This window comes from Conger conger, chromosome 14 (genome assembly GCF_963514075.1).
Source record: "Conger conger chromosome 14, fConCon1.1, whole genome shotgun sequence".
NCBI lineage: Eukaryota > Metazoa > Chordata > Actinopteri > Anguilliformes > Congridae > Conger > Conger conger.
This window is the reverse complement of record NC_083773.1, coordinates 22,477,676-22,753,682: the sequence shown is the minus strand read 5'-3', so window position 1 is coordinate 22,753,682 and position 276,007 is coordinate 22,477,676. Positions and strand designations below refer to the sequence as shown.

Below are 276,007 nucleotides of genomic sequence, written 5' to 3'. Positions count from 1 at the left end.
GTAGGATTGTGTAAAAAATTCCCAGTTGCTCTGGAAGGTTGTGTTGAACTGTCAGGCTGGTCATTACTGTTGTGGAAAGCTGCAAAACCACCTGAATATTTAAGAAAGGCATGTATGCATTGCTTATATCACAGAGAAACTGAGAAAGGGAAACTGGACTAGCTGCACTTGACCATTCCAAACAATTACCATCAGACAATAAAATCAGGTAAATACGTACTGCTAAACACTATCTAAATGTGCAGCCATCTTCTTATAGAGTGAGTATGGTTTCATAAATCTCTCATAACAATAAAACATAGCGATATTCCCTGCTGTAATATTCAGCTATGCCAGCTTGACCTGCTTGAAAATTGAGCTGGTCAAGCTGGGTATGAGCAGATCAACCAGCATGGCCAAGCTGGTCATAAAGCTGGTCAACTGGGAACAAGCTGCTCAACCAGCTAGTGCTGGTAGCTTGTAGCTCAAGCTATTTTTTGAAACAGCTGGTAGCTGATTGGCCAGCTGTTTCAAAACATAGCTTGAGCTGGCCAAACCATGTCAAGCTGAGAGCTGGGCTGAACTGGTCAACCAGCTACCAGCTATTTCAAAACCTAGTTACAGCAGGGTAGTGAAACATTGGAGAATGGATAGAGATATATGGGCACTGCTGCATAATTCCTTTAGGGTTGAGAAATAACCCAAAGAGTGTGAGAGTCATTTTTGTGTGGGCAGCTGTTGGTTGATAGTGGTCACTGTTGTGGGCTTCAGTGGAGTTTAGTGGGCAGACATGAGAGGGAGAGATAGGAGATTTGAGCCTTGAGTTATGCATGTTATGTTATTGCTCTTATGAAAATGAATGAAATCAGCGACGCTGGCATGAGTCTTACACCAGCATTTGTTCTCCCAGCCCACTCCTTGGACACTCAGGGCCCTCACACAGCACACATCCTGACAGAAACCTCTACTTTCAGTAACAATATGTAACCACATCCTCCCTCACTCCAGGCACTGTTCCACCCCAAAAATGTGAAACTTAATGAGCATCCTAGAAGAAATACTCACATCAAGTTCAGTGAGGTGATTGTGGTAGGAACAGCAAGCTGTTACCGGAAGCCATATCTAAGCTTCAGTCTCATTAGCTGTGCAAACTCAAATACAGTTAGGCCATGGACATCTGGGACGAATCCAAACACAAACACCCTATTCACAAAAGCACAGATAGTACACTGTACACAGATGAGTAGAGTAGGAACCATCGGTAGTGACTGCAGAGACAGTGGGAGTGTGTGTGTATGCATTTGAGTGGAATTCACTGGGAACAGGGATAAGTTGCCCTATGGTGAACACAGCCAGTCCAACACTAGGACACAAAGAGGATTTCTCCAATCAATCCCAAAGAGACCCAGCAAAGGGTCTCACTGCCTTGGCGCATTACTGTAATCTTCCTGTGTTCACATCATCCTAGATAATGAAAGCTTTGAACCTGGACCAGGATGTGGAGGGGTGTTGTGTGTGTTCTGTAGATTTAGCTGTGGTTCGGTACCTTGATCAGATCAGTAGTGCCAGAGCACCAGGGATGAAGAATGCAGGACAGGCTGGGGAGAAGAACAGCTTCAGAGGAAGACACGCATGCTTTGATTCTGTTCGTCCCAAATGGGGCCGCCGTCAAGGTAAGGCACAGTTTGTTCCGCTGTCATCTCATTCAGCAGCACTGCACTCACTGGGCACTGGTCACAATGTTTTCAGCCATCAGTAGAGTAAGTGGCTCATTGTCACGCTGACGGAATGTGCAAGTGCGTGCGCTTTTCAGACTGTGGTGTGATTTAGGCATGTAATCGGCCACTCCTCGCAAATAACGCAGCATGGGGCACTCATACGTCCCCACGGCAGATGTGCTTGGTTAGCGGATGTCAGCTTCTACACTTGTCATAGGCCTGCATTGATTTCCCTGTGCGTGAACATGCAGGTCCAGCTATGGTCGTCGGAACCTTGTTCAGTAGTGGGCTGTTGTTGGCCGAACCCCTGGTGAGAAAGCATCGCTGCCAGGCTGTTCCCTGGCCCTGCTGCCCACTGGTTCTGTCGCATATAGTGCATGGAATGTGTGGCCGTAGTCATGGGAGCCCCTCAACTCCTACCCAGTCTTCGCTGGCATGACGATCTGATCTTTCCTAACGCGAGCTGACACACTCCTCAAACACCTTTCGCAGCGCTATCCCACGCAAGCCCTCTCCCGCGCACTGCGCTCGGAGACGATGCATAATGCACAGAGCTGGGCGCGTCGCGTGGCTTTTAATAGTAACGGCGGCTAAAGCAACACTGCTGCATTCTGCAGGAAACACACAACGGACTGCTTTTCCCCGCGAGCGAGCAAGCGGTTAAACCTTCCCTGTCTCTCCCTGCACGACCAGGGGGTTAAACCTTCCCCCTCTCTTCCCGCAAGTGGGCAAGGGGTTAAACCTTCCCTGTCTCTCCTCGTGCGAACTGGGGGTTAAACCTTCCCCCTCTCTCCCCGCACGACCAGGGGGTTAAGCCTTCCCCATCTCTCCCCGCACGACCAGGGGGTTAAGCCTTCCCCCTCTCTCCCCGCACGACCAGGGGGTTAAGCCTTCCCCATCTCTCCCCGCACGACCAGGGGGTTAAGCCTTCCCCATCTCTCCCCGCACGACCAGGGGGTTAAACCTTCCCTGTCTCTCCTCACGTGAGCAGCGGGTTAAGCCTTCCCCATCTCTCCCCGCACGACCAGGGGGTTAAACCTTCCCTGTCTCTCTTCACGTGAGCAGGGGGTTAAACCTTCCCTGTCTCTCCTCACGCGAGCAGGGGGTTAAAACTTCCCCCTCTCTCCCCGCGCGACCCGTTAAACCTTCCCCATCTCTCCCTGCTCGAGCAGGGGGTTAAACCTTCCCTGTCTCTCTCCTCACACGAGCAGGGGGTTAAACCTTCCCTGTCTCCCTCCTCAGGCGAGCAGGGGGTTAAACCTTCCCTGTCTCTCCTCACACGAGCAGGGGATTAAACCTTCCCCGTCTCTCTCCTCGAGCAAACAGGGGGTTAAACCTTCCCTGTCTCTCTCCTCGCGCTCCATCTTAATTCCTCATGTTTTATTCATGCATTGTTTCCCTTCGTTTCCCAGCTGCACGTGAAGTACCCCCCCCGTACTGAAAATAAAGGAAGGCTACTGGTTCCCGTGCCTGACTGTCATTCATTAAATAAAAATAACTCGATTTTCTACTTTACATTGTGAACATGCTATTCATAATTAGCACACAGAAAATGTGCTTTCCCTCCCAAATATAATTAAACAAGACAAAACATTACATTCAACTTGATGATAAAATCTCAATTGGTGCGCTGGCCTTCGGGCGAGAAACAGTGTGGGATGTGGTGGTGGTGTTACTGGGGGGCTGGAGTGGAGATGGGGGTCTCAAAGAAGCTCCAGGACAGGGCAAAGCTTTGTTGTCATTTGCAGAGCGCTCATAAGAAGTACACTTTTGTCAGCTTCACGTGGCTTTGCTGATAACAAAGTGCACCTCCGGAAAACTCTTCACTAGGATGTACCCTCAGCAGCCCAAACAAAACACACCAGAGGCATACATTAATAAAACATTGAGCTATTAATAGCCTAAATGAACTATATATATTCTTAACTGCAATCTATACAATCCACGATATGGGGTTTGACTGTCCACACTGCCCATGGATTGTCTCTGTAATTCTGTGTGTGTATGCAAGCCTCTTATATCTACAATTTGTTTTACATTGGTCAAATCTGGGTATCTCAGACATACATTTTTAACATTATTATTATTATTATTATTATTATTATTATTATTAATTTAATCAGGAATTACAAATACATCACATTTTATTGTTTATCATTTTATTGTTTATTTTTATATTACCATGTTAGGATATTCACATGTTGTAAGAGGATGGCTGTGTGTTGCAGCTCAGCACACTTCACTGTTCTCTGTCTGCAGTGAAAGGTTGCTGGGGTAGGCTACAAATCCCAGGTGAGGAATTTGACTCACCCAACTACAGTAGAATACTGACACTGGACATGAGCAGACATCACCTCAGGGTAGCAACAGGAAGCTTGAACAATCAGCCATATCTTTCCTTTCTCCGTTCCAGTCTCACATTCACGAACAAATGCAATAATACAATTTGTGCATTGAACATTCTCCAGTTTCTGAAGCCAAAGCCACTGTGGAGCTGAATATTAATTACTCTCCAGTTCACCAACTGCCATCGTGCTTTTCATGAGGACGGGGCCAAGGCAGACAAATCCTGCCGTGTTCTCATCTTTCTGCTCCTCACACCTTCTCTCTCTGTCTGTCCCCCCCTCTCTCTCTCTCTCTATCTCCCCCCCTCTCTCTCTCTATTATCCTTATATACACAGTTAACAATAGCATGCTTGGCCTGGTGTCCCAGATTGCAGATGAATAGATGTGAACACACATTTCTTAGCCTTTTCATCTGAAACACAAAATCAAATTCTAAAAAAAAAGGAATAATAGCCCTGTATTTTGCTCTTGGGACTGGGATTGGCCATTTTGCCAGTAGCAATCATGTTTCATTTGTGTCAGAGATAAGCTGGCAGGAGAGTGAGCATGGCTTTTAGAAGAAGACTACATTTTGTGACCTTTAACCTGACCTGGACTCAGCTTCCTGGAAAGCGATTATGGTGATAATACTGAAACAGGGCCCGGTTCTTTGCGTTGTAATGGGGGATTCTGGGATATCTGAAGTGCAGGTGTCTGAGTGGTGATGACCCAGAGCAGCTCACAGGTCTCCTCAGATGGCGAGCGAGATCGGAGCAGGCAGCTGGTCCCGTTAGCTGGGAAACTCACTCATCCATTACAGCGATGCTGAATCATGTGTGTAATTGCAATATGTGATGTGTGGGGGTGAGGGACAGTGAAAAATGTATGTCCAGTGTGTGTGTGTGCATGCTTGTGTGTGTTGGAGAGAGAGACAAAGAGAGAGACAGAGAGATAGGCAGATAGGGAGAGAGAAATTATTTTCTTATTGTGTTTGTGTATGTACTGCATATGCATGAGTATGTGTGTGAAAGAGACAGAGTGAGAGAGAGAGAGGATGGTATGGTAGTGTGTATCAGCTGTCTCCGGCACGTGCCTCCCTGGTCCTCATGTTCCTCCCTCTCTCTGCTCTACTGCACACCCACCCACTGTCCTACATACATACCTGACTGTTGACACAAGCATACAAGCACACACGCACATATACACACACACACACACACACACACACACACACACACACACACACACACACACACACACACTCACACACTGTCCTACATACATACCTGACTGTTGACACAAGCACACACACAATTCACATTACTCCCATCATCTGTATGCTAATTATGTAAAGATCCACACTATATAATTGGCATCAATCACATGAATGTATGCCCTAAAAATACCAATGTACTCTGTGTAATTCACACCATTCAGATAAATGCAGAATTAGCAGACAGAAAGAGGCACGCACACACACACACACACACACACACACACACACACACACACACACACACACACATACACATACACACACATGCATGCACACACACTACAATTCACATCTTGTGTGCACACTAAATATACACTTTCACATCACATGAGATATGTTTATATACATTGTACACACACTGAGCTTGAGGGAATTTGAAGGAACAAAAATAATGGATATATACATATTATTATATACATATCTGAATTCCTTTAGTTGCACAGTTATTTTACCAAGACTGGGTGTTCTTCTCTGCCTTGTATAACTGCGGTTTCATCTCTGATAGATGGACAGACTAAAATCAGCAAAGGGCAGAGAAGAGAAAGAAACATACATAGATGCAGTAGTCTGTACATGAACACCCACACACACACGTGCACACATGCATGCACAGACGCACACACACACATACACACACATACTCGCACACATAAACACACACACATGCACAGACGCACACACGCATACACACACATAAACACACACACATGCACGCACGCACACACGTGCACGCATGCATGCACAGACGCACACACATGTGCTCGTACAAACCCACGCGCGCACACACACACGCACACACACACACAAACACACACACAGTACACTTCTCACGCTCACCTACAACATGAATGCAGGCAGCAAGCTGATTCAAGCCTGAGCAGTTTATTGATGGCAGCTCGGGATTTGAACACAAACACGGAGGACCGCATGCATCCTCCCACGCATGTGCGCACGGCCAGGGTGAGACAGACAGCTGTGTGTTCTCCATGTTCCTCCATTACTGTCTATAGAGTCGCAGAATAAGAAAACCAGCAAGCCAGGCAAAAGCACCCACACACACACACACACACACACACACATTGGCAGCGCGAGTTTAGGGGGAGTGTGTGCTTGTGTGTTCTGGTTGAGGATCGCGTTCAGTCTGTGTGTGTTCTGTAATGGAGCGTATCATGGAGTGGGCGGGCAAGCAGCACTGATTTCTCGCAGGTTGAGACGTTATTCTCCTGCTCCGACATTTGAAGAATCACACAGATTCTCTTCCAAGGTGTGAAATTTGAGTGACGGGGAGAAAATGATAGAGAGAGAGAGCAGTTGAGAGAAGGCTAGATTGTATAGATTGGGGGCGGGGAGTGGAGTATGGAAGGTGGATAGTTAGAGTAATGAGAGCGAGGGAATTAGAGAGAGGGGGATGGTCAGAGGAAGCAGAAGAGGAAAACAGTTTAAGACTAAATAAAAAAGAATCTCCCTCCTTCCATGGGAAGTCATCACATGCCATTATTCCTTCATCAAACCCGACTAGAGGGCAGCCCTCCTTCTGCCTGTCTGATCCTAGGATTGGCTAGGCAGCATTAGCTGTCAACCAATGAGATGTGAGACGGGTGCTGGATGGGGGGGTTTCTCCAGCAGGGCTACTATATGCCTGAGCAGGGAGACTGGAGGGGGGGAGGAGCTACAGAGAGAAGGAGCGAAGGGAAGGAGAGAGAGAGAGAGGCAGAGGGAGAGAGAAAGAGAGAGTGGCTGAGCAGAGATTCCTCAGCACTGTCACATCCACACGGACACACCAGCCTGTCTTCTCAGGGAGCGTCGCCATCTCCCCCCCCCCCCACGACACCCCAGGAGCAGAACAGTCGTCGTGCCAACGCGCCCCTCTTTCTACCCCCCAACCTGCCCCCCCGCTCCACCACGGCATTCCCGTTTTCCTTCTCCGTTCGTTCCTCGGATCCCGCGGCGAGCTGACTGTTGCGGACACGCCGTTTTGTCTGCCGGCGAGGGGATGGGCTGTCGGCATTCCGGGCCGTTGTTCGAAGACGGAATGGGGGTGAGTGCGTTCCCAAGCTGGTGGGCACGAGTGGGGGGTGGGTGCGTGGATGCACACCTATCACCCAAACATCTGACAACACACATACACACACACACACAGGCACCACAGGGCTGCACAGGCACCTGAAAGGGGGACTCTGCTCTGGCTCTGGACTCGGTGTGCATACATGTGCGCGTGGGTTGGCTTCTGCATGACCGTCACATCTTCAGGCATGTTGGCGTGTGCGGCTCCAAACGAACGCGTGCACATCCGTGTGACAAGCTGGAGATGCCTGGACGGGTCAGGCCCTGGCTGGGCTCTTTATGAGGGGTCTGGAGCCGCGTAAAGGGAGGGGGGGGGGGGGTGTAACAGGGATCCCGAGGTGCGAGAGGAGTCAGCACCAAACTTGGGTCTCAATCCTCCCTCAAAAACCCCTGTTACTGGAGAGGAGCAGATCTCTGATTCACAGTTCGTGATGTACAGCGATTGTGTTGAAATGCCCAAGTGCGTACATGCATTTTACAGATGTGGTTGCTAAGCAAACGTGGTTATACAACAGCATGAAAAAAAGCTGAGCTACTGCTGTCAGGCATTTCTGTGCCCTATCAACAGGCGTAAGAAGAAAAAAAACGCCACTTGACAAAATGGTGAAGCACAGCCGAATAACTCCATAATCAGTGAGACTGTCAGCATAGCAGGTGCCACAGCGCTAGTACAATGGCACAGCGATGCCAGCGTGTGAAAAGAGAGGAAGGCGCCTTTGCGTACTGCACAGTTAGGCTTTCCTGTGTTGGTGGAGTGGGAGGTGGGATATATTCCAGGTGAGGAGGCAGCAGGGTCGCATAAAGCCTCACTTACTCATTCGACAGACTCCATCTCCTCCTAAAGCGCTCCTCTCCGAAAAATCAACGCTGGAGCTCCTGTTTTCACACTAGAGCTCACAGACTGAAGCAGAGGAACCAGGGGTACACAGGCTCTTGCATTCCCAAATGGGGACTTACACTCTGCTGACACATAACTATACACAGTGGTACTGAATACATGTTATCTGTGAGCTCAACCCTGCTCACACATAGCTATACACAGAGGTACTGAATACATGTTATCTGTGAGCTCAACCCTTCTCACACACAGCTATACAGAGGTACTGAATACATGTTATCTGTTGAACTCGCTCCCTCTCCTCTCTTTCACACATATACTCTTGCATATAGTGTACTGAACATACACAAACATAATAGTTAAATCTTTTCCATCTCTATCCCCACCCACCTATCTCTCTATCGGTCAGAAGTCCTCTCGCTCTTTCTTTCTCGCTTGCTCTCAGAAATACCACACACCAAGGATGAAATATAGTGTCCAAGGGGCATGGATATTGGTTTGTGTGTGTATGTGTGTGTGTGTGTGTGTGTGTGCCAGTTAAAAATGGTGCTTACCCAGTTGTCTGCTTAGATCAGGGGTCGGCAAGCCTGGTCTTGGAGAGCCGCAGGGTGTGCTGGCTTTCGTCTCCACCTTAAAATAAGCAACCGATTCAGACCCAAGAAACCAGGTGAGGTGAGTTAACTGTGTAATCAATGACTTTCACTGATCAATTAATGCCAAGTAACAACGAAAGCCAGCACACCCTGCGGCTCTCCAGGACCAGGGTTGCCGACCCCTGGCTTAGATCATTATCAGAGGACAGTGCGGTGGAAGAACCTTCCAGACTGGGATTTTTCACTGGGATTTTATTTAGCTAAATACAGACCTCCATCCATCTTCACAAAAGGATACAGTATGTCTGAGGATTTTCTGCAAGAAGGATGTCCCCACTACCATAGGAAGCTGTTACAATGTCCCCACTAGCATAGGAAGCTGTTACAATGTTCTAGCAATGCTCCTATCGCACACAAGAGAAACGTTGTTTGGCTGGACTGGAAGTCCCCTCCATTGGCAACACATTTCTTCCGACTGTGTGCCCATAGGTCCACGGGCAGGACCTCGGTCACACCAGCCAACGAGAGGCGCTTCGGATCCTGAGCACCTACGAGCAGCCAATCACGTTACAGATAGAGGGTCAGCGGGCATGCCAGCGGGGTCTGCAGCTCCGGACCTCGGACTGCAGCACACAGACAGATCGACTGTGGGACACGGTCCGAGGCCTGGGGGTCACGCCGGGGTCAGCAGCCAGGATCAACACCTACACCGACAAGTAAGGAGCTACAGTATGCGTGGGGTTTGAATATGTGTTTAGCATTTGCAGGGTTTTTATTTAACACACCTCCAGGCACTGGGGTTTCTCTAGTGTTGCCTGTGTGCAGTACATGTAATGAAGTAACCAAGGCAACAATCACATTTTGGATCGACGTTCAGTCTATCCAGATTGGTTCTGCATTGCTTTAAAAAAAAGTAAGGCAGCCAATCGGAAGCTTTTCACCAGCACTGTCAAATATGAGGAAGACGTTAACGAAGATCTTCCTTCCCAGGCCCTGTCGCAGTCACATGACCCTGCCCCACGACAGCTGCACAGCATCCGAGTACCTTCCCAGCATGCACTACAGCATGGAGAACATGGCTTATAAAGTAAGTCCATCATTTTCACACCATTGATATCCTTGCTCCAAACCTGTATTTAATTCATTCCAAGGAGCTATTTTACATGTGTAAATACTGCCCAGACTGGCTGACTTGTTGCTTTTCCAATCTTGTATTAGCAGTGGATTGCGATTAAGTTTTGCTTAGTTGAACAGATGAAAATGTATTTTTGCCAAGTTGTGAGATTTCTGGAGAGTAAAACATTTGGAAAGTGGATTAGTGGAAATAAGGCTCTTCCCTTTGCACAAGGTCCAGCTGAGAGGTTGTGGTTGGTAGATTGAGAGGCTAGAGATGAGGGCTCAGCTCCAATCCTTCATAACTAGAGGGCTTTGGCTTGTTGATTGCAGACATTGTTGAAATAGGAAGGCATAGTTCCCTGGTCCTCCAGGTGCCAGCAGGCCCCTTAATCAAATGCGTTTTCAAGGCCAGTGAGTGCATGCATTGTGGTGCTGCTAACAACCCTCACCTGTTGTAGTTTGCCTAGCGCCAAAGAGCTGAAGTGGAAAGCACACACATGGATGCATGTGCGCACACACACTCTCGCATGCACATATGCATACACACGCACACAGAGCCTAGTGGGTGGCAGCAGTTGGGTTTGAATGAAATCCCCTTTCGAGAGCACGAGGAAGTGCGCATAAAAATAAAGCAAGTATAAAAGGAGAACGATCACTCTCCTGCATAATATAACCACGTCTAAAATCTGAAGTCTGCGCCTGCATTCCCATACTGCATGAGTTCTGCCTGCACTGATAATAGATTTAACGAGACAACAATTAACACCTGCTGTCTTGATGGGAAACTGATTGGCTTCAGCCAAACATTTCACTGCCTTGTGTGCATATGACAATTTAATGAGCGCATGATTACACTATGCAATTTGTTTCATTATAATAACAGATTAATAGTTAAGTTTCTGATTTTATATTGCTTAAGGCTAGATCCATGTGGAGAATGTCACAGAACATTTTCAGATAAAATTACAATGGGTCCTGTGTTGGGGGAAGAGCTGAAATTAGACTCAAACAAAGCATCTCAATATATGCTGATGGTATAATCTCAGGAAGGTGATGATGTATGAGTGGCAATCCTGGGACAGTGGCTTCAAACACAATACATATTTAAGCAGGAAGCAATCTCTTTTTAAAAATGACATTTTATCACTTCAAGTGATGGTATAGTGAATTTGTGTTTTTCTTTTCTTCAATTATGTGGCTTTATATAACCAAGTTATTTAAAGAGAGGTTTGCTGGATTTCACCATTGCGCACATCTACAACTAATATAAAAAATGAAATTAAGCATTTAAGGATGAAAATGTTGCTGTACCTGAAACCTTCTGAATGCTAACTGCCTCAAACAACAGATTCAGTACCGTTTTATATAAAACTAATCCAATACTCAATCACGATGTAGAGGCAGATTACACGCAACAGATTCAGTACCGTTTTATATAAAACTAAACCAAAGCTCAATCACGATGTAGAGGGAGATTACACACAACAGATTCAGTACCGTTTTATATAAAACGAATCTAAAGATCAATCACGATGTATAGACAGATTACAGTACCGTTTTATATAAAACTAAACAAAAGCTCAATCACGATGTAGAGGAAGATTACAAACAACAGATTCAGTGCTGTTTTAGATAAAACTAATCCACAGATCAATCACGATCTAGAGGCAGATTACACACAACATATTAAGTACTGTTTTATATAAAACTAAACCAAAGCTCAATCACGATCTAGAGGCACATTACAAACAACAGATTCAGTACTGTTTTATATAAAACTAATCCAAAACTCAATCACGATGGAGAGGCAGATTACATTGTATTCAGGATAAGGACTCAAGGGGGACAGCCTTTGAGTCACTTCACATTAAGCATTAGAAACGCAAGCCTATCACCTTCCGGTGCATTACGCAGGTGAGAAGTGAAGTGTGCGGTCAGCTGGTTGCACTAACACGGAAAGACATGAGTTCTCGTTTGCGCTCTGCTGAACTGACAGGGAACGTTATCATGACGAGACAACCTTGCAGCTGCGATTGGGAATTGCAAACTGGGAGAAAAAGAAACAGAAAAAAGGAAGTAATTTGGTTTCACATTGTTTAATGCAGGGTGACCCTATATTGGATTTCTTTTTTAATGCAATAGTGCCAGTCAGGCGTAAGTTGTTTCTACATATTATGGTCTATAGAACAAGCTAAATTAACCTGACATTTTTAGGAATTTAGAAATCCTGCCCGGACGGTTATTTTCGGTCCCAAAAAGAAAAGATTTCTGGGAAAAAGAAGACGTCCGGTCAGCCTTGTTAATGGGTTCAGCTTAATGCCCTAGATTTTCTTAGTCGCTAGTTACAAGTCCAGTTCTTTGGCTTACAAATGAGAGTGCAAAATCCACTCCACAATTCTGCTAGCAAAAGGTGCAGGTTACCCATTTTAAATGCAAGAACATTTACAATCATTCTTTAGTGTGCAATTAAAACACATTTGTTCCTTCTTAATTAATGGCAGATTAGATCAAGAATCCCCACAAAACAATATCAAACATTACAAACTACCTATGCTTTCCAACTCAAAAAAATCAGGGCAATTTTAACAAATACTGAAACAGGATCTTGTTTCTCAATCTTTTTGACGGATTTATTGTCGGATCACAAATATTAGAGCTGTTATGACACGCTGTAGTATGTGTGGACTACAATACCCAGAATGCATTTACAATCAATTCACCCTGGTTCCATTTCAGCCTATGTATCTGCAGTCAGAATGAATGGAGTGTTTTCAACAATGTGGATATATGGGAAAAGAGCTCTTACTCCACACCAGTTTAACAGTCTTCTTCCCCATTTAGAACCCAGGGCTGGCCAGCTGTGTACCCCAAGGACAGAGCTGTTTGCTTGGATGCTGCAATACTAACATGGAGGAGCCCAGCAGCTTCTTGAGCCAGGTAGAGGAACAGCTGCCATGACAAACAGTCATAAACACCATGATTACACTCTGTCATAAGCAGGACGCAGCTTAGACATAAACAGATTAAGATAAAGAAGGGCCCTGGAACCAGACTGACCAAAGCAGTCTTTAGTGTGTGTGGGTTAGCACAATAGTAAAAGCTATCTGTCTTCTGTTGTGTTGCAGACAGAGGATGAGGATTTTGTGACAGAGAGGCCCATGGGGTATTTACCCCTCATGCACGAGCTGGACAGTGGGCTGGGGTGGACGGACGGCAGTCTCCACCAGGGGGAGCTTTCGGGGATGGAGACGGAGGAGGGGATGGAGGAGCACACCAGCCGTGGAGGTTCCCCGTCCTCCGAATCGTTCATCTCCTCAGAGCTCAGCGACTCGGGCTTCTACAGCGTCAGCACCGGCGAGTTCCGCCGCTTCCAGAAGCTTCTGGAGCGCAGGATCCGGCTGTACCGCGCCAGGGCGCTGGCTCCGGGGGACCAGAGGGATGGGCAGAAGGGGCGCAGGGAGCTGGAGTCCATCCCTGAGACGCTGACCCTCCAGCCTCAGACCGTCCGCCCCTCGAGGCCCGCTGGGCCGGGCGTGGCACACAGGTGCACCATGGGAACGTCGGCGGTGCAGTTCCGGAAGGCCGGGAGCCCCTGCCTCAGCAGGTGCAGCTCCAGCACGGGCTCGCTGTTCCGCCTCCAGCCCGGGACCTCCAGCTGCAGTACCCCCTCCTGCCAGAGGAGGGCCATGATGCACCGGAACCCCTCGGCAAGCTTCCTGAAGAGAAGCAGCACCCTGCATCGCTCTGCCCCTCACGCGCTGGAGAGGCGGAGGGCCAGTCACCCCGCGTCCCCCGACTACTGCAGCACCGCCCTGCACCACCACGGCAGGAGGCTGGCCACAGAACTCGCCGAGCGGAGGGAGCAGGCCCAGAAACGGCAGCCCAGCTGTGAGGTCAGCACCAGCCCCTTACACCGGGGACCCACCAAGGACCCCCGCGGAGCTTTACCCAGGGAGCACTGCTGTGGGGGCAGCAGCAGTAGGGTGGGCGTTGAGAAGCAGGGGAGGAGCTTCAGCAGGGACGTCATGGAGAGGAACGCCGCGGAGAGGAACGTCATGGAGAGGAACATCACAGAGAGGAACATCGCAGAGAGGAACATCGCAGAGAGGAACATGGCGAGAGAACGGGAGAAGCGCTTCCACACGCTCGGCCACTCGCAAGACATCCACGAGACCTGGCCCAAACCGGCCAACCGCTGCTGCCAGCGAGGGGGCCTGTACAGCACCCTGGACAACCACTCCGCCAACTCCCAAAAAGACCTGGCCACCAACCCCCGCGCCCTGCGCAACCAGCTGCTGAAGGAGCGGGCGTCGCGGCTGGCGGACGAGCGCGGGGGGGTGACCACGGACGAAGAGTCGCACGGCGAGGTGAAGACGGGCCGCTACTGGAACAAGACGGAGCGGCGGCAGCACATGCTGCTCGCGCGGGAGCAGAGGCTGCAGCAGCAGCACCAGGCCCGGGGAGGGGCGCCCGCGCCCGGGGACGCCCGCTACGGCTCCACCGTCCTGGAGCTCAGCCACAGGAAGCTGAGCCGCCTGCGCAACCGCAAGCTGCTGGACAGCTGGACCACCGTGGAGGAGCTGCTGGCCCACGGCACCAGGCTGGGCAGCACCGAGGAGATCCTCTGCCCCAGCTCGCTGCTGTCCGTCACCACCGTATAGCGCTGTGTGTGTGTGTGTGTGTGTGTGTGTGTGTGTCTGTCTGTCATCACAGTATTGCGCTGTGTGTGTGTGTGTGTGTGTGTGTGTGTCTGTCTGTCATCACAGTATTGCGCTGTGTGTGTGTGTGTGTCTGTGTGTGTGTCTGTGTCTGTCACCACCGAATAGCGCTGCGTGTGTGTCTGTCACCACTGCATAGCACTGCCTGAGTGTGCGTGTGTGTGTGTCACCACCGTATAGCGCTGCCTGTGTGTGTGTGTGCCACCACCGTATAGCACTGCCTGTGTGTGTGTGTGCCACCACCGTATAGCGCTGCCTGTGTGTGTGTGCCACCACCATATAGCGCTGCCTGTGTGTGTGTGTGTGTGCGCGTCTGTCACCACCGTATAGCGCTGTGTGTGTGTGTCTGTCACCACTGTATAGCGCTGCGTGTGTGTGTGTGTCTGTCTGTCATCATAGTATAGTGCTGTGTGTGTGTCTGTCACCACCGTATAGCGCTGTGTGTGTGTGTGTGTGTGTGTCGGTCACCACTGTATAGCACTGCCTGAGTGTGTGTGTGTGTGTATGTATGTATGTATGTACATCCGTTACCACTGTATAGTGCTGCAGGGTGTGTGTGTTTCTGTGTCTGTCAGCACCATATAGTACTGTGCGTATGTCACCACAGTGTAGCGCTGCGTGTATGCGTGTGTGTATACATATGTGTGTGTGTCTGTCAGCACTGTATAGCGCTGTGTATGTATGTCCGTCACCACCGTACAGCCCTGCGGAGTGTGAGCGTACATGCGTGTGTTTGTGGGTGCGTGAGCACGTGTTTGTCTGCACGCCTGAGCTTTTTTCACCAGGCGTGGCTACCTCCTGTGCTTGGCGTTTTGATGTGTTTACAGACAGTATTAATTCTAATGCTATCTTTGCCACTGTAAATCTTGTGTAAATGGAGGGAATTCTGATGATTGTTGAATCTTTCTGTGTGAGGACTGAGGTGGAGGCACAGCTTTTGGAAGTGGTCACATAAGCCATCAGTCAACATGATGATTGATGGACAGGTGCCCTGGTGCCATGGGATTCTTTTTTACTCAGAAAATGTCCAATCGGACAATGGGAATTGTCAGTAGTCAGAATTGTTTATAATTTAGAAATGTGACAATTCTATCAGATTGATGATATATGACATTGTTTTGAAATGGAGCATCCAAAACTTTGTATTTGTATCAAGTTGGCTGTGATGTTGAACCACTTTCATGAATTTAGCCTTATCTGTTACACATGTAAATTTCATTGGCCTTAAGAAGCCATCATCAATATAAATTATCACAATTTATCATAATTTGTCCTCTACCATCTTTAAGTAGTATTTATCAATGACCAGATTAATGTAAATCCTTCTGTTAAATTCAACACTTTATGATGAATTGTCACACTTGCAAAGGTTCTTTACTAGTCATGACATCACTGCCAGTAACTTGAATATGATTGGATGTTGATCTGTCTGCACTGTATTGCCCTCTCCTGATCACTACAATAATCCCAGTTTCACAGAAGCTATTGTGATTAGTGAGGGGCTGTTTACACTTTTCCAAACTGCACCGAAAGCAGTAACTTACGTCAACTGCCTTTGCCAAAAGGGATGATTTCAAATAGACTAGGATGCGAAAACCAGAACAGCACCAATTTCCTATCAGTCTGCTTGAAACTCAGGAAATTCTTTATAAATGTGGGATTAAAATAATGTACAGACAGGGACACATTTCCCTTATGGGACATACGGTCTAAGAGACTTCATTGACTATTTTCAGTGGCACTCAAACCCCACTGTGTCATATTTTGCACTTTGCTGAGGGTGTCCTATCTATGTTTAAGTTGGCTCACTAATTCAGAGCTCTCTCACAGCATGTTGACTAGTTTCCCCAAACTCTGTCATGTCGCAATGGCATTAACTCTAGGATGTGCACAAAGCCCTGGCTTTCCCCGGCCCATCTTCCCCACGCAGTACGCTCTCATACAACATGATTCCGACATTCTTTCACCGCCAGAGCTTATCAATATTTTTGTGTGCCGCATCAGATGCATGAGTCAAACTTTCTCAACGCTGTATGAAAGCAGGAGTTTGATGCCATTCTCTGCAATGCGTCGTTAGGATTATTGTCACCAAAAATAGCCTGTTAAGTGAAAGCAAACCCCTGCAGGTAGTGATGGAGCTTTCCTCAGCTCTGATTACGAGCCCTGCCGACTCAGTCTGGTTCCCTGTCTGTGAAGTCACTCTTTTACGATTGCTTGTTTCTACTTTTGACGATACCTTTGAATATAATGTACATGTGGCTGTAATAAAGATTACATTTTAATAGTGATATTACTCCGGAGTTTCACTCATTCCGCTGCGATTAAAGTCCGCTGAGGGCCGAGCTGGAAGCCGCAAGGGCCAGAAAGCACATCACGGCCACGTTGTTACACTCCTGAAAACAACCTGTGGAACCAAGTGAATAAGGAACTGGGCATCCAGACTTTTTTTGTTTTTTTTGTTGAGATTTTCAGAACAAATAAGAATAATAGTAATAATACTGATTCTTACTGTGAGAATAGAGAAAAAAGTGGTAGTGGCATTCAAGAAGGTAATATGAGGGAAATATCTACTCTGCAGCTACTGTGTACTAACATTTACAACAAGTGGACCTGTATAATGGTCAGATGTCACTTACCATTATAACAACCTTATCAAAGGCATTTTTAGTAGTAGTAGCAGCAGCAGTATTATTATTATTATTATTATTATTATTATTATTATTAGTAGGGTACTATAGTAGTCCATTGTACATGTACATGTTCTGTAACCCATATATAACTTGATTTTCACTGAAGAGATGAGCCCACAAACATCAGATGTAGAGGCAAGTGGCCTGCTCCTTGCTGCAGCCCTCAGTATAAAGGCAATTAGGGGCACTCTTTTGTTTTTTATCTTGAGGGTGTTAGAAGCTGTCATGCTCTAGTATAATTCTCAGAAAGTACTGGTGTAGTTCCAATGAAGTTAGTGCTCAGAGCAGAGTGGCTACTATTAGCTTAATTATCACTGACAGAGAACAGAGATTTGCAAATTACACAATGTACTCCAGAATACATTGCTTACAGTCCTACCAGGCTTATATAACACTGTGCATAAATTATTATAAGCCCTGGCAGCTTAAAGGGTCTCAACATGTTTTCAGAAATATCACGTGCTAATAGCCATCATCACTGATCATTGTACCCCTACCGTTTGTAAATGGAGAACCTAAGCAGGCACGTTGAAGACACAGCCACGTCAAGCAGATTTAGATTTTGTGCTGGGGTTGATAAACTGATTGTTGAGCTCTGAATTAAAATGGCTATGACCAACAGCTTGCCCATGAATATTCACATGCACTCGAAATTCCTCCCAGTGCATCGTGGGTCCCTTCAGAGCTGCATCAGGCTGCGTCTGGAGCACATCAGTTCCACGGGATTACATAAATACACGTTATTAAAGCCTCCCGTAACCACGTAGCAACGGGCTAATCACAACACAGCCCGATGTGAATGTCACTCCCTGTCCCTTTCTGTAAAGGGGGCCATCCTAAATCTGAGGAACAAAGGGGCAACACTGAAGTCAGTCAGTCTATAGCAGCAAGCAATGCAAAGGTAATACAACCTCAGAGCAGTTAATTCACATGAATGTAGTTAGACCGCAAAATGGCAGCTTGTACAAGGGACAAACACAATCTGACTGCTACGATGTTTCCATTGGCCTCGGTCAACTGGACCCCAAATGTACAGTGCAAGCACGGTGCACTTCAAAAACATCAACAGGCCTTTCTGAATATTTTAAAACACCTGATTATATAAATGTTCCAGCCATTAGAGGCGACCTGCTTCCCTGGTCTAGTCACCAGGCATCTTCATTACTGCACTTCAGTAAATTATTTATTTGCTTAGTGGCCTTACCCAACGGGACTGAAAATAGCTTACATTTTTTAACACTGTCCATTTATACAGCAGCGTACTTACAGGAGTGATTCTGCCTAAGTGCCTTCATGAGCTGGAGAAATGCCACAGCTGGGGTTTCAACAAGCCCAGTTGCTCGTTTACTACACGACAGGCCTAAAAACTGATGAAAAGAAAGCTGGCACTTTCAAATGAGAAAAACAGCGTATTACTTAGGTTACTCAAAATGGCTGCAGTTTTTTTCTTTTACACCCTACACTCCATCCCCTAACCACATTTGTGTCACTTAAAGACAGCCCATTTTTGCAAGAAGTCCGAATGTTTGCAAATATAGAGCAACACAGTTGTAATGTCATAATGCATGGATGCTGATTCAGGACACTGGCAGCAGTATGGTTTAAAAGGCAGTAAAATGCCCATTGTTATTTGCACACCACACATTGTTTCTGTGTCAAGTTTTTTGAATGTAAAAATGAAGGGTACATCAAGTCAACCAGGTCTAGTTTAGGAAGTGTTTATGAAAATATAAAAAGGGTATCTACACAACTCCACAAACATTTATGTACAAAGCATTAGCATTTAAAAAAAAGTATATTTTTCCATACCCACTGTAAAAAAGCTTATGGTTTTAAGTGTTTTATTTTCCTAACAAAAGAAAAGTTATAATTCCCAAGTACTTAACATGCTCAGATAAGCAGTTTTAGGTGTTCTCTAAATGCATTTAATCCCCCAAAACGTTTGCATGAATCAAGAAACTCCTCATTAAAGAATTATGATACTGTGATGTAACATTATGTGCCTGTAAAAGTCTTAGAAGCAAAAGATTACGGGTATGCAAACGTTATATAATGCCGGAGACAAACTTTGCCCAACCCAAGGAGTCTTGACCAGCTATACATCCTGTACACCCAGATTAAAGCCCGTGTCCAGAGGAATCTCGTTTGTCTTTTCCCCATAACATGGCCTAACTGAATAAGGCAAGAATAAAAACACCAAAACACAGACTTTTGAACTTTTACCGCCAAAATCCAAAAATAAATAATCTATCATGGGTGTGTCAACTGAGATTGGTCGGTGGGTTAAAGTCGAGCACAAGAGCATCGAATAAGAAAGAGACTGGAGAAATACCACACATCTATCTTTCTACAGTATTCTGATGCCACCTAGTGATACTAGTCAGAAATGCTAGGGTGTGAACAACAAACTGCCGGCAACATATTCTTTATATAATTAAGAAGATTCAGTAACAGCTGGCACCCATCTGGCTGATGTAGTTCAATCTAACCACTTATTTTTATTAAAAATTACATTTACACAAGAGAAGACAGCTCATGATGGGGATCATACAGTAATGAAAAGATTCTACAGGTAGAAAATTAACTGTCAAACTCTTCTTTCATTTAATAAAAAGCACAGGCAAGAAGAAATCAAGTTTTTTTTTTGTTTGTTTTTTTTTTTTTAAATACACAAGAATGGCACAGCACTTTGCTGTAATTGATCTCCAGAAATGAAGGAGACTCCTATATTCGGTTAGAGACGTGTGTTCAGCTGTTCTTCATGTTTGTGAAGGTGGCTGTGCAGAGTAAAAGTACAACAGAAATCCAGGCTTTGCGATCATGATCCGAAAGTCTTATGGAGCCACAGACTCCGCCCCTAGTGGTGCACACTCCACAAGACACCCAGAAGCCACTGGGGTAGAGGTGGGCTATTATTAGACATAGGGAGTACACTGCTGGCTAGGTGCACTGTCAGGGGATTCAAGAGATTGAATGTGAATCTGCAGGGTGGGGGGGGGTAAGGAGTCTTTTGGCTTTCTGCCACCAGGGGGCACTGTGGTTTGGTCTAGTCCAACCCCTGGACATCAAGCTGTTTGTATGATGGTGGACCCAGGTTTCCTGTAAAAAGACACCAGGAGAATCCTTTAGAAAAAAGCACACAGAAACAGCAGGAAGGAGGTCTTAGAACGGCGCAAAACAGAAACTTAAAACCACTCACCAGATATCTGTAAGTGCCATGTGACCTGTATTTCAACCCTTATCCTGAATGGGCCATTGTCAGCCCTCTTATCTCATAAATTATTAGATAGACCAGCACAGGTTCTACAAATGATTCCATCTACTATTAATTACAACAGGCCTGTCAGAAGTGAAAAATGCCACATTAAAGGGCAGTGCCAAATAAAAATAAAATTGACAGGGTTTACATCTCCATAATAAATTTAAAAAAAAAAGATAAAATATTACATAATCTAACCCAGATCAGCCACAATAAATGAAAGAAAATTGAATCATTTCAGCCAGCTCAGCACAAACCTCTAAGAACAGTAAGGATTTTTGACCTCAAGCAAGTATTGAGTATTTTCTCTCTCAAGCTTAATTTGGTGCATTGTCTGTCCCTACAGGCAGAACTGTAACTGACAGTGTCAACACACATTTATTTCCAGTCAATCCAGTGGCTCAGACACCTCGCATGTGGTAATAAGACCACTATTTCAGATGATTAATGTTCCGTAATGTCACTGAAAGCCTAAAGAAAACTCAAACACACGCGATGATGTGCAACTGTGCCTCTGAAGGGGAACTGGAATGACGCACACTGGGTAAGTCTGAGCCTCGCAGGGCAAGAACAGGAACAGCAAGCAGTTTGACTCATTTCAAGATTTGTAATGTATGTAACTTAATGTTAATTAATACCAGCTAATATTTGCCACTTGATAAGATCTTAAGTCTTATTACAAGACTAAAATGTGTGTTAAGACAGTCAGGAGTTGTAGCAAGTCTTCTTTGTGACCAAGTGCCTTTTAATACTGCACGCCTAAAATGAGTGCAATGGAAAAAAGATTTATAATGAAACATCCCTACATCTACAATGTAACACTAGCTGTTTCACCAAAGCCACATGTACACTGAACTAAATTAACAGCAGTGCAACCAGCAGTCCTACAAGCCAGTGCACTTCTGCAGAAACTTCAACATTGGAACAGTCAGTGAATCATACCTTATATAAATCAGTTTAACTAAGGCCTTCACAGAACATGCAAATCCCCACAATGAGCATGTCACTGCCACATGAAAAATCATTTGTGGCCAAATGCAGTGCTTTATCTTCTAAATGACATACGGAGCGCTTACTTGATAAAGAATGTTTTTCCATTCTTTACAAAATATGCCTAATATCACTATTGTTCTCAGACGTTAATTTCATCATAAGATTTAGTGAGAATGAAAAGAATGAGCAATGTTCAATTATGATGTAGGCCTCGATTCACATGAAAGAGCACAAAAACATTCAAGCAAGAATCCCCAATTGTATTTGCATGATTATTATTACCAGTGATTGTTAACAGCAGTGAATTGTACATTGAATGGCAAAATACAAGAACCTGCATAATAAAAATGAAAAGCATTCTGTCCGAAAGACAGAAATGAGAGAAAGACTGTGCGCACTCAATGAGAAACTGAGGGAAAAGCGGGGCTGCATTCGTCCTACAAATGTATTAAATACAAAGTAAAATACTAAGAATTAGGCGCCATATCATTTCCAGAAAGCCTCCAATGAACAGGCGTTTTAGGTAAATCACTGGAACAGCGTGAATGCTACAGAGCAACAGGTTCCCTGAACATTAATGCTTTGGGGCTGGGTGGGCCACTGCCAGAATTTACTTCATAATGAAAAATACTTGGTAAGAGTCTTGGTATGAGTAAGTGAGGCTGGAGAAACAGTCAGAGTACAGTGCAGATTCTGCATTGTGTCACATTACGAGTGCTTGGGCCCTTTTGTCTGCTGGGTTACACTGCAGAAACATGGTGTGTTAATGGCGTGATGTGCCCATTACCTGAACAGACCCAGCTGAACTGCAGAAACAAATGCACAGACACACACATATCTGACATCTACACCACAGATGTACACATATTTAGACACACACTCCCCCGAACTGCTGGGGTGGGGGGGGACAACAGGGGCGGAGCAGGAAGGGCAAGGAGCAAGCAGGAAGTAGCACCAGCTGCACAGGAAGTGACAACGAGTTAGGGGCACAACAGGCAAATTAAACCACTGCAAACGTTCCCACAGGAGAGCCAAGCGGTGGGAAGAGGAGGGACTGCCCAACCCTGACCCTCTCAGGTGAAGGCCAATCTGGTACTGATACGTTTCTGGGTTGACTCTAAAAAAAAGCTGTAAAACTATCATTTCATCCAAACCACATGACTCCACATTTTCTGTCTCCCAACTGATTCAAAGAGGAAACATAGCCGGTATAAATGTCCAAACCTGGCTATGTGGTGCAAATGTGAAAACACAGACTTTTAAGCTACGTCATACTACAGAAGGGAAGACTAATGAACACTCATGGTTATGGTTTTCGGTTAAAATATTTCAGTGTATTGTAAAGCGATTTGGTGGGAGGGCAGTGGCTTGGGGGGCTGTAAGAGGGGAGCTGAGAGGCGAGCGTCTAAGCCAAGCTTCACTCACTGCGGCTGGGATGGGGTGCTGCTTACCTGGCACGTCTGCCTGCACTTTGCCCTTAGCTCCACCTGCTTCTGCATCCAGAGGGAAGCCCCTGTCCCCTTTGTAGACTTTGGGTCTAAAGGAGGAATCTTTCTCTTTACCTTTCGATCCCTTCGGTCGGCCCGCCGTCTTCTTCTTGGACTTGCCGTCGCCCTTCACGCCCAGGAGGGGGTGCACTTCTGCGGGTACAGAGAGCAGAGGAGCGTTAATGTCCCAGTGCTGATGCTGACCTGAACCACACACAGGGCTACAGTTTGTCCAAACTGCTACAACACAACACAGCGCACACTAAATCCCCCATTAACACATACTCTTTAAATGCAAATAAACATCAACAAAGAAATTAGGTGAAGAGGCAATGTTTGTCTAAATAATTAAGTAAAAATATATATACAAGTGGGTGAGTGCAGTACACAGGCTGTAGTTTAATGTTTGGTTGTGTTGTGGGAGAGTGGGTGAGTGCAGTACACAGGCTGTAGTTTAGTGTTTGGTTGTGTTGTGGGAGAGTGGGTGAGTGCAGTACACAGGCTGTAGTTTAGTGTTTGGTTGTGTTGTGGGAGAGTGGGTGAGTGCAGTACACGGGCTGTAGTTTAGTGTTTGGTTGTGTTGTGGGAGTGCGGGTGAGTGCAGTACACGGGCTGTAGTTTAGTGTTTGGTTGTGTTGTGGGAGAGTGGGTGAGTGCAATACAGTACACAGGCTGTAGTTTAGTGTTTGGTTGTGTTGTGGGAGTACGGGTGAGTGCAGTACACATTGTAGTTTAGTGTTTGGTTGTGTTGTGGGAGTGCGGGTGAGTGCAGTACACGGGCTGTAGTTTAGAGTTTGGTTGTGTTGTGGGAGTGCGGATGAGTGCAGTACACGGGCTGTAGTTCAGTGTTTAGTTGTGTTGTGGGAGTGCGGATGAGTGCAGTACACGGGCTGTAGTTCAGTGTTTGGTTGTGTTGTGTGCAGTAGGCCCACCGTCACTCGGGACGCCCTGCAGCTCGATGGTGGTGGTGCGGGCCTTCTTCCTGGGCGGGGCTCCCTCAGCGGAGGGCTGCCTCTGCTTCTTCTCTCCGCCCCCCGAGTGCGCGGAGCCGTCCTCCGCCGCGGTGGTCTGCCCGGCCGCGTCAGGCGGGGGGCCGAAGGGGTTCTCTTCAGGGTCCTCCACCTCCGGGGCGATGGGCAGGTACAGCAGGGCCTTGTAGTCCTCCAGCTCCTCATCGCTGCGGGACAAGCCAAAGGCACGGCCGCATCAGACTTTACAACTCAATTCAACTTTATTCATGTAGCGCTTTCCACAGAAGACTGTCACAAAGACACTTTTTGGATTTTTTAAATTTTTGTCATTTGCCAGACACTTTTAATCCAAAGCAATTTACTAGTGCATAGGTTCTTCCACAGGTTAGAAGCATAAAATCCATAACTAGTAAAACATGCATGAAGAGCTGTTTTAAAAGACAACAGTCATCGTAAGTGCAATTTTTTATTAAGGCTTATGGTTAGACAAGAGGGATATCGGAAAGGGGAGAGGAAATCAGGAGGGAGGACCGTCACAAAGACACTTTCCACAGAAGACCATCACAAAGACCCAGAACATTCTATCCTGAAATTTTATAAATCACATCCAAACAAACTCATATAATACACACCACATATTTAACCACAGTGGTTTCCAACCCTGTTCATGGTGACCTACAGTCCTGTAGGTTTTCATTTCAAGCCTAATTTGGCACGTCTGATACTAATTAGCGGCTCAACAAGATCTCTAGATGCAGTCTGAATGAGGCTTTGTTAGGGTTGGAGTGAAGCCCTACAGTGCGGTACATCTCCAGGACCAGGATTGGGAAGCACTTCATCGTATTTGCCTGTTCACCACGGTGTTGCACATCCCCACGGTCGGTCACAAGCGTCGCCTCACCTGCTGCAAAAGGCCACGATGGGGTCAACCGAGGTCACGTCCACTTCCTCATCCTCGGCTGCATCCGCACCTGGAAGAGCCCGGAATTAAAGTGTCAGCTGCCAGCACACCACGTCTATAAACTGAAAGGCATTAGGAGGCTCCTAAATTGATCGTCCTGGGAGCACATTGACACACCAAACCGACAGTCGGCCGCGGAGCGCCGACAAAGATCGCCTTGCGTCAATACGCGTCGTTAATGTTGGCTGTGCCGAACACACCGCAACGACGGTCCGCCGACGGCCGAGTTGCACGTACGTTCTGCGCCTGCGTGACAGGTAATAACTCTTGTCTTTCAAAAAATGGAAACCGGAAGACTGGGGAATGCGTTTGCATTGCGTTGGACCTAGAAGCAGCCATTGTCTTGCTTGCTCACAACAAAAAGTTTGCAGCAATTTCCTTGTTCTCTCGCTATTTAGTAATACTAATCGAAAATTATGTCTGGTAGCGATAGTAACTTTGGAATAGCTTGCTTTTGTCGCTTCCGTTTCTCTTCTCGTGCACTGATTCATTAGCTGGACAGCCAATCAGAGAGCTCTCTCTCATCGACGGCTCCGGGGGCTCCATGTTGAATCGGCGTCGGAGCCCTCCAAAACCCTCCGACGGAGTGTCGGCGTGCGGGACACACCGGAAAGACTCGGCCGACAGGGCGCCACCGACGTCCGACGGCCGACCGTCGGTTTGGTGTGTCCGGGCCTTAAGGCACACTCCTCGCGGGGTGTTGAGCTGTGAGTGAGAATGTTGGGTTTGTAATCCGCAGCACGCCTCTGTGATACCTGTCTGCTCGGGCTCGCTCTTGTCCTCATCCTCGATGTCGAACTCAGACTCCCTCTCCTCATACTCCACATTCTCATCCAGCTCTTTAAAGTCTGGAGCAAACGCACTCCAGTTTTCCTGAGGACCAAACAACATGACATCAGACTACTTTTCAGAGAAACGTCTCCTCTTAAAATGCACTTTTTTTGGTTGAGCAGACAAGGCATACGAGACTGTTTTCAGACAAATACAAGGCCTGAGATTACGTCTAAAAAAGAATTATGATTCTCAGGTGCAGGCAAGATACTGTTCTGTAACAGATGATCAGCCAATGGTATACAAACAAAGTAAAAGGAAAACAACGACTACCTCTACCTTCCCCGTGTCATTATCAGTGGGTGTGGGTGTACATCAGACACTCACCACTTGGTTCTGGGCCCAGATGGACACCACTCCGCTGGAGATTGAAGCGATGATCGGCCGCACCGGGTGCCACTGCAGAGGAACAGAGGAGTCAGCTGGACCAATACAGAAAAACACAGGGGGCCCACCTTTCCAAGAGGCCAAACACTGAAGCAACAGGAGCGGGGTTACTGTGTGTGTATCTGGGCCTGCAGATGTGGATTAACCGTGGAATACATAAACACCTTCTCCTGAACTATTTGGCAGCTGCGTGAGGTGAAGACATGTCAGAACGTGCAAAGGAAGCCAGCAAATGATGTTTTATTCACTATAGTGGCTGTCAACCAGAAACAAGCCTGGTCATACCGATGGACCCATTGTGTGCCATGCACGGTGCACCTACATACTTACTTTCCACACAGACAGGCAGACACACACACACACACACACACACAGACACACACACAGACACACACACAGACACACACAGACACACAGTGAGGGATATGGTCCTACCGCCACATCCAGCAGCATGTACGAACACAGACACAGACACAGACACAGACACAGACACAGACACACGGTGAGGGACATGGTCCTACCGCCACATCCAGCAGCAGCTCCCCTCGTGTGCCGTGGAGGATCTTCACCAGGTTCCCGATGCTCTTCTCCCAGATGTACAGGGCATGCTGACGGGCAGAGCCTGCCACGATGTACTCCCCGTCCCCTGAGAAGCAGCACCTCTTCCAGGGTGTCCTGTCCGGGGCGGAGGAGATAGTGATTCAATGCTTTCCCTTTTCCAAAACAGGTTACAATCGCCAATTCTATCATATGAATACTAACAGGGCAGCTTTGGCATCAGGATTTCTAAACTTTGTGTGATCACTTCAGATGCAGTGCCCCAGTGGCCATTCTCCATTTATTCATGCAAATAAAACAACAACAAAAAAAGAAGTGGACTGATGAGAATAAAGACTTTCATTTGCCAACAACACCCCATTTAACCAAAAACCACACTGGCTAATCCCTCATGCTATCAAAAAGATGATTTTCTTGGAAGAGTGCATTTTCCATTTCTGACACTATTCTATCGGGCCAAAGATTATACATCAAAAACCACATTTCCGGATCGGTCATTGCTGCAAGGGTCACTTTCTCAAGGCATCAAGGTTCAGCAGCAAAGCCACAGGCCACATAGTCTATGAGGAGTCCTAAACCGGCCCTCGCACCTGGAGAAAGCTGACTGAGTGTATGCTCACCTGTTGACGAGGTCCTGGAGCTTCTGCATGGGCTCAGGCTCCCCGTCCCGTCCGCAGGTGAGGATCTCCCGCCCGTCGTACACTCTGATGATGCGGTCGGCCGTGTTGATGAGGAAGCAGCTGGGAGTTTTCAAAAGAGGGTGAGGGTGAGGGTGACTGCACTCAAGCACTTCTGACGTGTAAGCTCTGAGATACATACTGCCCCAAAGAAGACCGATCCACGACTGTCTTCTACTTTACTAATACATAATGTCACTAAGCAATTGTTGTTTGAAACATTTTGACAGGTGTAGTTTTGGAGACAAAAGCAGGGTCTGCTGGTTTCTAACATTTCAGATTTCTAGTGCTTTATACACATCACTGATTGGCCACAAACCTTGTTCCCAATGTCTGTATTGGCTGCTGATTGAAAGGACACCACAAAACCGCACACAATGCAGCCATCCAGAACTTATTATATGAGAGTGTACTCTAAACCTAAAGCTCCTATAAACTGTTAATATGATTGTTTGTCTCTTACCTGCCTTTCCGTGCAAACTCGATGGACTTAATGGCAGTTGTGTTGCTGGTGCCTGTGGTCACCCTAAAGGAAGCCACCAGATCCTGCGTGTTTGTCTTCAGCACCAGAATCTAGAGAAGCAAACCATCAGGCAATGAGAGGCTGCTTCACGCCCAGACAGCTTTAATAAGGGAACATCTGAGAATCCTCACCTTTCCCTTAGCATTGCCCGTGTAGATGTACTCCCCACGCCGGTCAAAGGCAGCGACCACGTTCAGGTCCGAGTCGTCGTCCACGGGCAGGACCACGTGCTTGGAGTCTGAGAGGGTGAGCAGAACTGGGGCCGACTTCATGGGACAGACCAGGACTTTGTCTCTGTGTGGTACACACAAAGATCACCAAACGCGTTGCTGGAAGTGACCTTTTTGATGAAGACACACACTACAATAATTCTCTCACCATCCACATGCAGGAGGAGGAAAGACACTTACAGGTTTCGCGGGTGATACTGCAGTTTGAGGATGGGGGAGGGGAAGCGGAATCTCTGATCGCAGTCGCCTGTGAGGACATCCCACTGGGACACGATGTTGTCCGTGGAGGCGCTGACCAGCTTGTGGCCATCTCTACTCCAGCTGTTTGTCCCCAGAAACAAAAGTAAGACCACATATACACTGTAACTTAAATCACACTGGTGACTGAGCTAAACCTCTCACTCACCAGAGCGAGCAGACAGGGTGTATGTGTGCGCTGATTATTTTTGCGATTCCGCGGGTGAGGAAGTCCCAGATGACGATGCGACCGTCGTTGCAGCCTACTGCTAGGAGAGTGCCCCAGCGGTTGAAGGTGCATGTGAGGGCCATGCTGATGCAGTCCAGCGTGCCATCAGCCTCCTGTGATCCAAAGGTACATAAAAACAACTCTGCACACCTGGTATACGTTTCCATTCACAGTCGAAATACTACTCCAAAAAAATATTTAGCTAGTAATTTGGCAAATTTCTTTTAATTACATCTGTCCAATATATTGAGGCAGACAAAAAAAACCCAGGCATATGTCTATGGACGGCCTGTAGGTGTGTGCCCTTGAGCAAGGCCCTTAACCCAGCCAATCAGGGGGGATTGTCCCCTGATTGGTCTAATCTACTGTGAGTTGCTTTGGACAAAAGAGTCAGCTAAATAACTAATTATATTAGAATACCAAATCAGCCAACTAACCACTGACACTTTTACCATGAAAACCTGCAATTGAAATATCTTTGTCACGGTGTGTGTTTGTGTGTGGGGACAAATACGTACACAAGTAATATTATAATGTAATATAATGCCATGTAACGTAACGCGACATTAAATTGATTCTGAATATTACAGACTTGACTAACGTCAGCTAGCAAGCATATGTCAGTATCTGGTTAACCAAGATCATCAACTGGTCGCCAATTAGAACGCTGAATGGCTTACCTCTGGATAATTCTGCCCGAAGGACTCTGAAAAGAATGAAAAGACGAAAGTGTCATTCCATTGATTACAATAAAACGAATAACCAATTAAATTTGTATAACGTAGACGCTTTAGCTACATTGGAAATATCTGAGCAAACGATTACATGGGTTGGGCAGGTTACAGTCAAGTGGTAGTGACACCAATTGGTAAAATAGTCCAAGGTGAGAGATGTAACCACAGTTGGTTTGCAAATGTTAGCGGTTCCGTTTCTGCTAGCTAGCGTCAGGCTGTTCTGCGTTTACCAGATTACCTGTTAACTGGCCATGGTTGAAAATAATAACTTCCTAATTTATTTTACATGGCCGGTGGCTAGCGTTCCGTTAGTCCAATAACCATGTCGTTGTGGTTAAATGGGATAACTTTAAAAAAGACATTAGCAGCAGGCGAATTAGCTAGGCTAGCAATATTTTATCGTAATCTTGAAGACTTTACGGACATAGCTTAAATAACTAGTCTATAACGTCAGTTATAGTGTCATATTAAGATCTATAATGGCAGGCAGATATGTTTAACATTTTTGCTAACAGCTTGTGTACGTTATTGTTAGCATAACTTTAGCATTAGCCACCTGCTAATTAACACGGCAGTTTCAGTTAGCGAGAAATGAAGGATATCTAGCCAAATGCATATTTACCGAGCAACTCCAGGTTCATGATTAAATTTTATGTAACACAAGCAGGTTAAATTGTATGCACTTTCACGATTAGGTAAATAGCTTTAATCCTAATATTGCCGTGAAGCCATAGAAGCAACTACCGACTGCAGTTTAAAGCGCGACTGGCGCCCACTGTTACGAAGGACCCAAAACAACCTCCTGCTGACATTGCCTGAAACCAAATAAAAACATACCGCTTGTGAAACATCGATTAATAGATTAAGTCATCTCTTAATACATACTGAGTTCATATATTTAAAAACTCTACTTACTTCATTATGGTGTATACAGGATACGAAACACCTTTTGGGAAAAACAAAATCAGGCATTAATGAGACTACGAGGGGGTTAATGTGTAACCGATGTGTCGTACCCACAAATAAACACACATGCAGAGTGAACATACCCATGTATGTATACTTGTGTTTTTTAATTTGTTTGTGTCTGTATGATTTTAGAAGAAATTCTCTATGTTTTGAACTTGTTGGCAGAAATAGAGTCGAATACAGTGCTTTTTGTGCCAGAACAACCAAATTGAGTGTTTAAATGTAGCTATCGATGAGTGTTATTTTAACCATCCATTTGTATTGGTATTGAAAATAAACTACAATGCAAAACCAGTACATTAGTTTTCAGATTCCTCAAAATGGTCTTGTTGGGTGGTTCATCCCACTAAGTTAGACAAAACACAACCCGTGGTTTTTAATCGGCACTGGTTGATCAGTGACAATGTAACAACACTTTAATGTTTAATGTTACAGACAGAACAGAGGTCACTGGACAACAGTTTTCACATGCATCCCTGACACTTGTTTAAGATTATGTAGTCAAGCAAAGCATAATTCATTTAGTCCTGATAGTAATGGCAAAGGATAAATGATAAAAAAATTAAAAATTAAAAACACAAGTCAGCATGATTAATGTAGTGGTTTCTTAAAACCTTAAAACCTTAGTATAGATTAATGTTGTGGGATAACACCATTATATTCATAATATCATGACTTGGAAACACTACTTTTCAGCAATTACAAGAATGTTTGCTGCTTTCCATTGTTCTGAACAATCCATGAACTTTCCATTTCAAATTCCCATGGATGAATTTGCCAAATAGGTCATTCTTGGGGAAATGCATAACCAGGTGCCAAATTAATTACCGGCAACTATGCAGTTTGACCTCACCAGTGGGTTCAATTAATCACTTTCACACCAGGTAGAGTACACCTACCTGTGATAACTACAGTTGCAAAATGTGAGAACAAATTCCCTCAATTAACCTAAAGAATATGTTAGTGAGAGACATTGGTCTCCTGGAGTCTATATTTTATTTGCTCTTGGAGCACATGGGTGTGTTCATTGGATTATTTCCTGAGAGCTCCTGATTTTTTGCATACTGCCAAAATCTTCACAAAATCTTCAAGCCATCCATCCTCTGAAGTGCCATCAGTACTGTGCATCAGGAAATTACAATAGTTGTGTTGTGGAGTGAGGCTCGAGGCCCTGCAGAGGTCAGGAATGAGGTGTCGCCCCAGAGGCACAGCACACAATAGAGACATTCCTGGCTCCAGATCGAGTGGTGATCAGCATCGCTGCTCCTGACCTTCTGCCAGCATAACAAACAACGAGGAGACAATGGGCAGGAAACAATAGCAGAATTCAGCTCCCAATTACCATCAGATTGACCTAATGCAAAAAAGTAGCCTGTTCACAACTGACCTTGGCTTATGGGGTTAGAACCATCTGTATGGGAGAACCCACAGATAACACTTGATTTAAGGCACCTTATACAACCACAAGGTCAAGCTATAGTAATTTTATGAGTCTGAGATTCTGCTAAGGCTATCATCAAGGCAGCCTGTAGCCTAGTGGCTAAGGTACATGACTGGGACCCAGAAGGTTGGTGGTTCAAGCTTCGGTGTAACCATGATAAGAAGGCCCTTCCCCTTCACCTTGCATTGCATTGTCCCCTGCTTAGTCTAAAAAACTGTAATAAACTTTGGATAAAAGCAAAGGGTTTAGATTACTTGAGCTCAAAAGCAAATGTGACCTTGGGGACTGAACTAAAAGTTTCTGAACTGTATAATTAATGTATTAACACACTGTTCTGCAGAGATAAAATCCTTATCAGGTATTTTACAGAATTCTGAGTTCCTGAATGTATGTTTAGGCTATATAACACGCAAGGCTGTAACCTAGCATAAAAACTTAAATTAATGTTTTATTGATGTATCACATGTCGTATTGTATTTTGTTGGGGAAAGGTAGCAAGTATATGAACCCTAATGGCCTTCACTTTCATATACCCCAGTTAGATTTCCTCAAGAGACAGACAAAGCAATGTTTGATCTCATTCAGTTTGTATGTAAAAATTAGCTACAAGGTGCAAAAAGGTGCAAACCAGTGATATACATTCATATTTCTGGCTCTCGTCCTGCCTTATAGGAAGCCAGGACTCTCCACCCCTAAAAATAAGCTTCCTATGGGGAAGGGGGGGGGGGGGGGGTGAAGTCAGCTATGTCTGAAACAGCTTTGAAACCCCAGGGTGTCCACAAAGACAATTGCCAAAGGTCATAATTTGGCCACACTGTTCAGCTAACATCCGTTAACTTCATTTCCAGAATGACACACCTGCTGAAAGTGTTTTCTCACTAGCACAACAGAAAGGCTATGATACAAGGGACAGAACAAAAGGCATTTTCACAAAAGACAACTGGGACAAAGGTTCTGTGCTGTGTTTTTTTTTGTTGTTATTGGTGTAGACAGCATACGAGGTCAGGTTTTTGGGGCTTGTCTTGAAACAAATCTGTGGTTCGTGAACCAACCAGAAAGAACCATTACTATGAGAAGGGAATATGGCATCTTGATACATGTTAGTTAGTTGAAATAATGACGCTCCCTCCCCCTCTCTCACTAGTGTTTAATATGCAGCTTGCAGTGAAAAAAGTGCATATCAATAACCATATCCATATCCAGTATCCATCCAATTTCAATTTATTCGCTGCTGAAAAAACAGCTCAAGCTAGGTTTTGAAATAGCTGTGATAGCTGGTTGACCAATTCAGGCCACCTCCATGCTCAACATGGTTTGTCCAGCTCAAGCTATGTTTTGAAACAGCTGGTAGCTGATAAAAGCTGGCCATAGCTGGATTTTACTGCAGCGTTGACATGAGTTCACTTTTTTTTTTCAACAACATTGGTACTGTGATACGGTTCTGCATGTGCCAGAACATGTCTGTGTGTGGTACAGCTTGCAGGCGGTCTCTGGAATGGTTGGTGTGCCAGGAGTGAGGTAAGACTCCAGGTGCTGGTTTTGAACCCCGCAGTCATCTGGAAGAAGAACAAGGTTTTGTGGAGACTTGCACTAGCTGATAATTGTGGCTGGACTGTATTTTGGATCTCAACCTCACACCCACAAGAATCTTTTTATATAACACATTTCTCACATGGGTGACTGGCAAAGAGTAATCCAGCCTCGACCATCTCCTGGCTCAAGCCCACGCCATGATGCAACCTAGATGCATCACCATACTCTTCTGACCTGCATATTAATAAACTCTTCTTTGCTAGAACTGTCTGTTTTATCCAGCTATATTCTTCACAACTATGATAATTTATAGATTCCCCAGTGCCTCTATATTACCAACTATTTATACTGGTTTGAGCAACAAGACTTTCAGTCTTTTTTAGTTTTTACTTAAATTATGTCAAATGTCAACCAGAAATACATCTTTTAAACCAGTTTAGTTAAAATCATTATAATTACAGAATATTACACAAATTGACATGGTAAATTACAAAGCATTATTTGTTCCCTGGAGTGAATTATTGAGATATACACACAACAATGTTAGTAAAAGCAGCACTGGATGGCAACACTGGAATATATCTGAACAATAAAAAGTGGATGAAAGGACACGTTGCCAGAGAACATCCTTTCAGAATAATGTGATGGATGCTGCTGACTGTTGTTATCTTTCTTGACCAGGACGTGAGGTGTATGCACGCAGTTTCTTTCTAGACTGGTAAGACTGAGACAGCTCTTTCATATTGGATCAGTCAGGTCCAAGGAAGTAAGTGCTTATTTAAACCTGGGGCTCATTCCAATCCATAATTCTTTTACTCTTTTCCTTTTTCTTTCTCCCTTTCTTGCCCCTAGCTCCACCCATTGGAAGAGGCTAGGACAAGATGAAAGTAAAGTGTGTAAAAAAAAAAAAAGTAAAGATGGGGAAGTTGAGAAAACGTGAATGAGGCAAATGGAATGTCCTTGCTCCTTCGAACCTCGGTTTGAAGCCTTGTCATTTACAGACATGGCAGATGCGAAGCAGATGGGGAGAGGTGGGTCCACAGGCCAATCATTTATACATCAGGCTTTCCCAAAAAATACTTCCACAAAGGATGTCCTGATGTTTTCCAGCTCAAAGGAAAGATTGAGAGTTCCTAACTTCTATTTCTACCTCTTAGAAGGAACACTTAAGGAGTTCTGAAAGATGGTGGATCTTGATCGATTTCCGGGTCAGCATAAGGAAAGGAAAAGAGTGGAGAAAAGCGTTTGGAATGAGCCCTCATTATCCGAGTGAATGAAAAACACCCATAATGCAATGTTTACAGGTGAAGGAAAGAGGCAGGAGGGCAGAGCTTATGGACAGACGGAAATGGTAACAGGTGAGTTTATTAAAGCTCCACTGACACGGTTTCAGCAACTCATACAAAAACACATTATAGAGATAAATCCACAGAATGGCTGCTGGTGGCTGTATTACTGAACTTGCTAATATTTTGCGCAAGAAAAAAAACCACAAAAAAAAAAAAAAAAATTCCTTGATAACGCCTAACTTGCTGACATCAGTGTGGGTGCATAGAGAGACTGAGGGGGCGTAATGCGGTTCCTTTTTCTGAAATGATGCCTTCCTGGAATGTACCCGGGTCCCTCAATACAAGAAGAAATATTAGTGTTCAATGATGGCCTATACGAATGTTCTACTTTAATATAATCCTTTACTTTAAAAGATGAGGGATTCAGAACAAAGATAATTATTTCAAGTATACAATAATTCTACTCATGATAATAACAATAACACAAAAAATAATGAGGATCTAACATTTTAGAAGAGAGTGACAATATTTTTCTAAATGTAATACTTCAGAAACCAAGCACTCTATAAGTCTGCAGTGTGGAGCAAGGGTTTAGGGAAACAAGCCATCAGAAGGCTGGAAGTTTGGGTCAGGTCAGGCACTGCTGTTACACCTGCCAAGCAGGGTACCAAATCAAAGTTTTTTCAGCAAATAATCTGGGCAAATAATGAATGTTCATAAAAATGAAAAATGAACTATGATCATTCTTCTAACCTAGACAAAAGTCTAATAAGTAGCTACCACATTAATTACAGGCAACATCCTCGGGACATTCTTTTAATAAACTGCACAAGTGTGTGTAAAGTAAACCGCTTTAAACTGAATTTAGTTACAACTATTCTGTCCTGCATAGTTCTCTCACAAGATATCAACCAAAATTGAATTTGGCCTACTTATATTGCACTGTTGACAACTGACTCAGATAGACAAAGTAAATATAAAGCAATCTGAGATATTAGATATGATGATGACGCTGCCTCCCATTAGGTAACCTGCCACACCCGCACTGATGTTAGCCAAGTAAGATTTGTTTGTGTTAATATCTGAATATTTACTTATCAAATCTTTTAGCATTGTATAATCTATGTGAATAAAGCATGTTGCAACATTACCCTGTGTATGGCTTAAAGTGGCCTAAACTCCATGGCCTGGTGGTATTAAAAACAGTCTAAGCCCCTGTCAGCATCACTTTAAGTTTCAAGGTGGGGAGGAATCTGTCCTACTGAAACATAAGCAAATAATACTTTTTTTTAATTCAATTTTAAACAGTCCTCTTATCAGGTAATAAAACAAACTTTGAGAACTGTCCCTCCCAAGTATTTGTTAAAAATCCCATTGATCCACAGTATAAAAAATGAGCTCGGCTGGAAGTATATTAGATCTTTTTGTCCAACATTTGTCCATTATACTGTAAGTGTCTTGGGTGTGAGGTATATTTGGATTCTTTAAACTCTTCTCTCAATGGTACAGGTCAGTACCTGGAAATACTTCAATGCGATGATTTCAGTGCTCAGAAAACAAGATGTCTGTGCATTGACAATGGATTTGTTCAGATGTGTCAGTGGCAAACTGAATCCATAGGTCCTTGCTTCTGAGGGGGGCGTAAATTACAGCGGATCTGTGTGCTGTAAATACAGTCCACAGTCCCCTCCAAAAGTATTGGGACAGCAAGGTCAATTCCTTTGTTTTTGCAGTACACTGAATACATTTGAGGTTGAGATAAAAAGATAAACGTGAGACAAGAGTTCAGAATTTCAGCTTTTATTTCCTGGTATTTAGACCTAGATGTGTTAAACTACTAATAACATAGCAACTTTGGTATCAGACTACCCAATCTTTCGGTGAGCAAAAGTATTGGAAGAGAGTATTTAAGTAAATGAAAGTAAATAACACTTAATATTTGGTAGCATACCCCTTGCTAGCAATAACTGCATCAAGCCTGCGATCACCAAATGTTTCATTCTTCTTTTGTGATGCTTTTCCAGGCTTTTACTGCAGTCACTTTCAGTTGTTGTTTGTTCTGGGGGGTTTTGCCTTCAGTCTCCTCTTGAGGAGGTGAAATGCATGCTCAAATGGGTTATGGTCTGCTGATTGACTTGCCCAGTCTCAAACTTTTCTCCCTAATGATGTCCTTTGTTGTGTTGGCAGTGTGTTTTGGGTCATTGTCTTGCGGCATCATGAAGTTCCTCCCAATTAGTCACATGTTCCAATACTTTTTCTCATCTATAAATTGGGTAGTCTGATACAAAAGGTGACATATTCTAAGTCGTTTCACAAATCTAGATAAAAATAGAAAGAAATAAAAGCTGAAATTCGGATCTGTCTGTCATGTACATCTTTTGACCTCAAACTCAATTGTCTTCAGTGTATAGCAAAAACAAAGGAATTGACCTTGCTGTTCCAATACTTTTGGAGGGGACTGTATGTTAAGTGGCCCTCAGCTACTTGGCTTGGAAGAATCTGAGAAAGTGCTACTGTGGTCACATGACCCCACAGGAGGTTCAGAATATGGTACATATTTGTGCCCGCTTCCCATTTCAGAAACACCCCAGGTAGGGAAACGGTCCTTGCTCGTCCAACATCAGCAATATGGATGTAACGTTACCCCGCTGGTTCTTTTCAGATCTGTAACAACTCCAGACAAGCTAATGATTTTACTGTGTCTCCAAAACTGAGACAGCAAGCACGCTGATCAAAAACACTGATGATCCTCTACACTACGGGAAAAGAGGTGGGCCACTGTAAAAACCTTAAGATTGGAGGGTCTAGTTAAAAAAAAAATCTGTTTACAAAAATAGTGATGATCATCCATAGAAAAGAGAAAATGGGAGACTCTTGGTTTGCAGTGTGTGGTATTTTCCCAGAACACACACTTTAGGACCAGCACCAAACTCCCCAAAATAAAAGTATTTTCAACTGGGCTCTGTAACAGCTCCTGGGTAATGAGTCTGTGACTGCTTGTGTGAAAGCACTCTCTGGGCCTAGTACATGTCTTTATAGATCTCCTGGAGGAGCGGGTGCAGCGACGTCTCGGACTCTGTCTTTTTGATCTTCTGAACCAGCTGGGCGTTCTCGGTGACCAGCTGTCGGAGGTCGGCCATCTTCTGCAGCAGCTTGGGGAAGAGGTACGCAGACTCTGGGTGGCTGGTCTGCAGGTGCTGGTTGAGGGCCTGGAGGATGTTGTCCTGCATCTCCTCCACCTGCTTCACATTCATCAGGCCCGGGCGGTCTGGTGGAGGGGTAGACATGAGAGCAGATTACATGAATTAAGATTACTCGTAAATGCGGGCACGTCACTTACACCACAAACAAAATCATAAACAGCCAGTCTGTGATAAAACATCTGTACAATGCTAAAGTCACACACAGGGTAGGACAGGAGTGTTTTAACCTCACAAAGCTACCCATGTCTGCTTTTCTCATATCCTCTACTTAAAGGTTTGTTCCTTTTTGGGTTTATGTTATTTCTTTGCTGTCAATCAAATCATGTTGCACTTTGGATGTTTGCCTTCAAGGGCTTCAGCTGCCAAACCCTGATGCGTGCGCTGCTCCGTGTGGGTACACTGTGTTCAAGAGCGCTGCGTACGGTATTTGCCCCCTTCAGCCCCTCCTCATCCTGTTTTTAAGTACCAGCCACAGTACATCTTGTCCAAGGGGCTGCAGTAAAGCAGGGTGTAGCACTCACCCCCACAGAGGATGATGGCGGCCACGAAGAGGGCGAGGTCGCTGTCGTCCAGCTCCAGGGCGTTGAACTTGACGGCGAACTCGAACTTGGGCTCCATGATCTCGCTGAAGGGCCGGCGCAGGCTGCGCAGGAACTCGCGCGTGACGAAGCCGCGGCCGTTGGCCACCAGCAGCCCGTCCTTGTTCATCAGAGAGGGGAGCATGGAGAAGATGGCCTCATGGACGCCGTACTTCAGCAGCGTCACCTGCGGGCACAGAACTGAGATTCAGCCAAGTGGCACACCAAGATATACACCACCGCTACCAGCTCCCTGTCCTAAACTACCAAGATAACACACTACCGGTCCGCCCGTCTTAAATTAACGAGATATCGCACCGCTAGTTTCCTGTCCAAAACTACGGCGATATCGCACCGCTAGTTTCCTGTCCAAAACTACCGAGATATCACACTACCAGTTCTTTGTAATGAACTACCGAGTTATTGCACTACCAGTAAATTAACAAGATATCGCAGTACCAGTTGCCTGCGCTAAACTACCATGTTATCGCAATACCTTGTCTTAAATAAAAAAGATATCGCAGTACCAGTTGCCTGCGCTAAACTACCATGTTATCGCAGTACCTTGTCTTAAATAAACAAGATATCGCAGCACCAGCCATACCTGGTCGTTGAGGAAGAGGTCTACGAAGCCCGGGATGTTCTTGGCAAATTCCGTCAGCTCCCGGACCGTCTCCACGGTGGTGCACTGGCAGCGGTAGAAGACGTGCACCCCGATCTCCTTGTTGGTGGGCGCGCCGTTGATGAGCTGGTTCCAGACCAGGCCGTTCTCGGCCTGCCAGAGCGAGTCCATGTCATGGATCACAAAGGGCTGCAGGAGGCAGAGCAGGACCACGCTCACACACGGGCTCAGAGCACGACAGAGCACCCCAAAGTCACAATAACACTGTACGGACCCAGCAAAGTTGAGCTCACGAGTAAGGTTCCCCATATTTAGCCCCACTTGGTAATCTTGATTATTAGCTGAGCCACAATTATTAGCAGAATAATTTGGAAAGGTATGGAGAAAACACGCACCACAGCATTTAGCTATGGTAATCTCAGATCTACGACAAGTACATGTACTGCATGTATAAAACCTGCTGTAGATCTGATGTTTTTAATCACTACTAGTGCTGTGCCAGTCAGAAGAGTTAAATATTTTACACTTTAGGACATGGAAGTTAGTTTGGGGACCCTTGAATAAAGTGAATGATATCAATGGAAGCATCCAAAGGGATGCATTCTGCTATTTGAGGAGGGAGGGTGTTCAGGTATAGGGGTGGAGGCGGGTCAAATGTACCGGGCATGCGCTGTTCTTGCCGGTCAGGATGCTACGAGCCTTCTTCTTGGTCATGTTCAGGTTCTTCTGGTAGGCGCTGTTGACTTGCTTGGCCAGAGATTTGAGGTCAGAGCCACCGGGACTCTGTACGCCCGTCTCTTTGGCGAGCAGCCCAGCCACAAGCTTCCTCTTCTCCGCCTCCGGCATCCGGCCATATCGGATCGCTGAGGGTGTGAAGTGACTGTCAACTAAAATGATATGTACAACACAGGACAACTAGCCCGATAGGATAAGACTCAGGTTTATATTTAAGTTTTATGTTTAGGTTTCTGGCTTTGGTTAGGATTTCACAAAGTTCTGTGCTAATAGCCAAAATTTCCATCATAATTTAGTACACACACACACACACAGCAATTATGTATTAAATGACATATTAAAAATGTAAGTGCTGCAGTTCCAGATATTTAGTTACTACTACTACTGATGCCTAAACAGAGGCACGTGGTCAGATAATGTGGGTTGATGCAGTGTAGATGTGTATGACTGAAGGCTTTATTTGGACAGTAATTTGGGAGAAATGCAGTAACAGGACCTGCACTTAGCAGCAGGGTCAAAGTAAAGCCTGAATGACGCAAACCCTGCAGGGCGGGAGCCGGCCGTTTTGGCTGTCCTCCCTCCTCGCTCCCTCCTCCCTCCCTCCCTCCCCTCTCACCATCGTGAGACATGCCCAGTGCCAGGCACTTCTGGAAGCGGCAGTACTGGCACTTATTGCGGCTCTTCTTCTGGATGGGGCAGCTGCGCTCACAGCGCTCGTACTCCAGCTTCATTTTGATGGTCCTTCGAAAAAACCCCTGAGAGAAAGGCGGAGATTGGTACTCCACACATGAACAAATCCTCACACATTTCTATCTCCATCCACGTAGCTGTAAAGCTGTTAGTTACCTCTATGTACCTCATATGTTCAAATTTTCCTGCCTATCCTTTTAAACTGAAATTGAAATTGCCTTCCATGTATGAAAAAACACAGTATCCATTAAGAGAAGTGACATGTAAAAGAAAAGCAACTACATCTAAACTTTAAAGCAAAACATACTGTACTTAAGATTTTCTGAAAGATTTCCCATGATGTGGGTCCTCCGAAACTGTGGGTGGCGCTGTGCTAGTTCTCACCTTGCAGCCTTCGCAGGCGTGAACACCGTAGTGCAAGCCCGAGGCCCTGTCCCCACAGATTCGGCATTCGACGTTGATCCCCGCCCCTGTGGCGTCCTCCCGACCCAGAAGGAGCTGGTCTGACAGGGAGGGTGAGGATGTCTGAGACAGGTCTGTGAAAAGAGGGGTGTGGTAGTTTTGCTGCAGGTACCAACACTGAAAAAGCCAACACGCATTGTCAGGCCTCCCACCTTTCCCGGAAGGTTTAGGAATCTCCCGGAATCTGTCGCCTGCTCCCTGATGAGTCGGCAGACATATCCCATAAATCAGCACTCTGCACCATAGGCATGAGTTTAGACATTTGCATTACCCGGCCACACATTCAGTTTCCCAGAAATATTTTTTACAAGGTTGGGATGTCTGCACTTTAGTCTTGAAAACCTATTTCTACTTCCTTTTTTTGCAAAATTAGACAAAAAAGATTCCCAACGAGGTGAGACAGTTTGACTTATTGCCACACGTCAAGCAAAAAGTAACTTAAAACTTAATATTTTCTTCCCAAGAGAAATAGAAACGGTGTTCAGAAGCATTACAAGACTAAAACACTTGTTAAGACTAAGACTGTTATTTTTCAACCTGAATCTTTTACAGAGACTTCACATGCAAAGACATTCTGTGTACTGGCCAGGTGTTCACAAATTTGGGAGTGTGTTAAGAGTAAAACAAGTTTGAGATGGTCACAAAAAGCAGTAGCCCATATCCATTTTATTCAAAATTGCAATTTTGGGATCTAGGACCTACAATTCCTGGTCAGTACACAGAATTTCTTCGTTGAAGCCTCCAAACCTCCATCCTCCATCCAAGCTCCAAACAGAGGGACCTTCATATTTTGCTGAATGACAAAAATGACCAAATGCTTTTTTCTAAATATTATTGGAAGTGAGTGGAAGGTCATCAGGTCTAGCACGGCAAAATAATACTACCACACAACAAAAGGTGTGGAGTCTCTTAACTCACCTCCCGTAAAGTGATGCATATAATCCAACTTGTTGCTAAACCAAGACCACAATGCCTCAATTTAACAGCAGATGGCACTTAAAAATCCTGTCAGCTGAACACAACAAACAGAAGGAACAGGCCTGCTTCTTACTCATCACCCTTTCCCCACTTAAAATGGCTGGAGAAACTATTGGCAGCAGAATCTATGGTGGGTGATGATTTGGACAGTCTGTGGGTGCACAAAGTTTAAAACGGCATTTTGGAATAAAGGGCAGAAAATATCACTCTCAAAAGTTCATGCATTCATTTTTACTTTATGATTAAAGTCTATAATCTGTAGATGAAGATTCTCCAGATTGTAGACTTTAATTAAAGTAATAACCACAATATTACGCAATAGAGAATCCACCGAGTTTCCTGGATTATGAAATATTACATTACATTACATTAATGGCATTTGGCAGACGCTCTTAACCAGAGCGACGTACATTTGATTGGACTAAGCAGGAGACAATCCTCCCCTGCAGCAATGTTAAGGGCCCTGCTCAAGGGCCCAACGGCTCTGCGTATCTTATTGTGGCTATACCAGGGATCGAACCACTGACCTCGCGGGTCCCAGTCATGTACCTTAACCACTACACAACAGGCCGCCCTGTATGCTGAAATAAAACATTATGGTCCGCAGTTATGAATGTTTGAACTTTCTTTAGGAGAGATCATGTTTTCTGTTAGTTTGGTATTTCAAATACTACAGTACCCATGAGCCTCGGTGCCTGCTATGGTGAAAGCATGGGGTCGAGCCACTGGCCGACTAGCAAAGGAATGTCCACCAAGGACATTAATGGGTTAATGTGCTGTTGTTCTTTTCCAATAAAGCATTGTGTTTCATATTCATGTTTTTTCTTAAGTATTCCAGTGGCTTGGAACTGAGACACTTCAGGAATGCTAAGTAACAAACGTTCATTAGTGTTGCTAGACAATAGTATACAAAGTATTTGACCTTTCTCTCAAAATGAATTTAATTATTCTACAGCAACATAGTGATCCAGCTCTCTGGAGCTATGGCCATGCAGAGTAATTAGTACAGGGGGTAATGAGCGACGGATACCTGTGTTTACACTGTAATTAAATAAATAGTACTTGAGCTCAACATTAGGACTATAGATTGTGTTTTACTGGCCTGGTCATACTGCTATGAACTATGAACCCACTGAAGGTTGTGCTCCCATTTAATGTTTGAACGCTGCCATTTTTACTACTATTTGTCTGCTCAAATAGGACTACACACCAGGAAGTGGCAGTGAGCCAAGAAACAAACAAATACCAAAAAAAAAAAGCTGAAAAATACTACAGCATCAATACTTGGCACCAGCTGTATGAAGTCAATACGCAGCCACGGGACTGAAGCACAACAACATAAGTAATACACTAGAACAGGACCAAGCATAGCCTCCAGTACACATTTCAGAAAGAATACATGTAAAGATCAGCCATGCATTAGTCCATAGAAGTGATGCGCTACCTGTGCAGCTGCTGGATGGGGCAGGGCTGTCCACGCCCGCCGTGCTGCAGCTGCTCGCGCTCTGCTCCAGACGGTCCTCCTCCGGCCTGTCCCCATTCTGTGAGCCCCTGTCCCACCCCGGCCCCTCGGGGGAGGCCTCCAGCCCTGGGCCGTCTGATCCCCCGCCGCCCTTCCCCTCCTCCTCCGAGCCCAGCTCCGTTAGGGAGGCCCCCTTCCCGGCGCCCGTCCCCCCCGCCGTCCGCTCCCCCGCCCGGCCTTCGTAGGGCGGGCTGTCCCCGTTATCCAGGCAGATGCCCCCCATGTCCCGCACCGTGGCCACACCCAGCTCCCCGAGGTCTTGGCTTCTGATCCCCAAAGCTGCTGGCTGAATCCCGTCCATGGCACAGCATCCAATCCTCAGCGCTCTGCCCCCTCCGTCATGGCCTCATTATCGCCGCCCTGCTGGACAGAAAGGGCAACTTTACTCATTCATTTACTTATTTTTAAATATACTGATAACTACTGTCGATGTTTCGGATATGCACTTCAAAGGGTTGTGTACAGAGTGCACCTGCAAACGAACAGCAAATAAAAATATGCCTACGGAGGAATCGGAGCAATTCTGCCGTTCCCCTGTCCTCAGCCACACTATCACCAAGAAATCACATGTGTGAGGAATGCACTGCAGGTCCCAGCGGCAGCATGTATTGTAGTCCTAACAGGACAGGAAGAGGTGAGATCAGGAGAGCTGCAGACAGCCCCTCCACAAGAGTGAGCGCCAAAGAAAATACACTGCCAGAGCAGCCTGTAGGCATGGTGCTTCAAGCTTTGGTGTATCCACACAACTGTTGGGCCCTTGAGCAAGGCCTTTAACCCGGCATTGCCCCAGGGGGGATTGTCCCCTGCTTAGTCTAGTCAACTGTAAGTCCCTTTGGATAAAAGCGTCAGCTAAATAACAAATTATTATTTATTTTTAATACACTCATGAAATGTGATAGTCTCGAGCCTGCCAGTTGAGCAACTGCGTGGCTACATGCTAACGTTAGCCCCCGCCTGCGAGCAGCCAGCCAGCAGCAGGGTTCCTCACAGGGACTCAAGGTCTGAGCGTCTGGTTTTGTCTGAAGACGTTCAGTATCGGGCGTCAGGCCTGACCTTTCTCCTCATTACAATCCCGCTTTCCGAGCCCTGCTCTTTACTCCACTGGCCTTGCAGTGGGGCGGTCGATTGCCTCTATGTACGGCTGCACGGTACACAGTAGCTGCGGCTTATTTTGAGCAAAGGTTCATCTATTTGCCATTGCTTGGCAGTGTCAAAACCACAACCACAAAATGACACTAAAAAGCAAAAAGAGAACTAGGGTGAAGTTACTCATTGTAAGCCAAAAAAAAAAAGAAGAAATTAAAAGACCAACACACACACAACGACAGTGTGGAAATGGTGTCCGTGATATAATGTCATCCTAGATTTTGATTAACCTCCATCTGTAAGATCTCATGAAATCCTGGGAGGCACTAAAATCATTCATTAGGATGCAATACCGCAAGAGTGAGTATAACCACTAGTTATTCCTCCATATCCATTAATGTGACTGATATAGCAGTCATGATACCTTAAATTACTGAAACATTTCTTAGAAGGACAAATTAGCAACTCGATTGTTGATTAGCTAGCTGATTTCAGTGACACTTTTTTGTTGTGATGCGAGGTTGTAAAAAAAACAGAACAAGCACACAAATCAAATGAAACAAAACAAGCACACCAATCAAATGAAACAAAACAAGCACACCAATCAAATGAAACAAAACAAGCACACCAATCAAATGAAAGCTGCCAGTGCCAGGGGGAACGTAGGACAGCAGTTCCTCAGCACAAGCATTTTTTTCTAGAGAAGAGCAAATATGAACTGCATGTACTTTTTCCACTTTATTCCAGGGAAAGCAGGTAAGATTAGAGATAAAGATGGGATCACAGTACAGAAAGTGCCATGGCTGGGAACTCAACCGCCATCGCCATAAGGCGGGGTTATGGTTTGTGTCAGCCACTCTACAGACTGCACCACACAGTTTTTCCAAACACGAATACATTCACAAAAGAGGTTCTGGTTTATCTTTATACCTTTTTTTTTTTTTTTACACAAACTAAACACATAACAACACTAGTAAACTGTAGACTTTCATTACTACTAGCTGAACCCTGTGACAGCCTTTTACATTAGTATTTCTGAACACTGAAAACATGGAAATCATGTGAGAGATCAAATCCTTCGGCTTATGAAACACATAACCCTACTTGCAGTAGCACCATAGCAATAGTGCATTACACGAAACGCAGCCCTCTACGGTCCTACATACATCTGCTGAGTGCGAGATCCACATTATCGGGGGCTTGGAGCTAGGCTCCTGACCAGGAATAATGGCACCATAGACGACAGGCTCACTCTGAATCTAATCACTCTGTGGGTAATTGCACAAGGCCTTTCAGAAGTTCATGCCGAATTCCACCGGAGCCCAGATTGTGAAAATCAATCATGTAAAGAAAATGCTGTGTTGAAGGAATGACTATTATTGGCAGAACATATTGACTTAGAGATGCACCGTGGAAAGTCATTGCAAAAAGCATATCACATGAATAACAACAAGTGTGCAAAAAACTGCAGTTAAATATGCTTTCTGAGATCCACAATTATTTTCTATCCTCACAATTCAGCCCGGAGTAGCAACTGAGGGAGATGTGTTTACACTGCTCAATATGCAAGTATATATAGCAACAAAAACATTTACAGTGCTGGGCTTTCCTTGAAACAAAATACTTTTGGGAGCTACTGGATGGTGTATCCTGTCAAAATGCTGGACTTCAGGGTATGGATTAGGGGTGTAAAGGTATCAGATTGTCACTGTATGAATTATCATATTAAAAAAATAATAATAATAACCAACATTTGTTCAAGCTTTAGACATATAGCAGCTTGACATAGGCTCTCTGTTCCAACTTATTTGCTAACATAAGGCTTTGTAAGTGATAATGGATTCATCACTAACCAGACCCAGAATTGTTACTAAGCAATGTCTGTGAACGCTAACTAGTAGCTGACAGTCCTCCAGAGAACCCTCTATCTACTGCATATACCCTATCTACTGTAGCCTTTTACAGAAGACCGTCACACAGGCGCATCTGATCAGGTGAAACACAGAGCTTGGGGATGGCGAACAGGTATTTCTACCCGACCATATAGCAGAGGTAAAAACACAACGCCTTCCTTCAGGAGGACATCAGCAGATGAGGAATGGCCCAGGTGAAAGCGCAGGAACACCGCACATGCAGGTAACATTAATGAGAGCGACAGCCTGAGTATCCAAATCAACTCCGGATGCACAAGCCACGACGCATGCCCACGCTGCACACAGCAGGCAGGCCTGGCACACAATGGCCAAACTCTGTCTTCCATAATCTCCGGCTTTGCAGTGATTACGTGGCAGAAAAGAGTTTATTCATTTTCCTGCGCTAAATAAGAGCAGATTAGTCAGAAATGTAAGCAGCCAGACAGCCATTTTTAATCTGAGGCATGAACCCGGGGACCTCTTCGGAACGGGAGCGAGCGAAGAGAGAAGACACACAGTCAGGGAGACGTAGGAGTGAATCAGGATCACATGGTCCCAACACGGGGAGGTGCATGAAATAAAAGAATCAGGACTAAAACCCAGTCAAAACTGAAAGAAAAGAATTAACTGAGAGAGACTGTGGTTTCACACTTTGCTTTTCCTGCAAATCGTGACATATCATGTTTCATGTGTTCCCAGAGCTATTAATATCAAAACATGGCTGAAAAGTGAAAACATATCAATTCAAATGTTTAATGACTAAGGCGAACCCTTGAAATAGTTGACATCACAGTACTACACGCTTCAAAATGGTGGGAAATTAAAGCAGAAAATCTGAAACTGAAAAGTTCATAAAGGTTATAAAAGTATGATTTTACGATAATGTACACTAAGTACATGGGATGCCTAAATGTGGGTCATGCTCAAGCACTTTTACACAGACACAGGCCAGTCCCCTCCCCCATCCCAGTCTGGATGGGCATTATCTATGTGCACTGAAGTGAATAATTAGATGAATTAGGTCACTAACACAAATCAGTTGTGGGAAAACACTACGGCCATATGAGCAGCGAACTGAACAGCCGTTTATCATTACGATGGGTAAAACGTGAATGAAAACATTTGACACAGTGGCATCAGAATATCGCTCAGACTGACTCTGTACGAGCAGGGGCGATAGCATTCTGACAAGTTGGTTGGCAAGAGTGATAAGACTGAGATAAGGCAATGTGAATGGGTTTCCACTAGGAGCTATCTGGGATCTTCCTGGAGTCTTCCAGTAGTCGTACTTGAGGAGAGGTCAACTGAAGACCTCCCACAATATGGATTTAATTCTTTTGCAATTGAAATCCATTCCTACCCATATGGATTTAATTCCTTTGCAATTGCAACATACACCTTGCAATTAGCCACCATTTTACAATTGGTAAAAACATAGACAAAATATCCACAATTATTGAATTATTGATTTTTTTTTTTTTTTTTTTTTACAATGAAAGCCTGCTACAAATACAAAAGAAAAATGCCAACCATGCAAAAATATGCTGGATTTGGATTGAGAAGTGCAAAGTAGTACTGAGCAGCTGTCCTCCATAGCACCAGCTTCCATTGGGTGTAGAAAATGTAAAGCCCCATGTCCCTAGCAGCTCTGTTCACAGCACAGGGAATAAGTGCTGCTTTCAGTGCAAAAGACGAAATCCACGTTAATCTGGATTTAGGCCCAACTAGCTCGTCAGGGTGGAGGAGGAGTTCTGGAGGACAGTGGAGAAACTCCTGTTGTGACTGAGGATATGTTCTTGTGGGCACAGAAAGGCGAACCATAACTTGCCTTTGTCTCAGATCCTGGGGAGAAAGAGAGAGTGGCGGGATCCAGGCTGTCAGAAAGGCCTGCAATGAAAGGCTTAATGTGGGAATCCAACGCTTTGGGAATGCGGGAATTACAACACTTCGTGGTCCGGTTCCATGAACTCATACTTCTCGTGGCACGCTTATATGCTACTGATTTAAAACAATCTATTATCCAGCAAATAACAGCTCTAATACAAACATTTTAATGTGATTTGTGTATAACGGCCCTGTACAACAGTTCAGGGCAGATTAGCAGAAGAGCTGTACGCAGTTCTCACCCACTGTTGCCATAACACTCATTCTTCACCTTGAGTTTAGCTGCCATTTATAATGCACTGTTAGTACAGTCAAGCAAGAACAGCGAATTACAAATGACTAAGTGTGCACTCCCGATCATAATTCTGTCATAACCTGTGCATTATTTAGCCCCTAACTTCAGCCTGAAGATTTAGGCTACTTTTTAAAAAACAGCTGAAATGATGCACACAATGTCCAGTTCTGTGAAAACATTTGAGATAAAATCACTTTTATCTGCCTACTGCCCTCTCTCACCTCACCATTTCCTATCAAGGAAAAGACACCAGGTAACAGGCCTCAAAACAAATGCTAAAATAGGCTCGTTAAGCATGGATATTGCACTCCAAATCCGAATGCTCTGAAAGTTGCCCTGGGCAACCATATGTAATCTATATTTAAAACAGACTATAGACTATAGGCATCCCAGCAGGTACATGTTAAGAACAAAGGTGCAATAGAGTGTCCTTCCCTAGTGACATGATTATACACTCACCGAGCACTTTATTAGAAACATTTTTACTTTATGACACCTACTTATTCATGCAATTATTGAATCAGCCAATTGTGCGGCAGCAGTGCAATGCATACAATCATGTTGATATGGATCAAGAGCTTCAGGTAATGTTCATCAAAATCAACCATCTGAATGGGAAAGATTGTGATCTAAATGGCTTTAACCGTGGAATGATTGTTGGTGGCAGACAGGGTGGTTTTATTATCTCAGAAACTGCTGATCTCCTGGGATTTTCACGCACACTAGTCTAGAGTTTACAAAGAATGGTGCAAAAAAACAAAAACAAAAAAGCCAGTGAAAAGCAGTTCTGCAGACAGAAATGCCTTGTTAATGAGAGATGTCAGAGGAGTCTTTTGGCCAGACTGGTCAAAGCTGACAGGAAGGTGACAGTAACGCAAATAACCACACATTACAACAGTAGTATGTAGAAGAGCATCTCTGAACACACAACATATCACAACTCTAAGTGGATAGGCTACAGCAGTAGAAGTCTAAAAAATAAGTAGTAAATAGCTAATAAAGTGCTCACTGAGTGTAAATTAAATTCAAACAAATCCAGAAGACCTAACCTGCATGCGAGAAGAAAAAAAACAAAACAGAATGGAAGCAAGCACCATAGGCTGCCTGGAATGCACAAAGATGTGCTACATTTATCAAAATGCACAGCCCTCCAGGAAAGAGATCCCTTACAGCTGGGCCAAGCTCTCCCTGGACTTGTTCACTGAAGTAATGTGCAGCATGTGAAACTCTCATATCACTATTCTCAGTCAGGAATGGTGTAGTGTGTTCTAGACTGGGGCTCCTTGCTACAATTAGACGCACCACTGGGATGAATCAAATAATCAGAAGGTGCTGATGCAGGCCTAGCTCTTATTCTGCACGACCTGAGGCTATATGGTCACCTTTCCCATTTTACATCCTATCAGGACTGTTTGTACATTTTCAGGAGGTACAACTGAACAGAATCGCATTGCTGTTGCTAGATAATCACGGTGCTGCATATTCCTTCACATGGAAGAAATGATGCATAGCCAACACACAGCCTATACCAAACTACTACATTAAACCACTGGGTGCATTTTACAAAAAAAAACAGTGTTTTGACTGTAGAAATCAAACTTTTCATGTTACAAATGTAATTTCAGAATGAAGCATATTGGCCGGGAAGTTTGTGAAACCAGAGCTCTTAAGGGTCCCAAACCTTGTAAAATGCATCAACTTCAGTTCGGCAACTCAATGCACAAAACTGTTCCCAGAGTTTAAATGCATCATCAGCCATGTGACACGGCAATGGTGCTAGTGGCTAAAGCCAATCAGGAACAACGGATTTAATGAGATTCTGAGAACCAGCGCGACAGGTTCCCGAGAGGACAAGTCTGAACCGCCAAACAGCTCCGTGTGCATCGCTGCATCAAAGAGAAGCATTCCCTGACATCCTCATGTCAAAACGCTCTTTAAAACAAGGCATAAAAGGCATTCAGTCGTAAATCAGATCATTAGCAAATGAAGTGACACAAATTATGTGTCTTTTAAAAAAATATACTTCTGTTTGAACCTATACTTAAAAGACAAAGAAATGCAAGTAGACTATTAGTTTTCTTCGTTAAAAGGAACTTTTGGCGAGCAAAAGCAATAACTCCCATTAATTAAAAGAGTCATGTTAACACTTGCATACTATCAGTCAGTGTTCATGACAAATGTTTACAGAATCCTGCCTTTTGTCCAGATGCAGCATCAAATATTTGGTAAAGGTTTTTCTTAGGTATATACCCAACATTTTCTGCCAGTTTTCAATGGCCTTTCCCCCCAGACTTCACTGGTAGTTAGCAGGTCAACGCTTTGCTTGTTGCAAACATGGACAGGACATCCAGTGATCAACTCTTGAACATACCCAATACATTTTCTCCCACCACAGACCACATCTCCTGCCATCGACTCACATTCATGCATTCACATGAATTTAAGTGGCTCTAAGACAAGGCTGAATGTGGTCTTCTTACCTCGAAGCCTGCAAAGCACTGAACATCAGGCTCAACTGCAGACGTAGGCTTACGTATCCTACAAAATGGTGTCCCAGAAGATAAAACACTTATTCATCATGTTTGCAAAACTACAGCCCAGTGAGCACGGTTCTGAAAAGTGCATACTCGGAAAAAAAGGGTTGCATAGTTACTCCATTGTATACATCGACAGTGGACTGCCAGACCACTACATGTGGCTCTGTATAGCTCCAATGTCATTGGTGAATATGTTCTCTGTCTGTTCCTTTTCAATACGGGCCAAGAGAACATGACCAATGAGGGCAAACATGTCAGATTGTATTTGCTGGAGGGCTGAAATTTAGCTTTTATGTAAAGGCATTCAACAGATGCTCTTATCCAGAGAAATTTCCATGATTGCATATGTAGGCCTACAAGTTTAGGCAACAAACGGTTCTGATTCTTCGTCAGGCAGTATTACTGAAGCTTAAGAGCATTCCAGTGGTTCCACAAATTTCAACAAAGTCCTCTTTATTTTTGCTCCAATATGAAATAGACTATATATTAAATATATACTAATAACTGATTTTCTTGTATTTAAATTTCACATCAGTACACCAGTGTGGTTTATTTGAAAGTAAATGTGTGTTGACAATGTAACACTTGAACTCGACAGCAAGGACAGGCAACACACCAGATTAAAAATCTCTCATACTAACCCTTCCTGCCTTGGGAGATTCAGGAGCTTGCCGAAAGAGGGTTAGAGGAGGCACTGGGCTTTTTGGCAACATTTGGTTTTATTGCACAGAGTATCACTATCAAGTGTATTTACTTAATTTAAAAATTAATTCAATATCACTGAAGTTTTACTGCAGAGTATCCTATATGCAAATTCAAATTAGAACAACCGTAAGCAGGTAAGCCAAAGATTTTTAATGACTGTGTATGCTTTTCCTCAGTTCTGGGTTCTGGCATGGAAGTAGAATTGTAAACAACAGCCACTGAAGACATTCACTTCAAAATTTCCTCTTCACTTTTTCTGGCCCAGTATTTTCCAGTTGTGAAAAAATGCCAGACCTATAACCAAGGGAAAATAATTGGGTATCTCCTAGTTGTTTCTTGTAAAAATAGAAAACACATTTAACAAAAGGACAACCAGTATTTTTTCATGAGGTTCATTACTTGTTGGTGCCCACTGAATACTGCTGCTGATAAGCGCCTACTTCAAACTGTAAATAATGGTCTGCCAGCTCTCTAACCTGTCATTTCCCCACAAATGATGCCCCTTACAGTACTCCTCTAATCATTTTTCTAACTGTTATTCGTGCGTCTACATTTCTCTTTGTTGATACTTCCCTTAAACAGCATCATGGCACTCACTTCTGCCGATAAGATTAATGGTACAATTGATTGCAGACCTGCATTTAAAGTACAGTGACACTTTGAGGATAAGAGTTCAAACACCCGCCAAGTCACATGGTCAGGAATTTCCACAAGCCATAACTATTTATTATATTCAATTTAATTATTTGGTGACTTCTTTGGTGATTTTTCATATGATGAAAACTAGGTTTGTTCCAATCTTCCTCATTTCAAACCAAACAACACGCTCAGTTAATTCTGTGACCACATTTCCTGGCCGATACCATGACTTCTGCCTTTAACTGGCGCTTGAGGGTAATAAGCCTTAGAGTTCATTGATTTAAATAACCCATAGTTTATTTTTTTGGCAATAATTCCCTTTTGCCTTGAAAAATACAAACAACTTGCATTTGAGTAAAATAGTAAAATGGCACACTTTGAATGCCTCATGAATGATTGAAAATAAGAACATAACTACGTTATAGTCTAATATAGTCAATGAGTTTGACAGCTGGTGACAAGTGATTTTTTGGACATGTGACATTTCATTTGTCCTGTAGTTCAAAATCCACCACCAAAGATTTCCCAGAGTGCACTTCCATTGTCTGGAAAGTAATTATCACTTGTACACCACCACTCCCAGACGTGCTGCAAGTGGCAACCTGGAGACCTCTTCACACTCTTCACCCAATGAAGGCTTTTTTTCTGTGTCAATGCCACATTGCTAAAATAGCTAACCCCTTCCTGGAGCACTTCCTGCTGTCTTTGTTCATTTAGGCCATTAAGAACAGAGCTACTTTACCATAGTAAGACAAGACATCTCATTTATTTTGGCTAAGCCCAATACAGAACATTAAAAATTACACAACATGCTCAGATAAGCACTTGCATTACTGCTAAATATAAAACAATGGCTGAGTAAATGCAGACAAAACAAAACACACGGTATATTGTGTACATCCAAAAATGTAAGAAGGGGGGGGTCAGTTAAACACTACCCCTGCTTCTCAAGGTCAGGCCAAGTGTATGTGTGTATGTTCCTGGGGAGAGTGGTATCTATTTTAATCATTAATACAGCTTGTTTTTGAACCTGATGATCCTACATACTCTGGCAGTAGTCCATGACATTTTACCAGTGTTCAATCTCTAGCTTAAGTGCATGTGCCATTCTACATGCATACGCTTACATACTGACATGGCACCATTCTGTACCGAGGATTCTGATGGCAAGCCAAGATACAACTCCCCCAGCAGCCTCCTCTCTGCCAACTGTGCGACTGACTGCAAATATGGGCCCTGTTCCTCACAGCGCACTTATGTACACTTTCTCCATTTTTTTCCTCACCACTAAGGCAGGTACTCAGGATGCACATCTTGCCATATCTACCCCTGGGAGGCGAAGAAAAGCATTCATGACAAATGTCTAACCTTTACCCTCACAGGATTGCAGTCCAACAGCTTTGTATTCCTCTATATACTGTATAGATTTTATAAATTTATAAATTTTCTGTTCAAATAATTACATTAATTTGACTAAATATATATTTACACACAGCAACATGTTTGTTAGGTGAAACAACCTGCGGATGGTTCAATCCACACACACACACACACAAAGCCACCCCTGTCTCCTAAGTAGCAATCACTGGACAGTATTTGTGAGAGCAGCTTTATTGATATGTCACTGCTTTTGAAGAGACTGTTGAGGATGCAAACATCCTGTGTTTGGCAATTGGGAAGTCTGTGGTTGCGTCGTCAGCCTAGTTGGGCCCACTCTTGTGGTGAGACATGCACGTCACTGCGCAAGGTGTAAGATACAAGCCTAACGGGAAGGAAAAGCGATGTCGACAACAGTCCCTGTGACTGTTAAAGTTTAGGGAGGAAGTAAACTCTCCCAGTCTCACTGAAGCCAAATACAACATACAGCTTCCACTGAGAACAATAGTTAAATAAGCTTAAATGGTGTGATCTTAAACCAATACCTGTATAATGCAGGTGACCATAATGACTGTGTATGCTTACCTGCTCAACTACAACAGATACTATTTGTGGTAAGATCTGGGTTGTAAACTGCAAATCAGCAGTAAATAACAATGTCACTTAGTAAGCTAAGGGACTCAATTGAATTCCTGGTGTGAATTAAAAAGACACAGCATCACAAAAACATCTCACGAAAAGAATAATTAGAGGTTAAGTTCAACGCCATTGATGTGGACGTTTCTGATACATTTCAATACCTATGAAAGCTGCACTTAGCACCTTGCCTCCTGGATTCATCTTACAGTAGCTGTTTCGCATAGGCAAATACACTATGCTTATTCAAAGCATCGTATGATTTCCAATCATTGCTAGAACTAAACAAAAAGACTGTGCCAGATAATTTAGCGTGTCAAAGTTCGCTTCAACGTCTCCTCCCATGTTGTAGGCAGAGTGGTATTAGTTACAAAGCTGGACCTATTGATTTGGGGTCGGTAACTCTGTGTTGAGCACAGGGATTGTATGTATCCCCGTAGAAAACAGTAGGATGTAGTGACATCGATGTTTGAAGATAGCAAAAAATAACGTTTTCTAGTTCAGTCGCATCATACAGTACATATATTGGTATGTCATAGCCACTCCGGTTGCTTGGATGTGGATTAACACAGACCAATCAACTGAATGTTATTTTTTTCAACAATATTGAGGTTACGAGCTTGCCAATAACTAGTAGCTAACGTTAATCCTTCACGTGATATAGATGGTTGGCTCTAAGTTAAGCTTCACAACAAAAAACAAAATGTCTTTGTCCCAGTGAGCCAACTGGCTATCAATACAATTTCCCTCATCACAAGACAATACAGTTTAGCTTCTTTAACGTTACTTTGGCAAACGACAATTGAAAAAAAAAAAAACTATGCACAAACTGCGCTGGTATTTAAAGGCCCTGGTTAGCAATACCAAAAACCACACAGTGACCTACTGTATGAGTCTCAATAAGTGCAATTTGAGCTTAAGAAATTCGGAACCCGTTTTTCAGTGTTGCTTTGACTGATTTAGAAACGCAGTGTTTCAAATTCAAAAGGATAAAAGTGATATGTTTTCTTACCTTCTCAACTGCTTCAGAAAAGTGTGTTAAGACAGTTTGGTAGCTAGCAAGCTAGCTAGCTTGCTATTTTCAATAACATACGTTTACTTTTCCGCCTAATAAATTACACGAATAAAACATGCGTAAGGCGTTTGTATTTAAAAACATTACCACTTTTCATGGCTATCTTGGTTTAACAGCTTGCAAGCTCCCTAATCCTCCAAATCGTTCTTTCACATTCTCCTTCCTTCGCACAGATTTTCCACACTGCTGTCCAAGGTCTCAAGTCAACTAGACTCGTCTCTCAATTAAAACTTAATCTGTCATGTTGTACTTCGGTAAATCGAACAGTATTTAAACTTATACGCTAAGTTGTATTATACTCTAAACATCCAGCTGGACGGTTTACAAGCTAGATAGGTAATCCTTCTCGGTGTGCCCTGTCAGGAATCCGCCACTGTTTGTCACAGGAGCCGACGCTTACGCACGGCGTGGCGTGACATTGCTACGTTGGTGCTGTAACATTTCGTCATCAAAATGCTTTTCCTTTTTTCTGAATGAACTAAATATACCGTAAGCTATGAGGAATACTACCAGAATTCTGTTTTACAACACTAATTGTATTGCACGCAGCTACGGTTACCAATATTTAATTAACCAGGTAAAGTCAGTTGCTCATTGCTGTAGTGGCCCGTTCCTTGCTTTTTAACTAAAGTAGCTATCTATCACAGCGAAATTGCTTTTCCACAAGTAACTGCTGTCTCTTCCAGGCGGAAACGAAACTAGCTAAACACTTTTTTGCTCTTCTAAGATAGTACTTTTGTATCAACTATCTCGTCTAGTGACGTATATAGCTACTTAGCGCTGACTAAGCGCCGTTTCCCTGGCTTATTACCTAGATATAACGTTATTGGCTGGTGGTATAACGTAATTGACTCATGGGAATCCTGCTAATTGTGGGGAAACGAGGTTGCGTTACAAACGTCCTTACAATTCATATACTGTTGTCACTGTCCCTGGAAAGCAATTTCTGCTAACGTTAGTGACTACACGTCCCGTTAATTACTCCAAACTGAGGGATCATCCATCCTACCTAATGTACCACACCTCTAACTTGCATTTTTGATGATAAGAAGGAAACGTTAGAGATAACGGAGAGGTAGATATAGGAAAATGTGTTTATTATGACAGCTCATAGTATGCTGCACTTAATTAACTAGTTGGAGCATAGACACCTAATCTCACGCACAGCTCACACATCTCTATTTTTGGGGACACTTTTATAAAATAAATAAATCAATAATATAATATAATAATATATAAATGAGTATATTTAACAAAGACGCAAAATACTATAATATTATGCATATTTTATTCTGTTGATATTTAAAATTCGCTTCGTCCTGAAAGCAACAAAGTTACACTGCCCACTAGAGGCAGATTTGGAATTGGTCCGTTGGAAACCGTTTCACCAACACGTCGTGGCCTGCCAATTAGAAGTGACGTTGAAGTAAATGTACGAAACAGTACTGCAGTCAGACGTCCAGCTTTCATTTTCAAAAATTACACTTTACATCGAAAGGAATTGTAAACTTTTCTGGTCTATACATTTGAAAAGTGGATGTACATCTTCATCGTTCTTCTATCCTGTGTATCTGAAGTTATTTTCAGGTTGATACAACATACAGCAGTCGGTAAAGGGTCAATGCGGTACCTTTTGTCTCTGAATTGATTCCCAGCATAATAATTTTGGGAATCAGTCAAGGTAAAACTGAGCATTTGTCCAGTAATATTTTGTGATAAGCATTGTATACAGAATGTTCATAAGTTGAATTCACATATTTCCACCTTCGATTTTTGTTTGTCATGAATTGCAATGCTATGGTCAGCCAACTCCACTAACGCTGGAGTTTTCTTTTCCTGATTGTTCAGTCATTAGCTGTCGCATGTTGTGTCATCACTGTTCCTCGACTTGGCTGGCTGCTGAGACTGCAAATTTATCAAACATGTAATTGATCAGTGAAAACTGGATGTTCTTACTGATTAACCTCATTTTGAAATTGTTATCAATCCATCCAGTATCAACAAGATTATCAGCTTATCAGCTTGATACTTGATTTCATCAAATAGCTGTCTATTCATTACATTACATTACATTAATGGCATTTCGCAGACGCTCCTATCCAGAGTGACGTACTACAAAGTGCATACCCATAACCAGGGATAAATGCGCTGAAAGACCCTAGAGGGAAGTACAATTTCCACTGCTACCTGCACAACAAAGATAAGGACCAGGGCGTATTTGAAATGTGTGTTTTAAACAAACAAACAAACAAACAAACAAACAAACAACAAACCAAGCAAAAGTATGACCAAACCCCTTAACTAGCCAAACACTGCTTACCTAGCCAAACTAAAAATACTGATACACAAAAAAGTAAATCACAGAAAGATTCATACATTCATATTCATTCATATCGCTTGCCGTTGGTTCGTTTCTTTAAAGTTGCCAGCAGGGGGACTCTATTCACCAAATTTCTCTTGTCTGTAATCTGAATGTGCTTTTCAGACTAAAGGAGAAAATTGTTTTCAGAAGATTTCACCATTTTCACAGGCACAATGTGTAAATGCAGGACAGACAATGGATAAATTGTGCAACTCTGCCTTATGGACCACGTGTAGCTATTTATGTTGACACACCATTGATGCTGTTTATGTAGTAAAACAAAATTCAACATGCTGAAGGTCTCAGTTGCTAAGCACAGAACAGGAAACAGGAAGTGAAGGGACCGACCACAAGAGCTATGAGGTCTACTTCAGAGTCTTTCAGTCTAAACATCTGGTGTATTATCATAGTACTTCTCAATGGTATCAGGAAGAAATGTCATGAACACTTTAGAATGTTTTTATTGAATTTTTTTTTTTTTTTGACAATGTATGCTTAATTTAATCATTTAATAAAGATTTTATAACTGTCATGAAAAACAGGTTGTTTGATTTGATTGATTTTACAATGACAAGAACACCAAAAGTGATGTACTCTGCTTTGGTCCTTCTCCTTTGCCCTCTCTCTACCTATATAATAATGTACACAATATGAAAACAACCCAGCCCCCCAAAATATTATCTTACATCCTTGAAAATGTCAGGTTCCTCAAAGTCTATCCCCAGCTTGAAAGGTTGCCAAGATCTGATATTTTTAAGATTTGTCTAGGAAGAAAAGTGAGATCTTACAATAACATCCACCCGTGCACTAATCAGTGCTGAGGATGGCATGTGCTTACTGTATGTTGTGAGCTTAGCATGTAACATGCACAAGATAAGTCCTGTGGAGCCGTGCAGTGTGAATGAGGTATTGTTTTTGAACTCAAGTTGAGGCCACAATAGGATTTATATTTTAACTGAAGCTTAGTTTACACTGCCCACAGAAGCAAGCCCTGCAGTGTGAATTCAGTAACTGTGCATACTCACACACACACATCCCTGCAGTCTCATTAGCCCAATTCCTCTCATTACTGAATATTGTATGTGGAGTTCTTGAGATAGTACATTTCAACCAGGGACAAAGTTAAAATAATGTGCAGAGCAAATCCCCCTACCCCCCAACAAAACACCCCAATTTGGAGTCGAGCTTCATGGGATGTCCATGTCTCTGTCGTTTGCCTGGGAGAGGCGTCTCTCTGCCTCCCCATCGCTGCTGCCCACATTCTCCTTGGCCTCGTGGTTGTCCTCCGATCGCTGGCGGAGGCGCAGTCCGCTGTCTCTCCGTGACGGCCCATGGCCACTGGAGAAGGATCCCCCGAGGGATGGCTTTCTCTCTGCAAGCACCGAGTGCACCAAGAAGCTGTCACAACTGCACAACGGTACATTTGTCCAGCTCTGGATTTAGCTAATCCCTGAGTACAGTTAGAATGTAGAAAAGCAGTATCAAGCCTTTGTTTTTGAGAGCAAGGTGACAGGGTGTACTGCTAATCAATAATTCACCAATGCCTTAAAGGCCTTAATCACTCATCAGTGTTCTCTTCCTGCTTGTAGTATCTAAAACGCCCACAAAACATTTCCAAAGAGCAGTGATGTACGTTTTCAGAGTCCCTAACCCTGCCGCCAGAGCCCAATTCCCCCTCCCCCTCCACCTCCTGTGGTAAGCTCTCTGTGTTAACATTTAACAACATCATTCAATAATTATGCAAAAACATACATCATGTCACTTTGGAAATTATTTTACAAATGTGAGAAAAATGCCAGTTAGACCATAAAATATGCATAGTTCTAACAAAATTGCAATTGTTTTACTTGTATCAGTATGGCACACAAATTATATGCAAAACTCAAAAACACAAAAGACATGCATGTGGGCATGCATTTAAGGTGTTTGTGAAGACATTTCATTACTGCTCATACAAGTCTTAAATTTGATTTATATGAATGTTTCCATGGATTAATTGATATTCATATGTTTGACCAGACATCTACAATTGTGTGTGTGGGTGTGTGTGAGTGAGCTTGTGCCTCTCAGACCTAAACCACAAGTCTCTCACAAACAAATCTACACTTCAGGCTCCTAAGGCACTGCCAGTTACAGTTGACCAAATTACAGAAAATCTGTGCTGAACGCACAGATCACTGCTTTAAGAACGCTACTAATGTTTGCACAACACAGTTAATTAAGAGGGCTGTCCTATTTTCTGCAGATATCAGACCTCATTTTGTCGGAGGGGAGGTTTATGGTTACAAAAATCTAAATACCTCATAACCTGCACTGAAAAAAGTGGGATCAAGTTAAAATTCCTCAAAATTCTTCTTCAACTGGTCACATTCTGGGCGGACTGTCTCCTACTAGATCAAATAAATAATGCTATACATATAATGTCGCTTTGGATAAAAGCATGAGCTAAAGGACATTTAATGTAACATCTAAAAGTTAACTTTCATTAAATTTAACAGTCAGATGCAATCATTTACATCTTTTTTCGATGTAGAATTCCACCATGGTGAAACGCCACACAAAGACATCCCCTGTGATTCCCTTGCAGTCTTGTACCCCCGCCTCACCTCCAGGCCTTATTGGGTGCATGAGTCTATTCATCTGCACGTTCCAGTGCTTCACATTGGTGCTGGCTTGCCGAAGCTTCCTCTGGGCAGCCTATAAAAAAAATGATTGAGTGTTTTTAGCGCTGTAGAATAGCAAAGTGCTCTCAGCATATCCAGCTAAAAGACAACTGTCTGCCCAATCCTCTTCCTGGAGATCTACCATGCTTTAGGATTCATTCCAACCATAGTTTATTCAACAGCTAGAGATAGTAAAATAATAATAATAATAATAATAATAATAATAATAATAATAATAATTTGTTATTTAGCTGTCAATTTTATCCTAAGTGACTTAAAATTGATTACACTAAGCCGAGGAGCAATGTGGGATCCCAATCATGCACCTTAGCCACTAGGCTACATGCTGGTTACATGTTACATGTAAACTGCTATGTAGAGATCTTTTATACTGCTAGTGGAAGCAGGTGTGCCAAATTATGGTTTAAATAAAAAAAAACCTGCAGGACAGTAAATCTCCAGGAACAGAATTGGCCAGCCCTGGTCTACACTCTCCCAAACCGGTAATAGGTGTTGCAGAAATTGTCACTGATGATCAATACAATTGGATATTTCACATTTGTGGTAAAGGGGGAAATACATTTTTAAAAACAGCACACGATCAGCAATAGCTACATACAGGAAAGGAGGGTAAAAGTCTGCAGGGTGTATCCTTGAAATACATATTTATATAATTCCATAATATGAGTATACATAAATCCTGTCCTGTATGTTTTTAGGCTGCAATATGTTCAACAGGCTGTGAAGTAGTTTGATCTGATTTGAACAGTTTTGAGGGGGAAAAACACGAAACACCCATGCAGACACCAAAACAGGATGCTGCTGTGAAATCACCATGACAACCAGATGTCAAAGCACAGCAGAGAAACTCCACACTTTTCAAAAGACGCTGTGGGTGAAAGCTGTGAGCTGGTTTGAGCACTCCTGTCTACCGCAAGATACGTCATCAACCCGTATGAGCTACACACAACAGAACTGACATGAAATGGCAGCAGATACATTATGTACATGTTTTACATACATACAGTACACATGTGCACATACCTATACTGTCATAGCATTTGTACCACCTGACTATACGCACTGTGGATAGCTTTGGCTCACCGTTTTCAAAACCGCTGACTAATCTTTCTCTTATTTCACCAGTCCACTAAAACATATTGCTGAAAACATTTCAGGCAATTAATAGGCAATGAAGATGCTGATGCTTGATTCACATTGGATCTCCAATACCCAGTTTGAAAGTTTGATTGAGTTTTGTGAGCCAGGCACTATAACTGACACACTATTGCCGCTATCCACAAATGCCTCTTCTCTGGCATACCCTACGAAGCACACAGACACAGGCCGGCTCACCACCACATCCTGGTCCACCCGGTGTCGGTTGGCCCGAACCTCCTCCAGCTGCTGCTGGGCCTCGTCCAAAGCCCGAGATTTGCTTTCCATCTCCTGCCGGAGCTCCTGCTTCTCACGCTGGGTCTTCAGGATGAGGTCCTCCTGCTCCTCCTGCAGGGCCATGAGGGCTTTCATCCTCTCCTCCTCCTCCACCAGCAGCCTGCAGGTTAGGAGTCAAAATGTGAGCATTGCAGGGCTGAATGGCCTGTTCTCGTATGTTATGTTATGATCACAAAGCCAACAATCTGCCTGAATGTGCTACTGCTTCTTCACCAGTCACTTTCTGCCATGCCATAGAGTACGCCACTCCGTTACCACGTAGATAACGTCTGTGCGCGTATGTGTGTGTGTGTATGAATGCGTTAAGTGTGTGTGTGTGTGTATGCGTTGTGTGTTTGTGTGTGTGTGCGTGTGTGTTCATGCATGCGTTAAGCGTGTGTGTATGCATTAAGCGTGTGTGTGTGTATGCATGCGTTAAGAGAGTGTGTGTGTATGCATGCGTTAAGAGTGTGTGTGTATGCATGCGTTAAGCAAGTGTGTGTATGCATGCGTTAAGCGTGTGTGTGGGCGTGTGTGTGTATGCATGCGTTAAGTGTGTGTATGCATTAAGCGTGTGTGTGTGTGTGTGTGTGTGTGTGTGTGTATGCATGCGTTAAGAGTGTGTGTGTGTATGCATGCGTTAAGCGTGTGTGTGTGCATATGCGTTAAGTGTATGTGTGTGTGTGCGTATGTGTTAAGTGTGTGTGTGTGTGCATGCATGCGTTCAGTGTGTGTTTAGTACCTGGCCTGTGCGTAGCGGAAGGCCTCCTCATCCTGCCGGGCCTTGATCTCCAGGTGGAGCGCCTCCTCCAGACGCTGCTGCATCTCCTCCAGCTCCTGGATCCTCTTCCGCTGCCGCTCCGCCTCCGCCTCCTTCAGCACCATCTCTGCCTGCATGCTGGCCCGCGCCTGGGCAGGGGACAGACAGGCACGGTCAAATACCCAGTGCTACATCAACACATGCTTCCTACTGTTGCATACTATTCAACTATTGCAACTCTATTCGAGTTGAATTAATACTGGGAATTGTACTGTGGAGTTGAGACAGAGGCATTGGTAAGAAACAGACCTGTGAAAGGCAGTTGAAAGATTTCCATCTACATATTCTCTATCCTCCTTAACTTATTTTTCTATGCTACTTCTCCCTGAAGTCTCCTCTGCTGTCCCCCATCTCCTCAACTTTTCTCCATTTCACTCCCTTTCTTACCTCCACCTGTCTTCTCCTCCATTTTCCTCTGCTTCCCTTAACTGTGCTGTTCCCCTAATGACCCCCTCCCCTCCACTTCTTCTCCTCATCCTCCTCTTCCTCCTCCACTCTCTCCCTCCTCTGACCTCCTCAGCCTCCCGCAGCTGCACCTCCAAAGCCTGCTGCAGCTGTTCGCGCTGCTGCCTCCTCCTCTGCTCGTCCTGCTCCAGCAGGGCCTCCGCCTGGCGCTGCGCCTCCCTCAGGAGCTCCAGCTCTGCCAGCTTCTCCTCCTTCTCCCCCTGCAGGGCCTGCAGCTTCTGCAGCTCCTCCTCCCTGGCCAGACGCCTCTTCTCCCGCTGCTCCCTCTGCTCCCGACGACGGAGCTTCAGGTCCACGTGCAGAGAGGACTTCCCCTCCGCCTGCAGCCGAATCGCTGTCTGGATGGCTGCGGAGGGAGGAGGCAAAGCGCTTTCATTGGCTCACTGGTAGACGATGTGTTGGATATTCCAATCTGAAAATGCCAATTGTGGCTGATGCTATTTTGTTAGTGTTCTCGCTATTGTAGGTAGCCTCACAGCTTCCATCTGGGAAGTCTGGGCCTCCCCACTCATGAGATTTTCAGGCACAGTTTGTTACGCATGTTTTCTCAGTTTTTTTAGCCCAACGTGCGCATTACCAAAATGTTGGCTAATTATTGGCTATTAGTTCTTAGTTCTTAAAGAAGAAAGGTGTATGACTTCATTCTATTCTTTTTACAAACTTAAAGAGATCAGGAGAATTCTCAGCAATCGAGGTCAGGCGCACTAACTTGAGGTCCACTCCTTGCGCTGCTTGGTGTCAGACGCACTCATCTCGTATGTTCTGGTCAGCGTTTTTAGACAGAACATGCATCTCTTCCCATCTTTCTCTGGAAGCAGCTGCCAAACAAAGAATGTGGTCAGCAAAGAAAAATCCTGTCGTCTCAAATTACAAGTGGGGCCAACACAAATAGCATAAGCCTTAGATCTACCAGAGTTGCTCTGAGGTTTAGCCGCTGGCAAGACCACATACCCAGGTAAAGAGTGAACCAGAGCTCTGATTCTAATATTCCAGTAATTTCTATGGAAATCAAGGTTTGGCAACAGATTGCTGTTTGTGGATTTGTCCAATTTAGCCACGAATGAAGGAGAAGGCTAAAGGAGAAGGATGAGGAGTACAGGGTTTTTAATACAGTTGACGAATGACACAATGCTCCTAGTAAGAAGTAATACTGATAAAATACATAGATATGTTAACCACGTATGGAGATAATTACATGATAAAATAGATCAAATAAATAATGCTATACATAAGGATCAAAAAGTGAGCAAAAGTGGTGAGCTATAAACTGTTTACAAAGAAATAACAACATAATATAGTTGAATATAACAACACATCAATCAAGTAGTACAGAAAAAGAAGAACAGAAAGTATTTATGGGTAGTGTGTCCAACTCAATGTGGTTATCCAAATCAACCGAGGTAAAAATGTTAATTAACCACAAATGCTGACATTTTGAGACAGTATTTATTCGCCCAAAATTATGATATGGCAGCTCCACGTGCAACATGGTTTGACCAGCTCAAGCTTCAAGTTTTGAAACTACTGGTATCTGATCATTTTAAGCTGGTCATAGCTGGATTTTATGAGAGGGTGTGGATTAGCTCGCTGATATATGCTTGTGTCCTCCCTCCAAGCCACACCCGCTCCCCGAGCCCACCTCCACACAGCAGTTGTGGTCCAGCGCGATGCTGCCCTTGCACTCTTTGCAGTCTTCGCTGACGTAGTAGGCCAGGGTGCTGGGCCTGAGTTTGAACCAGCGCTCCGTCCAGTTCCGGCGTATCTGTCCTTTCTTCCACAGGTAGCCCTGCACAGGCAAATACACACGTACACACGTGAACTTAAAAACCCCCACAAACGCACACGTGCACACATTCACATACGTGAACTAAAAACACACAGACACATACACACTGGCCCGCACACACACAAACTAAAAACACACTCACATAAAACAGAAAGAGTACAGTATATACACATTAGCAGAAAATATCAAGAATATCAGTTTAGAGCTATGGCATACGTTTTTAAAGAGCAGTGTTACTTCTTTGTGATCTCAAAATGTTAGAAAATGCACTGGGATACATATTGAATTTGGAGCCTTAGGACATAATGGATGAGTATGTCTCTCATACTTATCAGGATAAGCAATCCTGCTTACAGGAAGCACTGTACCTCTTTTAGTACTTCACCAACTATTTCCCTGTACACCTTCTCAATAGCCATGCTCAGGGATTCCCTGTCAGTGCCTCTTGTTAGCTTCCCAGAACTCATCATTTCCAGGAAAACCCATACAGTAAGCCCGCTCTGCTGTACAGCATCCTGGGAAATGCAGTCTTCCAGCTCCACACAATTAAGTTCCGTACTCATGGCTGTACAGATCTTCTTCAGTAAATATTCTACCTGGGAAAGGGAACAAATTATGAAGAGCAATGAGATCATAGACAGGCAGCAACAAACAAATCCAGGAGTTTAGGACTGCTACACAAATTAAAACAATCTGCACAACCAATCTCTCCAAATAACTGTTTTTACACAGAGGGGAAATGCTATTGTAATTTCCAAATGGAGATCCGGAAAAAAGCAGACTGCACTTGAAACATTCTGGAACTATTCTAGAACGCTCGCTACCTATTCAATAGATAGCCTGGTATGTCTCTTAATAGTAATTCTTGGATGTAATGGTTAATGGTTGGCATTTATATCGCGCCTTTATCCAAAGAGCTGTACAATTGATGCTTCTCATTCACCCATTCATACACACACCAACGGCGATTGTTTGCCATGCCCCAAGAAATATCTCCATTTCGTTTGCAGTTTATAGATACATTTATTTGGGAGGTATTTTGGATTTTAGTACATATATTTGATATTTTCAATCTATTTTTGCCCATTCCTGCTTCTGCCAGTTAACTCATTTTAGATAGTGTGGAGCTGAAAGGGCAATTGTGGAGGACAGAATGCCCACCTCCTCAGGAACCATGATTAAGGGATATTTGTCCTCAGACAGGAAGTTGAAGAGGCACCACAGGCGAAAGGGGTCCTTGTCTGGCAGGTGGAAGCTGCCGTTCTTCTCAGGGCGGTAGTTCTTCTTGGCGGTCAGGGTCCAACAGAGCTCATCCACGTTTTCCTTCACAAAAGACCCCTCCTTCACCTGGTAAGTGTTCAATTCAATTCAATTCATTTTCAGTTGTATTGTACTTTTCATAGAAGACACACAGACACTTTACAGAGTAACAGTACGGAAAAGGGGGGGAAACATCAGGCCTGAAGCCCCAGATAGCAAGCACATGAGATAAAAAAAAACTCCTCAGCGGGGAGAAAAGCCTTCTAACAGAGGAGAGGGTCATGCAGTGATTAATTCACTCCAGTCATTCCACTGAATCAATGGCAGTATGGCTAAGTGAAGACTATACACTATATACTATACTATACACGATACAATAAAGTGACATTGCAGGTACATTTTTGTTCTTCAAGAATCAAATTTCCAAAATATACCCTGAATGTACAGTAATGTTCTCTTTGGGTTCAAATGAGTATATTCTCCAGGCAAAAAAGGTTCAAAATAGTTGTATATTGCCGGCTAAGGGTACAATTTTATGCATCTATAGGGAACTGCCCCAGTGACCAGCATTTGTAACTTTTTACGCCCTTTTCGTATCCTTATTTCTGAGAGTGTATAATGCAAGTCTATATAAATCATAGTGCAAGAGCAGGTCAGAGCCCAAATTTGAGAACCTGCAGAGTCACTGCTGGCCACAGAGGGCGGAGATGTACTGACGGGGAATTACCTTGTCCAGGATGTATTTGTTGAGGTACGGCATGTACCCCTGGGTGGAAACAGGCCCGTCGTCATCCTCCCTGAAGTGATCCTCCAGGGCCACCGGATCGTGCGGGATGCTCAGAACCGTGCACAGGTTGTGGGACAAGACCTGTGATCCACAGCCACGACGAGATAGAGTCAACACAGAACGCTGATATGCCAAACACCGAGAGCACAGGGGCACAAAACAACACCACACACAGGCCTATAGGGAATCAAAGACACACACAGGCCCATAGGGACACATAAGAGTATATGCACATACCATACAAGATAGAAAACACAAATTCCAACATACCAGCAGGCAGATGATGGCATAACACACTCATATGTAAAGAGAGAAGACAGAAGTAACTGAATATGGAGCAATTTTTAGTGTGTAAATGACCTGAATGAAATTAAATGGACAACAAATGAATCCAGGCAACGCGTATGTACCTACAATACTATTTACCTAAATAAACAAAATCAAACAATATTTTGTATTGAACATCTTGTACTATATCCCTAAATACATCCTCATTTTTCTGTTGTGAGACTGGCGTGATGAACATATGGGGATAATATGGTCTTCCAGTGTGTTTGTATACAATAAAACATTAAATGAATCCTGATACATTTTACACATGAGTGTGTTTCATCATAATTAGAGTGCATCAGTTCCCTTTTGGACTGGCAGAAAGTTGAGTCGATAACACGATAAAACACTGCTGTGTTGACAGAACAGAACCCTGTTTCACACCAAGAGCAGGGTAACTTCCTGTAAAGTATAGTCAAGTCAAGTCAAAGTGCTTTAGATAAGACAGAAAGACATTCCATAAAGGTGTTACAAAAGTAAATTAGAATTTAAAAACAATCTTAATAAGTTAAAGGAAAAACAACAAGTATAAATAGTGCAGAGGTAGCCTTCCCAGCTTCTCTTTAATCGAGCCCATGTACAAGTCAGGCTTGGGTAACTATGAGACATGCATCGGTTCCATTAAAGGTTATTCCATCTGTATTGATACCCAATACCAGGCCCATATCCCCATCATTATTTACCTTTTGTGTACGCATGCATTCTAAATCTAATGAAACGGTAGGAGATAAAATAATTGTGCCAATGCCTTTTGGTGGTTGGCCTCTTCTCTCACAAACGAAATGTCGTGTCTAGGAAAGAATTTTCCCCTACAGAAACACTTTTTCCGATACTTTTCTGAGAGATACAGCCACAAACCCTTGACCTCTTCAATGAGGAAGTTTCTCTGCATTCGCGGCTGCTGGCACTAATACGCCATTATATAGGGGCCCATATTGCGCTGGGCCCAGACAGATCATGCAAGCATGCAGCTGAGATCTCAAGAGCATAACCACATCCTGCCACCCCCCTGTTTTCTTTTTGAAAGTCGAGCCGTTGAGCTCAGGACGTCTTCTGAGCGCTGCAGCTCTTGAGCAGTTTTGGCTCCAGAGCCTTTGTGTGTGACAGGGATTAGCCCATTCATGTGGCCAGATCCCCTTCACTCTTGTACACACACAAGCAGATCAACAGCAGTAAAACACTGCGGTACTGTACAGAGTGGACATGGTGGGTTTATGCAGCTAGAAACATAGCAGCCCCTCAGTTGCGGTGCTTGAGCACTGAGCCTGGCCCAGTGCGACCTGGGTTGAGTCGCCTTGAGGTTTCCATTAGAGCCAAATCAGGGCAGTTGGACCAGACTATGGTGTATGAACACCAATCCCAAACAAAGACGGACTTTGAGAAGGCTCTAAATCTGAACCACAGCCTGAACATTATGTGCATTAATATGTTTCAGTATTACTGTCCCGAATTAGCAATTCCTTGAATCAATTCCACTATACTATCCACTCCATTCAACCCATTCCAAACCTACAATAATACCATACATTATGCCAGTGTCTTATCCTGTTTTATTCTTTTGTGGCCAATTCTCATCCTAAGTGTTGTATTGTGTGCCTGTTTGATGTTAAAACAGAATTACTTTCTCTGCCTTTATCAATACTTTGGGAGATTTGAGGCAGATGACAATACACCAACCAGATAACAGCTAACAGCTAATTAAGCATAGATATCTTAGCTTAGTCAACAAGCAAACAGAAACAAAATAGAACAACAAAACAGAAAATCCAAAGCATTCATTATTTTGCAAGACACAAGAGAGTAATAATAATAATAATAATAATAAGAATAGCAATTGACTTTAATATAGGTATAAATAACACTTAAATTATGAATATACAGTAGGAGATGTTAAAAGAGAGCAGTCACAGTAAATTAAGTAAAATAGTATTTTTTTACTAATTCAGATTATGTTACTTTTCATATTTCTCGTTGGACTATTCAGGATTGTTGGTTATTATGTTAGCTTGCACTAGAGCTTTAGTGATGATGCATCATTACGTGCTGGTTTGGGAATGTTGTTAACTAGGTCAGGTATTATCACTCATATTAATCAAGTGAATGCACTAGTGTTTCTCCTGTAAGCTGCTCTGGATAACTGTCTGTTACTGTAAATGAACATAATGTAATGTAATGTACAAGAAGACACTGTAAACCAAAAGTCTGGGAACCAGATCCCATGGATAAAATAGCAAGCACTTGATGTAGCTGGGAATTACATGGCCGCATTGGAGTTCAGATCCTTGAAATAAGGGTATGAAAAGTGCCTAAAAAGGTACAAAGTTGCCGTAGTGGCGCCCTATAAGTACATGAAATTGAATCACTAGCCAGCTATATACAATTAATTTGTAAATTTTTTGCTTTGAAAACATGACTGTACTTTTTGGGTACATTTGGGAAATTTGATCCTTGAAGAATTACCTCCGTTGTGACTTTCTGAGAGTGTAAACAACACCCAACTAATAACGGCCCACCTCCGACCCCCCCCCCCCCCCCTCGGAGCGACATATTCACCCCCCTCCCCTCTGAACTGCATACTCTACATGAATCCATGTGAACTTTCTAGAGTACCTGCTAATTTAATACCTGAACTGTTACTATCTATAGGTATTCCCCTATAGCCAGGTTCCTCTCGAGACTTCTTCTCATTGGGTTTTTTCTTGCCACTGTTTGAGGGTTTTTCTCCTACTATGTAGTTGTTAACCTCATATGCTATTTGGGGGCTTAGGGCTGATATTTGCCATTTTTATTCCCTTCTGTTTACTTTGTTAAGCATCTTTGTGACAATTTACTGTGAAAAGCGCTATACAAAAAAAAGGAATTGAACCTAATTGAATCCCCGTACATCCTTTAGGTGGATCTGACACTCACCTTGAGCTGTGACTTGGACACCTTGCCGCTCTCCTCCACATCCAGCGCAGTGAAAGCATACCAGATGGACTTGAGAAGCTCTGAGCGGAGATCCATGCCTCTGGGCTCCCGGGTTCCTCACGCTGGCCTCTCCTCCTCTCGTTTGCTGGCGTTGTATTCCAGGGCACAGATCTGTCTAAGCGACACCCTCAGCCCCTGCTACACCACATGTGTTACCCCGGAGACGCCACAGCTCCCCCTGTCTTTAATAGGGCTGTGACTTCAGCACAGGGGGGTGACACGTGACACACACCAACACGACACACACCAACGGGTCACACACCAACACGACACACACCAACAGGACACACACCAACAGCACGGCACGGAACAACACTCACTTAAAGCTGTAATACATTTGCGTAAGTTTGGAAATACACAAATATTCACTCTAAAGCATTGCACCCTGCTTAGAGCAACTCCTTAGGAAAGTAATGCTTGTCAGAGGGTGACATGGGAAATAAGCTCATTCAACCTCAACCATTCTGCCTATTATAACATCAACAACATAGGACACCAGTGTTGAGCCCAGATTCCCTCATAATGTTATTCCAGCAAAGTCCCAAAGTCCCAAATTAATCATTGCTTTTATAAAGGTGTTCCAGTGTTCTTTGTACAAACAGATATAAGCAATGAAGATGAGCATTACTGAAATGACGTGCACATGTGACTGTTATGTACTGTAATGGCTGAAGCAGCAAATAACGTAAAGAAAAGTAAAGAACGTCCGTGTAAGTCTGAGTAATGCAATAAAATCCGCTAGGGGGCAGTATGTCCACACTGACGGACATCAACCAGCCTAAAACCACATTCCAGTTCATAATTCCCTTACAGTCCTCTGGAGCATGATCTGGCTTCCTGTCTGAAAATCACCAGTTTGAATATCCTTTCAGCTGAGGTCTTTATACCACAGGCTATTCAAGTCACAATGCCAAGCATTTTAGTGTACAAGTGTAGTTAAAAGGCTCAAATCCCAAATTCATTTAAAAAGCTTTGTTTAAACTATGCTTTTCTGATATTTTATTGACTTAATTTCAGGATGGTCCTTTATTTATTAGTAAGTCTTATTTGAGGTATTGTGAAATGCCTTATATGCTGAAATAATCTTTTGTGGGCACTGATATTTTCCAAGGCATATTCTGTTTGAATATTAATCCATTACATTATCTTTTTTTTAAATTGTTATGATTCTATATAATGTCCATCATGGTTTTCATAATATCTCCTAAATGATACACCTGCCAATACCCTTGACCAAATGCAGAGGAAAAATTACCCCACAGGGTTCAATAAAGCATATCCTAAAATAGGCAATCTTTCAGTCAATGGATATTTTGCAGATCAGTAATGAACTGCAACATGACTACGGCTATTTGAGCAGCAGTGAGGCCTCCATCACTCACAGACTGTAGTATTTATTATCTTTTTACCCCGGAGGTGTATCTGTGAGTGAGTTGCCCCAGATCCCTAGCATGCGTGATAGCATCCCTGTGTAAATGTGTAAGGGCACCGCTGTGAAAATGTGTGATAGCATCCCTGTGTAAATGTGTGATAGCATCCCTGTGTAAATGTGTGATAACATCCCTGTGTAAATGTGTAAGGGCACCGCTGTGAAAATGTGTGATAGCATCCCTGTGTAAATGTGTGATAGCATCCCTGTGTAAATGTGTGATAACATACCTGTGTAAATGTGTAAGGGCATCCCTGTGTAACTGTATGATAGCATCCCTGTGTAAATGTGTAAGGGCATCCCTGTGTAAATGTGTGATAGCATCCCTGTGTAAATGTGTAAGGGCATCCCTGTGTAAATGTATGATAGCATCCCTGTGTAAATGTGCGATAACATCCCTGTGTAAATGTGTGATAGCATCCCTGTGTAAATGTGTGATAGCATCCCTGTGTAAATGTGTAAGGGCATCCCTGTGTAAATGTGTGATAGCATCCCTGTGTAAATGTGTGATAGCATCCCTGTGTAAATGTGTGATAACAACCCTGTGTAAATGTGTAAGGGCATCCCTGTGTAAATGTGTGATAGCATCCCTGTGTAAATGTGTGATAGCATCCCTGTGTAAATGTGTGATAGCATCCCTGTGTAAATGTGTGATAGCATCCCTGTGTAAATGTGTGATAGCATCCCTGTGTAAATGTGTAAGGGCATCCCTGTGTAAATGTGTGATAGCATCCCTGTGTAAATGTGTGATAGCATCCCTGTGTAAATGTGTGATAACAACCCTGTGTAAATGTGTAAGGGCATCCCTGTGTAAATGTGTGATAGCATCCCTGTGTAAATGTGTAAGGGCATCCCTGTGTAAATGTGTGATAACAACCCTGTGTAAATGTGTAAGGGCATCCCTGTGTAAATGTGTGATAACATCCCTGTGTAAATGTGTGATAGCATCCCTGTGTAAATGTGTGATAACATCCCTGTGTAAATGTGTGATAACATCCCTGTGTAAATGTGTGATAGCATCCCTGTGTAAATGTGTAAGGGCATCCCTGTGTAAATGTGTGATAACAACCCTGTGTAAATGTGTAAGGGCATCCCTGTGTAAATGTGTGATAACATCCCTGTGTAAATGTGTGATAGCATCCCTGTGTAAATGTGTGATAACATCCCTGTGTAAATGTGTGATAACATCCCTGTGTAAATGTGTGATAGCATCCCTGTGTAAATGTGTGATAGCATCCCTGTGTAAATGTGTGATAGCATCCCTGTGTAAATGTGTGATAGCATCCCTGTGTAAATGTGTAAGGGCAATACCCTGCTCCGCTTGCTCCACCTCACTCTGTGCTCCAAGGGGCCGGAGACTGGGAGCAGGGTGGTCTCACCAAAGAGAGGAAGTGAGTGCGTGTCTCTGATTATTACGTCTCTCTGATTATTACCCCTCTCTGTGACGGGGCACTAATGGCAGAGGCAAGAAGTGAGGAAGTGTTTGGGCAAATGGAAGCGGCGCTGCGTGGGGGTGTAATTTTGGCTAATTGCAGTGTAGCAGCTACAGTAATAGGAGGCTGGCACACTCTAGGACTTAGAGATAAGGAGACTGGGGATCAAGTTGTGTGTCTGGGAGGGGGAGGGCGGTGGGGGTAGGGGGGTGCTTTCAATGCTGTGGGCAAAGTTTACTGTATCCTCAAGCTCCACAGCTGTTAAAGTGTTGTCCATTTCGACAAATAAACAGGAATGAGTAACCCCAGTTTGGCCAGGAAATCTCCAATGACAAAAAACTTTGCATGCCGCTTTGAGCTTCTGGAGACCACACTATCAGAATAAGCCCAGTCACATCTAACTGCATCTGTACCATTACATCAAACAGGGCCGTTACGCGGGTGGAAGCCATGGACAGAGTTAAAACTAAGTGAAGGGTTATATGAGTTGAGCGTGAAGAACAGCTCTCCCATGTGTCTGGGCATTATCACTGCAACGCATGGTGATGCACATACAGTATCTCCCACAATATCCATTTGACAATGAACTTGACACACCTTCTGATCATGTGACTTTCATTGTCAATAGCAAAATGGTAAATTGTTGAACATTACCTACAGACTATTTATCATTTTCATACAGTATGATGCTAGAAGAGTAGTTCCAAAAAGGTAGCTGTACTGTGTTTGTAGGATACAAAATGCTTTTCAAAATGCTTTCATTTTCAGTTTATTTCTAGTATAAATCTATGTAAATATACACTCAGTGATCACTTTATTAGGTAGACCTGTACACCAGCTTGTTAATGCAAATATTTAATCAGCCAATCATGTGGCAGCAACTAAATGTATAAAAGCACGCAGACATGGTCAAGAGGTTCAGCTGGTTTTCAGATCAGATTGGGGAAGAAATGTGATCTAAGCGACTTTGACCGTGGAATGATTGTTGGTGTCAGACAGGGTGGTTTGAGTATCTCAGAAACTGCTGGGATGTTCATGCACAACAGTCTCTAGAGTTTGTAGAAAATGGTGCAAAAAAACAAAAAAAACATCCATTGAGCAGCAGTTCTGTGGGATCAATGAGAGAGGTCAGAGGAGAAAGGCCAGACTGGTCAAAGCTGACAGGAAGGTGACAGTAACGCAAATAACCATGCATTACAACAGTCGTATGCAGAAAAGCATGTCTGAACAGACAACACATCAAATCTCTAAGTGGATAGGCTACAGCCGCAGAAAATCAATACGTCAAAAAAAAGGTTTTATAAATACCTGATAAAGTGCCCATTGAGTGTATATATTTCCAGTATTTGGCTCCTTCCATTTTTGAAGAAAATGTTCAATGTATAGCATCATGAATGGCTAATCCCCTAGTATCATTTCCTGGGGCACATACAGTTTTTTGTTTTGTGATGTGACACAGGAATAAAAAAGGAAATTCCAGAGATTACAGCGCAGATCTTTCATCTAAGTATAAACATCACAGAAGCCTTGCAATAATATGGCAATAGTAAAATTAGGAAATGTAAAGAAACGGGTGCACGCGGAAGGGAAACAGCACAATGTATACTCAACAACAGATAACTACCCACCTCCTCTGGGTCCCACCACCCTCCCCCCTCTCCCTTAAATTACATTTCATTTACTTTTTTGGCATGATAAAATATGCATTTATATTGCCAAACCATAGCAAGGGACATGTAACTGCAGATAACAAACATTATCTGATGTTACAGAATAATAGCAGAATAATATGATTGTATAGTACAGTAAAGTACAGTATTTAGATTGTACTGTATGCTTGTATATAGTATAGTATATATATACTCTCTCTCATTGACACCAATGAGTGATGATTATAATTTCATGTTTTAATATAGCTCCAGGCCTCCTGACTTTGTCTCATTAGGTGGGACACACAGCTACAGACTCATTACTCAGAGACCCTTCCACTAACTTAACAACATCAATGCCTCCGTACGCTTTTACAACCTGTCAATACTACAGGCCCGCACCGGAGAGCTCAGACTCACCAGGCCCCGGGCGCGACGCACTCATATTTACCCTGATTCCTCCAGTGTGACCTCATCTGAAGAGGGTGCTCTGGAGCCTGGGGTACAGTACAGGCAGTGTCTGCCTGTCATGACCTGTTCTTCATTCATCATTCTATTCCATTTTAATTAACTCCAATAAAACCACCACTGCACGGTGAAAGATGGCTCTTCTTTTTTTATGGTCTCTTTCATAATTTCAAGACTACGGCTGGGTTTATTTCCCCATGTGATTGCATCAAGATATGATTTATAGGTTTTGACTTTTTGGGGGAGCGAGGGCTGAAGTTGTCTATCATGCTGCCATGACATTATTACAATACAGAGTTGTTCCTCTTTGCTTTTTATTTTTGACTGCGGTTTTGACTGGCATTGTTGGACGAGAGTGATCCTCATTGGATCACATGGGGAGAATCTGTGATGACAGCATTTCAAACCTACAGTACATCTCTGACACATCTCTCATTACTCTGTCTTAACCTTGGAGAGCCTTGATGCGCACCGTTTCTCATTAAACTGTGAACCCCTTCACCTGCCGTGAATCCGGCACAGCCATGATGTGAACTTGCAGACTATTCAAACACACAAGGCCTTTAAATATCCCCTTTTTCCGTGTTCTTGGAAAGCCCACGTTTGTCGGAGTAACGGCCGTGGTAGGGAAGAGGAAGAATAGCGGTAATAACTGGCTCTGTCCCCGCGCTCTCTTCCTGTGTTGGGTCTGTCTCTGAGTGGCTTTAATCCCGCTCACGGGTTGGCAGAGCTTCAGAACGTGGCCCCACACGTACCTCGGCTTCGAGTAAAGAGCTTAATCTCCACCAACAGAGCGCAGAAACCGCCGATCAAAGCCGCGGCACACAGGCGAGGGAGGGCTCCCTCTAATTAGGCAGAGGCATCCTGTCCAGGGAGAGGGAGATCCACGATCACAGGGAGGCCATCATAACCCCCCCCTTCACTGGGTAAATCTCACAGCGTATGTGTTCATATATGTTTGAATGTGTGTTTATGTGTGGCTGAAATCATCGCTCCTGCTTGGTTTAGTGCACCAGAACCAGTAAAGCATTCTCAAAACGCAAAACATTGTGTTAAAAAAGACCCTGCACACTGAAGAAAGCAGAGCCCAACATTTTTCATCCTACATTTGTGAAATTTTAAGAAGTATAATGTGAACTTTAAAAGCTTAGAAAATCATTTTTTGAGAGTGAATCATTATTTTCATTTTTTAAATGTGTGTTTACGTATTCATAATACATGTAATTGCATTAAAATCACATTGAAATAAGATGCTTTCATGCCTCTGCATACGCATGTCTGGGATTCAGTGGGGAGAATATTGATAAGCATGTTCTTGCTTTAGGTGATATTCTCTATGCAACCTTCCCAGGTTTCATCCTGCACAGCTTCCAAGGAGTTTTTGGCCTCTGTAGCCTCTGGCTCACTCTATCGGGGATTAGGCCAGGGTAAACTCTGAAGCATACATGACAAATTATTTGTAAAATGTGCTACATGAATGCAATGTGATTGATTGTTTGATTGATTGATGTACTGTCTCTAAAGAAAATAATGAAAATTTGTTGGATCATCACATGTTTGAACTGACGTTATGTTCCTCCCTAGTTACAAATCCAGAAAAGCTGTTCCAAACCTTTTAGAACAAGGATGTTATATAAACCCTCCCTCTCAGGTGGATGGAGGAGCCCCTGTGGGCAGCTGTCCATAGTCAGGGCTGAACCAGTCCAGATTCTGTACCTTAGGGCATAGTCAAATCTGGTCTTCAAATCCATCACAGGTTTTCTTTTCTCCCAGGTAATTAACTGAACAATTAGTGCCAGGCTAGAGAACTGTCTTCACACCTGACTCTCAGGAAAAGGGGACATAGAAAACCAGCAGTCTCAGCTCTTTAGGACTGTGATTTGAATAACGACATTAGAGCATAGTGAAATCTGGCCTTCAAAGTAAAGGGATGGTGCAGAACATGCAGTTCTCGGCGCTCGAGGACCGTGATTTGAGTAAGAGGGCTTTAGGGCACATCACTACACCAAGAACCTACCAGGCCATTCAGCGGGGTATTCACTGCCTGAAAGCACCCATCATTACCATAAAAAGCACCTTTCTGTAAAAATGACTGTGTTTCCAGGGAGGATGTTCCAGCACTCTCTTCCCTCCTTGTCTATCAGAGGGGCTTCTCGTTCTGCAGAGATGCCCAGGGGCTGTTGTTGGATCTGAGTGCGGACAGACAGCTGAGAAGGGCTCTTTCTGGGAGGCCCGTTTAAGTGCAGCAGCCTGTCCACACCCTGTCAGTGCCATGGCACGATGATCTAACCTGCAGTCCTGATTCCTCCCACCCCCCACACCCCCCCTCCCTGAACCACGGGCCAGGCTCAAATCCAAGCAGCTTGATGGCCGGGCTCTCGTTTGAAGTGGGTTGGAGTGATCGACACGTCCGGCCCGACAGGTTTATAGGTGGAGGTGTACAGGAGCATATCAACACTCTCCTCAAACCCACACCTGGTCACTCCCTCCCCCCTCCACCAACCCCACCCCACCCTGTCTCAATCCAGACACAACCCGGACACCTGTAGAGGGAACAGAGACAGAGACAGAGACAAACTCTTCATCCCTGGATTTCTCCCACAGTTTACAGGGACAAGCTGTCCGAGAGCTCTGTCCTATTTCTGACAGCATCTCTGGCCATTTTTGAATCAGAAAAAACATCCTCTTTGGCACTGATTATTATTTTAAAAAAGGCTTCAGACCTGGTGGTTTTTGGTAAATACAAAGGCCAAATGGAGACAAAATGATATTTTATCAAAGTCATCGTCAATGTTGTGTTATACCTGCAGTGCTCGATGTAGTACTCTACCTGTTGTGTTCAATGAAAGGTTATCATAACTATTCTCAGAGCATTATTATCTCTGTAGAATTCCTTGGGCTGAAATGATCAAGTCGCGTTAAAGAAATATTCCATCATTCCTTGGGAAATAAGAGAGCCATGCTGAGAAGTCAAGATTGTTGCCCACCACCTGTATCATTCTCCAAAGCTGGAAAGGGCCCGAGTGCGAGATTTCGAAATTGACCCACAGAATCTGTGAAATAATTTGTTGTTCTCTTGAGCTCTATTTCTCAAAACCACTGTAATGTCGGAAAGATTGTTAAAGGATGCAGTGAGTCACGCAGAGCGGATATTCAGGTGAAAGAGGTGTCATAAGACTAAGGCTTTTGTGATGAGTGAGTTTGGTTTGGAACAGGAACAGCTTGCGTGTGTGTCTGAGCTGAGAGCTGTCAGTGTGTCTTTCTCCATGCCACCACTCCAAAGCAGTGATTTTAGGACCCCCCCCCCCGCACTACCTCCACCCCTCGCACCCCCTTCCTGAGGCAATCCTCCAAGTTCCTCATGTGATTTCATTACAGCAAGTTCACCTACTGTGGTTTGATCTTAGCACTGAGAGGCCTTTGGCAGGACTAGAGGTGGGATTTTTTTTCTTCTTCTTCTTCAGTCAAAACACTTGAGTGGTTGAAAGAAGTGTTTCTCTCTGTTGGTGTGTGTGTGTGTGTTTGTGTGTGTGTCTGGGTGTGGGCGGCAGGGTTTGGGCTGGTGACCTGTAACAGCAAATTGCTTTTTTGTTCTTGTCTTGTTTTTCTGGGGTTAGTGGTTTCTGTTGTTTCATATCCGGTATTGGTGAGAGATGCCTCCTCCCCCTGCAAATGACAAAAACAAATGAGGTCTGTGTGTTCTGGCTGGTGGATATTAACTATCATCGTTTGACAGACTTTTTACTGCCAGACGAAATCACTTGTCATGCTCCGTTTGTCTTGTTCATGTTTACCTTAATCTGCCGCAGCTGAGATATGCTTACGTGGGCCAGTTCATATTGTGGTTCAGTTAGTCGTTTCGGATCTGTATCGTTGGCACACACTGTCCATCCATCCATCCATTATCTTAACCCGCTTATCCTGAACAGGGTCGCAGGGGGGCTGGAGCCTATCCCAGCATACATTGGGCGAAAGGCAGGAATACACCCTGGACAGGTCGCCAGTCCATCGCAGGGCACACACACCATTCACTCACACACTCATACCTACGGGCAGTTTAGACTCTCCAATCAGCCTAACCTGCATGTCTTTGGACTGTGGGAGGAAACCGGAGTACCCGGAGGAAACCCACGCAGACACGGGGAGAACATGCAAACTCCTCACAGAGAGGCCCCGGCCGACGGGGTGAGGTGGCAGTGCTACCCACTGCACCATCCGTGCCGCCGGTACACAATGTGCTATCAGTTATTTAGAACAACGAGTTGGTAACCCTGGAAAAGCCACACAATCTTGGTAATCTTGGTAATTCATGTCTGATGACTTTGGGCCAGCTGTATACATGTATGTATTCTTAAAACAATTTGGAGTATAATAATACACAGTGCAATCCTTCTTGATTTCTTCTGATGACAAATACAATTAATCCATCATTCTTTTTGTCAAAGCAGATGATCCACAAGAGCATGATTTCTTTAATGGAAACATCATGGGTCACCAACAAGTAGGCCTATCTGTTGACCTTCGTACGCACGCATACAACAGTTGCGTGCCGTTTTCAATACAACCTTGATTTAGAATGGCATTCCCAGTTTCAAATGAAAGGACAGATATTAATATTATTCCGAGTGATGGGTCACAAGTACGTGTGGAGTGGATGCTCAGTGGTGATTGATGCCACTGCTCTCTTTAGTGTCGTCGTGTTTGATGTGTGCTTGACGTGTCGTTGCAACACGATCCGACTCAGTTCTGTCTGCTCGCTCCAAACCCCTGGTGTAAACCCAACACTTCCACTACAAAGCAGTAAAACATGTGATGGCTTGCTTCATATTGTTCTTGAAATCAAATTCCAGTTTACTGTACAATCGGTAATCACCGGTCATTAAATTAGGGACGGAGTGGAAAGCACCAGACAGTTTAAGTAGAGTTGAAAATGGGGGATTAACCCGAAAGTACTGCAAATCAAAGGAGGCTATTTTCATTCACTCATTCCTGACTCGAAACAGTGGCTGTAGTCATAGTGATCAGTTAGACCTGTCTGCATCTATCAGAATGTGCCAATGTACCAACAACATAATTCTATAATAGTTGTTCTGCACTTTCAGAAACAATTGAAAATATGAAAACTATTTTGCAATATGATGAACTAACCCATATTATATATTCTGATTTTAAGTGTGTTTATGAAGCAGGGTCGACCTTGTGAAAAGGTCAATGAAATTTAACATTACAGATTTTTTAAATTACAGTGCAGTTGATAGCCCTAAATATTTATACTATCCTATAATGCATTCTAAATGAATACATGAGGAGACCTCACAATTCCATGCAGATTAAAAGTTTCATGTTTCATATGACTGGAAAAATCTATAAATAATGCATTATGCATCATGAAAAATCCACTAAATTTTGCCTTGCGTGTCATTCAAGCAAACTCTACATATTAAGAACAATTAAAGGTTGTCTGTTCCCTTGGCACATGAAAAGATATGTTTCAGAAATGTTATTTCAAAGATCTACCCTGCACTGCAGAGTAAGATCCCTGCTGATCTAATGATGGTCTGACATCTAATCTAGGGGAGGAGAAGTATGGAGCCCACCACAGACTTTAATGTTTGTTTAAAGTTTTTAGTTTGATCTCAGCCAGGCTTTTGTTCTATCTCCTCCAGCAGACGGCTTTCAAAGGGTTATTTCTTTTTCATTATTCGTAAATTAAGTATATTTATTTAAATAAGTAAGTCAAGCTCTGTATAACACCTTCCAGCAGAGTTATACAGAGCTTGTGTAAAATAAAACACCTAAACTCCATTTTCATAGCAGTATAGAGGTAGACTGCTATGCTTTTAAACATGGTGGCCGTGTCTGAAACAGTTTACTTGCCTACTACTGAGCCAAGCTGCATACTTGCACGCTCAATAGTAGGCAAGTAAGAAGTTTAGGATAACACAATTACATACATATAATATGCATGTAAGCATAGCGTGGATTTGCACCAGAACTAAACATGACTACAGCACAAGTGGCATTATCCATATACCTTTACTCTTACCAATTGTATTTTCTGACACTGGTTGTTGCGATTGTTGTTTAGGTTGATCTAAAGTAATGTCACATTCATAAACACCTGTGTACCAGTTGTAATTACTGTACAAATTAACACGATCAATTATATTTGTGTGTTACAGTATGTGTTCAGACCGCACAGTGAGTTAGGAATATCTCCTCAGGGTGATCCTAATACATTTGGGTATGTGCGTTTTGTCAGGCTTGGTTGCAGATTTGTCGCCAGACTGTCTGTTCTGACACTTGAAGATTGTGTGTTTACATTCATAGCCAATCATACCCAGTCATTCATATCACAATTATGTGCCAAGTGCCCCGGCTACTCATCTTGTCCTGGAGTGCCAGTGTCTCGACCAGTATTGCGCTTCACAAACCAATTGACAGAATTTTCATTCATCACATTTACAATCATTACTAAGCCAATGTTTGGACGTAATATCGCTTTTACAAATATTTTCTTCATTAACTCCCCATATCTAGAGTTGGTCGGTTAAAGTGTAGCAAAAATTCAGCTAGCCTTTTCTGATTGTAATTTCAGTTTGTAAAATCCACAGTGCTTGTACCCCCCCCCCCCCTTATCACACACACACACACACACACACACACGCACACACTCCCATCTTACGTCTCACAGGTGTGGCGGGCGCCCCTCCCTCTCTGGGGCGGGGACAGGTAAGCAGAGACTGAATCAAATTCTCCTACACCCGCCTGACAGAAGAGACTGGAGTGAGGAGCACAGTGCAGGGCATCACACTTTAAAACACGGCGAGCTAAGAGAGACCCCACCTGACTTCCCTTCAGACTGGTCCTGTCCCGTCACACAGGGAGGCTACAGCTCACACCATCTGACCACTCTCCTCATCTGGAGGTAAGCCATGTCAATAATCTGTGCAAGGCAGCCACAAGTGTCAGTGAACTTGATACAGTAACAGTATTGCCTTATCAAAATCCTGTCAAGTTGAAATATGTTTGAAGTTCCTGCCATTGATGAGATTGCTGGATGGTATGCTGAATATTACTGCACCGCTCTGCCTTTTCCACAGTTGGCTTTGAATACCCACAGTGTCACTGGCTGAATACCAGACATGTGTGCAACTCACACATTTACTGACAAAAATCTCTCCTGATCTTCTATGATTGTGATTTATAGATCTGACGATAGAGCATATTACATATTACATATTAATATGTTATGTGTTGTTTTTAACCTGCATTAATCAACATCGTGAGTGCATTTTTTATATTTGAAAAGCTGTTTCTAATTGTTTTGAAATGCTGTGGTTCTCTGGACAGCAGTCCAGGCACGGAGTAATCTGTCCATAATTATAATAATTATGAAACTGTAATGAATCGTCTCTTCTCACGTAAATTGTATGAACATCTCAGATTTGCATATAACTGTGTGTACAGATAATCATCTCACAGTCCATGATCACTGATCTACTCTCATTCAATGACCTTATTTCTTCAATTATAAATTGTAACTGAGGTGCATGTAAAAAATAATTCAGGTTTAAATAAGCGTAATTTATGTTTGTGAAACAGCTACAGTAAGTATAATGGAACATTATAATAGTATAATATGGAAATGCTTTCGCAATAAGCACAGGCGAAAATTAGCATGTTAGGAGGAACTGGCAAACAATAACGCAGTTTGTAAATAACACATGAATTATGCTTAACTTTAAATGAAATATAAAACCACATATCCCCATTGGTCTTTCGAGATGTCCACAACATGATAGCTATTCTACTTACATTCTGTCTGTTTCTCCACATGCTGTTGATTGAATCACTGCCTCCACTACACTGCCGCCCTGAATCTCATTAGTCTTAATGAAGCCATTCAGTCCTGGCCCAGAAAGCTCAGAGAAGGGAAATGCATGCGCCTTCCTCATCCCGAAGCACAGTTTAGACACTGTGTCAGTCTTCCTGAGTGTGACTCTTTTCCATTTACAAATGCTTTGGGTGCGGAAAACTGGTAGAAGATTTAACAAGTGAATCCTCTGCCCAGTGCATTCAGAACTGTGACGCTTAAACATGGTAATTTGAGAAATAATATTGAGAAGAATAATCAGATTTATAGCATTACGTTCTTTACCACTCATAAAAGTCTAAAAGTCACACTGACATTGAATAGTCTTTGGCCCAATCATAAACAGAATAGTAATAAATAGTATGGATACTGCTGGCAGGTTTTCGACCAGGTATTTTATTAAGAGTTCTGAACACTGGAAGGAGGAAGCATGCCATTCAAAAAATCTGTGACCACAAATCCTAAAGTACCCTGGGTGTACTTTATATTTTACATACCGCTGTGTGCTGTCCAGGTCCAATTTCTATATACAATAATCAGCTTTGCATTGAAATATCCAGCTAAAATTCTAAAACTGTCTGAGAGAGTGAGAGGTAACTTTCCGCTACATAGTGCAGGTTAAGCTGGAATAAGAGGTGTAATGTGTACGCTGTGAGAGCACTCATCTGGAGCTGCTCAGGTGGTTTCGCCGGCTGTTACTCACTCTCTTTGGGACACCCGATACTTTGCCACCCAAAATTGGGGAATCCCCGTGCACTCCTCCTTCTGCCAGGCAGGCTGGGAAGTCTTTTAAGGGGCAAGACAGGGAGATTCAGGGGAGGATTAAAATCAGTTAAAAAAGGTATACTGGGACACTACAAGTCTGCACTTCTATTCATTTAACCCTTTAAAGTGATGAACATCAATGGACATACTGTAGACCACCATCATGGCTTAAAACTTCAAAAACGCATCGCACTCTTTACCAGGTAATGGGATCCGATAATAGCCTTTTTTTGCACTTTGTGAAAATCACCCAACCATGATGTCACAGTCCTTAAACAGATCATAGTTTATTACATGGTCTATTCAGTACTGTGAAGTAAGTGCATTGATGTTGGCCTGCAGCCCATACATGTGTATAAAATTACAATGTCACTGTCTCCCCTGCTTGTAAAATGAATTAACTCAATTCTCAATCCTTTGCTCTTCCGATATGTTAATACTCCCTCATTTCATGAAGCCGGTTTAATATTTTGTCCTGTCTTAATTACACCCCCAGTGGCTGGACGTGGAGAAGAGGAAGGCATTTGCAGTGAATACGACACTGGAATCAAAACTGGAATGAAGCTCTTCCTCACACAGTTTCGATCTGACACCAAGACGTGCAGAAAGACCGTGTCATACAAGCTACAAAACAGAACTGGCTGAATCCATTGGTAGTCCTGCAATAAGGAGCGAGTTCGACAGTTTTTCACTACTGTAAAGAAAACTGAGTTTGTTTGTAAGTCAGTCAAGGATCAGTATTCCCATTAAGCAAATAGCTAAACAACTCCATCATTCATTTGTGTGCAGTTCCTCAGGGGGGCGCTGTAGGCTTAGAGGCAGGCGCAGTCACCCTCTGGCTGGACTCACCATGAACGCTGGCTTCTCCCACGGCTTCATGGAGCGGAGAGCCGGGCTCCTGAGCAGCAGCAGCCTGCAGTATGGGATGATGCCCCCTGGTGGCCACCCCGAGCATCGTCACCACTCCTCCCACCTCCACCCTGCGGGAGACCCGCTCACCCACGCCATGCCCTTCCTCCTTTACCCCGCCAACGTGGACACGGGGCTGTATGACGGTGCCTACAGGGGCGGCCCGCCCCTCTTCCCCTACCTGCCCTCCTTCCACGGGCACTTCGGGGTGTACGAGTGCCCCTTCGAGCCAGCGTTCATCCAGAAACGGAACGAGCGGGAGAGGCAGAGGGTCAAGTGCGTCAACCAGGGCTACGCCAAGCTGCGGGACCACCTGCCAGGGGGGGCTGGTGACAAGCGGCTCAGCAAGGTGGAGACGCTACGGGCCGCCATCCGCTACATCAAGTACCTGCAGGGGCTGGTAGGGGATTCTGCCTGCTCCAGCCCCAAAGCCACACCCCTGAGCCTGGAGGACTCAGGCCACAGCGACGGGGGATCTCCCCGATCCTCATTGGAGTCCTCCTCTCCAGGACTCTACTGTGGGGAGTCAGAGAGCTCGGGGAGTTAGACAGGATCAGGCTCTGAAGCTCTGAGCACCGATGAGAGATGGCAGTGGACTGCACTGTCTCACGTTTGTCCTCGACGTGGATGGATGGAGAGAGTTACCCAGGTCTTGAGCTGGTCTGGTGAGGCTATGAAGGTCTGGACTGTGTGTATTCTGAAGATATCAAGGAGGACTGAAGTCTGTGAAACGAGGTGTATCCAAAACAAGTGCTTTTCTCCTCCTGTTAAAATCTTTTTAACTGCCTTGGCCAATTCAAAAGAAGAAAACTGAAAACTGAAAAAAATATAACACTGAAAATGAACCCTTGAGGGACACAAAGAAAGGGTCTTTTGGATTTCAGCCAGGCTCTGTAGAATTATTTTCAGCTCTCACTTTAATCTGTTTTATAAAAAAGGAGGTGGATATTCAAAGTGATCACATTACAGGGTAGTTTAACAGATGTCATAAAAAGGTTCCTGGTATAGCATATCTTTTACATAGTTTATACAGCTGGATGTCTCGACTGAGGAAATGCAGTTTAAGTAACAGTACAGCAGTAATGCACAATTTAATCTCTCTCTCTGTCTCATTCTCTCAAGTTTGCAATGTGCAGTATGTGCTATACACACACTGCAAACTTGCATTATACAGTATGGAATAATTTTTGTTGCAAAAGTAGTCTTCAAGAAGCATGGGATTCCTTATTATTTTGCCATCAATGACAACACTGTACTGTTAATCAACAACTAACAACAACCTGGCACAAGTCAAGTGGTGTTCATTACTAGAGAGATAGAGGGTGCTTTTTCATAGTATGATTTTTTCTGCTCCACCCCATCAATCACTGTACACTTCCTGCTCAACCCCACCAATCACTGTACACTTCCTGCTCAACCCAACCAATGAAGAAAAGAGGCTCCTACAGGGCTAGCCTACACCTGTACTTTTACTTGTGCTCCTTCCATAGGTAAGCTTTTATTCAAACGTGGGACTGGTAGAGGATATCAAATCATTGTGCAAAAGTGTTTTCCGTGGGATTTGGTCGATCTACACTTTTTCTTGGAAGACATATGAATTTGCTGGATATAGTTATGAGGTTGATACACCAAAATACCCTTGTTTTACATGTCACAAAATGTCTAGGCGAGTATATTTGCTATTTAAAACACAAGTAATGTTTATTTTGTGAAGTCCACTGCTAGGATCTTGGCCATCTCATTATTTGCATAGAAATCCATAGAAATGCAGTGCCTCTATAGAATTTGTCCATGTTGTTTAGCAAATATTTTGAACAGGTTGTTCAAACAGGTTGTTACCAGTATGTGTCAAAATGGCTATATGTGGTCTCCTGGAAAAACTTGATAACCCAAAGAGCAATGGCATGAAGTTCTGCCTTAGACATTTCAGAGAGGGAATAACTCCGTTCTAAAAAATTTTTTGCCTTTTGCTGTAATATTTCAGAGTGGATTTAAAATGCACGGGTTCTTCAGAGACATTCATTCCCAACTTTATTCTGCTTGTGCCTCTTGTGCCACTAACGTGTGAAGAGGATTGTGTTTGAAAAGCCAAGATGCACATGTGTAATAGCGAATAAAAAAATTACAGTCCAGTTATCCCTGTTTGATTGTTCTTTTTTGTCTGTGCAGGGAGGGGTGGATAATGCATTTACATTTACATTAATGTTGTCTAATCTACCAGTTCTTAAACTGTTTGTAAATTATGTTCGCGTAGTCAATTAAAACAGACCAAGATTTTGTACACCACTCATAAAATATGAACTTTGAAGTTAGCTTAAATGGCTGGAGAAAAGACGGCATTTCTATCATCAGATATGGCAATTCACAGAACCTACTGTTATCTTCTTCATCCGGATTCATGGTTATTTTCACCACACCCTTTAAACAGATGTACTGTCATCCAACACATCCACATCTACCGCACAAACACAACTGAAAATTGGTCCAAGAAGCCAGACAGGAATCACACTGTAATCAAGGAAGCATGCGTCAGACACAGAGCAAGGCCCTGTAGAGCTCTGTTCTTACTTGTTGGAGTGTTTTTCAGGCCTCCTGACATCTACCCAGTGACAGGGGAACAGATAAGTGTTGACAACAGGCTCACATTACAGACAACAAAAAACCCTACATATATTAAAGCATTCGACACAGTAACTGAAATTGTTTGCGATCAACTTTCGCATATTTTACCTCCATCTCTGGTATTTCTGGGGGGGGGGGGGTGAAAACCCCCCTTAGTTAAGTCTGACTGACTTCCTTAAAGAGCTCTAAGTGAAAAAAGATAAGTGTCAGGTAACACAAACATTTTTTTCATGTGCATGATTAAGTCATTACAGAATGATTAACTGAAATGATTGCAGCAATTAGCTAAAGGATTGATTTGACACATGGCTTGCAACAGAGACTCAAGTGACCACTTGACAATAGAGGACTAAAATACCAATACTGACACAAACTGAACATTTCTCTGGGTCCATGCGATGACATCCAACCCCACTACATAACCAAAAGCGAGGGACTCGAAGCATAGGTATCATTGTATCAAACTGGTGACAGTGAGCTCGCCTCTGGGGACAGAGCCAAATCTCCCATTTAAGTTACAACATCAATGCTCTGCCCCCACAAAGGTCAGCTAACATAGTTAGCAGGAGGGTTGTATGCTTTAAAAATAGTCAAGACTTTTCTGAGCAAAATATCATCTTACAACAATGTTTATTCAGGTTTCATTTCCTAAGCTTGTAAATATGTACAGAATATCATCTAGGAAATGAGACTTTAGCCTTTAGCCAGGAATACTATTTTTTATGGTACAAAGACACCAAAATTTCTTGATGCGCATTGTGTTTTTTTTTTTGTTTAGTTTTTTTTAAATTCACAATTCAGAACCATTATTTGTAATCCATGGACTTTTATGCATTCTTAAGAATCTATAAACATTCCTGCCGTGGTGTCCCGTGTGTAGACATTTCCCACTATCTGCGCAATGTCAGATGAATAGGGCCGACGGCCCCTCATGGTGGACTCCCCGCCCCTGCTCTCTCTGAAGTGTCCAATGCGAGACCTCTCCGGGAATGGCAGCTGCCACTCCCCTGTCCCCCCTGTCTCCACTCCCTTCCCTTCCCGCTAAGGTTGGGCCACGTCACTCATTGTCTAAATTTATTCTCTGCCGCGAACAACTGCTCCTCGCGCTGTGGGTTCTGCTGCTTCGCCCCTGCGGGTGCACTTCTGCTCCGGAGGCTCACCGTCGGAATACACCGCCCGCCCAGCCTCTGATGTGAGAGGGAAGACGCGGAGGGGGTCGCCTGGCAAGGACCAATCAGGACACTCATGAGCGGAAGGGACTGAGCATCGGGCAGGGCTTGCTGGGATACCGTAAAAGTGCGTTTTTGGGGTGAAAAGTGAAGAGGGAGCTGTAAACATGGAGGCTGGCGGCGACCCGCCCATGTCGTCCTTCATCATGGACGAGGAGACGCTGAAGAGGAAGCAGAGGGAGAAGCTGAAGAAGCTGCAGGCCACCGGGGGCAACCCCCGCCCCGCTCGCTCCCTCTTCTTCCTCACGCTGAAGAACCCCTTCAGGAAAGCCTGCATCAGCATCGTGGAGTGGAAGTATCCTTCAACCCCGCAACTCTCCACACACACATAGGGGCACCTACACGTCACACTCATGAGCGGGCATGTACACAAACACACACACGCGCACACATGCATGCACACACACACACAAACACACACACACACACACACTCATGCACTCACACACATACATTCTCTCTCTCTCAAATATTTTTTAAAGAGGACAGATACCCGAACCCAGCACATACAGAAAAACAGCGTTGCCTATGAACATTCACGTAAATTGGGCAAAGCATTCACACACACTGTATACAGCATCCACCTGCATAGCTGAATGTTGCCTTGCATCCCATGCACTGTTCTTGGTTGATTTCTAACATGGAAAGGACATTCACTTATATACAGCAGTTTCACTAAAGTGCTTCAGCCCTTTTGTTCATCTCAACAGTGGAAATTGAACAGCACCTGTGCTGTAATGGACTAATGATAAACTACAGACCTTATGGAGGCCACCATTTTCAAAACAGGTGGTTTTGTTTCATTTTTAAGAGATAGACTCCTTGAAATAAGCTCAACACATTTAGGTTTAGTCTTTTCACTACCTCACTGTACTGTATGTATCCGGTGGGCCACCAATTTCAACAACCCATTTCATTTATCAAACTTGAGAACTTTAGTTAGTTAGAGTTAGTTATCCTTGGCTTGAGTACTTACTTTGTGTTACAGCAATATAAATAACTGCTGAAATATTGCGCTGAAGGTAACCTTGAAGGCTCCTGACTGAGTTGTTCATGGAGACTGCTCAGGGTGTACACACTTGTAGTTTGTCTAAGTTGTCTACTCATGTTACTGCTGCCAGATTTGGTGACAACGAGGCATTCCATGATGCACAGTTAGCAGATCATTTTGGTCAGTCGACAGAAACTCAAGGTTTGATGAAAGACGCTTGTGGAGTTTGCCACTGTATAATGCAGTGATTAATGGGAAGCGTGTGTGCAGTGCATTCTGGTCTCCGGAGAATACAAATTGTTAGGTGATTTCTGAAAGCCAACAGGGCAACACCCTGTAAATCTGTTTAAATACAATGAGAATAAAGTAGACAGGAGAGTCCCAGCCTGTGTAAGGTTCTGCTAAAGACCAGAGTGCACAAGCATAGATTAATAATGTTCCAGAAATAATGAAAAGGGAGACAATTGTCACCAGAGTCCTTTATAGAATTTGTCAAGGTAATGCTAGAGACAGTCACATAAGGCAATGCAACTCATTACAACGGACGATAAAAGTTTACAGCTGTTAAAATTAAGTTTATTCTGATTGTGTTGTGATATGGCCCAGCAGCTGTCCTGGTGCTGATTCACAGCCTAAAAACGGACACGCTAAGCCAGAGAGAGCATTCTGACACACTGCCCTCTGGTGGCACAAATGGGCAATGAAACCAGACAGGAGCAACAGAGGGGATTATGACCGACACTGAACAATCCGCTGTGGGTTTATAGGGTTATAGTGTTCCACAGGAGTCAGTGTTACGAATTGGTTATACTCAGTACTGACACTCAACTCAAGTTTACCGTCAACAGAAATGGTCTCTGGTAACAGAATTTAAAAAACAAAACAAAAAAAAACAGCAGGACAAGAAACTTTAAAAAAGAAGAAGATTGTTCGGATAATCATCGGAATCAAGCTCTGGTTACCTTTGCTGCCATACTATTTTTAAAAATATGAGCATTTTAATTGAAGTTTAAACATAACAACAACAAGAGTAGGAAAGGGGAATGACCTTAAAAACTGCTCAGAGACAAATGATGGCAAAATGCACACCTTCTGACTAACTGTGGAAAGAGCTTGTGACCACTGTGACCTCTCATTAACATTAATTCCACAGCTTGTTGAAATACAGTAACGGACATAGACAATTATACATGTGAGCTACAGAAATAAGATTGCACTTGCTCATTTCTGCTATCACACAAAAAGAGATAACTTCTTTTAGATATCGTATTTATAGCTGTGAGTACACCACTCTCACTGGTACCGAACAATGCTTCTTGTGGCTAAAAACTGACAAAAGAATTAGGCTGGTCTAAATACGAATATCCACCTAGCTTAGCACTTGTATGTTTATTACACAGTCATTGGTCATCTGTTAATTATCACCCTTAGCCAGTACAGAGGAGGAAGTTGTACTACTTCAGTGAGGGGTTGATCAATTTGACTCCAGTATGTTTCTTTTTTTATATTCAAAGATGACAAGTGGATATTATGGTACAGATCATAATGAAATGGAACTCATTTTTCAACCCGGAACACACCCCCCTGGAATTAAAATATAAAAATGTGAATGTAAATGATCATTTAAATGTAAACAATTGAAAGTCATTGTGCAATAATCTGTGACATAGGAATGTTCCTCTGTCTGCATATAGTAGCCCCTTGGGCAGTGTACATGTCTTTGAATTCAGCGAACAGTGATCTCAGTGGTTAGGGACTGTCATTTTGATGGATTGAGGGGACTTTTACTAGAGAGCAGGGGGATTTACTATATCATGCAATGTCAAGTGCAGCATGGAGACTACAATATGGCTGATGGACAGATAAAAAACAGTGTTTTACCGTTTTGTGCTGCTGAATAAACCTAAATGGCAAATGGCTGTAATGCAACTTTTCAATGGGAAATTTAAAATATATATATGAAGAACAGTTTAACGTTGTGCGATGGGCATATTGTGATGTTTGAACAGAGAACAGCTGTCTTTTCTGACCCCATTCTTGTGGCCTTGTCTTGCGTTGACTCTCCAAATGACTCAGCACACAGCCTTGTTCTTTAAGGGCATCGCCAAATACGGTTGATTGGTGAGGCAGTACAAATTTAGTAAAGCAGTGTTATATTTTTCAGGTGGATATGTACACCGAATCAGTTGAGGATGATATTTATTATTACTAAATAATTATTATTCTGTTCCATTCATTGCTGGCCCAAATATCACTGCTCTGTTTTTTGTATCAACCATTCCTACTGTGAATCAGATGTTATTTCCTGACCAGTTCTCACCAGACCCTTTGAGATCATCATCTTGCTGACTATCTTCGCTAACTGTGTTGCGCTTGCTGTGTTCCTGCCCATGCCAGAAGAGGACACAAACAACACGAACACCAACCTGGTGAGAGCTCTTCCCAAGTTTCCATATACTGACAACGAGCGACTGTACAAAGCTACATACAGATATTTAATTTTCCATTCACTAGCGTTTCCATTTCCATTTATTAGTATACAAACATAAATAGACAAACTAACAAACAATCAAGCATAAAAATCGAGGCAAGCGGGTTTCATAATCTTTAGGGAGATCTATAATTTCTTTAAGGAATCTCTGATCTACCGTACTGTAACTGTAGCATACAAGCTTAGCAGTACAGCAAACAAAATATATAATCAATAGCGTATATCAGCTCAGCAATGGGTTGTCAATGACAAATTTGCCCTTTAGTCTTTCCATTTTTCTGCACACTCAAAGATTTTTGTCAAGACCTCAGCAATCCGACTTTTTATTGGACACTCTAAGATGGTGAAGAGTCTCACTTCAGAGATTCCCATCAGTGCTGTGACTGCAGAAATGCAGCAGATACAGTGCTGCCTGAAGTCAATTACACCAGCTTTAAGGGCATGTGATATGTATCTGTCAGTAGTGGGCGTCAAATTTCCTGTTATGCCATAATGTGTGTGGAGAAAGTTGGTCGTATTGCGTGGTCACACAGGCCCTTGCCCTCCTTACACAGTGCCAACACATGAGACCGCCCCTCTTACTCATTTATCTGATGAGGAACAGGCCACTCAAGGGGCTGCAGGATGAAACATGGCCATTGAGGTCAGGAATCTGGCTCACTGTGGCGTGTAACCTCACTCCCAAGAAACTCCAAGCAGCACGCACGTTTCTTATCCTCAACAGTCATACGAGATGAAAGGATTTTGGCCGGGGTGATCTCTCTGGCCCCTTTCCACATTTCTTACCCGTACTATTTACAGGGACAGTCCTCAGTTACAATTTTACAATTCGCAAATGGAAGTATTCCTCCCATAACTCCTGGTCCTCAAAGGCCACAACAGTCAAGTATGTCGAATTTATTTCCTATAGTGACACCATACATTTATGTGTATCAATATTCCTTTTCGAAAAAATTGCTTTTTATATGAATTACTTTAAAAAAATGTATAAAACCTGGTGAATAGTTCATTTTTTCCACAATATTTCATTTCACAAGTCCATCTTAATCTTAAAATCACAGGTTTAAGGTAAATATGGTAAATGTATTAATATGCCTCAAATGAGGGTTATGGTTCAGAACACAATAACTATGGCAGGATTTTGATTTATATTCATGAGCTTATCTTGGTTAGTGTAAAGTTTTTGTTTTCAACTTTCTTCAGGCAACACCATACCAGTAGCTTTCTGTATTTTATTTTTTATTTTTTGCAGGGGGGGTGGGGTGGGACATGTTTTTCTATCAAAATATTTAAGAAACATTCCTTCCATTTACTTTTTTCAGTGTATTTACAGTGTATAAACCCATAATCATTAAAAAAAATTTATTTCAACATATTTAATTAAATATGTAATATTTAAAATAAAAAACATGACTGGATTTGTGTTATGTTCAATCTAGGATCACAGTTGCTACAAAAGGAGTAACATACATTAATGCATTGCCATACTTTTTCAGTAAAACATTTTCATGGAAAATCGCATGAAATAAATTAATTGTAACTATTGTTTTGTTCACTTAACACACAAAGTGTTAACACGAAGATAAGCTTTTAGGTTGAATGAATAGTAAGTAAGAATGAACCGTAAGTGGCGAATCCTGGGTTGTATAGGCTAGTGTGTCATGGTCAGTGTGTCACTGCCATGTCCTTGATTCAGGTTGACAGAGAGGGACAGGTGTGCCTGCTCTAGCCTGTGTCACTGTATGTTTGAAAGCTTTATATTTAGATCACCTCTAAATTCGTATTGCTCGAGAGGACTGTTTGACATCACTTAGACAGCGCAATCAGTAATCCATGGACAAGAGAGCATTGACCTAAATGCATCCCATTTAATGATTAATTGTTCCATGTGCGAAATTGGTTAGAAACCGCTTAAGCCTTTTATGAAATGAAAGAAAAAGCTTTTTTTTTTTTGTTTTCTGTAACTCATTGCATGTTAACAGCAATAAAGCATTTGGTCCTTGCAGGCTTGTCAGTCTCTTTAAAGAATGCCTGATGCTGGGATAGATTGTCATAGTTTATGACTACCGTGTTGTGTTCATTGTATTTTGACTGGTTGTATTGCTTTATATTCTTATTGGAAGTCAAGCGGTATGAGCACTGGGGTTAGACAACTGGTTCATATTTACTCAATTCAGCCGGCAATACTTGTACACCACTGACTGATATACATATGCCCATCAACAATATGCCCAGTAAACCAGGATACCGCTTCGTGTTTCTGAGTGCTGTCTGGTTTGGCCCAGCTCCCCACGGGCTGAGTGCATCAGTCCCCTCGGTCATCCATCTGAACTGTCAGCGTGACATTCTCTGGATGCCGTCCTTGAATGGAGAACTGGGTGACAGCAGGACAGGCAAGGTCATCAAAGAAAATCCCCTCACTGGCAAAAAGCTGATTATGGTTCACTGCCACCTTTGAAAAGGGACACTAAATCCTTTATGATATTGCCACGTGCACCCTAGCACTGGACATGTGTACATGTTGTTGCATTCATCAATAGAAATTCCCAATCAACCTATTTAACTCTGAGCTCCCCCCTCCTCCTCACCTGTGAATTCAAGCAAGAGAATGTAGCATTAACTAATATTATATCTTCCTCCTGCAAAAGGTTTTTTCTTATTTAACTTATTGACAGCATTGACAGCAAGGAGTTTTGTATCTTTATATGTATATACCATTTTCACTATTTTGATAGCACCAACTGCCATCACAAGCAATGTCAGAACAGCTGCAGGAAATACACAGGTTATGTTGTCATGCAATACTGGATAATATACATAGGGAGATGGTGCAGTTAATTCTGCCCTGCAAGTGAGTGAAAGGGCACAGACTGATGTTTCTTTTTATAATCTCACAGTTTACACATTCTCCTATCATGTTCTCATTTGTGGTGTTAGGGCACTGTACAAATGGTATCATGTTCATACAACGCCACACCAAAATTTGATCTTATGCATACTTCTGTCACTGGGTTTGTGACAGTCACAGCATCTTGGAGAAACCATGTATGTTTCTTTGGGAATGCACATGCAATTTATCTATCATAGTGCCTCTGTATACACTGTATACTGTGTGTGTGTGTGCATGCGTGTGCATATATATCTGAAAAGTAGGTGATGATCCTTCCCGCTTATGTTTGCAGGAAAGTCTGGAGTACATATTTCTGATCATTTTTACCATGGAGTGCTTTCTGAAAATAGTGGCATATGGGCTCCTGTTCCATGCAGACGCCTATCTGAGGAACTGCTGGAACATCCTGGACTTTGTCATCGTGTTCATGGGGTAAGCTGGGTCCCCCAGGCAGGCCTGGAGAGTGAACAAGGAGGATCATTTTGTTGGGCACTACAACTAGACCAACCACGGCGTGCCCTTCTTTTAAAATGAAGGCAGTGCGTGGGCACCACAGCTAGACTGTCACATTCTGACATGTCAAAAAACAAAGAAAAAACCACACACAGTCACTCACACTGATTGAATGTGAGTCCCAAGCTGTTGAGTGCCATGTGTAATACAGTGTCTGAACTTTATGTCATGGGGCAGAGAGCAAATGCCATTCCCGGCAGATTAGTATGCACTATATGGCTAACCTTGTTAAATAAGCAGAGATTAATTACTGAACTGAGAGTATCTTTAGTGGCAGACTTCTGCTGGATGAAGAATGGTGTTCATTCAGCTTGTTAATGCAAATATTTAATCAGCCAATCATGTGGCAGCAACTAAATTCATAAAAGCATGCAGACGTGTTCAAGAGGTTCAGCTGTTTTTCAGACCAAATGAGAAGAAATGTGAGCTCAGTGACTTTGACCGTGGAATGAGTGTTGGTGGAAGACAGGGTTTGAGTACCTCTCAGAAACCACTGATCTCCTGAGATTTTAACATATAACAGTCTCTAGAGTTTGCAGCGAATGGTGCAAAAAACTAAAAAACATCCAGTGAGCCACACATTACAACAGTGGTATGGAAAAGAGCATCTGTGAATACACAACGTGTCAAACCTGGAATAGGAATAAGTGGATAGGCTACAGCAGTAGAAGACTTAAAAAGTCTAAAAAATAGCTAATAAAGGGCTCACTGAGTGTATTAAAATGCATTATTGTTTCCCCTCCCTAGACTCTTCACCATAGCACTGGACACTATCAACCACATCAGTGGGGTGGAGGCTCCGGTTGGGGAAAAGGGGGGCGGGTTCGACATGAAGGCCCTGAGGGCTTTCAGGGTCCTCCGGCCCCTGCGTCTCGTCTCGGGGGTCCCCAGTAAGTTCCTGTCACTGAGCACCGACCGCTATACCTGTCACCTTTCATTATGATCTACCACACCATTTATCACCACACCATTCAGTCTTTTCCTGAACACCATTTACAATACCATTTATCATCATACCAATCTGACTTTCACTGAACACCTACTACTCTATTTATAGCTTGACCAAATCTTGTTGCATAAGAATGATTCAGTTGTTCTGTGCTTTAGAAATGAGCACAGACTATATATATTTCCATCAAGTCTATGAGACCAGTGGCAATTGATAGCATTATTCACTTTGGTGTAATTTGCAAAGTAAATGTAAAATACATAATGATAAGGTAATTTAATGGGAATGTCGCTTTGCTGTCGTGTGTCAGTGATTCAGCTATAGTCTGCTCTGATTAATTATTGTTGGTAAATGTATTTACTACTCCAATCAGGTTACATTACATTACAATCTTTGGCAGATGCTCTTATCCAGAGTGAAGAACAGCAGTGGAGAACATGATTGTTGTTCACAGAAAGACAAAAATGCCATCAGATGTGATGTAACCAATCAAAATTGTACAGCATTGAAGGATAAATTACGCTTTTCCACATGACATATCATAGTTACACAGCGGCCACACTGAGATATGGTTGTTATTTCCTTCCAGGCCTGCAGGTGGTGATGAACTCCATCCTAAAAGCAATGCTGCCACTGTTTCACATCGCCCTGCTAGTTTTCTTCATGGTTACCATCTACGCCATAGTAGGGCTGGAGCTCTTCAAATGCAAGATGCACAAGACCTGCTACTACACCGGCACAGGTTAGAGACATAGTTACAAATGTTGCCTTCCGGAAAGTTAGTTAATTCAAAGCCTTAAACAGTTAAGTTTGTGAAAATAAACGGTGCATAGTACTATTAAGAACATGTAAATAATGTGAATACAAATCTCATGGTGTAATCTCAAAGTTAACACATTCTCATATATCATATATAAGTTCCTCATATTAGTCAGTACATAATATGAGACCAGGCGTCTACGTTCTCGCCTGTCTTGCATTGATTCTGTTGGCTGTTTATGTAAACAGTTTACCCACTATCGATCCTTTGCGATAAGTAAAATATAGTAGGATGCAACTGCTATGCAGGGTGTGCGCTCCTCCAGGCTAATGGACAGTCAACTCAGCTGGAAGACGACATGATGAGACTGACTGCAAGCACTTGCCCTTTCTCAAGATTGATAGAATATTACAGGAGTTGGACTGGCTTGAAAATATGATTGCTCATAGAAAATTTGCGAGAATAGTAATAAAAACCAAGGTTACAATGTAAAGAATGACGCAACTGTAATGTGTTTATCCTCCAGACATCACCGCCACTGTGGAGAACGAGAAGGCCTCTCCCTGTGCCCAAGCCGGCAATGGGCGCCGGTGCACCATCAACGGTACCGAATGCAAGGCAGGCTGGCCGGGCCCAAACTACGGCATCACCCACTTCGACAACCTGGGATTCGCCATGCTCACTGTCTACCAGTGCATCACCATGGAGGGCTGGACCGACGTGCTCTACTGGGTGTGATTTCCTGCGCCTTTCCACTCCAGACAATAAGGAGTTTAGCTGTACACTCCGCAGACCACTGTACATCTGCAGAACACCATTGTTAATCTGTGCATTTATTAGATTTCATTAGATTTGCATTCGATTTCAAGGACTTTATGTTATTTAATATAGTTCAACTTTACATTGTATTGCGGTCAAGAAAGTGGTGTTGATATCTTTTGACCCGAGTCCCTTCCAGCCTTTCAGAATGATCTCAGACTGACCTATTTCACTCCCTTCACTCCATCCCTCTGTCTGTACAGGTGAATGACGCCATTGGGAATGAATGGCCCTGGATGTACTTTGTGACCCTCATCCTGCTGGGGTCCTTCTTCGTGCTCAACCTGGTGCTCGGCGTGCTCAGCGGGTCAGGAACTATTCACATTTATTCTATTTTTAAATCAATTTACTAATTTTTTTTTACAAGTGATCATTTTTCTCTAGTTCTACTCTGGGTTATGTGCTACCTGTTGCACCCAACAGGGCAAGTTTATCTGGATCACTTGGGTTAGCATTGTAAAAATCCTTGCTTCCCACCACCTGGTAGCTACAGTTTATCATTATGTGACAGATGCAGACAGAGCTAGCCTGCCTGTGGTACACTGTGTGATTTATGGTGTATAAATACTGCCTGAGACTCAGGTTTTTAGGTGACATAGCATTAATGTGAGACCATAGTGCGATAATGCCAAATGGGAGCCATCTTGATTACTTTCTTTTATTTCTTTTATTTGATCTGTTTTAGTGACTTCTATTTTTGGCACATTGTAAAATAAAGTGGGAAATTAAGTTTAATCAAACATTATTCCACTTGCATCTCTCTATCTTTATTTCTCTCCTCTTTACTTTATCACCCTGGGTTCCTTTTGTTCTTTGCCCCAGAGAGTTCACCAAAGAACGAGAGAAGGCAAAGTCACGTGGAGAGTTTCAGAAACTGCGTGAACGGCAGCAGCTGGACGAAGATCTCAAAGGCTACATGGAGTGGATCACTCAAGCAGAAGTCATTGACAATGACCAGGATGGCCAAGGTATCTCCCCTCTCTTTTTATCAGATATCTGGCTTAATCTATGGAATAAATTCACTTTGAACAGTGGTGTAGCACTAGTATCAGAATCGACAATTATCCCCATTACAAATACTGGTGTCTGACTTATGCATATTATGCAATGTAGATTGTAAAAAAAGTAAAATGTAAACTTATTGTGGATTTCTTCATAATGAACAGCACATCCATTTGTAGTGTAGAAGGAAAAGTGCTGTATGAGTGAGGACTGAATAATAAAACATGAAATACAAGGTCCGCTGTGTCTACAGAAAGATACTTTTAATTACCACCGAGGTGAAAGTATGGTTATGCACTGCGATTTAGTGTAATTCCCTTCATAGGTCTCCTACCTCTTGAGGAGGGAGGCTCCGACACAGAGAGCCTGTACAAGATGGAGGGCATGGGTCGTGTCCTTTACTACTTGTGAGTACAGCACAACGTCAAAGCTCTGGGTTAGTTTTGGGGGTCCACTTAACAGACTGCCAAAGTAAATGGTGTCATTCTGATCATTTCTTGCTCCATTTTCAGTCGTCGTTGGCGTCGATGGAACCGTTTTTTCCGCCGGAAGTGCCGCACATGGGTGAAGTCCAAGTTCTTCTACTGGCTGGTGATCCTGCTGGTTTTCCTCAATACTCTGGCCATCGCCACAGAGCACCACCACCAGCCTCAGTCTCTCACTAATCTACAAGGTCAGTTCCCCTGTAGAACTGTGTGAAGTTTCTCTTCCCAACTTTTTCACTCCGTAAATTACTTTCATGTACATGCTTCCTTGTTTTTCTGAAATATGTTGTTTCCTCTAGTGTTTATACCGCACTCACTGATGTACATTTATTTCATACAAGTGCATGAAAATCATCATCATGTCATTCAAATTATTTTCCTTAATTTTTATGTTCCTGGATGCAGACAACACCAACAAGGTGCTGCTGTCAATGTTTGCGGCCGAGATGTTCTTGAAGATGTATGCCCTGGGCTTGCCCTCGTACTTCATGTCCCTGTTCAATCGCTTTGACTGCTTTGTGGTGAGCGTGGGTATCCTGGAGCTCATCCTTGTGCACATGAACGTCATGTCGACCATGGGCATCTCCATTCTGAGGTGTATCCGCCTCCTGCGTCTTTTCAAAGTCACAAAGTAAGAGACTCTAGAGTCAAGAGCATCGACTCTCTTGAGTGTATCTGAGTCACAGCTGGTTTTACCTTGCTGCAGCTTTATTGAAGATGATTCCCCTTTGTCTGCAGATACTGGACATCCCTCAGCAACCTGGTGGCCTCCCTGCTTAACTCAGTGCGCTCCATTGCCTCCCTGCTGCTCCTCCTCTTCCTCTTCATCGTCATCTTCTCTCTCCTGGGCATGCAGGTGTTTGGGGGCAAATACAACTTCGCCGACCAGGAGGTGCGGCGCAGCACCTTCGACAACTTCCCGCAGGCCCTCATCAGCGTCTTTCAGGTACAGGACAGGCAAGAGGACCCTCAGGTCCACACCGTGCAACAACTACACCCAAATCTGAAAGGGTACCTTGAGGTTACACAGGCAGGACTGTCTCAGTGTCCATCAGGCAGTGCCCTCCCATCTCCTTTGCACCCATCACTCAGCAAAGGATCATTGGATATTACATTGCTCCTAAGTTTACATGTTCGGATGAAGTGGATATTTTGGGGTGCAACTAGGTTTGGGGCTTCTTCAGATTTGGTGGCGTCACCACTTAACATGAAAATAGAACAACATTTTATACATGCCATTGGGTGTTTTTTCCCTGTTTTTACCCTGTAGCACTTTGAGATTTGGTCTCCAAATGTAAAGTGCACTACAAATAAAATGCATTATTATTATTATTATTATTATTATTATTATTATTAACAATAGGGTACCTAAGTGCTGTACACTATACAAGCATTTGAATAGGGATACTCTAATATTTAAAAACCATGTCATTATGGCTATCTTGTAAAGTCACCAGACTATGATGTAGTGCATCTCCTATGCTGTGCCCAGATACTGACAGGAGAAGACTGGAACTCTGTGATGTACAATGGCATCATGGCCTATGGGGGCCCAGTCATGCCAGGGATCCTGGTCAGCATCTACTTCATCATCCTCTTCGTCTGTGGCAACTGTATCCCCCCACCAGCCTTTCGCGGTGAAAGATAGCACCAGTTTCTGTGTTTGAAGGAGAGTGTGCATCCCACCATACTTATGCATATATGCCATTTATTATTCTTCAGATGGGGGAAGGCAGTAGAGGTGGGATCACAGTAGAGAAAGTGCCAGGATGGGGAATCAAACCCATGGGTCACAGACTGTGTCTCACTGTATGGGGCATATTTATCTTTTTTAATTATGTATTTTCACAACTACGTTTTTATGGAGCATGTCCTGCATCGAATGGTGTTCCTGTAGGACTCCCTCATAGAAGAAAACAACTTTCTGAGCAGATCAGTGATAGTTCTTCACAGAGTATAATGATAAGAGGAGCAATTAGCCGTTTTTTAAAATCTGAACGTGAATTGTTTCTGTCCAAGAAGCTAGGGACTGTTGATAGTTTTAGATTTTACTTACAGTCATTATGTAGTCTTGGGCCTTAGAGTACCACTGTTTATTAGATGTAGGTACCCTGCTACATTTTCCTTAAGTTTTCACGCACAGACATCCTCTTGAATGTCTTCTTGGCCATCGCTGTTGATAACCTGGCTGAGGCGGAGAGCCTGACCTCAGCGCAGAAGGAGAAGGCTGAGGAGAAGAAGAGGAAGAAGCTGCTCAGGTGAGCACAGCAGGTTTCAGGGTTTCAGGGTTTCAGGGGGTTTCAATAGCCTGATATTTACATCCAGCTTAGGTGACAGTTGGCTTAATATCATACTGGAATATGCTTCAGCAAATGTAAGCTTAACATATGACAGCCAACAGGAGATGGTTACAGATTGACAGTTAATGCAATTGTTTGGAAATAATTTTTAATTCATTTAAAATAGTATTTGAAAAGGAGCAAAGAATAGTGCAGTGCTTTGATTATGCTTAAGCTCCAAATGTGTTTAACATTAGTAGACACTGGGATTTTCCTGGATAACTGTTAACCTGCTGCCTGAGGGCTAATGTACACCCTGTATCTCCTCTGTACTCACACACACTTTTTGCACACATGTGGCCTTCATCTTTTTTCTTTGCTGGTAAATCTGTGGCTTCCTTATTTGGTTCTATCAGAGCAAGCCACCCCGACAAGGCTGATGAGGACAAGGCCATGTTGACTAAGAAATTGGCAGACCAAAGGGCCAAGACCGAGGGGATTCCCACCACAGCCAAGGTTAGTCCAGTAACTACCATCCTCTTAATCATAGACTATGACAACCACACTCATGAAAAGTCTCAGTCTGACTCATGAGTTCAGTAAGTTGACTTCACTCAGTGTTTAGACTTCACTGTTCAACATTCCAAATAGATGAGCCAAAGCTATTATTTTATTTCAGCTTTTTCTTCTTCTTTTTCATACAGCTGAAAGTAGATGAGTTTGAGTCAAATGTCAATGAAATCAAAGATCCATTCCCCCCAGCTGATTTTCCAGGTATGCATGTTTTGTGATTAGACGTGAAGCCAAGGAACTCACATTGTGGTGTGGTTCTTAACCTGCCTGTTTCTGTTTGTTTCCAAGGTGATGATGAGGAGGAGGACCCCGACATCCCACAGAGCCCCAGGCCCCGTCCAATGGCAGACTTGCAGCTAAAGGAGAAGGCCGTTCCCATGCCGGAGGCCAGTTCCTTCTTCATCTTTGGACCCCAGAACAAGTTAGTACCTTGTACCATTAGCTGAGCATTACATTACAGTTAGCTGATGTTTTAATACAATATGACATTGATTAGACTAAGCAGGGGCCATTCCCCCCTGTGAGGACAAGGGCCTTGCTCAAGGGCCTGACTTAGCCATTAGGTCATAGGCTTCCCTCCACTATTTGGAGCCCAGTAGTAGCCTATGATTTAGTTTATCCCTGTGAGACACTGATTTAAAAGCATTGGCTAAAAGTTAGTCATAAAGTAGACAATAACCTTCTGGAGCGATGACTCTATGTGTTCCCTGCTGGATGAGGCCGTAGATTTAGGTGCTGCTCTTGATTGTACTGTATAATATGTTGCTTGTGTCTCTTACAGTATAGCGTCCATGTTTGCTTATTAAAACTCCAGTTTTGGGGGTAAACTGGTTAAACTGACTTGGAATGGTCTGCACTCACATGGCTACTAAATTCAAAGTTCACGGCCCAGTGCAGCTCTCAAAGTATACCAGATTGCCGTGCATAGCAGTTGGAATCACTGTCCAGGTTTAAAGCAGCTCTCTGTAACCCTGTCAGGTTTCGGAAGCTATGTCATCGGATCATCAATGCCACCACCTTCACCAACATCATCCTCCTCTTCATCCTGCTCAGTAGCATCTCCCTGGCAGCTGAAGATCCCATCGACCCTGAGTCCTTCAGAAATAAGGTGTTCATGAGTTGCAATCCTCAAACGAATCTTTCAATAAAGCTATATGTTTGATGTGTTCTCTTTGATATATTGAAATATCAATAAGCATGTAAATAGCCAGTGAATTAACCTGACCGGTGTTTTTTCACATTAGACATTTTAGTTTGTCTTCTCACACACTTTTAATCATCAAAGACCCCAGAGACCTATGTTTACAAATTCTTTAAATCTTACAGAAATAAGAAGACCAAAACTCTCATTCTAATCATCCAATTTAATTTCAGGTCTTGGCTTACGCTGACATTGTCTTCACATCGGTGTTCACGGCTGAAATTGTACTCAAGGTACAGTATAATGTCTCTTAGAGTTAAGAGTGTGATGCTGTTGTCAGACACTATCTTGTGTAATACAAGGTTTATGGGTCAATCTCTTTTTTGTGCCCCTCCATTGCAGATGACCACATATGGAGCAATTTTGCACAAGGGCTCCTTCTGTCGAAATTCCTTTAACATACTGGATCTGCTAGTCGTGGGTGTTTCCCTCCTCTCCATGGGAATGGAGTGAGTGAATTAAATCAGATCCTAAAATGTGCTTGTGCTTGTATATGGAATGTAGTAAAAAAAACGAAGAAAAAAAAACTGTACTGATACCCAATTGGTCTGGGGATGGATGTATTCACACATTTTCACATATTCATCAAAGTCCATAGAGGCCAGCGGCATTGATATACCCCCCCTCCCCCATCTGTGCTAGGCTTTCTTTGAAAGCAGTACTGTCCTATTTTCCGATATGCAAAGATTGCTGGGAAACATGCCTGTGTAATGTTTGACATGAAAATTGTTGAAAAATGGCTTCTTGTGATGTAGACATAAATCATTTGAAAAATTGAGAAAACAATTTACTAGGGATAGGAACTCTCCTTTTCTTAAATGGTAGATTGGTTCTGTAATCCAAGCGACTGCACATGCATTATGTGTGTTGTTCTCCCTCATACAGGTCTAGTGCTATCTCTGTGGTGAAGATCCTGAGGGTACTTAGGGTCCTGAGGCCACTGAGGGCCATCAATAGGGCCAAGGGGCTGAAGGTCAGCGCGTTTTCCCCCTTCTCACTACACCTGCTTCAATGACCAATACCTGCTTCCATGTTGGTTTCCTTTCGTGACATTACATGTTTTTTTCCTCTTGTCGAGCAGCATGTGGTCCAGTGTGTGTTTGTGGCCATCAAGACCATTGGCAATATTGTCCTGGTGACCATGCTGTTGGACTTCATGTTTGCCTGCATAGGTGTGCAGCTTTTCAAGGTGAGATACAAGACCCTTAGTGGTCTTCTTCGCTTCGGGTTAATAGAACAGAATAAGAATGGTACCATTTTTCTTCAGATTTCTTACTGATATGTGTTACCACATTCTGATTTGATTCAGACTTTACCCAAAACCCATTGAATTTATAATACTGGCCTGTAAGTGTGTGATTATTGAATCGAGATTGCTGACACTGATATAGTTAGATGTTTTTCTCTTCCGGAAGGGCAAATTCTATATGTGCACGGATCCCTCCAAAATGACTGAGAATGACTGCAAGTAAGAAAGAGCCTCTAAAATCTTTTTATTTGCATGTGATGTGATCTCAAAAAAAATTGTCACACCTATTTTTGATACTACTCTAATCATCAGTCGATAGGAATTATAGACACCTAGCAATCACACTTCAGAATGTTTATCTAGATGTTTCTTCAAATACCCAACCAGGCAGCCACCATATTCTCTGTCATAATCCCCAACCCCTATTCTACTGTCCTAATTCTCTGTATTTCTTTTCACAGGGGAAATTACATCAGATACCAGGAGAACCATCTGCATGAAATGGAGGTCCACAAACGGGAGTGGATCAATAGTGACCTAAACTTTGACAACGTGCTGAACGGCATGCTTGCACTCTTCACAGTGTCCACGTTCGAGGGTTGGCCACAGTAAGTGTTGCCCATGAAAGAAGCCTGCATGAGAAAACCAAGTCATTGCAGTATGTCTCAGGGAATAGATCAGTCTGGGACATGGGTGTTACGATTCAGTCCTGGAGAGCTGCAGTGTCTGCCAGCTTTTGGCATGGTTCAGGCCCAGTGATTCATTTCAGCCATTGATTTGCAAAATAATCCATCCACCTTTTTCCTCAAGGCCTTAATTGTTTGATACCCATGATCTAGGATACACTCTCAGAAGTAAAGGTACGAAAAGTGCCTAAAAAGGTACAAATGCTTGTCGCTAGGGTGGTACCCTATAGATACATAACATTGTATATATAATTAATGTGTACCTCTTTTGCTTGGAAAAAGATACTCATCTGTACCCAAAGAGAACATTTGAGTGTATTTTCAGGGTGTATTTTGGACATTGGATCCTTGAAGAACAACGATATACCTCCACTCTCCCTTTATTTGTGAGACTGCAAAAAAATAGTTTTAATTCACTCTCCCCAACTTACCATCCACCTGCTGTGACTATTCTATCTCAGGTTACTTTACAAAGCCATCGACTCACACACTGAGGACATGGGCCCCGTCTACAACAACCGCATCGAGATCTCCATCTTCTTCATCGTTTACATCATCCTCATTGCCTTCTTCATGATGAACATCTTTGTGGGCTTCGTCATCGTCACCTTCCAGGAACAGGGTGAACAGGAGTACAAGAATTGTGAGCTGGACAAGAACCAGGTACTGCAGTTCTGACATGCAACAATATAATCTACCAAGAACACCTGCATTACAAATAGACAGTAAATCTCCTTTATTTTTACATCTCCACCCCCACAGCGTCAGTGTGTTCAGTACGCACTCAAAGCTAGACCTCTGCGATGCTACATTCCCAAGAACCCATACCAGTACAAGGTGTGGTATATCGTGACATCCTGCTACTTTGAGTACATCATGTTCCTGCTCATTATGCTCAACACGCTCTGCCTGGGCATGCAGGTAAACAGCGACGCACACTGAGGGGATGATAGGACACTTCATTCCTCCATTGAATAATTCATGCAAATTAATGGTTTTGTTTGTAACCTGTATCCTTTCAAACAAACAGCACTGCAACCAGTCTGACCACATCACTCACCTATCAGACACCCTGAATGTCATCTTCACAGTTCTGTTCACCGTGGAGATGATCCTCAAGCTCATGGCCTTCAAAGTAAAGGTGACAGTCCTGTGCACAATTGGCGCAAACGTTAGCTGCAACACCTTATATAATTTCATCAAAAACAATGTCTGGCCTGTGATTGTAGCACCATTTAATCAGCAATGTACTGTACTTCTCCTCCTATTTGTCAGGGTTTCTCTCTTTGCTTAGAAATAGCAATGACCTGTCCCTTTTCTACACAGGGATACTTTGGGGACCCCTGGAATGTGTTTGATTTCCTCATCGTCATTGGGAGTGTCGTGGACGTCATCTTGAGTGAGATTGATGTGAGTTTTATCACTGTTGATTATGTTGTAGTAGTTGTAATTTAACTGTTTTTTTGAACAGCATGATTAGTGAGTCACTGATTTGAGTCTGTAGCCTTTGGGTGCACTTCTTTACGTGAGGATTTACAGTTTACACCAAAGTTCCATGTTTTTTTTTACACCTGGAATGAGCTACTGAATTCAAATTGCATCAGTAAACGTTTGGCTGTGGCTGTGGTGATTGCCCTTATTGAGCACGTCTGATACCCAAATATACTGCTTCACTGTGAAATTTCTCGAAGAGGGCACCTACAACCATTCATATTTGACATGGTCTGTATTTATCCAATACCCTCACCTAGAGACACACAAGCCACGCACCACAGCAAGCGGTCAGTTTCAACAGGTCTAGTTCACAGGACGTGGTCAGTTTCAGTTTCACCCAACCCCCTGCCCATTGTTGTGTGCTACCACACTCAAATCCAGCTGCTTCAATCCTTTTCCCACTTCCACTCGTGCAAGACTTCATCCTCCAACAAGCCATCATATGCAGGAACCCCCATCTACCTCTACCCCTGCCCCTACCAGAGTACCTCTTACAGAACTTACTGATAGAACTCCTCAGGGTGAAGGAACAGGGCTTACAAGTAGCAGTTTGGAATCACAGGTGGGCTACTGTTGAGCACTTCAAGGTACTTGTTGTTGCTTGAATGGCCTGCAATAAATGTGTAACTAAAATGTGAGCTGTATAGTTCCAAATCCAGGTTCAGTAAGTAAATGTCCTCCCCCAGTCATCTGGATTTCCTAATTAGCATAATTCTTCAGCCAGGAGGTTCATGGGTGGAAGAAACACATGGCAGGACTTTTACATTCCAACCCCTGGACTTTCCGTTTTGTTCAGTCATCATATAGGCATGCAACTTGCGTTCAGACATAGCTTGGACCTTTCCCTCTGTGTGATGAACATATTTTTGGTTTGGACTTTTTTCTCTTATCCATACATTCTCCTGTCCCACCTAATTTACCTCCTCGGCTGGTTTTCCCCCTTTGCCTGGTCTCTCTGCCCTCTTCTCGCCTGGGGTTCTTTCTTTCTGACTTTCAGGTCTCTCTCCCTTCTTCCACAGGCTGCCCTCGCTGCTAGTGGAGGACTGTACTGTCTACACGGCTGTTCGGTAAATACACGCATGCCTTGTGTTAAATGATATCCATGATTCAGCCACCCTGTCCTCCTCACTATGTGTACGCTTCTCCCCCTTTGCCCCTGGGCCTCATAAATTCCTGAGTATTGCCAATTGCCACCTGTGTTCCTGTCAAAAGTGGAAGTGCTTCCCAGAACCAAACAGCCGTGTGGCCCCGTGCAGTCTGAAAGGCTGACCAGGAACTGAGACTGGCAGTGGCGGCTCACCCAGGGGTCAAACATGAAGAGGATGGGGCAGGGTGTTTCTGGGGTGACTCACAGTTGGTTTGTTATGTCACTGTCTCTGCTGTCCCAGTTCCCGCGGCCAAACCCATGAGTTGTTTGCTCTGAGAATCAGCTATCTACTTATGTGGTGTTCTGATACCTGCCCCGACCTCTAACAAATCCCTTTACGTTTCCCTGTCTGGCCTTCTTCAGTCATCCTCTGTCAAGGAATATTTATGCCTGCTGAGGTTTTTAACCCTTAAAACAGTAGATTTATTGTCAATTTATTCAAAATTCAAAGATAGTGTTGATTGTTATGGCAGCACTGCACACTGACACAAGTACAATTATTCAACTGACTGATTTACAGATTTAACAAATGGAACAGGAATATCTGTATTTCCTTCTGGAGCCAGTGAGACAATGATTACTGCCTACAGTGCTGAAGAGCAAGTGTATACAGTATAGCTGGCTGATGTTTTTTTTGCTTTGACCTTGAAGATTTGATTTGACTGCATGTTAACACAATTTTGCGAACGGAGTTAATGGCTAATCATATCTTTGTTTTGTTTTTTTACATTCAGGAGGTAAACCCAATGCAAGCCATAGCAGTAAGTGTCCTTTGTGGTTAAAATATATGCCAAAAAAGTGGAATGCATACTCAGTTCTTTATAAGTGATTGTGAACTTGGCTATAATGTAATTATGTGCTTATCATTTTAGTTTGAATATTCAATTGCAGATCTAACAATGAGTTAAACTCAAATTTGGTTTGTTGATGATACTCATATTTTTATATGAGTCCACTCTCCTTAAGCTTCATCCCTGTTCTTCAGTTCACATAGAGCAGCTGTGTCAAGTGCTTTTGAAACAGTCAGATGTGACTATAGGATGATGCCTATGAAAGCCGACACTAATTCTGATCCCAGGTCATTTTATTTGACTGTTTACAGGACTCAGAGAATGCCCGGGTCTCTATTACGTTCTTCCGACTCTTCCGGGTTATGCGTCTGGTCAAACTGTTGAACCGATCAGAGGGCATCCGGAACCTTCTGTGGACATTCATCAAGTCTTTCCAGGTCAGCATCTGGAGCAATCGTTCCAATGCTGGAAGACACGTTGAGGCCTAAAGCCTGGAAGCTAAGATCTGCCACTTTATCAGTTGTTTTTCAACATGGATGTGGTTACATTATCTTAATGGAAAAAGTCACCCAAAAGTTTAAATTGTTTTGCTATTTACAGTTGATAAGACACTGCTTCATTAGATAATTTAAATAAATTACTACAAATTATGTTGTTAAGAAGAACTCCTATTTATCTGTTCTATATGTACACTTCATGCTTTTGGCATTATCTTTGTGATTTCTGAATTAATTATCTGTAAGTAGCCAGGTACTTGTTCTCTGCTAATGGAGAAATTTTACATGCCAGTACAATGTTACAACATCTTGGCTTTATCTTGAAATCAAGAGTGCACACACTGTTTCTGTTTTTTCCCTTGCCCTAAGCCGCCCTTAAATCATCACAAAGAACGTTTTTGCGATGTTTATGATATGATGAAATTCTCAGTAGGAACTGTATTCCAAGCCCAATTTTGTTAAGCACAAAATAACTTTAAGGAGAAGCTATTGAAGTTTATGTTGAGCAGCATTTTAGCATTAAGCTTTATAAGCAATCTGATTCTCAGTATAGGGTGGACTATAAAGGACCATGTTTGTATTTCTTTCTGTGCTCCAGGCGCTGCCCTACGTCGCCCTTCTCATCGTCATGCTGTTCTTCATCTACGCTGTTATTGGGATGCAGGTAAATACTCAATTCAATTAAAATGTATTTGAAGGATGCTTTACAGTGCAATGGAAAAAGAACAGGCCCGAACTCTCAAAATGTGAGGTAAAAAAAATTCAGTGGGAAGAAGAATCACTAAAACAGTGTTGAGAAACTCAAGTGGAAGAAATGGGAAGAACTCTGAAGAGGAACCTGGCTATAGAGGGCAGGCCCATCCTCCCCTGGCCAGCCCAGTGTAATAGTTAAGGCAGAGTAAATGGTCCATGCGTCACTGTACAAAGTCTTTACGGGGGGTTCAGGTACTGACTCTATTGTTCTGTCCTTTCCAGGTGTTTGGTAAAATAGCTCTAGTGGACGGTACGCAGATCAACCGGAACAACAACTTCCAGACATTCCCACAAGCTGTCCTGCTGCTTTTCAGGTGATCGTTGATTTCAGATATGGCCTTGTGATTTTTTTTAAATGCATTGGGGCCCAGATTGCACCAGATTGTGAAGTCTGTGCTATGATGAAATCTGAAAGTGAAATGTGAATATGTGGTCCAGGTGTGCCACAGGGGAGGCCTGGCAGGAGATCATGCTGGCCTGTATGTACGGGAAGCGGTGTGACCCAAAATCAGATTACCTCCCAGGAGAGGAGTACACTTGTGGGTCAAGCTTCGCCATTCTCTACTTCATGAGCTTCTACATGCTCTGTGCATTTCTGGTGAGCAGCTTTCTCAGAGTTAATTTTTCCAGACACATATAACTTTCACACGAAAATGAGCATGGATATGCCATGAAATAACTTATTTCTTAGTTAAAATCATAATACCCAATCATAATTATAGACCCATGTCATTGCTGCATTATGCTCTGTAAGGGCCTGCTCTATATCACACTCATATTTACACAATCCATATTGAAGAATTTGCTTATGATTAAATGATAATATTGAGGCTACAGTGGTTTCTTTTGTCCTCTATATGAGAAACAAATCAGCAGGATTTTCAAAAAGCAGGATATTCTACGGATAGTTTAAGTGAAACGCAGTGCAAGCTTAGGATTTGAGCCTCAGGCTTTACTGATGAAGCCATCTTCCTTTTCAGATCATCAACTTGTTTGTGGCAGTTATCATGGATAACTTTGACTACCTGACTCGCGATTGGTCAATCCTGGGCCCCCATCATCTCGATGAGTTCAAGAAAATATGGGCAGAGTACGACCCTGATGCTACGTGAGTATATAATGCTAAGGGTTGCAATTCATAAAACTTTTTTTTGCATGCATTAAAAATTCCCACCAGTAGAAAATAATAGAGAATGACAGAAAATTATATCCTTTGATTCGCTGTAGGGGGCGAATCAAACACCTGGACGTAGTGACTCTTTTGAGGAGAATACAACCACCATTGGGTTTTGGGAAGTTCTGTCCTCACCGTGTGGCATGCAAGGTGAGCCAAGTACATGTAACCATAATAGTTCTGAGTTTTCTTGTTTAGCTCTGTACAGCACAAAACATCCATCTCTTACACACAGTGAATTTATATATTATATATTTTACATACATTGGGCGGCACGGATGGTGCAGTGGGTAACACTGTCGCCTCACAGCAAGGAGGTCTTGGGTTCGAATCCCAGTCGGCCGGGGCCCCTCTGTGTGGAGTTTGCATGTTCCCCCCCCCGTTCACGTGGGTTTCCTCCCACAGTCCATGCAGGTTAGGCTGATTGGAGAGTCTAAATTGCCCATAGGTATGAGTGTGTGAGTGAATGGTGTGTGTGCCCTGCGATGGACTGGCAACCTGTCCAGGGTGTATTCCTGCCTTTTGCCCAATGTATGCTGGGATAGGCCCCAGCCCCTCTGCGACCCTGTTCAGGATAAACGGGTTAAGATAATGGATGGATGGATTTACATTCATTGCAGGTTTACACAGAAATGTAGTTTGATTTTATTGATTTGCAGAAACTATCCAATATTGATCTACTGGAGATCACAAATTGAAGGTCATTGTTGGGGGTGATTCTTTTTGATTATTTATTTTGTGCTGAAATGTGATTCCAGCGCTTGGTGTCTATGAACATGCCACTAAACAGTGATGGTACAGTGACCTTCAATGCGACCCTGTTTGCTCTTGTCCGAACAGCCCTCAAGATCAAAACTGAAGGTGGGTCGCTATATCTGAGCTGAGTTCAGTCTAGAATGTAACTATGCCATTTACAACTGGCAAGCAGGTGCCTTCCTCCTGCTTTTTTCTGTGTCAGTTAATTCCATCTGTGTTCTGTGTGTCAGGTAACTTTGAGCAGGCTAATGAGGAGCTACGAGCTATCATAAAGAAGATCTGGAAACGCACCAGCATGAAGCTACTTGACCAGGTCATTCCCCCCATTGGAGGTGAGCTTGAGGTCATGTATCAGCGCTGAAATTCAACACTTCAAAACGTGTTTTATCTTAACCTGTTCACTGTAACTTGTGCATAATTTAGGACAGGAGTGGCCAACCGTGTTTGTGGAGATCTACTGTCCTGCAGATTTTCGCTCCAACCCTAAGAAAGCATGCCTCAATCTGAGATCTCCTTCAGTAGCTAATTAGTAGAATCAGGTGCGCCAAATTAGGGTTGACATGAAAACCTACAGAATGGTAGATAACCAGGAACAGTGTCGTCGAGAATCGTCCGTGAAATGTGTTCAGAGTTTCTAACATTGATTAAGTTCTTGTCAGATGATGAGGTGACCGTGGGCAAGTTCTACGCCACCTTCCTCATCCAGGACCAGTTCCGCAAGTTCATGAAGCGGCAGGAGGAGTACTACGGGTATCGCCCCACCAAAAAGAACGCCACGGAGATACAGGTGAGACCTTGTCCCAGTGTCCAACCGGCATCTGTGTCCTGCAGTCCCCCCCCCCCCCGATGTCACCATGGTCGTGTTCAAAACCACATGCTAAGCTTACTATTCGTACTACATTCCAGTGAAAATCAGCCTGTAGTTTTGAACGAGTAGTATGCTAGTATGCGGTTTCTCCGTCTTGTAGGCGGGTCTTCGCAGCATTGAGGAGGAGGCGGCTCCAGAGCTCCATCGGGCAATCTCTGGAGACCTGATGGCTGAAGAGGAGATGGACCAGGCCATGGAGGAGGGTGCTGAGGACGGCATCTTCAGGGTGAGAGAGCTGTTGGCATTGCTGACCTAACAGGCGTTATGCAATCAGATCAGGCAATCAAAAGAGGAAATAAAAAAATAAACATGCTGTTGAGTTTTGCCTTTGTTCCTGGACAGCGTTCCGGTGGACTGTTTGGGAACCATGTTGATTCCTTCGGCATCGACCGGAATATCCCTCTGTCGACCCATGTGACCAGCCAGCGTCCCCTGCAGCTCTCGGATATCCGGCACGGAGATGCAGAGTTTTCTCCCGATTCGGTCTTCCATCCAAATATAGAGTTTTTCCCCAATACTCCCACCAAAGCCAATGCCAACAACAATGCCAGGACATGGTGAGAGTCCTGCCCTAATCTATGGAGCTGTCACACAGTGCAAGTGCCTGTGTGTGTGTGCATGTGTGTGTTTATTTGTGCATCTATGTCTAAGGCTGTCACATTCAGTGTGTGTGTGTGTGTGTGTGTGTGTGTGTGTATGCATGCGCGTGTGTGTAAATGTTGACTTTGTTTAAGACTGTATAAAAAGTAGTGACAAACTCATCTGTTCCCCTCGGCCATAACTGTATAAGAGGACCAGCTCATTGTAATTCTTTCAGGTTTTCCCAGGAACATGAGAGGAATTCACAGTTTCAAACCACTGTGGAAAACTATCATTCCCATGGAGACATGCAGCTGTGCAGTTTAGGTCAGTTGAAATAACATTTGGTGTGCAGTTTTATTTCTATTTATTTTTTAAATGTCATCTTGCATTTTTAACAAAACAGAATACTTATTGGAGTTTTATTACTTAACACAAATTATGTGAGCAGTTGAGAAGGCTATCTTTCTTTGTGTCACTTGTAGAAAAGCCCATGATTTCCCCCAGAGCTGGCGCCCCCCAGAAGGATAAGGCAGATATGCATCTGTCGGAAATCACAGTGAGGACAGACAGTACTCAGGTAAATGTATGCTCGTTGGTCATTATATGACATATTAATTAATAACTCCAATAAACATCACAGGGCACAAATTATAGAAATGTGTGTATTAATCAGGGATGGGGTAAGGTGGAGGGAAAAATGTTTTGTTGGTATGAATCAAGTAAATATTGTGTGATTACGGCCTGAGCATTATTGCTGTCATGTTGAGTGCATTCAGCTCACAAGATGTCTACTTTGCAGTTCCCATACCACCCCAAATATGCTGTACATAAAAACAAAATACAAAAAGCATTGTAATTAGATGGAATCTGGCCCTGTCCCCTCTCTCAGGTCCTGATACAAGGTGGTATGGATGCCTTCACCTGGGACCCCAAGTTTGTGACGGTGACAAAGCAGGACACAGCAGAGGCCCTGTGTATGGACCTGGATGACATGGAGGGTTTGGCCACGGATGTTCTTAATGGTCGCAGAGGCCTTGCAGCCAAACGGCCGCACAGACCAATACCCACTCCTCCCTCCAGTGGTCAAGCTAAAACACAGGACTTACACATGGCCAGCAGCAGCTTGTAGGCCCTGCCAGAGAAGCACTTTGTGACCTCACTGTGACGTCACAGCACCTGGGGCTTTGTGAGTCACATGGTGGGAATGTAGAGCCTGATTGGATGGCCTTTGAAAGGATTTGAGATTGATACGGCTGAGCAGGCTGATAGGCAGTGTCTAGCCCCATTACAGGAGATTTTAGGGTGACTTAGGGTTTATTTTAAGTAGAAATTACTAAAATGGGTCCCTAAAAGGGTATTGCTCTGCTGCCTGCACAGCTCAAGATGTCTTTAAGGAAATGAATGAAAACTGAAGAATCTTCTTTTGTTTCAGGTATTTTAAAAGAAATGCCACATGAAGGCTTTTATACATTCATTTTTAAACCAATCAGCACATACAGATCGCTCAGGCCAAAATTTGGAGGCACTATTAAGGATAGTGGTTGAGTAAAGTTATGGAGTAAAGAAAGATCCAGTGAGTCTGTTGTACACATAGCAAATGAGAGAGGACACTGTACAATGCTGAAGTGGTCAGCCTCCAGGTTTTCAGGTATGTTAGCATCATTTGCACTGGCCCAAAAGGTATCTCATTCCAACACCATTTCTTCATGGAATAATCTGTAATAAATTCCTAATGCATAAACACAAAAATGCACAAATCAATTAAGAAAAAAAAAATCATAATAATACACATCCAAAATCTGAACAGGTGCCAAATCATAATAGAGTCCACATACTGTATATTAAAAGTGCATATTGACTTTTCAAACTGATTCCTCATCATCAGACACTTTTACCTTAGGAGCAGCATACTGTGTGTGGCCTATTTTTAAATAAATTCTCACAAATTCACATTTGCGGTTAGCGGGCAGTGCCTAGCTCTGTTTACAGGAGTTGGTGATTGGCTTTGAGGAGTATCGCCCAATTTAAGGAATCTGACCATCGCTTGTTCCTCTAACAGTGCTAATACTGTAGGCTTCAAGGCAGCAAGAAAGTGTACATGAGCAAGAGGGAGTTTTAGACACATTAACATGATTTATTACAGATTGTGTCTCTGCGTATTGGCTCAGTTTTCTATTTTATTTTTTATTAGACTTTTCTGAGAGTCAAAAGTGCTGCAGTCTTGTTCAATTTTGTTGTTTCTATAATTTCATAATTTAGTTGTTTCATAATGTATATCTATCTACTTTATTTAATACATTAATTTGTTGTTCTTATAAATAAATACATTGTTTACCTTCACTGTAGGCCATAAGTAAAAAATAACGGTTTCAAGTATGGCAAGCCATTTTATAACAGGAATCCGCAGGAATGCATTGCATTTTATTGCTCATTTGCTTGTTGTTAGCACTTTTTCCCCCCTAAAATAGCTTGATATCAAACATGCAGGTGTTTTCATATCAAACAGAGATACAACTGATAAAAGGCCTTAATGGTGTTCATTAATTTATATCTCCCATTATTACATCATTTACAATATTATTAAATTTTTCCAACCTCATTGACATACATGTTAAGAGACATGTTTTGTGTAAAGCTCAGAAGAGAGGGGGATTTTTGATATCAAAATCACAAATGTGGCAAAAAAACAACATTGGTGAAGAGGATATATTTTGTCATAATAAAGAACATATCATGCTAAAACCAAGAAGGATTATATGACATGTTGTATCTACTTATATTTGCATAATGATCTCTGGGCACTTTATGTGTGACAAATGTATTTCTTCCTGTACTAACAGTGTCTCCAATACGAGAGTAAGAAAACTGCCTCATGGGAATGTTTCTGAAGAGTCTCAGAATACAGAATAACTTTCATTCCAGTACAAGTATATTCATTGTCTCAATTTATTCAAATGAAATTATATGCAGTACAGGTCCCTGTACCATTCCTGGACTAAATCCAGAGGATTTGGCGATTGATATGAAGATAATTTGTTGTTTTACATTTCGTCCTTTTGGATTTATGGTTGTTCTATCTTATGGAAGGTTCTATCTACGTTCTGAGTAGTTCTGAGGTATGGAGCTTCTAAGCTTTCACATCCAAACACAGCAGAACTTAAATGCCAGGCAGTTCTTTGTGGATGAAATTAAACAGACACCCTAAAAGTACTATGAATGTAAAATATCTAAATGCTATCAAATTGCCCTATAAACTACATATTTATGACACCAACTAATTTTTGTCAAAATGTCTTTTAGAACCTTAGAATTCTATGGTCTTGATTTGTTGATCACTTTTTACTAAATTATTGTAATTACTACTATTATGAGTAGTAGTGTTAGTAGTAGTTAAGAAAATTGTGTGATACGACTGTATATTGTACATAATTAATTTAATTGTTATTTGAGAATAATGAGAATCTGATGGCATCAAGATATGTGAAATGTGTGATACCCAAAGTTACAGATCTATTCTGTCAAAAGGATCCTAAAAGAGTTCCTATTTGCTGATATTAACATTGACATTGATATTATCACTGTATCTACAAACTGCTGTTTTAATGCCTTTTGTTTTCATAAAGTATGGTGCATATCTGTTCACATAGAAACACAGAAAATATCAAGAGCAAATCAAGCAGCCGTTGGGTACATTGTCTATATAATTAACCATTAGGTGAGTATATTCACAGTATATTTAACCTGTCATTTTTAACTGTAATTATTATTTTTTCTGAATAATAGCATCTAATAATTGCGACTACATTATGAATAGCCTAATTTACTTAAATCGTATATTCTCTTTTGATGAACAGGCTACCATGCCAATAATTATGTTTTAAATATCACATAATTTGTAAGACCATATCCAAATTAAAACATACTATTTTAAGGGATAGGGCTAGGAGTATATCGGATAATAAAATTAATTCCGTTATATCTGAATTGCCATACATTAGGCTATATACACAGATTAAAATACAAATCTTTTTATATGGGCTTGAAAGCTGGGCGGGGTTGCGCTGTTCTTTAAATACTGTGACCATGGTGAAGGTTACTGCCTACTAGGGAGTGGAAACTGGAGCTTCATTGACATGCATGTTTAAAGGTGATATAAACTACAAGTGTAAGCACAACAATAATAAAGGAAATGCTGAAATATTTTAACATGGTATCATAACTCAAATCTGATTCGAAAGCAAAAGAAACAAAAAATCAATGACATGAAATGTCTTTTTCAATTAGATTATAAGCACCTTTTTGAAACTCGGGCTTAATTGTGTCAATACTGGATTGTAAATTGTCAACTTGATTTACAAGCAAATGTGTAATATATGAAATTATGTATTAAAACATAACAATCAAACGATAAGTACAGTCGCATTCTATTCCAAACAGGTGAAACAGATTGATACGGAATTATTTTCCAAAAATTGCAGTAATTCTGACTTTATTCTCGGTGTGTCTCGCCCTCTGTTGGTCATAATAGATTCTGCATGTAAACGTGAACCCGTATGCTCCACCTCTTTAATTGCGTCAGAAGTTGTTTTGGTAAATTTCCGGCTCTGAGCGATCATGTGACACAAGCTGGTACGCTTGCACATCCTAACCCTTTCCTCCCGAATAAAGGCCTGGCCGAAGTGGATTCCCTCAGGAGATTGTCACCCCAGAAAACATGGCAGTTGAGGGGGGTGGTCAAAGGGGCCCTTTGTTCGAACGCAATGGGGTTCCGGGTACGTCCAGCGCCCCGGTTGATATGGACACGGCGATAGTGCTACTGGGAGCCGGGGTGACGGCGATAACACATCCACTGCTCTACGTGAAACTGCTCATCCAGGTAGCTTGCTAGCTGTCCCGAGCAAAATACATAATGTGCTGAAAGAAAACATGTTAAAAACACTGTATGTGTGCTCTGGAAACTGTTTTGGCATTAAAAGTAGTTTGGCGAAGTCTCATTTGAGAACCATTTATGCACCGCGGCACTACGGTGGTGCGCCTTAACGATAAGGGCGCAGTTGGCGCAGATATGTTACGGATGTGTTGGTGATAGCTGTGTTCTTAACGTTTTAACGCATTGTCATCATGCAAGTGTTTTTCGTTCACGTCTTGCACTGCGTGTCCCTTTTTTACATTGCATTCCTGTGTTGTTCAAGTTATTTTTTACAGTCATACTCTTAATATTTTATCTCGTAGTCTACACCCAGATCCCCTTTGACGTTTATTAGGGATTTGTATACTCGTGTTCTACTGGACGCTAAAACACCAGGACATGCTCAAAATATGAAAATAACCCTATAGAACAATCAGCATGAACAACCACGCAATACAAGTGACATTTATTTGTTTTTGTTGAACTTGACAGATGACTAATTTGCCTCTTAAAATGTGCATTTACTATTGGCCAAACAATTTATAGAGCACTACTGTGTCCCTCTCCAGTAGCTGGTGTTGTAGGGGCATTGTTAACTGAGACAATGTGCTACATTTTCATTTGACATGGCCCAAGCACAGAACTCCAGCCCTTGTTATTGCTCATTGTAGGTGTGACTGCTGGTCAGGGAGTCTGCCCCTCAGATTGATCTTTGCAATGTCTCACCTGCTAGGTTGGTCATGAACCTCTGCCCCCCACAGTGGGAACCACCATGTTTGGGCGGAAGGTGCTGTACCTTCCTGGATTCTTCTCTTATGGTAAGTGTCCTATGGGTTGAACAATCAGCCATGTCTCAGAAGCACATCTGACTTGATTGGCGTTCTGCATACCAAAGAAGATTTTGTAGTAGAAGATTGCAGGTTAGACTCTCTGATGATTTTCAGTTGAATTGCTATAATAAATAGAATTCAGTAACTTGTAACTAGGTACAGTTGGATGGTCTGTCAGGAATACCACTGAAAAAAGGGTTAGGTGTGTTGCTGCATACAAAGGAAAAAACGCTGGTAATGCACTATCACCATAAACAGTCTGTGATTACTGTGATCTTCTGAACTAAAACCATGATTGGCACACTCATTAATAATTTTCCTGAAATTTTGGTATTGTTCCTCATTAATGGGAGGAAGTATTTTTGGAGTTGAGAGCTTGATAATTTATTTTCCTCCCTTTTCTAAAAATCTGTCCGTCATTCTATACCTTGTCATGGATTTGTTTCTATTCATCATCAAACCATTTTTTAAACAACCCATATCTAACATAATTTTTTAGGAAAGACCATTTATGGTTATATTCAGTATGTGTGCAAATGCTATATACACTCAGTGACCACTTTATTAGGTAGACCTGTACAGTTTCTGTTTGAGTATCTCAGAAACTGCTTATCTCCTTGGATTTTCACGCACAATAGTCTCTACAGTTTTCAGAGGTTATTGTTTAAACTATGCACAGTAAGTGTAAAAGTTGTGTGATGTTTCCCCCTTGCTGCCCTGCCAGTGCCTTGTTTGCTGGGTTGTCTCCTGTGGTCATGTGGGCGGGAGTGAGCCCTGCAGACTGGCTGTGCTCCATGCTCATGCCCTCTCTCCCCATACTACAGCGCGGCACATCGTACGCGTGGATGGAAAGAGGGGGCTTTTCCGTGGCCTGTCGCCTCGTGTCATGTCAAGTGCCATCTCCACCATTGTGCGCACCAAGGTCAAACAGGTCAGCGCACTTACCGGTTTATTGTGGGCGATGCAGCTGTAGGTGTCAAAGGGTAATGATAGAATGTAGTCACAGTCAACGATCTGCAACTGCATTGTCCTCTCCCCGGGCCTTTGTTTATGCCCTAAATGCCACAGCATTCTAAGCTATTTAAAAGGGGGTTAGAAACAGAAGTCTCTAATCAGAGCATGTGCGAGTTTCCCTAAATTGAAATGGAAGGAACCTTCAGCGCCATGCTTGCCTTTCTTTAGTAATGATGCAAGATCTCAAATCACCATCTCAAAAGGCTTCACAGGATGGCAATGAATTTCAATTGCAATGAAATAAAATTGTTGAGGTGCATTTTAATGCTAGTTAACCATGATAGTCCAAGGAATTCCAGCAAACAAAATCTGTGGAAGATCTCGGTAATCCAAACTCACGTTCCTCTTTCATGTCTCCAGACAGTTCCGGCAGAAGACACGGAGCAGGTGTCCAATAGGGATGACCTGAAGACGTCCTTCAGGAAGGTGGTCAGGGAGGTGAGTGGTCCCCTGAGCAGTCTAGGCGTGTCCTTTGTGATGATGCTGAGCTGGAGCTCATAACTGCTCCTGCGTTGTGTTCCAGACCTCTCACGAGATGGTGGTCCAGTGCCTATCCCGAATTGCCACACAGCCCTTCCATGGTAAGAGTCTCTCTTCCGGGGACTGAACTTAACCAGGTTGTGGATTTAAATCCCAGATGGGAGTGTGCTCCCAGGCCTCTAAAAGGTTTTCTATTAATTGCCCAAGGACATTAAATCAATTTATTGGAAGACCTTGTCCAGAGCAGATTGCAAATATATAAATGCTTTGAAAAAGAGCACCAGTTGTAAGAACGTATAAAATAGCTTGGTTAGAGATGGTAACTGTAGTTCTGCAGGAAATTCTGGAACAACTTTAATTGTTAGAATACTGCTATGTGGTGTATTGCGTATAATGTGTTCTTACTGTTAACGCTGTAAAATAATGTCATGCTGTGGACATATAAACATAAAGAAATGTTGAAATATAAAACAAATTTGTCACTGGCATTTTTATATTATGCCAGTGACAAATGAAAATGCTCCAACACAGGATTAATTTGTTTTTAATCTTTTGTTGTGAATTCAGATTTGTTGTGAGGCATTTCCTCTTGAACTTGAATGACAGGCCAAGGGTAAATCCAGAATGTTAGTGCTGTGATTTTATGGGGCAACCACAATGGGTGGTCAAGAAAAGTGTCAGATTATGGTGGTTATGTATGTAGTAACTGACACTAAAACACAGCCCTCATTGTGCAGAAAGAGCCCGGGATGTGGCATGTCTCTGACCCTCTGCTTCTTCCACAGTCATCTCTGTGCGCTGTATGGCTCAGTTTGTGGGGAGGGAGGTCAAGTACAGGTAAACGCGTCTGAAGTGTGATGTGTTCTGTCACAGTAATTTGCTGTGAAATGTTACAACACCGTTTTTAGTGTTGATGTCTTGAGTGACTCCATCCGATTCTGTCCCTTCTCCATTCCCAGGGGTCTGTTCAGCTGCATCGCCAAAATCTTCCAGGAGGAAGGCGTGGGTGGTTTTTTTGTGTACGTCTGTGTCCATATCTATGTCTGTGTCCAAATGTTAGTTCTCTTTCATTGTGCCACCGCTTAGCCAGCTAGCTGCGTAGTTAACTAGCATAGGTCCATTTTCGAATGTCTTACTGTAAAAAAAACTTTTTTTATGTATTGTTGTTTCTGCCCGTTTATTTTATTTTTATTTATTTATTTGCTTCTTCAGGGTGAGTACCCTGGCATTGGCACACTCAATAGTAATTTTCCTGAAACTTTGGTATTGTTCTTCATTAATGGGAGGAAGTATTTTTGGAGTTGAGAGCTTGAGAATTTATTTTCCTCCCTTTTCTAAAAATCTGTCCATCATTCTATACCTTGTCATGGATTTGTTTCTATTCATCATCAAACCATTTTTTTAACAACCCATATCTAACATATAATTTTTTAGGAAAGACCATTTATGGTTATATTCAGTATGTGTGCAAATGCCATATACAATCAGTGACCACTTTATTAGGTAGACGTGTACAGTTTCTGTTTGAGTATCTCAGAAACTGCTTATCTTCTTGGATTTTCACGCACAATAGTCTCTACAGTTTTCGGAGGTTATTGTTTAAACTATGCACAGTAAGTGTGAAAGTTGTGTGAAGTTTCAGTTAATCAGATGCATTCGCAGAGCTTATTGGTTAAGCCTGGTATTATTTCCACATGTTTTTCATATTAAAATAGCTCACCCTCATTATCAGGCAAGAGTGACTGAGACCATTTTGTATGTGATAAAACTATTTGAATTGGAGGTGTTTGTGTCACTGATCTAAAAAGAGTACTTTGCATCTTTAGTGGCCTGATACCCCACGTCTTGGGTGAGGTGATATTCCTGTGGTGCTGTAACCTTCTGGCTCACCTCATCAACACCTACGCTGTGGATGACAACGTGAGTGTGACTACTCTGGCCACTAGGGGGCAGAGTAGTATGTGCTGTCATTTTAACAGCTGAGGTCTACAGGTTTACAGTTTCCTCTTATTTCCGTAGATTAGAATTCTTTCGGTTTTTTTCTGTGAAAAATAACTGTTTGTTATGTTGTGGTATAATTCAAATCAAAGTATTTTTTAACGTACTTTGTGTGTAATATAATTACAATATTTTGAGTATTGGCAATAGCAATAATTTCATTTACGAGCATTTATAAAGAGCAATCAAAATAATCATTTTTAAGTATGCAGAGAAAACAAATAACCTGTTTTATTCAGTTTCGTTTTTTGCATTAGCATTCAGTATTGCTTGTTTGGGGCTGTGTTGCTTACAAAACGCACTGCAATTTACATTTTAACCACCCAGACTCACTCCAACTCACTTAGCCAGATTCCACTTCAAGGGCTGCCAGTCACAATGAGCTTGAGGTGGAATAGCCATTACAGACAGACACACTGTTTGAGACCTCCGACTATCACGGTTTAAAGTGACAAACTTTACAGGAGGAGGACATTTTTAATCTACAATTTATATATTTACAGAGAAAAAAAAGCCTGTGTACATCTTTGATCTGTGGAGAATGTTTTAAATGCAAGAAAAAAGTTGTTGCACAGAGTCTTTAAGGCTGTAGTAATAACTTAATCTCCATTTGTTTGTAGGTCACCATGCTTCTTTACTGTGTAATTGTACATATAGTAATAGTGCTGTTGCATTGTCACTTCCTCATCCTGGCTTCATTATAATGTTTAATTGTATCTTTTTTCGCCATCATATTTCTTCAGTTTAGCCAAGCCCCGGCAGTGAGGAGTTACACTAAGTTTGTAATGGGGGTGAGTAAGCTATTGTCCTTTTAAGTTCACTCAGTTTTATAATGAACTTATCTTTTTTTAAAGAACCTTCCCGTCTGTCAGTGCATTGTAATGCTATCTGTACAAATGACACACAGGTCTACACTGTAGTTTATTTATGTGTGTTTCATGTGTGTTTTATGTCTAAATTCCTCTCAAATAGCAGGTGATGTATCTGAGGTGCAGAGAGGGAAGCCTGCTGTTTTCATTTGGACGGTCAGCTTATCTGCCCTACCCTGAACTCTGACACACCTGATTTTGCTACCTGGTCTGAACAGACCCAGCTTATCACATGAATTATTTATTATGAACCCTTATTTATACATTACACTGTATGATAAGATTCACTTGGACCACTGCCCATTTATACATTACACTGTATGATAAGATTCACTAGGACTGCTGCCCATATATACATTACACTGTATGATAAGATTCACTAGGACTGCTGCCCATTTATACATTACACTGTATGATAAGATTCACTAGGACTGCAGCCCATCAGGAGGTGAATAGAGGGGAGGCTCTTGACTATTGTCTACTGTGATGTACACATAACGTAGAGCTTGTAAAGAGCTTGACTGCCTCTTTCGTTTGGGGGGCTTTGACTCACCTGTCGCTCGTCCCCCTCCCTCTCCAGATCGCGGTCAGCGTGTTGACGTACCCTTTCATGCTTGTGGCAGACCTCATGGCGGTAAACAACTGTGGGTAAGGGCTTCCCGCCGGATTGTTCTGTCTGTTACCCGTGCGTAGTGGAGGCTGGGAGAGGCCCTCTCTGCTCAGTTACTTTAAATTCCTCTCATCCATGGTCACATTAAATTGAGGTAGAAGGATTAGTGTTTGTGTACAGCGATTTGAGATGAAGACTTTTAATGGACCGATTATGAGCCAAGAGATATTAAACTCAAAGAACAAAGGAATTTCTTCATATAATCTTAAATTGGTCTGGCCTCCCTTTGAAAGGATATTTTCATCGTAATGAGACTTGGCTGAATAAATATAAGTTCTGAAGGCTGCCATGTTCACCATGACCGTAGATCCTAGACGGGGCAGGGGGGACTTGGGGAAACATCACGGGGGTGGGGGACTCCAGCTGAGGCTCTGATGCTCCCTGTGGTCTGCCCCTGATCTCAGCCACGGAGGCGACCCAGCCAGTGCTGAGCCCTGCAGGGAGAGAAACGCTCAGCCCCATCCTCAACTCATGACATTTCTGAGGTTGGCCATTCCCAATGAAAAAAATAATCAAATAAAAACAAATGTGTACCGATGATAATGACATATAAAATGGCAGCTTGGGAAGGAGCATTCTCAGTATCTGTAGGGCCAGTCTTTGCTGTGAGTCTTGATGAAAAGGCTCTTGTGAACCTGTACGGCCCACCATATGTTGTACGATATGTTTAGGCACTCCCCCGACTCATTGTGCTACTGAGGATCAGAGTCTGGTGCACTGAAAGGGGGGGCATGACTGGCGGTTATCATAGCTTCATTGTGCTGTGTGCTCTTGTCTCTGCAGGCTGGCAGCTGGTCTCCCCCCAAACTCCCCCATCTTCAAGTCCTGGGTCCATTGTTGGAGACACCTCGGTGTCCAGGTATGCCGCACTGAGAGTTCAGCTATATGGTTCTGCTGGTATTACCCTCCATTTTGCTTTCTCCATTTTAAATAGCTAATTTTATATAATGTTAATCTGCTGTGTCAGAGATTAATACATATACACTACAGTACAACTTTCAGAAGCGCTGCGCTGGAAATTCCTGTCCTAACATATGCAAGTCAAGCCACGCTTTTCCAGCTCTGTAAACTTTTGCAGCCTCATGAAAGAGTTTTCTGATGTAGAGTATGGTGTGTGTGTGTGTGTGTGTGTGTGTGTGTGTGTGTGTGTGTGTGACGCGTTTCTCTGCGGTCTGCAGGGTCAGCTGTTCCGGGGCTCCAGTTTCTTCTTCCGCAGAGCACCTTTGGCGGTAACGGCCTTGGATTGACCTCCGTCTCGACCTTGCCTTTGACCATGGAGTGACCTGACCTTTGACCTTGGTGTGTCCTCCACCACTGTTTGCCCTTAAAACCTTGGTACTTTGAGGAGACTAAAAAGTAGCCAAAACCCTGTTCTGTATTTTTGTTACACTCTGGGGAGGTGGACACAGCAGACATTTCCCTTCACTAATTTATTATATTGTTTGCGTTGTTTGCCTACTTTCGTCTGATACAAGCAATTTATTTTACTGAACAAGGTATTAACCTCTACTCCGGAGTAGGCACAGCCACTTGCACAACAAGAAATATATGTATTTTTATGCTTTTGTTAATGATGTTTTATGTTGTTATTTTTTTAATGGAAGGCATTCAGGACAAGACCTTGCTCATTCTGTTCAGCTTGCCTGTTGAATTGTACACAGGCTGTTACTTTTTAAAAGGGCATTTTCTTTCCAATTTGACCAATTGAAAGTTGCGGAGGCCAGTTCTAATCCTGCCATAATTTCTGAACACATTGTATCCACTTAGTAATTGTAATTCAAGGCTATTTCTCAGCCATATATCAATGTGTTTAAAAGGAATTCAAGATTAATGTAAAACAAAAGGAGTCTTTCAGTTATTCTACAAGCAGCTAAAGATGGAGGAGATAAGGCCGCAAAAAGGATCTGTCATCACACTTACAAACCAAGCTGTTAAAATCAATTCATTGTTCATAATCTCCATTTTAAATGGCATGTTTTCCCAAAAACAAGTCTCAGCCAGAAGTTCACTACAATGTTGAAAATACATGGTTGGCTTTGTGAAAAGTAGTATATGTGAAAATATAAAATCCGTAATATGAGGAACATAAGGAATTTACACCCCCGGTCAAAAGTTTGGAATCACCTTGTCTTTTTCAATATTTTATTTTCTCTGTAATCAAAGAATTCACACATGGTCAAAGCACAGGCTGAGATCATCTATTAAGGGTATTTTTTTGTCCATTTTGGTTGCACCATGCAGTAATTAGAACTTTTTATATGTAGTCCCCCATTTCAATGTTTGAGACAAATTATGTCAAATAAAAGAGTCGTGTTTTGTATTTGGTTGCATATCCTTTGCATGCCATGACTTCCTGATGTCTGTGACCCATCAACATCATCAGAGTCTGGATATCTTATTCTTTTATTTGACATTATGTTAATTTGTCTCAAACATTGAAATTGGGGCAACCTATAAAAAGTTATGTAATTACTACATGGTGAAACAAAACTGTATAAAAGAATACGCTTTGATAAATACGCTCCTGTGCTTTGACCATGTGTGAATTCTTTGATTACAAGCAGAGAAAATAAAATATTAAATCAGAAAAAGCAGTAAGGTCAAGGTGATTCCAAACTTTTGATCGGGATTGTACTTCTGATCAACTATGCAGCATGTTAGATGTGTCAGTTATTGCCATGTTTATGTGCTCAATGGAGTCCATATATTGTAGAACCCCCCCCTCTTTTTCCTTTTTTTTTCATCCATGTTGTGAACAAAAAAGTATTCATCAGGGAACACGTATAGACTTGTGTTGATAGAATAATTCAAATAATTTCTTACTGGAGGACAAGTTGAAATCACATTTTTCAGAAGCATTTTGTTTTGTTTATACATCTCTTGTCAGATATCCAGGGTATTAGTGCTGTTTTCCACTCCTAGTCTTGCTGAAAGGATTGTTTAATTTAATGCATAATGTATGCATCAATGTAGATATGAAAGTTGAAATTATTTATATATTTCGAACTATACACTCACTGAGTACTTTATTAGGAACTTATTCATGTGATTATCAGATGACCATGGGATGATTGTTGTTGCTAGACAGGGTGGTTTGAGTATCTCAGAAACAGCTGATCCCCTGGGATTTTCACAACAGTCTCTAGAATTGGCAGAGAATGGTGTGAAAAACAAAAAACATCCAGTGAGCAGCAGTTCTGTGGTCAGTAATGCCTTGTTAATGAGAGAGGTCAGAGGAGAATTGCCAGACTGGTCAAAGCTAATAGAAAGGTGACAGTAACGCACATAACCAGGCATTACAACAGTGGTATGTAGAAGAGAACCTCTTAAGTGGATAGGCTACAGATAAATACCTAATAAAGTGCTCACTGAGTGTATGTTGGATACTTTGACCAATGTCTAAATGTACATTTTCCATACATTTAGGATTTTGCATTTTATCACATATGTAACTTTTTCATGGGCCAAACTGAGCTTCAAACTGAGCTTCAAGCTGAGCCTACAGGAAATGGTAGCACTTATTAGTCACTGACTTTTGTATGCTCCCCATTGGGTATATTATTAATGACTGATAATATTACATGTTCTTTGTGTCCATTCATTCCTCAGTGTTCTCTTCGGTAACTTCCATGGTGCCCCAGTAGGGTCGTGTGCATTCGTAAAAAAGAGCAGAGCATGAAGCCAAGAGCGATACATACTGAGAGATGTGTTCGCTAGCTATTTTACTACTTAGTTTGAAGCACTTTAAAATACATTTTTGAACATGATTACATTTCAAAAGCAAAATGTAAAACTTAACAGTGTAATATTTTAGCATTTTTAAGTTTGTGCTTTTAAAATGTCACAGATGCTCCTTGGTGTATTGTGTTGTGTGCATGTGTGTTTAATCAGATATTGTTGCAGTTTGAAATCTGATTTGCCTTGCAAATTGATCTCAGAAAAAAAAAAAACTAAAGAAATAAATGCATCTCTTTTGATTTCTGCTTTGTTAAAATAATTGTGTAAACTTGCATTAGCGTACTGTTGAGTACATAGTGTTTCTTGTTTGTGATCATAAAGTTTCCCCCAAGATCACCCATTTCCAAGCTGAAAAGCCATCTATTGTGTATATGTGTGTGTGATGCTATCACTCTTTTTTTCCTATTTGGAATCTTTCGCAGTCATTTGTCCTCATCATAGTTAATCATTCAGTCACGCTCCAGATTTTAATTGGTCATTCTACTAAATTGGATTTGCTTCCCATCTGTGAGGTAACGAACTTTACCCAAATGTACCAAATGTATTTAAATATACCGAAATGGGAAAAGGTTCTCTACTACAGATAAACTAACTCTAAACCGCTAACTCTTTCTCTACATTCTCAGAGGTTGCAGTGCTTCACTATAGCCCTACCAAGTCCTGCATTACAGACAGTGTATTCAGAGAACGTCCATATAAATAGAGACATAGGAATACCATGACATAACCAGTTCATTGTGGTCAAATGTGGTCATTGGGGGAGGGGGACAGGTGCTCGTCAGGGAAACCTCTAATGCGTGAGGCCAGTGACGGCATAATCACAGAATTCTGGTGGCTGCATAAAGTGGTGGCCATATGCAGGTGTTATACTGTAACCTCCTACATCCTTAATGTATATTACATTGGTTTTTATCAATGTCCAGTATCAAAACCACAAGTTTTTAGCACCTGCCCTCTTTGTTATTGATTTTGAGGGAGTCATTTTTCTGGGTTTTTTTATTTATTAATTCATTTCATTGACCATCACAGCTTGTTTAAGTGGAGAAGAAACAAGGCACAGTCTTTCAGAGTTTGAGTGAAGTTGTGTCCCTGGTCCCGGTCTTAAGGTGTTGCCATGAATTCCCAGCATTCTGTTTGATGAAATCTGCTGTACATTTCTAAGTGTTCTTAATTTGGAGTGGAGCAGAAATGTCTGTTCTCTTAATGGAAATAAATATATATATTTTGCCTCAAAGCATGCATGTAATCATGTTCTCCCTTCCTGGAGGAATTTTGACTGACAAGTTTCACTCCAATTTAGCGTTTCATCTTTTGATGAAAGTGAGGAATTGACCGTCTTTCTGTCTGTGCTTGCTGTTGAATTGCATCCAAAATTTTGACATTAGTGGGCAGGTTTGCAAAACGTTATGCCATTATTTGTTTTATGAGCCGATCATCATCTTCATAATACTGTCAAATCTAATGTGACCCAAGTCTATAATTAGGCATACGTTGGTACAACTTTGGTAACCTATAAAACCTACCATTTTATGGCCTACTGTATGAGACTGACAGGAATATGTGTGTTTTACTACATACTGTACAATACACAAACATACATTTGTGTGAATAGTGTGTTAGATATACATTTATGAAATCAAAAGTGTTCTTCTGGCTGCCTAATTTTATACATTTAGACTTACCCTGCAGAGATTCGAGAAAAATATGTATTATTATTTAATAAGCTATTAATGGAAGTAGGGTACTACTAGGGTATACAATTGACGTTGGCTGAAACACATTCAAAGGTTTATTTCTCAGATATATGAATATTAGTCAGTTAATGTTAGTTCACCGTCAGTAATTTAGACAGACGGCCAGGCGCCGGGAGGACGGGTGTAACAGCATTTTTCATCGAGGTGAGACCTATTCGCCCACAAGGCGTGAAAGCGACTTTTATTTTGGTAGTCCCCGTCGAGCACTGCGCTTGAGGGGATGGGGAGGAGTACAGAATTAGATGCACGCTTTAGAATTCAAATTCCATGGGATCCGCAGCAACAATAAAATCCCCAATTTGTCTGGAAAAGGAATTGCTCTTCTTCATTATTATGTTGAGCGGAGACTAAAGGATTCCACGAGAGAAACGTAAGTAGCTTTGTTGGTGGTTAATGTTTACAAGTATTTCTCTTAGCGATATTGTGTGCAACCTGTAGCTACGGTCTAGCTTCTCCGCTACATGACTGTGCATTTGAGCATCTGGCTAACTGTTAGTTAGCAACTGTTCCAATGTAGTGGCTAGTGACGTGGTTGTTGTTGTGTTTTTTATTTAAACCCTTCTATAGAACTTTCCGTCGATACGCTTGTTATAAACTAATGAAAAATGACAAAAGTAAATGGTATATCCATTGACAATTTAACATGGAGCTAGCTGTTGGCTAGCTTGCTGGGACTGTTCAATACGCTGTAATGTTTCTTCGTATTTAGTGTAGCAAGTTGGCAGCCAGTACAGCTGACTCCTTTTTAGATGTTGTGATGTGCCCTAACAGACAACAGTAAAATAATTACAAAATACAGTAACGATTATTACTGTGTGTGAATGCTTTCCGTTTTACAAGGCCGTTGGATCTCTGGGATTTAAGACTTAATTCTTCTATATTACTATTTCTAATGTTTTCTTGCGGTGCTTGCCTGTTTGCTATAACGTTAGTAGACTACGTAGTTCCTAAGCATTCATTGGAAGCTGAACTAAAAACTCCTGTCTTAAATGTCTTTAACGTTACAGCCATCTGTCCCTTGTCCGGTATTGTCACCATATTTAGGCACTTTATTCTGTACGTTCTCCGAAACAAATGCTAAAGCTATCCTTGTTCATATTACCATGACCAAGTTTGCTTAATTATTTTGATCATGGTAAGAACTAATGACATGGTAAGTTCGTGATGCCACCTCGTTATGCCAGAATTTCATACTGCCACACATTTCAACAATTTATATTCATATCACAGGTCTGTATGTGTGTTGTTTGTACATTCTTCCTGGATGTTTCTGCTGGCATACTTCCTCCTACTTCCCACAGGATGCTACAGGTCTTTAAAATTCACTTATTGCATTTCCAAGTAATGGGCTCATTTCCCATGCAGGGTAAAGGGCATTAACCATGGGCTCTTTGCAATCACTAGTGTAGACATGGGCTTCAGGCTTCTCCAGACTAGCAGTCCATACTCTTCAATTTTACCAGCAGCTACACTGAAATCTCTAAGCTGATTATTGAAACTGTTGAATGTATACAGCAACAGTATAGGGCATGAAATGCAGTAATAGTATGGGATGTTTTAACTGAGATTGTACAGTATATACATAAAAAGGCAGGATTTTCCCCTTTATTTCTTTGTGTGAGGTCTATCCTGGCCCTAACCTTGATTCTCACAAGAATCATTTATGTAAATTGCAGGTACAATACTGTTGGTAATTGATACATTTAGATAGTCTGTTCTGTTTAATTCCACAGGAGGTAATAGAGCTTAACTGTAGGTGAACTTTTTTGTAATGGTAATGGTTTAGTGCACAAGTCGTCTCCTGCAGCTTCCCATAAGCACTGTTCCCACAGCTCTCTGCCCCCCCCCCCCCCCCAACCCCTGCATACCACACTTCCTGATTCCTCAGGGAAGGGGGGAGGGGAGGGGTGTTCACAAACCTCATGGCACGTGTTATTTTGATCAGGGGCTGAAAAATATGCAGATATATAAATAAATGAGATGCCTGTGGGGTCTGTGCTGAGAGGCCATGTTTAAAAATATCCCTTGAAAAACCGGAAAAGGCAGGCCACACACTCCTCTCTTGCCTGGCTGGAAGACACATTTTTAACTCTCTCAATGTTTTTGTTGGCAACACAAAATCATTCTTTTTATGTGTTCCTAACACACAACTTAGTGGGAAGACTAACTGGGAATCCCCCAAGTAAGTCACTGGATTTCTCACCAGTGTAGTAATAGGATTTCAGGGCCCTAATGCACTGTCGCAGTAAGCTGGGCGGACACTGGATGCGGTCACCGTGAGCTTGTAGTGCCAGTGTGGCTACCATTATTTAAATCATTCCAAAACATCAAAAACACCAACAGTAGCAGCATTGGTGAGTGAAATGCAATACGCTTTGGGTTTGGGTGGACTGTAAATAAATTACAGTCCAGCAAATATAAAGTGTATGAATAGTGCGAGATGTGCTTGGCGGCTGAGAGAAAATAACAGTACTCCTGCTGCCAAACAGAGGAGTTGGTTCACTGGATAATACTTTCTTGATGTGGATGCATTTTAAGTATGGTAAAGGGAAAGGTTTCTTTATCTTGTTTCTAGAAGTCTCAGCTACTGCACTGTGTCAGTTTTCTTTGTGTTAATGTTAATTATTAACCTCAGATATTGAATTTGTTCACATATTGTGATGTCAGCAGAAAAGGGTTGATTTTTTATATTTTGGGATGATGGTCTTGACCCATATTATATGTTATGTTTTGTTGACCCTGGTTCATCAAACCACATTTTGAAGTATAGGTTCATATGCATTTCAAACATTATGATAATGTTTTTAAAATATTTGTTTTGTATTGTTTTCAGGAATAACATGCATACAATTGAATTTAAATTTATGTTACCCACGTCCTGAAAGTATTTTTTATTGTGTAGGTAACATTTCCATTTAACTCATTTAGATCATTTCTGTTTGTGTTCTCTTTTCATGCCTTTTATTTTCTACAGTTCTGAGCAGCCTTTATCCTTTATTTAGTCACATTCATGAAGTGATTCATTCAAGGCTTAAAGGCTGACTCAAATCTTTTGCTTTCAGTAGCAAATTGAGGTGGTGTGGCTTTTCTGCGGTCGCACTACACACACACTTATTGATTCACTTAAAAGTTATGTTAATTTTACCATGGTACAGAAATCAGTGGATTTCAGTGTATACTGCACATTTCTCACGTGCTAGAGAACCCCCCTGCGGTAATCCTGTCTTCAGGGCCTAAGCAGCCTACAGCAGATGTGGCCACTAATTGGCTCACGTGAGGTGTCTTGCAGTGGGCGGTCTGTCCCAGGACCTCTGCCCCTGATTTAACTGCAACGGACAGGAGCCAACAAGACGTCCCATTCAGCCTGCCCTTTCCAAACATTACCTGCATTTTTTGAGATTCAGTAAATATTTTAAAGGATCTTCTGCTAAAGAAATTGGTGTCAGCACTTTTTTCTCTCCCAAAAAACAGCATTTAAATCTTGGTTTGTGTGGGTGGAGAGAGGGTTTTGTGCGGATAGAGAGGGTTTTGTGCGGATAGAGATGAGTTGTGCGGATAGAGAGGAGTTGTGCGGATAGAGGCATTCCGTGCTTGATCATTTGGATCCTCAGATCAAACCCCGTGCCTTGATGCGTCACGCTCTGTAGGCTTTTGTTCGTGCATGTGATGTCCTAGAAAACGGGACACTCCTTTGACAACGGAGCAGAATGGTCAGATCTCATTATATTACATTTATGGCAAGAGTTGTTACGCCTAAAATGTCCCAGTTATTTTCTAAAGACACATACCGGCTAAATTGAGCCTTAGGTCGTAACAGAAAGCTCCTGTAACAGTTTTTTGCAAAATCAAGTTCAAAATTTGAGTATCATTGCGTAGGTTTTCAGATGTTTTTCAAGGATGTCTTTTTACTCACCCAGCTAATTACTGCATGAAGACTACTTCCAGTTCAGTTCGCTAAAAATATAACCTCTCTTGTGTCTGATTTATGACTGGCGGGTGCTGTTGTTGGTATACCTACAAGGTTGAAACATTTTTGTTTGTTTTACCACCCTATATAATACTGGCCCAACCTGTCTGCCTGCAGAATGCGCTGCCTGTGAGGATTCTTGGGGAGCCACTCGTCCGTGAGGGGGATTTGGTGAGTCAGTCTGGGCCCCTCCCCCATCCCACATATGCTGTACATTATGTAAAGAATGAATGGTGTTACTCAATATGGTTATTAATATTTTGCAGTTGTATACTGTAGTCTGCTACCTAAGTCTACATCCGAATGGATCTAGAGTAGGGAGTAGACCAAGTAAGGTCAAGTAAAAATATCTGTATATATTCAGCATCTACAGTTTCTCTCTAAATGTTGTAGTGAAACTTCAGGAGATAAATTGGGTGCTAGTTAGTCCTGTTCTCACAGTTGTTAGCAGATTTTGTGGCCCAGACATGAGCGGAAAGCTGGAAAGTGTGCCGGACCCAGCCCCACCAGAGAGGGTTACCTTGGTGGTGGATGGCACTCATTTTGTTGTGGACCCCGCTGTCTTCACCGCTCACCCGGACACCATGTTAGGAAGGTAGGTCACAAAACCCAATATCTCACAGTCTCAATGAGATTATGTGAGATCATCAGAGATCTAGCCTCTAGTATTAATTATGCATAATAATCAGTCAGGTGTTGGATTATGAATCGATTGAGGATATAACCGTTTGAGACGGTTGTGGGGTGGCTTACTCTACTAAAGCGCTGTCTCTCAGTGAAGGGCATGCCCTGTGCTCTGGTACTGAATATTGTCCCTACCAGTGCTAAATGCTGCGTCCAGCTCCATAAGGTATCGCATCATGGCCGTTCAGGCGTTTGCAGTCTGACTGCGTCAGCTATGCATGAAGTGTACTCCTGTGGTGTAATGGCCGATGGCAGAGGGAATGCGATGTGTGCCTCTCTGGCTTCCTGCCATGGGACAGGCCTATAGCAGGGCAGATCATTTTGGGAGGGATGCCAGCCACAGTCAACCCCATCAAGTTTCAGTACCAGCCTGTAGACGATATCCTTGTGCTTAAGTCCAGTGCTTTAGTTGGACATGCCATTCAACAGTATTCATTAGGAAGTTATTTCATAGAACAGTTTCTCAATCTGAATCGGAATCAATCAGGGTAGCTGATGACTCGTGTGGTTTCAGGATGTTTGGCCCAGGACGGCAGCACAACTTCACCAGGCCCAACGGAAAGGGCGAATACGAGATCGCAGAGGGCATTGGTGCAAGCATCTTTCGGGTCGTCCTCGTAAGTTTCAAATCTCAGCACAGTTTCTCTCACGGTAATGGCAAAGTATATATAATGGAGTGAGAGACGGATCGAAACACGAGAGAAACCTCAAAAGCTCTCTACAAGCAAACATTGGAAACTTTGGCTCCTACTCTGTGTCTTCCTCCCGTCCTCAGGATTTTTACCGGACGGGGATTATGCGATGCCCGGACGGCGTTCCGGTGGCTGAGCTGCGGGAAGCCTGTGACTACCTCTGTATAAACTTTGACTACAGCACGGTGAAGTGTCGTGACCTCAGTAAGTGCAGAGACGCCTCACTGTGAGACTAAGCTCTTACTCCCTTACCTCCCACTGTCTGTGACGCACTTATGGTTTAAGATCTGTTTGGGGAAACAAAGGCTGTACTGGCTGTATGTTCTTTCAAGCAGGCTAGTAATGTGAATACATTAAAAATTACCTTACCTATTCACCCCAGTTAGTGCTACAAAAGTCTTACTTTAGTATACTTTTTTTGCATGGCCAAATTAATATATCTATTTTATAATTTCTTTTCTTTCTTTGTTGCATTTCATTCATGACAGGACTTGCATGTGTACCTCTCAGTAATTTTGGGAGAAAACAAAATTGGTAAATGGTACATATAATGTTGTGGCGATGGATTGGGTATGCTTTGAGCATAAAATCTCGGCAGCCAGTGTGAGCTCACCGTTGGATCCCATTTGTCTGTTTCCCAGGTGCTCTACTGCACGAGCTGTCCAATGACGGGGCTCGACGGCAGTTTGAGAGCTTCCTGGAGGATCTGGTGGTTCCTGCGATGGTGGGCAGCGCTCAGGAGGGCGAGCGGGAGTGTCACATGGTGGTCCTGACCGACGACGACACGGTGGACTGGGACCAGGAGCACCCGCCTCCCATGGGCGAGGAGTATTCCCAAAGTAAGTGCCGCCTCACACAGCCCTCTGCCCCGTTTCAACGTTTTATACATGTCCACATTCCACAAGAATGTGTTTCTTTTAAAAGCCAATCCGATCATTCACATCCACATGTCTGGAGGAGCTTGGTTCGTTGCACTTGCACAACCCAGGACCAAAGCTGAGTTTGGCCAGTTCACATGGAGCGGAATAATTGGCTCGCTGCTCTGAGGGTGGGGGGAGGACTCTGCAAGGGGGGTTAGTGGGATCACCGCATACCATCCGAGTACCTGATCCGTCTGGGCCGTCGAGGGACAGGGTGTAGGGGGTGTATCCCTGGCTGACATGCAGGCAATTGGAATAGATAGGGCACAATTGGCTACCAAATCAGGAGAAAACGGGAAAAGTCTGAAACAAATTAAATACAAATATACAAATAAAAAATACAACTTGGATCAGGCGATCCCAGGGTGTTTGGAAGTATTGACTTTGATAAAACCTTGGTAATATCAGGTCATTTAACTCCAGTGTAAATGTGTCCGTAACCCAATAATGGAGAAAACTGACAGAAACATCACTTTACTGCCCAGCAGTATGCTTTGTCTTCTGTTAAGCCATGTTGGGTACCTGGTAAGGTTGTAATGTTGTTGGATGAAAGTGGGCATGAAGGGTGATGTATGGTAGTAATGTGATGGGAGTGATGTTCATACAGACTGTCTCCTCCTCCACTCCAGTTATTTACAGCACAAAGTTGTACCGCTTCTTTAAGTACATCGAGAACAGAGACGTGGCCAAAGCACTGCTCAAGGAGAGGGGTCTGAAGAACATCCGCATTGGGATTGAGGGTGAGGCTCACACACACTCACAGAGACACAGATATAGGCACGCACACACACATTTAACATTATTTAATAGTATCACTTCCAAAAATAACATTCATTTTGGGTTATAAATGAATGCCCCAGCAAGTATTGTCTCTGTGACTATGGCCTAGTAAAGCTTGGTCCTCCTGTATCCCAGGGTACCCCACCTGCAAGGAGAAGGTGAAGCGGCGGCCGGGCGGCAGGTCAGAGGTCATCTATAACTACGTGCAGCGGCCCTTCATCCAGCTGTCCTGGGAGAAGGAGGAGGGGAAGAGCCGGCACGTGGACTTCCAGTGCGTGCGCAGCAAGAGCGTGCCCAACCTGGCCGCCATGGCGGAGGGGCTGTCCCGGGGAGGGACCACTCCCGCCCCGCAGGTGGACGAGCTGGACCGCCTCAACGGGCCTGCCCCACACCTCCCTCCCCTGTCCCAGCCCCCCAGCGACAGCTGAACTCGGGCACAGGCAAGGCCCACTGCCCCATGTGTGGTCCATAAGCTGCTGTACATTCTAGTGGAGGTGGTGTGAGCACCTCGCTGGAGAGAGGAATCATGTTACGCTCATGTTTACCGGCCTCAGTAACCCCCCTGTGGACCCTGCAAGAATACACATCCCAGAAGAAGCTCTTGATGGTCCCCACAAGAGTTAGCAGGAATGTTTGAGAAGGGGTTGGTGAGGTAAATTGCACCAAAGTAAGAAACGCAGAAAAGCACCGGATGCCCACTAGCGTTTCATAGATTCTTCACTATTTCTTCATCTCTTCATATTTGTTAGCCACATCATCCCTTGTAAATTTGGGATAGCGTATAAGAAGGGTGTGTCTTCTAAAGGGCAGGTAATCATCTGAGATAATCTCAAGGGCAGGTCATCCGAGAGTGTAAACTAACCTGTGCATTCATTGGGTTTGGTGTGGGAAGACCCCTACTCGTACAGGCAGATCTGCAGATGCCTGATCCACCAGATGAGCGGGCCTTGCACCTGGAAGCAGGGAATGCCCTGCTAGCTGAAGCCATCCCGCTCTGTGTGACACCATGGCCAATGATGGACCTCACTCTGGGGCTGCCAGACCATGGGCTGCAACCCTGTACAAAGGGCAAGTGCTTTAACTGGATATTCCTACTGGCAGGTCACATTCCATTTTTTATTTAGTGCATAGCTGTGGGTATACTGTGTCTGGTCAGGGGTATCAGCATCTACTCCTGAAGACTGACCGTGGTCAGAAGAAGCATGATCTTGTGTTGTTTGGGGTGAAAAAAAACGTCTGTTTGTTTGAGAGCTAGACAATTTCTTGTGAAGCTGGAGTGTGTGTTTTGTTTGGGGATTGAAGTATGGTGATTATAGATTCAAACTGACAAGGTGAATGTTGGACCTGCCTTTCAGCGTGAAGTAAACGGTATAACTTTTCAAATTGAACAGTTACAGAGTATAACTTTTGAAAACAAGAAAATGAATTGCTTACTGGATTGTTATTCCAAGTTGCATTTCATTGTTATTCCTATAAATGCATTGCATATGTGTCAATCATTGCTTAAAGTGAATCTATAATATTATTAAAAGTATGTTTATAATGTAACTGGATAAATTAGCAATGTCAGTTAATTTTCATATGGAATGTGAATGTCAATTATTTCATATAAATTGCATATGACTCAATATGGGTTTTTTTTCCCCCCACAATATTTTTTAGATTGACTTCTTACAGCTAGTAGGCCCAGCCCATCACAGTGCAGTGTAAAATCATTGCAGTTCCCCAATCACCCAGAAGGGTTGCTAGTGAGCAATTAGACTGGGGTTCACCCTGCAAACTTAAACTAAACTAAACACTAGTCGGCACTGGATCCAGATCCAGTCTGTACTGAAGGAATTAGCACTGCTTTCTGCACACGCACATTAGTCAGATTTAACAATGGAAAGGGCCCAATGATGCTATTTTGAATGTAGGGGGCCACAGTCTAAGTATTTTTGTTGGTGGAAGCAGATTTAATTTGATCTGCAGTTTTGGATTAGAGATCCTCTGCTGCTGTTCATAGTGGGATGAATCTGTGCAGTAGCATACTAACTGTTGGATGGAATCATGGAAATCCACGTTTTAGTGTCCTGTAAAGGGCTCAAAGCTCTGCCTGTCTTTTAATGGTTACTGTACCCCATTGTTTTTCCCTGTCTCTGAACACCAAAATATAAATCCAGGTTCATATTCTTTGAGCTTTTGCATTTCTTTGTGAAGGGAATATGCTTATAGTTGGTTGTTCCAATAACATGGCACCTTGTAGGATTTATTTTTACAAAAAAATGCAAGAGGCTTCATGTAGCTCTTACCAGATTTGTTATTTATAACTTGTCTTGGACCAATGTAAAGATGACTGACGGGTGTGAAGAACTGTTCAATGTTTACTCATTTTAGCTCGAGCAGTGCTCATCTTTCCAAAGAATTTTCAATATATGAAAATCAATATACTGTATGGTGTGTGGAACTGCCGTGTAATATTTTCCTTACTGTAATCTTTGTGATATATTATGCATCGAGATTAAATATTATTCTATTTTTTTCCTCAAAGTTTAAAATAAATATATGAATGATCTAAAAATAAAAAATGTGTGTAATTCCATTCTTGACGTGGGACATTTTCCATATGACCATGATGTATTTCCCCCCTGGAGAAATATGTTGCTCGAGGGGCCAACATTTGCACAGATCTTATCGTGGCTACACCGGGGCTTGAACCACCAATCCTCCGGGCCCCAATCATGCACCTTAGCCACGAGGCTACATGCTGCTCAATGTCACTGTCACAGGAGACTTATGTGAAGTTAGCAGGGATTTGTAGGGGCAGAGGGATGACACACGGAAACATTCTAAACAGTGGTGTTTTATTGAATGCTTTTGAAAGCCTACCAACATTTGAATCCTCACTTCAAAGAAACAATCTTCTTTCTCGTCTGATGGACAGGTACACAAATTGTATATGTTGGTTAACCATAAAAAATATAAATTAAAAGCACAAGGCCACATTCAAACAGCATCTACTGAAGGCAGAAAGACAATCAGAACAGTATATTTATTGTGTAAGGGTTGGGAAGATTTCCAATTTCCAGTTCTCAGATGCCCATGCTCATAATGGGTTTTTTTTTTTTTTTTTTTTACTCCAAAGCCTATAAATATTAAGCTTGTCTAATGTGAAACACAGCCCAAGATGCACTTAAGCTGCACTGTACCCTCAAGAAATAGCCTACTGTAGTGTTACTGAGGCATTAATACAACTATAGGATTAAATAATTTGACCAACGGAAGCAAACAATACAAGTGTACAGAATAATTGGGCCAATGGAGGTATGTGGACAGACCAACATACATGTGACCCAAAAGGAACGGAGTTGGGACACATTTAACGCTTGTGATTAAGAAGCAAGAAGACAGCTCACTTCTACTCGGATGTCAGGGAGTGGAGGCTCATTCCTGTTTACTGCAGTAAGTGGCAGTAGAATTTAACTAAGCCGTTATTGTGTAACAGCCCTGCCTGATGTGTCATGGTCTAAATGGAGCTGAAAACAACCATTTGTGATCCAGAATCCTGAGCAAAGACAGACACAGTCTGGCACATTTTACAGCTCTCTTAAAATGTCACTATGGTTTAGGGAACTGGATAAGAAAAAGGCTCCATCTTATAATTTGCAAAAGCCTCCCGACTGCATGACTGGTCAAAACTGGCCACACATGGGTGGGACTGCTCTCACATTATGACCACATCAGGACTAGGCCAATCAGGAGACAAAGAGTGCAAGCCAAGTTCTACAACATACCAAACACTGCTGCCCTGGACAGAAGTCATGTGACATCTGACCCCAAATAGGAAATTAAATGTGGTCTCTCACTGTTTCAGGGGGGAGAACTTGGTTGCCATGACTTCCACTTTCCACATAGCCTACCGTTGGGTCTACATTCTTGTCTCCAAATGGTGTGACTATACAAACAGTGAAATATTTTTGCTTACTCTCAGCTCTCCTGTGATGGCCCCTTTCCTGAACAGCAGACAGACTGTCCCTCAGAAACCAAAATGTGCTATTTACACCCTACGCCCCACACCAGACATATCACGCTACTGAACAGTGCATAGTTCAGCATAGTGAGCCTATCAGTATGCTTGTCTGTCAGGAGTTTTTAATGGGAAAAAACCCAGGACTACAGAGCCTATGACATGCACTGCATTTACTGACACAATAAAACATTAGCAGAGAGATGTGGAAAGAGTCTGTGCAGGCTTGGATTCTTTCCAAATTTGCCTCATCCTGATTGTGAAAGAGCCACAGCGGACACTTCTAACACGGACTGCATGATCGTCTCCTCTGCCTACAGGTTTCCCATCCAGAACATCAAACAGGCAGTGACAAACAACATGTCACATCCACACAAATTACTTTTCTTTTTCCTCCAACACTTTCCTGTAAAAAACATCCTGACCATTCAAGGCAAACAAAATTAAAAAATAAAATTTCATATAACAGTTCATCATGCAAATAAAAAAAAAAAGACAGATTATTTACAAAAACAGCTTTGTCCCTCTATGGCACAAATGGTAAGGGTAAAGACTGCATTGATTTAGCATTTCAAAACATCACTCACACTACGCAATCACATCACTACAGCATGTTCAAGGAAGGCTCTGCTGCATGTATATACAAAGAAGTGTCGAAGCCTTGCTAAAAAAGATTTAGTTTTGCAAGTTTAAAGAAGTAAATCACACTGTCTAGATTCTTAGCAATGCTTAAAAAGTGAAATATTGTGCATATAAAAAAAAACAAAAAAGTGTAATTAGCCGTACTGAGCAAGTAATATAAAGGATATTATTACATTATGCGTCATGTAACAACGTTACATTCAGTTAAGTGATGGCTTGGATTGCTGCCCACAATAAAACAGGTGTCAGGGCTTAAGTGACATCTTTAGAAGAACAACTTTCAATACTCACAGAACTTAACCCTTTTAAGTCGTGAGATCACAAATGTGTGATTACGTTCTTATGTTCTTAGCTGACCATTCTAATGCTGATGTATTGTAATTGAAAGCAATTGAGTTCACTCAATTACAATGTAAAAAAAAAAAAAACACTCCATAAAACCTACTTTCAAAGGGTTAAGACAGAAGTTCAGCTCAGAAGTTGTGGATGAACTGAACTGGACGGTTAAGTGCTCCAGTGTAACAGAATCCTATCTGGCCTGCAGGGTGGGGCCAGGGTGAGCTCGCCTTTCCAGGAATCCACTGTTGCATACACATTTTGGTACAGATTGTCACAATTTCATTATAATACATTTTTAATAGCTTTCAATTGCATGGTGGTACTGCTTCAGATTTAAACTCTTTAATATATAATCTCCCAAAAAATGGTTTTGATTTCTCCTCACTGGGAGAAGAGCTGAGCCAGGATCTGCAAAGATTAATCACCCCACAGGGTACAATATATAAAGTGTACACCCTTCCAGTTCTTTCTTGGCATTTGTACCTTTAAAAATAACACAATTCTTTAAAAAATATATTTAAAAATAGGAAAACAATGAAACAGTCAAAATAAGAGCACACAGGCAATGTAACCACACATGCTTCACTCCATATAAAGCACTGTTGCAATCATACAGGTCTTTCCACATACATTTCATTAAAGAAGCTGCCATTTCAGGAACTTCAATTTGCATCCTGAAGATCTTGTGTGAGTTTTATCTTCAGGTTTATACAATAAGTGATACGTTTTTGTTGGCAAGGTGAAGAACTTGTACATTTCTGCAGTGCAAAGTGCACAATCATACCCACATCATAATTCTGCTTAAACTGTGATATTATTATTTTTTTTTTTTAGGAGAGCTGTTCTTTTCAGAATAATTTTTCCTCAAGCAGGCAATCGCAGCTTTTATGCAAAGCTGTGCGTAAAACAAGAATTCTGATTTGATAATAACAAGGCATGCTAAACCAATCAAATCATTCATACACAGCAGATGAAAAGTGCTTGAGAGTTGTAAAAACAGACATGTAGAGGCAAGCAATATTAAAATTTGAATTTTTTTTTTTTTTTAATGCATATTTCAATCCCTTGTTAAGTATTTTTTTAATTTAGGAAATGCAAAAAGCATATTGCCAGATTTGAGTAATCCACGGGCTGATCCCTGTGGCTTACGTGGCAGAGGACTGGAGGCCTTCTACAGCCGAAACAAACAGACTACAGGCACCCAATCAAGCATGAGATGCCCTTGCATGTCTAAAACCTTTGCCCCATTCATTGGGCGACACTACAGCAAATTATGCACTGGCCTATGGAGCACTGGCAGAAACTACAGTTGATCAATGTTCAGTCAAAGGTACAGCATAGTGCAGCAGCATACAGCATAGGGCAGCATGGTGGCACAACATTTAGCACTGATACCTCGCAAGGAGGTTGTGGGTTTGAGTCCAGCCAGCCCTGATCCTCTCTACGTGGAGTTTGCATGTTCTTGGGCCAGAGTGGGTTTCCTCAAGCTTTCCTCCCACAATCCAAAGACATGTAGGCCCTGCCTGGCTAACTCTGGCACATTTACAGAAGTGTTATTAATGTGCATTCTCTTTGTCAAATAAACTAGTAATCAGAAGCAGTACTCATTCATCACGCCAGGGCATAGGCTGCTACGGTGCTATTCTGAGTGAACTCAACTCCAAATTGCCCCAATTAGTCCGTTATTAAACCACAATATTGCTCAAAACCAGATATGGTTATTTAATCAAAATCCCTGAAAATAATGATACTTAGTGGATAGACCCGAGAATCACAAAAAAGGAACCACAACATAACAGATAATTATGTTCTTAAATATTCCAAATAAGAGGTGTTAAGCTGACAGGAAACGGAGCGCTCTAGCACGCAGGACCAAAAATGAGTACTGTTTGGTTCAGAGGGTCTGGAATTTACAGCCTAGACTTTAGGAATTGTCTCAACATGTGGTGCAGAAGCCTGTTGAGTTGCCTCCATGTTTTTCAAAGACTAAAAACAAGCAAAAGCAACAGGGCTTCAGCGTAGTGTCACTGTGGTATCTGCAGCTACCATGCAGCGAACAGGGAAAGAAAGGAGGCGAAAGCTAGACATGACCGTTTACCATATACGCACCAGAGCTGCACCTGGAATGTGGGACTGGAATGTGATTAGATTCCTGTGGTCCTGTTCTTCAAGCTGGCGACCGTCCGAATTCTGAGCTTCACTTTGGTGATGCCCCGTGTGACATTATAGGCTGGTGATGCTCCATGACATCATATGCTGGTGACTCTCCATGTGACGTCATAGGAAGGATGGGCATACAGACAGAAGAGAGTTCAGGAATGAAAGATTTGAGAATGACTATTGCAGGCTGTTGCTGATGTTCAACGGACAGGAAAATCCCATGGTGGTGCTCCAAGCAGCAGCTATGTAAAACCTGAATCTCTAAAGTATCTCTCACCTCTTTGGTTAGACACATCAAATACACAACATTACCAAGTTACAACATGTAACTAAGCAGAAACATCAACCAAAAGAATGTGGGTGAGCAGGAAACTGTCCCATCAAATATTAAAATCAACATATTCCCTGAAGAGCTTTGATGTATTTCCACAGAAACTTTTTTTGTCAAGGAATGAAGCAAAGTATTTGAAGAAATCCTGATTCTGCTAAGCCATCCATCAAGCACCTTTGCAATGATTATCTTGAGTAAAAAAAAAAATGTAAAAAAATGTAAAAAACATAATCGAGGGAAAAGGAAAGGCAGAGAAAAGTAGCCCTTGATTCTAAAATGTGACACGCTACAATTGTGAAAAGCATTAGCATGCCACTGTCCAAGCTAGACTGTGCACAGGGTCCCCTCGCCAGGTTACACGTGGAGAGCAGGACGGCTGGAAGACATGGAGGAAGCCCGAGCAGGGCCAGTTCTGCTGGCGTGAACCTGGAGCTGCAGCCTGAAGGGGGCGCAACACTAAATCAAATCATACAGTTAAAGCTCCAAGAAGCCCAGGCAGCCATGATGCCATTAACCCTTCAGCCAATCACTCGCCATAGGTTCATAAGCCAGAAAAAGAAAGATTAAAAAAGGAAAGGTCACAAGATGTTCCAACATCCTGGTCCCAAATTGGAGAACGGACTTATGGTTCATGACACAGGAGGTGTAGGGAGAGGCCCCAAATGACTCGCTGGTCTAATGAACTTAAATTAAGGCTTCAGACTGTGTGGGGGGGGGGGGGGGGACAAGGCTGTGTATCCAAAGAAGGGTGCATCTGAAGTGGAGGGCACGGGGCAAAGCTCCGTAAGGCCGGGGCTGGAACAGGAAAGGAGGGGTTTGGGAGGGGCAAGGGGGCAGGGCCAGTGTGGCTGCAGGTCTATCGTTTCCCGCTCTTCATGTAGGAGGGGATAACCCCCCTTACCGTCAGCCCCTCAAAGCGCTTGTAGGTGTAGTTGACAAAGACCCAATCCTTGTTCTTGTATTCTGCTTCTGTGTGATTGGTCACCACTGCAGATGCTAGACAAGGAAGAAGAAAAGTAAGACTTTTATAAGAAATGAATGATAAATATGACACTTTGAGGTTTTTAAACTATACATTGCTGTTTGTATCCTGCACTGTGCCAGAAAATATCAAGAAATAGACAGAACCAGGGGCTTCTTATCTCAAGCTTCTCAGTTCTTTTTAGAGAAGCCAATTTATATGCTGCTGTCCAATTTAAAAGACTCTGTTCTAATAAAATATAGCTACTCTATGCTGACCTTAACCTTCTGTATCTGCAGGATAGATTACAATGTTCCTGAATTAAACGACTAACACTGATTCACTCACTACATCACTGTATCTTCTTGGGTGATGCTATAGCAAATTACAAACAACTTTTCAGGCCTCCTGATCAAAGCTGGCACTGGAATGGTCAGACTTTAATTTCAGACTGTGAGGCATGTCTCAGCGCTAAGAAAGATGCTTTTAACTGCAGTGCTGCAAAAATGAAAAGACCGAATCAGGTAATCACATCTTCCGTTACCTGTTGGCTGGAGGATGTCGGACTCGGGGAACTCGTCGAAGTTGGACGTGTCGTCGATGCTTTTGATCTCGATAGGGATAGCGGCAGGCCTTTCCCTGTCAATCACAGTAACGGCATGTTCACAAGCCTAACCCCTTCATACAGAAATCATACAAACCATCCATTCACCCTTCCTTTGTTTTATTATTCATTTTGGAGTTGCAGCGATACAGAATCTGCTCATGGCTCTGTATTACAGTAATAGACTCAGTATCTATGGTCCCGGTGGCTCTGTATTACAGTAATAGACTCAATATCTATGGTCCCGGTGGCTCTGTATTACAGTAATAGACTCAATATCTATGGTCCCAGTGGCTCTGTATTACAGTAATAGATTCAGTATCTATGGTCCCGGTGGCTCTACATTACAGTAATAGATTCAGTATCTATGGTCCCGGTGGCTCTGTATTACAGTAATAGATTCAGTATCTATGGTCCCGGTGGCTCTGTATTACAGTAATAGACTCAATATCTATGGTCCCGGTGGCTCTGTATTACAGTAATAGATTCAGTATCTATGGTCCCGGTGGCTCTACATTACAGTAATAGATTCAGTATCTATGGTCCCGGTGGCTCTGTATTACAGTAATAGATTCAGTATCTATGGTCCCGGTGGCTCTGTATTACAGTAATAGACTCAGTATCTATGGTCCCGGTGGCTCTATTACAGTAATAGACTCAGTATCTATGGTCCCGGTGGCTCTGTATTACAGTAATAGATTCAGTATCTATGGTCCCGGTGGCTCTGTATTACAGTAATAGACTCAGTATCTATGGTCCCGGTGGCTCTGTATTACAGTAATAGACTCAGTATCTATGGTCCCAGTGGCTCTATTACAGTAATAGATTCAGTATCTATGGTCCCGGTTATGTTCAGTAAGAGCAGCAGATCACACGCTTGGCCCCCCAGGCTTGCTCCCTGTGGCGGGTTCAGTGTACCTGATGTGGCCGTAATCCACTCCCTCAAAGAATGGGTTCCGCTTGATCTCCTCCACTCCTGAGGCCCCGATCCGATGCTCCCATTCACAGCAGAACCTGCATAGAGAAATGTTTTTAAAGAAATCAGCAAAATCAGATAAATCAGTACCGAAGTTTTCATTTGGCTGGGGATGCCTAAAACAGTTGGCCTTCTCTCTCAAGTCCAAACTAAACTGCCACAAATAAAAAGAACGAGGGGAAAAAAAAAAAGAGAAAAAATAATGAACCAGCCAGGCTAATAATATAAGTGAAATCAGATAAATCAGTACCACAATTTTCATTTGGCTGAGGTTGTCTGGAACTGTTGGCCCTCTCTCACAAGTCTAAAGTAAACTGTCGCAAATAAAAATAACTGGAAAAAAAACCCCTAGCTAGGCTAAAATATCAGTAAAATCAGATAAATCAGGACCACGGTTTTCATTTGGCTGGGGAAGTCAGCAACAGTTGGCCCTCTGTCTCTCTCAAGTCAAATCTGTCACGAACAGCTCGGCTAACAATAAGACATAAATGATGACAATATCGATCTTCTTGGAAACAGCTGCGCAGAGATGGCGTTCCTTATAGGCCAGTCCTCAGCGAGAGGCCGGGGACAGACTCAGGCTAACCTCAGGATGAGGTCCTTGGCCTTCTCAGAGATGGGCACTTCAGGGGGGAAGACCAGAGTCTCCCGCCAGTTCATCACCTTCTTGTACGTCTCCTGGGGTGTTTCGGAGCAGAACGGGGGGTACCCTGGAGGAAGAAACAGCCTCCATAATCAGCGCCATAAAACTCGGAAGGTTTCTGAAGTCTGAAGGAATGCAGCCTTTAGACAGGTAATGGTTGAAGGGTGTCCAGTGGGGCTGAAAGCCAGGAACTGGAATCCCGGGAATGGAAAAACTGGATCTTAGCATGATAAATTTAATTAGAAATTACAAATGTTCCATGCGCTATCCTCAAATGGGATCGCTTAAGTCAAACTACCGTTTCCTTCTTAATGCCTGATTTCTGGGCTATCTTCCAACTTCACAGGCAGCTTGTAAGAATATTGCAAGCAGCTGTGGTTGAAAAATAATGTGGCTCTCTACAAGTGGAATGCATAGGCAACTTGCTATCAGTGCACTATAATAATATGGCTACAGTAGCCTAGGCTTACCACTTTGTTTATTTGTAGTTACAGTAATTACATATAGCACAAATTCTGTATGCTTAGATCATGTCATGTTTGGGCCATCAGCAGTCCGTCTGTGTATGCGTGATAAATATTGCAATAAACAACCATTTCTTATGCTGATCTTCAAGTGTGTGCATTCTCCTTATGAGCCTGTTAGCTTCAAGCCTGTAAGCACACGGTTTTATGCATTTACAGTCCTTTCCAATGTTCATGCCTTGAAAAAGATCAGTCTTGGAACTAAAAGCTTGCACAGGCCAAAAATACAACATGGCTCATCTGATGACACCGTGATTCTCCTCACCGTTATTATCAGCAGACAAGTGGTGGCTGAACCTCATCAGATTCATCAGTCACTGCATCCCACTGTCATTTTCTAAAGCTTTAAAGCTCAGATAACGTCACATCACCCAAGCTTCTTCTCCTGCATCCCCTGCATCTTTGATTCGTCAAACCAGTGAATCTGGGATCCATTCATGCAAACATTAACATCTGGGCCATTACAATTAGGCCAGGCCAGAGTAACAGTAAAATAAATTTAAATTTGAAATAGATGATATTGCATCAGTGGGTCAAGTAAGAGGTGGCTGTGGGCTCAAATATGCTGCTACAGTGTTTCAGAAGATATTTCCCCTATACCTGTGTAATGTGTGGCAGAAGATGGAATAAAAACGGTGAACTCTGTAAAGCATCTGACAGTGGTCTGTGAAAAGCACTGTGCAAATAAAATGGCCACTGCTTAGACGGGGAGTTGAAGTCGCTCCTTCTGTGCTTACCAATGAGCATCTCGTACATGATGACCCCCAGGCTCCACCAATCACAGAGCTTGTTGTATCCATTCTGCATGAAGACCTCTGGAGCGATGTAGTCTGGGGTTCCCACTGTGGAAAAGGCCTGGGGGGGAATGAGGAGAGAAACACTGGCTAATGCACTTTTAGGCTCACGTTACTGAATGCAATCAAAAACGAGCCTTCATTGCATAGGCTACTTTCTTCATACTCGTATATGCGGTTTAAGCTTCAGTTTTGTCTCTAAACTTTTAGTGCCAGCCAGATGTGGGAAACAAGTAAATGCCCAGAAAAGACACAAACAGGTTGGACAAGATAAAGAGCTTAAACATGCACTTAAAATGAAACTACCTGCACTGCCTACAGTAAAGACTTTGCATTGAGGCACAGATCGCTAGTTCTTTGGTAGCAACTTAGGCACTCTGCTAATAATAACCGAAAGACGGCAGGCTAGAGCCTAAACAAAATGATAATGGCAGGGTCACTGCTAACTGTAATTACTAAATATAAGTAACTGCAGCTCCTTCTGTGGGCATATCTGACACAAGCAAACAGGAGATGGGGAGTGAGTGACAGGTCTTATGAAACACCACCTCTTTCCTCATTCTGAGGACCCAACAGGCACAAGCTAAGCAGGGGCAAGCTTCTGTTTTTAAGCACCAAAACAGGAAACTGTGTTCAGGCCAGCTTCTCCATAACCATGAGGAAATTACACCACTAGAGAAAGACATGCAAATATTCCCAATGTTGCAATTTAGAAAATGGACACGCCGATAAGTTATTTTCTGTATAAATGCCAAACACTTGCTGCCAAGCACTGCATTTGAAAATATGTATTTTAAATATATTTATGGTGTAATTTAAAAAAATGAACACACAATACTGTATTTAACACAGGTCTGGTGAAAGCATGGAGGATTAGGGGGTGATTTTCATAGTGCGTGTCATGGGCGTGACAAGGCTCAGTTTTGGGTGGGGATGATGGAAGGTCACAGACCACACCCGCAGTGAGTTGACATTGGCACCAGTAGCTAATTATGCCTGCACTTTCACTTTCAGTAGGTGCTGGAAACTGTGAGTGGGGAGTCATGTCACTGTGCAGAGAAAATGAAATGCTTTTATTTCCTAGCAATTTCAGATAAATATCTAAACTCAGCATTCTGTGAGGGGGAGAAACCAATACGTTATGCATTCCTGCCCACATTGCATGGTTTTGCATTGTGATCAGCAGCTTTCTGTGGATAAACTCCGTCTCTGTGACCTATGCCTCGAGCTGGTCTCTCGGTACCTGGGCTCTTGTACTGGATTCTAGAGGGTGTGTAAAAATGGGTTTGACTGAAATGCAGACATGCATTTCTTACCGTTTTTGACAAACACAGAAAGCTTACAGCGGTAATAGTTTACCACGTCTGAGAAAACGCATTGCTCACTGCTCATGGCTACACTTTCCCATGTCTATGTAATCACAATGCCGGCAAATCACCTGTTAGGTTACCTGGTGAGGAACTTCCCAAATGAGAAATGTAACGATGACAAACTGATTTAAAGCAGGAAGGCCAGGCAGTGACAGTGTCCCATTTCCCTAGAGCCCTTAATCATCTAAAGTAATTAACAGCGGTTTGATTGGACACCACTGATTTAAAGCTACCCCACTTAAATCTTTAATGAATCCAATTGCATTGCCACTACAGCGTTAGGCAAGCAGCCTTGTGTACGGAAAAACCCAGACATCTGTAACACTGTGTCCCAGGTGCAGCAGGTAGCACACATACATTCAGACACACAGGTGCAGAGAGGGGCATTGGGAAAAGCTGTTGCGTTATGGGTAATAGTGTGGTTGGGAATGTCTGAGGAAGAACGCTTCTAGAGTTAACCATTCCTAGCATAATTCTTATGCACTGCAGCGAGACCATGCACTTCCAAGTGGTTTTAATAACCGTCTAAGTGAACTCCAGAGGTCAGGAATGTTGGCCAATAAGAAACATTCCACAAGTGCAGAATGTCTTCATTGGGTCAGAAATGGAGGAAAATTTACAAATATTGTTTCATGAGGCGTTCGTTGCCTAGGATACCACAAAAATATTTCCACTCCAGATTTCTTGTGTCCCCCTTCAACCCTATCAGAAACGTTTAGGACTTCACTGCAATGGACACAGACACAGATTAAGGCTAGTCCTGGACTAAATTGAGCTTTGTATGGAGAATCTCCATTACAAATTGAATTTAGCCTAGGGCTAGGTTTAATCTGTGTCTGTAAAACTGGCCATCAGTTTATGCATTTATTAGAGCATCCCTTTCAGATATATAAAACGAAATACAAATATTCTTTACAAATAAAAACGTATTTCTATATTGTGACTATTCTGTCCCTACATTAAGGAAGGCAGCGGTGAAGAAAGTGCGCAGAACCCACGTCCCCCTGGATAAGGTCAACTGCTGGCCACATAACCCCCTGTGGAGATAATGAAGACTGTAGTGTGGGTAGTGTGGGCCGTGGCTTGCAGAGTGAGGGCTCACCAGCTGCCGTCTGTTCCTCTTCCAGGTTTCGGCCTTCCTTTTGGAGTTCATGTTCTGGAGGGCTGGGGGCAAGAATGTACATGGATTCAGCTCACTGTGTGCAAGCAACTCCAGAGAAATGGTTCAGACACATCCAACAACATGGCAGCTGGACAAGTGTGGGGCTGAGCATGTTCATGTGCATTTGTGAGTAATTAAGGTAAAAACTTTTACAGGGAATACTTCTGAAAAACAGGAAAATTAAAAAATGGAATGTCATACAGTGTGTCTGTTTGCTGAAGTCCGTGGAGAGGCTGTGGTTCAAGTTCCTGTAGAACTCGGTTCTGTGGGCTTTCTTCAGTCCGGTGCACAGGCCGAAGTCCGACAGCTTGACGTGGCCCTGAAACAGATTCATAATGCCTCTGTCAAACCAATTCCAGTGGTACACCTGGGACAGTTGTTTATATAGGTTTAGTGACATTGCCACTTTTTGGTGTATTTGGGGTGGTTCCTACAATTGGGGACTTCGACGTGACAAGTTTTCATCCATGTCAGACCTGTGTCATCTGTGGGGACTACAAACCCACAACCATAATCTCACAAGCCCGGTTCCCCAACATTAACACTGCATCACACCACACCCTACAGCTCCAATGCTGCCCTTATGCCCCCCAGTGACTGCAGAAAGAGCAGCACAGATGGGCTGAGAGGGAGAACAGCACGGGGAGGGAAGATGTAAATCTGCCTGTTTAACGATGCAGTGACATCGTAACACTCGGGTGTCGTAAGCGTCTGATCGTGCCTCAGGGAAGTAAGAGATGAGGAAGCTCGCAGCCCAAGACGTGACTTCAGACGAGGTTCAGTAAACAAAGAGCTCCAGTGTATTTCAGCAGCTGGGAAATGTGCGGTTTTCTTCGTCAGACAAGTTCTTGGAATAATGAAAACTGCTTGCTTAAAAAAAAATAACGTTGCAAAGCATCAAGGTAATCAGGGAACCTAGTGCAGGCACAGCGAGATGCTGAACTCATCTCTCGTATGAATATTTCATAAGTGGAACACTGCGGTTACCTTTGAGCAAGACTCTGTTGACAATAAATGACCTCAAGCACTAATCCAACCATGTTCATTTGTTTATGCATATAAAAATTGTATGTTGCGATAAAGATGTCTGCTAGTCAAATGAATAGCAATGTAGCGGAAAGCACAAGGCACCAGCCAAAAACTATAAATAAAGACAGAACTGCAAACTTTTCTAAGTACCCATTTCAATTGGTACTAAACTAGTAAATGCAGTTGGTAACTATCCAGCCTTTATAATTCATACTTGCTGAGAATCAGAAGCTCTAATGATTTAACCATGCAGATACTCGTTTAGTACTTGACTGATATTATAATCTGAACAGTGGTATGCACAGTAGTACACTGGCTAAAAGGCCGATTGTCCACGGTATTCACGGAACAAGGTTATCTAAAAAAAAGAAAAGAAATAAATAAAATAATAATTTGTAAGACAATTGCATCAGCCACTTCCTGAGGTCGGAAGTGTGATGAAAGGCGAGATGAGAACACTTAGTGCCATACTCTCCCACACCCACTCAGAGATTTAAAGAGACAGTTCACCCAAAAGCAGTGGAAATTTATCTTGCCTTACAATACAATATATCATGCATCCATATATTATTAACCTATATCCACCAATGGCCAGTACTGTTAGCACAGAAGTCCAAAAACAATGGGAATAGGTACTGGTAGCAATGGGTATTGGTAGTATGCTCCAAAACATTACCTCTCAATTACTTCAAACCAGGAGACTCACACTGAGCTGATATTGTTTTTACACATTCAGTATATTAGAAAAGTTGTGAAAGTGTGACCTAAATGTAGTAGTCCCACAGACTGGACCCCACATTTATCCATACAGTAGCCACTCTGCAGTCTTCTGTGTCCTGTGTTTTATATGCAAGCAGCTAGAAACACTGTTTCACCGTTGTGCTGCGCTAATGGTGCGTTCCATTTGTACTGGGAAGTCGGAATTTCCGAGTTCCCAGTCGGACATTTGAACTGGAACGCCCCCTGAGGTGGGATTTCCGACTGGGAAAGTCGGAAGGACCGAGTAACCCCGAGTTAGAAATCCAAGATGGCTGCTCCGTGCGTCAACGGTAAATAAAATCTCTCGTAATGTATTATTTAGCACTTCTGTTTTGTTTTTGTGTAATTAAATAAGTGGTATACGTAGTACCAGTCCAACGTCTATCTGTGGACATGTTACTATGGTGTTTGTATGTATAGAATACCGTGTAATGTGGTGTTTTCAACTGGTATTGCTAACAATGGCTACAACGATAGCAACAATAGCACTGGAGGCGTCCATCTTGGTTATCCGAGTTGTTTACTGGAATGCGGTGAACTCGGGTGTGAAGTCATTCCCAGCTCCGACTTCCGACTTCCGAGGTAAATGGAACGCGCCATTACTTACCAACCATAAAAGGCCCCTAAATCAGGGATAGGGCTGGGCGATATAACAGTATAAATAGTGCAGTAAGAACCATCTCCGGCATGCGGTGTTAGATTTCTTTCAGTCTTTTTTGATGTAATCATACCTGCGGCGGTAGCAGTAACCTTGCGTTTTGTTCATGACCTGCGTGCATGTGTGCGTGTGGCTGATCTGCAGGCGTGTGTGTGTTTGTCTGAGAAACAGTCTCACCCTGGAGTCCAGCAGCAGGTTATCGGGCTTGATGTCCCTGTGGATGAAGCCCAGCTGGTGGATAGAGTCGATGGCCAGCACCGTCTCCGCGATGTAGAACTGGGTCTCCTCCTCTGTCAGCGTGTCCTTCTTCATCAGCAGTGTCATCATGTCACCTGCAGGGGGCGTGCCAGGGGTCGCTCTGCATTTATCTCCATACAAAACTCAATAAAAAGCTTCATCTCTGTCTGTGGAAATGGCCCTTAGTGAGGGATACCGTTTCAGCTTCGGCGTGATGTGCCGAAGTGAGCAGACGTGTTTATACAATATCACAGTATCCCCACGGATGGCAATGATAATCTGAAGTATTTTGTGCAATTATCAGGGTTTAAACCAATCTGTCATGTATGGCCATGTTTCCTGAACAATCCCAGTCCCTCCTGCTATGAAGCTCTCTTTGTTGGTTTTGTTGAGCAGTAATACAGTTCAGTTCATGGTTGAATTCCAGATTTATATTTTCCATATTCTAAGAATGTAAAATGTTCATTCTTTTGGTCAGTTGGGCCAAATACTTCTGAACTGATCTGTAATTAGGCCACACACCTTACACCAGCAGGCACCTGTGACAGGATCTGTAGGTCTCACCTCCAGGCAGGAACTCCATGAGAAGGTAGAGGTTCATCTTGTCCTGGAAGCTGTAGAACATCTTCACCACCCACAGGCTGTCGGCCTCCACCAGGATGTCCCTCTCTGCACGGATGTGGCCCACCTGAAAGCCACGGAGACGTCTCACACACTCTGGAGGCCTGACACAAGCCCTACTGCAATAAAGAGAACAGCAGGAACTGTCCTCCACAGCAAGACACTATGATTGATTGAAATAATAAAGTCGCTGATGGGGCTATCAATTTTAAGGCTCATGAAGTCTCACTATCTCGCCATTAGATAATATGGCACAGTGGATATTCTTCATTTTTACTGCCAGCAGCATATCTGCATAGGCAGTTAAAAACTGCTCAAAAATAAATGTAGCATCTGGGCTCCAAGGGCATTGACAAAAAGGCGGCGGTTTGTAAGGCAAAGTTGAAGCAGGGGCTCTGGACGGAACACCTGAGAGGCCAGATTTTCTCCTCAGAACGGAGTACCCCTGTTGCTCCATGGGCTCCTCCCTCCCCTCACCTGCTCCTTCTCCAGCATGTCAGCCTTCCGAAGGATCTTCATGGCGTACACGTGTCCCGTGTCCTTCTTCTGCACCAGCCGTACCTAGGAGAGCATATCCAGAGACATCAGCCACTCACAGAAACCCCCAGCTGTAGGGCACCATGCCTCTTTAACATGATGTTTTGGCTTCTGTTCCAAGAGCCTGAATGGGTGGAACACACTTCCATTAAAGAAGCATTCTGTCGCCCAAATAGAAGCAACTGAACTTGCATATAGATTCCCAATGCATAAAAGCAACCCTACACTTAAAACTGTTCTGAGATGCCCGGTGGAGCAGCATGACTGACTGACAGGTAAGGGGCAACATGAGACAGACGGATATGGGGCAACATGAGACAGACGGATATGGGGCAACATGAGACATACGGATATGGGGCAACATGAGACAGACGGATATGGGGCAACATGAGACAGACGGATATGGGGCAACATGAGACAGACGGATATGGGGCAACATGAGAGACATACGGATATGGGGCAACATGAGAGACATACGGATATGGGGCAACATGAGAGACATACGGATATGGGGCAACATGAGAGACATACGGATATGGGGCAACATGAGACATACGGATATGGGGCAACATGAGAGACATACGGATATGGGGCAACATGAGAGACATACGGATATGGGGCAACATGAGAGACATACGGATATGGGGCAACATGAGACAGACGGATATGGGGCATCATGAGACAGACGGATATGGGGCAACATGAGACATACGGATATGGGGCAACATGAGAGCCAGACGGGTACGGGGCTCTAGCTCAGATATAGGCAGTTACCTCTCCGAAGGCCCCCCGCCCGATGACCTTCAGGGATTCAAAGTCATCCAGGCCCAGCCGGGTTCTCTTAAGCCGCAGGAACTCAGTCTCCTTCCTGGCGTGCTGGGAGCGCCGTAATCGCTTCTGTGGCAGAGGGGAGAGGCAACTCCTCACTTACTCCACTCTAGAGCGGCCGCGCCCATACGCTCATTTACATACAGTCAAAGCCACCGAGGCAAATTCTGCCAGACCATCGACACCAGGCAAAGCGTTCCTTTGGACACTGCACGTCACCACGCCTTTGCCCATGGAGTGTCCTTGAAGTGAGCAAAGGTGTAAACCACCCTGGAGCTCAATCTCAAATACTGTGCAGTGTGTGTGTATGTGTGTGCCTCAATACATATTAATGTTTGTAACCATAACTCACCTCTTCATCAGCGAGGCCCTCTTCATCCATCACCTTTTCTAGCTTCTGTTGCCTGTGAGCACAGACCCAGGGTCAGTCCACAAAGGTGAACCTCTCTTCCGCTTCCTCCAAGGCTTAATGTTACTATAACAACGTTTAACTGTCTACACTCTCAGATATAAAGGTACAGTGGAGAAACATTTTTAAGGAACAAATCTCCCAAATGTACCCTAAAGTACACTAATGTTCTCTTTGGACACTAATAAGTAATGTTTCCAAACAAAAAAAGGAACATAAAGGAATTATGTATTGCTGGCTAGGCTGACAGCTTTATGTACCTATAGGGTACCACCATAGGTAGTACCTTTTTAGGTATGTTTGATTCTGGAGAGCTTATGAAAACAGACCCAGAGTCCGTCCATAAAACCAAAACCATGTTCTAATGCTGCTCCTGAGGTTCACTGAAATGGAACAGAATTAGCATAACGGCAACATACATATCATTAAGCTACCTACAAACTACAGAAACAGCCATATCATATCCAATATTTACAGTGTGTGTGTGGGAAAGCCACTATTAGATTTAAAAACACACGCTCTAATAGATGCAAGCAGATTTGCAAGCGTTTTAGCATTTTGCATTATGCCCTGCTGTAAACAGAATGGTTTGATGGGAGTGACAATATTCTTTGTCTCCACTTCCCCTTTAGGAAGGGCTGGCTTTGAGCCACAGCGAGTGGGTATCTGATCCACACATAACTTCCTCTTCGGGCCCCTGTGACAAACTGGAGTACGACGTCTCCCAGTGCGGTAAAAGTGAAAAATGGCCGCTGGTGCGGCTTCGACTGTCAGAGCGCCAGCTCGCAACTTCTCGGGCGCCACGGCAGAAACCAACAATAAGGGGGGGGCACTGATTTATAGGTGATTACACACCTCCTGAGGCTGCAACGGTTTCATTCTATTTATCACTAATCTATATGCTTCTCACAAACAGCAGTACAGAGCAATGGCAGGGAACAGGAAGGTTGTGGGTTTGAATCTCGGTACATGTACAATGAACCATACTGCACGTTCAACTGCTTGGAATAAAATGTCCCAAAGAAATAATAATACTTATGTGTGTGTGACTGTGTGTGAACACGTCTGTACACACACACACACACACACACACGTAAAGCAAGAGCAACTACTGAGCAAATGAATGACGCCCAACAGTACCCCTCAAGCAACATCAAAAGGTCATCATTTCAGCAATATCAATGTACTACCTTGAGCAGGTAATGCCACAATGTTTTACTGCCCAATTAAATTCCTAATTTAGGCCGGCCTGCTGGAAGTGCACAGCGTTAGCAGAGAGGAGCTCCTTTTGGACTGCGGCACAGGGAGGTTCAGCTGCGGTTCCGCCCCGATGACTCCACACGGGCAGCGATCTGAACAGAGGTAAGGCTTGGCCAGCCAAGCATTCATGTCTCTTTTTTATTCAAACCCTAGGTCTGTTTCAAGGGCTGGGAGCCGGTTTACCAGCCCATCTGCAGAAGAGCCCATCCCCAGCTGAAGATCAAGATCAAGATAAAGCAAGTCCTGGTGAAGGGGACTGACAGACACCCAACCAATTATCCACCACACAGCCTACAACTCTTATGAGCTACCTAACATGGTCAGACAATTTTTAGATTGAGCATAATGACCATGACCCACTCTAAACCATTTGTGAGGTGTTAAATTTGGGGACGGGGGTCATCACCTACCTCATCTCGCGCTCCTCGTGTTGGGCGATCAGGTTACTGTAGAAGTTCTCCAGGGTCACTTTGGCCATAGTCACACGTTCTTTTGTGTGGTTACTCATCGAAGAGCAGGAAGTCTGACCTGTCATTGCCATGGTTACCTGTAACAGGCACAGGATGACCCATTGTCAAGGGAGCTACGGGTCTGAGCCAACAACTGACAGGGGCTGAAGAACATTATTCTGGATCAAGTGTGTGTTCATGTGAACAGAGTAAATACCAACACACATGTAAGAGAAGACAGAGATGTTGTGAAAGAGGGGCATAAGCAAAGTGTATTCACAATTTCTGCAAGCTACAGACCACATGCAAAGGGATAACTAAGCAGGAAACGGTATGCACAATTATGTTCAAAAGCGTAAATATTTTTTTGGTTCCTGAATTATTCCTGGAAAACTGGAGCCTATATTAAGGAATAGCCTAAATGGTTTCTGCAGGGAAGGTCATGACCAAACTCCTGACCTTCTATGAGAAGCTAGAAACTGCACCTACTAAAGCCAGGCTTGTGATATTATGCATCTGGAGGTCCAAAATAATTTGACAAAGTACCACACAAGACACTCATTGCAAAACTGAACCAAAAAAAACTACCATACAGGTACAATTTCAGAGTGTTTGAAATGAGAGTTCTGTAATGAGTGCTATTGGGACCTGCTTTTCCTTTTTGACATTCATGAAATGTTGATAAGGATTTTTGTAGTTACATTAGTAGATTACTACAACCCAGAGCTTTGTGTAAACAGTTTGGAATGTAGCAATGTAATCTAAGAATATTTCCACCAGAACCCAGGAGTGGGTGGAAACCTGGAAAATGTTAATAAAGTGATTTATTTCCCAAATGCAGAAGATAAATAATTTTCTTTTAAAAATCAGACTACAAATGAAGTTTTGTCAGTTCTATCAGCAGAAAAAGGAGTCTACCTTCAATGTTAGGGACATATTTGTCATGGAGTATGGGCAAAGACTCTTGAGGAGTTCAATCCAGGTTTGACACAGAGCTGGATATGCTGTTCACACTAAGATCGGTAAACTATGGACTTTCAGACACTAGGCTTCATTGCACCATCATAAATCAATAATTTAGCAGCGTTTGCCTTTTAAAATGTTTTAATAATTAAATCGACTAATTCATCATTTTAAAAAGTTGGAATCAATTTGGATTTTAAGAACACATTTCAGTGTAAAAGATTATGGTCAGCAAACTGAAATGTCATGCATGATATGACCACCTTAATAATCTACTTGAATCTAGGCTATATTTCATGGCTTATCATCACAATGTTACATTTCATTAGAAATGCATAAGCATCTTTCCCAGACCCTCACTGAAAAACCCTTCCCTGGAACTGCTGACCATAGCCGGGTAAATCATCCCTGCTGTAAACATTAAAAACGGACATTAACAGCTTGTTACAATTCAGTGGCTGAAATTTTGGTTGGAATAAAAGAACAAGTCCATGGGGGGGCGGGTTACACCCAGGACACTAGCATGGCACAGAGCTGATAAAATGGAAAATATGCATTAATTATGAATTAGGCTACCTTTTACTGTGCAGCCAATGGCAAGGCCAAAGACAACATGTCTGCTCAGTGCTGGGGCGGGGCCTTTGCGTGATGCTCTGAGGTCACAAAGGGCTGATGTCTGATCTTTCACCGATCAATGGTTAGGGGAGGAGTCTCTTTAATCCTTCAGAACACTACACATCCATGTCACTGAATGCTGGAGTACCTCGGGAAATGGCTGCGGATATGTCCAGCAGGTGTGGCTGTGGACTTAAGGAGTTGCTGGATAAAGGACAGCACAGTCTGATCAACAGCAAAAGCACATTTAGATTCAGTAGGGTGGAGCTGCCTTTTAGGCAGTCTATGAGATTATATCCTAGCAAGGGCACTGCTGTTGTATCATTGAGCATACATTAATTACCACAGTGAAACAACTGTAACTCAAATATATATGGGAGTGCATAGGCTACAAAATACAACATTGGGAGTGGAAAGCAGCATGTTGAGCAAGTCATTATTGTGCTAAATGTATAGCAAGTTCTGAATGATCCGTCAGTTAGATTTAGATAAAGCTCAAGTCAGACTGAATCAGGCCACAGAAAATGCCTTACATTTGAACACTGCAAACACTGAAAATGAGCGACTCCCTAAGGACTACAGAACTTAGTCTACAACAATGAGTAGACACTTAACCAATCTCCCTGACATCTAAAAAATATGCAGACTTGCATAAAGGCTCGCAATTTAGCTAAGATAGTCAATGTGATCATTTAACCTCCAATACTGCCTCAAGAACATTGTAGATTTCAGCCTGTTTTTTTTTTTCTTTTTAAAAGAAGTCATGGAGTTAATCACAAGTTACTGGACTCTTTCATGAGGGCTGTTCGCTGCACTGCCGTTCCTCCTTTCTGGTTGGCCGAGCATGTCCTGGACAATCAGGGGAAGAGAGTGCCCTTGGTGTCGCAGAGGAAGGCAGGGGATGAAAAAGAGCAGCTCTCTTGGCACAGGTCATCCAAAACCAAACTCATGATTTGTGGTCAGTAATGCTAGGCTCAGGGCATCTAATTATCCCTAAGTTTAGACGAAGCACAAAAATATATATATAGAGTGGAATGTCAAGTAGACTCCCTACCATGAAACGTAAAATAAAAAGGCTTGGGTAAAGGCAGTATGTAACTATGTGCTTGCCATTGGTAATAACTTTTACCTCTCCACAGCCAAGCAACAAACAGACAAACAAAACGAAGGAAAAACTCTTCCTTCCAACTCCACCTCCTAGCCCAAGTTAAGCCAATATTGACACGGTCTTCACAGTTGCCCTTCTATTTTTGACCTGTCAAAGAAGGAACTGAAACTGTATTCGCCCATTACCGCACACATTTACATTTGTCTGTCAAAGCTATGCTGGTTAGTCGCATAACGTAATAGCAATCCTTACAGAATTTGCACGGCATACCATACCATCGTTACACGCTATGAAGTTTCAACATTATCAACAGTATCAACATTATCAAATGTTTTGAAAGAAGTCAAAGTCATGGTTGCATAAAAATGTTTTTTGCAGTAACCATTCAGAGCTCATAGTAATTATCCATCCTGACTATATCCTTCATGTCATTTCCATTCACACACTTAATGGATAAAATAATTTAAGTCACGCAACACACAAATAATGGTTTATTCTAGGGCAGGATTTCAAAAGACTGGTACTGGATCTCCTCTATGTATTAATTTTATATAGCCAAAACAGCAATTCCACAACAGTAATGAACTGTTAATTAATAGTCAGAATTTATCATTTGCAACATGTTCTTTGGTTAATTTTTAGAATGAACTTTTGCGCTTTTTTGAATTTTCCCTGAAACAGGGGTTATATTTAACCAAAGTTAAGAATTAAATTAAGTCGAAATGTTGCCGATTAAAGTCAGATCTTTTCCTCTTTTGTAAAATAAAATATTTTAACACGTTAATAATACTATAAAAGAGAAACATTCAGAGCATTAATGCGAGTTAAAGTGCAGCTACTTTTCAACAGACATTCGACAGACATACCGACTGGCAAGGTAGGTATAGCTAGCTACAGACAACAGACTAATTGCAGATGGAGTAGCGATCAGTGAGTTCATATGAGCCGCTTTGTTCTGGGAGGCAGAAAGCTAACTAAGGTTCTTAAGATAGCTTGCAAGATAGATGGCTTAACACTAGTTAGATTGAATAAAAAATCTTAAAACTATTGGCAGCCAACTACACTTCCACCTAAAATGTGGATTAACAGCTGGCAAGCGAATGTTACCCTCATTATGTCAATTTAACGTCAGTTAGCCAGCTTGACATAACGCAATGCTAACGTTAGCTAGCCACATATTCAACGTGTTACAGTTATTTACCCAGTTACTTACAGTTAGCACTAGCTAGCTAAATGCTTTGCGATTAAGCTAACATTAGCTTACTGACTGGGGGGAAAGTCGTTGTAAAAGTCAGTCCTGTCAACTCGTTAGCCAACTAGTTAGCAAATCAGCACAGTATGATTGTGCTATAATGGAAATTTTACAAAAGTTAGCCAACGCTAGCTGTATGGTCCGAATAGACCAACTCTCGGTTTAGAGCCAAATCCTGTAAGAGTTAGCCCATTGTTTTACCCAAACACGTGTGTGCTTCTTGTCCTGACACCACAGCTACTATGCGTTAGTTTTAATGCTATTTTCTCGTTATTATCCTTACCTCCGAGAGTTTGCCTCAATCGCTGCCAGTTGGCTCCCTCTTCTCTTTCGTTTTTTGTGATGACGGTGTCCAGCACACTCCTACCAGGCGTTACTACAAGTAGACGAAGGGGTGTAACCATAGAGATAGGTACACCATCAATGAGATCAATGCAGCACTGCAGTGCGCTTCACATCATGTGGCCTTTTTTTCCAACTCTGGGAACTTGCCTTTTGATTACGGTTACATCTTGTTGAATACATAAATTAATTAAGAAATAAAGAAATTCCGCTGCGACTGGAACTATAAAACTACCCAGCACAGCGTACACATTACCACACAGCATAAACCACTCCTCAACTTGTTCAACTGTGCAAGTGACAATAGAGCATGTTTTAATGTGCTGTGGGTTGTTTTTCAGCCACAGATTAATACCAAGTCAGAGTTTTTGAACACATTATCATCAATTATTAATGACAAAACAATGTGAAAGTATAGTCACTAAAATATGTATTTTAAGGACAGCTTCCACAAATCCTCAGCATGAAGCAAAAGTTCTGAATTAAAATAACCAGAGAATCTAAGCAGATGATGTTGATTATTGTCATGAATTAGTAGGAGCATGGGTCAAAGCTGATTACACAATCGCTATTGTGGATTTGCATTTATTTATTTGTTTATTTAGTTAATGCAGCGTTATCACATCATTTAAAAGGTGCATTACTGCCATCTAGTGGACGTGTGAAAAGGTAATTCAGGTCCATTCACCATTCAATGTAGATCTGGCCATATTAAGATTGCTGTAGTATAAACATTTACCTTTTCCTGAGTTGTTGGACAAAGCTTCCACAAGGCTTAAACATGGCTTCTCCATGAAACAATTGCACTACATAAATTCCTTGGTGTGATAGGTTGGTAGGTTCCAGCCTACTTCTGTTCTGGGAAAATAGAAGCATAGTCCCCCTTACGCAAGACACTCTAATGAGAGCTAAAGGGCCAGGAACTAGAAAGTCTTGATCACCTACATTTTCACACCAGAAGCCTGTCTGCCTTTTAAAAAAGAGAACTGCCCCCTGAAGGTCAGTTGTTTAATTTGCTAGAATCAGCGCCACCAACAGGAGCGCCCTTGATACAAAATTAGATTTGTCTGACCAGGTTCAGAATGATTTTTTAATGATTTTGTTCAAATGATCACGATTTGCAAATCAGCATAATTCTTCACCCAAGAGGTAGAACTCATCAACTGGCTGAGTTCATGAAAGAAACACATGCCAGGAATTTTACTGTCTGACCCCTGGTCTTTCCACCTATAGTCGGATAGTTATTTTTTTATTTTTTGGCAAACTGGGTGGACTTACAGTGCCTTGCACAAGTGTCAACTTGGTCAGGCCTATAGTAGGTTACCTTGGAGACATGAGCCTGACAAGTAAGGCTACCTTAACATTACTGGTTGGGACAGGTAGTTAGCTACAGTAGAAAACAAAGTTAAGAAGGCCACTATAGATGTCTAGGAAAACTAGCAGTATGTTGCCATTATCACCTAGCGGCTGCTGAATCTACACTTGGGGTTGTGTATGTGTGCCAGCATTTTCCGTGTATGTCCCATGATGCTTCATGTGGCCCAACAAGTGCTTATTTATCCTTGGCATGTATCTGCCCCCACACATGCTGCACATCCTGAATAATAACAGCGACTCCTGCTGGCTACTATCTGCCTGCGGTCTGCCCTCCAGATTTACTGGATATGTAGATAGGGGCACAGCTCTGGTTGTGCAAACAATCCCAACTGTCTGCTTGCATTTCGGAGGACACACCTGCTACTCTCCTACTCTCCAGTTTTTTAAGCGATGGACTAGAGGACAGGCTATATATTATACGACTCGTTGATTCACTCGTTAGGGGCTTTTTTATTTGACCGTTGTTTTATTAATTGCTTTTTACGAACATTTAATGTAAATTTATATTTTGTATTGCATTTAAATACGGTCAACACACGTTTCATATGTAAAATAAAGATAGTTTGCATCAAAAGCAGTGATTGCCTAGCCTAAATTAAATGCACGCAAAATAAACAAACAACTCCGAAAGGACTAATGTTTAGATTTGAATGTTGGCTTGAGTCGGAGTCCCACCTCTGTAAATTGTAACGACATGAAACAGGACCAATCAAAACCATTCACGCAGTTGTGGTTCAGTCTTGATTTATACCGTATTCTCTCGAACGTGTTCCCGGTCGTTAGCTGCGACGGAAGTGGCTGGCGTTCCTCGTTTACGTTCTTCAACCGAGATTGGTTGTCAGTCTGGGCGGCAGTCTTTTGGGGCAGTCCCACGCGTCCCAATTCCCCTCAGTTCGGAGGAGACCGTTCTCTAGCGATTAGTCAGTAAATCGAAGCGGATACATCGTTCTCTAATCGGTTCCTCGTTTTGCGCTTTCGTGGGCTCTTGATTAGCCATATCCCAAATTAAAACTCATCAGGTGCTTGAGGTTTTGGATACCTTGTCTGGTTGCTGGACCCTCCAGGAGAGACCGGTGCCTCGGGCTGTTACGGCAACAGAAGGTAAGGACTCTGAAGAGGGCAAGTGAATAACTACCGGTATCTTCTTAACTATCAGGCTAGTGACGTTGGCTACTTTAAATTGCATAGCTTGCAAACGTTCTCCGTAATCCACAGCCTGCCATTTCAGTTTCCAATAGCTACCTAACAGGACATGCCATTTAGATGGGTAGCTGCCTAAATTGACTAACACGATATCGATATAATCAGGCGAACGTTGCATCAACAACACATGTGCTGTTGGGTGTTGGTTCCGCTGTCTAGTAATAGCATGTTAGCTTTAGCTAGTGGCGTTCATCTGGCATTATTTAGATTCGCTTTGCTGTTTAATCAGCGAATCTACCAGCGATCAACAAAAAAATTACGTTATATGACACTAATATCCCATTGTCATTGACCTCAAATTGCAGAATGCAATGACCTGATATTACGTCGTCAAGTGCAGGGGGCGAGGTGTAGCTAGCTAGCTAGCAAATTATTTCATGTAATGTTATTGATTGTTGTTTAGCTAGCTCGCTAACGGCACATCGACACAATACATCTTTTTCTGTTTTGTGTTATATCGGTAACCGATAAGGTTAGTAGTAAGTGAGTTATTGTTGTCTTGGAAGACATGTATAGAAGTTCCTGATCTTTTGGATCACTAGTTAAGATAACCGATATTCGTTATGATTTATTCTGAAGGCGAAGTTACCAAGTGTCCACTGTTTTTTGTGAATTGTGTCAGTCTAGCTCCACTGCCTTTTCACTTTCTACCCTAGGCAGTCATTGTTTTAGCTGAATCCAATACACACAAGAACACGTACCAGGAAGTTAACACGAAATAGACCCACACGGCAAGAATATGTGAGATGGGTCAGTCAAGGAGAGGCACGCTCATTTGCCGAATGCCTATAGCTCTTCCAAGTGCATAATCACGATATATTTCAGCGGTTACAAAAATCTGGCTGCATTGTGACGCCCTGTTGTCATATTTGTCATAGCGTTTGACAGTGTGTAACTATCACTCGTATGCATTTAAGGCAGAACACTTAATGCTCATTTAACAGATGCTCTTATCCAGAGCAGCTTATAGAAAGTACATACTTTGCACAGACTCCATTTATACAGCTGTGCATTTTTACTGAAGTAATTTACTTTACCATGTTACCAGCTAGGTACTTAATGTCCACTCTGGGAATCAACCCCTGAGCCTTGCAGTAGCTAGCCCAGTTCTCTAACCATTATGCTGCAGTACCCCCCTGCATGCTTGGGAGGCAAAAAGTAAAAGATTGTGAGAGGCTGCAATAAAATTGTGTGTCCTTTTCCATCAAAATACATCTTTCTTTGTTCTTTGACAAAGATGGGACACTCTGGGCTAAAAGTCCTGGCATTCTAGACTCGTATTCCGGAAACTGTCCAGAAAATGTGGAATTCAGCATTTTGAGAACAATGGGTGCATTGTTATACAGTGCATTGTAAATGGCAGGTTGTTTCATAGATAAAAGGGAGAATGCAAACACGATTTTAGGCTTCTGTGTATTGATGTCATTCTAAAGCTACTAAACTAAATTCTAGCAAAATATTGTTATCATTAGTGAAAAAGAATCATCTGTCATAACTTGTCCTGGGACATCACGTTTGCAGGCAGCGTATGCAGTTTGCTGGGTGTGGTATTGGGCTGGTAGGAGGCTCTGCTTCCTGTGGGTGGAGTGAACTGCATCACCCCACTGAAAGGTTGAGGGACGCGTGAGATGACTCATTAAATTGAGGCTCTAAAAAGCTGTGCTTGGATCCTGTGGTATTTATCCTGAAAAGCGTTTTTCTGGCCTAATTCCTAATCTGACCATCTCAGCAAGCCTGCGGTTGTTGTAGCCCTGGTAGCTATCATGCGTCACCTACTAGCTACAGTCTTCAGTTCAGGGGTCTGACCCATTACTGTAGCTGAACTCATACCTTCACTATAAGGTGCTTGGACATAGTGATTATGATGTGTGCCCTATATGCAGAGCATTACCTATGTGCTCCCCCCCCCCCCAGGAGCAGAGTGCGGCCCAGCAGTGGATTCCTAGCATCTGCGAGGGGGGGGAGGCAGTCGTTGGCAGAGTGCGAGCAGACCAGGGGAGAGCCGATGAGCAGCCACCACACCGCCAGGATGCGGGCGGGCCCCCGGGACAGCCGAGAGTGGGGCCCTGACGCGGGGTGCCAGTCGGCCCCTGGGGGCGTGGGGGTCTGCGTCCTGAGCAGGCTGATCCAGCTGCCCGCCCCGCCCCTGTCCCGGCACCAGTTGAAGAGGCTGGAGGAGCATCGGTACAGCAGCTGTGGCCGGTCCCTGCTGGAGCCCGTCATGCAGTGCTACTGGGAGTGGCTGGTGGGCCGTGTGCCCACCTGGATCGCCCCCAACCTCATCACCATCGTGGGCCTTGTCACCAACATCTTCACTACCCTGGTGCTGGTCTACTACTGCCCCACTGCCACAGAGCAGGTAAGCTTGTATAGCCGTCACCCGCAAAGTCCCCCAACTCACCTGGTTAGACTAGATTGTTCGTTTCGTGAATACAGCACCAAGGACTGGTCCAGCAGATCTGTAATTGCACATTTTAATTAAGGTTCTCATTTTGTCACTGAAAAATGAAGCTTATAACTTTTAAAAGAAAAATAAATTGGTGCATCTTGAGGATGTGTAGAAACATCTGCAATTTGTAACAGGTGCCGGGAGCTAAATATCAAGTTTCAACTGTTTGTTGTTGGTATAATGTTATATATAAAAAATGTAATTTGACTTTCCAGAATGAAATGACAGCATAAGCAAGTTTTGTCTTTGTTCTTTTTTTATAAAACTGTACAGTATGTGGACAGCAGACATTCAACTTGATTGGTAGTTCTAATCCACAGTATTTGCACGTCTTCATGTTTTTTTGTCCTTGTGGCATACTTTTCTTAGAGGATTAACCTTAACCTTGGTGGGGGGTGGTATTAGGTCACATATTTGCTGCGACTTTGAGCAGGTAAATCTTGTTTAATTTATTTTTCTTTTTTTCCTCTCGTTAATTGTTTTCAGTGAGTCTGTGGCACATAGTTTGGGTGTCTATCAGGTGTTCTAGCAAATTGTTTGGAACCTCTCTCCTAAATTAAACCCTCAGCCAACCTCCAGAATGAAACTCCAGAACCACTAGTGTTACTTTTGCAACATGATTCCTCTGCATTCCTATGCATAATAGGGAATGGGAGGGAAGAAACATGAATGAACGCTAGTTGTTGTCACCGGTCGGTTTGTTGCCAGAGCCAAGGTTCTCAGATGCCTGGGGTGAAGGGGACTGGTTTGGCCTCATTTCTCGGGACAGGCGCTCGGTGTTGCTTCGTCTCCGGTTACAGTCGCATACCCTTCTCAGCTTGTAAAATGAGTTGGCTCCACAGCGATGGCCGCTCGTGTAAGGTGCAGCGAGCTCGACGTGCAGATGCACCTCGGGGCTCGCCTGTTTGGGCGATGCCAGCCAGCCAGGGAAAGGTCAGAGTTCAATGCAGACAGGTTTCCTCAAGGGTTAAAGGTGGCACATTTTGCGCATAGAGTACGTACCTGCGATATTCCGCTTATATAACTTGTTTTCCTCCTATAAATAGTCTCCTCCCCTCTCCCCCCCGCCTCCCAACCTCCTTATTTCCCCTGCAGGACAAAGGTTGGGAAAGCATGAGCACATTTTACACGTGTTATTTACTTACAGTTTAATGCTAAAGAAAGGGAGAGAAATGCAAGCTGTCTGACGTACAAGGAAAATTGTTTCAGCTTCTCACACACAGGCTTTGTAAAATTTCTGTTTGTTTGTTTGCTGTACAATTAGCCTAGATGTAAACAGAAAGCTGCACTGGGAACTAGGACAGGATAAGTTTTTGCTTTGGCCCTCTGCGTAGGGTTCAATTTGGGCCGTACCATGTTTTTTTGGGGGCAGTTGATGCATGTGGGCCAAAAATCTGTTTTCCAGCTGAAATTTTCTGGAAAGTGTCAACCACAGCATTGGCCTCCCTCAGTCCTTGACAGGGGAATAATGTGCCTGTCAGTGTCCTGCCAGAGAAGGGAAGGAGCTCACAATTAAGTGCGTGAACTTTTGCTGTGTCGAAACACAGTGGAGTGGTGAGCGCCACTTCTTTCAAAGGAGAGCAAATTTAAGGACTTCTTTTAATCAAGGAGTCATGCTCTTTGTGTCAAAAACGTAAGGCTGTAACCAGCTGCTGTTATCTGTTGCGTCCTCAATTCCTGACCAGATCAGACAGTTAACACCCCAGCCGATCAAAATGTTAAAACTGGAGTGAAAAAGCAAATAGTTCTGCACGGGACAAAATGGCACGAAAGCATTTGCTTTGTTCGACAAGCAAATCATTCATCTGCCATGATTTTGACTGATCTTTTCAGATAATCCATTTCCACAGAAATTAAAATGAAGCTGAAATAAAACCGTACAATGTTATGGTATATTGTGCATATTTTTTCAGATTAAAGCCTCAGGTGCTCCTCAAAACGGTGGATCTTTTTTTGGAGGCATGTGAGCTGTGGTCTGGCCTGCATACTTAGTATGCGCTATCTTCATACATTTTCACAGTAATTTGCCGATGGCTGATATACGTTTTGTAGTCTCTTTGAAGACTCCCACATGTGTAGGAATGCAACGGGAAAGGAAGGCAGTGGAGCCTGCTAGTTTCAGGTTTAATGCAGGCCAATAGCTTTTCACAAACCCCACAAATCCTGTTGTTCAGCCAGGAATGTGATGAATAACAGGCTTTACTGTATGCATTTGCCTGGTTACCTGCTTTTCCCAGATCAGGCTTGTTCAGATTAATTCTCCATTTTGCATATTTCATGTAGATTTGGGTCAGTTTGTACTGAATTGCAAGTTGCTTCTGCTACTCAGTGTTGCAGTAGAAGTAATTTCCTATAAATATACAGTATGTTCCTTAGTCTTGCATGAATGTATTGCTTGAAAATATACATTTTAATTGATTCATGAAATACAAGCTGTGCAAAATATTAGGTGGTTGACAGAGGAGATTAATGTTGCTTGCGTACGAAAACAATATGAACAACAGAAACAATTGAAAACCTCACTCAGGATCAGTGACCTTTATCATGGAAGTGATCTGTGGACAAACTTGTGACCTTAGACCTTAGTTCTGACCTATGACCTTGAAGTTCTGACTTCTGTGTAATAGGCCTGCTCTTCCACAGCTGCTATTGGTCTTGTGTTGCTTTATTGTTTTCTTTCCCAGAATTTAGGAAGTGCTAGGGGGGCATGCGTTCATTCTGGCAGGGATAAGCAATGCCCTTTGTAAGCCTGAATCATTTGTTTCCACATACTGATGCTGATCTGCCAAATTAGTCCAGAGAGAACATATGAAAGTCTTGTTTTTCTGTGAATTCTTTCTGGTAGGAAAGATATTTCAGTAATGCAGCCAATTTAAAATGTATAATTCCTATTATATACACCATGTTCCCTGGAGTGTTACATCGAGGGGGCATAAATGGATATGAGCAGATTTCACTGATATTTGGAAGTTCTTTTTCACACAGGGAGTAGTCGCTGTGTGGAATAGCTTGTCAGGTCATGTAGTAGAAGCAGATACATACTTGTTGGAGTGTTCGATATGATCTAATTTGTAGATGATCAGCATCTGTAAGCACTGGGTACACTTTAGTGGTAGGAAAATGGTGAGCATTGTTGGGCCGAATGGCCAGTTCTCATCATTGTTCTTTTATGTTATGTTATTATTGTGTACCACTGTAGAAGAATATCTAGTGGAGGACATGTCCTGTCAGAGAGTATAAATAAACTTCCCTAATTTCTGGTTCTGTATCAATGCCCACATTGAAGCACCCTCTGGACACAATTGTGCTCCAGTGGGTGTAATAAATTAATTAAACTGAAACCAAGTTAAGTTCATGCTTTGGTTTATGGACCTGAATTAATCAAATCACCCTTTTGTGTGTGTGTGTGTGTGTGTCCTGTGTCACAGAGAGACTAGTCTGGGCCTTACTCAAGGAGGAGTCCTTGGCAGAAGTGTGAAGCTTGGCAGTGCAAGAATAGTCATAACCGGCCCTCCTGTAACTGGAGATGTTGCTCATGGGGAATGCTTTTCGTGGTAACTGTAGGATGTATGCCAGCTCTGCTAAGTAAAACATGAGTTCAGCTTGCAAAAATGAGATTCTCACAAAATGGCAGTGGCCCTTCCCATCTCCCCCTGACACTGACTGCTGTGCTGTTGGAAAATGAGGTCCCTGTGTGATGTGCTTTGGCTTAATTACATTACCCACAAAGACCTCCAGCGGGCAAGGATGAGTCTCGCAAGACACCTTTACAATTGGACTGCCTTTTGGCAGGGTCTCAATTAAACATTATTCTTCTTTGTTGTAAGTTAAAGTATTTGGTATCGAGTTCAGGTTACTTCTATTTATTGAATTACATTGTCCAAAGAAATGTCATATGTAATTCATTCTTCTCTTTAACAAAGAGGAGATGGGGTGATTCCATGTACTGAGTACATGAAATGTTTAGCCGTGCATTTTCTGAAACTGGCTTGGGATTTGGAGGTCTGGGGAGGTCTCTTTCTGAAACTACTGCGTGCTGTAAATGGACCAGTGCCCTTTAAAGAGGGAAGGAAGGGGGGGGGGGGGGGGCAATCGTGTTGTTTATCTGTGGCAAACATTCCTCTCAACCATGTTTGTTTAAGCTGTGTGGGGAAGGCCGATCCTCTGCAAAAACCCATGTTTATATTTTTATATATTTTTATTTGGCAGATCAGTCCCTTAGGTGGCCCATGGAAAGTTACAGTTCAGGACACACGCAAATAAGCAAAAAGAATACTACAGTACATAACCTATAGCGTACCTAAAATGGCAACACGAAGTCATCTTGCTGTATGTCCTCAATGACTAAGAGGACAAGCCTAGGGCATTGTAGGATAGAGTCGTCATTCCTGCACTTTGTTAGAGTTACTGTCGCCTCACAGCAAGAAAGTCCCGGGTTTGAATCCGGCCGTGGGGCATTGCTGCGTGCAGTTTGCATGTTCCTGCATGGGTTCTCTCTGGGTAGTCCTCCCAAAAATGTACAGTATAAGCCAAGCCAGTTATGTGTCAGTGGTGTATTTTGTTGATCGTGGGGCAAAGTACATCACTGGGACCTGGAAGGTTGGTAGTTCCCTGGTGTAGCTGTGAAAAGATCAGTGCAGATAAGGCCCTTAACCCCACATTGCTCCAGGGGATTGTCCCCTGCTTAGTCTAATCAACTGTATCAACCTTTGGATAAAAGTGTCAGCTATATAACAAATTATTAATTATTTTATTGATTGAATTTTGGGCATTTCTTCTCTAAGGCACCTTTGTGGGCGTACCTGTCCTGCGCTGTGGGCCTCTTCATCTACCAATCACTGGACGCCATAGACGGGAAGCAGGCGAGACGCACCAATAGCAGCTCCCCACTGGGAGAGCTTTTTGACCACGGTTGCGACTCACTCTCCACAGGTACACCACCACTCCCTGCTAGTGCCTCTTATCACTTCATGGATGTAAAATAAAGAGGTATGGGGAGGCCAGCTTGAAACTTTGTGTATATATATATATATATATATATATATATATATATATATATATCATCCACCTGAATTGATGCGTAATTCCAATATCCAAATCATTTTATTTGAATGGAATTGGAGTAAAGTGTGATATGCCGACATTCTGTAGGCATAACAGTCATTTTGAATGTATGCAAATTGCCCTAATCTTCTCTCTCTCGCTCTCTCGCTCTCTCGCTCTCCCTCTCTCCCTCTCCTCTCTCTCTCCCTCTCCCTCTCCCTCTCCCTCTCCCTCTCCCTCTCCCTCTCCCTCTCCCTCTCCCTCTCTCTCTCCCTCTCTCCCTCTCTCTCTCCCTCTCTCCCTCTCTCTCTCCCTCTCTCCCTCTCCCTCTCCCTCTCCCTCTCTCTCTCTCTCAGTATTTGTAGTGCTGGGCACCTGCATCGCCATACAGCTGGGCACCAACCCTGACTGGATGTTCTTCTGCTGTTTCGCGGGCATGTTCATGTTCTACTGCGCCCACTGGCAGACCTACGTCTCGGGCACCCTTCGCTTCGGCATGTGAGTGAGCTCGCCTGGGGCCTCCAGCACGCGCCCGCCCCCCGTCCCTCTCCTCTCCGCGCCCCGTCCCTCTCTGCGCCCCGTCCCTCTCCTCACCGCGCCCCGTCCCTCTCCTCTCCTCACCGCGCCCCGTCCCTCTCCTCACCGCGCCCCGTCCCTCTCCTCACCGCGCCCCTCTCCTCTCCTCTCCGCGCCCCATCCCTCTCCTCACCGCGCCCCGTCCCTCTCCTCACTGCGCCCCGTCCCTCTCCTCACCACGCCCCGTCCCTCTCCTCTCCTCTCCGCGCCCCGTCCCTCTCCTCACCACGCCCCGTCCCTCTCCTCACCGCGCCCCGTCCCTCTCCTCACCGCGCCCCGTCCCTCTCCTCTCCTCACCGCGCCCCGTCCCTCTCCTCTCCTCTCCTCACCCCTCTCCTCTCCTCACCGCGCCCCGCCCCTCTCCTCTCCTCTCCGCGCCCCGTCCCTCTCCTCTCCCCTCCGCGCCCCGTCCCTCTCCTCACCACGCCCCGTCCCTCTCCTCACCGCGCCCCGTCCCTCTCCTCACCGCGCCCCGTCCCTCTCCTCACCGCGCCCCGTCCCTCTCCTCTCCTCACCGCGCCCCGTCCCTCTCCTCTCCTCTCCTCACCCCTCTCCTCTCCTCACCGCGCCCCGCCCCTCTCCTCTCCTCTCCGCGCCCCGTCCCTCTCCTCTCCTCTCCGCGCCCCGTCCCTCTCCTCTCCCCTCCGCGCCCCGTCCCTCTCCTCTCCTCTCCTCTCCGCGCCCCGTCCCTCTCCTCTCCTCTCCGCGCCCCGTCCCTCTCCTCTCCTCTCCTCACCGCGCCCCGTCCCTCTCCTCTCCTCTCCGCGCCCCGTCCCTCTCCTCTCCTTTCCTCACCGCGCCCCATCCCTCTCCTCTCCTCACCGCGCCCCTCTCCTCACCGCGCCCCGTCCCTCTCCTCTCCTCAACGCGCCCCGTCCCTCTCCTCTCCGTGCGCACACGAGTCCGCCATCGCTCCCGGAGAGTCACGCGGGGAGGGAGGGACATGGCACCACAGAGGAGAAACTGTGTAGCCTGGGGGGGGGGGGGGTTTACTGGTTATCTCGTCGGATAGAATTATTGTTTATTGTCCTTTCATGGGAATGGGAAGAAATCAAATGTTTGTTTGACGTATTATTGCATGTGCAATGAAAACTACCATATTTCTGAGATCTGTTACTAATTTCATCAGTATATTTTATTTACTAAGGCTTACCAGGGAAAAGAGGGTTATGGATTTAGATAGGAAATTAGATTAGGGTTTAAAGATCTGGGTGGACTGATGCCTTTTCAGTCGCCTCAAAATGGATGGATTCAGATTGAATATAGCGGGCAGTTATTTCACTGTCGGCTTTCAGCTGTAATGAGTTGGCTTTGATCCTTACAGATAGTATCAGTAGACCTTGAAGGAAATATATATAGCATATCACTTTTTGGGATTTAAATTAAATTAACCTGACAGCTATAATTCCTCGAAGACCCATTGGAGTATAGCCTTTGGGTGAGCTTGTCAAATGATTGTAGAGATGGCAGGTTTTACATCACATTTATGTAATGGATTAAGCTCACCTTGCCTCAGTTTTACCTGAATGTTAGTAGCTATGAGGAAGTCTGTAGATTATAACCTCCGCAGATCAGAATTATTGATATGGACTAGACCATGTTATTGATATGGACTAGACCGTGTTATTGATATGAACTAGACCATGATATTCATATGGACTAGACCATGTTATTGATATTGATATGGACTAGACTGTGTTATTGATATTGATATGGACTAGACCGTGTTATTGATATTGATATGGACTAGACTGTGTTATTGATATTGATATGGACTAGACTGTGTTATTGATATTGATATGGACTAGACCGTGTTATTGATATTGATATGGACTAGCCCTGATGGTATAGTTTCAGTTTGGTCTTGAGGAGAGTGGAAGGTGAACCCTTGTCTCTCTTCTTTGGCCAGCAGATTTGATATCACAGAGTTACAGATCTGTCTAGCCTTGTTACAGACCTTCACAGCAACGCTGGGGCCCGGGTTTTGGAATCTGAGGGTAACCAAGCAACCATCAGCACCGCCACCTAGTGAATGCAGTGCACTGAGCCAATCTGACCCCACTTCCTGCACAGACTGCAGCGTACAGGAACAGGCATGGCACAAAGCTAGCTGGCTAATTAGCTAACGACACTGAGGCATATTTCACTTCCCAGTGGCATCTGTCACGCACAACTCCACTCCAGGTCCTGCTGGCCGAAGTGACTGCAGGTATTCGCTCCAACAATGCACTGCGCCACCTGATTTCACTAATTATCTTACCTCCTTGGGTCAGGAAGGAAGCTCATTAGTGAAAACAGGTGGTGTAGTGCATGTTGCAGCAAATATCTGTGGCACACAGGACCTGGAGTGCAGTAGCCCTGCATTAAGTCTTTTGGCTGAGTGTTTTAAAGTCTGTTGTATATAGTTGGTGCCCTTAATTTGGCTGGATTTAACATAGCAGCTAGTGCACATTTCTTTAAAAAAGCTCTGCTCTGTCTGATTACGTGTTCTGAAATGGACAAGAAAAGTGTGTTTTGTGTGAAAATTCAGTGTAGCAGTGCACTGAAGCCTTAGTCCTAACCCGATGGGGTACCCACGCTGCAGTCTGTGCTGGCCTCCCCCTGAAACAGAGCATGTTGATGAATTGATTAACTGATCTCTCTAACCCTGCTCTGCCATTTCTGTTTGCTCAGCATTGATGTGACTGAAGTCCAAATACTCATTATAATCATGTATTTGCTGGCTGCGATTGGAGGATCAGCTTTTTGGCAGTCTCCGGTAATTCTTACCCTATCATTGTCATTTTAAAGTAGGCCAATTTGTTTCTTTGTTTTTAATTAAGTAATTTTGTGGGAATGATCACTGATTTTTTGATTGCTTTACTGAGCTGTGCTTACTGTGCATAACCCTTAGCCGCCTGATTTTCCCTTTAGTAATTTCATTAAGATAATCGGCTTCAAATCAACTTCAAATATTCTGTAGGCATCCAGTTAGTAGAGTCTTCCTATATGTGCTTGTCTCATAATTTCAAACAGAAATGTGTGAATGTATTAGTTTGTATTGGTCTCTGTGTGTTTTTGGCAAGAGCTCACCTGTAGGGTGCATTTTGCGTAGATCTTTTTGTGTTTGCATCTTTTTGTGCAAGTTTCAGTAAATAGCTCTTGTCAGCCGTTAAGAATTTGACGTTTAACTACCTGAGATTTGTACAATAGGTTTCTCACTTTTGTTTGGAGCTTTTTACATCTGGTTTGTGGTACTCAAATGGCCTGTGATTAGAAGGTGCCATCTCACTCCTCTTTGATCCCCAGATCCCACTAATAAACATCCAGATGAAAATAGTGCCTGCTGTCTGCACGGCCCTCGGGGCCATCTTCTCCTGCACAAACTACTTCCGGGTCATATTCACCGGGGGCGTGGGCAAAAACGGATCCACAATAGCAGTAAGTCCTGTGATTACCAACGTGCTCGGTGTCCTCTTTCAAAGGGAGCCGTTTGTAAGCCAGCGGGGCCTCCAAGTGATGTGCCTGGCAGTGGCACCTTTGTGCAGCTCAATGCATTCTGTTCGGATGGGATGAATCTGTACTTTGACAGTGTTGATTGCGGAGTCCTGCCAGGCAATACAAAGGCAGCCATGATGTTTCTGAGTGTGTGGTTTCCAGGTGTCAGGATGTACTGGGCCATATTGTTCATTCCTCACACTGTTTGGTAACCACATCATTCGTGGCACAGCAATGGAAGTATGCTACCGCTTTTAATCCCTGTCTATTTTCCTCTTTACACCGCTATCTTCACGATGCTGTCATTTTCATTTGTGAATTTGTCTGTAACTTGTTTTCTGTGCCTGTAAGAGTCATATAATTAATTATAAATCAATTAATTAATCAGGTGCCTATGATGTGCTTGCTGTAACTAGCCACTGATCTCACCGGAAAACATTCTGTTATTCATGCTGGAGAAGTGAACTGCAGACAGCTTTCACTGTGATTGTTCATTTTATTTTTAATGTGCATTTCCTGTGTGTTCCAGGGAACAAGTGTACTGTCTCCTGTCCTACACATAGGGTCAGTAATAATACTGGCTGTCATGATCTACAAGAAATCCACAGTGCAGCTGTTTGAGAAACACCCCTGTCTCTACATCCTGGCCTTTGGTTTTGTGTCGGCCAAAATCACCAACAAACTGGTGGTGAGTCTTATGTGATCATTGATTGATTCTAATACATAGCACTCTATATTATTTCTGTCTATTCAATGACAATGTAATGCTGTAATTAAATAGAAATTACAGTGTCTTTTTTTTTTTGCATCCATACAGTCGCCACATTGTTTACATTAAGGGTATGTGTCGTATAAAGAGGATGCCATGTCTCATCTTTATGTTTTAATGGCTTTCCCCAGGTTGCACATATGACAAAAAGTGAAATGTATCTTCATGACTTGGCTTTTCTGGGGCCAGGGCTGATATTTCTGGACCAGTATTTTAACAGCTTTATTGATGAATACCTGGTCTTATGGATCGCTCTGGTAAGGCAATTTCATTTTGGCTTGTACCTTCATTTTGGTCTCTTAGCATTGGCAAGTATTCAGATCGAGCTACAATGAATGAATGTTTTGTTGAGTTAAAATCCAGCCTGTCACAATACCAACACTAGTGGAGAATCTGCTTGTCTACAGTGTTAAATTTCCTTGCTTTATTGCATGCTGTGTGTTTGCATTATTTTTTGAAGAGATAATGCAGGCACTGACCTTTTTTGCTCCATTTTGTGTTTCTGCAGTCATATGGCAATGACTTGTGACCCTCACCTTTACAATACAGATTTAAACATTTAAATGCACCCATTCTTTCAACACTGCATAATGGGTTTTTGTATGGTGATGGAAGAGCAATGAATTGATCGGAATGAAAAATGTCTCCTCATAGCTGAACTGTAGGTGATAATTAGAAAAGGAACGTGTAGCCCGGGTTCCTGTTGATAGCTGTTCTCTCGCTCTTCTGTATGTTTTCCACAGGCGCTCTCCCTGTTCGATCTGGTGCGGTACTGCGTCAGCGTCTGCAATCAGATCGCCTCCCACCTGCACATCTACGTCTTCAAAATCAAGCCTCTGGCCTCGCTGTCCACTCAGCAAGGACACAACCACCATTAGTGACTTTCCACTCACCGTCGCCGTCGTCAAATTCGGTGCATAAAAAGAGATCTTTTTATGGCGTCTTCACGGAGCGAAGGCCAACCAGCGCGGACGCAGGGCTGGATGGAATAAAATGAAATTTATTTGTCACCGTCACGTGCAATTTACCCCTTCCCGCTGGTCTTGTCACAGCCTTCTTGGCAAGCGCATAAACGAGAAAAAGAAAAGAAAGAAAATACGTTTTTTCTACTTCTGTTTTGCTTTTGTTTTCAGTGGGGGGTAAATCAGTTTAATAATACTCAAGTACCCACTTCGTCCAATCTTATTGCAGAAGGGTCGGTGTGGGTGCATGTTTTTCTTTTAGCCCAGAACTACAACAACTGATTAAACAAATTAACTAATCATGGTCTTCGACCAAGACCTTGATGCAGTGCAATCAGGTGTCTTAGTGCTGGGCTAAAACAAAAACCTGCACCCAAGCCCTTTTCAGATGAGTGGATACCTCTGCTATAAATGAATCGGTACTCTGATCGCTTAATGTATTTTTAGCAGAATTAGTCTTGGTTTTAGGGAACCTAGGGAAGGCTTCAGATGTGAAGATGTACCTTATTCTTCCTTTGAGAAAAGGTCTTAACAGAATTACTTTTCAATTTTATCCTGTCATATTTTCATACTCGCATCAATACTAAACAGCTTTGGCTGAATAGTCACCATTGTTTCAAAATAAATTCCCAGCCATAGATGTGTACCGTAGATTAATTTCTGATCTTCTTGCTGCTGAATATTGCCATTTCAGAAAGACAAAAAATACTTGCCTCTCCATTTGGCAAGTTTAATCTTTTTTGCCTTTTGCTTTGTCTTATGTGCCATTTTCACATTATGTTACAGTTGCCTGAAATGTTAAACCCCTTTTTATTTTTTTCTTTCATCTATACAGGCACATGGAGGAAAACCTGTATTATAAACATCAAAAATAAAATGGGAGGCCTTTTATTTTATAGGGAGTTTACCTACCATCTGATTAACACACCAACCTTTCCTGCCAGTGGAATTAGCTAAACACAATTCACATAATGTGTGATTAAAAAGTTTTTTTAAAATTAATTAATAAACTTGCCAACTTGAACTCAGGAAAAGTTCACGCCATTTTTGTATAGGTGACATAATACTGACCTTTCCAAGTGCAATCATGAAGATGGCAATCTTGCCATAACTGTACAATACATGATTTGTAGAGATTTGTTTCTGTACTATGATGCATGTTAAGGCAGCTAGCTTTAGCAAATATGTACAACTGTTGAAACAACCAAAACTGACAAATTCAAGCGTTTGGCTTTCTGTTTACTGATGTTTGAAGAAGAATTAGCTTTCTTTTTTTCTTTTTTTAACCATTTTAAATGTGTGTAATTCTTTATATATAATCTTTTCCCTTTTGCTATGAGACCGATTTGGATACTATTTGGCAGCTACCCGCTTTGTACAAAACATTGAATTATATCATTACTGATTGAAATATTGTTGCAGCAGTGTTACACCCTAACCTTAATTCATGTATTGCATGAAATATCCATTTGGACTATTGTCCAAGCCATTAAAAACAATGGTTGCCTTAAATTTCTACAGTTGATAAAACCCTTGCCTTCCATTACGGACAAGTATTATTAGCAAGGCATGCCATCTTTTGAGTGTCCACTGGGAAAGGTTAGTATTGACTTTATTGGCGGTCGTTAAAACTATGGTCTATAGGTTTATAAGTGAGTGTTTACTGGGGGGCGAGAGTAGGCCAGTCCTTCATCTACCAATATTGTAGCAAATCCAAATATGAGGCCTGTTCCCAAAAGTCCAGTATGGCTTTCTTGGTTGGTGGCCATTGCTCTCTCATTCAGTTACATTTTAGGGGTTTAACCGTGTTTGCACTTTTTTTGTCAATTTCTTTGTCAAATGCCTCCACCTCGATCAGAAATGTTTTCAGCAGTCAGATTTACAGGTAACGAGAGTCATGTGATATTGCTTTGAAGAGATGTAATTGTTTCTAATTTTCCTGTCATAATTCATGCCATGCAATATCTAAGTGTGAATTTTTAAAACTCTGTAAAGGAGTTACGAATGTTTGATTTCTGTGTACGATGTGTGTTACTACGGTACAGCTCTGTTGTGTGAGCTGATTAACAGGTACCTGAATATGGCGTTTCTTGTCATTGTATCATTTTCTGGCCAAACATAAGCCACAAAGTATATGACAAAAATAAAATCAAACTAAATGGTATTTAACTGGGGGAACGTCCTATGTTTGTGCTTTCATTATACAACAGATTAAATGTCTACTCATAATCAAAAAATCTAATGATATTTAAGCCTAAAATATAAATCAAAGCTTGTCATATTACCCTCTTTATGAGGAGGGCAAACACAAGGATTATGTTTCTTTGCAAGGTTTTGACAAGCTTCACCCCATACTTGCAGCTGTATTTTTCCTTTGTATTCTTTTTAGTGTTAATAACGTATTTGTAAAAGCCTAGCAGGGTTTTTCACTGAGGGTTTCAAAAACCGGTTTCTTTTCTCAGTTATTATGTTTGCTTGATTCTTCAATTTCTGTAAAAAAAAACAAAAAAAAAAAACAATCTTTTAACAATTTTTAAATAAAAACTTGTGTAAAATAAAGATTGCTATATTTAGGTTAACAATGCATTTTTATCTTTACTGCTTTACTAATTTAAATTCATGGGAGAACTACAGGTAATGTTTGGCCTGTGAGTTCATGGGTTATGAAAGTAAGATTAAGAAAGCCTGTGAAATATCCACACCTTGGTGCCAAACCAATTAAAATTTTGAGTTTAATTACTGCCAGTTTTGCACCAATACGTGGATACAAAACAGCGTGTCTTAATCCCACTTTAATAACCATGGATTAAGACACTGTACCTGGGCCTTTTATTATTGGCTGCCACAGCAGGAAGGCCTTCAGCATGCTGGCTGATTCCTCAGGTCAAACAGGTACTGGTTCTGTCTGTCCAGCTCTATAGTATAGTGTAGTTTGGCGACACATACCTTCACTGCGCTGAGTGTCTTTGACCGTGGAATGACTGTTGGTGGCAGACAGGGTGGTTTGAGTATCTCAGAAATGGCTGATATCCTGGGATTTTCATGCACACTAGTCTAGAGTTTGCAAAGAATGGTGCATTGTTAATGAGAGACGTCAGAGGAGAAAGGCCAGACTGGTCAAAGCTGACAGGAAGGTGACAGTAACGCAAATAACCACATATTACAACAGTAGTATGCAGAATAGCATCTCTGAACACACAACACATCATAACTCTTAAGTGGATAGGCTATAGCCTAATATGAATTATGTAGGGCCCATAGTGTCCACTATATTCTAGTCAAGACAACATTTCTGTTTCAGGTTTTTGTTATATTAAAGTTGTTTACCTACTAACGTTTGCCACATGTGGGAGAACAGCTTTATTTGTCAGCAAACTCAGCCACTTGTTGGCATATAACTAAGCTGACAACAAACGTTACTGCGGTTACTACCACTAGATGGAGCTGTCAACATGTAGCCTTGGCATAATGAGAAACTGTTCAGGACGACAATGGCTGCCCTGTGATTCTTGTTGATATTAATAAACGTTAAAGAAATAATAAGATTATTACCTCATTGCAGGGGTAACAATTAAAACAATGTTTGGTTGTGGAACGGGATACACCACGCTGGCCCCAACTTTTCATTGTAACGTAGCGCAGGGGATGCTGGTATAATTTACAACGAGGAAGTATACTACGCAGCTGCGTAAATTGCGTATCTATCTTGTAGTTTCAATGATCACAGGAAACGACAGATTCTGTCATTTGTTTAGCTTGGTAGGTAATGTGAACCCAATATTGTCGTTCCTTCTCTGAACGCAATAACTAGTTGGGTTATTTTTGTTATGTTAGCTAGTTATTTCTCCATTATGAAACGGCAAGCGGAAAATAGCGGCTGCTAACGTTAGCTGTGAAGGTAAGGGTGGCCACTCGCCTCAGATGCCCCATTAACATTTCCTCGGGATTTATAGATTGGGATTAATGTCAGTTGACATTAGCAGTCTATTCTTCGCAAACCTCCGAGTAACTCTGCTTATGAACTGCAATGATTATTTGAACCAATGTTAATGTTACTGTAGCTATGTGGCGTTTTTTCGTAATGTAATATGTGACTGTAAACACCAGTCTTTGATGTAGCCAACAATTAGCTGTTATCACAAGAAAGAAATATTTCTAGTTGGTACGTAATGTTTGGCCTGTGATGACTCCATGCTTACTCCAAGTTCCAAGGCATATTGCTGAATTTGTGTCTGTAATATACAGCTGTGTTGCTTCGTGGTAATCACATATTACCCTGCTTTTCTATGTGACTTGTACATTTGTTGAGTGCACAGTTAAGTGGATTGCAGATACTCTTTGACAGACTAGTTACTGTATCAAACGAGCTATAGACCGAATCAGTACAGGGTTCCGCAGTTTGTATGGTCCCCTCATGAGTGTGGTTGGGTTATTTTTGCTTGTCATATATATATGTTTTTTTATTTAAAGCACGAAGTAGAAAGAGGAATTAGAAGTGAAACAGCGGCTGTGACATTTTCAGTGTTGAGAGAAGTGATAAAGGTAGCTGTAACTATGAGGAAGCGGTGGGCAGGGTTCAGTTCTGCCTGCACTATCTAACCGCGTCTGATCAGACTCAAGAAACCAGGAAACCAGGTGAGTGAGTTAATTCCGTGTTGAGCTGCTTTAATTGATCAGTGCTGAGCAACAACAAAAACCTGTAGACAGTGGCTCACCAGTATCAAATTTGAGAATCACTGTGAACAGGACTTGCCCATTTCATTCTGAAGCATAATGAAGTACGAGAAGTACATTTTAGAAAGAATAGCGCTTTTTATATCTCTCTCTCTCTCTTTCGCTCTCTTTTCTCTTTTCTCTCTCTCCTTTTCCTAGACAACGCCTGTGCCAGTCGGTGCGCAGTGGGGGATTGTGGGTGTGCTGTGCTCTCCATAGGTAAACATGTGGTGGTTCCAGCAGGGCCTGTGTGTGTTGCCTGTGGCCCTGGTCACTTGGACCTCAGCCACTTTTGTCTTCGCCTACATTACAGCGGTGCTGCTCAGACACGTGGACCCACTGGTCCCCTACATCAGGTGAGAGGTGCTAGCTGTGTGCTGACTGTTCCATAAAATAATGTCTACCACCCTTGGTTCCTGTCAATTTATTAGCCGGTTGGTTTCTGAGGCAACTGAATTAAAATAACCATGTTTGTTTGTTTGTTTGACTATTTGCTATGTTGGGTTAGGGTTAGTATAAATGATTGGGGAAAGTAGAGCACGGGTGTAGTCTAGGGTCCAGTTACCCCATTTTCCGCAACCTTGTGCATACAAGATGAACAATGTTATTCCACAGGCTTGTAGCTTGTTAATGAAGATGTTCTTTGGACTTTGCTGAGACCAGGAGTAATAAGACCTTTGCTGTGTTTTCAGTGACACTGGAACAATGCCGCCTGAGCGGTGTGTCTTTGGGATCATGCTCGACATATCCTCTTTCTTAGGTACTATTCTCTTTTTCTTCTTTTATTTGGCTAACTACAGTATCTCCATCTTGCCCATGTCTCTCACTTGCTTTGTCATCAGTGTTTCTATCAATGGTGGAAATTGCAGAATATATATATGTCAAGATCATCTTGTGAAATGGAAAGGTCTTGAGAAAAACCTACCTGTGTTTTTTCCGGGTAGGAATTGCAACCACGTACGTACGGTACAAGCAGGTTCAAGCCCTGACAGCCCAGGATGACACCGGACTTCATCGGCTCAACATCCTCGGCCTGATTCTGGGCTGCATGAGCTCCCTTGGGATGTGTGTTGTGGCTAACTTCCAGGTATTTTGGACCGTACACTTTTTGTACTCAATGTACACTTCTGTAGAGTGCACCTGCTCCATTCAGGTGGTGAAAAGTTGTGAGCTAGCTGGTTTTCAGAGCTTTGCCAAAGTATACACCACCATTCTCGGACACTAAGATGGAAGCCATCTTTGGCCAAGTGGTTAAGTTCTTGCGTGTAATACAAGCTAGCAGACACTGTAGATCTCCAGGATTGTAGTTCCATTGTGTCGAGGTGTTAGTTAATAAAAACACCAGGAAGATCATTTTCAACCACAGATGGATTAGTGGATTGCTATGGAAAAGGTTGGTGGTCATGTGCATTATTCTGCATTTGTGTGTGTTTCTGTGTGCACCTCTACTTGTGTGTGTGTGTGTGTGTGTGTGTGTGTATGTGTATGCACAACCTTTTTCCTGCTATGCCATATTTCCTCATTCCTCACATACTCTCTCTGGTCTTGGCCCACACAGAAAACCACCCTGTTCTCCGTGCACATGGTCGGGGCGGTGCTCACCCTTGGCGTGGGGGCGGTATACATTCTGGTGCAGACGCTGGTGTCCTACCGCATGCAGCCTCACGTCCACGGGAAGGGCATCTTCTGGGCACGGCTGGGGGTGGGGCTCTGGAGCTCCGTCAGCGTTGTCAGCAGTATCCGCCCCGTGTTGTACACACAGGAGGCTGATGAAGCCTCCCAAGACTTATGGGGCTCTTTCCAAACGCTTATTTTTCCACCTCTTTTTTTTATTCTCCTTTATTCCCTTTTCTTGCTCATAGGTTGACCCATCAAGAGAGGCTAAGTGAAATAGATATTCAGAAGTGAAGATGGGGAAATCGAGAAAACGTGATTAGGCAAATGGAATGTCCTCGCTCCTTCAAACATCAGTTAGACGTGGCAGAGGTGGACCTGTAGTGTATGTCCTTAATGATGGCTGACCACAATTGATTTCCAGGTCAGGTGCAAGGAAAAGAAAAAATAAAGGAAAAATAAGCGATTGGAATGAGCCCAGGTTGAGCTACTTGGTAACTTGAACATATTGAACTCAGAATCCCAGGCACCACCATGCTCCGAATTCATCCATTATTCTGAGCATGCTTGAATGCCATAGGGGCTGAGTGACGCTAATTCCGTCAACCTTTTATCAAAGTTCTTTCAGTGCAAGCAGTGAGCGCACCATTAACTCGAGCTCAAAAACAGCGGTGCCCAATCATGTGCCTTCGAGGGCTGAGGGTAGGTTTTAATTCATTCCAACCTGCAGAATTCACTAACTGGCTCCCTCCTCTCTGGTTGAAGATGTGTTAATTGATTAAATCAGCAGGGTTTGCGATGGTTTGGAATGAAAACCTGCACACGGTCGGCCCTCCATGATACATGATTGAGCAGCACTGCTCAGTGAGAACTCATGATCAATCAGGTGGCTGAGATTTGCTTGTGCGTGTAGTCCTCACTGTGCAGCTCTGCTGGACTGGAGAGTGAAATGAACAACTGTTTACATTTTGGAGGACACATGCTAGTCTGTGCACCCTCCAAATTGACATAGGACACTACAGCATTGAGAAGGGCCTCCATTTACAATATGGCATTCCAACTGTGGCAAAATACATGGCTAATTAAAACTGTATTCTGTGAGCGGGGTAAAGGGAGATGGCATTGCACAAGAGACTAAAATGCTTCAGGTGCTCTATAATTCAAACTATTATTAATGAAGCACCAGTGGAGCTCCATGGCTTGAGGCACGCTGGTAAAGTAGGCCTCTGGTTGAAATCCAGGGCTTTCGGTGGACTGCTGTTCCACTGTAGTGTCCCGCAGAGAGAATGTGTTTTGATGCCCTCTCCTTCAGAAAGGAATAAAAATGGAGGATGATTTGTCCAGACCACAGTTTGGAGTTGGTGTGCGTCCTTGACCCGTCTCCTTCCTCAGTGTTCGTGTCCTCCGTGATCATGTACAGCAGTCTGCCCGGGGTGGACGTGGAGAAGAAGCTGCACTGGATCCCAGGAGAAACCGTGAGTGACATCACCTTGAGACATGGCCACGATGGCCTCCTAACTGACATCGCCTTAACTGTGACTGCATTGACCTGGTATGCCTGCCTCCCCAGTGTGATGTGATGTGTGTTTTCAGGGCTACACTGCCCATATCATCAGCACCATATCGGAGTGGTCCCTGGCCCTCTCCTTCGTCAGCTTCTTCCTGACCTACATTCGTGACTTTCAGGTAGGGGCTCCCTCTCTCACAGCCCTTAGAATAGGCTCCCCTGGTGCAGTCTCAATCTAGTCCAAAAAGGGCCGGTGTGGGTGTAGGACATCATTCTAGCCCAGCTCCAAGACAACTAATTGTGGTTATGAAGGTATTGATTGAAGACTATAATTAGTTAATTAGTTGAATTGGGACCGGTGTCATAGTACTGGGCTAAAACAAAAACCTGCACCCACACAGGCACTTTTTGGATAAAATCGGACACCCCTGGACTTCACTTTTGGTAATCAGTGTGATTGCATTTTTACAATCTCCTCTTCAACTCATGGAGGGCCGTTTGTGATCTTGAGGCCACTGGCCCCGGAGGACCGTGATTTGATGATCCCTCCTTCACTAGATTATGATGAGGGATATCACTGTTCTTCACTTCTCCCACGAAAAATGTTTTATTGCTTATTTAATATCACAATATTTTCTGTGACATTGTGGGAGATCAAAATTATATTTGTACTTTTCCTCAGAAAATAACGCTGCGAGCGGAGGCGAGCTTGCAGAGCAACCACTTGTACGACTCTCCACACTACAACGTGAGACTGCCTGTGAGCCATGGAGAAATTTCTCCACTCCTGGGTGGCAGCACCTGACCAGCGCGCCCTCTGCTGGCATGGAAGTTCAGTTGCCGTTTCCCTGACCATGGCAACACTTAATCATGCTGCACACAAAACGGACACCTTCCTGACTACATCAAGGAAGAGGACGTCAGTAGAGAAGTTCTCCTGCACCGGGCCTATGCTGTCCAATTTGGACAGAAAATGGAAATGTCCCACAACAGGGAGCTGTATTTACAGTGAATGTGCACTGTAGCCGCACAGACCTTTCACTGAAGATCTTTTCACTCATAATAATGCAATGTACAGTTGGTGATTAACTGTAATTAATCTCAGATTCCTTAAATCACAGCCACTAATTTCTGTAATAATTACTCAATATTCAGCAAACAACTGACAAATCAGTAACCGTTCATTTGTGAATGGAATATGACCAGAAGTAGATTTCTAGGGTTGACAGGCATTATATGACAGGCATTATATGTATGATTCATATTCCAATAATAACTCAAAATGGATTGGAAAATGTCATATAATCATTAGCTTCAGTTTCACTGGTACCAGATGACTGCTAGAGCGCCGCAGATTAATGTTTTAGGCATTACCTTGCAAGCCCACCATCTCCAGACAAACCAGCATTTAGTACTTTTTACAGAATTGGATATTTACTTGCTTACTAGCTTCATGAAATCAGTCCTTGTGACCAGATCTGGGTCTAGGCCTAGGCAACATAAATGATTGCCTAAGGTCTGCTAATTGCAAAGCCCCCTGTGTGCCCGTGTAGGATAGAACTCAAGAGGATCTCCAATAGTTTAGAACCGGGCCTGTTCGTGACCCTTTAAAATGCCCCTGCAGCAGTGGTAGATGTGACATGAGCATCTGGGGGGGAGACCGCTTTGTGTTCCAGTGCGTTGAGCTACTTCTGCTTAAATAAATACAGCGACGATATTGGATGATGAAAGAAAGTGAAATGTAACAATTCTGAGAATTCAAGCTGGGAATTGTGAGAATCCCGAGGGGTCTCTGAGTGACAGTGGCATCTTTTAAATAACACAGGAAAAACCTTCCTGATATAGTAACTGAATATGAATACATTGTGCTTTAACCAATTTCAGAACTGCTGTTTATCTACAGATATTATTCATAGCAACATTTAATCAAAGTACATTTTTGTTACCTATAGTCCTTTTGGCTTGTCATGCTTACTTGCAGGGCTCGTGACAGTAACTACCTATTTAAGTTTGTTGGGCAGGATAAGAATATGTTGTTACTCTAGGGTGCCTAAAGTGTGCAGAGGCACAGAACTGTATGGCTGTTCGGTTGTCATGAAACTGCAAGTGTCTTAAAATTGATAATCAATGATTACGTTTAGGTTATACATTTTGAAGGATTGATCAAAAGCGTCTTTAATATGAGTGATTGAATGATTCGAATGAATACGTTGAGTAGAAGTGTTATGCAAAGAAATGTATAATTTTTCTATACTTTTTGTATTGAACCTAATGCTGTGGACCTAAATGTAGCCCAGTACACTGAGGGGGAAAAGACTCCACGGGATTTGTTGAGTAGAATTGAACATCTGCCAATGCAGCAAGTCCTGACTTGCTTTGCCCCAGTGGGGCAGTCTAACCCTCTGGTTCCTGCCTACATTATTTGTATGAAATGAGAAAAGGATGGCTTTGTTCTCCATGCTTGTTGCCTGGAGCTTCTAAATGGATAGCTGCATTCTGTTAACGTTTACCAGTGCTGCTCCATGTTAACTGTATCGAAGGGAAGATCACAACCAGCAAAACCTTTTATTTTATTTTTTTGCTCAAACAAAACCTTTCAGTGGTGCTGCCTGAGAATCTCACACCCTGATACATGGGTCTTTAGGCACAGCAGGCTGAAGAGTATTACTGGTTATGGAAGCTGTCCATTTGGAATACATGTACAAATGCCATTAATGTTAAAAAATGCACTTGGGTTAGCAGAGATGCTCATTTACTGAAATCTGGCTGTTGCCAAATGATCGTTTCTGTTCCTGACCAATCATGAAGCTTAATTCTGGGTGTGGATTCATTAGGCACTGACAAAGATTTTTCATACCTGTACGTGTACAGAAAAATGAGTTCAGAGCTGTGCTATTGTTTGATTTAATAACAGCTGAAGTTTTGCAGTTTTTCTGTTTTTTTTTTTATGTAGAAATGAGGGACATGTATTGCTATTTTTCAACTGACACAAACTCTAGGTCACAGGGATGATGTCACCACTATGAAAAAATGTTGATAAACTTTCTCAAACAGTGCCATTGTGTCAAATTATAACTCAAGAGCAAACCAGCTTCTAATCCAAATTCAGCATTGTTTTAACTGTCAATTTCCTTCACTTAGATTGAGTACTTTACAGTAGTTTAAAAATGAACTCTGGAATGTTTATCTTTCAAGCGTTGTTAAACTTACTGTGCTATAAGACATTTTCAAATAATAAAAACACTAAGATACATTTCTCCAATGTAGCCCTTCATGACTCAAGCAGTTTTGGTTAGTTTGTGTAGTCACCCAAGTTTACCAAACTGAGCCCTGCATTATGTAATGAAGCCCAAATGAATGGATCCTTTAAGCAGTAAGAGCAAGTGAAGATCCTGTTTGTGTGTGTGTGTGTGTGTGTGTGTGTGTGTGTGTGTGTGGATAGATAGATGGATAGATTCATAGGCACAGTTAACTGCAGCATTCCAACATTCCTGCGATGCCATTTCCAGATGACGATGGCACATCTGACACACATGTTGAAATGATCATTCAAATAACTCTTTATTTACCCCTTTCTCCTCCATCATGTGGGGAGATACAGTAAAAAGGAGGCTCAGACACAGTATGGAAGAGGTAAGTACAGGTACATTGCCCATGTCAGCTACCAAATGCTTGAGGGCCCAACCATGGGGACAAAATATCCACTTCAAAACATACCTCTCCAGCCCAATGATTTAAAACTACAAACTAATAGCAGCATGGACCAGTCACAACTTAACCCCCCCAAATGTAGATATACAAAAATTGCATTAAAAAATACATTTACTCTTGAAAGCAGCATATTTACAAAAGCAGCCCTATCTACAGCATTGGCCTAGTTCCTCACCCCCATTAACCCAATCCATTTTAGGGTTTCTTTGCCTTTTCTGCCTTTCTCTTTTCCTGATACTCAGCAATCTTCTTCTGGAAAACCCCTAAACAGGAACAAAAAGACAATGCACCAGGCTAATTAATGAACAGCCAGGGGTTATGCAAATCAGACTGTCTGTAGTAGGATCCATTGTTTTACCTGAATAGAGATTTTTAGGCCTCATATTAGAAAAGCACCAAATAAGATGAGTGAAAGCTACGTCAAAGTTTACCTTACAAATTAACCCCTTACCTATACGGAAAGGCTGGGGAAGAATCTGGTTGTTTAAAAAGGAGGATCATGATTTCTATTTTTACAGCAGTACCCTAGGGTGGATGCCTTTTAACTGCTTAAAAATGCTGTCTGGTTAGTCTGCACTGTCAACACACATCACGCCAGTCATGCCAAATATGAGAATTAGTCCTGAACAGTCAGATGGAGACAGAGAAGGAGAAGCAGGAAGTGAGAGGAACACAGGAATTGGATACGAGAAAAGGCCCACGTGCAAGGACAGGGCTCTACAGTGCTTCCATTTCCTGAAAACGTCTGTGTGAACTCATAATTTTGGAGCACATCTAATTGGATTACATTCATGCAGGGGTGTTAAAACTCCAGTCCTGGAGGGCCACAGTGACTTCAGGTATTGGTGGATTCCTTTCAATCTTAAGGTCTTGAGAACAAGGTGTATGGACTCCTTAACTAATCAGACTTAAAGACTTAAATGAATCACTCGTACTGAAACACACCAGAAACTGTGGCCCTCCAGGAATGCAGTTAGACACCCCCGCATTACTGTATTCCTAATTTTTTCTTATAAATGCATGTGCTCCTTGGATGAAATGTTAGCGTAAAGTGGTAAAGGACATTGCTGCCTTCAGCCAGAGCATCCAGGCTGAACTCTGACCTTCCTTCAAGACCGGCTGCTGCTCCAATTCCTGGATGAAGAGATCGAACATCTGCGTCTGCATGAACTTCTTGACAAACTGGCGGGTGGCTTTCGGCTCCACGGCCTTGGAGAAGCTCTTCTTCTGAAAGACGCCTTGCTGGCCACGGCGCTCGCGCTTCATGTGGGAGGTGAAGTGGCCCACCGTCTTGATGAAGAAGGGCAGGAACGCTTCGGACACCACCTTCTTCAGCTCCTCTGGAGCTGAGCAAATCACAGGAGGGGTTTAGTCACTAAAGCAGGAGTCCCAACTGCAGGAACCCCCGTCCAGTATGGAGCAAAATCCTTGGCTGCTCTTTGAACTGGCCTAGATTTTTCCAACCACCCATGATAAAATGCCCCTATGAACATCTGTGCACACATACACCATGAATTATAAAAGCAGGCTGCAAACATTGATTTTGCTTCTTTTTGCTCCAGAGCAAAGATTCACTTTCATTTCATTGTGTCTTATTTTGCATATTTCATTGGTCACCTATGAGGATTGCACAGGTGAGGGTCATGGGAAAACCTAAGGCACAAACACACCTTACTGTGGCAAATGCTGCCACAAAAAATCTACTCACTTGAATTCTCTTTCCTAGCACTTAAAGCCAGCAGGATTTCTTCTTCTAGTTTCCGCGGCAGGATGGTATTCTCATCCCCCATCTGTATAATAGAAAGGTATAAAAAATGGTTATTACATTCTCAAATGACCCCCAATTGGCCCCCCGTATTGAGGCCAATTCCTGCCATCTCCTGTTCTGCGAAATACAACCCTGTTACATAATGGTATTGGGTATGGAAAATAGACGCAGACAATCTGAAAAATCCTATTTTAATTTAAGAGGAAGGTGTACCGATACCTCTACACTTCTTGGTTTCCTTCATAATTGAGAATTTTACTTTTATTCAAAGATTTGCAATAATGTATAGTGACATAAAGGTGTGATGGCACTTACACTGGTAATGAAGGTGTTCTCAGCTCCTTCTGTTAAATCCACAATGAGCAGCTAATGGGGAGAAGGGGAGAGCATGAGGACTAATGCACTCCCACTGAATTCTACACAGTTCCGAGGGGTGTTTTACAAAGCAGGACTACAGAGTTAGCTGGACAGTGAGTGAAACCCGGAACACCTCTTTTTACTTCAGTCCATGTTCCAGATTTGGGAGCGTTCCGGGTTTTACTCACTGCAGTTATGAAGCCAACTCTGTAACCCTGCTTCATGAAACAGGGCCCTGGAGTTGGAATGGCCATAAAAAATAAAATAAAACTTAAATATAAAATAAAGCGGCCCAGAAAATGACTTTTTGAAACAGAAGCCTACAACTATGGTCTCCATGACAAAGGTAAACTTACACAAATACTCATGTTCCATTTTGAGAGATTGCAAGGTCTTCATTACATGCACTGACAAAGCAGAGCTGTGCATGGGCAGGTATTCTGGAGAACCATCGGATTACATCATACATCAGTTCCGTCTAACCTGGAGTTCCTCAACAGGGTATTAGCACTGTAATCAGAAACTGACCCTCTAATGACTAATCTTCACTCACTGAAGTAGACAGGTTTAATAAACACACGTACATCAGTGTGGTCCGTGACACAGTCCAGCATGTGCTTCTGCACCCCCAGCAAATAGGGAGTGGGAGCCATGACGACATCAATCAGGATCTCTGGAACGATGGAGATGAAGGTGTGTTGCCAGGTGAAGGGGTAGAGGAGGGCGGTCACTGCATGAATCACCTGAGACAGGGTGCTGGGGGTCCAAGAAAGTGTACACTCAATTCCAAAACGACTGTATTATTACTCTTAAATAGTATTAGCACTAGAGCGGTTATTTTTATTGGTTGCCATCATATTATATTTGTATGTGCTGAAGGAATTGAACAGAAAATGGGGGCAGGATCAGGACTGATGCGTGGGCATGTTGTTAGGGATACCTGAGCTCTTCAGCGACGAAAATGATGCGTCTCTCCAGGACGGTGGCAGCGAACACCTGCAGCACCTCCGCGTCACTCAGGCAGTGGAACAGCGTGTGGAAGTTCACGTGCTCCAGCCACGAGTCCAGAGGCCGGGTCAGGCTGATGATCTGAATCCGGAAGGGGAGCCGGGTCAGAACCTCACCAACATCCGCCCACCACCCCAGCACACGTGGGGTTAATGGAGACTGCTCATGTATGCTCAAGTTCAGATTGGCCAATGTGATTTTAAGATGCATGAGAAGGAATAGATAGTAATGCTCAATCCCTTTCAATTAAAGGACCCATATTGTGGAAAATGACATTTCCCTTGCTATACACATTCCCCAAATAAATCCACACAATCTCTATGAAGAAAATGTGCATTTAGGACTTTTTTGAGCCGTTTGGACTTGGACAGCAATACGCTCGTTTGCGTCAGAGAGAGCGTGTGTGCTGTATCTCTGACCTCACCTCCGTGCCGGACTCGGGGATGAAGCTCTTGATCTTGACCGTGTCACCTGGAGCGGGGAAGGGTGCCTCACGCAGGCTCTGCATGAAAGGGTATATCATCGCCATGGCGATTTGTCGCCGCTTTTCCACTTCGTCGAAGATCTGCAACGGAATATATTATCTTTAACAGATTCACAGATGTGTCATTCTGTGATGATTTGGTGTTTTTTTGGGGGGTTTTTTAACCAACCTATTAACATAACCCTTCAAGGGGTTCTCACAGAGAAGCAATAGACATGTTGAACACCCTTTGGCTTGGATGGAGATCTTGCTTTTTATAACAGTCATTGTGTGAACCATCCACCCCCTGCATGTGTTAGGTTTCTATTCTATTTCTACATGGCTTCTATTGTTTATCTGTATATTGTTTTGTGGGTAGCCTGTGGTTGTAGTTTGCCAACATGGCTAATTTAGCACATTATAACTAATGCACATTGTGTAATCCACCCAGTGGGAGCTGGGCACCTGATACTATTGGCCATTTAAGCGGGAGTTGCCATTGCCTCCTGTTTGACTTTGATGAAGACATGGCGGTTGTCAAAATGTTAGTCTTGTTTACAGGTTGTTTGAAGTAAAGTTCAATAGCCATGAACTAGACAGATTCCTTCATCTCAATTAGCATACCATTTTCTGTTGTCATCAGGGCAGCCCTGAGGGTCAAAGACAAGCCACTGAATATCCGAGCATGTAATGACACCACCTATATGGTTTCTCACACAGCAGTGCAATCGATACAGTCATAATTACAGCCTGGAATTGGATAGACAGCAACCATCCTGTCCATTTCAAACACTAAGCACATTCACTACACAAAGCTGTCAGTATGAAAATGCTTCCTTAATACCAGAAGCAAACTGCTTAACAATGTATGCAGAAACCACTCAACCACCAGTTATTCTATCATTTGTTATTCATGGTAAATCCATCATGACAGTGGTGTTAGTTCATTAGTTGAAACATGAGTGGAGCCCCCTCCCACTCCCTCCAAATGACATCATTCTGCACGTGGTGTGTGGTAATCAGGAAGTTATTACACTTAAAGCTCTGCCAAACAGGTTTGCCTCCAACAAATATAGTGTTATTCTTCAGCAATGGAGTAGTGAGTGTTCAGGGAAGAGCTGTGAATCTCTCTCCAAGACTGTTAATGCTTGGGGAGGCCGGTTAGTGATCACCAGGAGAAACAGACAGAGACTGAACTGTCGCACACCAGGAAAGCCAACTGTGGGTTCAGTGGAGAAAACAGATACTCCAGTCAACTATGAGAGACAACCGTTTATGTACTGTTGGTGCGTAAAGCATGCTGAGCTGTGACACTAAAACCCATAGATGTTAGAACAGAATATACTGTTAATCACACAACTATGATTAATAATGCTGTAATAATATTTCACAAATGCAGATATTATGTTTTTTAATTTATTTAACATTGATTGTATTTCAAATATAGTAGCCTCCCTCCAAGCAAAGTAAAAGATTAAATGTTCTCTATGATGTGGCATAAACCTGCCTAGCTTTCACTTTTGCCTTGATTTTGTTTCCATGGAAGTAGCACTTAATCATGTCACTTCCTAATGTCAAGGTAACAATACTGGAAGGTTCAGCCAAAACCAAGCCATATCAGTCGACACGGACTACATGCACAGATATGAATGACATGCTTGATTGGCTGAAATTCTCCCCTGAGATGAGCTCTCACTGGAAAACCCAGGGAAATGAGAGCACACATTCCAGTAAAACGGGTTCACCAAGTCATCAGTCTAATGAGTTAAAGGTCAGCTCAGTGTTGTTTTTTTAAACCATCAGCTCCCGTTTCTCAGCAGACTCAGCAGTGCCATATGCCGAGTGTGCCCAAAGGAAACTTCCACCCACGTTTGTCTGAAGAAAACCGGCCTCTTCTTCAGAATAGAGCACAGAATACCCTGGCCCCTCAAATTGAGGAAGCTCAATTTGAAATGAGAAGATTTGGCCAAGGCTACACAGTTCCAATGCACCACTCTACATAAAGCAGCAAATATTTCACTCATAACCCATCCTCAATGATACAATTTTGTAATTAGATATTGTGTATACAATATTGTAATTGGTTACAACCATAGTCACCGGGGAGGTTTGTGTGGTACTGGCATTTTGGGCATGGTTGGCAGGTCAGGATACTAGTTCTGTGCGTGAGAACAGTTGTCCGGATTAATTTTCTAATGCCTAACATCCTTCTTCATTTCTTCTTCTTCTTCATTTCATCCTTCTTCTTTCCTGGGGAACCTGCCCCTCTCCCCCGAGCTCATGGACCACTCCAACCAGACCCCCACTCTGAGCTCATGGACTGCTCCAACCAGACCCCCCGCTCTGAGCTCAAGGACCGCTCGAACCAGACCCCCACTCTGAGCTCATGGACCGCTCCGACCAGACCCCCCGCTCTGAGCTCATGGACCGCTCCAACCAGACCCCCGCCTTGAGCTCATGGACTGCTCCAACCAGACCCCCGCCTTGAGCTCATGGACTGCTCCAACCAGACCCCCGCCCTGAGCTCATGGACCACTCCAACCAGACCCCCGCCCTGAGCTCATGGACCGCTCCAACCAGAGCCCCGCCAAATTTAAAACTTTGGTGCTCGCATACCAGGCAGTTAAGGGATCAGCCCCTGTATATATTCAATCCCTTATCAAGACCTATACACCAACAAGACCCCTCCATTCTGCCACTTTGTGCCGTCTGGCCCCTCTTAATAGTAAATATCTGCTAAATATTACCCATTAGTGTTAGTTCTGTTTTTAAAAGCTCCCAGTATTTCCCCATGATTCAGACGGCAAGGCCCTGCAGGTTCTGAAATATGACTATTCATGAAGAATGGTGCTTGTAGCTCAGAATGAAGTTTACATAGAAGATCCATGCACCCTACCTTACACACAAGCACAATGGCAAGTATTTGGAGTAAATGTACTACGCTACCATTTGCAAGAATGCCCTGCCATACAAATTACACCACTGCATTACACCATTGTAAAGGAGAGTAAATGGTGAGGTAAATGATAAATTGGTCAAATGTTAAATCTCCCATTTAAAGTAAATGCAATAGAAAAGAATGTGTATAGAAAAGAATAACTCCTGTCATCCAGTAAAAAAAAAAAACACCAATTGAATGGGCGGGCTTTATTCCAGTACCTTTGAGAAGAGGCCGAAGCAGGCCACTCGGCTGATGATGCAGTAGGCCTCCGGGGGGCGTGCTCCCTTGCCGTGGGGCTGGAGGAAGGGACAACGTATCCACACAACGTATTACGTATTACAACACGTGTACATCCTATCAATCAACTGCTTCTATCCTCAAATATCTCCTTACCTGCCCTACCCAGAAATGCAAAGTAAAATTACTATTAAAGGTACAATAGGTAAGATTTTTCTTTTAATAGGTTACAAGACCATTGTAAATCCCTTCCCATCACTGAAAAAGGCTTACCTGTGTCCTTAAATTCAGGGTTTCAAAATATACTGTTGATGGACCGTCATTTTGTACCAAAACAGTACGATAATTAACAACCAAAACAGTTGTACAATAATTCACAGAGAAGGGGGAGGGATAAACAATGTTGTGGTTTGAGGGCGTTTGTTGCTGCGATTCCTCTCAAGTCCCAAATTACCTTTTGTACCTTTAACTATTTTCTAGCCCTCTGCTTGTGTTTTGTGGATGAGGATAAAATACAGCATCACCATTATGACTACCACAGCATTAATAACGATTCAACATTGATCAGCTTCCCTCAATGCTTAGTTAAAATACAGTTAATTATTTTCATATTCGGTTTCTGAAATTGAGACCTGTTCTGACTGCCTTGCTGCAAACCATTTTTTGAAATAAAATTTATTTTCCTTTATTATGACCTCAATTTCAGTAAAGTTCAGGACTGTATAGGATTACCAGCAGCCTCCTGCAGTAGCCATTTCTCCTGCTGCCATCGACCTCCGTCAAAACGAAAGAGAAGGTCTCACTGCAGGAGAGGATGCAGAAACCATTACCAACTACAGGGACAAACAGAAGCTGAGGAGCAGGAAGAAGGAGGGGAATGCAACTTTCAGAAAGCACAGCCTCCTCCAATGATACCTAACAACGCCTGTGTGTCTAAAGCTGGGCATTGTCTTGCTCTTACATTACAGTTATACATTATTTCAGAATGACCACACTGTGTGTGTGTGTGCATGTCTCAAATACAGGTCAGAAACCAAAAACCCCCAGGAAACACCCATGTAAATGATGCGGTTTGGATCACGTGTTCAGGGGCTAGGTCACAACACAGGAAAAGCTTCTGAACAATCTGATCCCCTGCAATGCTTTCCTTGGTTTTTGGGTCAGAGTTCTGCACATAAAAGCCTTTGTTAAAAAAATTTTTAGAAGGAGATCATAAAGAAACACACTTGCAGGAAAGCTAAAGTATGAGTGCATGTCTCATTCACAGAAGCACGATAAGCTTATTGTACTGTTCGTAAATCTGTAATACTGAAGAGATGGACCGGATGTATGCAAGAAAGTGACAGGAAGGCTTAATTAACACAGCTGTCTGGAACACATCTACGGTTCCCACAAAATGTTCAAAGAACACTTGCTTTAGTTGCCCTTCAATAGTCCAAAAAGGTACATTTGCATTGAGTTGCATTAGCCCCTGTCCGATTGGCTCCGAGATGCTTGTTACAAGACATTTATGGAACCACCCAGACACCATCTGCACAATCCCCAGTACAAAAACTCACAATATCATCTCTGTATTCATATTATTTAAACCTACATTGCCACAGTAGTCATGATGTGAAGGCTTGGCGACACTGTATGACAGAGTGTGTGTGAATGGGGAAGAGATGTAAGAGAGAGTGTGAGAGTGAGCAAAACAATCATAAATTAGTCTACTTCCTGGTTCCAGAAAGGACTTCCTGTTCAACAACACAAAACTATGCACAGCATTTTTTAGCTCAAGCAAAACTGCATGTCCAGCACAAGTTAAGCTGAAGTACAGCTTGATTGTACCAAGTCTAATACACCATACCTACACTTTGGATTAAAAGCTCCCCTTGCTTTCCTGTTAAAGCGGGTAATAAATTGGATTGGAGTAAATGCAGCTCTCTGCGTTACCTGCGGTAGTCTGTCATGGGGGTCCAGTTGATCCCCTCGGGGAAGCAGAACAGAGTGATGGCTTTTAAGGTCGTCTCTTCTTCCTGCTTCTGGAATTTCACCCTCCCATCATGCTGAAGAGAAAACCGCCAGTCATCTCAAAGCCACACCCCCCACTGCCATTCCCATCAGCATCCCCACCCAGTTGCCCCTCCCATCCAACCCCATCCCAATAGCCATGTCAGTCACTCTCAAACTCCGCCTACCCTCTGCACTGCCAAAGCCTCACTAACACCCAATCCAATGACCTGTGAGAAGGTGATCAAAGGTGTAACACAAGCACTAATGGTCCCCATTCACCAGACATGTACAGAGCATGCCAGTCAGAGAATGCTGCACTTTGCCCATATATTGCAGCAATGTGATGGGTAGTAAATATGATTTGGCATTCCAAATTGAGATCATTTTTAGATAAGGAGCAAATTGCACTGTAATTACAGAAGACCACAAGTGTGAGTCTGCAATACAAGGTGGGCAGACGCAGGGCTGTGGTCACGCTCTTTGACCCCTTCCTGTCCTGTCCCTCAGACAGGGACATTGGTGTGGACTGACCTTGGGGAACTGGTATGTGATCTGAGGCTCATAGCCCCCTTCGGCCTTCCTCTTGAGGCTGACCACCACCAGGTACTCAAAGAAGAACTGCTCGCTGGCATGGCATGGCTCCTGCCCACAGGTCCCGGCCGGGGACGCAGCAGGGGCTGGGGCCGCATGCTGGGACGGGGTGGGGTCCTTAGCACCTCCTGCAGATAGAACATTACGTAAGATCATGAGGAGAACAGGACATTCAGCCCAACCATGCCTGCCATTACCCCACCTCTAAAGCAGGGGTCATCATATCTGGCGCTCAAATCCAAATCCAGCTCTAATTTTCTCCTAGGCAACCATTACTGCCACGGATAGTCCAGACTGGCTTCCCAGGTAAAAGGAGGGCAGTTCCCAGCCCATGAGAACCCTGATTTGAGTATCCCTGCTCTAAAGGGTACCGTTTACCTACAAACTAGATGGTATCCAGCACCATATCAATCATGGTCTTGAAAACCCCCGCAGTGTCTGCCTCTACTACCTGACCTGGCAAGTTACTCCACATAGCTGCTGAGGTGAGTCGAGCTCCACAGACAGACTGCCTCTGCACAGGGACGGATGGACACACAATCTTTACACATAGACACACTCAGTCTCAAAGCACAGAGCCACAGTGATATGCAGACATCCCTAAAAGGTTCCCGGAGGATTACAGACTGGCTGAGACTGCACAGGCCTCTCTGTTAAACACTGAGCCGACTGGTGTAGGCTCTACTGGTACCAGTCTCAGCCTTCAGAGCTTAGTGCTAGAGTTCCTGTATAAACCCCACGTATACATACAGAATACAGTACATGTACAGGAAGTACCAACTGCTTCTCCCCTGTGCCTACAATCGAATTAGTTCTCCCACAGTCAGAAACAATTACAATCCTACAACATCCTGTTTCTAAAGTGGTTTGATTGTGGGCCACGTTTATGGCATGATATAAATGTTGAGTTTACAGCGATGAGCTCATTTAACTTGGGGCAGTTGACCAATGATGTTCAGATATGTTCTGCTGTGGTGGCAATGTGAGTGACAGGGTGAGCTACCTGACCAAAATTCACTTACTCACTCAGAACAGGCTGATCAAGCTCCGTAGTACAGGTGCGGCATCAACACAGGCGAGTGAACGAGGCGCACACAAATGGGGGAACTCCCATCCCATACACTCATCGCACAGACCAGATGCATATCATACTCACCCATCTACATGAGTTCATTCTCTGGGCAATGCACTGCAGCTGAGTCATGATAATACCATTCATTAAATTCCTGGCCATGTTTTAGCATTGCATGTTTTTTTTTTAAACTGCTTATCCACTTGATGCCTATACTGTAATTCTAGTTGTTTTTTTGGCTGCTATTGCCACTTCTTTGGTACATATTTAAGGAATATTATTGCATTGCAATGCATATCCCTTAGAATGAGAGATCATACCAAGGAATACATATGACTATTTTACTAGCACATCATGAGAAGCAGTAATAATTCATGTTCATTTAATGGTGACATTTACATAAGCCAAGGTCAGGTGAGGATTACAGGGGACTGACTTTTTTGATGTAGACAGATTACACATCAACTGCTGAAATGCAGCAGTACCAAATTCACAATTGTTTTAATTTAGCTAGGTTAGCTGTGATTATAAAGCCTACAAAGAATCAGCATTCAGTGGTTTAAGTAAAACCACTGTGCAACATGGATTGAGGGAAACTGCAAACTCACTGGAGAGTTTCTCCTGAAAATTGTTCCACATGCTGCTCAGGGTATTCATCCGACCGTGGTCAACTTCCTCATCCCCGATGGTGCCTAAAGGTTTGAGAGAGGGGGTGATGAGTGAACAAGAGGGTTGGAACAATGGAGAGAGTTAGGGGAGAAAAGGCACACCGATGGAGAGACAGGGGATGGAGTGATGAAGAGGGAATGAGAAGGGAGGAAACAGGATGTATTATGAACAGTGTGAGGAGGAGGTATGTGTGGATGTGTGGATTTCATGCAGGGGTAACAGAAGGAAAAGAGAGAGGGAGAATGAATAAATGAGAGAGCATGACTTAGGCGTGAAAACAGAGGAAAGAGTGAAACGCACCTCTAAGCTCAGCCATCTTTCCTGTGGGTTAGTAGGATTGCACTGGCTCTGGAGAGGAGTGGGACTAAGAACCAGGGAGAAGAGAGCAAAGGAACTGAAGCCACAGCAACAGAGCTGACAGAGCCTGGAGGAAAGGAGGCTCAGGTGACAGGGAGGAGGATCAGTGAAAGATTCCTCAGAAAAACTCACCATGTTCCTGGCCTGCTGGAGGCCTCGCCTTGCCGTTGGCATCTGCGATGGCCTCTGGCACCTTCTCACCTGGCCAAGGTAGAGGAAACACAGCGCAAAGGGGTCAGCACTAGAACAGGCCCAGGGCCATGACCTCAAATTAGTAAAATCCTGACCGTGCCAGTCGAGCAGCCCAGTTCACACCTGTGCACGTTCTTACTACACTATCTATTCACACACTCTCCAATCCTCTCCAGCAAGCATGTATGACATGGGTCATCCACTTCACATAATGATTTGGTATACAAGCAGACACAGTAATGCCATTATCATTAGTGATTTCAAACACAGCATCACCTAAAAGATGCCTTATTGGTCTCTTTTTTATGATGGTTGTTCTTTTAGTTTGAATAAATGGGTGAATTTTATATTTGAAGCATTTCACATTCCATTTTACAGACTTCCGGAGTAGGTTATTTCCGTCCAGTGCTACATGGAAAAAGCGCTCAGGTTGTTCTTTTCAGAGACAAGGAGCTTCTCAAAGTTGCTAAACAGGGTTTTTCATTGGCTGATACACTGTGCGATGTAACCATTCTGTGGCATCCCACCAATCATCGTCAATGTCAGACCTTCGCTTGTCTCCCGGTGTGCGGAACTCCGTGTAGGTCTGAATAGAGAAAGACACACCCAGCTCAGTGACAGGCCCCCCTCCACATGACTGCAGTGTTTGTGTCGCACAGCTGGTAACACCAGATTGGCCTGTTTTTTTTCCTTGAGCAGTCAGCTGGTCCATACTGACAAATGCTTGGTGTGAAAATCTATTTGAATGTGCACACCTTTGAACTTTCCTTGTACCATTTTTAAACTTCAAACTTTTTTCTTAAATCAACATTTTCAAAAGATTCCTGGGTGGAGTGGACTACAATTTGAGTTTTGCATATAAGAGTGCCGATATAAGTGAAAATATTCCACTCATGAAGAAAACGAGTGAAGAGAGTAAAAGGTTACATTTTTAAAAGGTTTCCCTGTACTGTGGCAATATAACATATATACTTTGAAGTCTGGTTGTGCTGCATTTCAGAATAACTACACTACATTCATTACCAATTCATTGGAAGACCAATGAATGCAAACAAGATGCAAACTTGATTTTCTAGTCTATCTGTAAACTAAGAGAGATTAAGTTATGTAGCAGACAGGCTAATCTCTATAACAAAATAAGCACAGTGATTTAATTTGTGGTTTAAATACTGTGCTGAACATTACATTACCCTGCTCTGTGTATTTAACATAGGCGTACATTTCCTAGGTTCAGCCATGGGCATGGAACACATTCCTTTCAGGGAACACACCAGAGAAACATCCCTGGGCTAAAGTCGCAAAAGCTCACAGTTGCAAAAGCTCACTAACTCAGCATAACCCACAGACCTGGAAAATCAGTTATGGTATGAACACGGAGACAAGCAACTGAATGGGACATGTATTCCAGTTAACTGCTTTATTTCTACATGCTGTCGTTATTTTGGGCCAAACACACTGACCAGCAATCAGCCATTAAATCAGCCCCACTGAACAGTCTCTCACTAGACTGGGTTTTCATCCACCATCCCATTACATACATGCTGCTGCTATTCTGGCTGGATCAGCCACACTTTGGCCCCTATTGTTCACCACCCACACATCCAAGAAATGATGTCCTCTCAGTTTTACACCTACATTTCTGCAGCATAACAGAAGGTTTATGAGAATGACATAAGCATGAGACAGACCATGCATCATCTTGCGGGGGCTCTTATTTTCATTCTAATTATACACTCACTGGCCGATGACACTGTACAGATGCAAAAATGCACTTTCATTCAGTTCCTTGGGCAAAAAAAAGGCCATGCTAACACTTTAATGTGTAGGTTCGCAAATATGGGATTAGACTGTCCTTAACTGAACATTCTAATGGCCATGTCACTACTGACAACTGGAACTCAAGAACACTGGTAATGGAGTTCTAGAACATGGACTTAAATTTTTATTTTTTTCTTTCTTTACAAAAATGTACTCTTCAAACTGTCTGCCTAAACTGTCAATTGTACAGGTTCTACCCAGTAACGTCAGCGCTCCGTTATTACCCACTGTCTCTGCTTCCCAGAGGCTCCTCCTTGTTAGTACAGTAACTGCCTGTAATTGGCATAGCTATTTGCTGCTGTCCGGGTTCTGTACAGTAATGTTCAGTCTTGTCCAGTCAAGGCAGAGAAAAAAGAAAGCATGCTTTACAAAAATTGTTTGCATGGAATTAGTCTGCACCGCTGCCACAAACTGAAGTCATATAGGATGCAGCCAAGCCAGTGATCTCACACCAGAGTAGTCAAAATCTCAGAAACTACTGCCAAATGCCCATTAACCATTTCTTTTTATTTCATTTATTAAGATATATATCCCTGTTTGCATTCCTAAATTCCGTTTTACAATGTGTTTTATTGACAGTCCTTTTAGAGGAATTACGAATAGCACAAGAACACAGCGAGGAAAACTGGCCACGTTGCCCAATTCGTATGTATGTCTGCTGTACACAGAGCATCCAGCATTCTGTGCCAAGCTTGACCTTGAACACTCAAAGCACTGTTCAGGGAGGCACTGCTTTGGAAAGCCCTGGTAAGCTCTTCCATGTGTTAACTGTGGGAGAAATGGCATTCTGATTTCAGAGTTAAATCTACCTTTCAATGCGTTACACATATATCCAGTTGTTCTGCGGACTGCACAGTTCAAAATAGCTTCTGTAATACAATTTATTAGGTCCTCCCTTCAAAAATATCCATTTCCCCACCCCATTTTCTGGGGTAAAACGATAGCGTCTCTTTGTTCTCAAAAGCGCTTAAAATGTATTAGGATGTTACTGTCCGGTCGCGGACGAGATGCTAAACCAACCCTAGTCCGCACCTTAACCTATTGAGCAATCTAACATGCTGGACAGAACCTTAACCTAATGACGACTCAAGAAATATCGTTTGGAATGTTACGGCTGACTCAAAGGGGTCGCAAACAGTGCCTTTCATCTGGAGTCAATGACCAGAAACACGAAACAGACATTCTAGTCTCATGCCATATCCACATACAAGTCCATACAAATTTTTATGAGACTAGAAAATGTTCAAGCATTGTCCCTCAGAACAGAGCTTCACAGTTTACAATTTAAGAGCAACACTGAAATTATTTAATAACCAGCAAGGGTTATTCAGTAAAGGGGTTTCAGTAAACCAATAGCATAGGCACCGAGTCTGGACACATTAATACACTAAAACGTGTACTAGCAGTTGGCCAAGTCAACAAAAATGCTGCCGTGTTGTATATTTTAAAATTATCCAACGTTAATTTGAAGTAACAAGCACAAAAAATATAATATTGACTATTTAACATATATAATTTCAGCAAATTTCTAGTTCCTCGAACAAAAACTTTGGCATCTTGAATGGGTGCAAATGGTAGCCTACATAAACCAACTAACATACGTTTATATATAATAGAAAATAGTGACACTTACTCCTCGTTGCCTCTTTCAGAAAGTTGGTCAATTTGCCTAGTCGTCCACTAACTCCTTTCGTCTTCTCTTCGTTCATATCTCACTGTATCCACTGTTTACAAGTCCGAGTCACCGCGCTGTGTGAGGATTAATTCGATTTCCTTAAACCGCTAAACGAAATACCATAAAGCTGAACTTTCCATAGCCTATTCCACGTATGTGCGGGGGAAAACCATCGGAAAACCAGGAGGCTACTTCTTGGAGCAAGGAAAAAAACACTGAAACTTTCGTTATCGTTTTCGAAATGTTAAGTGCTCTAGCAGCAATATAGGATACTGGATATTGTCTGCTGAGTGTCCATTGAATCTCAAGCGAACCAAACTAATCAGCATGCGTACACCAGGAGGGGCGGACCTGCTACCTGTGTCAGGTAGTCATTGCTGTCCGCGTCGCTAAAGAAGACGGCACAGCTCCTTTGTAAATATGTCAGTCACGCAAGCATAGTTGCGTGACTGATACATTTGTTATGTGACGTATTTTTTTATCCATGATTATGCGTTAGCAAAGTTGGATTTCACCTGTTTTTAATTGTATGCTTGCAGAATAAATATCACAAAGGGTGCTTAATATTATGTCGGGTAGTGGTCCTCACTTCTGGTCAGGGAGAGCCACATGGTGTGCTAGTTTTTGTTGTTACTCAGCCCTTAATTGATCAAGTAAAGCAGTGAATTACTCAGTTAACTCACCTCACCTGGTTTCTTGGGTCTGAATTGGTTGCGGCACACACTGTGGCCCTCCAGGACCAGGAGTGAGTACCACATGAAGACTTTAGCACAGTGGTCTCAAATCCGTTGCCACGGAGGGCCGTGTGTATGTAGGTTTTCATTCCAACCAATTAATCTTCCTTAATTGATTCCAGAATCCTCAAATTTTGTGCGTGGATGTTAGAGGACGTAGCCACTGTAATGGTAGGATGGAATCTCTGCTCTTACTATAGAATGCTTGGAGCTTATTGCACAGTGTGACAGTAATGAAGGACAATGGAGGTGAGACAATGGAGACAAAGACAATAGAGGTGACTTTTTGATGTCCTGGCCATTCTTTCAGCCAGTTGTATTTTGACAAAACCAGATTTAAATACAATTTAAATTAATAAATGCTCTCTTTCTGTTACTGTAGTCAAAGATCAGATCTAACTTACTTTTCCAGAAGTCTGCTCTCACTGAGGAGAATAACTTGGTCCTTCTTTGTCCAGGTCTAAGCTTTCCATCTTCACCTGAAGTTCTGCCTGAACAAAACAAACAAACAAATGGTGATGCAGACATGTAAAAAAAAAAAAATGTTTTTTGTGTAATCGGTAATATCCATCCATCCATCCATTATCCGAACCTGCTTATCCTGATCAGGGTCGCAGGGGGGCTGGAGCCTATCCCAGCATACATTGGGCGAAAGGCAGGAATGCACCCTGGACAGGTCGCCAGTCTATCGCAGGGCACACACACCATTCACTCACACACTCATACCTACGGGCAATTTAGACTCTCCAATCAATCTAACGTGCATGTCTTTGGACTGTGGGTGGAAACCCACGCAGACACGGGGAGAACATGCAAACTCCGCACAGAGAGGCCCCGGCCGACGGGGATTCGAACCCAGGACCTCCTTGCTGTGAGGCGGCAGTGCTACCCACTGCACCATCCGTGCCACCACTGTAATCGGTAATATGTTACTAATCTCCAGGCTCCTAATTCATCATATTTAATGAGGAAGGTTAATATCTGAAAAGGATGAATGAGCGCTAAAGCTAATTCTTGTTTAATTAATTTGTTCTTGTCTGTGCTCTATGTGATCAGCTGGTTATGTGTTCCAGTGGGATTAGTTCTGTGATATGGTGACATACGTCGTATCCGTCATCTCCTGATGGAGAAAGCCACCCAGCTCCTAGTCCAGGTGCTTGTCATTTCCCGCCTGGATTACTGAAACTCCCTCTTAGCCGGTCTCCCAGCTTGTGCCATCAAGCCCCTCCAGCTGGTCCAGAATGCTGCAGCCCGCCTGATCAGCAGTCAGCCCAGGTCGGCTCATGTCACCCCACTCCTCATTGGCCTCCACTGGCTTCCTATTGCCGCCCGCATCCACTTCAAGGCCCTAGTGCTGGCATTTCAGGTTGTTAAGGGGACTGCCCCACCTTACATACAATCCTTCATCACTCCCTTCTCCCCAGCAAGACCACTCTGGTCTGCCAGCTCTGGTCGCCTTATGGTTCCCTCACAACAAGCACCTGGTGGTCAAGCTGCACGTTCAGGCCTGTTTTCCGTTCTGGCTCCTCAGTGGTGGAATGACTTGCCTACCACTGTCAGGACAGCAGAATCCCTCCCCCTATTTCGACGCAGACTAAAAACACACCATTTCAAACTGTACCTTAGTCTTCCCTCCTGATTCCCCCCCTTTCTGATATCCCTCTTGTCTAACCCAAAAATAATAATAATAATAATAATAATAATTAATAATAATTAATAATTAATTTGCTCTTATGATGACTGTATAAGGACAGCCCTTCATGTGTATTTTACTATTTTACTATGTGATGCTTTAACTTGTGGCAGAACCTATGCACTTAAGTCACTTTGGATTAAAAGTGTCTGCCATATGACTAAAATGAAAATGTAAATGTAGTGTTGGAGATTGCAAAAAGATGGAAATGCATAAATGTATGAGTGTGTTATAATTAAAATTTAAAAATGTTGTAACATTGCTGACTAAAGGTCAGGGGTGCTTTCCCGAAGCGTTCTTAACGCTACGTCGTTCGTAAGTTGTATCTTAAGCTCTACCTTAACGTTTCATCGTGTTTCCCGAAACGTTCTTAGCTAAGTATACCTTCTGTACGTCGTACCTTCGTAAGGTTGGTCTAGACCACTCTTAGCTATACCTTAGCGATGTTGTCAGCTCACGCCGCTAGTGGCCACCACTGTTACGACCGCAAGCCTTTGATGTTAATTTATTCGACGCCACGTTTGCTGTGAAGCTGTGGTACCGCTTATTTCTTTGTTTCTTTCCGCCATATCTTATGTAAAAATAATAATCGATCTTAGAGCGAGTCGATGGGCCTAGTAACGTCGCACGTAGAAGCTGTCCCTTAAGCAACCGCCTAGGTGATAGTTCGGGGAGCACACGTAGAAAAGTAAACAACTTCAGTAAAGTATACCTTAGAGTGTCTTCATAAAGCGCTATGAGACAGTTATCGGGAAACGCACCACAGGTAGACATGCATCCTCATTCTATTCATAATTAATCATCAAGGGTGTGCATCGGTGCAGTTCCTGATTTCCACAAGAATACGGAATACTCACTTATGTGTAAAGAAGAGAAGCTCCATGTACTTCTCCTGGGTGTGCTCTGCTGATTTTTATGTGCCATATTCTGTGTTCTAGAAAAAAAAAAACTTAAATCCACAAACATATTAAAACCACATCTGTACCCTCATCAGAACCTAGATTAAGACTTGCACCTTCCACCAACATTAACATGGGGCGGATGCATGTACAGCAGACTGGGGTCAAATACCTAATTGTTTTGGATTCAAATACTTTTCTCTGCTCGATTGACTGGTGCAATCGAGCCAAAGAAGAACATCAGGAGGCAGAGTTTGCACTTGTTGAGTATGTATCTGACCCAGGTCTGATTTACAGTACATTGAATTGCATCAGCTGTTGAACTGAGTGTGTTTGGTTCTCTCTGTCATATTGTAATGTTGTAGGGTAGTCAGGTAACTGCAGGAAGAGACATTAGTTTACACAGTACCAGCATGCATTACACTTCTATGTAACCTCCATTTGGATGCAGCTGGCTGGATCCTGAAGCTTATCTACAGTCCTGATAATGCTATTTTGAACACAAGGTAACCATGTGATTCCCTGACCACAACAGTGAACTGGAAATGTGTGTTTTACAATCAGGCAAATGAGGCAGTCAGGCATACAGTTTGTCATGGGCATGAGAAACCACATTTCCTTTCTCAGAAGTACTGCAATCACTCCAGCTTGAGTGAGATACTGTCACAAATGCAGAATCTTACTCTATCCTAATATTAGCTTAACAGGCACAAGGCTTAACCCCTTCTCCTGTCAATATGGGAGTATGCTACGCTGGGGGCATTTCAGGCCTGTCTAAAATATAGTTGTCATGAAAGAAATTATCAATCAAGTATAAAGGTGAGCCAACCAGTATTTAGTTCTCAATGCTCTATGTCAGTGGTAACCAACCCGATTCCTGGAGATCAACAATCCTGTAGGATTTCACTCCAACCCTAACAAAGCACTCCTCATTCAACAGTGAGTGATCTTGTTGAGTTGCTAATTAGTCAAGGTAGGTGTGCCAAATTATGGTTGAAATAAAAGCCTACAAGATGGTGAATCTCCAGGAACTGGGTTGGTCTTTATTTAATTAGTAGAGCAATGAAAAATCAATTTGAGCAATTACTTCCACACAAAACGTGTGGTTTTTACCCTGTTAGGTACCGATGCTCACTAAATTCTTGTGTTGATTGTATGTTTTTTATTTCTTCCTGTCCACGGCCTTGTCTTGCTTTGGAATAGAATAAAATAAAATAATTGGAATAGACTATTGCTTGAGAAGATTTCTGAGCTGGTATTATCCCACTAAAATGACCTGGGGTGCTTCATTGTTTTCAATCTGCTAATTTATGTATTTCATCAAAACTGTGCCAAGTCCAGGGTCACATGAATTTAAATTGTGTGAAAAAATATGTAGCATTAAAAATGGTTCCCATTATCACCTTGTAATAGTCATCAACTGCCTGATAAAAGCAGTAAAATAGATACAGTATCTATCCTGGTGCAATATGTAGTCGTGGAAAATGTATTGCGCTGAAAAATCTTTTTCCAACTTGGAAATAGATTTAATATGCACCTGAAATCAGATCATAAAATAAATTGATGAATAGTTCTTACATTTGTAGATTAATATTCATATGCAAATCTGAAGTTTACATTTTATATTACAGACACCAATGTCTAAAATTGACTCACTAAACATATGTAGACACATCAAGAGAATCAGGACTTAGTGGGCAGTAAGTCCAACTAAATTTTCCCCCAAAACAACTGCCTGCTTCCCAAGTTCCCAAGCCTGTCAAGGTAGAGCCATTGTGTCTCCAAAGGGCTGAGAGAGCAATCCACTCTCTAGGATCTGGATTTTGTTGATCCTCTATGCAGTACAAATATTAAATATAAAAAAGCATTATACATAAGGCAGCTCTACTGTGCCATGGGGAAGCATATTCTCTGTGTTGGCTGATATATGTGTGGACTGAAGAGACAAACAGCCTCCTGTCCCTCTGTATGTAATCTATGCAGTGACCATTCCTTCCATCACAGAAAAAATAGCACTTTTCCTCAGGGAAAGACAAGAAAATTAAGAACACCGAGAGAATAGACAGCTTGAAATGTAGAAAATTATCCATTTTATAATGTGGTTTTTGGGACATGTGTGGCTCACTGGACAGTTGGTAAATTTGCACATATCTCTGGGAGTCTGCTGTTTGTTGTCAGTGTATTAACTTGTCTTGTAGTAACTACAGAGGTGGTTTAATCCTGTAGCCTAGTGGTTAAGGTACATAACTGGGACCTGGAAGGTTGGCAGTTCACTCCCGGGTGTAGCCATGATAAGATCTGCACAGCTGTTGAGCAAGGCCCTTAACCCCACATTTCTCCTTAGTCTAATCGACTGTAAATCGCTTTGGATAAAAGCATCAGTTAAATAGTATGTAATGTAATAAATAAGGTAAAAGCCATTGAGAATGGTTCCATTGCACTAAAATTGGGCCAGAGTGTTTTATTGCCATTCCACATCACATGATTTTAGTTCTGCCAAACAGAAAGCAAGCAAAACCAGAGGGTCATACCATGTCCTTATTTCCTGCTTAGTTCTGACAGTGGAAAATCCCCTAGTTGAGTGTTTGTATATGTGTCCGGGGATACCCTGTGACTTGACTCAGCCAAATGACCCTCTCCGGGGGAGAACTACTCAGAATAATTATTAATGGGTTATTTTTAGAAAGGGACTGCTGTGGGAACTCTGGGCCTATGTAATGTTAGAGTAGGAGTCATGTTCGCTCTCTTCTTCTTAACCTGGGTGATGAAGTTTTTAAGTATCCTTCTGAATTGAAGGTTTTCAGAAATTAACCCCTGTCCTGAAACAAGCAACTTAATTTCTGGGAGCTTTCCTGTTTAAGAAAGCAGAAGAAACATCTCACTTTTCAGTCGATCAATTTACAGGCTCAAAAGTTCAGCGTTACATTACATTACGAGCATTTAACAGATACTGTTATCCGGAGTGACTTACACAGCTATTTGCAATTTTATATTTTTTACATATTACATTTACTGTCACAGCTGGATATATACGGACATGATGTTAAATGGTAGAATGGCAGTGTCCTACCCTGGAATCAAACCTGGGTGAAACGTCAGTTGGGTTACCTTCAAACTGAAAACCACTGAGGAAATGTATGAAAATTAAGTTACCATTGACAAGCTCAGAAGTGTGGGCAATGAATGATTGTTAAAATTAATTAAAACATTGCTGCCCCACACTGTTACACCAGCAGCTGGGATATGTTGACGTTGCTTACTCACGACTGCACACACTGTCCTTCTATTCTTAAATGTATTACTTCCTCTGAAAGAGACCGCAGAGTCAGTAAAGCAGTAAATGCCACCATTTCTGCACTGTATTCCATATGAAAAACGAGTGAGGTTTGTTCTTTTATAACAGATCCCTTAATGACATTGTTAATGCAAAGTTTCAGATTTCTCTCTCTACAATGTTTGCCATGATAAATTAATAAACACAAGTATGTGGGCCACAATGTGTTTACAGAAATAAGGAATGTGTGCACATTATTTTGTGTTTTATGTGACATCCTGATTTCATGTCTGACCCCGCAACCTCGCCATGAGTTTGTCCTCGGTGTTAGATCCAACAGTGAACATTGAAAGCATGATCAATCTCAAAGTAAGTATGTTTTTGAAAAAAAGTTCTGGTCAATGTCATAGACTATTCTTCAGCGTAATAATAATAATAATAATAATCATTATCATCATCAGCAGCACCATCATCATCATCATCATCATCATATGCAGTAAATCTGCAGTAAAAGTTTGTAGTAGGAACTACATACCTGTATCAAGGAGAAATGATCTCACACAGCCTTTCTTGTTAGCTCACCTGCCTGTCCTGATGCCCCCAGTCACAGATTTTCATTGAGAGGAGTTCTCTGGCCAGATGCTGGACATTGTTCTGCTCCGATTTCCCACAACCTTAGCCCCGCTCTGTTCAGGGTCCCCACAACCTTAATCTGCTCTGTTAAGAGTCCCCACCACCTTAATCTGCTCTGTTCCGAGGTGCCTCTTCTCTCATCTCTTGCTGTCAGGAACACCTTCAGGTCTTTTGTTTGAGGAACTGGAAAGTGAAAGTAGGGTAGCAGAAGTGGACGTTACACCTCTGCGTGTGAAAGAAGGAATGTCTCCTTTCCTGGTTTCAAGTGGCATGCAGCCTGCTTGACTGACAGCGTACTTCCGTTATGTCTCCTCACCACACCACTTCATGCCTCTACACAGTCATAAGATGCAGTGCTGCACATACAGTGGTCACCTCACCCAGAACAATCGGTGTCTACTGCTTTCAACTGCCAGTCTCATCGAATGTCACTCATGCAGTGCACACTAATCCAATTTAATAACTTCCCCTGAGAGCCAGGTGTCTGTGATCGACACCACTTCAGATATAAATAATACTCAGACCAAAAGAATAATCTTGTATATTGGAAACTATGGGTAATAATTTGATTTATGGGTCACTTTCAGTGATTGTTCTGATCTGTCTTTCTGGGCTCCCATACTGCTTATATAGTTTTTTAAGAACATAAATGAAACGTTTATTGTTAAGCCTCTGTAACAGTTTAATAACTTCCCCTGAGAGCCAGGTGTCACCAAAGTCTGTGATCGAGACCACTTCAGATATAAATAATACTCAGACCAAAAAAATTATCTTGTATGATGAAAACTATGGGTAATAATTTGATTTATGGGTCACTTTCAGTGATTGTTCTGATCTGTCTTTCTGGGTTCCCATACTGCTTATATAGTTTTTTAAGAATATAAATGAAACATTTATTGTTAAGCCTCTGTAACAGAATGAGCTATAATGACTTATGGTAATAAATAAATAAATACATTTCAGCAGACTCGGAAGTAGCTGTTCCTCTCCATTTTGTGGTAGAAGTTTAGGGACCTGAATGTAGGTGTATCAGTGATAATGTGAAGCAGAATGAGACCTTTACGGCATTAAGTAGTATGTATGACACTAATATGACACTGTGAGATAATAAATTCTATTCTATTTCACAATTTCTAAGCTATATAATTGTAGCTGTTAGCCTGGCAGAAATAGGTCCTGGATTGAAAAAGTATAGCAATTGCTGCACAAGCATATTGTCACATTCGGTCTGTTGGAGAAGCAGATTGTCTTGGCCCCACCTACTGGTGGAGAGGGCACATGCACCTGGGTTACTCATCAGCCCAGGTACTTAAAGTGTGCTTGTTTCCACAGTACGGGGCTGAGACCGGGAGATCACTCCGGAGTGCCAGTTTGTGGTGGAGTTTTCATTTCACTTTGTTTTTCCTTCAGTTCAGTGCACGGAGAGAGGAGCCAGTCGGCTCTCTGAGTGGGGAGCTGGAAAGCTGTTGCTCGGTTTTAGTTTCTTTCGCCTTTTTTATTTTAGTTTATTGTGTTTGTTTATTCTTTTTGCCCGGAACCCGTTAGGGGGAAGGGTGAAGATGATTTATTTATAGGTGCTCTCTCTCTCCATGTGGCAAACAACGGCTAACATCTCAAGAGTGCTGCATCTCCCTCCCAGGGTAGTCTCACAGCATGTGACACATATGTATTCCTTCAAAATGAATGAAAATGATCACACAACAGAATTTACAGTAGAATTTCATTCAGAATACATTTAAAGGACTGAGCTGAGGAATATTACTTATTGCACTGGTGCATTAAAATCACTGAATGCATCGATTTGTCCTTACATCACTTCTTATATATATATATATATATATATATATATACACACACACACACACACACACACACACTCTGTCTCTCTCTCTCTCTCTCTCTCTCTCTCTCTCTCAGTCAGCCCACTGTATAATGAGCAAAACCATCAAATAATCTTGATCAGGTTGTTTTGGCTGAAATTCATAATACTGTATGTTGTCAGTTGCAACATTATGTAATAATTTATTTCATTTCTAGCAAATAATGGATGGAATATTCTTCAGGCTTGGCCTACTAAATTTTCATGTTTGCATTGGCTCCGTCTTTTTTTTTTTTTTTTTTACATTTCCACTCAATATTGTAAATGTGTCTGTCATTTTTCTCTTTCTCATTACTCGGGCATACTCACCACTTTCTCTGTAAATACTGAATCCACTGCCTCTGTTCACATGCCAAACTATCCATGCACTACAGCAGTTTCATATTCACAGTAACTTCACCCATGCAAGGTCAATTTATGAGAATTGCTTAAGTTTTCAATACGTTTTTTTACAGCACTGGTGAAATCCTTTACGTGTGCTTTTGCATGTATTTAAGTGTTCACAAGAGAGAAGAAGCTTTTGGGAAAACATTATTGACTCACCATTTTGATATACAACATGCAACATTTACACGTTTCCCTTTACACTGAACACCTCCAAACCTGTTAACGTGTATATCATACCAAGCAATATGGCTGTCATATTTCAAATATGAAATGACAAAGTATGATTTTTTTTGTATGATCCTCGGGCCCTTATCTCTACAAGAGAATCTGAACACTGCATTTCATGAAAATTTGAGTTAAAAAGGGGTTGAAATGTACTAGAACAACAATAATGAAAAAATTTTTTTTGAAACTGTCTCTGAATGCGGCTCCTAAAAATTCGAGACATTCCCATTCTACTCACACGTGCTTAACGCGGCTCAAGTTAAATGTTCTGCGGCAGGAGGGGTGTTACTCCATATGTTAATGTTATTCGGAGAAGAATACCACAAAGACACGAAATGTTACAAATTGCAGAGTTACACACCAGAAGAAACACTTCCAGCAATATGTATGATTATTTGATTTATTAAGGTTATACTTTATTTTAGACACTGCTATTTCAGTACATCCCCATAAAATGCACCAGTCTGAATGTATAGGGACTGTATTTGGCTACTATAGACCCAAGCAACGGCGGAAATAGATATGTATTGGATCGGCTGTATGGTTGTCCATTTTCTAAGTTTACTCTTCAAACTGAAAATATTCTTATTTAATTACGAACTTTTAATAACTCTAATACGGGACTAAATACGATCTAGGACAGGGCGAAGAAAACGAGGCAACTATACATTCCTGTACAAACAAAGATCGGATAAGGTAGGATAGCTTTACAGTATGTTACGGTATGTAGGTCGCTAACGTTACTACATTCTATGAAGAACTAGCTTTTCTAATTTGAGAAACTAGCTCCATTTAACAAAAGCAACACCAGCAATACCAGCTCCATCTCCAGTTTGTATTGCGCTTTTGTATTTTCAGTCATTAAAATTTCTGAACCTTGAAATTCCTTAAATAGTATATTATTGTAAAATACGCTCCGCACCGTTATACAGGCCCTGGCCTGCCGCCACAAATTCCCCAAGCCAAACAGACTGGCTCCAGTTCCCTGCGCGGTTTTACATTGGTTGTACCCCATCACTAACATGAGAATTATTAACATAGGCCTGTTCAGTGTTAATTGCAGAGTTTGTTTGCATGTTGTTTAGCTGTTAATATGCGTGAATGCTTCACTAAAACATGCGGCCTGAGACCCATGACTTATTTTTCTTGAAAGTTACCAAATCCGTATTGCACATTGCTCCCATCGATGCCATGTTGCTTAAATGCTGGTTCTCCCTTCAATATTTCCATTTAAATGAAAACAGCATTAGACACCAAAACAAGATCCTTAACCTGGTGATCAATCATGAGTGGGCTAATTGTGCAATAAACTATGATGAGCATTAGATACAAAGCCAGCTTTAATTTGCTCTGCTTTTATTATACCCTGTAGCAAGCTGCGTGAAGTTGGCAAATGTTGCTGGCCACAATTGGAGACTTCGGGTTCGCATTTATCAAAATAAAAGTTCGGTGAATAAAATTATTTATGAACTGTAATTTTGTCAATTTTAATTGTTAAATTAATACAGTTGGATATGATTGTGATGTATTTGCAGAGAATATACAATTGTGCACAAATTTCAATAAAAACTGTTTGCCACCTGTTGTTGCTGTCTGTCAGGTGTGGTATGGGCATGCATTGCCATAGACTGTCAGTTGCCACCCAACTCATTTGCATAGCTCATAACTCAAAAACTATAAATTGTTTCAAAATGAAAGGGGGTATACATTTGTTAGCTGGACCCTTATCTTTAATATTCTACAGTCCTTTCTGCAAAATCCTGTTCCGAGCAATTGTTGCTGTGTTTCTAGTGTGGGGTGGCCATACGTTGCCATAGACTGTCAATTGCCACCCAGCTCATTTGCATAGCTGATAACTCAAAAACTATAAATTGTTTCAAAATGAAAGGGGGTATACATTTGTTAGTTGGACCCATATCTTTAATATTCTACAGTCCTTTCTGCAAAATCCTGTTCCGAGCAATTGTTGCTGTGTTTCTAGTGTGGGGAGGCCATACATTGCTATTGACTGTCAGTTGCCACCCAAATCATTTGCATAGCTCATAACTCAAAAACTAGAAATTGTTTCAAAATGAAAGGGGGTATACATTTGTTAGCTGGAACCTTATCTTTAATATTCTACAGTCCTTTCTGTGAAATCCTGTTCCGAGCAATTGTTGCTGTGTTTCTAGTGTGGGGAGGCCATACGTTGCCATAGACTGTCAATTGCCACCCAGCTCATTTGCATAGCTCATAACTCAAAAACTAGAAATTGTTTCAAAATGAAAGGGGGTATACATTTGTTAGCTGGAACCTTATCTTTAATATTCTACAGTCCTTTCTGTGAAATCCTGTTCCGAGCAATTGTTGCTGTGTTTCTAGTGTGGGGAGGCCATACGTTGCCATAGACTGTCAATTGCCACCCAGCTCATTTGCATAGCTCATTACTCAAAAACTAGAAATTGTTTCAAAATGAAAGGGGGTATACATTTGTTAGTTGGACCCATATCTTTAATATTCTACAGTCCTTTCTGCAAAATCCTGTTCCGAGCAATTGTTGCTGTGTTTCTAGTGTGGGGAGGCCATACATTGCTATTGACTGTCAGTTGCCACCCAGCTCATTTGCATAGCTCATAACTCAAAAACTAGAAATTGTTTCAAAATAAAAGGGGGTATACATTTGTTAGCTGGACCCTTATCTTTAATATTAAACAGTCCTTTCTGTGAAATCCTGTTCCGAGCAATTGTTGCTGTGTTTCTAGTGTGGGGAGGCCATACATTGCCATAGACTGTCAATTGCCACCCAACTCATTTGCATAGCTGATAACTCAAAAACTATGAATTGTTTCAAAATGAAAGGGGGTATACATTTACTCTATATACCCTTATCTTTAATATTCTACAGTCCTTTCTGTGAAATCCTGGTCCGAGCAATTGTTGCTGTGTTTCTAGTGTGGGGTGGCCATGCGTGCTAGACCCCCATCAGTCTGGCTTCAAATCGGGCCACTCGACAGAGACCGCGCTGCTCTCCGTCAGTGAGTCACTCCATGCCGCACGAGCAGCCTCCCTCTCCTCTGTCCTCATTCTCCTAGATCTCTCTGCTGCCTTCGACACTGTGGATCACTCCATCCTCCTATCTGCCCTCTCAGCAACGGGCATCTGTGGCACAGCCCTGGACTGGATTGAGTCCTACCTCTCTGGTCGCTCCTTCCAGGTTGCCTGGGCTGGTTCGGTATCGACACCTCGGCCCCTCGCCACAGGAGTTCGCCAGGGCTCAGTCCTAGGCCCGCTTCTTTTTTCTCTTTACACTCGCTCCCTTGGCCCTGTGATCACTGCACATGGGCTGTCCTACTACTGCTACGCGGACGATACCTAACTCTTCGTCTCATTCCCGCCGTCTGATACGCAGGTTTCAGCCCGTATCTCTGCTTGCCTGAGGGACATCCAGAGCTGGATGGACAACCACCATCTAAAGCTCAACCCAGGCAAGACTGAAATGATATTCATCCCTGCTAAAACCTCTCCCCATCTGGATCTCTCCATTTCCCTCGGGGATACCACACTCACGCCGTCACCCAGTGCAAGGAACCTCGGCGTGGTGATGGACAGCAGACTGTCCCTTTCCGAGAACATTGCAGCGGTGACCCGGTCTTGCAGGTTCTTCCTATACAACATACAAAGAATCCGCCCCTTTCTCACCCCCTACTCGACCCAGCTCCTGGTCCAAGCGATGGTTCTGTCCCGCCTGGACTACTGCAATTCCCTCTTGGCTGGCCTCCCAGCGTCTGCTATCAGACCCCTCCAACTCATCCAGAATGCAGCAGCTCGTCTGGTCTTCAACCTTCCCAAATACTCACACGTCACCCCCCTGCTTACTTCCCTCCACTGGCTGCCTGTCATGGCTCGCATCAAATTCAAAACATTGGTGCTAGCCTTCCAAGCAGTTAAAGGGTCTTCCCCAGCTTATCTACAAAAAATCATCAGACCCTACACCCCTGCCAGACCTCTTCGTTCAGCCTCCACAGGCCGCTTGGCACCTCCCCCTCTCCGAACCTCCACCTCACGCTCACGACTACTGTCTGTTCTGGCTCCACGGTGGTGGAACGAACTCCCCGTTGAGGTCAGAACTGTAGAATCTCTCCCCACCTTCAAGCGCAAGCTGAAGACGCACCTCTTCAAGCAGCACCTCTCCCCGTCCCTCCCTACCTCCCTGTGAACCTTAATTGTTGTCTCTGTGATGTGCTTTGTGTATCGGTATTTTTAGTTGGCTAGGTAAGCAGTGTTTGGATAGTTCACTTTGGTCACTTTTGCTCTGTTTGTTTGTTAATTTGTTCTAAAAATAAAAAAATAAAAAAAATAAAAATAAAAGGCCCTCGTCCTTATCTTTGTTGTACAGGTAGCAGTTGAAATTGTACTTCCCTCTAGGGTCTTTCAGCGAACTTATCCCTGGTTATGGGTTTGCACTTTGTTGTACGTCGCTCTGGATAAGAGCGTCTGCTAAATGCCAATAATGTAATACATTGCTATTGACTGTCAATTCACAAGCAGCACAAGAGCTGGGTGGCAATTGACAGTCTATGGCAACGTATGGCCTCTCCACACTAGAAACACAGCAACAATTGCTCGGAACAGGATTTCACAGAAAGGACTATAGAATATTAAAGATATGGGTCCAGCTAACAAATGTATACCCCCTTTCATTTTGAAACAATTTCTAGTTTTTGAGTTATGAGCTATGCAAATGAGCTGGGTGGCAATTGACAGTCTATGGCAATGTGTGGCCTCCCCACACTAGAAACACAGAAACAATTGCTCGGAACAGGATTTTGCAGAAAGGACTATAGAATATTAAAGATATGGGTCCAGCTAACGAATGTATATCCCCTTTCATTGGGAAACAATTTCTACTTTTTGAGTTATGAGCTATGCAAATGAGCTGGGTGGCAATTGACAGTCTATGGCAACGTATGGCCACCCCACACTAGAAACACAGCAACAATTGCTCGGAACAGGATTTCACAGAAAGGACTATAGAATATTAAAGATATGGGTCCAGCTAACAAATGTATACCCCCTTTCATTTTGAAACAATTTCTAGTTTTTGAGTTATGAGCTATGCAAATGAGCTGGGTGGCAATTGACAGTCTATGGCAACGTATGGCCTCCCCACACTAGAAACACAGCAACAATTGCTCGGAACAGGATTTCACAGAAAGGACTATAGAATATTAAAGATATGGGTCCAGCTAACAAATGTATACCCCCTTTCATTTTTAAACAATTCATAGTTTTTGAGTTATCAGCTATGCAAATGAGTTGGGTGGCAATTGACAGTCTATGGCAATGTATGGCCTCCCCACACTAGAAACACAGCAACAATTGCTCGGAACAGGATTTCACAGAAAGGACTGTTTAATATTAAAGATAAGGGTCCAGCTAACAAATGTATACCCCCTTTCATTTTTAAACAATTTATAGTTTTTGAGTTATGAGCTATGCAAATGAGCTGCTTGTGAATTGACAGTCAATAGCAACGTATGGCCACCCCACACTAGAAACACAGCAACAATTGCTCGGAACAGGATTTCACAGAAAGGACTATAGAATATTAAAGATATGGGTCCAGCTAACAAATGTATACCCCCTTTCATTTTGAAACAATTTATAGTTTTTGAGTTATGAGCTATGCAAATGAGCTGGGTGGCAACTGACAGTCAATAGCAACGTATGGCCACCCCACACTAGAAACACAGCAACAATTGCTCGGAACAGGATTTTGCAGAAAGGACTGTAGAATATTAAAGATATGGGTCCAACTAACAAATGTATACCCCCTTTCATTTTGAAACAATTTATAGTTTTTGAGTTATGGGCTATGCAAATGAGCTGGTCGTGAATTGACAGTCAATGGCATTGCATGCCCTTACCACACTGTAAATACAGCAACAATTGCTCGGAACATGATTTTAGATAATAAATGTATAATTTTATATATATTATACATAGATTTAATGTATGCCCCTTCATATTTGGCAACATTTTTTTCTAACAGTAAGCAGGTATGCAAATGAGCAGTTATTGAACCGACAGGGTCAAGCTATTTATGCTTGGCCTACAATATAGTCACTAGTCAAATAGCAAGCTAGTTGCTTGCTGACTTTTATAAGTTCTATCAGCAATGAATTTAAACAATGGTAATTATGTGAGGAAGCGCAGCAAACGCGGTAACTATGTTCTCATTATTTAACGTTACTCAGCAGCTCTTATTTTGACGGAAAATCACAGGAAGTTGAAACCGGAACTTCTGTACAGGAAGTCTAATTGTTGCCAACTTCACGGAGCTCCCTGTAGCATCATCTGTCCTAGGTGTTGCAGGGGTTTATCCAGGGGGTATTTCAGGAAGCAGGATTACTGAATTCACTATAATTCACTGTGCTGAGTAGTACTGTTGGTTAGTCCATATTCCAGATTTGGGAGGGTTCCAGGTTTTATTCAGCTAACTCTGTATCCCTGCTTTGTGAAATACCCCCCAGGTTGGTTTGCCAATACATACTATAAATGAGATGTGCTTTTTGCAATTTTGACACATTTTTTCACCAGGGAAGGCACTGCAGCCACAGGAAGGAATTAAAATGTATTAGTTTGTTTAAGTGCAGAACTACTCTTGTATAATAACCTCTTGGCACAAAAATGTAGTGGCTGTATCATCAAAAAAATGAATGCTGTTTTGTTAGATTTCAACTTAGAACTATTCATTAGCTTTTGTACATGTTTGATGAGGAGTTTTTGCTTCCGAAACCAGTAGAACTACGCCCACATTTCCACTCTTATAAATAAGAATATCGCCGCTCATGACTCATGAGAATGATTGGACTCCTGCTCCATCCCATAATGCACCACAGAGCCTGGCTTAGTGTGGTTATCACATGAGTGGTGAAAAAGTCCTGCCATGTGTTCTTTCCACCCACTAAGCCAGCTGATTTTAATAATTGGCTCTAACTTCAGGCTGAAGAATTGTACTTTTGTAATTAGCAAATAAAAGTGATTGGAATTAGTTTCTAACTTTCTAAATTTCCCCTACCTAGTCTGGCATTAACAGTAGGTTATTCAGATATATAAACTCAATGAATGCAAATCTGCCACAACGTGATTCGCTAATTCGATCTGTTCTTGATAGGCCTAATGGTTGTTCTGTCCTGAGTTTACGGAAAACACAGGCTGCAGCTGCGCCTGCAGAGGGAGCAAACTGACCTACATATTCTCTGAAGTGACCTACTTTTACTATCACGTCTACTGATGGAAGTGAAGTTCCTTCAGTTTGTCTTAATTCAAGCCTACGGTATGTTTCGGGTGTTCTTTCTTCATTTCTAATTCTAGCGCTATAGTTTATAGTATAGTAGTATAGGTTTCTATAAAAAAAATCATTAATTTCCGAAATGTAATTGTGGTCGCCAAGAACATAAATACAATCATCACAGGACATACAATTAGCCTATACATTTCCCCGAGGGTTTTACAACATTTTAGAGATGCAATGTTCTAGCCTTTTCAGTTTTCAGTAAGTTTTTAATTATTTTGTCATGATGCGTTTGATATTACTATTATTGTATGATATGCGGAAATTATTCTAGACCGACAACTGGCGCAACTTTCTCCTTATGTTTGATATGTAAAATGAAGAGCGGTCTAGTACGTACTTTCAGTGTAAATCGTATCATTTCTGAATCGATCTCCCTTTCTCAAGCTGGCTGGATTAACAAGTACTCTTGTCCATAATACCCAGTGGAATTGGTGCTGGATACTTTCCGCTTGCTATTGCCGCGCACTGACAGACCCGCAGGCAGAGCGAAATAATCATCATAACCGATTTTAATAGTCAGTCGGCAGTCAGCTGGCGGTAACCGTTTTGTTGCTTAGTTTGTCCGAATGGATGGTGAACTGTGCATTTCTGCATTGTAGGCTGTCCATAAGTCATTTCTTAATTCTCTGTTGGTCTGATCGTGCTGACACTGAAAGCGCTCTTATGTTCATTAATGTTAGAAGATTGGCCACTTCACAAAAGACGACTGTTCTTTCTCCTCATATATTTAGGTGGAGATTTAAACAGCTGGCATATAACCGGCTGTACGTGCTTCATTGGTGAAAAAGCACGATGTCTGCTGTTTCTGTTTTGAATGGGGGAGACGATCTGGAGGAAAGCCCATTCAAATGCCACTCTCTTAAACTTCCCTTAGTTTTACTATTAATATGCCGTTGACTGCAATTATCTCCACAATATACAGAGTGGGGTCATTGTCCTGCTGTAAGGTGAAGTAACGTTCAATACTGCCATCAGTAACTCTAATTAGCAAATAATAATATACTTTATTTATATAGTATATTTCATATAAGCAAGTGCAATGCAATGTGATGTTCAAAAAAAGCATAGAAAATGACATGTAAAATATCGAATAAAATAAAAAAGAAGGGGGGGGGCTTAGGACTGATATTTCCCATGTTTCTACCCTTCTGTTTACTATGTAAAGCGTCTTCGTGACAGTCTACTGTGAAAAGTGCTATATAAATAAAATGTAATTGAAATTGCGAAAAAACTATTAGTTAAACTAAGCTGAACCAGTCTTTCCCTATTTTATTTGGTTTGAAGGGAGCTTGACTTATAAATGAACCACTTGTGAATTACCTCCTTAATTTATGAATCAATTAATAAATTAACCCTTTGAAGAGTAGGTTTTTTGTAATGTTTCTTCAAAGTCTGCTGTAGTACTCCATTGCTTTCAGTTCCAGTACTGATTGTTACATCAGCATTAGAATGTTCAGTTTGGAATGGGGGAAAATTCTACTCCTTAAATCGATGGATTCTTTCCGTCTCTATAGCAATAAAGCCTCTTGAAACGGGGAATTGAATTGTTTGCAAGAGCTTCAACGTTTCAGTGAGCTGACGTGTGGTGACGGGCACAGATGGGCAGCAGAGTAGCATCATATAACCTGGTTTAATCCCCTGGGAGAGTGACTTATATCTCCTGGATTATGTGTCTTCTTGTCCCGTCCTGCAGCATGACTGCCTCGCACCTGTGCTGGCTAATGAGCTCCTTACGGGAGCCGCTGTCTGCCGTGGTAGCAGCGACCTATTGGGTGGGAGATGGTTCAACATTCGTCTTTCTCACACAGGGTAATCCTGGAAGAACCGCCCGAGTGAGGCGCAGTCATGACGCACCGGACCATCCACCTGTTCCGGAAGGGGCTCCGTCTCCACGACAACCCGTCGCTGGTGTGGGCGCTGGAGTCGTCGGCGGTGGTGTACCCGGTGTTCGTGCTGGACCGGGCCTTCCTGGACGGGGCGATGCGCATGGGGGCGCTGCGCTGGCGGTTCCTCCTGCAGAGCCTGGAGGACCTGCAGACGCGCCTGGTCGCGCTGGGGTCCCGCCTCTACGTGCTGCAGGGCGGCTACGAGGCCGGGCTGCGGCAGCTGGTCCGCCGCTGGGGCGTCACGCAGCTCACCTTCGACACCGAGGTGGAGCCCTTCTACGCCCGGCTGGACGACAGCCTGCGCGCCCTGTGTGAGGAGCTGGGCGTGCTCGTGCACTCTGGCGTGGCACACACCCTCTACGATGTCAGGAGGTGCGTCTCCCCTTCGGCCACAGCAAACAAACAGGCCTTACCGCTTACCGAAATGTTCTTTTTTTTCTTGACTATATAATGTGGGGGAAAAAAACGAAGCCAAATATAGTTCCCAATAATTCTTTTGAATTTCACTGCAAGGTAAATGATGTCAAGAAAGCATAAGCGTTCATTCAGAAATTTTTACTCATTCTGGGGTTTTACTCAAATGTACTGTGGTGGTGCACATAATGACATAGGATACAGTGCACTCAACTGTTGTGTAGGCCAGAACCTGGAGGAGAGCAGAATTTGACAGGCACCTGCGAGAAGAGGGTCACAGAGCACTGTCTGCCAGCTGACATATGTTTGTGCTTAAAGGGAAATACCGCAGGAGTGCTTGAACTTGGTTAAAAGGACAGTGGTATTTATACGCTGTTCAGTACAAACTGAAACATTATAGTCTTTCAAGTCGAGTGGAAGGTTATCCACATGTGTGCATGTGTGCATGTGTGAACACCTGCAGGTGGCTGGGTGATTGAGTGAGGGTATGTATACGTTTGTGTATTAAAGATTGTGTGTGTGTGTGCGTGTGTGTACGTTTGTCCATTAAAGTTTGTGTCTGTACCTTTGTGTATTAAAGTGTATGTGAAGTAAAAAAGGAGGGGGGTGTAGTCTGTGTCTGTCCCTCCCCTGACCTGTGTTGTTCCTCCAGGATCATCAAAGCTAACGGAGGGGAGGCCCCGCTGACCTACAAGAAGTTCCTCCAAGTGCAGTCCATCCTGGGAGAGCCGGACAAGCCAGCGCGGGAAATCACACCGCAGGACTTCCAGTAAGCACACAAAGAGGGCCAGAGGCAGGATGCTGTCAGCTTTTTTCTCTTCTCTGCCCAACTGTAGCTGTGTCCCGATTCTGCAGCATTCTCTGTAACCTCTGCTGGGTGCAGACTAACAAACGCATCCCCCAAGGTGTGTGCACCTGGGCATCGCTTCTCCTCGCGCTCCTATCCACCACCTGCTGAGCTACGTCAATGACGGAAGACTATTTGTGTTTTCAGAAATGCAGTTGGCAGGTGTGCGGTTCAGTCCATGCATTGGATCCTTCCTCATTATCAACTTGTATATACTTATGAAATATTTTTAACCACTGGATACTCAGTATGTGGTTGAAATATACCAATTAAATTGTATTTGTATAGTATTTTTTACAATACAGGATTGTCACAAAGCAGCTTTACAAAGAACCCAGACCTGAGACCCCCTCAGAACAAGCCCAGGGCAATAGTTGCAAGGAAAAATTACCTGACTAACAGGAAGAATCCTTGAGCAGGACCGAGCTCAGAGGATCAACCAGGATTACTGTATTGTTGCGCAATATTACTGATGTTTCCAACAAAATATTGAGTACTATTACAAATTGAATTAAACTATTTCCATGGTTTTAGTTACACATTTAGAATGGAAGTGTTTTCTTGCTCATTTCTCCAGGGCCAGTAAGTTGTTCGATAAATGTCATTTTTCACAGTGCAGCGGCAGGTTTGCCCTTGGCTCTGTGTAATGTAATCAGGCTGAGTAACCGTGGGATCTGGGCTGATTGGCGATTGTAGCTTGGCAGCGGACGTGACTGCCCTGGCCTCCCGGTGCGCTGACGGTGCTAAAGCAGCAGATGCTCTGAGCCTCCGGGTAGCGTGTGCTGTGTAAACAGACCCGCATGTGACTGTACAAACGCGGCTGGGAGGCGCAGACAGCCAGCTGCGCAGCCAGTAGGATCCCACAGGCACCTGCGAGAAGAGGGGGTGCTGACAGCCCCCCTCATCGCCACCACGAAAAGTAGGGTACTGTGCTTCTCCGAGTGAAAGCATGAGTGAAGGCCCTTATCTCCCACCCAGAGAGAGATTCGATCAGCAGTATCTCATTATGGCTGCTTTCTGCGGGGAACTGCTGGAGTGTATTTTTTTTTTTTCCTGGCTTTACAGAAAACTGTTCTACTGGCTTCAGTCAAGGTTTACAATGCAGCAGTAAAGACTTAATTTACCAGTCCAAGATATGTGCATCTCCCCTTGAAGATGGCTTCCAAATTGGATTAGCCACTGAGAAATCTTTGTGCAGAACCCACTCCTTCTCTGAAGATATTTTCATGCCTTTTTCTTTGGCTTTTTGGTGGAATAAATGAGAGAGGCCATGGTAACCATTCTCTTTCAGGAAGTGTAAGACTCCCATGGAAGAAGGAAATGAAGAGCAGTATCGCGTTCCAAGTCTGGAGGATCTTGGGATTGAGGTGGACCTGGAGGTCTTGTGGCCCGGTGGGGAGAGTCATGGACTGAAAAGACTGGAGAAGCATTTGGAGAGTGAGGTAGAGAATAAGCACTGTGGCATTGGGTCACAGAGTGCATGAATGCAGATTATTGGCAGTGCAGTTTTTTTTATTACATTACCTCTGGGAGTTCATAGGTCTAGGATATATTAATATATTCCACAGTTTGCATAAAATAAACAGTCTGATGAATATGCAGATGTATAAAGCTTGTTTGAAATTGCTGCCAACTTTGCATGTGGTTGAGGAAGGAAGTTAAATGTGGGAAAACGTTTATGTCTTTGTGATGTACGTGTCAGGGTTGGGGTGAGAACTTCTCCAAACCCCGCACCATTCCAAACCCGCTGTTACCGAACACAACAGGCCTCAGTCCCTACTTCAGCGTGGGCTGTTTGTCTGTCCGTTCCTTCTACTACAGATTGTCCAACATCTACGCACAGGTGAGCTGCACTCATGCAAGCATCCATATCACCATCCAGGTGTATAGTGGCTAACCAAGTTCTGTTCATTTCTGTTCATCAGTCTGAAACCACACTGTCCCCTGGTCTATAGACAGAAAAAAGAATGTCTGAGACTGTTTTAGCACAGCAGTATTATGCTTTCAGAGTTTGGTGGGTGTTCCTAACATAGGTGTTTGCATGAGGAGTTAATTGCACTGTGTGTGTTTGCCTACCCTCTGCAGTCCAAGAACCACTCCTTGCCCCCAGTATCACTCCAGAGACAAGTGCTGTGGAGAGAATTCTTCTACACCGTTGCGTCTTCCACCCCCAACTTCACCAAGATGGCCGGCAATCCCATCTGTCTCCAGATCGGCTGGCACGAGAACCAGGAGGCGCTGGAGAAGTGGAAGGAGGTGAGTGCTGCCCAGAGTAAGCAAGGCTCTGGGTTGGAGATGAGCGTTGTGCTGTGGAGGCCTCAGAAGCTCACCTGCTGTCCTGGTGCTGCCCTCAGGCCCGGACGGGCTTCCCCTGGATCGACGCCATCATGACCCAGCTGCGGCAGGAGGGCTGGATCCACCACCTGGCCCGGCACGCCGTGGCCTGCTTCCTGACCCGCGGGGACCTGTGGATCAGCTGGGAGGAGGGCATGAAGGTACGGAGCGGCAGGGAGGAGAGTATATGAGTACTGAGGAAGTGAGGAAGAGAGGGGAGTATCTGAGTAGTGAGGAGGTCAGGGGAGTATCTGAGTAGTGAGGAGGTGAGGAGAGTATCTGAGTAGTGAAGAGGAGGAGGAGGAGGAGGAGGAGAAAGGAGGGTATATGAGTACTGAGGAGTAGGAGTACTGAGATGGGCATTGTGAGTCTGTGCTCTACATTGGTCCTCTGCACTGTATGCAGGTGTTTGAGGAGCTCCTGATGGATGCAGACTACAGTGTGAACGCAGGGAACTGGATGTGGCTGTCGGCCAGCGCCTTCTTCCACCAGTACACCCGCATCTTCTGCCCCGTGCGCTTTGGGCGCCGGACCGACCCCGAGGGACAGTACATCAGGTGGGAGATTACTGCCCTCTTCACCCCTTAGTGAGTTTGGGTTCATATCCACACTCGTGAGTTTTAGTCTAATATTTATTCAACTTTAAAATCATATTTCTATTACTTTTTTGCTTAAAAAATACAAAATTATTGCCAAAGATAAAACGTATTGAGATAAGACCCTGTTAACCTTGATCAGGTGTTAATGTGGGGGCTGTCACATCAGCTGGGATTCAGTTAATTGTTTGGGTCACCTTACAGGAAATATCTACCAGTGCTGAAGAACTTCCCCTCCAAGTATATCTACGAGCCGTGGACTGCTCCGGAAGAAGTGCAGCTGGAGGCTCGGTGTATAATCGGTATGTTCAACAGCATGCTTTTCTCATATTTACTCCCAAGATTTTAGCACAGAACTAGTAGAATAGTAATGAAAGGAGGTTACTCATCGCACTTGTCCCTGTGTTCGATTTGCACTTCATTGTATGTCGCTCTGAATAAGAGTGTCTGCTAAATGCCTGTAATGTGGGTGGGATGTTATCTGGTTGCCCTCTATCCTGCCCCCACTCTGCTGAGTTTATTACTTTATGGCTTGGGAAGAACAGCTCACATCATACACATAACTACACATAAGAAGAATTGAGTGCTTGTCGTCATCCATCCTAGAAGCCATTCGTTCGCTAAACAAGTTGCAACAATATGTGATAGGTTCTCTGCGGTTATAACAGGCTAAGTTGTGTACTCGCTTTGTGAAAACAATAATATTTAGTATCCTTAAACGTCAAGAAACTAACCAAGCTAAATCAGTTAGCCATGTAGCCTCTGTCTTTCTTGCTAGGTAGCGTATGCCTGCTTCATACAAAGCTGTTCGCTATGTGACTGGACAGGACAGGCTAGGTCAGCTTCAAACAGGGTCAAAGTATAAACAATTTGAACCCTGATGGCGCTCAACATGGCTTTATTTTGAGCTGTGCGCTACACCAGATTTGGCGTTGCTGCCAAATCTAGCTTGCCAACTCTCCCTCCATCGGAATTTAATGGCTTGAGGCTTTGTCGAGAGTTTTGACACTGATCATGCTGCTTTAGGGAACTTTAAGAAGTAGATTGCCATTTCAGCTAAGTCAGTTCTGCCTTTCCCAGTTTCCACCTTCCAGTTGTGCACCTCTGAGGGTAAGGTTCTCCCTCCCTTTAGTTTTAAGAACATAAAATCCGGGCCTTCCTTGACTTGGATGGCTTATTCACCCCGACACTTACAGAAAGTCAAGGTAGTGGACATTTGGGGGCTGATCTTCTGTTGGTGTCACACAGAGGATTTCGACATGCATGTAATTTCTACATTTTCATCAGGGATTTCAGGAAGATTCAGCTTCGGGTCTTTGGACTGTCCTTTCACTTTTGTGGGACGTGTGGGAGACACCCTGGGATTTGGCACTTTATTTTCTCTTGAGGCTGTTACTTGTCTTATGTATTCTTTGTTTAAGGTATTTGACCCTCATCTTCAGATTTAGACGTTCTTATATTGTAACTTAATAAAATCTTTATTTAAATCAGCTTGTGAGTTGTGTATCTTGATAAAGGTTGATCCAACAGGTTCTATTGAAGAATTTAAACAAGGGTGTTGATTGTTAAAATTGTTGGATTCGGAAATATTTCCCCTTAAACTTAACTTCCCCAGACACTATTCTTTGCCTCAGAAAGTTACGATCAGCAAAAAATATGTTCAAGTTGCTGTAATCTTCCAGTTGCCAACTGTATCAGAGGGCACGGTGTCAGAGTTAGATAACATGTACTACATGGATGACCGCAACATGTTGTCATGTTTTTCTGTATCGTTATTGATGGCCTTTGTAGCATGATGTTCTGTTCTGTTCTGTTATTCATGTGCTGTTCTCACTGATGACTGTGAGTGGCAATAGTGTTGTTCAATGGCTAGGGAACTGGATGTATTGCTTCTAATGGACTTATTACAGGACGTATTAAAAGTTTCAGATTCAAGTTGATGACACTGTACCCTTGAGCAAGGTACTTGACCTAAATTGCTTCAGTATATATCCTGCTGTGTCAGGGGATACTGGGGTGGGGGTGTAGATCTATATCTCTGGATAAGAGCGTTTGCTACATGCCAGTAATGTCTTGTAAATGTATGTAGTCTAGAGCTTCACAAAGTCTGTTTGGGGGGGATCATTGATATAGCAGTTCACAGCATTCGATGAGTTGTTAATTGAACTATGGTTGTGAAACTGGGTATAACAGGTATTATGCCTGAGGTGATGGTAGTTTGAAATGATAGATGAAAGTTCTGTAAAATGACTCTAACATGGCAGCATCTAGACTAGTGGCTAAGGTGCTTGACTGGGATCTGGAAGGTTGGTGGTTCAAGCCCCATTGTAGCCGCAATGACATTTTGTTGGGCCCTAGAGCATGGCCCTTTAGCTTTATCAACTGTAAGTCGCTTTTGACAAAAGTGTCCGCTGAATAACTGTAATGCAGTGGACTCCTGAATGTTGAAGGTGTAGACACCTGGTTACCATACCTTAAAGGAAAACGCCAACATTTTTGTAAATATACCTTATTTCCGACCTCCCCTCACTGGCTCAATTATGTTAGCATAACCTGTTATCTTAGCATAAAGACTTAAGCCTATCGGAGTCAGTAGCCTACCTCCTTCAAAGTGAAGAAATACACCTTACAGCAACTCTGAAGCTGTCTTATTTACACAAGGTATCATGTGTATTTAAAATACACATTGTACCTTCATATAGACATGCATAAACAGGGACATTGGCATATGTAAAACCTGAATCCCTTTGTAAATATGAAAAATAAGCATGGAAACTGGGTAATGCGTGTGCCTAATGATCTCTGTGAATTACAAGGTTGGGTGGACCAAATACTTAGGGGTTCTCATGAAGCCCTAATCTAGTTTAATCTCAAATGTACCTTAGCACTCCACTATACACACCCATGTATGTATGGTAAGGGTGTTTCTCTCTGTGTGCAGGGAAGGACTACCCCCTGCCCATGGTGGACCACGTAGAGGTGAGCCAGAGGAACATGTGCCTGATGCGGCAGCTCCGGAGTGAGCAGGAAGGCACCGCCCAGCTGACCCGAGGTCAGTCGAGTTCACCGCTCTGTCCCAGTCACAACAAGCAGCATCCTCCAAAATGAGCTCTCTTAACCCTTAACGCTGTGAGGTGTGTGATTAGATGGTTCTTCACTGAATGGTCTTATGCTGACGTAACACTCACTACTGGACGGAGTGAGAGAGTTCTAGAACGCTGAATTAAAACTTTGAAAAAACGTTTAAAAAAAACCTGCTCCTCAAAGGGTTAATGTCTGTGATTGTTGATGAATGATTTTAATTGACTGTGGATGCTCAGGTCAAAGTAAATAAGTAGTTGTAAAGCAAGTAGGTGATTATTTGGTACTCTAGAGACTGTTATGCATGAAACTCCCAGGTGATCCCCCATTCTGATGGTTGATGTGAACATGAACTGAAGCTCCTGACCCGTATCTGCATGATTTTATGCACTGCACTGTTGCCACAAGATTGGATGATTAGATAATTGCATGAATAAGTAGGTGTACAGGTGTTCCTAATAAAATGCTCAATGAGTGTAGACCTTTTGGTCTCAGGCCCAGCATTGACACCAGTTGGTGCTTCACCTACATATTAAATTCATTAAATGTTTTTTTCAGTAATGGTGCATTGTGCCCTGTGCCGTAAACAGATGTGGCCGACGACCCAGTGGAGATTGGCGTGAAGAGGGAACACCAGGACCACGGCCCCTCAGAGGAGAGAACCAGCAAGCACTTCAGTCCTGACGGAGACCATAAGACCCAGGTCTGCAGCTGGGCCTCAGACCCCATCCGTCTGCCTGAGCTCAGTGGAGAGGTCATGAGACCGAGAACGGTCACATGACATGACATGGAGAGTGGGGTCACACAACTCAGAGGAGAGGTTGTGTGTCTGGGATTGGTGATGTGACACGGGGAGGGCTCACAACTCAGTGGAGAGGTCATGTGACTGGGTTCGGTCATGTGATATGTGACATGGGGAGAGGTCACACACCCTGCTCCTGTGGCAGGTGGGACCCAATCCCAACCAAACATGGGCTACTGAAAACCTTCATACCACTCCGCTAAAAAAATCATCATGACTTAACCAGCCACGCACTTGAAAAATAACGACAACACGTGAGAGACAGACTTTGAAGCTGAGGAAATGCATGGTGTGCATTGAAATGTTCTGCCTGTTCTGTTATGCTTGCATAATGCCTTCAACTGAAGACGTTTTATTTTGGTATGTGTAGTTTCTTGTAATAATCATACTACCTCTAATGTTGTCAGCTGTATACAGACAGTGGTACAGGTGGCAATAGCCTCTTTTGAAGGACCAGAAGGACCACATGCATCACAGTGCTTCCTTTTCATAAGTAGTCCCACTCATCCTGCCATACTTCATGATTAGGGTGGATGTTCTCTGTGATTCCCATGTATATCTGATGTGAACCAATATATGCCTTTTAAATTAATATTGTCTTCTAAAGCCTGTGATTCACATTCACTCATAGCAAATGTTTTGCTGGGTTTTAACCTTTTTTTATTTTAATACGAGGGCACTTAATAGCGATAAAATAACCATGGCATTTTGATGCCATGTGATGTTCTGGTAATGCAGTAATGAGTTGTATGGGACCTTGGTCCATATGAAAGAAGATGCTACATGCCAAGGGTATAAAAGGTTGAAAATTAAAAAGGAAACTGATTTTCCAGTTGTATGGTCCTTATTCTTCTTTAGGAAAATGGGACACGGTGCATTGAAAGTCCCATCACCATTGGTCATATCCTGATGACAAATGATTCAGGAATCATTCAAATGAAAAATAAAAAACTCTTCTGCCATGTCATGTTTTATCCTTATTTGGTTTAGTAACCTGGCACTTTGGTATATCTGACAGAAATAAATTCTGAACAAGATTTTTTTCTGTGCTATCTGACTCTTTATATGAAAACAAAAAATTGACTGCTTCTAATGGCAAAAAGCCCTACTCACAGCCTGTGGAGTAGTTTGTAAGTGAACTGTTGGTCTTATGCAATTCTCCAAGGTGTGGATGGGTGCTTGATCTCTGCCATGGCACATCTCAGCTGTTGTCCCTTTTATGTGTAAATAAAAATTAGTTATATATCATGCAGTCATGCACTATGGAGCTTCAGTTAATGTTCACATCAACCATCAGAATGGGGAAAAAATGTGATCTAAGAGACTTTGACTGGAATGACTGTTGGTGGCAGACGGGATGGTTTGAGTATCTCAGAAACTGCTGATCTCCTGGGATTTTCATGCACACTAGTCTCTAGAGTTTGCAAAGAATGGTGCAGAAAATAAAAACAAATCCAGTGAGCAGCAGTTCTGCTGACAGAAATGCCTTGTTAATGAGAGAGGTCAGAGGAGAATGGCCAGACTGGCCAAAGCTGACAGGAAGGTGACAGTAATGCGAATAACCACACATTACAACAGTGGTATGCAGAAGAGCATCTCTGAACACACAATGCATCATAACTCTAGGCTACAGCAGTAGAAGTCTAAAAAAAGAAGCCTAATAAATACCTATTAAAGTGCTCACTAAGTATATATAATTTATTTAAAGCACCATTTTGAGGCCGTTGGGTAGTAATGCATCCTGTCCAATGTGAACTTTGTTGTTGACCAAGGCATATGGACATTATGGGCTCCAAATCAATCGAACTAGAAGTTAAGAACTCCAAAACTTTCCTTTCTTGTGAGGAAATACGAGTTCATTCTTTGCGTATTTTTTCCTGAAGCCTGACATATAAATGACGTGGCTTTGAACTAATGTTTGAAGGAGCAAGGGCATTGTCTTTACTTCTTTTTCTTCCATCTTTTCCTATTCTCTTGCAATGGGTGGAGCTAGGGGTGAGAAAAGGAAAAAGAAAAAGAAAAAAGAGGAGAAAAATATGGAGGGTTTCAGTAGGATTGTCATAGTCTCACCGTGCAGCACCAACTTCCCCTGGACTGCAGAGTGAAAACTAGACGCTGACATCTTGCACTTTGGAGAATGTATGCTTTCCTGTACTTTACTGAATTGAAGGGAGTATGTTGCCTGATGAGTTTGGCATTCCGAAATGGACAGAAAATTAAAAGCTTACTGCCGTTTTACTGCTTACGGCAATGGTCACGGTACAAAGTTAAGTAATGTATGGTGAGACCACATTTTACTAAAAATAATATGTTATCACAGAGGTTGTTCTGTTTGGTGTAGAAAGAAACCCTTTGTGACTAATGACAAAGAAGTATTATGTTTATTAAAGCCCATGCTGTAACCTCATACATTGGCCAATTTGCAAAATTTCAACCGATTGGAGGAATTGAATTCAAGGCATTTCCAAACCTCCACTAAGGACACTAATGAGTTTTAAGAAGTGCATAAGTACATAGAAAAGAGGCTATGGCCATATATCCAATCACATCAAATGATATAGCTCATAACACACCGTATTTTACAGTGCATCATCATTATTCTTACTTATTTAAAGTGGCATAGTAGATGGAACTATTGTCCATCACACGGCTCCAGTGCATCTACTGCATCCCTTCCTCTATGAAAACTTGTACTGTAGGAGCTCTTGAATGTTTGGACTGGGCATACTGTAGGATCGGTGGCCTATGATGTGAACAACAGCATACTTGCTGAGGGATATCCCTGTACAGGGCTAGCAGTGGAAAGGTCATGATGGCCTGTATTATAGCATTTAAACACTTCTGTGTTCGGTTCAGTCTGTGCATGTCTGTGCATTGAAGCTAATGCTACTGTACTGGCCGGTGATCAGCTGTGTCACTGACTCTTACAATCAAAGTCAGTGCCTCATTTTTCTTCATGTTGCCAGTTGGTTTCCTGCATTCTAATGACCCTCATAAGAGCAAAATCATGCATTGGCACAGATGTTCCTGTAAGATTTGTCAAACCAGTCCTTCACTCTACAGTGTATGTCAGTTTAAATATTATCTTAGCCCCTATAGATACATCCTGCAGCCGTTGGAATAATGACATGCCCTGAGGACTCCCTGGTCATTGCTGAGGAGATCCTAGTCCATCTGTCTGATTATGCGGATTGGCTGGTGAAGGGGGTAGCACCATTGCCTCACAAGAAGGTCTGGAATTCAAATCCAGGCTGGGCTAAAGTTCTGTGGAGTTTGAATGTTCTCCTCTGGTTAAGCCGGTTTCCTTCCACAGCCCAAAGACATGCAGTAGGTTAACTGGTTAACTCAACATTGTATGAGTTAACCCACAAGTATGTGTGTGCAAGTAAATGGTGTGTGTGCCCTGCGATGGATTAGTGATCTGTCTAGTGTGTATTAGACTTTAAACAGGCTTTGAACAGGAGCCTTGGACTGTCCCGTCTAGACTCAACAAGTTAAAGGGATATGGGTGTTAAAATATATTTTGCTGTGACCATTTCCTGTGCAAGGAATTTGTAACGCAAAATATGGATGCTACAGCAATGCCTGATCATGTTTGCTATTGTATGGACGTTGATATACCAGAAGAATCACTAAATATAAATAGATGTTTTTTGTTGTTGTTTTGGAGGTTTTCATACTCATACTTCGGGCTCAGTAGTGGACATTACTATTGGATTTCTTGTTGAATATAAATTAGTTGAGAAATGTATAAACAACAGAAACTTCATATAGGTACAACGTTTGACACGTCTGAAGCTCTTGCTACAGATCTGTGCTTAGGGGGAGGGGGGCCCAGCGCTGACTCGAAAACAGTTCAAGGTGACGCAAGATCCGGAGGTAGACAACTAGCGCTGTGGAAGCAGGCAGCGCCACGTTGGCAGAACTGATTCACTAGAACTCTTAACGTTAAAGTTTTGCGGTCCTCGCATCTTTTCTCCAAATGTGCTGTGTCGATGTTAAACAATAGGGAACGATTGCTTGTTTAAAACATTGCAGATATTATTCACGTTTCGTTCGTGTTATTGCCTTGTTGGGGTTGAACGGAGTTCGTATTCCAACGAGAGAAGCGTTGCAATCATCTGCCTCAGGTGCAAACATAATCTAACGTTAGAGGTATCAAGAAAGTGCTGGAACAATGGTGAAGGTAAGAGTTCGCTGTTTTTTTCTCGTTTCACACCAAACCATCGCAATCTAACTTTCTCTGAAAGTAGCTAGCGTTAGAAATGTGTGTTGCATGTGTGTTCCAAGTGCACTCAAAATCATTTTTTACGAAATTCCATGTAACAGCAACGCAGTGCAAATGCAGCCAGCTGTAACATTTAAAATGTAGGTTTAACGTTATATTAACGGTATCTCCAATGATGGCTAGCTCGTTTTTAATCATAATTACGTCTTTAATATCAATAAATACGTTATCGACCATTTCATTGAACTGTTTTAACTGTATTGCTGTTTTGCAACTTTGTTGGCAATGGTAGCCCAATTATTTAATTCCCTTGTTTACGATCAAGTAACTATAGTAGGCTACGCGTTATATTAATTATCCATACAGTGTAGGCTAATTTTAATGCAGGAATGGTTGAAATTTCCAATTGCAATCACACTTTAATGTCGTTTTTAATATGCTAATTAGGTAGGCCTTTTGAACCCTTCTACTTTGCACATCTGGATCAGAATAGTTGCCAGTGCTGTTTTCTCTGGAAACGCTAGTAGCCATTATTGGTTTAAGTTACAAGGGGCTTTTATAGGTTAGGCCTGCTTTCATTGTTTCTAACATTTGCAAAACGTTAAATAAACGTAAAATAAAATCCCGTAATTTATAGATATGATGTAACGGTTGCGTGTACATTGAACTGAGTAGCCTACGTGCTATTCCGTTTATCATTTGGAAAACCAGCTACTTGAAGCAACATTTGTTCAAATGCTGTACTGTGTCCTACATATACCAGTAACGTTACATAAAAACACGTGCACGTATTTGAACAATTAATCCGTTTATGAACATGTTTCTTCAAGATGAAACTCATGGGATACGGCCGCCTTCAGTGCCTCAGAGGCATAACACCAGAGCGAACAGCTCAACACAGGGTAAAAATAGAGGACAAAGAGCTTGGCAGACGGACGCTTAATTAGGCCTCTGTGAAGTCCCTCTTGGATATGTCACTTTTTGATTCTTAATCTTGTAGGCTACGCTGCACTTAAATATTCTGACACACAGAATGACGAGTTCGGGGAAAGAAGAAAAACCTGATTGCTAGTTTTGTTTATTTTGAGGAATCTTTTTGAAATGACAGCCACTGACTGCTTAGGCCTTGTGTTATCGTGACACATTATTCGAATTTATGAAACTAATGCAATTTATTTTATTCAACTTAACGTTAGAACGCCAACACCAACGCCAATTCCGAAACTCAGCAGGGAAGCACTTACGAGGAGGGGGAATCCGAAATCACCGCCAGCGAACCGTCCGGAGGTAATTATATCTATTCATTACGCCGGTGTCACCTCTCGGCACCCATACAGTATATATAGGCTATACATGTTTGTGTGCGTATGCGGGCCTATATATAGTCCTATATCCCCCCATGACCAATCATTTGTGCTCTGAAGGGTACAGGAGTCTCTGGTCTTACACGGGGGAAAAACATTCTATGCAAGAAACCTGCACTACAAAAATACTTTCACTGCAATATCTTTTTACCAAAGACACTTGCATTATGGGTTAAATAATAATAAAAAAAAACATTTCTTGGGAGGTTTTAGGAATTAATTATGGTATTGAGGGGGTATCATTTGCCACTCACATATTTTGCAAAGAAACGCATGCTATTGAGCATTATTATTTCCAGACTTCACCTTCTAGAGGGCCAAAATAATGATTCAGATGTTAGAGTTTTGAACATTCACAAACCTCTGCTGCTGTGGAAGTTCTTGCAGACTGTAAAGTTTGGTATGTGTGTCAATATTACTTGCTTGGCAGACAACATGCTATTCTCCAGAGATTTGCATAGTTTACATTCTTTTAATGTCGCCCAGTAGGATATTTGGATTTGGTTTCTTAAGTGGTTGGATTTGAGCACTGTGCCTTGATCAAACGTTCCAAATATAGCACACTGTAGGTCCATTTCAGTGGACTGACTACAGCAAAAGATACTGGGGTTTTTAAGCTAGTTTGATGTCTGTAAGATCTTTTTAGTTTTTGTTTTAAGAGCAGACCAGGGAAGCTTTGGGAATCGGCAGACCCATCCAGCTGGAACTGAGGCTGCTGTTACGCTGCCGCCCTGTAGCTGAGGTCTTCATTCTGTCGCTTCTTTCCCATGCATAGGTGATGACAAGGAGCACGCTGTTGCCCAACCGGGGATGATCTGGCGCGTAACGGGTGGGCTCTTCAACGTCACCAAGGGTGTGGTCGGTGCCACGGTGGGGGGAGTGGCCTGGGTCGGGGGAAAGAGCCTGGAGATCACGAAAGCAGCGGTGACGTCTGTGCCCTCTGTGGGCGTGGGCCTGGTGAAAGGGGGCGTTTCCGCCGTCGCGGGCGGCGTGTCCACGGTCGGATCCTCCGTGGCCAGCAAAGTGCCCTTCACCGCCAAACGGAAGGACAAAGCAGAGTGAAGATGAAGAGCATCCCAATTGTCCCTGAGCCATAAACGAAAAGACTGAAACTATCTCTGTGGACCAGCAGGTCCAAAGTAGACAGTCTTACTCCTCTGTGTATATATAAGCTTGTTAAGAGTGCCTTAGTCTATCTACTCTCCTGTTTGCCTTTTATTCAGTGTTGTTGTCGTGGCTGTGAAACTGCTTCGGCGTATTGCAGCAGTGCAGTTAACCCTTGCCGGAGAGTGGTATGCGATTTCAGAGGTCCCTGAACTTTCACTTCCTTAAAAAGCAGATCAGCCGTTTGCATCTGAGGGCAAATTAAAATGTACGGACCACCTGTCAGCACTCGCATCGATGTTGATGTCAAACATTTGGGTGCTGAATGAGTAACCAGAGCTTATGCAAAGACATTTTGAAGCTAATGTGACTGGTCCAACATAAGTCAGACCTAATATTGCCATTCAAAGTCAAGCCAATATTTGATAAAAGCAATCAGGTCTAGGCTGTTGCAAGCTCTGGTGTTCTGTTAGTTTCTATTGGATGAATGGTGTGGAAAAGCATTAGTCGGTACATGTTTCTTCTCTCAAGCAAAAAATATATATTTATTGATTTTGACTTAAGGGCTTATGACCTTCATCTGTCAGTTTACCTTTCTGAATGAATGTGAACATTTATATACAGACTGCAGTTTAATGCAATGACAGGTTGTCATTTAAGTACTGGTAGTCTGAACTGGGATGTGAGGGAAACTTTGAAGCGCATGTCCAATATTTGTATTTTCAAATGAATAAATATAATACACTTGAAAACCTAAGATTTTCCATATCTAATTTAAGGATGGAAAACGGGGTTTATTGTTTTGTGCCTGGCTAGGTAATGAAAGCAAATGCTTGATATGTGCATTTCCCACAGATATGGGCCAAAGCTCTTGAGTGTGATCCGATTGGTTGCGACAAATCCCATGGCAATTCCGAAGCTAATTTTTGGTTTCAGCCTGCGGTGGTGCCAGAATTCCAATCATGGGTGTACCAGAGAAATTTGTGGACCAGGAATGGGATGGTGTTGGATTGCAATCCGTGAGAGCTGGTGCAGATGTTTGGGTGTACCAGTCAAAAATTGGGTGTGCCTAGGACAACCAGGACCATTTCACCATTCGTATTAAAATAGGGTAAAAAGAGAGTGCCTGTCTCTGTTTGCAACCATTTTATTTTGAATTATGATAATTTACACACTTGGGTAGACATTTCTCTCCTGAAATGATGGACAAGGTGGCCAGACTGAAAACAAAAAGCAATATTTGCAATGTACAGCAGCAGAAATGAGTTTAATACATCTCTACATTGTACATGCATCGCAACCTGGCCTTAACATTTTGGTACATACAAATGCTCTTGCCATCCCTTCACAATGGTGTAGGCATTCCAAGGTGTTCCTGAAGATACAGGAACATGCCTAAATGTTAGTAGTCCAATGAGGACTGTTTTGACTCTCCTTGCTTGTGGCACGTTATGGAGTAAAATGGCATTTCCCATACCACCTACCACCGTGGAAGTTAGGATGGTCGGTTCTGGTTTTGCAGGACTGGGTAATTGCATGTAAGGGCAGTGATACTCAAGCTGTCAATGAGTTTTGTATATGGGCGATTCCAGAGTAATGTCAACCTGACCATGAAAAAATAAACTTACTTACCAATTAAACTTATGTCCCAAACAGTCGATTGTGACCATTTTGAAATCTGATCAAATGTAAACTAACAACAGGAAAATGCTTAAAAATAGATTTATTAGTCCCATTACCATTGAAATCAATGCTATTTGGTGGCCATCTTGTAAACATTCCAAACCATTTCAGATGGTTTTCTCAATGTCAAAACTTATATTCAGAACCATATCAGATGATAACATGTGTTGATAAAATTTGATTGGGAAGTAGATCATCAAACAATGTGCATTTCAGGCGTGTCAAATCCATAACGCTGGTATCTCCTCCTAAATCATGACAAAGAAATAAACTGCTATTAATAAAATGAAAATGCCATTTTCATGTTCAGCCAAGCCTCCTGCATTACATGGATATCAAACTTTCTGCATTTGACTTTAAAATGCAAGTTATTTCTCACATTTTTAGTATCAATTCTTTTTTTGTCATTTTGTGTCCAAATGTCACATCCATAACGCTGGAATTGCCCATAGTATCTTAATGGTGGCAAACTGTACTCTCGATTATGATTACAGTTGAACTGATTTTATCCCTGAGTGGAAAATGCAGGCCCACAAGAGGAAAGGCCAAATTCAAGCCTAAATTATACGTTCACATCTTAATTAACTACAAGTAATTTGTACACAGGTCTTTCCTAGAAAAAATGAGTTATGTAGTCATTGTGTAATTGTATTCAGATCTCAGAAATGGTCTTCCTATACTTTCAGTGAAAATTAAGGTTAATGACAATGTTCATAAATGTAGGGCAGTACAAGCTAAAGTTTTTCCATCTAGCATAATGGTCAAGGAACACTAGTTTAATGCCACAAGTTAGAGCCAAAGTGCACTGTATTTCTGCGCTTTCTTAGATGGGCTGCATCAATAATAGAAAATACATTCCTGTCCATGCTTGGGGCAAAAAGGCATTTCATTTCGACGACTTTTTTAACCCGTTAAAAATAAATGACCTCAGATTAGCCGAACCATATTCTTGGCCTTGTCATATTGTGCATTTCTCTAATGGGTAATTAGATGCGAATCCCATGACAAGCAGACGCTTTATTTGAATCACTTCAGGTGCCACAAAACTGCTTTTTCAAACATTTCTAGTCTACACTTGTGTATTTACATTTATGTACATACGGTATATATGTTCACATATACAAACATGTTCAATACATGTACAAATACATTATCAATATATGAAGGTAAAACTGCACGTACAATTCATATGAAAAGTTAAGTAATACAAGTATTTTACACAACTTTAAATATACATATTTATAGTTTTGGAGGAGTTGATAAGAAAAAGAAATTATATACATATTTGTATATAATATATACATACAAAAAGATATCTACATTTAAAGAAAATAAAACCGGTAAAACATGTTGGCGGGTTTAGTTGATTTGAAAAGCAGACCCACATGATTCTCCTAAGCAGTCTATGATGTGCTGAAATGGAGTACCTGGTGGACATGTCCAGTACTAAGATACAGCCACCACTGAGGAATAACCAGACTGGGAGACTGCTTTTTGGACTTGGAAAATACCCTGAAGTACTATTTGGCATTGAGGCAGTTTTCCTTTGAGTCCTAGCTTTTCTGCTCTGGAATGTTGACCATCCTTTGCTATGGAATCAACTTGCTCTTAAGATTAAAAATAAGTACACATTAGTATGAGGTGTCCAGACAGGTTCATGGAAAGATGGACGCCACTTGGTGTAAACACTTGACTTTTAACACAGCCCAAGTACAGTAAAAGCCTTCCAGTACTGTACTTGTTCTAGATTGCAAGCCTAAGCTTTACTGGATGGGCATTCGTGACAAAGGTTCCGAGATGTTCTGCTTTCTACAGTGAAATGCATCCATCCGTTGAAAGTTTTGGGTGGGAGAATTACACTGAAGCTTTAGAATTACACTAGACGTTTACATGTCATTGGCTTATTCCTTAATTCTCAAAGTGCATCATTTGTTTTTACAATGGTAAGGCTAATCAACTATCCTACAAAGTCAGTAAATACAATATATATATATATATATATATATATAATTTTTATTTTATTTTTTCTGGCAAGTGTAATTCTCCTATAAACAAATAATTTGTCTATGTAGAAGGTTGGACGCGTTTACAGTGGAATGTGACCCTGTCTGCAAATCCTGACAGAATGCCAGTCAAGTTGAGGACAAATGTAACCAAATGAACACGGCCCAAATTCATCACAAGCATCTAAGAGTGTTGATCTACATTTCTGAACGTCTGCTCTGAAAGCTTTATGAATCCTGGCCTTGAATGTAGTCACACAACTAAAAGATGCTTTTTGGTTGCTGTATATCGTCCATCCATTTCAGCACATATAGAGGGGTTGCTTCCTGAGTGAAGGGAGTCTGCTGGATTCTTAAACCACATTATGCACAGAGCTGCTGTGAACGGTCAATCACGCACTATGACCAGTCGCTCACTTTAGTCTCCACTGCAGAAGACACCTCCCATTTTGTTTCATGAAGTCCGTCCCATCATTACTTGCAACAGATGAAAACGCCAGACGATTTGCGCCTCATTTAATTCATTAAATCAGCACTGGTGTAATCTATCGTAAAAGGATACCAGTGTTCTGTGTAAACTGAAGTTTCACCAAGCACAAGGCAGCTTTTATCAGTCACCAGACCGTTCCCAGAGGTGTGCTGTTGTTCAAACTGAAAGCTTGGCCGGAGTTTCAGCCTTTGTCTCCAATTTTCAGTTCAGATTTTTCCCCTTAAAGAGGTCCAATTTTCTTCTTGCAGGCTAAATAATTATCTTGGTGCTCAAAACCAAGGAATTTAAAGAGTTTTTCCCTGCAGAAGTAAAAGAAAAGTCCTGTAAATATCTGCTTGGTGTCCTCAATCTGTTCTGCAGGGTATGATTATTCTTTGATGTTCAGTATGGTGTCAAGTTCATATCCTGGAGATCTCTCTTCTGTAAGAAAAAAACAAAACAGATCAGCCATTATCCATAAGACCAGCTGTTTGGAGAAACTTTGGAAACCATTTTAGCCAGCTGAAAAACTACAGGACTTAGGCAAAACAGCTTTGCACCTAAAATAGAAAACTAAGACATGTGTACTATACATTCACTCTGTATAATTTGATCAAATATCAAATTGCTGCATCACATAAACCTTTGTAGCAAAAAATGTTTGAAGGGCATTAAAATACTTTATTACATAAGTCATAGTCATGTTAAATCACAAGAATAAGCCATATATAAGGTATGACCCCACATCTACTCAAAGTACACGTGGCACTTTTATATTGTCAGCTTAGAAAGTCAATAAAAGCAAACACACAAGATGATAATTACACTAGTAATTTGGCAGACACTCTTATCCAGAGCGACATACAATAAAGTGCAAATCAGAACCAGGTACAAGTGCGCTGAGAGGGAAGTACAGTTCCAAGTCCTAGAGTGACCACACAAGATGATCAGGACAGTATGTCTTCACATGCGACATGGCTGGTTGATGAACTCGTCTGCAGACTGACCTCGCTGTTGGGCCTCTGCATCTTGAGAGCGGAGGACGGTGTGTCACTGTCCCCCCCCGTGTCCCGCTCCGACTCCCGCTCCCTCTTCCCCGTCACATGACTGGAGCGTCCTGGGACACAGGAACATGCGTGTGGGGTGTGAGTGCACAGTTTCCCCTCCTGGGTCATCTCCCCCCAACCCCCAAGACTGACACACTTTCCCCCTCCTATGATACCCACAGCATCAAGTCAGTTGCATAGCTCAATGACCAACACCATTGCTTCTTTCTTTCCGTTCAGCTTGAAGAAAATGAGCACTGTATGTTTTCATGTAATACAAGCCAACATGTCAACACATTGTCACACCAAATTTGATTTAAAAGTAACAAAAGAACATGACTGGTTCCATGTCCTTTTCTCTCTCCGGAGCACTCTCTCACCTGGGTGCTGGGGCACTGCAAACTCGTGGGAACTGCTGACCGGGTAAAGCCGATGACTGGCGATCCCTTGGCCTGGGTCTGACACAGTATGGTAGCCTGTAAGGGTCAGAATAGACACAGCGATGAGTATTGAAGCAAATGAACAATACAATGCAATACAATTCAATAAGCTCTTACACAGCCCTCTTCATGATACACAATACTTTACAAAATTATGCAATTGATACAATTGCAATTTTTACGTGAGAATAAACTTTAAATTCAAACGCAGTAGTTAAAATTCAAAGAGTAGCGTAGAATTCAGAAGAGTAGTAGCACTGCAATTCCTCAGATCAGCAGTTACTGTGCTAAACTATACACAGCACAATGAGCTCTTAGGCAAACTTCTACTCAACGTAAAGAACTACAATGAAATCCATTATTAATCTAAAAATATACACATTTGTGCAAAAAATAAGCATGAAATATCAATGCACTTTCAATAATCCTAGACGTTGTCCACATTACAACAATTCATAAGCACACCACGATGAATTTTGGCAGAAATCTGACGCATCTATAACACAGGAGATTGGAGCAGGGCTGCATTTGAGCTCACCGTGCTGAGCTGCACTCGGTCCTGGCTGCTCGTTTCTGCAGAAGTTTAACAGAATGCCGCTGTTCCCATTCATCCCAGCCACAGGCACAGCTGCTCCAACTGCAGAGCAGAGGGTAAAACAGGGAACGTTATGGACTCAATCTCGCCTCTTTAATCCATTACGATTCAGTTTGTCATCATCAACTGAATGCTTTCAAATGTATTTTTAACACATCTGAACTACATTTCTTTATGTAGAAATGGCTCAAGAAATGTCATTTTACTTTAATTCACATTTGGTTACTCATTGGAAGTGGCATATTCTTATATACTATACAGAGAAAAAGAGTATTTTTTCCCGTTCATAGTGTTAAGCCCGTAGTGTGATGAGACAGCAGGGTTTCGGACTCACCGTGGCCCGCAGAGTTCGGCTGCTGCTGCTCCCCGGGGGAATACGCCATCATGCCGGCATTCCCATTCCCGTTTCCACTACCGTTCCCGCCGCCATTCCCGTTTCCATGCCCATTCCCGTTTCCATTGTGGTTGGAAGGCACAGAGGCCAGCAAGCCTGTCGTCGGGAAAGAAACTGCGTTACACAAACACTCTGGAAAGGGCAACTCCAGGACAACTTTGCTTGACACAGTCAAGGGGCTTAATCCTAGCCTCAATATAAGCTCCATGGTCAGACGTTACCAGACCAGAGCAGAAGATGGGTGGCCCATAGCATATTGGTTAAGGTAAATGACTGGGACACGCAAGGTCATTGGTTCTAATCCCGGTGTAGCCACAATAAGATCCGCACAGCTGTTGGGCCCTTGAGTAAGGCCCTTAACCACAGCATTGCTCCAGGGGAGGATTGTCTCCTGCTTAGTCTAATCAACTGTATGTCACTCTGGATAAGAGCGTTTGCCAAATGCCAACAATGCAACAATGCAAAAGAAACATCGGGACTGAAGAAATTCCTATCTGAGCCGGGGGGGTCTGGTGGAAAGTCCCCCCCCCCCACTCGTGGGCGATGGTCTCACCCAGGCCTCGGTAGCGGGAGAGCTGCTGGTAGATCTGCTTCATGCGCTCGATGTTGAGCCGGCTGGCCTCTGCGTGGTTCACCATGGGCTTGGGGTAGTGGATGCCGATGATGCATTTGGCGGCCGTCTGCACGGAGTGCGGGGCGTTCCAGGGGTCGTATATGTACTTAGCTGGGAACCCGCGGAGGACCGGTAAGTACCGTCTGCAAGCAGAGAGACATTAAACCGCAGAGTCTCATATACATGACTTCAACGCAACATACATTGGGGTGCCCAATCTTATCAAAAAGAGCCAGTGTGGGTGCATGTTTTGGTTAGTTAATTGAATGCAGTAGTGCTGAGCTAAAACAAAAACCTACACCCACACCGGCCCTTCCTGGATAAGATTGGTCACCCTGGTATAAACATTAGTGCCACACACAAAATCCCCCATCTCTTCTCCTGTATGGAGTGGACCTCAGGTCAATATTATGACTCTCGAGACCCTCACTACCTTAATCTTCCAAAGACATCTCTTTACACAATGTTCCTGCAGTGCTGTTATGTTTATTGGGTATTCATATTACATTTCCCCCCCCATAACTTGAGGACATAATTTACAATTCCGTTTAGAGCATAAAGTTGCCTACAAAAACTGAAACACACTTGTTTTAGGTTAACCAATACTACTATCAGTAGCAATTAATACTGCTACTTCCTCAATATGTATAAATATTACCCTCAACACAAACAGTCCCTCCTAATGTCAACAAACTTTCACATAACATTAACTCTTTACCTGGACTGCAGTATATTCACACACACACACACACACACACACACACACACACACACACACACACAATTTGTTTTCACTTAAATATGGATGAAGACATTGCCATTCACTTATGAATGTATTCTGAATGAATTAACTTCTTATTGAATGAAACAAAAGTGGCAGAAACAGTTCAAAGGCATGCCATTGTCATAAAGTAATTTCCCCCTGCCTGGCCCGGGGAAATGTGCCTACCTGATGAAGTCTCCGTTGGGGTCGGTGCGGCGGCCGAAGCCCACGGGACAGTAGCAGTGGAAGAACTGCTGGAAGAAGGAGCTGCAGGAGAGCCACATCCAGCTGCCCGCGTTCACACTCCAGTCTGCATCCAGCAGCATCTCCTCGAACACCTGCACACCAAAACACTGTTACACTACAACACAATGACCATCCAAAACACTGTTACACTACAACACAATGACCATCCAAAACACTGTTACACTACAACACATCCAGCAGCCCACGTTCACACTCCAGTCTGCATCCAGCAGCATCTCCTCAAACACCTGCACCCAAACACAGTAACACTACAACACAAACACCTGCACACCAAAACACCGTTACACTACTATACAAACACCTGCACACTAAAACACCGTTACACTACTATACAAACACCTGCACACCAAAACACCGTTACACTACTACACAAACACCTGCACACCAAAACACCGTTACACTACAGCACAAACACCAGCACAGTCAAAACCAGTCCGTACCTTCATGCCCTCCTCCCAGCTGATCCACAGGTCCCCACGGGTCAGGAAGCAGGCCACGGCGTGCCGGGCCAGGTGGTGGATCCAGCCCTCCTGCCGCAGCTGGGTCATGATGGCGTCGATCCAGGGGAAGCCCGTCCGGGCCTCAGCCCACTTGGCCAGCGCCTCGGCGTTCCAGTCCCAGGGGATCCGCACGCAGATGGGGTTGCCCTCCATCTTGTCGAAGCGCGGGTTGTTGGTGGCGGCCGTGTAGAAGAACTCCCTCCACAGGAGCTGGCCGTAGAGGGAGAGGGGCGGAGAGCTGTTCTTCTTCACCTGCGTGGCAAAGGTAAACACTGTTCAGAATGCTTTATGAAGGGCCTATTCTCTGCAAACAGACAATCCCTCTGGATTTTATGCCTAGCTTTCTCCCCAACCTTTGGATGGAGTGATCTAACCACATAAAAAGCAAATAACAATCTATATCCGATAGGTGGGAAGTATTAAACAAGAGGAAGCTATTGTGAGCTTTTCAGTTTACCTATTTCCAGTTCTAATTCGATTGTACAGATGTCATTATGAATTATACATTTTATGAGTTTGGTCCTTAAATCATACTTTTCCTATTAACTTGAGTATAGAGGCTCTAGGTTTGAAACCATTCTCAATAACAAAACTTAATTGACTAAATCCTAAGTGCAAGACCCTGGTTATTCAAAACGCAGTAGTTTAATTGGGCCAGGAAGAGCAGCACTATGGAAGCGGCTGGTCTGAGGTACCTTCCGGTAGAGGTCTGTGAGCTTGAAGTAGAAGAGCCGGCAGGACAGGCAGCCGAAGCGGAGGTAGGGGCTGAGCCCCGTGGGGCTCGCCAGCAGAGAGTTAGCGTTCATTCTGGGCCTCTCGAAATTCGCCACCCACGCCTGGGAGAAAGAGCGGATCCACGGTCAGCAACACTTTAAACACTGCAGAGGCAACCACCTGAAGCGCTTTTAACAATGCAGCAGAAGCCAATCAGAACCATTCACTTGTAATAGGAGTGGCCAATCGGAGCATTTAACATGTAGTAGTGGCCAATTAAATTGTTATTCAAGGTGGAGGACAACCGTTTATTTAATTTTGATCATACGCAACTAAGCAACATATGTAGTATAGTCATGATTTAGTTTAATCTATTACCAAATAATTTATGGTAAGAAACCATTTTGATCTCAAAACTGAATACACAATCGCCAGCTCAACTCCCAGGTTATGTTATGTTATTCACAATGACAAAAATACAACTGTTACAAAATTACAAAAAGTAACAGGTGATACACACCTTCCTCTCCAGGTGTCTCTCTATCCTGGTCAGAGCCTCAGTCTCACCGCCTGGCCAGACCGCTGAAGCCAGTCCTTCTGTGTCGAACCCTGAGCAGGCCGAAGACGCACAGAAACACACACCTTTTAACCTGCATGTTCACAAGTCTAAATGGGTTGTTTCTATGCAAGTATCATGCTATGGTTACATTCGGCCATTAAGTACGAAGGTTCTGTTCTAAAAATATTGGTTTAAAAATATATAAAAACACTTTTTTCTTTTTTTTAAAAAATTTGTTTGTAGCTTAAAAGCACCAGTTATACATGCTGAGTCATACCCTAAGCTAGTAAGCTGAAACTAGTTAGCTGAAGCTAAAATGATTTTCTTTGTGGGCATGCTGTACAATAAAGGCATTTTTCATATAGGTACTAAAAGAAGAGTGCCTTGATTTTTTTCTGTCATCAACTGAAAGCGCTATTGGATGAAGCATTATAAATGGACGTATGACAGACTGAAAGGCCGGTCCTTTGAAACCCAGCAGTGAATGAGAAGTGGTCATGTCTTGGGCAGGGGTGTGTGGTCATGCGGTCTCACCCAGCTCCTCCAGAGAGGGCACCCCGTAGGTGTCGCCATGGTCGTCCGTCACGGGCGTGGTGCAGCGGCCCATGAAGGCCTCCGACAGGGGCTCCACCGGCATCTCCGGCGGGTCCATGCGGCTGATCAGCGTCTGGAAGCGCTTGTACGTCAGGGGCGGCTGTGCGCCGTTCAGCTCAATGATCCTGTGGAGAAGCCGACGAGGCTGTTTCAGTGACAGTTTGACTTTGATACAAATTATAAACCAGAAAACAAAGATAAAATCATTCATATCATAGATGCAGAAGTATGGAGAGCTATTCTCACCGTTGCTCATCTTAAAGCTGACCACCGTTTTCCATTAATGTTGCCTTTTTGCACATTTACGAAGCTCACCAAGCTTATTTACACTTCAGATGTACACAAATGCCACATGACCAGGAAGGTAAAACCTGTACTGTTTGTATAATATTATAAAGAAAAAGCAGACAGTGAACAATGTGGCTCGAAAGGTTTCAAGTTGAGCGGCCATTTTGAGCAACCCACTTGTCCAGATCGTAGAGTGTGTGGGAGGTCTTCACGATGACTTCCACGCCGGCCTCCATTGCAAGTTTCCTGATGGCGGCATCCCGCTCTTTCCCAAAGGGCTCCGAGTCGTACTCGAATGTCAGCCGTGAGATCTTCCACTCCTAAGAAGAGCAGAAAAGAAGACTCGTTATGGGGGGCTTTGAAGGCGCGGGGTTTCACCAGCTCACAGGGCACGAGGGGGGCAGGGTCATGGCAGCGCTTGCCTTGAAGAGACGGGGGAACACGTTGGCGGGCTGTCCGCGGATGACGAAGAGCCGGGAGTTGAGCTTGCGGAGGCTGGCATCCAGGTCCTCCAGGCACTGCAGCAGGAACCTAGGAACCCAGCAGCAGGTGTTTGTGGTTAGAGTGTGTCCCCACAATTCACGCACGCACGCACACACACACAAACACACACACACACACACACACACACACGCACACCTAAATTCTAAATTCAACCACCAAGCCTTTCTTGTTGCCTACATTCCATATTGACCTTGCTACTAGTTGCTACTAGTTTACTAGCAAACATATGGAAGCAGACCCAGGATATTGAGACACTAGCCATGGTGAAATAAGATACAATGGAATGCACCGTGATTCACAGGATTCAGTGCATACTTAAAATTATTCATGGTTTGCAGAACACAACATAAAATGTAAAACAAGCTTTCATCCATTTTTAAATGCATATTCCAAACACAATACTTAGAGTAATAGAACTGCCCGTTTATTTGGTCCTTATTTGTTACATTTGAATACAGTGAAATCTAGAACAGGCACGAATTATAAACGGTTCTCCATGTGGAATGTATTGTGTCTTTTTAATTCCTTCTTATCTGATGACAGGGTGCAAATTGATAGTATGATGCTTTCATCTGGCACCGCCCACGTGTTTTTGCACCACAGTATATAACCTACATCTGACTGCTTGTTTTTCTTTTTTTCTTCTAAAACAGCTGCATCCTATTACCCTACTAAACCCGAGAGTTCCATAGCAACAGAACTCATAGTGCGTCAGACATTCCTGCCCATTCCTGCCAGAGCTCCAGTACACCATGTCCGTGCCAAGTTATTATTGGTGTAAAAATGATTAGCTCTCATGGAATCTAATCTAGAATATAACTGGCAGCACATTGAGTATTGCAGTCACTTTAAACTGTAACTGAGGCAGCCTTTTAGAATAATTCAGTTCCCAGTTAACATGCCAAGTGCAAACTGGGCAGCCTGTAGCCTAGTGGCCTAGTGGCTATGGCACATCACTGGGACCAGGAAGGCTGGTGGTTGAAGCCCATATGTAGCCACAATAAGATCTGTGCAGATGCTGGGCCCTTGAGCTAGGCTAAGGATTGATTTAGTCTTGTTCTTAGTCTAATCAACTGTCTTAGTCTAATCAACTCTAATCAAGTCACTTTGGATAAAAGCGTCACCAAAATAACACATTTATTATTATGTAAACCAAACGATGACGATGAAATGTACTCACTGCATTAAAACAACTGACCACTAGAGGTCGCTCAATACCCTACACATTTCTGGAAGCACAAAACTCCACCATGAAGCACAGAGTTGCACATGGTCCTTCTCTCTAGATGGAAAGTTTCTATATCTTTATCTTTTTTTAAAAGATATTCACAGTAGTGAGTAATTTATAAAAGACTGGACAGAATTTCCATTCATTATCTCTGTTTACTTTATAAACACTGATATTTAAAGAGCCTTCAATACAGTTTCACCTGCCAAGTCAAATATAATCTCACCTAAACATTAACCACTTGATTATATACTTAAATTAATGACCAAATTAATGATCATTTTTTTATGGAACCAACCCCCTAATTTCATGCAATATTTCAGTTTCATTTTGATTCTAAACAATATGCAGATGTGTAAAAAGGTCTGGTGACGTGAACGTGCTGAAGCTGACAGATTAGCGTTGTTCTCTGATGTAGATCAGCAGGAATACGGTTCATACGTTCCTGTTTTCTCTCAGTATGAGTAACTTCTCGTCCTGTACTTTTGCTCATAATTAATGTGCTTGTGAACCTTCTGTGTGTGTCCTGCTGAATCTGCCAAACAAATTATAATACAATTACAGTGTACACCACTTGCTAAGAGCCGCAAAATCTTCCAGTGCTGCAATTAAATTAGATTTAATGCTATCCATGCCACATTATGTAGCAAGATTCAGCAAATCCTCTTACTGAATTTATTGGCTTGTGGTAGGTGCACCTTGTAACAAAAACTACATAGCTGCTAAAAACTAGTGTTGTCCTTTAAAGCAGTGTACATTTCACACCTGTACGACAGTGGGGAGTTTGGCATTTTAGACCTTTACAAAAGTTGCTGGAAATTCAGTTAGATTCAGAGCATTACCAGTGAACACTTTTGTGAAACTCCGTCTTGGTGTTCAGGTAAAATCCTGGCTACAGAAAGTGTAAAGTGAATGTCTTCTAGCCTATTAGGACATAGCCAGGCAATACCCAGGTAATATATTGGGGTTAACCAAGCCTAACCATCTAGATTTGGGATTTTGCTGACTGGGTTGGATCCCTGTCCCATTTTCCCTCAGACCTACTTTCCCGCTTGTGTGACAGACAGACGGCTAAGCTTCCTGTGCTCTCAATTCTGGAGCATTCAGTTTGTCCGCGGCGACACGCTGGCCTACTACATGCAGACAAACCCTCCCAAGGCATAACAGCCCTCAAAACAATGCCTTTATTGCAGTGAAAGCACACAAAATGCCCACACAGTTCCAATGGACAAATTCACATAAAATCTACACACACCATCACTGCTCAAGTGGATAAATATGCACAAAATGTAGTCTACGCACATACACACCATCACTGCTCTAATGAATAAATACACAAAATGTAGCCTACACACACACAATCACTGGTGATACACAACACTGGCATGAATGTGTAAACAACGGAGTGTAACTCAAACCGGCAGCTCCAAGAGGGCGGGTCGTAACCGTGTCGGTTCCAAACGCAAGCTTAAGAATTCAAAGCAATGCCAAGACTGAACTGGTTTGCTCTTGTCGCTCTTGTTTTTGACGCACTACCGTAGAACAGCCAATAATACCAGTAACACACGCACGTCATTCAATGAGCCTGAGGCCGTTCCTTCACCACAGGGCCCCGCCTCAACGGTGTCACCTGACGCCAATCAGACCAGCACAGGTGTCGGATTTCAGCGATAACGCCACGGAGAATTTCTGCATTGCGCTTTACTGCATGATGTTAACAACAAATAAATCAGGAAGAAGCACCAAAACTTCCAGGTATGAGCTGATATTTAATACGTTGGCAGATACTGCTAAAGTGAATATGCAAATCACCTATGGAGTGCCACTAAACACAGAATAGACAACACATACACACTCATGAGTAAATAACCTTCAGGAGATGAAGAGTTGTGACTGGCGTTCAGTAGCTACCATGCTTCATGTTCACTTTACTTTCGGGACACAGTACTGAACAACAATGGATTCTGAACTAAACAAGGTGCACCAGCCTGCACTCTGAAGTGCATAGGCAAGTGCAGTCGTCAGCAAAGTCAGTCTGAAATGAAACGGCCCCCTTTCACTGCATTTTGGGATTTTCTTGCAGTTGCACACAGAAGAGTTGAAAGGAGTTTTCCACTGTAAGCCGGGAGATAATGAATACGGGCAGAATGTGTGTGTGCTGGAGATGTGAACCTTAGACCAGCAATGCACGCGAGCAGCAAATAATACAACCAAACACTCACACCCACAAAACCAGAGCAAACCTCAATGCTTGACAGCCGCAGCTTAAAAAACCTGACAGGGATTACGCAAAGCAGTTACAAAACAAAGTTACAAACCCGCAGGACTTTCTACCCGGCGGAGAGGACTGGGCGGGGGGGGGGCTACTGCCTGCTCGCGACCCGAGACTAGCGAAACGCTCACGTGAGCATGGCCAACTGCCAGTCACGCATTAGAGCTTACACAACTGTCCTGGCCTAGTTCTCTCAGGAACTGCGTCAGTAACCCCATTTCCAGGAGCACCCAGACAGACAGCTCCTGCTTTTAAGAATGAAAGGGTTGCAATGTAGTATTTTATTTTATTTACCAATTGCCTGACCACCGTATGCAAAAACATACAAGGGAATGTGTAGACAATTAAAGGAAAGGCTTGTTTTTTTATTTTATTTTTATTTTAAAAGACGAAATGTGAGAAATACTGGAACTGAAATCTGAAAACTGACGTGTTTGGAGCCCCAGTTTTTACTGGGGTTTTTACTTCCCCAGCGAGATCACAGCCTTTTCTTCTGTCTCCCGCTGCTCTGACCTGCTGACGGCACACCGAAGAGAACCGGGCGCTCAGGTGAACCTCTGCAGCAGGACACGGCACGAGCCACTGTCCCCATTCAGAGAACCTGCGTCACTACACCAGATCACTAACGCCCAGTGCTGCCAGAAACGCTACTGAAATTTCAACTTCATTCCCCACCCATCTACGCAGTACAGCTGCCAACAACTCCGCAGTTCCCTTCTCGGGCTCATACTGTAACAGAACTGAAGAGATCTACAATTTTAATGATGCTGGCGAGTATGGTTTTGTTCGCATTTTGATCTCTGAAACGACCAACCGGCTTCACAGAAGGACGGATTCCGAACCAAACAAGGTGCGGCAGGACTCTTTAGTCTTTCCTGTGGCAATCTTATCTGGAGTGACAAAGGCCACGGGTTTGATCTGCTGCTACTATTCCAATTACATGTGTGGCCTACATGACCACACCTCTGCCGTGGATTATGCAAGAAGCTCCAGGGTGTGAAGAAGCCTGTGTGGGAGCAATGACGGACACTCCATTAACGGCTGTGCTCCTCCATCTCAGCACTTCAGCTAAGGGCTCATTTCCCTCTGTAACCAAGATCTGCGCACGTACACTTTGTCTGTGACATTCTGTTCTGATACCGAAGCCCTATATGTAACACCAGAGGAGCTCATGAACCAAAGGAGCATGCACTATAGCTGAAGTTAGATTACATGGACCTTTACCCGTGCCCTTGTGTCTGAATGAAGAGCCCAAGGCAGCTTCTCAGAGCAACAACAAGATGTACTGAGGGAACAATCCAGCACTCACTACAGATTCTGTTAATGACCACACCAATCACCAACTCAACATGTTTAACATGATGCCAAGCTAAGGGATACGTGCTATTAAGGACCATTTAAAATACAGAAAAAGATACACATTAGTCACTCACTGAAGTGCATATAAGGAACTTAGACAAAAACGTACGCAAAAATGCACTGCTCACTGTAAAACGTTGGCCAATTTTTCCATATTTATTTATTCTTCAAAGTACGGAGAGTTAGCAGTCCGTTGGCCGTACAGGGGCTTGGAAGGACGGCGGCTACAGCTGGACAGACCAGGAGAGCTGCGCAGGAAAGCCTGCTGAAAAGTAGGTTGTCGCCATGACAACCAGTGACGCACAGAAACCAAACACCAGGCAGACTAGCCTACGTCTCTTTACCGCCCGATTTCCTGCCCTTCTCGCGCAATCCTCATCGGGACTGTTACAGCAGAGAACAATTCAATGGTTATTAAATAATTAGACAAAATAACCGATTTCAACATATATTACTGATGCCTGCGTTTCCACAGGCATAGCAGACCTGTTCTTTCACTTTATGTAGACTAGCTAAAGAAGTCTCCTTGACTCGCCAATGTGATGTCTACTGAACGTTTAAAATAAAATGAAAATCCAGGAGGGTGAATATCTCTCCTAAAGACCCCGTACAGACTCAAACATGGACATGGAACTATGAACTTGCACGTACAAGATATAGAGCATTACAAACAAGCCCATTCTGGGGTCTGGACATCCTGGCCTCAAATATTAGTCCTCATATTTTATACAATAATTGCTCAATAAAGCACAAATGACCATAAAACATCATATTCAGCTAATTCAGAGCTCTGAGAATATGTATGCTAAACAATGTTTAATAAATGTTATTTTAGAACAAGAAAACATTCTGCAGTGACAGGCTTAGCCAGGAGAAGAGATAAACAGACACTTTAAAAGATAAGACAGCTGGTGAGTCACACTTCAGCTGTAGTCCAGTGATTTCAGTTTGAATACAATATGCTGCACCTCAAGTATTCAGTACAGTTTCCACTTTACTTGCTAGCAAGCAGACTAGGATAAATATTCACTTTTCTCAAGGCTGAAACCAGGGTCGTTTCACTTGAGAGCTGAACCTGTGTCTCATCTGACCATCTCTATTCAACACATGTTAGTTGTCATTCATCTAGTTTTTCCATCTGCAGTGACGGCAATGCTGAGCAAAGACCCCTGATCAAACCACAACATCCAGGGGCAGTCTGGCCAGAAGCCTGAACAGAATCACTCTGAAAGGGCCCCTGTGGTGTGTCTGCGTGGCCTAAAATAGCAGGCTGTTGAGGGAGACAGAGGGCCAGACACTCTGGCCTGACTGCTCCCTCTGATCTCATTAAACACAGCGTCTGGGACAGCAGTCTGACCTGCACAACCCAAGGTTCAGGGCGAGTCCCCCCAGTGGTGAAACAGAGCAGGCTGATGTGTGCCTATCATCACTGGATCATGGTACACACCTCTATAATGGAGGTTCATATGGAAAAATCTAAAATAAAGCAATCCTTTAAAAAATGTGACCATCTTTTCATGGTGCAATTTATTTTCTGATTTTTACCCTTTTCTTCTGTGGACATTACATTAACAGTCAGAAAAAATCCTGAAATTGCCAGCACTCCTGGAGTCCTGCCAGGAGTCGTTCCTGATCTCAAAAAGCACTTCGGCCTCACTGCACTTTTGTTGATTTCTAACAGCGGGCAGTTTAGTGCCTCGCCCGCATTGCAGCTGGAACAGCGAGTCTTCTGCAGACCGAAAGGCACAGGGCAGTCCCCCGGTGCAGAGAAACACATACAGGAGGGAGCAGAGTGAAATCAGATCACAGCCTTATTGCAGCTATATTTCAGATACAGCATTATTACAAATGGCGCCTTGCCACCTCACCACGGTCGTGATGGAGATTGTGAATGCGGTGCGCATCTCAGAATAATAACAGCTGTTTAATTTGCTTTGTTTAGCAGTGGAAGCCCAACAGCAGTGCTGCCAGGCACCACACTCCAGACAGGATGGGCTGATGATGGAGATGATGTTATCAGAGCTCATGGACCATTTCACAAAGTCACAGGCACTGAATCACCCCTGTGCGGAGGGGACAGGATATGCAACATTTCAGCTTCTGATCAGCCAGGCTTCTAACCAGAGGAGGCAGAGAGGAACACTGGTATCCATCACAGGGCTTAGGATGGAAAAACCTGCGCCATGATAGAGAACTGTAACAGTGCTCCTGAGAAATCTCCACAGCAAGTGCTAGAAACTCAATTACATTACTTGACAACTGTATCTATAAAATTGGGCATTACGTTTTTTTATCAAAGCAGCTCATATATACATCCCCTTAAACTGCACTACATTACTCCATTCAGAGTTTTGCTTAAATTATTTGCTTTCAATAGCTCTTGTGCACATGGAGCTCATGGACTATTCCTTTAAGTTCATTACATTTGAGAAATGTTTGACTGAACACTCCAAAATTGCATCGGGAAAATTCACCTGACAAGGACACAGATTTTAAATGGAATCATTGGATTCCTTTCATAACAACTGTCAGCACTGTTATTGTGATTTCAAAACAACTTTCTTTCTTTCTTTTTTTTTTAAACACAGAAAATGCTTTACAGCTGACAGTGGCACAGCCTCTATTAAATGACCTGCACCTGAAAGGACAGATGTACATTCAGAATGTCCCCTCCTCACGTTACCTCTGCGTTCTACTGAGATTTGTCAGCATTTTGCTGCTTCTCTTGGCAATGTATAACGAATTAACTACCTAGTTAATTCGTTATACATTGAAACAAGTCTTGAAATAATAACAGTTGTCAACATTTGACAACTCTTTCATTTTAATCTTAATCTTTTGAGTCAATCTCAATCCCCTGCCACACTAGCATAGATATTTTATTCTACCAATATCTACCAATATGCAATTGACAATATACACAGTAAAATGTGCCATGAACTATAATGGTCCCTACTGAACTGTTAGATTGGAATCAATAATGGACACTTTACTGTATATTTTACAGTTAGAATGAAACTGTTCCTAAATGTTCCTAAATCCGGTCACGTCACTGCATCGTAACAGGCATTCCAGTGGTTCTCACCTCCACCTGTTGACTCCTAGGTTTGAGGAGCCGGCGAACCAAGGATCCAGGAAATAGACACAGCGCACTGTGTTCGCCCCACGCACGGCTTCCCGAAGTGCAGGGTTGTCATGGAGACGGAGGCCTTTACGGAACCAGTGGATGGAATTTGGTGCCATAATCAACTGCAATACACATCGCAAACAGAAATAACTATCAGTCGGATATGAAAATATTCACTTGATTTGGCCAGCAGGAAGCAGACCAAAGTCACTTCTAAGCATTTCTGTGCTGACAGATGAGCTGGTGAATTCTCCCCATACATTTTACCGGTCAAATCTGCGGAGAAAACACTTATGCAATAGGGTAATAACAATTCAAATGCATATTAAGCATTCGTTTTGTTTATTCTGTCCATTTCATGATCCCTTGTAGTATTTTTCAAGAAATACCTGGTTTCCACCCCTGCCTAACGTTATATCTGTACTAGTCACATTAGTGGCATTAGCTAGAGTTCAAAATATGGGTTTGGTAAAACAAACAACCAAATTAAAAAAAAATACTATCTGGTGCGTTCAACAGGAATTCCACAAAAATATAGCTAAGTTAGCTAGAATAGCTGGAAAGCTGTTAGCGGCAAGTAACTTAGCTATGAATCAGTAGTAAATGCCCATAAATCCTATTGTTAAAAGTTCTGAAGACAGTCCCTCACAGTTTCTTAGAGAAATTGAAATTAGCAAGCCAGATCAGACATTATGATTCTTCACAAATAATACAAATACAAATCGGTTTTATTAAATCGAACTAAATTGTAATTCTAGTGATGATATATCGAAAATAAATGCCTAAATATGATAGCAAAAAAAGACACATGTTTCAAAGCAGGCTGACTGGCTTGCAAATAAACAGCTAAACTAGAATGTTTACACTAAACTCCAATGAATGTGACCAACATAACCTAGCATGACTTCCTTCAGATCCCCGCTCAAGAACAGAAAATAGGTCAGAGAAAAACGGGTAGCAGGACGAACTGTGTTCACATATAAAGTCATACGCATACTAAATGCAAAGTAAATGTCCTCTTCATTAGCTATAATTATTTTATAAATCAGCAACACCTTCATAAGTCAGGCCATTGCCCAGTTTACCTTCAATAAATTATAATTCACCTAGCTTTAAAATGAGGTCAGCAGCACATTGGTTATGTAACTGTAACTGTTGGCATAGTTTTTTTTTAGCATATTAATTCCCAAAATACACAAGTAATCAACACAATTTACCTTTAAAATGTTCCGCAGGGAGTTTGCCTATGTCATACCCAGAGCATGTAGCATTTCTTCCTGTAATTTGAATTAATAGTTTAGTACCACGTTCACTAACCCAGTCCGTACAGATCTCTCGCCTTGTGTCGTTGGCTTGCCTAGTTGCCTAACAGATACAAAAGGTTGATGGTTTCATAAGACTTTTCTCTACTACGCATGCTCAGTTGCCTTACCGACCATTCGAGCTCTCCAGCATGAGAAGCGCAGTGTCGGCTAATACAAAGCTCTGATTGGTCATTCCCCGATGTCGTAGGATGGAAACTCACGTTTATGCGGCATGGAATTATTTATCTTTGATTTTGCAGTTTTAAGTGTACCTCGAACTGAAGACTGAGAGCTTAGTTATATTTTTTGCAATAGGTACAATAAAAACGCAGAGGGAAACGTTTATTTATGTGTTTTTTGACTTTATTCGATACAATAAACCCCGCCCCGTTATTATATCACGGCTGTTATTGGCTACAAGTACAGAGACCCGGATGAGCACGGGTGCCGGTGTTTATGCTATTTATGGCATGACTGCGTAAGTTATATGAATACGTTCTTCACAAGTTTCACATTTAAACAGTAATTTTATATCAATATTAGATTCTGAGCGTTTTCACGTCAGTCTTTCCAGCTGTCATCCGCAGCCCACAATGCAACAACACTGAAGTGAACATGAATTAATCGCAGATTTACAGACACGTCTCAACACCATTTTGTAAACATTATCAACCATTTTGTTTCCCATAAAGCAAAACTGTATGTATGTCCTGCCCGAGACCTACGCAGTCCATCTAGGCTGGGTCCGTAACATGACTTTAATAAAGTAGCGAAATAATAGGCATTAAATATACGTCGCATGTTTCCCATGTTTATACATAATTGCAAACTAATCGCAGAATTGTCAAACAAGTAGGACCTACTTTTGGAAGTTTATATAAAGAACACGTTGTCTTCATCTAACACACCAAACAATCGGTCAGTGGCAGGAACATTCTTCTGAAATAAAGCGGAAAGACAAATCTCACATTGCCATTTAGCCTAGCCTATGGCCTCACCCAATACAGTTTAACAGATAATTGCATTATAATTCCAAACGATAGATGTACAGACTAACTGCCAATAGAGTGATGCAATTTACATTACATAATTTATATGAGCATTTAAAAGAAAACGGTTCAGTCTTTTAAAAATGCTCAGAAGAACATTTGTGTTATGTTTCTTATTAAATTATCCTCGCTCAAACATTTTTTTCTGGTCAACATATATTGCTGATTTATAACATATTGCTTTTCAGTGAGAAGCATGAAGTAGCCTAATATACATTATAGGCTGCGAGTAATCCTGATAACAATATTGCGCTAATTAATCAAAATTGGGTCTTTCCTGTGAACTTTGGCGCCATCCATTGGAGTAAAGTTTTGCAATGGATTTGAAATAAAAAGAAATAAAATAGGAAATACCATTCAGTTTCTATTTGTGATACACTGTTTTTAATCCAGAAATGATTGAAACAGATTTTATTGAAGGTTGTGTTTAAAAAAAAAAAATCGTCTGACTCTTCTCCCTCCTACGGGTCTTCCAGGAATAATGTAACAGTAGCACTGCGCCATTCAGTTACGTTTCAAAGGCATTAAAAAATGCCTGAATTATGTCCGTCCTCCATAATTCAGACTTATTTTTGGTGATATAAAATACTATTGTAAAACAAAACTGATTCATATGTTAAGATTGAATATATCTGGGCAAACTTTATGCTATTAAACTCACCTGACTGTGGGAATTGTTCTTTAGCGGTTTATTGATTTTAGCTGGTGTTACTGGTGTCTTCAGAAAAACCTTAGGGACACACTGTGAGGCTGTTCACAAGGTGCATCAGGGCCAGAGCATGCAATCAATTTCATATCTCAAATCATCCTGAGACCTTGCCGAAAAAAGAATTTCATTATTTTTGACATAATACAAGTGTCTTCAATGATTATTGTATGTCCTTTTTAGTGTAGTTCAAATAGTTTACCTAGTGCAGGGGTCTGCAGCCATGCTTCTCCTGGAGAGACACATGGTAGGAATCCAAAGTGTTTCTTTCTGTCAAGAATGTGCCCAGCTGCACCTTAATGCCAACTAGTTAAAGCCAGTGACATTCTGCAATGTTGTTTTAAAGGCTCTGAGTGCAGTCTGTTCCATGTAACTGATCCAAGGTCCGCACACCCACCACTTCCAACATTGTTGTGTTTGTGTGTGTGTGTGTGTGTGTGTGTGTGTGTGTGTGTGTGTGTGTGCATGTGTGCGTTGTGGATACTGATCCAGGCATAAAATAAATCATTTGACATCCTGTAGGCACGTGATATCCAGTCCAATGAGGGCCAACCCTTTTCTTTAGGGGTGTACTTTGGCAGTATTAAAAAAAGAACCTTTTATCAAGTATTTGTAATTGTGGCTGTTTACTCTCTACTCCATAGCTGCTAAACCTTTAATACACAATGATCCGTAAAATATGCTATTTATACAAAAATGAGGGGAAGTGTGAATGAAGTTGCATACAAGGGGAATACTAGTTTTGTATATACACTCACAGAGCACTTTATTATGAACATTTTTACTTTATTACACCTACTTATTCATGCAATTATCTAATCAGCCAACTGTGTGGCAGCAGTGCAATGCATATAAGCATGTAGATATGGGTCAGGAGCTTCACTTAATGTTCACATCAGCCATCAGAATGGGGAAAAAATTTGATCTAGGTGACTTTGACCGTGGAATGGTTTGTTCATACATTTACGTATTGCGGTATTACGATTAAAAAAAAAGAAAAAAGATGATCAAATAGGCCCTGGTCCTTATCTTTGTTGTGCAGGTAGCAGTTGAAATTGTACTACTCTCTAGGGTCTTTCAGCGCACTTATCCCTGGTTATGGGTATGCAATTTGCACTTTGTTGTACGTCGCTCTGGATAAGAGTGTCTGCGAAATGCCATTGATGTAAATGTAATGGAATGATTAGTGGTGGCAGACAGGGTTGTTTGAGTATCTCAGAAACCACTGATCTCCTGGGATAGTCCATAGAGTTTGCAAAGAAGGATGCAAAAAAAAAAAAGTGAGCAGCAGTTCTGCAGACAGAAATGCCTTGTTAATGAGAGATGTCAGAGGAGAATAGCCAGACTGGTCAAAGCCGACAGGAACACAAATAACCACACATTACAACAGTGGTATGCAGAAGAGGATCTCTGAACACACAATGCATCATAACTAAGTGGATTACAGCAGTAGAAGTCTAATAAATACCTAAAAAGTGCTCAGTGAGTGTACGTTGTATTTCACCTAGCAATATTAAGAGGAAGGTCCTGTGCATTGTGTTTAAATTTCAATATATATATTACACTCAGTGAGCACTTTTTAAGGTATTTCTGAGATACTCAAACCACCCTGTCTGGCACCAACAAGGTCTAACTAATAAAGTAGGCAATGAGTGTACATTTTCTCGTTACAAAGACCTCTCCCCGTTTAAAATCACAATATGGCTTTTCACATTGAAATGTGTGAAAGCATTACATCCAGCACTGATAATACCCTTGCACATGGCAGGGGATCAGGGGTTACTTCTGACCTCCAAGTTTGTAGCAGCCTTGTGTCCTAACAGGATTAGCCTCTTTACCACGATGCAGGAGTAGACAAGAGCTGAATTCTCCTGTGATATGGAGGTAAGCACAGTCTTTTCAGGGTTTTTGTTTAGCATTGGTGAATGTGTGGCTTGGCATGTGTTCGGCAGCTTGTTTTGGTTCTGATAAGGCTGACTGGCCTTTCACTGTGATTGACGAGAGCCCAGTTTAGTTTATGTCTTGCCCCCAATCTGTTGCTGTCGCTAGCCGGCCTAAGGTATGCAATCTTAAGGAAAACAAGCGGTTCTGAGGACATGAGTTAAAAGCTGTGTCGTTTTAGCTTACAACCATGTCTGAAAAGCATGCGTCTGACTCATATTTTGGCTGTGGTGGTTAAGCCAATGTTGTGTTGAGTATGCGCCAGCTTGTGGACAGGAAGTAAGCCCCTGCATTTTCAAGTATGTGCTCGGATGTGTATACATCACTGCTGGGGAGGGGCAGCATCACAAGGCAAGCGGGGCAGCCGTACATCAAGCTAAGGGTGGACCTTACAGGATTTTAATGAGCCAGGCCCTGGACTGAGGTCTGTGAATTGGGAGTGTAGGCTCCACCAGTTCCTTTGCCCCACCTCCTCTCCATGGTGGCTGCCATGTGTCTATATTAGAGAGACAAAATTCAGCTGGTCAGAGAATAAACAGCTGCTAAGAGAAATAGAGGGATGGGGTGGGGTGGAGAGTGGAACAAACAGAGTTACAATTATTTCTGACATGGTGTAGGGCTGTATATCATAGCAAGCAAATATCAGCGTATGTCAGGATCCATTCTGGTTTACTTATTCCTGTCTGGTCATCACACTCCAAACCAGGTAAGAACTGTATGCTCTGGGCTTTATTTAATTAATAATGATGTGCCATGTTGTGGTTGCAGAATTGTTATCTACATAATTGTAGCTAAGAACAGGGGTGCAGTTTCCTGCATGGGTCATTGCGAGATTCATGTACAGATTAATATAAAGGTTTCCTGAACCTAGATGTACCCAGTGTGCATTTACTGAGCACCCATGCTAATGTCTGCCTTTCTATAGAGTGGTAAGCCTCTCCTGCACACTTGCCTCCCGCCTATGTCCAGTTGTGCTACCCAGCTAACACAAAACATTATAACGCAATGTTATAAGATTGAGCAATATTGTGAGAACATCCTGTGCTAGCTTGTTATTTTAATGCTCTTCTCTTGTCATCATTCTTCCAAATTATGCTGCAGAAGTGTTTGTGTTATAACTGGCCTTATAACTCCCATGTGCATGCACTGCTATTGTATGCAAGGCACTAAGCTGAACTGCTTTGGTAAAAATACCCAACTACAAAAATAGTTTGTATGTCAAAGAGTGTAATCTGTGTAAGTCGCTTTGGATAAGAGTGTCTGCATGTAATGCTGTCTCTGTGTTTGTTCAAATACAATATTGAGCATGACAAGCCCATTCTCCTCCTAAACTAGCTTTTCCATGTATCCACACTCTCACACTCCAGGTGCCATCTTGCCTATGACTGTCCTCCCATCTTGTGAACCAGGGCTTCTCAGACCTGCTGCTGGACCTCTCCTACTGTGTTGGTGTTTTTGTAGCAGTTGTAGCAGCCAGTCTCCCCCTAAAATAAAACTTGTGCGTAGTTCTTTCCTATTTCTCTCCTTAAATATGTCCCCATATAGTCATTAGAATGTTTAGTAATTAACAACTAACCCTGCTGCAAAATCCAGCTATGCCAGTTTGCTGATCATGCTGGTCATAAGCAGGTCTAGTTTAATATGATCTGATCAACCAGCTAGTGCTGGTAGCTGGCCAGAAAATATCTTGAGCTAGTCACACCATTTTAAGCTGGAATCTGGTTTGGACTGGTCAACCAGCTGCTACCAGTTGTTTCAAAACCTAGTTTGCAACTGTTTTTGGTCTGTAGCTGAAATGACAATCAACATACACAGAGGGACTGGGGCACCCAGCCCCACACTCTTCCCATTTTGGTGCAGAGGGTAGCATTGTAAACATCTCAGTTTTTTTGGTCCTCAGTATACACACTTGAAAAGTACTTTACGTCTTACAAGTGAAAAGAACATTCAACTGCATGAGTCATCTCCAATAATTCCTGAGCTAGTCTAAATTGAGACTCCATTAGTTCTTCACTAGTCCATTTTGGATGTGTAAAATGTTTGTTTTGACAAGGTTGCTACAGTGATTTGAGGAAAAAAGGCACAAGAGAACCTAGTGATTACAATGAGTGAGTGTAGACATCTTCTTGTTCAGTCTCCTTTGGCACTGTGAAATAAGGCATTGGCGCCAAGCCTGAACCTCAAAGTGCCCAGTGTCTAATATTCAATTCTTAATTTCCTGTGACCCAATTGGTCTAACTGGGCAATTACCATCAACTGTACAGCAGGGATAATCAAATTTGGCCATTGAATTTCTCCCAGTTAGTGCAACAATACTGATTGGCCAGACTCTTAACACCTGTCTGCTTAGCCCTCTAGGACTGTGATATACAGTTTTCCTGAGGCAATTCCAAAGATGCACTACTAAATGCTTCTGATGTAGTCTGCATGCATATTATATTTCAGCTGTGCTATATAATTTGCAAAATAAATGCTTTAATTATGTCACTGAGTCTCTGGGAAATTACATTTCTGATCAAAATGGAGTGGAATGTCAATCAAACACTGTGTCAATAGGATGATACGCTGCTGTATTCTGTTACTCTCGCCCTCCCTTCTTCAATCACACTTTGTGCTCAGCAGCAGTGCATGTTCCTGGGTAAGCTCACTGCCTGAGTCCAGAGCCAGCTAACTGTAATGAATGACCAGGTAAGTTCAAATCTAAATTTCATTTACATTTCAGTTCAGATCCTGTTAGCAGTTCATATCCAGAATGATGGAAAACAAATTGCATTAATGTAGGTTAAAGAGAGCAGAGATACTGCAGAAACTGATGACTAACACTCTTGGAACCAGTTAGTGTGATATGTTGTACTTGAACCGTTTTTATTCATTTGCACTGTCAAATATATCCATTAAACTTTAGTATTAGGGTGTCTGGAGTAAAAATATATATTTTTCCCAATCCTGTATAAATGTGGGTTAAATTAAAAAAATGTACTAATTACTTTAAGGTGCTTGATAGAAGTGATAGAATATGGATTTGGGATTGAGGAAGATAAAGGGAAAAGATGAGTCTTCAGTCTACTTTTGGAGATGGCCTGAAAATCAGCAGTGATAGCTATATATCAGTGAATAACCCTGAATAACTTGGCAGAGTTTGTATTTTGCACTTTGTATTTACGGAGGCCTGGAGATCTTTCCCTGTCATTTGCTGTGGCCTTGCCTCTGGCTCTGAAGAGGTTAACTGGGCTGGCGTGAGGAGCTGTTCTCAGGAACACACCGCCCTGCGGGTCCGTACACCCACTGAGGCGACGGCTGAGAGAATGAGTAAAATTCACTTCCGTAAAAGGCCCTCTCTCCCACGCTCCTCATGCTGTTGCATGTTCACGCCTCCACTGGAGTCCGAGTGAACCAGCGTCACAATGCTGAGAAACGCTTGTTGATGTGCAGTTTCACCAAGATATTATATCATCATCTGGTACTCGCATTTGCGTTTGTATTCGCATCGCTTTCGGTTGAGGTTAAAGTAAAGGAAGTCATGCAGTTTTGTAATTAGATCCAATGTTGACCATTGTATTTCACTGGCAAGTAGCAGAATATATTTAGTTTTTCCTTCCCTCTTTCAAATGCATACAGATCCTGGCTGGGACAGTGCCGTTGTATCCCTGACAAGGGGGCCTTTCCACTGAGTTGATTCAATAAATATGCTGTTTAATGGATATACAATATGTAAAAAATGTCATTAGCGTGTACATTGCTTTGGATGAGAACATCTATTGAGCAAACTAATTGTATTAATTCATGTGTAATTGTAATAAAGACGGCTTATCTGCGAGAGTGAGAGGGCTTCCTTCCATGTCAGCAAAGAGAAAAAGTATTCCAACAGCTGGAATAGTTCAGGACAGTATGGTATTTTAAACTGTACAGCATGATGGAATTATGAGAAATGTTTTTGGAAGTGGGAAGCATTTATCTAAATGCAGAGTCCTTAACATTTGAATGTACCATGTTTTGGCACATTTTTTGTTGCTGTTCTTTTGTCGTCAGTGTAGCAGAAATACATTTGCTGATATGGCAGGATTTGCAGCCCCTGTGAGACAGGAAAGAAGTGAAACATCTGTTGTTATTTCACATTGGGCTCTCAAGCCTTCTTTCCCTGCCGGATGTGAACTAACTGACCGGTCTGAGGAGACCGTTGTTGCTGTGCGTTGTGTTTATTCTGGGCTGTAAACTGACGCATTCCCTGGTTCTCCAGTCCTCCGCAGGGGAAGAGGAGCCCAGAGACTATGGCAGCATCCTGGGGGACAGTGAGGATAGCGGGGAAGGTATGACACCCCACTCAGGTGTGCCTGGATCGGGTGAAATAAGGCACGTGGCAAAAAAAAAAAAATGAAATGAAATTTAGATTTGTATTTATTTAATTAAAGTACAAGGCTCAGGCTTTTAAGCATCTGGGCATTTATTGAAATCAGCTAAAATTACATTGCTTTGCTTTTTGAAATGCTTTCAGGATTCGGTGACAATTGTTTAAAATCCTTTAAGGTATAAGATGTGAAGAATGTTCTTCAACATAACTGAAAGCAATGGAGTCCTAGAACACTGACTTACAATTTTGAAAACCATTTAATGAAACCACTCTTAAAAGGTTTAAGACTCACAATTTCTTCATCGAACTATACCAAATAATTACAAGCCAAAAATACTGGGTTGTACAAGGAAATTCCATTCCTATGTTTAGATACAGTAACATTTCATTTAAAATATACATTTAAGACTTGATACATTTAAGATCATGTCAATGCCTACTGTGAAATCAAAGCCTTGATGTTTAGCAATGTATTTTTTGTAGAAATACAATCTTTGCTCACATAGTGCTATTTCAGCTTTTGGTGACTGTAGATTGAAGTCGCATGATGTGTCTAATACAGCCACGACTGCTGTGTTTTTCCTGGTTTCACATTAACCCCATATGGAGTTGTGTAAGAACCTGACATAGATTGCTGTATGCTGAGTTGGAATAAGAGGTTGCATTGTTTCACCAAAGTGAATGAATAGTTATTTGACGCAGGATTTTTGGCTCAAAACACTTTAATGGCAAACGAAAGCAGGTTGCAGTTTACATTCTTTCCACACGATGGAAGCATTGTGCAGAGTGGGGCTCATTCCTCCGCGCTGTTGCCTGTGCCCGCATTTGGCAGAGGAGATTGACGTGGTTGGTGAATGAGCTGTCCTCCTGTTTCGCAGAGCTCAGCGCCGAGGGTGCGCTGGAGTCTTCCTGGGAGAGACTCCCCGTGCTGGAGCGCCTAGGACTCAGCAGGTGTGTAGGCTGGCTACACTCAGACAGAACCTCATTTATGCTTTGGTTATGTTTTCATAAATGGAGGCTTGCAGCCATTCTCTCCCTCTCCCTCCTTTTCCCTCTCTCTCTGTTCCTTTCCCTCCCTCTCTCTCCCTCATCCCTCTCTCTATATCTCTCCCTCTTTCTCTGCTTTTCCCTCTCTCTCTCTCTCTCTCTCTCTCTCTCTCTCTCTCTCTCTCTCTCTCTCTCTCTCTCTCTCTCTCTCTCTCTCTCTCTCTCTCTCTCGCTTTCTCTCTGTCTCTCCCTCTCCCTCTACATGTTTCTCACACCTTCTCTCACTCCCTTTCTACATGCAGCATGAGTAGATTACTTCCTTAACTGAAAGCGGATAATGTTAGAATGGTAGGGTGTGCTTCTTGCAGAAACAGGTTTTGACTCTGTCAGAGTTTGTGTGGCAATACATTAAGCCACCATTTTTTAATAAGTTTAATATATGGTTTTTGGAATAGAAATATTTCTATATATTGTGTTTTTTCTCTCTCTCAGTATGGAGATGACAGATCAGGAGGTGGAGGTGAGCTTTTCGAAGATTGCTAATCAATCAGTTGCATCATTTCAGAAATAATAGTTACTGGGTATGCTTGTGTCATGCTGCTGCCCCAGGCTAAACTGGGGCCTCTCCTGCTGTGCACAGGACTCCTTTGTGCAGTTGGCCCTGGCTTTCCGCTGTGACCAGTACACTCTGAAGAGGAGGCTGCAGGCGGAGGAGCACGACCGCTGCGTGGCTGAGGAGAACCTGCACCTGGAGCTGGAGAGGACCAAGGACACGCTGCAGGTGAGCCTTTCCCTCGCACCGTCTTAAATGAGAGCGTGTCCAGCGTGTCCCGTCGAGTCTGGAATGTCACTTTGGAGAGTCATACCTGCCGTGGTGTCACTCAGCCTTTCCCCAAACTCAATGCCCGATATGTTCAACAGGGTGCCTTCAGTCTTCCTGCACCAGCTGCACAGTTAGGGAAATAACATTATATTGTAAAAAATCCAATTAATAATAATATGTTTTTCTGAGTAAAGAATTCCTCACTGAACCCAGGTCAAACTGGTTTTTCTACAAATATAAAGATGCCTCAGCTGTCATTTCATGCACCTCCACTCCATCCTGCCCTTGGTCTCATTATGTCATGCTTTGGGAGCTCTCTGCCGTAAAATTCCCAGAGTGGATTTAAAGTCAAAATTTAGTTTTCCTGAAGACAACTTTGACAATATATTTTTTAAAATTTGGAATCTCTCCCCTGGAATGCATATATTACAAGGTATATTGCATACCTAAAAACACTGCAAATTATAATCTATGACATACGTATAAAGCTGCATGTATAATTGATATATTTCGTAATTCTGGCATGACATAAGTCTGGTGTGACATAAATACTCATTTTGACATTGTGTATTTTATGCTATGTTTATTTTCTCCTGTGATAAGAAATGAAATGTGTATATGACTGTACTTTCTGCCACTGTTTCGCTAGATTACTAGATTAGCTATCTTACTTTTACTATACTTAATGATTTACATACAATTCTGTACCCATTCCTCTGTGCTATCAGCTCAGTCTATATCAGCCCATGATGTTCCTGTGAGTTGACCAGGATTCATAAATAATATGTTTGTAAAGGTAGAATATTTACACAGATTAGTATTGTACTAATGTTTAGGCTCATGCAGCAGTTTCTAGCTGTATTCTGAAGATCTGTCTGTCTGTCTGTCCAGTCCCTGAAGGTGCGGTGTCAGGACAGGGAACGCAAGGAGGTCCTGGAGAAGCTGGAGCTCAGTCTGGAGAGCATCGGAGGAACGGTCGAGGGAATCATCACCGCCGCCGAACAGCTGGGCACTGTGCACCAGGTAGGCTGGGCTGCCCTCCCCCTGGTGAGGGGCAGACTGTGGGGGTGCAGGCCTCAGTGTGTGAGCTCAGCTGTGCGTCTGACTGTGTCAGGAGGCTCGCGTGACCCACGCCGTGGAGCTGATGGTGTCCCATGTAGACAACCTGAACCGGCGGCATGCGACAGAGAGCTCCGAGCTGGACGAGACCAGGAGGCTGGTGTACAAGACCCGCGGCCGCTTTTACAGTGATTCCACAGGCAAGTGCTGCCACCTAGGGGCCAGGAGGGCTGAGATGATGCCTTGAGGAGATCCTTTGAAAAAACTTTATTTTCCAACTTTTTTTTTTGTTATATAGACATATATATATACTGTGAACTTGACATGGTTAAAAATGAAGTTAAACATGTCCAGCTTACACATCTTGGTAATATTGTTATTATTGTAATTATTACAAATATAGTTTGTACTAAATAATTGCATGTCTTATGGAGACAGGTAAGAAAATAGCTAGCAGTGGATATACAGTAAAATGATTAGTTCCATGTGCTAGTTTATGAAATGCAATAGATACAGGGGATCCAATAGCAGTTGGGAAACTGTGGTTTATTAGAAACACCACAGAGGTATCATAAGTTACAGTAGGAGGTATTAAATAAGTTCAGAATGGAATAACTTATCACGGCCAAGTCGATTTCTGTATGCCTCAGTGATTTCTAAGCAGGTATCACACAAGTATAACCAAAAAGTTCTGTCTCTCCCATGCTCCCTAACTTCCTTGTAACATTGTGATATTGTGATCTCTTTGCTGGCTTATGCAGTAACCTAGCATTCTTTTTCCATTTCCTTGTAGATGATGTTGATATGAGACACTGTCTAATAAGGCAACCTTCCCAGCAGGTACACACCTGTATTTGCAATCGATTTTTATTTGAATTTAGTTAAAAAGTTCAAATTCCCATTACACATTATCCCTTAATATTACAAATTATTTTTAATTCTTTCATAGTATCTCACTCGAAGAAGAGTTAGCGTCACGCTAATACCAACAATGGCACAGGTAAACATGTCCAAATTATCTTTTTTTTACAAGGCAGGTGAAATTTGAATTATCTTTCTTGTTATTGTTTCAAGCAAAATTCATGAAGTTTTGTTTCTCTTCTTGGGAGTTGTTATGAATGTAATCTGTAGGCATGCCTTCTTTAATGAACATAATTATCTTGCACCAGTGGTTTAGTGATGTTGCATCTTTACTCTCGGTGTGGGAATGTTGTCTCACAGGTTGGGTACTATTGTTCATATTAATCAGGAGAATGCACTTGAATTTGCTCTGGATAAGAGTGTCCATTAAAGGAATTTCATGGAAATGTACGAGTTCTTTGCAGTGTATTGTGACACCGTGATGCTAACATCTGTGCTGTGATTTATTTATGTCCTCCGCAGATCAATGACCAGGAGTCAAAGTTAACTGACAGTGTCACAACCAATGGGGATACAGACTCCACAAGATCTGAGAGAGTCATTGGGTGGGTGGCATGTATGGGCGGAGGGCCAGCTGTTTATTTCATAGGAACATATCCTCCTAAGGGGCGACACGGATGGTGCAGTGGGTAGCGCTGCCACCTCACAGCAAGGAGGTCCGGGGTTCGAATCCTGGTTGGCCAGGGCCTCTCTGTGCGGAGTTTGCATGTTCTCCCCGTGTATGCGTGGGTTTCCTCCGGGTACTCTGGTTTCCTCCCACAGTCCAAAGACATGCAATTTAAATTGCCCATAGGTATGAGTGTGTGAGTGAATGGTGTGTGTGCCCTGCGATGGACTGGCGACCTGTCTAGGGTGTATTCCTGCCTTTCGCCCAATGTATGCTGGGATAGGCTCCAGCCCCCCTGCGACCCTATTCAGGATAAGCGGGTTAGGATAATGAATGAATGAATGAATATCCTCCTAAGGCCCTCCTCAGGTCTTGGTCTCAAGAACCATATTGTTCTACTCTGCTGAACACTATGAGGCACATTCAATAAAAATAATATTAATTACATTTTGGAATATATTATCACTGCAACATGTTTTTTCATCCATTACAAATGTAAATACTGTATTTGTGCTGGGTCTCAGGTGGTATTGAGAGAATGTCCAGAGGGTTTACTGTCTTTACTATGTGACTCTGCAAGATGTAAAAAATGCTTCCTGATCTCAATGTGGAATTCACCTCTCATGAGGGCATCAGAAGTTCAACTCAACTTGAAAAAATCTTGTTAATCACTTTTATGAATCTACAAATCTATAATTTGATAAACCTGAACAACACATGTCCTTAACATTGGCTAAAAGTTAGATAAAATATTTATTATTATTTATTTACATACATTATAACTAATGCAGCATACTGTAAAATTAGTGTTTACTTGTAAGTCAAAGCGAACAACAAATATTGATCTAGTACACAATAAAATGTGCAGTGTTAGTTAAACTGTAACTCATATGGGGTTATATTCACCATGATTTCTAAAACATAAATCTCACAGGTATTCATACACACGATGTGGCCAAGACTTTGGTTGACTTATCTCCTGTGACGCTCTAGACAACCTGGTTCCTCAAAAGAAATTTTGTTGAAGACCCGTATCCTAGAGTGCACAGAGGATGGTCCCCCTGTACAACAGCTGCAGCAGCTCACAAACAGCCCACAAGGAGAAGACCCTGACACCGTTTATCTTAAAAGGTACAACTAACAAGTGGTCCCATTACACATCCACATTTTCCATACTGTACTTACTGTAGAATATCAGCATTATCACACACTCTTGTCTGTTCATTTTTTGGCCTCTGTATTGTGCTTGTATGCCGGTGACTGATTTGAGAGGATGTCTTCTCTGAAAGTCTCGTGTTTCTTTGGGTGTAATTTCCTTGTTCTCAAGGATCATCTTTCTGTCTAGGAGGCAGTTATTTTCTTATGACTCTGTGCCGTGGGTTATAATGTCTCCTGGACCTTGGCCAGCGGATCCAACTCAATTTGTTGAGTGCCAGTCTGCTCTAGGACACTGTTTATTACAGGAGAGTGTGTTCTGTGTATCAAAATATATCAGCCCACTGTTTGCAAAATATACACACCCACTGTGTCACATCGAAGTGGGTAATGTGGTGTGCATGTAACATTAGTGGGTAAAGTAAGCCTGTGTGTAAAGTAGCAGTGGGTAAAGTAGCAGTGGATAAAGTAAGCCTGTGTGTGAAGTAGCAGTGGGTAAAGTAAGCCTGTGTGTAAAGTAGCAGTGGGTAAAGTAAGCCTGTGTGTAAAGTAGCAGTGTGTAAAGTAAGCCTGTGTGTAAAGTAAGCCTGTGTGTAAAATAAGCCTGTGGGTAAAGTAGCAGTGGGTAAAGTAAGCCTGTGTGTTAGTCCCTTACAGGACGCGCTGTGTCACAGGAGGAAGTGTGTGGCAGCAAAGGAAGTGGAGAATGCAGACTCAGAGGAGTACCAGGGCTCGGGCACTGAGAGCGAGTGCCAGTTCAGCGACTCTGAAGACGTTTTCTCAGAATCGTATGTGACCAATGACCTGTAGACTTCTTTGCCTCTGGAGCAACTTATGCATAAGCGAGGCCTTCATCAATATTTCTTTACGTGCTTTCAAGCAGATTGTTGGTGACAATATTTTTTTGTTTTTTTTACTAGATCTACTCCCTTGACTGAACAGCGCCCCCCGGTGACTTGGCTGTGTCAATGCTACTGGACACTCTTCTGGATCTTCCTGATGGCACTTTACTTAGCGATATTGCTGGGTGTCTTGCTCTGGCGTCTAAGAGCTCCCCTCTTCTGGCTATGATTCTATACTGATGAACCAGTGAGAAGAGGCACTCAGCTACTCAAGATCGCATGCAGATTTAACATAAAAGGACTAAGGTTCAGCTGACAACCAAGTCATTAACTGAACATAATAATGCTGGTGTAACAATCACTACTACTGGCAATTGAAAGAATTCTGGAACATTCCAAAATAACCTATTCTTCAGAGGGTTATGTAAATGAAACACCATTTTGCATTGGTCATTTGCTAATTATTCTCTGGAAACACTTGGCAGCACAGACACACCAACATTCCTTCCCGAGGCCCTGGGTTTTCTGTCTGTGGGCGAGGAGAGCTCCCTGACTGGCCAAATCCAGCCTTGTTTTCAATGGAGTTCTCTGTTCAACCTTTACAGTATGGTCACAATACAGACACTACTGTATATATTCTGTGTAGTCACACACATATATCTTTCGCTTTTTTGTCTCTAATAACTATCAAGATGTTAATATAATATTTAAAACAGCCATTTTAACGATGTATGTAATCTCTGGGATGGTTGGCCTAAAATGTGTGAGGTGAGAGAGACTTCATGTGCGATGCGTTCTGTTGCACACAGTTTTTTTTAACAGTTGCCTTTACACACCTGTAGTTGAACCAGATTCTCGAGCCGATCCAGATTGAGCATTGAAATTTAATGTGGACATTAAAATCATATCTCTCTCTGTTTGCTGACAGCGTTGTTTAGACACCAGGGCCTTAAGCTGTAGCACTGTTTAATAAACTTGGCTCTTTGTCTCGGTATAAACTTAACTCAAAGTCATTGTAATACCTCCCAATACTCTTCTTTCATCAGAAAATTGATAATATCAAGCAATACTCTCGGGCCTAGTACTTATTAACTTAAATAACTTAGTAGTTATTTATTTTATCTCAGAATCCACTCGACCATTTGTGCTAATAAAGTTCCATGGCACAGTCCTTTATCCTCTCAAGACTTGGCTGACCAACTAATGCATTATAAGTTTGTACAGATTGCTTATTTGACTTGTTATCTCCATTTAAATGAGCATTTCTAAAGACAAGGCTGATCATAATTGCTCTTTAAGCAGCGGGCACATTGTTTTGGGAATGCCCTGATGCGATTAAACATTTTTGGACATTTGTTGTAGATGTCTCCTGGCTACAATGCATGGATATTTGGTAAAACTTTACTTGAAGGCATACATAACACTGTAATACAGATGACATAACTGCTGTAACAGGATGGCATAACAGTTGATGCCAAATTATATAAAACTGTCATACTTGTATTGGTAATGTTATGACGTTATTTTCATAAAATGTACCCAATTCAATTAAAAATGAGACGCCCCTTTATCGACAGGCATGACCAAGGGATTGGGTGGGGTGGAAACTTGGAATCAATCTGAAGTCAGATTGGTCAGCTTCAGTGTGTATGGTAAGACCTGCTTTGATACCTGAACACACACAGCTTTGTTAAGCCCCGTAGTCCTTAACTTAATGGCCATCCCTACAGTGCTCTCTATTGTATTTCAACTTATTATACCCTTCAGTGTCAGGGCGACATTGAGTCTGCTCCCTTATTTGTTATTGTTATGACTGATTAAAGATGAGAAGGCATTGAAGCTTCAGCCAACACTGAATTGGACACTTCCTAATGTATTTTATTGCCTCTTCTTATACATGCTCAAAGAGAGACAAGGAGAAGGACAACAC

The 276,007-nt window shown here is 42.8% G+C and overlaps 16 protein-coding genes across 29 annotated transcripts; 10 read left to right on the top strand and 6 right to left on the bottom strand.

Annotated features, from left to right (window-relative positions):
• The first annotated feature begins 7,206 nt into the window (after window positions 1-7,206).
• Window positions 7,207-16,915, top strand: LOC133109527 (uncharacterized). Of its 3 annotated transcripts, XM_061218861.1 has the most exons (5): window positions 7,207-7,336; window positions 9,283-9,509; window positions 9,784-9,880; window positions 12,751-12,846; window positions 13,035-16,915. In XM_061218861.1, exons 1-5 carry the CDS (start codon window positions 7,292-7,294, stop codon window positions 14,568-14,570), a joined length of 2,001 nt encoding a protein of 666 aa, XP_061074845.1. In that variant the 5' UTR covers window positions 7,207-7,291; the 3' UTR covers window positions 14,571-16,915. The 3 variants fall into 3 exon arrangements, with proteins under 3 accessions (XP_061074845.1, XP_061074846.1, XP_061074848.1); XM_061218862.1 differs by lacking the exons at window positions 7,207-7,336; window positions 9,283-9,509; window positions 9,784-9,880 and adding an exon at window positions 11,877-11,985; XM_061218864.1 differs by lacking the exons at window positions 7,207-7,336; window positions 9,283-9,509; window positions 9,784-9,880 and adding an exon at window positions 11,989-12,063.
• Window positions 16,916-19,019: 2,104 nt separating this feature from the next.
• rbbp5 (retinoblastoma binding protein 5) lies at window positions 19,020-30,196 on the bottom strand. Of its 2 annotated transcripts, none has more exons than XM_061220659.1 (14): window positions 30,017-30,196; window positions 29,341-29,366; window positions 28,601-28,773; window positions 28,375-28,515; window positions 28,096-28,258; window positions 27,905-28,014; window positions 27,385-27,504; window positions 26,728-26,881; window positions 26,147-26,218; window positions 25,744-25,861; window positions 24,929-24,998; window positions 23,989-24,233; window positions 23,021-23,209; window positions 19,020-20,416 (listed from the first exon to the last, which is right to left on the bottom strand). In XM_061220659.1, exons 1-14 carry the CDS (start codon window positions 30,033-30,035, stop codon window positions 20,364-20,366), a joined length of 1,653 nt encoding a protein of 550 aa, XP_061076643.1. In that variant the 5' UTR covers window positions 30,036-30,196; the 3' UTR covers window positions 19,020-20,363. The 2 variants fall into 2 exon arrangements, with proteins under 2 accessions (XP_061076643.1, XP_061076644.1); XM_061220660.1 differs by having other exon boundaries at window positions 23,132-23,209.
• A 4,473-nt stretch (window positions 30,197-34,669) lies between these two features.
• On the bottom strand, window positions 34,670-43,469 carry LOC133109523 (peroxisome proliferator-activated receptor delta-like). The gene is made up of 7 exons (XM_061218853.1): window positions 43,339-43,469; window positions 40,839-40,990; window positions 40,381-40,519; window positions 39,690-39,892; window positions 39,012-39,218; window positions 38,351-38,594; window positions 34,670-37,894 (listed from the first exon to the last, which is right to left on the bottom strand). The coding sequence occupies exons 3-7, from the start codon at window positions 40,493-40,495 to the stop codon at window positions 37,647-37,649; spliced, it is 1,017 nt and encodes a 338-aa protein (XP_061074837.1). The 5' UTR covers window positions 40,496-40,519; window positions 40,839-40,990; window positions 43,339-43,469; the 3' UTR covers window positions 34,670-37,646.
• Window positions 43,470-58,368: 14,899 nt separating this feature from the next.
• Window positions 58,369-70,604, bottom strand: LOC133110415 (differentially expressed in FDCP 6 homolog). Of its 2 annotated transcripts, none has more exons than XM_061220496.1 (11): window positions 70,381-70,604; window positions 67,081-67,221; window positions 66,255-66,440; window positions 65,462-65,689; window positions 64,947-65,093; window positions 64,017-64,125; window positions 63,355-63,653; window positions 62,765-62,931; window positions 61,945-62,143; window positions 60,532-60,622; window positions 58,369-59,297 (listed from the first exon to the last, which is right to left on the bottom strand). In XM_061220496.1, exons 1-11 carry the CDS (start codon window positions 70,474-70,476, stop codon window positions 59,113-59,115), a joined length of 1,848 nt encoding a protein of 615 aa, XP_061076480.1. In that variant the 5' UTR covers window positions 70,477-70,604; the 3' UTR covers window positions 58,369-59,112. The 2 variants fall into 2 exon arrangements, with proteins under 2 accessions (XP_061076480.1, XP_061076481.1); XM_061220497.1 differs by having other exon boundaries at window positions 63,379-63,653.
• A 14,306-nt stretch (window positions 70,605-84,910) lies between these two features.
• Window positions 84,911-85,516, top strand: LOC133109621 (achaete-scute homolog 5). The gene has a single exon (XM_061219032.1). The coding sequence runs from the start codon at window positions 84,911-84,913 to the stop codon at window positions 85,514-85,516; it is 606 nt and encodes a 201-aa protein (XP_061075016.1).
• Window positions 85,517-88,927: 3,411 nt separating this feature from the next.
• cacna1sa (calcium channel, voltage-dependent, L type, alpha 1S subunit, a) lies at window positions 88,928-114,899 on the top strand. Its single transcript, XM_061218727.1, is given in 44 exon segments — window positions 88,928-89,115; window positions 92,135-92,240; window positions 95,485-95,624; window positions 96,453-96,595; window positions 97,244-97,396; window positions 97,941-98,146; window positions 98,437-98,540; window positions 99,056-99,201; window positions 99,561-99,642; window positions 99,748-99,908; window positions 100,126-100,351; window positions 100,459-100,666; window positions 101,213-101,333; window positions 101,864-101,978; window positions 102,416-102,515; window positions 102,704-102,773; window positions 102,861-102,993; window positions 103,551-103,680; window positions 103,947-104,006; window positions 104,116-104,222; window positions 104,659-104,746; window positions 104,855-104,962; window positions 105,189-105,241; window positions 105,484-105,630; window positions 106,170-106,371; window positions 106,471-106,629; window positions 106,739-106,849; window positions 107,035-107,118; window positions 108,222-108,269; window positions 109,084-109,110; window positions 109,452-109,577; window positions 110,236-110,301; window positions 110,613-110,704; window positions 110,829-110,988; window positions 111,371-111,498; window positions 111,618-111,714; window positions 112,323-112,425; window positions 112,551-112,652; window positions 112,980-113,107; window positions 113,289-113,414; window positions 113,531-113,745; window positions 114,006-114,094; window positions 114,253-114,347; window positions 114,570-114,899. Coding segments are annotated over 44 exon segments (5,583 nt in total).
• Window positions 114,900-118,382: 3,483 nt separating this feature from the next.
• Window positions 118,383-128,517, top strand: LOC133110464 (mitochondrial carrier homolog 1-like). Its single transcript, XM_061220601.1, has 12 exons — window positions 118,383-118,646; window positions 119,413-119,497; window positions 120,334-120,440; window positions 120,884-120,961; window positions 121,047-121,104; window positions 121,789-121,840; window positions 121,963-122,022; window positions 122,830-122,923; window positions 123,745-123,792; window positions 124,451-124,518; window positions 125,324-125,399; window positions 125,719-128,517. Exons 1-12 carry the CDS (start codon window positions 118,485-118,487, stop codon window positions 125,785-125,787), a joined length of 957 nt encoding a protein of 318 aa, XP_061076585.1. The 5' UTR covers window positions 118,383-118,484; the 3' UTR covers window positions 125,788-128,517.
• Window positions 128,518-130,219: 1,702 nt separating this feature from the next.
• On the top strand, window positions 130,220-139,642 carry kctd20 (potassium channel tetramerization domain containing 20). The gene is made up of 8 exons (XM_061219479.1): window positions 130,220-130,402; window positions 134,117-134,170; window positions 134,441-134,594; window positions 135,198-135,300; window positions 135,459-135,579; window positions 136,017-136,214; window positions 136,925-137,035; window positions 137,211-139,642. Exons 3-8 carry the CDS (start codon window positions 134,467-134,469, stop codon window positions 137,501-137,503), a joined length of 954 nt encoding a protein of 317 aa, XP_061075463.1. The 5' UTR covers window positions 130,220-130,402; window positions 134,117-134,170; window positions 134,441-134,466; the 3' UTR covers window positions 137,504-139,642.
• A 259-nt stretch (window positions 139,643-139,901) lies between these two features.
• LOC133110137 (serine/threonine-protein kinase 38) lies at window positions 139,902-162,725 on the bottom strand. Of its 4 annotated transcripts, XM_061220019.1 has the most exons (16): window positions 162,596-162,634; window positions 160,730-160,827; window positions 159,914-160,144; window positions 158,336-158,472; window positions 156,609-156,660; window positions 156,203-156,325; window positions 155,369-155,452; window positions 154,835-154,958; window positions 154,211-154,365; window positions 151,789-151,906; window positions 151,528-151,589; window positions 148,999-149,116; window positions 147,681-147,804; window positions 147,037-147,132; window positions 146,059-146,153; window positions 139,902-145,549 (listed from the first exon to the last, which is right to left on the bottom strand). In XM_061220019.1, exons 4-16 carry the CDS (start codon window positions 158,464-158,466, stop codon window positions 145,410-145,412), a joined length of 1,422 nt encoding a protein of 473 aa, XP_061076003.1. In that variant the 5' UTR covers window positions 158,467-158,472; window positions 159,914-160,144; window positions 160,730-160,827; window positions 162,596-162,634; the 3' UTR covers window positions 139,902-145,409. The 4 variants fall into 4 exon arrangements, with proteins under 4 accessions (XP_061076003.1, XP_061076004.1, XP_061076005.1 ...); XM_061220020.1 differs by lacking the exon at window positions 160,730-160,827 and having other exon boundaries at window positions 162,596-162,725; XM_061220021.1 differs by lacking the exon at window positions 162,596-162,634 and having other exon boundaries at window positions 159,914-160,137; window positions 160,730-160,745.
• Window positions 162,726-164,780: 2,055 nt separating this feature from the next.
• On the top strand, window positions 164,781-180,679 carry cept1b (choline/ethanolamine phosphotransferase 1b). 3 transcript variants are annotated; one of them, XM_061220103.1, is made up of 9 exons: window positions 164,781-165,132; window positions 167,149-167,593; window positions 172,468-172,615; window positions 173,083-173,224; window positions 175,215-175,299; window positions 176,591-176,722; window positions 177,309-177,467; window positions 177,680-177,805; window positions 178,292-180,679. In XM_061220103.1, exons 2-9 carry the CDS (start codon window positions 167,240-167,242, stop codon window positions 178,424-178,426), a joined length of 1,281 nt encoding a protein of 426 aa, XP_061076087.1. In that variant the 5' UTR covers window positions 164,781-165,132; window positions 167,149-167,239; the 3' UTR covers window positions 178,427-180,679. The 3 variants fall into 3 exon arrangements, with proteins under 3 accessions (XP_061076087.1, XP_061076085.1, XP_061076086.1); XM_061220101.1 differs by having other exon boundaries at window positions 175,212-175,299; XM_061220102.1 differs by lacking the exon at window positions 175,215-175,299 and adding an exon at window positions 175,976-176,060 and having other exon boundaries at window positions 164,782-165,132.
• Window positions 180,680-182,192: 1,513 nt separating this feature from the next.
• Window positions 182,193-189,601, top strand: LOC133109751 (DNA damage-regulated autophagy modulator protein 2-like). The gene is made up of 8 exons (XM_061219316.1): window positions 182,193-182,408; window positions 183,383-183,579; window positions 183,916-183,983; window positions 184,168-184,310; window positions 184,782-184,959; window positions 186,230-186,312; window positions 186,431-186,523; window positions 187,027-189,601. The coding sequence occupies exons 2-8, from the start codon at window positions 183,449-183,451 to the stop codon at window positions 187,147-187,149; spliced, it is 819 nt and encodes a 272-aa protein (XP_061075300.1). The 5' UTR covers window positions 182,193-182,408; window positions 183,383-183,448; the 3' UTR covers window positions 187,150-189,601.
• Window positions 189,602-189,880: 279 nt separating this feature from the next.
• On the bottom strand, window positions 189,881-212,688 carry LOC133109750 (DENN domain-containing protein 2D-like). Of its 5 annotated transcripts, none has more exons than XM_061219313.1 (16): window positions 212,334-212,688; window positions 208,483-208,559; window positions 206,337-206,423; window positions 201,646-201,714; window positions 201,096-201,179; window positions 199,356-199,543; window positions 198,765-198,877; window positions 197,562-197,631; window positions 196,811-196,888; window positions 193,613-193,753; window positions 193,121-193,269; window positions 192,765-192,936; window positions 192,139-192,189; window positions 191,764-191,845; window positions 191,159-191,401; window positions 189,881-190,318 (listed from the first exon to the last, which is right to left on the bottom strand). In XM_061219313.1, exons 2-16 carry the CDS (start codon window positions 208,547-208,549, stop codon window positions 190,251-190,253), a joined length of 1,662 nt encoding a protein of 553 aa, XP_061075297.1. In that variant the 5' UTR covers window positions 208,550-208,559; window positions 212,334-212,688; the 3' UTR covers window positions 189,881-190,250. The 5 variants fall into 5 exon arrangements, with proteins under 5 accessions (XP_061075297.1, XP_061075296.1, XP_061075299.1 ...); XM_061219312.1 differs by having other exon boundaries at window positions 212,381-212,688; XM_061219315.1 differs by lacking the exon at window positions 212,334-212,688 and adding an exon at window positions 205,887-206,095 and having other exon boundaries at window positions 208,483-209,169.
• Window positions 212,689-221,965: 9,277 nt separating this feature from the next.
• On the top strand, window positions 221,966-233,053 carry cry4 (cryptochrome circadian regulator 4). The gene is made up of 11 exons (XM_061219012.1): window positions 221,966-222,240; window positions 224,070-224,519; window positions 225,214-225,330; window positions 226,700-226,850; window positions 227,111-227,251; window positions 227,494-227,664; window positions 227,763-227,903; window positions 228,148-228,299; window positions 228,543-228,640; window positions 231,280-231,390; window positions 232,010-233,053. Exons 2-11 carry the CDS (start codon window positions 224,107-224,109, stop codon window positions 232,198-232,200), a joined length of 1,686 nt encoding a protein of 561 aa, XP_061074996.1. The 5' UTR covers window positions 221,966-222,240; window positions 224,070-224,106; the 3' UTR covers window positions 232,201-233,053.
• A 2,972-nt stretch (window positions 233,054-236,025) lies between these two features.
• zgc:153675 (uncharacterized protein LOC768179 homolog) lies at window positions 236,026-240,039 on the top strand. Its single transcript, XM_061220175.1, has 3 exons — window positions 236,026-236,407; window positions 237,646-237,736; window positions 238,589-240,039. The coding sequence occupies exons 1-3, from the start codon at window positions 236,399-236,401 to the stop codon at window positions 238,873-238,875; spliced, it is 387 nt and encodes a 128-aa protein (XP_061076159.1). The 5' UTR covers window positions 236,026-236,398; the 3' UTR covers window positions 238,876-240,039.
• A 1,560-nt stretch (window positions 240,040-241,599) lies between these two features.
• Window positions 241,600-259,717, bottom strand: LOC133110228 (cryptochrome-1-like). The gene is made up of 15 exons (XM_061220174.1): window positions 259,553-259,717; window positions 258,294-258,457; window positions 250,268-250,376; window positions 250,023-250,165; window positions 249,498-249,682; window positions 248,925-249,013; window positions 248,386-248,526; window positions 247,631-247,942; window positions 247,110-247,261; window positions 246,101-246,303; window positions 245,488-245,643; window positions 245,097-245,195; window positions 244,499-244,594; window positions 244,080-244,189; window positions 241,600-243,513 (listed from the first exon to the last, which is right to left on the bottom strand). The coding sequence occupies exons 2-15, from the start codon at window positions 258,449-258,451 to the stop codon at window positions 243,475-243,477; spliced, it is 1,992 nt and encodes a 663-aa protein (XP_061076158.1). The 5' UTR covers window positions 258,452-258,457; window positions 259,553-259,717; the 3' UTR covers window positions 241,600-243,474.
• Window positions 259,718-264,814: 5,097 nt separating this feature from the next.
• On the top strand, window positions 264,815-275,934 carry LOC133109314 (inositol 1,4,5-triphosphate receptor associated 2-like). The gene is made up of 14 exons (XM_061218589.1): window positions 264,815-264,833; window positions 265,958-266,023; window positions 267,573-267,642; window positions 268,562-268,634; window positions 269,163-269,190; window positions 269,311-269,451; window positions 270,385-270,516; window positions 270,608-270,752; window positions 271,346-271,392; window positions 271,502-271,552; window positions 271,936-272,018; window positions 273,074-273,211; window positions 273,883-274,023; window positions 274,156-275,934. The coding sequence occupies exons 2-14, from the start codon at window positions 266,012-266,014 to the stop codon at window positions 274,304-274,306; spliced, it is 1,212 nt and encodes a 403-aa protein (XP_061074573.1). The 5' UTR covers window positions 264,815-264,833; window positions 265,958-266,011; the 3' UTR covers window positions 274,307-275,934.
• The last annotated feature ends 73 nt before the right edge of the window (window positions 275,935-276,007 follow it).

Bases quoted from the DNA above. Each gene is read 5' to 3' on its own strand.
- cry4 (XM_061219012.1), top strand. From the start codon at position 224,107: ATGACGCACCGGACCATCCACCTGTTCCGGAAGGGGCTCCGTCTCCAC. The intron at 227,252-227,493 runs GTGAGCTGCACT...TACCCTCTGCAG, and splicing joins TGTCCAACATCTACGCACAG to TCCAAGAACCACTCCTTGCC. The intron at 227,904-228,147 runs GTACGGAGCGGC...CACTGTATGCAG, and splicing joins GCTGGGAGGAGGGCATGAAG to GTGTTTGAGGAGCTCCTGAT.
- cept1b (XM_061220101.1), top strand. From the start codon at position 167,240: ATGAGCAGCCACCACACCGCCAGGATGCGGGCGGGCCCCCGGGACAGC. The intron at 173,225-175,211 runs GTGAGTGAGCTC...TTCTTTGGCCAG, and splicing joins GGCACCCTTCGCTTCGGCAT to CAGATTTGATATCACAGAGT. The intron at 176,723-177,308 runs GTAAGTCCTGTG...TGTGTGTTCCAG, and splicing joins AAAACGGATCCACAATAGCA to GGAACAAGTGTACTGTCTCC.
- zgc:153675 (XM_061220175.1), top strand. The intron at 237,737-238,588 runs GTAATTATATCT...TCCCATGCATAG, and splicing joins CGCCAGCGAACCGTCCGGAG to GTGATGACAAGGAGCACGCT.
- LOC133109621 (XM_061219032.1), top strand. From the start codon at position 84,911: ATGAACGCTGGCTTCTCCCACGGCTTCATGGAGCGGAGAGCCGGGCTC.
- LOC133110228 (XM_061220174.1), bottom strand. From the start codon at position 258,451: ATGGCACCAAATTCCATCCACTGGTTCCGTAAAGGCCTCCGTCTCCAT. The intron at 249,014-249,497 runs GTGAGACCGCAT...CGGCCTGCTCAG, and splicing joins GCCCTCTCTGGAGGAGCTGG to GGTTCGACACAGAAGGACTG. The intron at 246,304-247,109 runs GTAGGCACATTT...CTCTGCTTGCAG, and splicing joins CCCAACGGAGACTTCATCAG to ACGGTACTTACCGGTCCTCC.
- LOC133110464 (XM_061220601.1), top strand. From the start codon at position 118,485: ATGGCAGTTGAGGGGGGTGGTCAAAGGGGCCCTTTGTTCGAACGCAAT. The intron at 121,841-121,962 runs GTAAACGCGTCT...CTCCATTCCCAG, and splicing joins GGGAGGGAGGTCAAGTACAG to GGGTCTGTTCAGCTGCATCG. The intron at 122,023-122,829 runs GTACGTCTGTGT...TTGCATCTTTAG, and splicing joins GGCGTGGGTGGTTTTTTTGT to TGGCCTGATACCCCACGTCT.
- LOC133110415 (XM_061220496.1), bottom strand. From the start codon at position 70,476: ATGGATCTCCGCTCAGAGCTTCTCAAGTCCATCTGGTATGCTTTCACT. The intron at 65,094-65,461 runs GTACAGTGCTTC...TTGCCTGTGCAG, and splicing joins TTGGTGAAGTACTAAAAGAG to GGCTACCTGTGGAAGAAAGG. The intron at 59,298-60,531 runs GTGAGGCGGGGG...CGGTGCTTGCAG, and splicing joins GCACCCAATAAGGCCTGGAG to AGAGAAAGCCATCCCTCGGG.
- LOC133109527 (XM_061218861.1), top strand. From the start codon at position 7,292: ATGGGCTGTCGGCATTCCGGGCCGTTGTTCGAAGACGGAATGGGG. The intron at 9,881-12,750 runs GTAAGTCCATCA...TTCCCCATTTAG, and splicing joins TGGAGAACATGGCTTATAAA to AACCCAGGGCTGGCCAGCTG. The intron at 12,847-13,034 runs GTAGAGGAACAG...GTTGTGTTGCAG, and splicing joins CCAGCAGCTTCTTGAGCCAG to ACAGAGGATGAGGATTTTGT.
- LOC133109751 (XM_061219316.1), top strand. From the start codon at position 183,449: ATGTGGTGGTTCCAGCAGGGCCTGTGTGTGTTGCCTGTGGCCCTGGTC. The intron at 184,960-186,229 runs GTATCCGCCCCG...CTCCTTCCTCAG, and splicing joins CTCCGTCAGCGTTGTCAGCA to TGTTCGTGTCCTCCGTGATC. The intron at 186,524-187,026 runs GTAGGGGCTCCC...ACTTTTCCTCAG, and splicing joins CCTACATTCGTGACTTTCAG to AAAATAACGCTGCGAGCGGA.
- rbbp5 (XM_061220659.1), bottom strand. The intron at 27,505-27,904 runs GTAAGAGACAAA...GAAAACTCCCAG, and splicing joins GAGTTTGCACGGAAAGGCAG to CTGCTTCCTCATCAACACGG. The intron at 26,882-27,384 runs GTGAGCATACAC...CGCCCCGGACAG, and splicing joins CTCCAGGACCTCGTCAACAG to GACACCCTGGAAGAGGTGCT.
- kctd20 (XM_061219479.1), top strand. From the start codon at position 134,467: ATGAGCGGAAAGCTGGAAAGTGTGCCGGACCCAGCCCCACCAGAGAGG. The intron at 136,215-136,924 runs GTAAGTGCCGCC...CCTCCACTCCAG, and splicing joins GGGCGAGGAGTATTCCCAAA to TTATTTACAGCACAAAGTTG. The intron at 137,036-137,210 runs GTGAGGCTCACA...CCTGTATCCCAG, and splicing joins CATCCGCATTGGGATTGAGG to GGTACCCCACCTGCAAGGAG.
- LOC133109523 (XM_061218853.1), bottom strand. From the start codon at position 40,495: ATGAAGCTGGAGTACGAGCGCTGTGAGCGCAGCTGCCCCATCCAGAAG. The intron at 39,893-40,380 runs GTGAGAGGGGAG...TCACACCCTCAG, and splicing joins ACTGGGCATGTCTCACGATG to CGATCCGATATGGCCGGATG. The intron at 37,895-38,350 runs GTGAGTGCTACA...CCCCTCCACCAG, and splicing joins CGCCATCATCCTCTGTGGGG to ACCGCCCGGGCCTGATGAAT.
- LOC133109750 (XM_061219311.1), bottom strand. From the start codon at position 208,591: ATGTTTGTGGATTTAAGTTTTTTTTTTTCTAGAACACAGAATATGGCA. The intron at 206,424-208,482 runs GTGAGTATTCCG...TGTTTTGTTCAG, and splicing joins CTTCTCTTCTTTACACATAA to GCAGAACTTCAGGTGAAGAT. The intron at 197,632-198,764 runs GTAACGCAGAGA...CCTCTCCTGCAG, and splicing joins CCCATGACAGACTACCGCAG to TGAGACCTTCTCTTTCGTTT.
- LOC133110137 (XM_061220020.1), bottom strand. From the start codon at position 158,466: ATGGCAATGACAGGTCAGACTTCCTGCTCTTCGATGAGTAACCACACA. The intron at 151,590-151,788 runs GTATGACATTCC...TCTTGCCCCCAG, and splicing joins CTTCAGCAAACAGACACACT to CCCTCCAGAACATGAACTCC. The intron at 147,133-147,680 runs GTTAGCCTGAGT...TTCTCTATGCAG, and splicing joins GCCAAGGACCTCATCCTGAG to GTTCTGCTGTGAATGGGAGC.
- LOC133109314 (XM_061218589.1), top strand. The intron at 267,643-268,561 runs GTATGACACCCC...CCTGTTTCGCAG, and splicing joins CAGTGAGGATAGCGGGGAAG to AGCTCAGCGCCGAGGGTGCG. The intron at 274,024-274,155 runs GTATGTGACCAA...TTTTTTTACTAG, and splicing joins GAAGACGTTTTCTCAGAATC to ATCTACTCCCTTGACTGAAC.